This window comes from Schistocerca americana, unplaced genomic scaffold (assembly GCF_021461395.2).
Source record: "Schistocerca americana isolate TAMUIC-IGC-003095 unplaced genomic scaffold, iqSchAmer2.1 HiC_scaffold_19, whole genome shotgun sequence".
Taxonomy (NCBI): domain Eukaryota; kingdom Metazoa; phylum Arthropoda; class Insecta; order Orthoptera; family Acrididae; genus Schistocerca; species Schistocerca americana.
In genome coordinates, this window is record NW_025725895.1 from 7,827,139 (window position 1) to 8,115,496 (window position 288,358).

Genomic DNA, 288,358 nt, shown 5'->3' on the forward strand with positions numbered 1-288,358 from the left:
AGCATCGGAATCTATAACTAGTTTCACAGGAATGGTTCAAAACATAGACAGTAGGATGAGTCAGTCTTCTTGTACTTAAGTCAGCATTGTGCCTCTTCTATTTAATTCCGATGCAATTTCTGTGTCTCTTCGTCAATAAGAAGGTCCAACGGATACAGTTAACCTGAAGTGAAGCATCGGAATCTATAACTAGTGTCACGGGAATTGTTCAAACATAGACATTAAGATGAGTCGGTCTTCTTGTACTTAAGTCAGCATTGTGCCTTTTGTATTTAACTCCGATGTAATTTTTGTGGTTCATCGTCAATAAGAAGGTCCAAGGGATACAGTAAACCTGAGGTGAAGCATCAGAATCTATAACTAGTGTCACAGGTATGGTTCAAAGCATAGATAGAAAGAAGGGCCAGTCTTCTTGTACTCAAGTCGGCATTGTGCCTTTTCAATTTAATTCCGATGCAATTTCTGTGTTTCATCATCAATAGGAAGGTCAGAGGGATACAGTAAATCTGAAGTGATACGTCGGAATCTATAACTAGTGTCACAGGAATGGTTCAAAACATAGACAGTAAGAAGAGTCAGTCTTCATGTACTTAAGTCGGCATTGTGCCTTTTCTATTTAATTCCGATGCAATTTCTGTGTTTCATCGTCAATAGGAAGATCAGAGGGATTCAGTAAACCTGAAGTGAGGCATCGGAATCTGTAACTAGTGTCACAGGAATGACTCAAAAGATAGACAGTAAGAAGGGTCATTCTTCTTATACTTAAGTCGGCATTGTGCCTTTTGAATTTAATTCCGATGCATTTTCGGTGTTTCATCGTCAATAAGAAGGTCAGAGGGATAGAGTAAACCTGAAGTGAAGCATCGCAATCTATAAGTAGTGTCACAGGAATTGTTCAAACATGGACAGTAGGAGGTGTCAGTCTTCTTGTACTTATGTCGGCATTGTGTGTTTTGTATTTAATACCGATGCAAATTCTTTTCTTCATCGTCAATACGAAGGCCCAAGGGATACAGTAAACCCGAAGTGAAGCATCGGAATCTATAACTAGGTTCACAGGAATGGTTCAAGACATACACAGTAAGAAGAGTCAGTCTTCTTGTACTTAAGCCGGCATTGTGCGTTTTGTATTTAATTCCGATGCAATTTCTGTGTTTCATCGTCAATAAGAAGGTCAAAGGGATACAGTCAACCCGAAGTGAAGCATCGGAATCTATAACTAGGTTCACAGGAATGGTTCAAAACATAGACAGTAAGAAGAGTCAGTCTTCGTGTACTTAAGTCGGCAATGTGCCTTTTGTATTTAATTCCGATGCAATTTCTGTGTTTTATCGACAATTAGAAGTTCAGAGGGATACAGTAAACCTAAAGTGAAGCATCGGAATCTATAACTAGTGTTACAGGATCGGTTCAAAACATAGAGAGTAGGAAGAGTCAGTCTTCTTGTACTTAAGTCGGCATTGTGCCTTTCTATTTAATTCCGATGCAATTTCTGTGTTTCATCGTCAATAAGAAGGTCAGAGGAATTCAGTAAACCTGAAGTGAAGCATCGGAATCTATAACTAGTGTCACAGGAATGGTTCAAAACATAGAGAGTGGGAAGAGTCAGTCTTCTTGTGCTTAAGTCGGCATTGTGCCTTTTGTATTTAATTTCGATGCAATTTCTGTGTTTCATCGTCAATAAGAAGGTCAGTGGGATACAGTAAACCTGAAGTGTAGAAACGGAATCTATAACTAGTGTCACAGGAATGGTTCAAAACATAGAAAGTTAGAAGAGTCAGTCTTCTTGTACTTAAGTCGGCATTGTGCCTTTTCCATTTAATTCCGATGCTATTTCTGTGTTTCATTGACAATAAGAAGGTCAGAGGGATACAGTAGACCTGAAGTGAGGCATCGGAATCTATAACTAGTGTCACAGGAATGTTTCAAAACATAGACAGTAGGATGAGTAAGTCTTCTTGTACTTAAGTCGGCATTGTGCCTTTTCTATTTAATTCCGATGCAATTTCTGTCTTTCTTCGTCAATAAGAAGGTACAACGGATACAGTGAACCTGAAGTGACGCATTGGAATCTATAACTAGTGTCACAGGAATTGTTGAAACATAGACATTAAGATGATTTGGTCTTCTTGTACTTAAGTCAGCATTGTGCCTTTTGTATTTAATTGCGTTGCAATTTCTGTGTTTCGTCGTCAATAAGAAGGTCAGAGAGATACGGTAAGTATGAGGTGAAGCATCGGAATCTATAACTAGTGTCACAGGAATGGTTCAAAACATAGTCAGTATGAAGAGTCAGTCTTCTTGTACTTAAGTCGGCATTGTGAATTTTGTATTTAATTCCGATGAAATTTCTGTGTTTCATCGTCAATAAGAGGGTCCTAGGGATACAGTAAACCTGGAGTGAAGCATCGGAATCTATAACTAGTTTCACAGGAATGGTTCAAAACGTAGTCAGTAAGAAGAGTCAGTCTTCTTGTACTCAAGTCGGCATTGTGCCTTTTCAATTTAATTCCGATGCAATTTCTGTGTAGCATCATTAATAGGAAGGTCAGAGGGATACAGTAAATCTGAAGTGAAACGTCGGAATCCATAACTAGTGTCACAGGAATGGTTCAAAACATATAGAGTAAGAAGAGTCAGTCTTCTTGTACTTAAGTCGGCATTGTGCCTTTTCTATTTAATTGCGTTGCAATTTCTGTGTTTCGTCGTCAATAAGAAGGTCCAAGGGATACTGTAAACAAGAAGTGAAACATCGGAATCTTTAACAAGTGTCACAGGAATGGTTCAAAACATAGACAGTAAGAAGAGTCGGTCCTCTTGTACTGAGGTCGGTATTGTGCTTTTTGTATCTAATACCAATGCAATTTCTGTGTTTCATCGTCAATAAGAAGGTCAGAGAGATACGGTAAGTATGAGGTGAAGCATCGGAATCTATAACTAGTGTCACAGGAATGGTTCAAAACATAGTCAGTATGAAGAGTCAGTCTTCTTGTACTTAAGTCGGCATTGTGCCTTTTAATTGAATTCCGATGCAATTTCTGCGTTTCATCGTCAATAAGACGGTCAGAGAGATACCGTAAACCTGAAGTGAAGCATCGGAATCTCTAACTAGTGTCACAGGAATGTTTAAAAACATAGTCAGTAAGAAGAGTCAGTCTTCTTGTACTTAAGTCGGCATTGTGTCTTTTCTATTTCATTCCGATGCAATTTCTGTGTTTCGTCGTCAATAAGAAGGTCTGAGGGACACGGTAAACCTGAAGTGAAGCATCAGAATCTATAACTAATGTCACAGGAATGGTTCAAAACATAGACAGTAAGAAGAGTCAGTCTACTTGTACCTAAGTCGGCATTGTACCTTTTGTATTTTAGTCCGATGCAATTTCTGTGTTTCATCGTCAATGAGAAGGTCAGAGGGATACAGTAAACCTGAAGTGAAGAATCGGAATCTATAACTAGAGTCACAGGAATGGTTCAAAACATAGAAAGTATGAAGAGTCAGTCTTCTTGTACTTAAGTCGGCATTGTGCCTTTTCTATATAATTCCGATGCAATTTCTGTGTTTCATTGTCAATAAGAAGGTCAGAGGGATACAGTAAACCTGAAGTTAGGCATCGGAATCTATAACTAGTGTCACAGGAATGGTTCCAAAGATAGACAGTAAGAAGAGTCAGTCTTCTTGTACTTAAGTCGGCATTGTGCCTTTTCTATTGAATTCCGATGCCATTTCTGTGTTTTATCGTCAATAAGAAGGTCAGAGGGATACTGTAAACCTGAAGTGAAGCATCGGAATCTATAACTAGTGTCACAGGAATGGTTCAAAACATAGACAGTAAGAAGGGTCAGTCTTCTTGTACTTAAGTCGGCATTGGGCCATTTGTATTTAATTCCGATGCAATTTCCGTGTTTCATCGTCAATAAGAAGGTCAGAGGGATACAGTAAACCCGAAGTGAAGCATCGGAATCTATAACTAGTGTCACAGGAATGGTTCAAAACATAGAGAGTAGGAAGAGTCAGTCTTCTTGTACTTAAGTCGGCATTGTGCCTTTTGTATTTAATTCCGATGCAATTTTGGTGTTTCATCGTCAATAGGAAGGTCAGAGGGATACAGTAAACCTGAAGTGTAGAAACGGAATCTATGACTAGTGTCACAGGAATGGTTCAAAACATAGAAAGTTAGAAGAGTCAGTCTTCTTGTACTTAAGTCGGCATTGTGCCTTTTCAATTTAATTCCGATGCAATTTCTGTGTTTCATCATCAATAGGAAGGTCAGAGGGATACAGTAAATCTGAAGTGATACGTCGGAATCTATAACTAGTGTCACAGGAATGGTTCAAAACATAGACAGTAAGAAGAGTCAGTCTTCATGTACTTAAGTCGGCATTGTGCCTTTTCTATTTAATTCCGATGCAATTTCTGTGTTTCATCGTCAATAAGAAGGTCAGAGGGATTCAGTAAACCTGAAGTGAGGCATCGGAATCTATAATTAGTGTCACAGGAATGGTTCAAAAGATAGACAGTAAGAAGGGTCAGTCTTCTTGTACTTAAGTCGGCATTGTGCTTTTTGTATTTAATTCCGATGCATTTTCGGTGTTTCATCGTCAATAAGAGGGTCAGAGGGATAGAGTAAACCTGAAGTGAAGCATCGCAATCTATAAGTAGTGTCACAGGAATTGTTCAAAACATGGACAGTAGGAAGAGTCAGTCTTCATGTACTTATGTCGGCATTGTGTGTTTTGCATTTAATTCCGATGCAATTTATTTTGTTCATCGTCAATACGAAGGCCCAAGGGATACAGTAAACCCGAAGTGAAGCACCGGAACCTATAACTAGGTTCACAGGAATGGTTCAAGACATACACAGTAAGAAGAGTCAGTCTTCTTGTACTTAAGCCGGCATTGTGCGTTTTGTATTTAATTCCGATGCAATTTCTGTGTTTCATCGTGAATAAGAAGGTCAAAGGGATACAGTCAACCCGAAGTGAAGCATCGGAATCTATAACTAGGTTCACAGGAATGGTTCAAATCATAGACAGTAAGAAGAGTCAGTCTTCGTGTACTTAAGTCGGCAATGTGCCTTTTGTATTTAATTCCGATGCAATTTCTGTGTTTCATCGACAATAAGAAGTTCAGAGGGAGACAGTAAACCTAAAGTGAAGCATCGGAATCTATAACTAGTGTTACAGGATCGGTTCAAAACATAGAGAGTAGGAAGAGTCAGTCTTCTTGTACTTAAGTCGGCATTGTGCCTTTTCTATTTAATTCCGATGCAATTTCTGTGTTTCATCGTCAATAAGAAGGTCAGAGGAATACAGTAAACCTGAAGTGAAGCATCGGAATCTATAACTAGTGTCACAGGAATGGTTCAAAGCATAGAGAGTAGGAAGAGTCAGTCTTCTAGTACTTAAGTCGGCATTGTGCCTTTTGTATTAAATTCCGATGCAATTTCTGTGTTTCATCGTCAATAAGAAGGTCAGTGGGATACAGTAAACCTGAAGTGTAGAAACGGAATCTATAACTAATGTCACAGGAATGGTTCAAAACATAGAAAGTTAGAAGAGTCAGTTTTCTTGTACTTAAGTCGGCATTGTGCCTTTTCCATTTAATTCCGATGCTATTTCTGTGTTTCATCGACAATAAGAAGGTCAGAGGGATACAGTAAACCTGAAGTGAGGCATCGGAATCTATAACTAGTGTCACAGGAATGGTTCAAAACATAGACAGTAGGATGAGTCAGTCTTCTTGTACTAAAGTCGGCATTGTGCATTTTCTATTTAATTCCGATGCAATTTCTGTCTTTCTTCGTCAATAAGAAGGTACAGCGGATACAGTAAACCTGAGGTGACGCATCGGAATCTATAACTAGTGTCACAGGAATTGTTCAAACATGGACATTAAGATGATTTGGTCTTCTTGTACTTAAGTCAGCATTGTGCCTTTTGTATTTAACTCCGATGTAATTTCTGTGGTTCATCGTCAATAAGAAGGTCCAAGGGATACAGTAAACCTGAAGTGAAGCATCGGAATCTATAACTAGTGTCACAGGAATGGTTCAAAACATAGACAGAAAGAAGAGTCAGTCTTCTTGTACTCAAGTCGGCATTGTGAATTTTCAATTTAATTCCGATGCAATTTCTGTGTTGCATCATCAATAGGAAGGTCAGAGGGATACAGTAAATCTGAAGTGAAACGTCGGAATCTATAACTAGTGTCACAGGAGTGGTTCAAAACATATACAGTAAGAAGAGTCAGTCTTCTTGTACTTATGTCGGCATTGTGCCTTTTCTATTTATTTGCGATGCAATTTCTGTGTCTCATCGTCAATAAGAAGGTCAGAGGGATACAGTAATCCAGAAGTGAAGCATCGGAATCTATAACTAGTGTCACAGGAATGGTTCAAATCATAGATAATAATAAGGGTCAGTCTTCTTGTACTCAAGTCGGTATTGTGCCTTTTCTATTTATTTCCGATGCAATTTCTGTGTTTCGTCGTCAATAAGAAGGTCCAAGGGATACAGTAAACAAAAAGTGAAACATCGGAATCTATAACTAGTGTCACAGGAATGGTTCAAAACATAGACAGTAAGAAGAGTCGGTCCTCTTGTACTGAGGTCGGCATTGTGCTTTTTGTATCTAATACCAATGCAATTTCTGTGTTTCATCGTCAATAAGAAGGTCAGAGAGATACGGTAAGTATGAGGTGAAGCATCGGAATCTATAACTAGTGTCACAGGAATGGTTAAAAACAAAGACAGTAAGATGAGTCAGTCTTTTGTACATAAGTCGGTATTGTGCCTTTTGTATTTAATTACGATGCAATTTCTATGTTTCATCGTCAATAAGAAGGTCCAAGGGATACAGTAAACCTGAAGTGAAGCATCGGAATCCATAACTAGTGTCAGAGGAATGGTTCAAAACATATACAGTAATAAGAGTCAGTCTTCTTGTACTTAAGTTGGCATTGTGCCTTTTGTATTTAATTCCGATGCAATTTCTGTGTTTCATCGTCAATAAGAAGGCCAGAGGGATACAGTAAACCTGAAGTGAAGCATCGGAATCTATAACTAGTGTCACAGGAATGGTTCAAATCATAGTCAGTATGAAGAGTCAGTCTTCTTGTACTTAAGTCGGCATTGTGCCTTTTAATTGAATTCCGATGCAATTTCTGCGTTTCATCGTCAATAAGAAGGTCAGAGAGATACCGTAAACCTGAAGTGAAGCATCGGAATCTCTAACTAGTGTCACAGGAATGGTTCAAAACATAGTCAGTAAGAAGAGTCAGTCTTCTTGTACTTAAGGCGGCATTGTGTCTTTTCTACTTAATTCCGATGCAATTTCTGTGTTTCGTCGTCAATAAGAAGGTCTGTGGGACACGGTAAACCTGAAGTGAAGAATCGGAATCTATAACTAGTGTCACAGGAATGGTTCAAAACATAGAAAGTATGAAAGGTCAGTCTTCTTGTACTTAAGTCGGCATTGTGCCTTTTCTATATAATTCCGATGCAATTTCTGTGTTTCATTGTCAATAAGAAGGTCAGAGGGATACAGTAAACTTGAAGTTAGGCATCGGAATCTATAACTAGTGTCACAGGAATGGTTCAAAACATAGACAGTAAGAAGAGTCAGTCTTCGTGTACTTAAGTCGGCATTGTGCCTTTTGTATTTAATTCCGATGCAATTTCTGTGTTTCATCGACAATACGAAGGTCAGAGGGATACAGTAAACCTGAAGTGAAGCATCGGAATCTATAACTAGTGTCACAGGAATGGTTCAAAGCATAGAGAGTAGGAAGAGTCAGTCTTCATGTACTTAAGTCGGCATTGTGCCTTTTCTATTTAATTCCGATGCAGTTTCTGTGTTTCATCGTCAACAAGAAGGTCAGAGGGATACAGTAAACCTGAAGTTAAGCATCGGAATCCATAACTAGTGTCACAGGAATGGTTCAAAAGATAGTCAGTAAGAAGAGTCAGTCTTCTTGTACTTAAGTCGGCATTGTGCCTTTTCTATATAATTCCGATGCAATTTCTGTGTTTCATTGTCAATAAGAAGGTCAGAGGGATACAGTAAACCTGAAGTGAGGCATCGGAATCTATAACTAGTGTCACAGGAATGGTTCCAAAAATAGACAGTAAGAAGAGTCAGTCTTCTTGTACTTAAGTCGGCATTGTGCCTTTTCTATTTAATTCCGATGCAATTTCTGTGTTTTATCGTCAATAAGAAGGTCAGAGGGATACTGTAAACCTGAAGTGAAGCATCGGAATCTATAACTAGTGTCACAGGAATGGTTCAAAACACAGACAGTAAGAAGAGTCAGTCTTCTTGTACTTAAGTCGGCATTGTGCCTTTTCTATTTAATTCCGATGCAATTTCTGTGTTTCATCGTCAACAAGAAGGTCAGAGGGATACAGTAAACCTGAAGTTAAGCACCGGAATCCATAACTAGTGTCACAGGAATGGTTCAAAATATATACAGTAATAAGAGACAGTCTTCTTGTACTTAAGATGGCATTGTGCCTTTTGTATTTAATTCCTATGCAATTTCAGTGTTTCATCGTCAATAAGAAGGTCAGAGGGATACAGTAAACCTGAAGTGAAGCATAGGAATCTATAACTAGTGTGACAGGAATGGTTCAAATCATAGAGAGTAGGAAGAGTCAGTCTTCTTGTACTTAAGTCGGCATTGTGCCGTTTGTATTTAATTCCGATGCAATTTCGGTGTTTCATCGTCAATAGGAAGGTCAGACGGATCCAGTAAACCTGAAGTGTAGAGACGGAATCTATGACTAGTGTCACAGGAATGGTTCAAAACATAGAAAGTTAGAAGAGTCAGTCTTCTTGTACTTAAGTCGGCATTGTGCCTTTTCTATTTAATTCCGATGCAATTTCTGTGTTTCATCGACAATAAGAAGGTCAGAGGGATACAGAAAACCCGAAGTGAGGCATCGGAAACTTTAACTAGTGTCACAGGTATGGTTCAAAGATAGACAGTAAGAAGAGTCAGTTTTCTTGTACTTAAGTCGGCATTGTGCCTTTTCTATTTAATTCAGATGCAATTTCTGTTTTTCATCGTTAATAAGAAGGTCAGAGGGATACTGTAAACCTGAAGTGAAGCATCGGAATCTATAACTAGTGTCACAGGAATGGTTCAAAACATAGACAGTAAGAAGGGTCTGTCTTCTTGTACTTAAGTCGGCATTGTGCCATTTGTATTTAGTTCCGATGCAATTTCGGTGTTTCGTCGTCAAAAAGAAGGTCAGAGGGATACAGTAAACCTGAAGTGAAGCATCGGAATCTATAACTAGTGTCACAGGATTTGTTCAAAACATGGACGGTAGGAAAAGTCAGTGTTCTTGTACTTAAGTCCGCATTGTGCCTTTTGTATGTAAGTCCGATGCAATTTCTGTGTTTCGTCGTCAATAAGAAGGTCCAAGGGATACAGTAAACCCGAAGTGAAGCATCGGAATCTATAACTAGGTTCACAGGAATGGTTTAAAACATAGACAGTAAGAAGAGTCAGTCTTCGTGTACTTAAGTCGGCATTGTGCCTTTTGTATTTAATTCCGATGTAATTTCTGTGTTTCATCGACAATAAGAAGGTCAGAGGGATACAGTAAACCTGAAGTAAAGCATCGGAATCTATAACTAGTGTCACAGGAATGGTTCAAAACATAGAGAGTAGGAAGAGTCAGTCTTCTTGTACTTAAGTCTGCATTGTGCCTTTTGTATTTAATTCCGATGCAATTTCGGTGTTTCATCGTCAATAGGAAGGTCAGAGGGATACAGTAAACCTGAAGTGTAGAAACGGAATCTATGACTAGTGTCACAGGAATGGTTCAAAACATAGAAAGTTAGAAGAGTCAGTCTTCTTGTACTTAAGTCGGCATTGTGCCTTTTCTATTTAATTCCGATGCAATTTCTGTGTTTCATCGACAATAAGAAGGTCAGAGGGATACAGAAAACCCGAAGTGAGGCATCGGAAACTTTAACTAGTGTCACAGGAATGGTTCAAAAGATAGACAGCAAGAAGAGTCAGTCTTCTTGTACTTAAGTCGGCATTGTGCCTTTTCTATTTAATTCAGATGCAATTTCTGTTTTTCATCGTTAATAAGATGGTCAGAGGGATACTGTAAACCTGAAGTGAAGCATCGGAATCTATAACTAGTGTCACAGGAATGGTTCAAAACATAGACAGTAAGAAGAGTCAGTCTTCTTGTACTTAAGTCGGCATTGTGCCTTTTCTATTTAATTCCGATGCAATTTCTGTGTTTCATCGTCAACAAGAAGGTCAGAGGGATACAGTAAACCTGAAGTTAAGCATCGGAATCCATAACTAGTGTCACAGGAATGGTTCAAAATATATACAGTAATAAGAGACAGTCTTCTTGTACTTAAGATGGCATTGTGCCTTTTGTATTTAATTCCTATGCAATTTCAGTGTTTCATCGTCAATAAGAAGGTCAGAGGGATACAGTAAACCTGAAGTGAAGCATAGGAATCTATAACTAGTGTGACAGGAATGGTTCAAATCATAGAGAGTAGGAAGAGTCAGTCTTCTTGTACTTAAGTCGGCATTGTGCCGTTTGTATTTAATTCCGATGCAATTTCGGTGTTTCATCGTCAATAGGAAGGTCAGACGGATCCAGTAAACCTGAAGTGTAGAGACGGAATCTATGACTAGTGTCACAGGAATGGTTCAAAACATAGAAAGTTAGAAGAGTCAGTCTTCTTGTACTTAAGTCGGCATTGTGCCTTTTCTATTTAATTCCGATGCAATTTCTGTGTTTCATCGACAATAAGAAGGTCAGAGGGATACAGAAAACCCGAAGTGAGGCATCGGAAACTTTAACTAGTGTCACAGGTATGGTTCAAAGATAGACAGTAAGAAGAGTCAGTCTTCTTGTACTTAAGTCGGCATTGTGCCTTTTCTATTTAATTCAGATGCAATTTCTGTTTTTCATCGTTAATAAGAAGGTCAGAGGGATACTGTAAACCTGAAGTGAAGCATCGGAATCTATAACTAGTGTCACAGGAATGGTTCAAAACATAGACAGTAAGAAGGGTCTGTCTTCTTGTACTTAAGTCGGCATTGTGCCATTTGTATTTAGTTCCGATGCAATTTCGGTGTTTCGTCGTCAATAAGAAGGTCAGAGGGATACAGTAAACCTGAAGTGAAGCATCGGAATCTATAACTAGTGTCACAGGAATTGTTCAAAACATGGACGGTAGGAAGAGTCAGTGTTCTTGTACTTAAGTCCGCATTGTGCCTTTTGTATGTAAGTCCGATGCAATTTCTGTGTTTCGTCGTCAATAAGAAGGACCAAGGGATACAGTAAACCCGAAGTGAAGCATCGGAATCTATAACTAGGTTCACAGGAATGGTTTAAAACATAGACAGTAAGAAGAGTCAGTCTTCGTGTACTTAAGTCGGCATTGTGCCTTTTGTATTTAATTCCGATGTAATTTCTGTGTTTCATCGACAATAAGAAGGTCAGAGGGATACAGTAAACCTGAAGTAAAGCATCGGAATCTATAACTAGTGTCACAGGAATGGTTCAAAACATAGAGAGTAGGAAGAGTCAGTCTTCTTGTACTTAAGTCGGCATTGTGCCTTTTCTATTTAATTCCGATGCAATTTCTGTGTTTCATCGACAATAAGAAGGTCAGAGGGATACAGAAAACCCGAAGTGAGGCATCGGAAACTTTAACTAGTGTCACAGGAATGGTTCAAAAGATAGACAGCAAGAAGAGTCAGTCTTCTTGTACTTAAGTCGGCATTGTGCCTTTTCTATTTAATTCAGATGCAATTTCTGTTTTTCATCGTTAATAAGATGGTCAGAGGGATACAGTACACCTGAAGTGAAGCATCGGAATCTATAACTAGTGTCACAGGAATGGTTCAAAAAATAGAGAGTAGGAAGAGTCAGTCTTCTTGTACTTAAGTCGGCATTGTGCCTTTTCTATTTAATTCCGATGCAATTTCTGTGTTTCATCGTCAACACGAAGGTCAGAGGGATACAGTAAACCTGAACTTAAGCATCGGAATCCATAACTAGTGTCACAGGAATGGTTCAAAACATATACAGTAATAAGAGACAGTCTTCTTGTACTTAAGATGGCATTGTGCCTTTTGTATTTAATTCCTATGCAATTTCAGTGTTTCATCGTCAATAAGAAGGTCAGAGGGATACAGTAAACCTGAAGTGAAGCATCGGAATCTATAACTAGTGTCACTGGAATGGTTCAAAAGATAGTCAGTAAGAAGAGTCAGTTTTCTTGTACTTAAGTCGGCATTGTGCCTTTTCTACATATTTCCGATGCAATTTCTGTGTTTCATTGTCAATAAGAAGGTCAGAGGGATACAGTAAACCTGAAGTGAGGCATCGGAATCTATAACTAGTGTCACAGGAATGGTTCCAAAGATAGACAGTAAGAAGAGTCAGTCTTCTTGTACTTAAGTCGGCATTGTGCCTTTTCTATTTAATTCCGATGCAATTTCTGTGTTTTATCGTCAATAAGAAGGTCAGAGGGATACTGTAAACCTGAAGTGAAGCATCGGAATCTATAAGTAGTGTCACAGGAATGGTTCAAAACATAGACAGTAAGAAGGTTCAGTCTTCTTGTACTTAAGTCGGCATTGGGCCATTTGTATTTAATTCCGATGCAATTTCTGTGTTTCATCGTCAATCAGAAGGTCAGAGGGATACAGTAAACCTGAAGTGAAGCATCGGAATCTGTAACTAGTGTCACAGGAATGGTTCAAATCATAGAGAGTAGGAGGAGTCAGTCTTCTTGTACTTAAGTCGGCTTTGTGCCTTTTCTATTTAATTCCGATGCAATTTCTGTGTTTTATCGTCAATAAGAAGGTCAGAGGGATACTGTAAACCTGAAGTGAAGCATCGGAATCTATAAGTAGTGTCACAGGAATGGTTCAAAACATAGACAGTAAGAAGGTTCAGTCTTCTTGTACTTAAGTAGGCATTGGGCCATTTGTATTTAATTCCGATGCAATTTCTGTGTTTCATCGTCAATAAGAAGGTCCGAGGGATACAGTAAACCTGAAGTTAAGCATCGGAATCTGTAACTAGCGTCACAGGAATGGTTCAAACATAGACAGTAAGAAGAGTCAGTCTTCTTGTACTTAAGTCGGCATTGTGCCATTTCTATTTAATTCCGATGCAATTTCTGTGTTTCATCGTCAATAAGAAGGTCCAAGGTATACAGTAAACCTGAAGTGAAGCATCGGAATCTATGACCAGTGACACAGGAATGGTTCAAATCATAGTCAGTAAGAAGAGTCAGTCTTCTTGTACTTAAGTCGGCATTGTGCCTTTTCTATTAAATTCCGATGCAATATCTGTGTTTCATCGTCAATAAGAAGGTCAGAGGCATACAGTAAACCTGAAGTGAAGCATCGGAATCTATAACTAGTGTCACAGGAATGGTTCCAAACATAGTCAGTAAGAAGAGTCAGTCTTCTTGCACTTAAGTCGAATTTGTGCCTTTTCTATTTATTTCCGATGTAATTTCTGTGTTTCATCGTCAATAAGAAGGTCCAAGGGATAGAGTAAACCTGAAGTTAATCATCGGAATCTATAACTAGTGTCATAGGAATGGTTCAAAACATAGTCAGTACGTAGAGTCAGTCTTCTTGTACTAAAGTCGGCATTGTGCCTTTTGTATTTAATTCCGATGCAATTTCTGTGTTTCATCGTCAACAAGAAGGTCCAAGGGATACAGTAAACCTAAAGTGAAGCATCGGAATCTATAACTAGTGTCACAGGAGTGGTTCAAAATATAGTCAGTACGAAGAGTCAGTCTTCTTGCACTTAAGTCGGCATTGTGCATTTTTAAATTTAATTCCGATGCAATTTCTGTGTTTCAGCGTCAATAAGAAGGTCAGAGGGATACAGTAAACCTGAAGTGAAGCATCGGAATCTATAACTAGTGTCACAAAAATGGTTCACAACATAGAGAGTAGGAAGAGTCAGTCTTCTTGTACTTAAGTTGGCATTGTGACTTTTCTATTTAATTCCGATGCAATTTCTGTATTTAATCGCCAACACGAAGGTCAGAGGGATACAGTAAACCTGAAGTTAAGCATCGGAATCAATAACTAGTGTCACAGGAATGGTTCAAAACTTATACAGTAAAAAGAGACAGTCTTCTTGTACTTAAGATGGCATTGTGCCTTTTGTATTTAATTCCTATGCAATTTCTGTAGTTCATCGTCAATAAGAAGGCCAGAGGGATACAGTAAACCTGAAGTGGAGCATCGGAATCTCTAACTAGTGTCACAGGAATAGTTCAAAACATAGTCAGTATGAAGAGTCAGTCTTCTTTTATTTAAGTCGGCATTGTGCCTTTTAATTGAATTCCGATGCAATTTCTGCGTTTCATCGTCAATAAGAAGGTCAGAGGGATACCGTAAACCTGAAGTGAAGCATCGGAATCTCTAACTAGCGTCACAGGAATGGTTCAAAACATAGTCACTAAGAAGAAGCAGTCTTCTTGTACTTAAGTCGGCATTGTGTCTTTTCTATTTAATTCCGATGCAATTTCTGTGTTTCGTCGTCAATAAGAAGGTCTGAGGGACACGGTAAACCTGAAGTGAAGCATCAGAATCTATAACTAATGTCACAGGAATGGTTCAAAACATAGACAGTAAGAAGAGTCAGTCTACTTGTACTTAAGTCGGCATTGTACCTTTTGTATTTTAGTCCGATGCAATTTCTGTGTTTCATCGTCAATGAGAAGGTCAGAGGGATACAGTAAACCTGAAGTGAAGAATCGGAATCTATAACTAGTGTCACAGGAATGGTTCAAAACATAGAAAGTATGAAGAGTCAGTCTTCTTGTACTTAAGTCGGCATTGTGCCTTTTCTATATAATTCCGATGCAATTTCTGTGTTTCATTGTCAATAAGAAGGTCAGAGGGATACAGTAAACCTGAAGTTAGGCATCGGAATATATAACTAGTGTCACAGGAATGGTTCCAAAGATAGACAGTAAGAAGAGTCAGTCTTCTTGTACTTAAGTCGGCATTGTGCCTTTTCTATTGAATTCCGATGCAATTTCTGTGTTTTATCGTCAATAAGAAGGTCAGAGGGATACTGTAAACCTGAAGTGAAGCATCGGAATCTATAACTAGTGTCACAGGAATGGTTCAAAACATAGACAGTAAGAAGGGTCAGTCTTCTTGTACTTAAGTCGGCATTAGGCCATTTGTATTTAATTCCGATGCAATTTCTGTGTTTTATCGTCAATAAGAAGGTCAGAGGGATACAGTAAACCCGAAGTGAAGCATCGGAATCTATAACTAGTGTCACAGGAATGGTTCAAAACATAGAGAGTAGAAAAAGTCAGTCTTCTTGTACTTAAGTCGGTATTGTGCCTTTTGTATTTAATTCCGATGCAATTTCGGTGTTTCATCGTCAATAGGAAGGTCAGAGGGATACAGTAAACCTGAAGTGTAGAAACGGAATCTATGACTAGTGTCACAGGAATGGTTCAAAACATAGAAAGTTAGAAGAGTCAGTCTTCTTGTACTTAAGTCGGCATTGTGCCTTTTCTATTTAATTCCGATGCAATTTCTGTGTTTCATCGACAATAAGAAGGTCAGAGTGATACAGAAAACCCGAAGTGAGGCATCGGAAACTTTAACTAGTGTCACAGGAATGGTTCAAAAGATAGACAGTAAGAAGAGTCAGTCTTCTTGTACTTAAGTCGGCATTGTGCCTTTTCTATTTAATTCAGATGCAATTTCTGTTTTTCATCGTTAATAAGAAGGTCAGAGGGATACTGTAAACCTGAAGTGAAGCATCGGAATCTATAACTAGTGTCACAGGAATGGTTCAAAACATAGAGAGTAGGAAGAGTCAGTCTTCTTGTACTTAATTCGGCATTGTGCCTTTTATATTTAATTCCGATGCAATTTCTGTGCTTCATCGTCAACAAGAAGGTCAGAGGGATACAGTAAACCTGAAGTTAAACATCGGAATCCATAACTAGTGTCACAGGAATGGTTCAAAACATATACAGTAATAAGAGACAGTCTTCTTGTACTTAAGATGGCATTGTGCCTTTTGTATTTAATTCCGATGCAATTTCGGTGTTTCATCGTCAATAGGAAGGTCAGAGGGATACAGTAAACCTGAAGTGTAGAAACGGAATCTATGACTAGTGTCACAGGAATGGTTCAAAACATAGAAAGTTAGAAGAGTCAGTCTTCTTGTACTTAAGTCGGCATTGTGCCTTTTCTATTTAATTCCGATGCAATTTCTGTGTTTCATCGACAATAAGAAGGTCAGAGGGATACAGAAAACCCGAAGTGAGGCATCGGAAACTTTAACTAGTGTCACAGGAATGGTTCAAAAGATAGACAGTAAGAAGAGTCAGTCTTCTTGTACTTAAGTCGGCATTGTGCCTTTTCTATTTAATTCAGATGCAATTTCTGTTTTTCATCGTTAATAAGAAGGTCAGAGGGATACTGTAAACCTGAAGTGAAGCATCGGAATCTATAACTAGTGTCACAGGAATGGTTCAAAACATGGACGGTAGGAAGAGTCAGTGTTCTAGTACTTCAGTCGGCATTGTGCCTTTTGTATGTAAGTCCGATGCAATTTCTGTGTTTCGTCGTCAATAAGAAGGTCCAAGGGATACAGTAAACCCGAAGGTAAGCATCGGAATCTATAACTAGGTTCACAGGAATGGTTCAAAACATAGACAGTAAGAAGAGTAGGTCTTCGTGTACTTAAGTCGGCATTGTGCCTTTTGTATTTAATTCCGATGCAATTTCTGTGTTTCATCGCCAATAAGAAGGTCAGAGGGATACAGTAAACCTGAAGTGAAGCATCGGAATCTATAACTAGTGTCACTGGAATGGTTCAAAAGATAGTCAGTAAGAAGAGTCAGTCTTCTTGTACTTAAGTCGTTATTGTGCCTTTTCTATATAATTCCGATGCAATTTCTGTGTTTCATTGTCAATAAGAAGGTCAGAGGTATACAGTAAACCTGAAGTGAGGCATCGGAATCTATAACTAGTGTCACAGGAATGGTTCCAAAGATAGACAGTAAGAAGAGTCAGTCTTCTTGTACTTAAGTCGGCATTGTGCCTTTTCTATTTAATTCCGATGCAATTTCTGTGTTTTATCGTCAATAAGAAGGTCAGAGGGATACTGTAAACCTGAAGTGAAGCATCGGAATCTATAACTAGTGTCACAGGAATGGTTCAAAACATAGACAGTAAGAAGGGTCAGTCTTCTTGTACTTAAGTCGGCATTGGGCCATTTGTATTTAATTCCGATGCAATTTCTGTGTTTCATCGTCAATAAGAAGGTCAGAGGGATACAGTAAACCTGAAGTGAAGCATCGGAATCTATAACTAGTGTCACAGGAATGATTCAAATCATAGAGAGTAGGAAGAGTCAGTCTTCTTGTACTTAAGTCGGCATTGTGCCGTTTGTATTTAATTCCGATGCAATTTCGGTGTTTCATCGTCAATAGGAAGGTCCGACGGACACAGTAAACCTGAAGTGTAGAGACGGAATCTATGACTAGTGTCACAGGAATGGTTCAAAACATAGAAAGTTAGAAGAGTCAGTCTTCTTGTACTTAAGTCGGCATTGTGCCTTTTGTATTTAATTCCGATGCAATTTCTGTGTTTCATCGACAATAAGAAGGTCAGAGGGATACAGAAAACCCGAAGTGAGGCATCGGAAACTTTAACTAGTGTCACAGGAATGGTTCAAAAGATAGACAGTAAGAAGAGTCAGTCTTCTTGTACTTAAGTCGGCATTGTGCCTTTTCTATTTAATTCAGATGCAATTTCTGTTTTTCATCGTTAATAAGAATGTCAGAGGGATACTGTAAACCTGAAGTGAAGCATCGGAATCTATAACTAGTGTCACAGGAATGGTTCAAAACATAGACAGTAAGAAGGGTCTGTCTTCTTGTACTTAAGTTGGCATTGTGCCTTTTGTATTTAATCCGATGCAATTTCGGTGTTTCGTCGTCAATAAGAAGGTCAGAGGGATACAGTAAACCTGAAGTGAAGCATCGGAATCTATAACTGGTGTCACAGGAATTGTTCAAAACATGGACGGTAGGAAGAGTCAGTGTTCTTGTACTTAAGTCGGCATTGTGCCTTTTGTATGTAAGTCCGATGCAATTTCTGTGTTTCGTCGTCAATAAGAAGGTCCAAGGGATACAGTAAACCCGAAGTGAAGCATCGGAATCTATAACTAGGTTCACAGGAATGGTTCAAAACATAGACAGTAAGAAGAGTCAGTCTTCTTGTACTTAAGTCGGCATTGTGCCTTTTGTATTTAATTCCGATGTAATTTCTGTGTTTCATCGTCAATAAGAAGGTCAGAGGGATACTGTAATACTGAAGTGAACCATCGGAATCTATAACTAGTGTCACAGGAATGTTTCAAAACATAGACAGTAAGAAGGGTCAGTCTACTTGTACTTAAGTCGGCATTGTGCCTTTTGTATTAAATTCCGATGCAATATCGGTGTTTCAACGTCAATAAGAAGGTCAGAGGGATACAGTAAACCTGAAGTGAAGCATCGGATTCTATAACTAGTGTCATAGGAATGGTTCAAAACATGGACAGTAGGAAGATTCAGTCGTCTTGTACTTAGGTCGCAATGTGCCTTTTGTATTTAATTTCGATGCAATTTCTGTGTTTCATCGTCAATAAGAAGATCCAAGGGATACAGTAAACCCGATGTGAAGCATCGGAATCTATAACTAGGTTCACAGGAATGGTTCAAAACATAGACAGTAAGAAGAGTCAGTCTCTTTGTACTTAAGTCGGCATTGTGCCTTTTGTATTTAATTCCGATGCAATTTCTGTGTTTCATCGGCAATAAGAAGGTCAGAGAGATACAGTAAACCTGAAGTGAAGCATCGGATTCTATAACTAGTGTCACAGGAATGGTTCATACATAGAGAGTAGGAAGAGACAGTCTTCTTGTACTTAAGTCGGCGTTGTGCCTTTTACTTGAATTCCGATGCAATTTCTGTGTTTCATCGTCAATAAGAAGGTCAGAGGGATACAGTAAACCTGAAGTGAAGCATCAGAATCTATAACTAGTGTTTCAGGAATGGTTCAAAACATAGACAGTAAGAAGAGTCAGTCTACTTGTATATAAGTCGGCATTGTGCCTTTTGTATTTAATTCCGATGCAATTTCTGTGTTTCATCGACAATAAGAAGGTCAGAGGGATACAGTAAACCTGAAGTGTAGAAACGGAATCTATGACTAGTGTCACAGGAATGGTTCAAAACATAGAAAGTTAGAAGAGTCAGTCTTCTTGTACTTAAGTCGGCATTGTGCCTTTTCTATTTAATTCCGATGCAATTTCTGTGTTTCATCGACAATAAGAAGGTCAGAGGGATACAGTAAACCGGAAGTGAGGCATCGGAAACTTTAACTAGTGTCACAGGAATGGTTCAAAAGATAGACAGTAAGAAGAGTCAGTCTTCTTGTACTTAAGTCGGCATTGTGCCTTTTCTATTTAATTCAGATGCAATTTCTGTTTTTCATCGTTAATAAGAAGGTCAGAGGGATACTGTAAACCTGAAGTGAAGCATCGGAATCTATAACTAGTGTCACAGGAATGGTTCAAAACATGGACGGTAGGAAGAGTCAGTGTTCTAGTACTTCAGTCGGCATTGTGCCTTTTGTATGTAAGTCCGATGCAATTTCTGTGTTTCGTCGTCAATAAGAAGGTCCAAGGGATACAGTAAACCCGAAGGTAAGCATCGGAATCTATAACTAGGTTCACAGGAATGGTTCAAAACATAGACAGTAAGAAGAGTCAGTCTTCGTGTACTTAAGTCGGCATTGTGCCTTTTGTATTTAATTCCGATGCAATTTCTGTGTTTCATCGCCAATAAGAAGGTCAGAGGGATACAGTAAACCTGAAGTGAAGCATCGGAATCTATAACTAGTGTCACTGGAATGGTTCAAAAGATAGTCAGTAAGAAGAGTCAGTCTTCTTGTACTTAAGTCGTTATTGTGCCTTTTCTATATAATTCCGATGCAATTTCTGTGTTTCATTGTCAATAAGAAGGACAGAGGTATACAGTAAACCTGAAGTGAGGCATCGGAATCTATAACTAGTGTCACAGGAATGGTTCCAAAGATAGACAGTAAGAAGAGTCAGTCTTCTTGTACTTAAGTCGGCATTGTGCCTTTTCTATTTAATTCCGATGCAATTTCTGTGTTTTATCGTCAATAAGAAGGTCAGAGGGATACTGTAAACCTGAAGTGAAGCATCGGAATCTATAACTAGTGTCACAGGAATGGTTCAAAACATAGACAGTAAGAAGGGTCAGTCTTCTTGTACTTAAGTCGGCATTGGGCCATTTGTATTTAATTCCGATGCAATTTCTGTGTTTCATCGTCAATAAGAAGGTCAGAGGGATACAGTAAACCTGAAGTGAAGCATCGGAATCTATAACTAGTGTCACAGGAATGATTCAAATCATAGAGAGTAGGAAGAGTCAGTCTTCTTGTACTTAAGTCGGCATTGTGCCGTTTGTATTTAATTCCGATGCAATTTCGGTGTTTCATCGTCAATAGGAAAGTCCGACGGACACAGTAAACCTGAAGTGTAGAGACGGAATCTATGACTAGTGTCACAGGAATGGTTCAAAACATAGAAAGTTAGAAGAGTCAGTCTTCTTGTACTTAAGTCGGCATTGTGCCTTTTCTATTTAATTCCGATGCAATTTCTGTGTTTCATCGACAATAAGAAGGTCAGAGGGATACAGAAAACCCGAAGTGAGGCATCGGAAACTTTAACTAGTGTCACAGGAATGGTTCAAAAGATAGACAGTAAGAAGAGTCAGTCTTCTTGTACTTAAGTCGGCATTGTGCCTTTTCTATTTAATTCAGATGCAATTTCTGTTTTTCATCGTTAATAAGAAGGTCAGAGGGATACTGTAAACCTGAAGTGAAGCATCGGAATCTATAACTAGTGTCACAGGAATGGTTCAAAACATAGACAGTAAGAAGGGTCTGTCTTCTTGTACTTAAGTCGGCATTGTGCCTTTTGTATTTAATCCGATGCAATTTCGGTGTTTCGTCGTCAATAAGAAGGTCAGAGGGATACAGTAAACCTGAAGTGAAGCATCGGAATCTATAACTGGTGTCACAGGAATTGTTCAAAACATGGACGGTAGGAAGAGTCAGTGTTCTTGTACTTAAGTCGGCATTGTGCCTTTTGTATGTAAGTCCGATGCAATTTCTGTGTTTCGTCGTCAATAAGAAGGTCCAAGGGATACAGTAAACCCGAAGTGAAGCATCGGAATCTTTAACTAGGTTCACAGGAATGGTTCAAAACATAGACAGTAAGAAGAGTCAGTCTTCTTGTACTTAAGTCGGCATTGTGCCTTTTGTATTTAATTCCGATGTAATTTCTGTGTTTCTTCGTCAATAAGAAGGTCAGAGGGATACTGTAATACTGAAGTGAACCATCGGAATCTATAACTAGTGTCACAGGAATGTTTCAAAACATAGACAGTAAGAAGGGTCAGTCTACTTGTACTTAAGTCGGCATTGTGCCTTTTGTATTTAATTCCGATGCAATATCGGTGTTTCAACGTCAATAAGAAGGTCAGAGGGATACAGTAAACCTGAAGTGAAGCATCGGATTCTATAACTAGTGTCATAGGAATGGTTCAAAACATGGACAGTAGGAAGATTCAGTCGTCTTGTACTTAGGTCGCAATGTGCCTTTTGTATTTAATTTCGATGCAATTTCTGTGTTTCATCGTCAATAAGAAGATCCAAGGGATACAGTAAACCCGATGTGAAGCATCGGAATCTATAACTAGGTTCACAGGAATGGTTCAAAACATAGACAGTAAGAAGAGTCAGTCTCTTTGTACTTAAGTCGGCATTGTGCCTTTTGTATTTAATTCCGATGCAATTTCTGTGTTTCATCGGCAATAAGAAGGTCAGAGAGATACAGTAAACCTGAAGTGAAGCATCGGATTCTATAACTAGTGTCACAGGAATGGTTCATACATAGAGAGTAGGAAGAGACAGTCTTCTTGTACTTAAGTCGGCGTTGTGCCTTTTACTTGAATTCCGATGCAATTTCTGTGTTTCATCGTCAATAAGAAGGTCAGAGGGATACAGTAAACCTGAAGTGAAGCATCAGAATCTATAACTAGTGTTTCAGGAATGGTTCAAAACATAGACAGTAAGAAGAGTCAGTCTACTTGTATATAAGTCGGCATTGTGCCTTTTGTATTTAATTCCGATGCAATTTCTGTGTTTCATCGACAATAAGAAGGTCAGAGGGATACAGTAAACCTGAAGTGTAGAAACGGAATCTATGACTAGTGTCACAGGAATGGTTCAAAACATAGAAAGTTAGAAGAGTCAGTCTTCTTGTACTTAAGTCGGCATTGTGCCTTTTCTATTTAATTCCGATGCAATTTCTGTGTTTCATCGACAATAAGAAGGTCAGAGGGATACAGTAAACCGGAAGTGAGGCATCGGAAACTATAACCAGTGTCACAGGAATGTTTCAAAAGATAGACAGTAAGAAGAGTCAGTCTTCTTGTACTTAAGTCGGCATTGTGCCTTTTCTATTTAATTCAGATGCAATTTCTGTTTTTCATCGTTAATAAGAAGGTCAGGGGGATAGTGTAAACCTGAAGTGAAGCATCGGAATCTATAACTAGTGTCACAGGAATGGCTCAAAACATAGACAGTAAGGAGGGTCAGTCTTCTTGTACTTAAGTCGGCATCGTGCCTTTTGTATTTAATTCCGATGCAATTTCGGTGTTTCGTCGTCAATAAGAAGGTCAGAGGGATACAGTAAACCTGAAGTGAAGCATCGGAATCCATAACTAGTGTCACAGGAATTGTTCAAAACATGGACGGTAGGAAGAGTCAGTGTTCTTGTACATAAGTTGGCATTGTGCCTTATGTATGTAAGTCCGATGCAATTTCTGTGTTTCATCGTCAATACGAAGGTACAAGGGATACAGTAATCCCGAAGTGAAGCATCGGAATCTGTAACTTGGTTCACAAGAATGGTTCAAAACATAGACAGTAAGAAGAGTCAGTCTTCGCGTACTTAAGTCGGCATTGTGCCTTTTGTATTTAATTCCGATGCAATTTCGGTGTTTCATCGTCAATAGGAAGGTCAGAGGGATACAGTAAACCTGAAGTGAAGCATCGGAATCTATAACTAGTGTCACAGGAATGATTCAAATCATAGAGAGTAGGAAGAGTCAGTCTTCTTGTACTTAAGTCGGCATTGTGCCGTTTGTATTTAATTCCGATGCAATTTCGGTGTTTCATCGTCAATAGGAAGGTCAGACTTACACAGTAAACCTGAAGTGTAGAGACGGAATCTATGACTAGTGTCACAGGAATGGTTCAAAACATACAAAGTTAGAAGAGTCAGTCTTCTTGTACTTAAGTCGGCATTGTGCCTTTTCTATTTAATTCCGATGCAATTTCTGTGTTTCATCGACAATAAGAAGGTCAGAGGGATACAGAAAACCCGAAGTGAGGCATCGGAAACTTTAACTAGTGTCACAGGAGTGGTTCAAAAGATAGACAGTAAGAAGAGTCAGTCTTCTTGTACTTAAGTCGGCATTGTGCCTTTTCTATTTAATTCAGATGCAATTTCTGTTTTTCATCGTTAATAAGAAGGTCAGAGGGATACTGTAAACCTGAAGTGAAGCATCGGAATCTATAACTAGTGTCACAGGAATGGTTCAAAACATAGACAGTAAGAAGGGTCTGTCTTCTTGTACTTAAGTCGGCATTGTGCCTTTTGTATTAAATCCGATGCAATTTCGGTGTTTCGTCGTCAATAAGAAGGTCAGAGGGATACAGTAAACCTGAAGTGAAGCATCGGAATCTATAACTGGTCTCACAGGAATTGTTCAAAACATGGACGGCAGGAAGAGTCAGTGTTCTTGTACTTAAGTCGGCATTGTGCCTTTTGTATGTAAGTCCGATGCAATTTCTGTGTTTCGTCGTCAATAAGAAGGTCCAAGGGATACAGTAAACCCGAAGTGAAGCATCGGAATCTATAACTAGGTTCACAGGAATGGTTCAAAACATAGACAGTAAGAAGAGTCAGTCTTCTTGTACTTAAGTCGGCATTGTGCCTTTTGTATTTAATTCCGATGTAATATCTGTGTTTCATCGACAATAAGAAGGTCAGAGGGATACAGTAAACCTGAAGTTAAGCATCGGAATCCATAACTAGTGTCTCAGGAATGGTTCAAAACATATACAGTAATAAGAGACAGTCTTCTTGTACTTAAGATGGCATTGTGCCTTTTGTATTTAATTCCTATGCAATTTCAGTGTTTCATCGTCAATAAGAAGGTCAGAGGGATACAGTAAACCTGAAGTGAAGCATCGGAATCTATTACTAGTGTCACTGGAATGGTTCAAAAGATAGTCAGTAAGAAGAGTCAGTCTTCTTGTACTTAAGTCGGCATTGTGCCTTTTCTATATAATTCCGATGCAATTTCTGTGTTTCATTGTCAATAAGAAGGTCAGAGGTATACAGTAAACCTGAAGTGAGGCATCGGAATCTATAACTAGTGTCACAGGAATGGTTCCAAAGATAGACAGTAAGAAGAGTCAGTCTTCTTGTACTTAAGTCGGCATTGTGGCTTTTCTATTTAATTCCGATGCAATTTCTGTGTTTTATCGTCAATAAGAAGGTCAGAGGGATGCTGTAAACCTGAAGTGAAGCATCGGAATCTATAACTAGTGTCACAGGAATGGTTCAAAACATGGACGGTAGGAAAGGTCAGTGTTCTAGTACTTCAGTCGGCATTGTGCCTTTTGTATGTAAGTCCGATGCAATTTCTGTGTTTCGTCGTCAATAAGAAGGTCCAAGGGATACAGTAAACCCGAAGGTAAGCATCGGAATCTATAACTAGGTTCACAGGAATGGTTCAAAGCATAGACAGTAAGAAGAGTCAGTCTTCGTGTACTTAAGTCGGCATTGTGCCTTTTGTATTTAATTCCGATGCAATTTCTGTGTTTCATCGCCAATAAGAAGGTCAGAGGGATACAGTAAACCTGAAGTGAAGCATCGGAATCTATAACTAGTGTCACAGGAATGGTTCAAAACATAGAGGGTAGGAAGAGTCAGTCTTCTTGTACTTGATTCGGCATTGTGCCCTTTATATTTAATTCCGATGCAATTTCTGTGCTTCATCGTCAACAAGAAGGTCAGAGGGATACAGTAAACCCGAAGTTAAGCATCGGAATCCATAACTAGTGTCACAGGAATGGTTCAAAACATATACAGTAATAAGAGACAGTCTTCTTGTACTTAAGATGGCATTGTGCCTTTTGTATTTAATTCCAATGCAATTTCAGTGTTTTATCGTCAATAAGAAGGTCAGAGGGATACAGTAAACCTGAAGTGAAGCATCGGAATCTATAACTAGTGTCACTGGAATGGTTCAAAAGATAGTCAGTAAGAAGAGTCAGTCTTCTTGTACTTAAGTCGGCATTGTGCCTCTTCTATATAATTCCGATGCAATTTCTGTGTTTCATTGTCAATAAGAAGGTCAGAGGTATACAGTAAACCTGAAGTGAGGCATCGGAATCTATAACTAGTGTCACAGGAATGGTTCCAAAGATAGACAGTAAGAAGAGTCAGTCTTCTTGTACTTAAGTCGGCATTGTGGCTTTTCTATTTAATTCCGATGCAATTTCTGTGTTTTATCGTCAATAAGAAGGTCAGAGGGATGCTGTAAACCTGAAGTGAAGCATCGGAATCTATAACTAGTGTCACAGGAATGGTTCAAAACATAGACAGTAAGAAGGGTCAGTCTTCTTGTACTTAAGTCGGCATTGGGCCATTTGTATTTAATTCCGATGCAATTTCTGTGTTTCATCGTCAATAAGAAGGTCAGAGGGATACAGTAAACCTGAAGTGAAGCATCGGAATCTATAACTAGTGTCACAGGAATGATTCAAATCATAGAGAGTAGGAAGAGTCAGTCTTCTTGTACTTAAGTCGGCATTGTGCCGTTTGTATTTAATTCCGATGCAATTTCGGTGTTTCATCGTCAATAGGAAGGTCAGACTTACACAGTAAACCTGAAGTGTAGAGACGGAATCTATGACTAGTGTCACAGGAATGGTTCAAAACATACAAAGTTAGAAGAGTCAGTCTTCTTGTACTTAAGTCGGCATTGTGCCTTTTCTATTTAATTCCGATGCAATTTCTGTGTTTCATCGACAATAAGAAGGTCAGAGGGATACAGAAAACCCGAAGTGAGGCATCGGAAACTTTAACTAGTGTCACAGGAGTGGTTCAAAAGATAGACAGTAAGAAGAGTCAGTCTTCTTGTACTTAAGTCGGCATTGTGCCTTTTCTATTTAATTCAGATGCAATTTCTGTTTTTCATCGTTAATAAGAAGGTCAGAGGGATACTGTAAACCTGAAGTGAAGCATCGGAATCTATAACTAGTGTCACAGGAATGGTTCAAAACATAGACAGTAAGAAGGGTCTGTCTTCTTGTACTTAAGTCGGCATTGTGCCTTTTGTATTTAATCCGATGCAATTTCGGTGTTTCGTCGTCAATAAGAAGGTCAGAGGGATACAGTAAACCTGAAGTGAAGCATCGGAATCTATAACTGGTCTCACAGGAATTGTTCAAAACATGGACGGCAGGAAGAGTCAGTGTTCTTGTACTTAAGTCGGCATTGTGCCTTTTGTATGTAAGTCCGATGCAATTTCTGTGTTTCGTCGTCAATAAGAAGGTCCAAGGGATACAGTAAACCCGAAGTGAAGCATCGGAATCTATAACTAGGTTCACAGGAATGGTTCAAAACATAGACAGTAAGAAGAGTCAGTCTTCTTGTACTTAAGTCGGCATTGTGCCTTTTGTATTTAATTCCGATGTAATATCTGTGTTTCATCGACAATAAGAAGGTCAGAGGGATACAGTAAACCTGAAGTTAAGCATCGGAATCCATAACTAGTGTCTCAGGAATGGTTCAAAACATATACAGTAATAAGAGACAGTCTTCTTGTACTTAAGATGGCATTGTGCCTTTTGTATTTAATTCCTATGCAATTTCAGTGTTTCATCGTCAATAAGAAGGTCAGAGGGATACAGTAAACCTGAAGTGAAGCATCGGAATCTATTACTAGTGTCACTGGAATGGTTCAAAAGATAGTCAGTAAGAAGAGTCAGTCTTCTTGTACTTAAGTCGGCATTGTGCCTTTTCTATATAATTCCGATGCAATTTCTGTGTTTCATTGTCAATAAGAAGGTCAGAGGTATACAGTAAACCTGAAGTGAGGCATCGGAATCTATAACTAGTGTCACAGGAATGGTTCCAAAGATAGACAGTAAGAAGAGTCAGTCTTCTTGTACTTAAGTCGGCATTGTGGCTTTTCTATTTAATTCCGATGCAATTTCTGTGTTTTATCGTCAATAAGAAGGTCAGAGGGATGCTGTAAACCTGAAGTGAAGCATCGGAATCTATAACTAGTGTCACAGGAATGGTTCAAAACATAGACAGTAAGAAGGGTCAGTCTTCTTGTACTTAAGTCGGCATTGGGCCATTTGTATTTAATTCCGATGCAATTTCTGTGTTTCATCGTCAATAAGAAGGTCAGAGGGATACAGTAAACCTGAAGTGAAGCATCGGAATCTATAACTAGTGTCACAGGAATGATTCAAATCATAGAGAGTAGGAAGAGTCAGTCTTCTTGTACTTAAGTCGGCATTGTGCCGTTTGTATTTAATTCCGATGCAATTTCGGTGTTTCATCGTCAATAGGAAGGTCAGACTTACACAGTAAACCTGAAGTGTAGAGACGGAATCTATGACTAGTGTCACAGGAATGGTTCAAAACATACAAAGTTAGAAGAGTCAGTCTTCTTGTACTTAAGTCGGCATTGTGCCTTTTCTATTTAATTCCGATGCAATTTCTGTGTTTCATCGACAATAAGAAGGTCAGAGGGATACAGAAAACCCGAAGTGAGGCATCGGAAACTTTAACTAGTGTCACAGGAGTGGTTCAAAAGATAGACAGTAAGAAGAGTCAGTCTTCTTGTACTTAAGTCGGCATTGTGCCTTTTCTATTTAATTCAGATGCAATTTCTGTTTTTCATCGTTAATAAGAAGGTCAGAGGGATACTGTAAACCTGAAGTGAAGCATCGGAATCTATAACTAGTGTCACAGGAATGGTTCAAAACATAGACAGTAAGAAGGGTCTGTCTTCTTGTACTTAAGTCGGCATTGTGCCTTTTGTATTTAATCCGATGCAATTTCGGTGTTTCGTCGTCAATAAGAAGGTCAGAGGGATACAGTAAACCTGAAGTGAAGCATCGGAATCTATAACTGGTCTCACAGGAATTGTTCAAAACATGGACGGCAGGAAGAGTCAGTGTTCTTGTACTTAAGTCGGCATTGTGCCTTTTGTATGTAAGTCCGATGCAATTTCTGTGTTTCGTCGTCAATAAGAAGGTCCAAGGGATACAGTAAACCCGAAGTGAAGCATCGGAATCTATAACTAGGTTCACAGGAATGGTTCAAAACATAGACAGTAAGAAGAGTCAGTCTTCTTGTACTTAAGTCGGCATTGTGCCTTTTGTATTTAATTCCGATGTAATATCTGTGTTTCATCGACAATAAGAAGGTCAGAGGGATACAGTAAACCTGAAGTTAAGCATCGGAATCCATAACTAGTGTCTCAGGAATGGTTCAAAACATATACAGTAATAAGAGACAGTCTTCTTGTACTTAAGATGGCATTGTGCCTTTTGTATTTAATTCCTATGCAATTTCAGTGTTTCATCGTCAATAAGAAGGTCAGAGGGATACAGTAAACCTGAAGTGAAGCATCGGAATCTATTACTAGTGTCACTGGAATGGTTCAAAAGATAGTCAGTAAGAAGAGTCAGTCTTCTTGTACTTAAGTCGGCATTGTGCCTTTTCTATATAATTCCGATGCAATTTCTGTGTTTCATTGTCAATAAGAAGGTCAGAGGTATACAGTAAACCTGAAGTGAGGCATCGGAATCTATAACTAGTGTCACAGGAATGGTTCCAAAGATAGACAGTAAGAAGAGTCAGTCTTCTTGTACTTAAGTCGGCATTGTGGCTTTTCTATTTAATTCCGATGCAATTTCTGTGTTTTATCGTCAATAAGAAGGTCAGAGGGATGCTGTAAACCTGAAGTGAAGCATCGGAATCTATAACTAGTGTCACAGGAATGGTTCAAAACATAGACAGTAAGAAGGGTCAGTCTTCTTGTACTTAAGTCGGCATTGGGCCATTTGTATTTAATTCCGATGCAATTTCTGTGTTTCATCGTCAATAAGAAGGTCAGAGGGATACAGTAAACCTGAAGTGAAGCATCGGAATCTATAACTAGTGTCACAGGAATGATTCAAATCATAGAGAGTAGGAAGAGTCAGTCTTCTTGTACTTAAGTCGGCATTGTGCCGTTTGTATTTAATTCCGATGCAATTTCGGTGTTTCATCGTCAATAGGAAGGTCAGACTTACACAGTAAACCTGAAGTGTAGAGACGGAATCTATGACTAGTGTCACAGGAATGGTTCAAAACATAGAAAGTTAGAAGAGTCAGTCTTCTTGTACTTAAGTCGGCATTGTGCCTTTTCTATTTAATTCCGATGCAATTTCTGTGTTTCATCGACAATAAGAAGGTCAGAGGCATACAGAAAACCCGAAGTGAGGCATCGGAAACTTTAACTAGTGTCACAGGAATGGTTCAAAAGATAGACAGTAAGAAGAGTCAGTCTTCTTGTACTTAAGTCGGCATTGTGCCTTTTCTATTTAATTCAGATGCAATTTTTGTTTTTCATCGTTAATAAGAAGGTCAGAGGGATACTGTAAACCTGAAGTGAAGCATCGGAATCTATAACTAGTGTCACAGGAATGGTTCAAAACATAGACAGTAAGAAGGGTCTGTCTTCTTGTACTTAAGTCGGCATTGTGCCTTTTGTATTTAATCCGATGCAATTTCGGTGTTTCGTCGTCAATAAGAAGGTCAGAGGGATACAGTAAACCTGAAGTGAAGCATTGGAATCTATAACTGGTCTCACAGGAATTGTTCAAAACATGGACGGCAGGAAGAGTCAGTGTTCTTGTACTTAAGTCGGCATTGTGCCTTTTGTATGTAAGTCCGATGCAATTTCTGTGTTTCGTCGTCAATAAGAAGGTCCAAGGGATACAGTAAACCCGAAGTGAAGCATCGGAATCTATAACTAGGTTCACAGGAATGGTTCAAAACATAGACAGTAAGAAGAGTCAGTCTTCTTGTACTTAAGTCGGCATTGTGCCTTTTGTATTTAATTCCGATGTAATTTCTGTGTTTCATCGACAATAAGAAGGTCAGAGGGATACAGTAAACCTGAAGTTAAGCATCGGAATCCATAACTAGTGTCTCAGGAATGGTTCAAAACATATACAGTAATAAGAGACAGTCTTCTTGTACTTAAGATGGCATTGTGCCTTTTGTATTTAATTCCTATGCAATTTCAGTGTTTCATCGTCAATAAGAAGGTCAGAGGGATACAGTAAACCTGAAGTGAAGCATCGGAATCTATTACTAGTGTCACTGGAATGGTTCAAAAGATAGTCAGTAAGAAGAGTCAGTCTTCTTGTACTTAAGTCGGCATTGTGCCTTTTCTATTTAATTCCGATGCAGTTTCTGTGTTTCATCGTCAATAAGAAGGTCAGAGGGATACTGTAATACTGAAGTGAACCATCGGAATCTATAACTAGTGTCACAGGATTCGTTCAAAACATAGACAGTAAGAAGGGTCAGTCTACTTGTACTTAAGTCGGCATTGTGCCTTTTGTATTTAATTCCGATGCAATATCGGTGTTTCAACGTCAATAAGAAGGTCAGAGGGATACAGTAAACCTGAAGTGAAGCATCGGAATCTATAACTAGTGTCATAGGAATGGTCCAAAACATGGACAGTAGGAAGATTCAGTCGTCTTGTACTTAGGTCGCAATGTGCCTTTTGTATTTAATTCCGATGCAATTTCTGAGATTCATCGTCAATAAGAAGATCCAAGGGATACAGTAAACCCGATGTGAAGCATCGGAATCTATAACTAGGTTCACAGGAATGGTTCAAAACATAGACAGTAAGAAGAGTCAGTCTTCTTGTACTTAAGTCGGCATTGTGCCTTTTGTATTTAATTCCGATGCAATTTCTGTGTTTCATCGGCAATAAGAAGGTCAGTGAGATACAGTAAACCTGAAGTGAAGCATCGGATTCTATAACTAGTGTCACAGGAATGGTTCATACATACAGAGTAGGAAGAGACAGTCTTCTTGTACTTAAGTCGGCATTGTGCCTTTTACTTGAATTCCGATGCAATTTCTGTGTTTCATCGTCAATAAGAAGGTCAGAGGGATACAGTAAACCTGAAGTGAAGCATCAGAATCTATAACTAGTGTTTCAGGAATGGTTCAAAACATAGACAGTAAGAAGAGTCAGTCTACTTGTATATAAGTCGGCATTGTGCCTTTTGTATTTAATTCCGATGCAATTTCTGTGTTTCATCGGCAATAAGAAGGTCAGTGAGATACAGTAAACCTGAAGTGAAGCATCGGATTCTATAACTAGTGTCACAGGAATGGTTCATACATAGAGAGTAGGAAGAGACAGTCTTCTTGTACTTAAGTCGGCATTGTGCCTTTTACTTGAATTCCGATGCAATTTCTGTGTTTCATCGTCAATAAGAAGGTCAGAGGGATACAGTAAACCGGAAGTGAGGCATCGGAAACTATAACCAGTGTCACAGGAATGTTTCAAAAGATAGACAGTAAGAAGAGTCAGTCTTCTTGTACTTAAGTCTTCATTGTGCCTTTTCTATTTAATTCAGATGCAATTTCTGTTTTTCATCGTTAATAAGAAGGTCAGAGGGATACTGTAAACCTGAAGTGAAGCATCGGAATCTATAACTAGTGTCACAGGAATGGCTCAAAACATAGACAGTAAGAAGGGTCAGTCTTCTTGTACTTAAGTCGGCATTGTGCCTTTTGTATTTAATTCCGATGCAATTTCGGTGTTTCGTCGTCAATAAGAAGGTCAGAGGGATACAGTAAACCTGAAGTGAAGCATCGGAATCCATAACTAGTGTCACAGGAATTGTTCAAAACATGGACGGTAGGAAGAGTCAGTGTTTTTGTACATAAGTTGGAATTGTGCCTTATGTATGTAAGTCCGATGCAATTTCTGTGTTTCATCGTCAATACGAAGGTCCAAGGGATACAGTAATCCCGAAGTGAAGCATCGGAATCTGTAACTTGGTTCACAGGAATTGTTCAAAGCATAGACAGTAAGAAGAGTCAGTCTTCGCGTACTTAAGTCGGCATTGTGCATTTTGTATTTAATTCCGATGCAATTTCTGTGTTACATCGACAATAAGAAGGTCAGAGGGATACAGTAAACCTGAAGTGAAGCATCGGAATCTATAGCTAGTGTCACAGGAATGGTTCAAAACATAGACAGTAAGAAGGGTCAGTCTTCTTGTACTTAAGTCGGCATTGTGCCTTTTGTATTTAATTCCGAAGCAATTTCGGTCTTTCGTCGCCAATAAGAAGGTTAGAGGGATACTGTAAACCTGAAGTGAAGCATCGGAATCTATAAATAGTGTCACAGGGATGGTTCAAAACATAGAGAGTAGGAAGAGTCAGTCTTGTACTTAAGTCGGCATTGTGCCTTTTGTATTTCATTCCGATGCAATTTCGGTGTTTCATCGTCAATAAAAAGTCAGAGGGATACAGTAAACCTGAAGTGTAGAAACGGAATCTATGACTAGTGTTACGGGAATGGTTCAAAACATAGAAAGTTAGAAGAGTCAGTCTTCTTGTACTTAAGTCGGCCTTGTGCCTTTTCTATCTAATTCCGATGCAATTTCTGTTTTTCATCGACAATAAGAAGGTCAGAGGGATACAGTAAACCTGAAGTGAGGCATCGGAAACTATAACTAGTGTCACAGGAATGGTTCAAAAGATAGACAGTAAGAAGAGTCAGTCTTCTTGTACTTAAGTCGGCATTGTGCCTTTTCTATTTAATTCAGATGCAATTTCTGTTTTTCATCGTTAATAAGAAGGTCAGAGGGATACTGTAAACCTGAAGTGAAGCATCGGAATCTATAACTAGTGTCACAGGAATGGTTCATATCATAGACAGTAAGAAGGGTCAGTCTTCTTGTACTTCAGTCGGCATTGTGCCTTTTGTATTTAATTCCGATGCAATTACGGTGTTTCGTCGTCAATAAGAAGGTCAGAGGGATACAGTAAACCTGAAGTGAAGCATCGGAATCTATAACTAGTGTCACAGGAATTGTTCAAAACATGGACGGTAGGAAGAGTCGGTGTTCTTGTACTTAAGTCGGCATTGTGCGTTTTGTATGTAAGTCCGATGCAATTTCTGTGTTTCATCGTCAATAAGAAGGTCCAAGGGATACAGTAAACCCGAAGTGAAGCATCGGAATCTATAACTAGTTTCACAGGAATGGATCAAAGCATAGACAGTAAGAAGAGTCAGTCTTCGTGTACTTAAGTCGGCATTGTGCCTTTTGTATGTAATTCCGATGCAATTTCAGTGTTTCATCGTCAATAAGAAGGTCAGAGGGATACAGTAAACCTGAAAAGAAGCATCGGAATCTATAACTAGTGTCACAGGAATGGTTCAAAAATAATCAGTAAGAAGAGTCAGTCTTCTTGTACTTAAGTCGGCATTGTGCCTTTTCTATTTAATTCCGATGCAGTTTCTGTGTTTCATCGTCAATAGGAAGGTCAGAGGGGTACAGTAAACCTGAAGTGAAGCATCAGAATCTATAACTAGTGTTTCAGGAATGGTTCAAAACATAGACAGTAAGAAGAGTCAGTCTACTTGTATATAAGTCGGCATTGTGCCTTTTGTATTTAATTCCGATGCAATTTCTGTGTTTCATCGACAATAAGAAGGTCAGAGGGATACAGTAAACCTGAAGTGTAGAACGGAATCTGTGACTAGTGTCATAGGAATGGTTCAAAACATAGAAAGTTAGAAGAGTCAGTCTTCTTGTATTTAAGTCGGCATTGTGCCTTTTCTATTTAATTCCGATGCAATTTCTGTGTTTCATCGACAATAAGAAGGTCAGAGGGATACAGTAAACCGGAAGTGAGGCATCGGAAACTATAACCAGTGTCACAGGAATGTTTCAAAAGATAGACAGTAAGAAGAGTCAGTCTTCTTGTACTTAAGTCGGCATTGTGCCTTTTCTATTTAATTCAGATGCAATTTCTGTTTTTCATCGTTAATAAGAAGGTCAGAGGGATACTGTAAACCTGAAGTGAAGCATCGGAATCTATAACTAGTGTCACAGGAATGGCTCAAAACATAGACAGTAAGAAGGGTCAGTCTTCTTGTACTTAAGTCGGCATTGTGCCTTTTGTATTTAATTCCGATGCAATTTCGGTGTTTCGTCGTCAATAAGAAGGTCAGAGGGATACAGTAAACCTGAAGTGAAGCATCGGAATCCATAACTAGTGACACAGGAATTGTTCAAAACATGGACGGTAGGAAGAGTCAGTGTTCTTGTACATAAGTTGGCATTGTGCCTTATGTATGTAAGTCCGATGCAATTTCTGTGTTTCATCTTCAATACGAAGGTCCAAGGGATACAGTAATCCCGAAGTGAAGCATCGGAATCTGTAACTTGGTTCACAGGAATTGTTCAAAACATAGACAGTAAGAAGAGTCAGTCTTCGCGTACTTAAGTCGGCATTGTGCATTTTGTATTTAATTCCGATGCAATTTCTGTGTTACATCGACAATAAGAAGGTCAGAGGGATACAGTAAACCTGAAGTGAAGCATCGGAATCTATAGCTAGTGTCACAGGAATGGTTCAAAAGATAGACAGTAAGAAGGGTCAGTCTTCTTGTACTTAAGTCGGCATTGTGCCTTTTGTATTTAATTCCGAAGCAATTTCGGTCTTTCGTCGCCAATAAGAAGGTTAGAGGGATACTGTAAACCTGAAGTGAAGCATCGGAATCTATAAATAGTGTCACAGGGATGGTTCAAAACATAGAGAGTAGGAAGAGTCAGTCTTGTACTTAAGTCGGCATTGTGCCTTTTGTATTACATTCCGATGCAATTTCGGTGTTTCATCGTCAATAAAAAGTCAGAGGGATACAGTAAACCTGAAGTGTAGAAACGGAATCTATGACTAGTGTCACGGGAATGGTTCAAAACATAGAAAGTTAGAAGAGTCAGTCTTCTTGTACTTAAATCGGCATTGTGCCTTTTCTATCTAATTCCGATGCAATTTCTGTTTTTCATCGACAATAAGAAGGTCAGAGGGATACAGTAAACCTGAAGTGAGGCATCGGAAACTATAACTAGTGTCACAGGAATGGTTCAAAAGATAGACAGTAAGAAGAGTCAGTCTTCTTGTACTTAAGTCGGCATTGTGCCTTTTCTATTTAATTCAGATGCAATTTCTGTTTTTCATCGTTAATAAGAAGGTCAGAGGGATACTGTAAACCTGAAGTGAAGCATCGGAATCTATAACTAGTGTCACAGGAATGGTTCATATCATAGACAGTAAGAAGGGTCAGTCTTCTTGTACTTCAGTCGGCATTGTGCCTTTTTTATTTAATTCCGATGCAATTACGGTGTTTCGTCGTCTATAAGAAGGTCAGAGGGATACAGTAAACCTGAAGTGAAGCATCGGAATCTATAACTAGTGTCACAGGAATTGTTCAAAACATGGACGGTAGGAAGAGTCGGTGTTCTTGTACTTAAGTCGGCATTGTGCCTTTTGTATGTAAGTCCGATGCAATTTCTGTGTTTCATCGTCAATAAGAAGGTCTAAGGGATACAGTAAACCCAAAGTGAAGCATCGGAATCTATAACTAGGTTCACAGGAATGGATCAAAGCATAGACAGTAAGAAGAGTCAGTCTTCGTGTACTTAAGTCGGCATTGTGCCTTTTGTATGTAATTCCGATGCAATTTCAGTGTTTCATCGTCAATAAGAAGGTCAGAGGGATACAGTAAACCTGAAAAGAAGCATCGGAATCTATAACTAGTGTCACAGGAATGGTTCAAAAGATAATCAGTAAGAAGAGTCAGTCTTCTTGTACTTAAGTCGGCATTGTGCCTTTTCTATTTAATTCCGATGCAGTTTCTGTGTTTCATCGTCAATAAGGAGGTCAGAGGGATACTGTAAACCTGAAGTGAAGCATCGGAATCTATAACTAGGTTCACAGGAATGGTTCAAATCATAGACAGTAAGAAGAGTCAGTCTTCTTGTACTTAAGTCGGCATTGTGCATTTTGTATTTAATTCCGACGCAATTTCTGTGTTTCATCGACAATAAGAAGGTCAGAGGGATACAGTAAACCTGAAGTGAAGCATCGGAATCTATAACTAGTGTCACAGGAGTGGTTCAAAACATAGTGAGTAGGAAGAGTCAGTCTTCTTGTACTTAAGTCGGCATTGTGCTTTTTCTATTTAATTCCGATGCAATTTCTGTGTTTCATCGTCAATAAGAAGGTCAGAGGGATACTGTAAAACTGAAGTGAAGCATCGGAATCTATAAATAGTGTCACAGGGATGGTTCAAAACATAGAGAGTAGGAAGAGTCAGTCTTGTACTTAAGTCGGCATTGAGACTTTTGTATTTCATTACGATGCAATTTCGGTGTTTCATCGTCAATAAGAAGGTCAGAGGGATACAGTAAACCTGAAGTGTAGAAACGGAATCTATGACTAGTGTCACAGGAATGGTTCAAAACATAGAATGTTAGAAGAGTCAGTCTTCTTGTACTTAAGTCGGCATTGTGCCTTTTCTATTTAATTCCGATGCAATTTCTGTGTTTCATCGACAATAAGAAGGTCAGAGGGATACAGTAAACCTGAAGTGAGGCATCGGAAACTATAACTAGTGTCACAGGAATGGTTCAAAAGATAGACAGTAAGAAGAGTCAGTATTCTTGTACTTAAGTCGGCATTGTGCCTTTTCTATTTAATTCAGATGCAATTTCTGTTTTTCATCGTTAATAATAAGGTCAGAGGGATACTGTAAACCTGAAGTGAAGCATCGGAATCTATAACTTGTGTCACAGGAATGGTTCAAAACATAGACAGTAAGAAGGGTCAGTCTTCTTGTACTTAAGTCGGCATTGTGCCTTTTGTATTTACTTCCGATGCAATTTCGGTGTTTCTTCGTCAATAAGAAGGTCAGAGGGATACAGTAAACCTGAAGTGAAGCATCGGAATCTATAACTAGTGTCACAGGAATTGTTCAAAACATGGACGGTAGGAAGAGTCAGTGTTCTTGTACTTAAGTCGGCATTGTGCCTTTTGTATGTAAGTCCGATGCAATTTCTGTGTTTCATCGTCAATAAGAAGGTCCAAGGGATACAGTAAACCCGAAGTGAAGCATCGGAATCCATAACTAGGTTCACAGGAATGGTTCAAAACATAGACAGTAAGAAGAGTCAGTCTTCGTGTACTTAAGTCGGCATTGTGCCTTTTGTATTTAATTGCGATGCAATTTCTGTGTTTCATCGACAATAAGAAGGTCAGAGGGATACAGTAACCCTGAAGTGAGGCATCGGAATCTGTAACTAGTGTCACAGGAATGGTTCACAACATAGAGAGTAGGAAGAGTCAGTCTTCTTGTACTTAAGTCGGCATTGTGCCTTTTCTATTTAATTCCGATGCAATTTCTGTGTTTCATCGTCAACAAGAAGGTCAGAGGAATACAGTAAACCTGAAGTTACGCATCGGAATCCATAACTAGTGTCGCAGGAATGGTTCAAATGCTAGACAGTAAGAAGAGTCAGTCTTCTTGTACTTAAGTCGGCATTGTGCCTTTTCTATTCAATTCAGATGCAACTTCTGTTTTTCATCGTTAATAAGAAGGTCAGTGGGATACTCTAAACCTGAAGTGAAGCATCGGAATCTATAACTAGTGTCACAGGAATGGTTCAAAACATAGACAGTAAGAAGGGTCAGTGTTCTTGTACTTAAGTCGGCATTGTGCCTTTTGTATTTAATTCCGATGCAATTTCGGTGTTTCGTTGTCAATAAGAAGGTCAGAGGGATACAGTAAACCTGAGGTGAAGCATCGGAATCTATAACTAGTGTACAGGAATGGTTCAAAAGATAGTCAGTAAGAAGAGTCAGTCTTCTAGTACTTAAGTCGGCATTGTGCCTTTTCTATTCAATTCCGATGCAATTTCTGTGTTTCATCGTCAATAAGAAGGTCAGAGGGATACTTAAACCTGAAGTGAAGCATCGGAATCTACAACTAGTGTCACAGGAATGGTTCAAAACATACACAGTAAGAAGGGTCAGTCTACTTGTACTTAAGTCGGCATTGTGCCTTTTGTATTTAATTCCGATGCAATATCGGTGTTTCATCGTCAATAAGAAGGTCAGAGGGATACAGTAAACCTTAAGTGAAGCATCGGAATCTATAACTAGTGACAGAGGAATGGTTCAAAACATGGACAGAAGAAAGATTCAGTCGGCTTGCACTTAAGTCGGCATTGTGCCTTTTGTATTTCATTCCGATGCAATTTCTGTGTTTCATCGTCAATAAGACGGTCCAAGGGATAAAGTAAACCTAAAGTGAAGCATCGGAATCTATAACTAGGTTCACAGGAATGGTTCAAAGCATAGACAGTAAGAAGAGTCAGTCTTCGTGTACTTAAGTCGGCATTGTGCCTTTTGTATTTAATTCCGATGCAAATTCTGTGTTTCATCAACAATAAGAAGGTCAGAGGGATACAGTAAACCTGAAGTGAAGCATCGGAATCTATAACTAGTGTCACAGGAATGGTTCAAAACATAGAGAGTAGGAAGAGTCATTCTTCTTGTACTTAAGTCGGCATTGTGCCGTTTCTATTTTATTCCGATGCAATTTCTGTGTTTCATCGTCAACAAGAGGTCAGAGGGATACGGTAAACCTGAAGTTAAGCATCGGAATCCATAACTAGTGTCACAGGAATGGTTCAAACCATATACAGTAATAAGAGACGGTCTTCTTGTACTTAAGATGGAATTGTGCCTTTTGTATTTAATTCCGATGCAAATTCAGTGTTTCATCGTCAATAAGAAGGTCAGAGGGATACAGTAAACCTGAAGTGAAGCATCGGAATCTATAACTAGTGTCACAGGAATGATTCAAATGATAGTCAGTAAGATGAGTCAGTCTTCTTGTACTTAAGTCGGCATTGTGCCTTTTCTATTTAATTCCGATGCAATATATGTGTTTCATCGACAATAAGAAGGTCAGAGGGATACAGTAAACCTGAAGTGAGGCATCGGAAACTATAACTAGTGTCACAGGAATGGTTCAAAAGATAGACAGTAAGAAGAGTCAGTCTTCTTGTACTTAAGTCGGCATTGTGTCTTATCCATTTAATTCAGATGCAATTTCTGTTTTTCATCGTTAATAAGAAGGTCAGAGGGATACTGTAAACCTGAAGTGAAGCATCGGAATCTATTACTAGTGTCACAGGAATGGTTCAAAACATAGACAGTAAGAAGGGTCAGTCTTCTTGTACTTAAGTCGGCATTGTGCCTTTTGTATTTAATTCCGATGCAATTTCGGTGTTTCGTCGTCAATAAGAAGGTCAGAGGGATACAGTAAACCTGAAGTGAAGCATCGGAATCTATAACTAGTGTCACAGGAATTGTTCAAAACATGGACGGTAGGAAGAGTCAGTGTTCATGTACTTAAGTCGGCATTGTGCCTTTTGTATGTAAGTCCGATGCAATTTCTGTGTTTCATCGTCAATAAGAAGGTCCAAGGGATACAGTAAACCCGAAGTGAAGCATCGGAATCTATAACTAGGTTCACAGGAATGTTTCAAAACATAGACAGTAAGAAGAGTCAGTCTTCGTGTACTTAAGTCGGCATTGTGCCTTTTGTATTTAATTCCGATGCAATTTCTGTGTTTCATCGACAATAAGAAGGTCAGAGGGATACAGTAAACCTGAAGTGAGGCATCGGAATCTATAACTAGTGTCACAGAAATGGTTCAAAACATAGAGAGTAGGAAGAGTCAGTCTTCTTGTACTTAAGTCGGCATTGTGCCTTTTCTATTTAATTCCGATGCAATTTCTGTGTTTCATCGTCAACAAGAAGGTTAGAGGGATACAGTAAACCTGAAGTTAAGCATCGGAATCCATAACTAGTGTCACAGGAATGGTTCAAAAGATAGCCAGTAAGAAGAGTCAGTCTTCTTATATTTAAGTCGGCATTGTGCCTTTTCTATTTAATTCAGATGCAATTTCTGTTTTTCATCGTTAATAAGAAGGTCAGAGGGATACTGTAAACCTGAAGTGAGGCATCGGAATCTATAACTAGTGTCACAGAAATGGTTCAAAACATAGAGAGTAGGAAGAGTCAGTCTTCTTGTACTTAAGTCGGCATTGTGTCTTTTCCATTTAATTCAGATGCAATTTCTGTTTTTCATCGTTAATAAGAAGGTCAGAGGGATACTGTAAACCTGAAGTTAAGCATCGGAATCCATAACTAGTGTCACAGGAATGGTTCAAAACATATACAGTAATAAGAGACAGTCTTCTTGTACTTAAGATGGCATTGTGCCTTTTGTATTTAATTCCGATGAAATTTCAGTGTTTCATCGTCTATAAGAAGGTCAGAGGGATACAGTAAACCTTAAGTGAAGCATCGGAATCTATAACTAGTGACACAGGAATGGTTCAAAACATGGACAGTAGAAAGATTCAGTCGTCTTGTACTTAAGTCGGCATTGTGCCTTTTGTATTTAATTCCGATGCAATTTCTGTGTTTCATCGTCAATAAGACGGTCCAAGGGATACAGTAAACCCGAAGTGAAGCATCGGAATCTATAACTAGGTTCACAGGAATGGTTCAAAACATAGACAGTAAGAAGAGTCAGTCTTCGTGTACTTAAGTCGGCATTGTGCCTTTTGTATTTAATTCCGATGCAATTTCTGTGTTTCATCGACAATAAGACGGTCAGACGGATACAGTAAACCTGAAGTGAAGCATCGGAATCTATAACTAGTGTCACAGGAATGGTTCAAAACATAGAGAGTAGGAAGAGTCAGTCTTCTTGTACCTAAGTCGGCATTGTGCCTTTTCTATTTAATTCCGATGCAATGTCTGTGTTTCATCGTCAACAAGAGGTCAGAGGGATACAGTAAACCTGAAGTTAAGCATCGGAATCCATAACTAGTGTCACAGGAATGGTTCAAACCATATACAGTAATAAGAGACAGTCTTCTTGTACTTAAGATGGAATTGTGCCTTTTGTATTTACTTCCGATGAAATTTCAGTGTTTCATCGTCAATAGAAAGGTCAGAGGGATACAGTAAACCTGAAGTGAAGCATCGGAATCTATAACTAGTGTCACAGGAATGGTTCAAATGATAGTCAGTAAGATGAGTCAGTCTTCTTGTACTTAATTCGGCATTGTGCCTTTTCTATTTAATTCCGACGCAGTTTCTGTGTTTCATCGTCAATAAGAAGGTCAGAGGGATACTGTAAACCTGAAGTGAAGCATCGGAATCTAAAACTAGTGTCACAGGAATGGTTCAAAACAGAGACAGTAAGAAGGGTCAGTCTACTTGCACTTAAGTCGGCATTGTGCCTTTTGTATTTAATTCCGATGCAATATCGGTGTTTCATCGGTAATAAGAAGGTCAGAGGGATACAGTAAACCTGAAGTGAAGCATCGGAATCTGTAACTAGTGTCACAGGAATGGTTCAAAACATGGACGGTAGGAAGATTCAGTCGTCTTGTACTTAAGTCGGCATTGTGCCTTTTGTATTTAATTCCGATGCAATTTCTGTGTTTCATCGTCAATAAGAAGGTCCAAGGGATACAATAAACCTGAAGCGAAGCATCGGAATCTATAACTAGTGTCACAGGAATGGTTCATACATAGAGAGTAGGAAGAGACAGTCCTCTTGTACTTAAGTCGGCATTGTGACTTTCGTATTAAATTCCGATGCATTTTCTGTGTTTCATCGTCAATAAGATGGTCAGAGGGATACAGTAAACCTGAAGTAAAGCATCGGAATCTATAACTAGTGTCACAGGAATGATTCAAAACATAGTCAGTAAAAAGAGTCAGCCTTATTGTACTTAAGTCGGCATTGTGCCTTTTAATTGAATTCCGAAACAATTTCTGTGTTTCATCGTCAATAAGAAGGTCAGGTGGATACCGTTAACCTGAAGTGAAGCATCGTAATCTCTAACAAGCGTCAGAGGAATGGTTCAAAACATAATCAGTAAGAAGAGTCAGTCTTCTTGTACTTAAGTCGGCATTGTGCCTTTTGTATTTAATTCCGATGCAATTTCTGTGTTTCGTCGGCAATAAGAAGGTCAGAGGGACACAGTAAACCTGAAGTGAAGCATCAGAATCTATAACTAGTATTACAGGAATGGTTCAAAACATAGACAGTAAAAAGAGTCAGTGTACTTGTACTTAAGTCGGCATTGTGCCTTTTGTATTTAATTCCGATGCAATTTCTGTGTTTCATCGTCAATAAGAAGGTCAGAGGGATACAGTAAACCTGAAATGAAGAATCGGAATCTATAACTAGCGTCACAGGAATGGTTCAAATCGTAGTCAGTGAGAAGAGACAGTCTTCTTGTACTCAAGTCGGCATTGTGCCTTTTCTATTTAATTCTGATGCAATATCTGTGTTTCATCGTCAATAAGAAGGTCAGAGGGATACAGGAAGCCTGAAGTGAGGCATCGGAATCTATAACTAGTGTCACTGGAATGGTTCAAAACATAGAGAGTAGGAAGAGTCAGTCTTCTTGTACTTAAGTCGGCATTGTGCCGTTTCTATTTAATTCCGATGCAATTTGTGTGTTTCATCGTCAACAAGAGGTCAGAGGGATACAGTAAACCTGAAGTTAAGCATCGGAATCCATAACTAGTGTCACAGGAATGGTTCAAACCATATACAGTAATAAGAGACGGTCTTCTTTCACTTAAGATGGAATTGTGCCTTTTGTATTTAATTCCGATGCAATTTCAGTGTTTCATCGTCAATAAGAAGGTCAGAGGGATACAGGAAACCTGAAGTGAAGCATCGGAATCTATAACTAGTGTCACAGGAATGGTTCAAATGATAGTCAGTAAGATGAGTCAGTCTTCTTGTACTTAAGTCGGCATTGTGCCTTTTCTATTTAATTCCGATGCAATATCTGTGTTTCATCGACAATAAGAAGGTCAGAGGGATGCAGTAAACCTGAAGTGAGCCATCGGAAACTATAACTAGTGTCACAGGAATGGTTCAAAAGATAGACAGTAAGAAGAGTCAGTCTTCTTGTACTTAAGTCGGCATTGTGTCTTTTCCATTTAATTCAGATGCAATTTCTGTTTTTCATCGTTAATAAGAAGGTCAGAGGGATACTGTAAACCTGAAGTGATGCATCGGAACCTATAACCAGTGTCACAGGAATGGTTCAAAACATAGACAGTAAGAAGGGTCAGTCTTCTTGTACTTAAGTCGGCATTGTGCCTTTTGTATTTAATTCCGATGCAATTTCGGTGTTTCGTCGTCAATAAGAAGGTCAGAGGGATACAGTAAACCTGAAGTGAAGCATCGGAATCTATAACTAGTGTCACAGGAATTGTTCAAAACATGGACAGTAGGAAGAGTCAGTTTTCTTGTACTTAAGTCGGCATTGTGCCTTTTGAATGTAAGTCCGATGCAATTTCTGTGTTTCATCGTCAATAAGAAGGTCCAAGGGATACAGTAAACCCGAAGTGAAGCATCGGAATCTATAACTAGGTTCACAGGAATGGTTCAAAACATAGACAGTAAGAAGAGTCAGTCTTCGTGTACTTAAGTCGGCATTGTGCCTTTTGTATTTAATTCCGATGCAATTTCTGTGTTTCATCGACAATAAGAAGGTCAGAGGGATACAGTAAACCTGAAGTGAGGCATCGGAATCTATAACTAGTGTCACAGGAATGGTTCAAAACATAGAGAGTAGGAAGAGTCAGTCTTCTTGTACTTAAGTCGGCATTGTGCCTTTTCTATTTAATTCCGATGCAATTTCTGTGTTTCATCGTCAACAAGAAGGTTAGAGGGATACAGTAAACCTGAAGTTAAGCATCGGAATCCATAACTAGTGTCACAGGAATGGTTCAAAATATAGACAGTAAGAAGAGTCAGTCTTCTTGTACTTAAGTCGGCATTGTGCCTTTTCTATTTAATTCAGATGCAATTTCTGTTTTTCATTGTTAATAAGAAGGTCAGAGGGATACTGTAAACCTGAAGTGAAGCATCGGAATCAATAACTAGTGTCACAGGAATGGTTCAAAACATAGACAGTAAGAAGGGTCAGTCTTCTTGTACTTAAGTCGGCATTGTGCCTTTTGTATTTAATTCCGATGCAATATCGGTGTTTCGTTGTCAATAAGAAGGTCAGAGGGATACAGTAAACCTGAAGTGAAGCATCGGAATCTATAACTAGTGTCACAGGAATTGTTGAAAACATTGACGGTAGGAAGAGTCAGTGTTCTTGTACTTAAGTCGGCATTGTGCCTTTTGTATGTAAGTCCGATGCAATTTCTGTGTTTCATCGTCAATAAGAAGGTCCAAGGGATACAGTAAACCCGAAGTGAAGCATCGGAATCTATAACTTGGTTCACAGGATTGGTTCAAAACATAGACAGTAAGATGAGTCAGTCTTCGTGTACTTAAGTCGGCATTGTGCCTTTTGTATTTAATTCCGATGCAATTTCTGTGTTTTATCGACAATAAGAAGGTCAGAGGGATACAGTAAACCTGAAGTGAAGCATCGGAATCTATAACTAGTGTCACAGGAATGGTTCAAAACATAGAGAGTAGGAAGAGTCAGTCCTCTTGTACTTAAGTCGGCATTGTGCCTTTTCTATTTAATTCCGATGCAGTTTCTGTGTTTCATCGTCAACAAGAAGGTCAGAGGGATACAGTAAACCTGAAGTTAAGCATCGGAATCCATAACTAGTGTCACAGGAATGGTTCAAAACATATACAGTAATAAGAGACAGTCTTCTTGTACTTAAGATGGCATTGTGCCTTTTGTATTTAATTCCGATGCAATTTCAGTGTTTCATCGCCAATAAGAAGGTCAGAGGGATACAGTAAACCTGACGTGAAGCATCGGAATCTATAACTAGTGTCACAGGAATGGTTCAAAAGATAGTCTGTAAGAAGAGTCTGTCTTCTTGTACTTAAGTCGGCATTGTGCCTTTTTTATTTAATTCCGATGCAATTTCTGTGTTTCATCGTCAATAAGAAGGTCAAAGGGAGACTTAAACCTGAAGTGAAGCATCGGAATCTACAACTAGTGTCACAGGAATGGTTCAAAACATACACAGTAAGAAGGGTCAGTCTACTTGTACTTAAGTCGGCATTGTTCCTGTTTCTATTTCATTCCGATGCAATATCGGTGTTTCATCGTCAATAAGAAGGTCAGAGGGATACAGTAAACCTTAAGTGAAGCATCGGAATCTATAACTAGTGACACAGCAATGGTTCTAAACATGGACAGTAGAAAGATTCAGTCGTCTTGTACTTAAGTCGGCATTGTGCCTTTTGTATTTAATTCCGATGCAATTTCTGTGTTTCATCGTCAATAAGACGGTCCAAGGGATACAGTAAACCCGAAGTGAAGCATCGGAATCTATAACTAGGTTCACAGGAATGGTTCAAAACATAGACAGTAAGAAGAGTCAGTCTTCGTGTACTTAAGTCGGCATTGTGCCTTTTGTATTTAATTCCGATGCAATTTCTGTGTTTCATCGTCAATAAGAAGGTCAGAGGGATACAGTAAACCTGAAATGAAGAATCGGAATCTATAACTAGCGTCACAGGAATGGTTCAAATCGTAGTCAGTAAGAAGAGACAGTCTTCTTGTACTCAAGTCGGCATTGTGCCTTTTCTATTTAATTCTGATACAATATCTGTGTTTCATCGTCAATAAGAAGGTCAGAGGGATACAGGAAGCCTGAAGTGCGGCATCGGAATCTATAACTAGTGTCACTGGAATGGTTCAAAACATAGACAGTAAGAAGAGTCAGTCTTCGTGTACTTAAGTCGGCACTGTGCCTTTTCTATTTAATTCTGTTGCAATATCTGTGTTTCATCGTCAATAAGAAGGTCAGAGGGATACAGAAAACCTGAAGTGAAGCATCGGAATCTATAACTAGTGTCACAGGAATGGTTCAAAACATAGAGAGTTGGAAGAGTCAGTCTTCTTGTACTTAAGTCGGCATTGTGCCGTTTCTATTTAATTCCGATGCAATTTGTGTGTTTCATCGTCAACAAGAGGTCAGAGGGATACAGTAAACCTGAAGTTAAGCATCGGAATCCATAACTAGTGTCACAGGAATGGTTCAAACCATATACAGTAATAAGAGACGGTCTTCTTGTACTTAAGATGGAATTGTGCCTTTTGTATTTAATTCCGATGCAATTTCAGTGTTTCATCGTCAATAAGAAGGTCAGAGGGATACAGTAAACCTGAAGTGAAGCATCGGAAGCTATAACTAGTGTCACAGGAATGGTTCAAATGATAGTCAGTAAGATGAGTCAGTCTTCTTGTACTTAAGTCGGCATTGTGTCTTTTCCATTTAATTCAGATGCAATATCTGTTTTTCATCGTTAATAAGAAGGTCAGAGGGATACTGTAAACCTGAAGTGATGCATCGGAACCTATAACTAGTGTCACAGGAATGGTTCAAAACATAGACAGTAAGAAGGGTCAGTCTTCTTGTACTTAAGTCGGCATTGTGCCTTTTGTATTTAATTCCGATGCAATTTCGGTGTTTCGTCGTCAATAAGAAGGTCAGAGGGATACAGTAAACCTGAAGTGAAGCATCGGAATCTATAACTAGTGTCACAGGAATTGTTCAAAACATGGACAGTAGGAAGAGTCAGTTTTCTTGTACTTAAGTCGGCATTGTGCCTTTTTTATGTAAGTCCGATGCAATTTCTGTGTTTCATCGTCAATAAGAAGGTCCAAGGGATACAGTAAACCCGAAGTGAAGCATCGGAATCTATAACTAGGTTCACAGGAATGGTTCAAATCATAGACAGTAAGAAGAGTCAGTCTTCGTGTACTTAAGTCGGCATTGTGCCTTTTGTATTTAATTCCGATGCAATTTCTGTGTTTCATCGACAATAAGAAGGTCAGAGGGATACAGTAAACCTGAAGTGAGGCATCGGAATCTATAACTAGTGTCACAGGAATGGTTCAAAACATAGAGAGTAGGAAGAGTCAGTCTTCTTGTACTTAAGTCGGCATTGTGCCTTTTCTATTTAATTCCGATGCAATTTCTGTGTTTCATCGTCAACAAGAAGGTTAGAGGGACACAGTAAACCTGAAGTTAAGCATCGGAATCCATAACTAGTGTCACAGGAATGGTTCAAAATATGGAAAGTAAGGAGAGTCAGTCTTCTTGTACTTAAGTCGGCATTGTGCCTTATCTATTTAATTCAGATGCAATTTCTGTTTTTCATCGTTAATAAGAAGGTCAGAGGGATACTGTAAACCTGAAGTGAAGCATCGGAATCAATAACTAGTGTCACAGGAATGGTTCAATGCATAGACAGTAAGAAGGGTCAGTCTTCTTGTACTTAAGTCGGCATTGTGCCTTTTGTATTTAATTGCGATGCAATATCGGTGTTTCGTTGTCAATAAGAAGGTCAGAGGGATACAGTAAACCTGAAGTGAAGCATCGGAATCTATAACTAGTGTCACAGGAATTGTTGAAAACATTGACGGTAGGAAGAGTCAGTGTTCTTGTACTTAAGTCGGCATTGTGCCCTTTGTATGTAAGTCCGATGCAATTTCTGTGTTTCATCGACAATAAGAAGGTCCAAGGGATACAGTAAACCCGAAGTGAAGCATCGGAATCTATAACTTGGTTCACAGGATTGGTTCAAAACATAGACAGTAAGAAGAGTCAGTCTTCGTGTACTTAAGTCGGCATTGTGCCTTTTGTATTTAATTCCGATGCAATTTCTGTGTTTCATCGACAATAAGAAGGTCAGAGGGATACAGTAAACCTGAAGTGAAGCATCGGAATCTATAACTAGTGTCACAGGAATGGTTCAAAACATAGAGAGTAGGAAGAGTCAGTCTTCTTGTACTTAAGTCGGCATTGTGCCTTTTCTATTTAATTCCGATGCAGTTTCTGTGTTTCATCGTCAACAAGAAGGTCAGAGGGATACCGTAAACCTGAAGTTAAGCATCGGAATCCATAACTAGTGTAACAGGAATGGTTCAAAACATATACAGTAATAAGAGACAGTCTTCTTGTACTTAAGATGGCATTGTGCCTTTTGTATTTAATTCCGATGCAATTTCAGTGTTTCATCGCCAATAAGAAGGTCAGAGGGATACAGTAAACCTGAAGTGAAGCATCGGAATCTATAACTAGTGTCACAGGAATGGTTCAAAAGATAGTCAGTAAGAAGAGTCTGTCTTCTTGTACTTAAGTCGGCATTGTGCCTTTTCTATTTAATTCCGATGCAATTTCTGTGTTTCATCGTCAATAAGAAGGTCAAAGGGAGACTTAAACCTGAAGTGAAGCATCGGAATCTACAACTAGTGTCACAGGAATGGTTCAAAACATACACAGTAAGAGGGGTCAGTCTACTTGTACTTAAGTCGGCATTGTTCCTGTTTCTATTTCATTCCGATGCAATATCGGTGTTTCATCGTCAATAAGAAGGTCAGAGGGATACAGTAAACCTTAAGTGAAGCATCGGAATCTATAACTAGTGACACAGGAATGGTTCTAAACATGGACAGTAGAAAGATTCAGTCGTCTTGTACTTAAGTCGGCATTGTGCCTTCTGTATTTAATTCCGATGCAATTTCTGTGTTTCATCGTCAATAAGACGGTCCAAGGGATACAGTAAACCCGAAGTGAAGCATCGGAATCTATAACTAGGTTCACAGGAATGGTTCATAACATAGACTGTAAGAAGAGTCAGTCTTCGTGTACTTAAGTCGGCATTGTGCCTTTTGTATTTAATTCCGATGCAATTTCTGTGTTTCATCGACAATAAGAGGGTCAGACGGATACAGTAAACCTGAAGTGAAGCATCGGAATCTATAACTAGTGTCACAGGAATGGTTCAAAACATAGAGAGTAGGAAGAGTCAGTCTTCTTGTACCTAAGTCGGCATTGTGCCTTTTCTATTTAATTCCGATGCAATTTCTGTGTTTCATCGTCAACAAGAGGTCAGAGGGATACAGTAAACCTGAAGTTAAGCATCGGAATCCATAACTAGTGTCACAGGAATGGTTCAACCATATACAGTAATAAGAGACAGTCTTCTTGTACTTAAGATGGAATTGTGCCTTTTGTATTTAATTCCGATGATATTTCAGTGTTTCATCGTCAATAAGAAGGTCAGAGGGATACAGTAAACCTGAAGTGAAGCATCGGAATCTATAACTAGTGTCACAGGAATGGTTCAAATGATAGTCAGTAAGATGAGTCAGTCTTCTTGTACTTAAGTCGGCATTGTGCCTTTTCTATTTAATTCCGACGCAGTTTCTGTGTTTCATCGTCAATAAGAAGGTCAGAGGGATACTGTAAACCTGAAGTGAAGCATCGGAATCTAAAACTAGTGTCACAGGAATGGTTCAAAACAGAGACAGTAAGAAGGGTCAGTCTACTTGTACTTAAGTCGGCATTGTGTCTTTTGTATTTAATTCCGATGCAATATCGGTGTTTCATCGGTAATAAGAAGGTCAGAGGGATACAGTAAACCTGAAGTGAAGCATCGGAATCTGTAACTAGTGTCACAGGAATGGTTCAAAACATGGACAGTAGAAAGATTCAGTCGTCTTGTACTTAAGTCGGCATTGTGCCTTTTGTATTTAATTCCGATGCAATTTCTGTGTTTCATCGGCAATAAGAAGGTCCAAGGGATACAATAAACCTGAAGCGAAGCATCGGAATCTATAACTAGTGTCACAGGAATGGTTCATACATAGAGAGTAGGAAGAGACAGTCCTCTTGTACTTAAGTCGGCATTGTGCCTTTCGTATTAAATTCCGATGCATTTTCTGTGTTTCATCGTCAATAAGATGGTCAGAGGGATACAGTAAACCTGAAGTAAAGCATCGGAATCTATAACTAGTGTCACAGGAATGATTCAAAACATAGTCAGTAAAAAGAGTCAGCCTTCTTGTACTTAAGTCGGCATTGTGCCTTTTAATTGAATTCCGAAACAATTTCTGTGTTTCATCGTCAATAAGAAGGTCAGGTGGATACCGTTAACCTGAAGTGAAGCATCGGAATCTCTAACAAGCGTCACAGGAATGGTTCAAAACATAGTCAGTAAGAAGAGTCAGTCTTCTTGTACTTAAGTCGGCATTGTGCCTGTTGTATTTAATTCCGATGCAATTTCTGTGTTTCGTCGGCAGTAAGAAGGTCAGAGGGACACAGTAAACCTGAAGTGAAGCATCAGAATCTATAACTAGTATTACAGGAATGGTTCAAAACATAGACAGTAAAAAGAGTCAGTGTACTTGTACTTAAGTCTGCATTGTGCCTTTTGTATTTAATTCCGATGCAATTTCTGTGTTTCATCGTCAATAAGAAGGTCAGAGGGATACAGTAAACCTGAAATGAAGAATCGGAATCTACAACTAGCGTCACAGGAATGGTTCAAATCGTAGTCAGTAAGAAGAGACAGTCTTCTTGTACTCAAGTCGGCATTGTGCCTTTTCTATTTAATTCTGATGCAATATCTGTGTTTCATCGTCAATAAGAAGGTCAGAGGGATACAGGAAGCCTGAAGTGAGGCATCGGAATCTATAACTAGTGTCACTGGAATGGTTCAAAACATAGACAGTAAGAAGAGTCAGTCTTCGTGTACTTAAGTTGGCATTGTGCCTTTTGTATTGAATTCCGATGCAATTTCTGTGTTACATCGACAATAAGATTGTCAGAGGGATACAGTATACCTGAAGTGTAACATCGGAATCTATAACTAGTGTCACATGAATGGTTCAAAACATAGAGAGTAGGAAGAGTCAGTCTTCTTGTACTTGAGTCGGCATTGTGCCTTTTCTATTTAATTCCGATGCAATTTCTGAGTTTTATCGTCAATAAGAAGGTAAGAGGGATACAGTAAACCTGAAGTGAGGCATCAGAATCCATAACTAGTGTCACAGGAATGGTTCAAATCATATACAGTAATAAGAGTCAGTCTTCTTGTACTTAAGTTGGCATTGTGCCTTTTGTATTTAATTCCGATGCAATTTCAGTGTTTTATCGTCAATAAGAAGGTCAGAGGGATACAGTAAACCTGAAGTGAAGCATCGGAATCTATAACTAGTGTCACAGGAATGGTTCAAAACATAGTCAGTAAGAAGAGTCAGTCTTCTTGTACTTAGGTCGGCATTGTGCCTTTTGTATTTAATTCCGATGCAATTTCTGTGTATCATCGTCAATAAGAAGGTCCAAGGGATACAGTAAACCCGAAGTGAAGCATCGGAATCTATAACTAGGTTCACAGGAATGGTTCAAAACATAGACAGTAAGAAGAGTCAGTCTTCTTGTACTTAAGTCGGCATTGTGCCTTTTGTATTTAATTCCGATGCAATTTCTGTGTTTCATCGGCAATAAGAAGGTCAGAGGGATACAGTAAACCTGAAGTGAAGGATCGGAATCTATAACTAGTGTCACAGGAATAGTTCATACATAGAGAGTAGGAAGAGGCAGTCTTCTTGTACTTAAGTCGGCATTGTGCCTTTTGTATTTAATTCCGATACATTTTCTGTGTTTCATCGTCAATAAGAGGGTCAGAGGGATACAGTAAACCTGAAGTAAAGCATCGGAATCTATAACTAGTGTCACAGGAATGGTTCAAAACATAGTCAGTAAAAAGAATTAGTCTTCTTGTACTTCAGTCGGCATTGTGCCTTTTAATTGAATTCCGATGCAATTTCTGTGTTTCATCGTCAATTAGGAGGTCAGAGGGATACCGTAAACCTGAAGCATCGGAATCTCTAACTAGCGTCACAGGAATGGTTCAAAACATAGTCAGTAAGAAGAGTCAGTCTTCTTGTACTTAAGTCGGCAATGTGCCTTTTAATTGAATTCCGATGCAATTTCTGTGTTTCATCGTCAATAAGAAGGTCAGAGGGATACCGTAAACCTGAAGTGAAGCATCGGAATATATAACTAGTGTCACAGGAATGGTTTAAAACATAGACAGTTGGAAGACTCAGTCTTCATGTACTTGAGTCGGGATTGTGCCTTTTGTATGTAATTCCGATGCAATTTCTGTGTTTCGTCGTCAATAAGAAAGTCAGAGGGACCAGTAAACCTGAAGGGAAGCATCAGAACCTATAACTAGTGTCACAGGAATGGTTCAAAACATAGACAGTAAGAAGAGTAAATCTACTTGTTCTTAAGTCGGCATTGTGCCTTTTGTATTTAATTCCGATGCAATTTCTGTGTTTCATCGTCAATAAGAAGGTCAGAGGGATACAGTAAACCTGAGGTGAAGAATCGGAATGTATAACTAGAGCCACAGGAATGGTTCAAAACATAGAAAGTAGGAAGAGTCAGTCTTCTTGTACTTAAGTCGGCATTGTGCCATTTCTATTTAATTCCGATGCGATTTCTGTGTTTCATCGTCAATAAGAAGGTCAGAGGGATACAGTGAACCTGAAGTGAAGCATCGGAATCTATAACTAGTGTCACAGGAATGGTTCAAAACATAGTCAGTAAGAAGAGTCAGTCTTCTTGTACTTAAGTCGGCATTGTGCCTTTTGTATTTAATTCCCATGCAATTTCTGTGTATCATCGTCAATAAGAAGGTCCAAGGGATACAGTAAACCCGAAGTGAAGCATCGGAATCTATAACTAGGTTCACAGGAATGGTTCAAAACATAGACAGTAAGAAGAGTCAGTCTTCTTGTACTTAAGTCGGCATTGTGCCTTTTGTATTTAATTCCGATGCAATTTCTGTGTTTCATCGGCAATAAGAAGGTCAGAGGGATACAGTAAACCTGAAGTGAAGGATCGGAATCTATAACTAGTGTCACAGGAATAGTTCATACATAGAGAGTAGGAAGAGACAGTCTTCTTGTACTTAAGTCGGCATTGTGCCTTTTGTATTTAATTCCGATACATTTTCTGTGTTTCATCGTCAATAAGAGGGTCAGAGGGATACAGTAAACCTGAAGTAAAGCATCGGAATCTACAACTAGTGTCACAGGAATGGTTCAAAACATAGTCAGTAAAAAGAATTAGTCTTCTTGTACTTCAGTCGGCATTGTGCCTTTTAATTGAATTCCGATGCAATTTCTGTGTTTTATCGTCAATTAGGAGGTCAGAGGGATACCGTAAACCTGAAGCATCGGAATCTCTAACTAGCGTCACAGGAATGGTTCAAAACATAGTCAGTAAGAAGAGTCAGTCTTCTTGTACTTAAGTCGCCATTGTGCCTTTTGTGTTTAATTCCGATGCAATCTTTGTGTTTTATCGTCAATAAGAAGGTCGGAGGGATACAGTAAACCTGTAGTGAAGAATCGGAATCTATAACTAGCGTCACAGGAATGGTTCAGAGCATAGGAAGTAGGAAGGGTCAGTCTTCTTGTACTTAAGTCGGCATTGTGCCTTTTTATTCAATTTCGGTGATATTTCTGTGTTTCGTCGTCAATAAGAAGGTCAGAGGGATTCAGTAAACCAGAAGTGAGGAATCGGAATCTATAACTAGTGTCACAGGAATGGTTCAAAAGATAGACAGTAAGAAGAGTCAGTCTTCTTGAACTTAAGTCAGCATTGTGCCATTTCTATTTAATTCCGATGCAATTTCTGTGTTTCATCGCCAATAAGAAGGTCAGAGGGATACTGTAAACCTGAAGTGAAGTATCGGAATCTATAACTAGTGTCACAGGAATGGTTCAAAGCATAGACAGTAAGAAGAGTCAGTCTTCTTGTACTTAAGTCGGCATTGCGCCTTTTGTATCTAATTCCGATGCAGTTTCTGTGTTTCATCGTCAATAAGAATTTCCAAGGGATACAAAAAACCCGAAGTGAAGCATCGGAATCTATAACTAGGTTCACAGGAATGGTTCAAAACATAGACAGTAAGAAGAGTCAGTCTTCTTGTACTTAAGTCGGCATTGTGCCTTTTAATTGAATTCCGATGCAATTTCTGTGTTTCATCGTCAATAAGAAGGTCAGAGGGATGCCGTAAACCTGAAGTGAAGCATCGGAATCTCTAACTAGCGTCACAGGAATGGTTCAAAACATAGTCAGTAAGAAGAGTCAGTCTTCTTGTACTTAAGTCGGCATTGTGCCTTTTGTATTTCATTCCGAGGCAATTTCTGTGTTTCATCGGCAATAAGAGGGTCAGAGGGATATAGTAATCCTGAAGTAACGCATCGGAAACCATAACTAGTGTCTCAGGAGTGGTTCAAAACATAGTCAGTAAAAAGAGTCAGTCTTCTTGTACTTAAGTCGGCATTGTGCCTTTTAATTGAATTCCGATGCAATTTCTGTGTTTCATCGTCAATAAGAAGGTCAGAGGGATGCCGTAAACCTGAAGTGAATCATCGGAATCTCTAACTAGCGTCACAGGAATGGTTCAAAACATAGTCAGTAAGAAGAGTCAGTCTTCTTGTACTTAAGTCGGCATTGTGCCTTTTGTATTTCATTCCGAGGCAATTTCTGTGTTTCGTCGTCAATAAAAAGGTCAGAGGGACACAGTAATCCTGAAGTGAAGAATCAGAATCTATAACTAGTGTTACAGGAATGGTTCAAAACATAGACAGTAAGAAGAGTCAGTCTACTTGTACTTAAGTCGGCATTGTGCCTTTTGTATTTAATTCAGATGCAATTTCTGTTTTTCATCGTCAATAAGAAGGTCCAAGGGATACAGTAAACCCGAAGTGAAGCATCGGAATCTATAACTAGGTTCACAGGAATGGTTCAAAACATAGACAGTAAGAAGAGTCAGTCTTCTTGTACTTAAGTCGGCATTGTGCCTTTTGTATTTAATTCCGCTGCAATTTCTGTGTTTCATCGGCAATAAGAAGGTCAGAGGGATACAGTAAACCTGAAGTGAAGGATCGGAATCTATACCTAGTGTCACAGGAATAGTTCATACATAGAGAGTAGGAAGAGACAGTCTTCTTGTACTTAAGTCGGCATTGTGCCTTTTGTATTTATTTCCGATACATTTTCTGTGTTTCATCGTCAATAAGCGGGTCAGAGGGATACAGTAAACCTGAAGTAAAGCATCGGAATCTATAACTAGTGTCACAGGAATGGTTCAAAACATAGTCAGTAAAAAGAATTAGTCTTCTTGTACTTCAGTCGGCATTGTGCCTTTTAATTGAATTCCGATGCAATTTCTCTGTTTCATCGTCAATTAGGAGGTCAGAGGGATACCGTAAACCTGAAGTGAAGCATCAGAATCTCTAACTAGCGTCACAGGAATGGTTCAAAACATAGTCAGTAAGAAGAGTCAGTCTTCTTGTACTTAAGTCGGCATTGTGCCTTTTCTATTTAATTCCGATTCAATTTCTGTATTTCATCGTCAATATGAAGGTCAGAGGGATACTGTAAACCTGAAGTGAAGCATCGGAATCTATAACTAGTTTCACAGGAATTGTTCAAAGCATAGACAGTAAGAAGGGTCAGTCTTCTTGTACTTAAGTCGGCATTGTGCCTTTTGTATTTATTCCGATGCAATTTCTGTGTTTCGTCGTCAATAAGAAGGTCAGAGGGATACAGTAAACCAGAAGTGAGGAATCGGAATCTATAACTAGTGTCACAGGAATGGTTCATAAAATAGTCTGTAAGAAGAGTCAGTCTTCTTGAACTTAAGTCGGCATTGTGGCATTTCTATTTAATTCCGATGCAATTTCTATGTTTCATCGCCAATAAGAAGGTCAGGGGGATACTGTAAACCTGAAGCGAAGTATCGGAATCTATAACTAGTGTCACAGGAATGGATCAAAGCATAGACAGTAAGAAGGGTCTGTCTTCTTGTACTTAAGTCGGCACTGCGCCTTTAGTATTTAATTCCGATGCAATTTCGGTGTTTCATCGTCAATAAGAAGGTCTGAGGGATACTGTAAACCTGAAGTGAAGCATCGGAGTCTATAACTAGTGTCACAGGAATGGTTCAAAACATGGACAGTAGGAAGAGTCAGTCTTCTTGCACTTAAGTCGGCATTGTGACTTTACTATTTAATTCCGTTGCACTTTCAGTGTTTCATCGTCAATAAGAAGGTCCAAGGGATACAGTAAAATTGAAATCAAGCTTCGGATTCTATATTTAGTGTCACAGGAATGGTTCAAAACATAGACAGTAGGAAGAGCCAGTCTACATGTACTTTAGTCGGCATTGTGCCTTTTGTATTTAATTCCGAGGCAATTTCTGTGTTTCATCGTCAATAAGAAGGTCAGAGGGATACAGTAAACCTGAACTGAAGCATCGGAATCTATAACTAGTGTCACAGGAATGGTTCAAAACATAGTCAGTAAGAAGAGTCAGTCTTCTTGTACTTAATTCGGCATTGTGCATTTTGTTTTTAATTCCGATGCAATTTCTGTGTTTCATCGTCAATACGAAGGACCAAGAGATACAGTAAACCTGAAGTGAAGCATCGGAATCTATAACTATTGTCACAGGAAAGGTTCAAAACATAGACAATAGGAAAGGTCAGTCTTCTTGTACTTAACTCATCATTGTGCCCTTTTCAATATAATTCCGAAGCAATTACTGTGTTTCATCGTCAATAAGAAGGTCAGAGGGATACACTAAACCTGAAGTGAAGCATTGGAATCTCTAACTAGTGTCACAGGAATGGTTCAAAACATAGTCACTAAGAAGAGTCAGACTTCTTGTACTGAAGTCGGCATTGTGCTCTTTGTATTTAATTCCGATGCAATATCTGTGTTTCATCGTCAATAAGAAGGTCAGAGGGATACAGTAAACCTGAAGTGAAGCATCGGAAACTATAACTAGTGTCACAGGAATGGTTCAAAACATAGACAATAGGAAGAGTCAGTCTTCTTGTACTTAATTCCGCATTGTGCATTTTGTATTTAATTCCGATGCAATTTCTGTGTTTCATCGCCAATACGAAGGTCCAAGAGATACAGTAAACCTGAAGTAAGGCATCGGAATCTATAACTTGTGTCACAGGAATGGTTCAAAACATAGACAGTATGAAGAGTCAGTCTTCTTGTACTTAAGTCGGTATTGTGCACTTTTCAATTTAATTCCGATGCAATTCCTGTGTTTCATCGTCAATAAGGAGATCAGAGGGATACACTAAACCTGAAGTGAAGCATCGGAATCTCTAACTAGTGTCACAGGAAAGGTTCAAAACATAGTCAGTAAGGAGGGTCAGTCTTCTTGTACTTAAGTCAGCATTGTGCCTTTTGCATTTAATTCCGATGCAATATCTGTGTTTCATCGTCAATAAGAAGGTCCAAGGGATACAGTAAACCTGAAGTGAAGTATCGGAATCTGTAACTAGCGTCACAGGAATTTTTCAAAAGCATAGACAGTAAGAAGAGTCTGTCTTCTTGTACTTAAGTCGGCATTGTGCCTTTTCTATTTAATTCCGATGCAATTTCTGTGCTTCATCGTCAATAAGAATGTCAGAGGGATGCAGTAAACCTGAAGTGAAGCATCGGAATATATAACTAGTGTCACAGGAATGGTTTAAAACATAGACAGTAGGAAGACTCAGTCTTCATGTACTTGAGTCGGGATTGTTTCTTTTGTATGTAATTCCGATGCAATTTCTGTGTTTCGCCGTCAATAAGAAAGTCAGAGGGTCCAGTAAACCTGAAGGGAAGCATCAGAACCTATAACTAGTGTCACAGGAATGGTTCAAAACATAGACAGTAAGACGAGTAAATCTACTTGTTCTTAAGTCGGCATTGTGCCTTTTGTATTTAATTCCGATGCAATTTCTGTGTTTCATCGTCAATAAGAAGGTCAGAGGGATACAGTAAACCTGAGGTGAAGAATCGGAATGTATAACTAGAGCCACAGGAATGGTTCAAAACATAGAAAGTAGGAAGAGTCAGTCTTCTTGTACTTAAGTCGGCATTGTGCCTTTTCTATTTAATTCCGATGCGATTTCTGTGTTTCATCGTCAATAAGAAGGTCAGAGGGATACAGTAAACCTGAAGTGAAGCATCGGAATCTATAACTAGTGTCACAGGAATGGTTCAAAACATAGTCAGTAAGAAGAGTCAGTCTTCTTGTACTTAAGTCGGCATTGTGCCTTTTGTATTTAATTCCGATGCAATTTCTATGTATCATCGTCAATAAGAAGGTCCAAGGGATACAGTAAACCCGAAGTGAAGCATCGGAATCTATAACTAGGTTCACAGGAATGGTTCAAAACATAGACAGTAAGAAGAGTCAGTCTTCTTGTACTTAAGTCGGCATTGTGCCTTTTGTATTTAATTCCGATGCAATTTCTGTGTTTCATCGGCAATAAGAAGGTCAGAGGGATACAGTAAACCTGAAGTGAAGGATCGGAATCTATAACTAGTGTCACAGGAATAGTTCATACATAGAGAGTAGGAAGAGACAGTCTTCTTGTACTTAAGTCGGCATTGTGCCTTTTGTATTTAATTCCGATACATTTTCTGTGTTTCATCGTCAATAAGAGGGTCAGAGGGATACAGTAAACCTGAAGTAAAGCATCGGAATCTATAACTAGTGTCACAGGAATGGTTCAAACATAGTCAGTAAAAAGAATTAGTCTTCTTGTACTTCAGTCGGCATTGTGCCTTTTAATTGAATTCCGATGCAATCTCTGTGTTTTATCGTCAATAAGAAGGTCAGAGGGATACAGTAAACTTGTAGTGAAGAATCGGAATCTATAACTAGCGTCACAGGAATGGTTCAGAGCATAGGAAGTAGGAAGGGTCAGTCTTCTTGTACTTAAGTCGGCATTGTGCCTTTTTATTCAATTTCGGTGATATTTCTGTGTTTCGTCGTCAATAAGAAGGTCAGAGGGATTCAGTAAACCAGAAGTGAGGAATCGGAATCTATAACTAGTGTCACAGGAATGGTTCAAAAGATAGACAGTAAGATGAGTCAGTCTTCTTGAACTTAAGTCAGCATTGTGCCATTTCTATTTAATTCCGATGCAATTTCTGTGTTTCATCGCCAATAAGAAGGTCAGAGGGATACTGTAAACCTGAAGTGAAGTATCGGAATCTATAACTAGTGTCACAGGAATGGTTCAAAGCATAGACAGTAAGAAGAGTCAGTCTGCTTGTACTTAAGTCGGCATTGCGCCTTTTGTATCTAATTCCGATGCAGTTTCTGTGTTTCATCGTCAATAAGAATTTCCAAGGGATACAGAAAACCCGAAGTGAAGCATCGGAATCTATAACTAGGTTCACAGGAATGGTTCAAAACATAGACAGTAAGAAGAGTCAGTCTTCTTGTACTTAAGTCGGCATTGTGCCTTTTAATTGAATTCCGATGCAATTTCTGTGTTTCATCGTCAATAAGAAGGTCAGAGGGATGCCGTAAACCTGAAGTGAAGCATCGGAATCTCTAACTAGCGTCACAGGAATGGTTCAAAACATAGTCAGTAAGAAGAGTCAGTCTTCTTGTACTTAAGTCGGCATTGTGCCTTTTGTATTTCATTCCGAGGCAATTTCTGTGTTTCATCGTCAATAAGAGGGTCAGAGGGATATAGTAAACCTGAAGTAACGCATCGGAAACCATAACTAGTGTCTCAGGAGTGGTTCAAAACATAGTCAGTAAAAAGAGTCAGTCTTCTTGTACTTAAGTCGGCATTGTGCCTTTTAATTGAATTCCGATGCAATTTCTGTGTTTCATCGTCAATAAGAAGGTCAGAGGGATGCCGTAAACCTGAAGTGAAGCATCGGAATCTCTAACTAGCGTCACAGGAATGGTTCAAAACATAGTCAGTAAGAAGAGTCAGTCTTCTTGTATTTAAGTCGGCATTGTGAATTTTGTATTTCTATCCGAGGCAATTTCTGTGTTTCGTCGTCAATAAAAAGGTCAGAGGGACACAGTAATCCTGAAGTGAAGAATCAGAATCTATAACTAGTGTTACAGGAATGGTTCAAAACATAGACAGTAAGAAGAGTCAGTCTACTTGTACTTAAGTCGGCATTGTGCCTTTTGTATTTAATTCAGATGCAATTTCTGTTTTTCATCGTCAATAAGAAGGTCCAAGGGATACAGTAAACCCGAAGTGAAGCATCGGAATCTATAACTAGGTTCACAGGAATGGTTCAAAACATAGACAGTAAGAAGAGTCAGTCTTCTTGTACTTAAGTCGGCATTGTGCCTTTTGTATTTAATTCCGATGCAATTTCTGTGTTTCATCGGCAATAAGAAGGTCAGAGGGATACAGTAAACCTGAAGTGAAGGATCGGAATCTATAACTAGTGTCACAGGAATAGTTCATACATAGAGAGTAGGAAGAGACAGTCTTCTTGTACTTAAGTCGGCATTGTGCCTTTTGTATTTAATTCCGATACATTTTCTGTGTTTCATCGTCAATAAGAGGGTCAGAGGGATACAGTAAACCTGAAGTAAAGCATCGGAATCTATAACTAGTGTCACAGGAATGGTTCAAAACATAGTCGGTAAAAAGAATTAGTCTTCTTGTACTTCAGTCGGCATTGTGCCTTTTCATTGAATTCCGATGCAATTTCTGTGTTTCATCGTCAATTAGGAGGTCAGAGGGATACCGTAAACCTGAAGTGAAGCATCGGAATCTCTAACTAGCGTCACAGGAATGGTTCAAAACATAGTCAGTAAGAAGAGTCAGTCTTCTTGTACTTAAGTCGGCATTGTGCCTTTTCTATTTAATTCCGATTCAATTTCTGTATTTCATCGTCAATATGAAGGTCAGAGGGATACTGTAAACCTGAAGTGAAGCATCGGAATCTATAACTAGTCTCACAGGAATTGTTCAAAGCATAGACAGTAAGAAGGGTCAGTCTTCTTGTACTTAAGTCGGCATTGTGCCTTTTGTATTTATTCCGATGCAATTTCTGTGTTTCGTCGTCAATAAGAAGGTCCGAGGGATACAGTAAACCAGAAGTGAGGAATCGGAATCTATAACTAGTGTCACAGGAATGGTTCATAAAATAGTCTGTAAGAAGAGTCAGTCTTCTTGAACTTAAGTCGGCATTGTGGCATTTCTATTTAATTCCGATGCAATTTCTATGTTTCATCGCCAATAAGAAGGTCAGGGGGATACTGTAAACCTGAAGCGAAGTATCGGAATCTATAACTAGTGTCACAGGAATGGATCAAAGCATAGACAGTAAGAAGGGTCTGTCTTCTTGTACTTAAGTCGGCACTGCGCCTTTAGTATTTAATTCCGATGCAATTTCGGTGTTTCATCGTCAATAAGAAGGTCTGAGGGATACTGTAAACCTGAAGTGAAGCATCGGAGTCTATAACTAGTGTCACAGGAATGGTTCAAAACATGGACAGTAGGAAGAGTCAGTCTTCTTGTACTTAAGTCGGCATTGTGACTTTACTATTTAATTCCGTTGCACTTTCAGTGTTTCATCGTCAATAAGAAGGTCCAAGGGATACAGTAAAATTGAAATCAAGCATCGGATTCTATATTTAGTGTCACAGGAATGGTTCAAAACATAGACAGTAGGAAGAGCCAGTCTACATGTACTTTAGTCGGCATTGTGCCTTTTGTATTTAATTCCGAGGCAATATCTGTGTTTCATCGTCAATAAGAAGGTCAGAGGGATACAGTAAACCTGAAGTGAAGCATCGGAAACTATAACTAGTGTCACAGGAATGGTTCAAAACATAGACAATAGGAAGAGTCAGTCTTCTTGTACTTAATTCCGCATTGTGCATTTTGTATTTAATTCCGATGCAATTTCTGTGTTTCATCGCCTATACGAAGGTCCAAGAGATACAGTAAACCTGAAGTGAAGCATCGGAATCTATAACTTGTGTCACAGGAATGGTTCAAAACATAGACAGTATGAAGAGTCAGTCTTCTTGTACTTAAGTCGGTATTGTGCACTTTTCAATTTAATTCCGATGCAATTCCTGTGTTTCATCGTCAATAAGGAGATCAGAGGGATACACTAAACCTGAAGTGAAGCATCGGAATCTCTAACTAGTGTCACAGGAAAGGTTCAAAACATAGTCAGTAAGGAGGGTCAGTCTTCTTGTACTTAAGTCGGCATTGGGCCTTTTGCATTTAATTCCGATGCAATATCTGTGTTTCATCGTCAATAAGAAGGTCCAAGGGATACAGTAAACCTGAAGTGAAGTATCGGAATCTGTAACTAGCGTCACAGGAATGGTTCAAAAGCATAGACAGTAAGAAGAGTCTGTCTTCTTGTACTTAAGTCGGCATTGTGCCTTTTCTATTTAATTCCGATGCAATTTCTGTGCTTCATCGTCAATAAGAATGTCAGAGGGATGCAGTAAACCTGAAGTGAAGCATCGGAATATATAACTAGTGTCACAGGAATGGTTTAAAACATAGACAGTAGGAAGACTCAGTCTTCATGTACTTGAGTCGGGATTGTGCCTTTTGTATGTAATTCCGATGCAATTTCTGTGTTTCGTCGTCAATAAGAAAGTCAGAGGGTCCAGTAAACCTGAAGGGAAGCATCAGAACCTATAACTAGTGTCACAGGAATGGTTCAAAACATAGACAGTAAGAAGAGTAAATCTACTTGTTCTTAAGTCGGCATTGTGCCTTTTGTATTTAATTCCGATGCAATTTCTGTGTTTCATCGTCAATAAGAAGGTCAGAGGGATACAGTAAACCTGAGGTGAAGAATCGGAATGTATAACTAGAGCCACAGGAATGGTTCAAAACATAGAAAGTAGGAAAGGTCAGTCTTCTTGTACTTAAGTCGGCATTGTGCCTTTTCTATTTAATTCCGATGCGATTTCTGTGTTTCATCGTCAATAAGAAGGTCAGAGGGATACAGTAAACCTGAAGTGAGGCATCGGAATCTATAACTAGTGTCACAGGAATGGTTCAAACATAGACAGTAAGAAGAGTCAGTCTTCTTGTACTTAAGTCGGCATTGTGCCTTTTCTATTTAATTCCGACGCAATTTCTGTGTTTCATCGTCAATAAGAAGTTCAGAGGGATACTGTAAACCTGAAGTGAAGCATCGGAATCTATAACTAGTGTCACAGGAATGGTTCAAAACATAGACAGTAAGAAGGGACAGTCTTCTTGTACTTAAGTCGTCATTGTGACTTTAGTATTTAATTCCGATGCAATTTCGGTGTTCATCGTCAATAAGAAGGACAGAGGGATACAGTAAACCTGAAGTGAAGCATCAGAATCTATAACTAGTGTCACAGGAATGGTTCAAAGCATGGACAGTAGGAAGAGTCAGTCTTCTTGTACTTAAGTCTGCATTGTGCCTTTTGTATTTACTTCCGATGCAATTTCTGTGTTTCACCATCAATAAGAAGGACCAAGTTATACAGTAAACCTGAAGTGACGCATCGGAATCTATAACTGGGTTCACAGGAATCTTTCTAAACATAGACAGTAAGAAGAGTCAGTCTACTTGTACTTAAGTCGGCATTGTGCCCTTTTTAATTTAATTCCGATGCAATTACTGTGTATCATCGTCAATAAGAAGGTCAGAGGGATACACTAAACCTGAAGTGAAGCTTCGGAATCTCTAACTAGTGTCGCAGGAATGGTTCAAAACATAGTCAGTAAGAAGGGTCAGTCTTCTTGTACTGAAGTCGGCATTGTGCATTTTGTATTTAATTCCGATGCAATATCTGTTTTTCATCGTCAATAACAAGGTCAGAGGGATACAGTAAACCTGAAGTGAAGCATCGGAATCTATAACTAGTGTCACAGGAATGGTTTAAAATATGGACAGTAGGAAGAGTCAGTCCTCTTGTACTTAAGTCGGCATTGTGCCTTTTGTATTTAATTCCGATGCAATTTCTGTGTTTCATCGTCAATAAGAAGGTCCAAGGGATACAGTAAACCCGAAGTGAAGCATCGGAATCTATAACTAGGTTCACAGTAATGGTTCAAAACATAGACAGTAAGAAGAGTCAGTCTTCTTGTACTTAAGTCGGCACTGCGCCTTTAGTATTTAATTCCGATGCAATTTCGGTGTTTCATCGTCAATAAAAGGTCTGAGGGATACTGTAAACCTGAAGTGAAGCATCGGAGTCTATAACTAGTGTCACAGGAATGGTTCAAAACATAGACAGTAGGAAGAGTCAGTCTTCTTGTACTTAAGTCGGCATTGTGACTTTACTATTTAATTCCGTTGCACTTTCAGTGTTTCATCGTCAATAAGAAGGTCCAAGGGATACAGTAAAATTGAAATCAAGCATCGGATTCTATAACTAGTGTCACAGGAATGGTTCAAAACATAGACAGTAGGAAGAGCCAGTCTACATGTACTTTAGTCGGCATTGTGCCTTTTGTATTTAATTCCGAGGCAATTTCTGTGTTTCATCGTCAATAAGAAGGTCAGAGGGATACAGTAAACCTGAAAAGAAGCATCGGAATCTATAACTAGTGTCACAGGAATGGTTCAAAACATAGTCAGTAAGAAGAGTCAGTCTTCTTGTACTTAATTCGGCATTGTGCATTTTGTTTTTAATTCCGATGCAATTTCTGTGTTTCATCGTCAATACGAAGGACCAAGAGATACAGTAAACCTGAAGTGAAGCATCGGAATCTATAACTAGTGTCACAGGAAAGGTTCAAAACATAGACAGTATGAAGAGTCAGTCTTCTTGTACTTAAGTCGGTATTGTGCACTTTTCAATTTAATTCCGATGCAATTCCTGTGTTTCATCGTCAATAAGGAGATCAGAGGGATACACTAAACCTGAAGTGAAGCATCGGAATCTCTAACTAGTGTCACAGGAAAGGTACAAAACATAGTCAGTAAGAAGAGTCAGTCTTCTTGTACTTAAGTCGGCATTGTGCCTTTTGCATTTAATTCCGATGCAATATCTGTGTTTCATCGTCAATAAGAAGGTCAGAGGGATACAGTAAACCTGAAATGAAGCATCAGATTCTATAACTAGGTTCACAGGAATGGTTCAATACATAGACAGTAAGAAGAGTCAGTCTTCTTGTACTTAAGTCGGCATTGTGCCTTTTGTATTTAATTCCGACGCAATTTCTGCGTTTCATCGGCAATAAGGAGGTCAGAGGGATACAGTAAACCTGAAGTGAAGCATCGTAATCTATAACTAGTGTCAAAGGAATGGTTCATACATAAAGAGTAGGAAGAGACAGTCTTCTTGTACATAAGTCGGCATTCTGCCTTTTGTATTTAAGTCCGATGCAATTTCTGTATTTCATCGTCAATATGAAGGTCAGAGGGATACTGTAAACCTGAAGTGAAGCATCGGAATCTATAACTAGTCTCACAGGAATTGTTCAAAGCATAGACAGTAAGAAGGGTCAGTCTTCTTGTACTTAAGTCGGCATTCTGCCTTTTGTATTTAAGTCCGATGCAATTTCTGTATTTCATCGTCAATATGAAGGTCAGAGGGATACAGTAAACCAGAAGTGAGGAATCGGAATCTATAACTAGTGTCACAGGAATGGTTCATAAAATAGTCTGTAAGAAGAGTCAGTCTTCTTGAACTTAAGTCGGCATTGTGGCATTTCTATTTAATTCCGATGCAATTTCTATGTTTCATCGCCAATAAGAAGGTCAGGGGGATACTGTAAACCTGAAGCGAAGTATCGGAATCTATAACTAGTGTCACAGGAATGGATCAAAGCATAGACAGTAAGAAGGGTCTGTCTTCTTGTACTTAAGTCGGCACTGCGCCTTTAGTATTTAATTCCGATGCAATTTCGGTGTTTCATCGTCAATAAAAGGTCTGAGGGATACTGTAAACCTGAAGTGAAGCATCGGAGTCTATAACTAGTGTCACAGGAATGGTTCAAAACATGGACAGTAGGAAGAGTCAGTCTTCTTGTACTTAAGTCGGCATTGTGACTTTACTATTTAATTCCGTTGCACTTTCAGTGTTTCATCGTCAATAAGAAGGTCCAAGGGATACGGTAAAATTGAAATCAAGCATCGGATTCTATAACTAGTGTCACAGGAATGGTTCAAAACATAGACAGTAGGAAGAGCCAGTCTACATGTACTTTAGCCGGCATTGTGTCTTTTGTATTTAATTCCGAGGCAATTTCTGTGTTTCATCGTCAATAAGAAGGTCAGAGGGATACAGTAAACCTGAACTGAAGCATCGGAATCTATAACTAGTGTCACAGGAATGGTTCAAAACATAGTCAGTAAGAAGAGTCAGTCTTCTTGTACTTAATTCGGCATTGTGCATTTTGTTTTTAATTCCGATGCAATTTCTGTGTTTCATCGTCAATACGAAGGACCAAGAGATACAGTAAACCTGAAGTGAAGCATCGGAATCTATAACTAGTGTCACAGGAAAGGTTCAAAACATAGACAATAGGAAAGGTCAGTCTTCTTGTACTTAACTCGGCATTGTGCCCACTTCAATATAATTCCGAAGCAATTACTGTGTTTCATCGTCAATAAGAAGGTCAGAGGGATACACTAAACCTGAAGTGAAGCATTGGAATCTCTAACTAGTGTCACAGGAATGGTTCAAAACATAGTCACTAAGAAGAGTCAGACTTTTTGTACTGAAGTCGGCATTGTGCTCTTTGTATTTAATTCCGATGCAATATCTGTGTTTCATCGTCAATACGAAGGTCAGAGGGATACAGTAAACCTGAAGTGAAGCATCGGAAACTATAACTAGTGTCACAGGAATGGTTCAAAACATAGACAATAGGAAGAGTCAGTCTTCTTGTACTTAATTCCGCATTGTGCATTTTGTATTTAATTCCGATGCAATTTCTGTGTTTCATCGCCAATACGAAGGTCCAAGAGATACAGTAAACCTGAAGTGAAGCATCGGAATCTATAACTTGTGTCACAGGAATGGTTCAAAACATAGACAGTATGAAGAGTCAGTCTTCTTGTACTTAAGTCGGTATTGTGCACTTTTCAATTTAATTCCGATGCAATTCCTGTGTTTCATCGTCAATAAGGAGATCAGAGGGATACACTAAACCTGAAGTGAAGCATCGGAATCTCTAACTAGTGTCACAGGAAAGGTTCAAAACATAGTCAGTAAGAAGAGTCAGTCTTCTTGTACTTAAGTCGGCATTGTGCCTTTTGCATTTAATTCCGATGCAATATCTGTGTTTCATCGTCAATAAGAAGGTCCAAGGGATACAGTAAACCTGAAGTGAAGTATCGGAATCTGTAACTAGCGTCACAGGAGTGGTTCAAAAGCATAGACAGTAAGAAGAGTCTGTCTTCTTGTACTTAAGTCGACATTGTGCCTTTTCTATTTAATTCCGATGCAATTTCTGTGCTTCATCGTCAATAAGAATGTCAGAGGGATGCAGTAAACCTGAAGTGAAGCATCGGAATATATAACTAGTGTCACAGGAATGGTTTAAAACATAGACAGTAGGAAGACTCAGTCTTCATGTACTTGAGTCGGGATTGTGCCTTTTGTATGTAATTCCGATGCAATTTCTGTGTTTCGTCGTCAATAAGAAAGTCAGAGGGTCCAGTAAACCTGAAGGGAAGCATCAGAACCTATAACTAGTGTCACAGGAATGGTTCAAAACATAGACAGAAAGAAGAGTAAATCTACTTGTTCTTAAGTCGGCATTGTGCCTTTTGTATTTAATTCCGATGCAATTTCTGTGTTTCATCGTCAATAAGAAGGTCAGAGGGATACAGTAAACCTGAGGTGAAGAATCGGAATGTATAACTAGAGCCACAGGAATGGTTCAAAACATAGAAAGTAGGAAGAGTCAGTCTTCTTGTACTTAAGTCGGCATTGTGCCTTTTCTATTTAATTCCGATGCGATTTCTGTGTTTCATCGTCAATAAGAGGGTCAGAGGGATACAGTAAACCTGAAGTGAGGCATCGGAATCTATAACTAGTGTCACAGGAATGGTTCAAACATAGACAGTAAGAAGAGTCAGTCTTCTTGTACTTAAGTTGGCATTGTGCCTTTTCTATTTAATTCCGACGCAATTTCTGTGTTTCATCGTCAATAAGAAGTTCAGAGGGATACTGTAAACCTGAAGTGAAGCATCGGAATCTATAACTAGTGTCACAGGAATGGTTCAAAACATAGACAGTAAGAAGGGACAGTCTTCTTGTACTTAAGTCGTCATTGTGACTTTAGTATTTAATTCCGATGCAATTTCGGTGTTCATCGTAAATAAGAAGGACAGAGGGATACAGTAAACCTGATGTGAAGCATCAGAATCTATAACTAGTGTCACAGGAATGGTTCAAAGCATGGACAGTAGGAAGAGTCAGTCTTCTTGTACTTAAGTCTGCATTGTGCCTTTTGTATTTAATTCCGATGCAATTTCTGTGTTTCACCATCAATAAGAAGGACCAAGTTATACAGTAAACCTGAAGTGACGCATCGGAATCTATAACTGGGTTCACAGGAATCTTTCTAAACATAGACAGTAAGAAGAGTCAGTCTACTTGTACTTAAGTCGGCATTGTGCCTTTTATATTTAATTCCGATGCAATTTCTGTGTTTCATCGTCAATAAGAAGGTCAGAGGGATACAGTAAACCTGAAGTTAAGCATCGGAATCTGTAACTAGTGTCACAGGAATGGTTCAAAACATAGACAGTAGGAAGAGTCAGTCTTCTTGTACCTAAGTCGGCATTGTGCCCTTTTTAATTTAATTCCGATGCAATTACTGTGTATCATCGTCAATAAGAAGGTCAGAGGGATACACTAAACCTGAAGTGAAGCTTCGGAATCTCTAACTAGTGTCGCAGGAATGGTTCAAAACATAGTCAGTAAGAAGAGTCAGTCTTCTTGTACTGAAGTCGGCATTGTGCATTTTGTATTTAATTCCGATGCAATATCTGTTTTTCATCGTCAATAACAAGGTCAGAGGGATACAGTAAACCTGAAGTGAAGCATCGGAATCTATAACTAGTGTCACAGGAATGGTTTAAAACATGGACAGTAGGAAGAGTCAGTCTTCTTGAACTTAAGTCGGCATTGTGCCTTTTGTATTTAATTCCGATGCAATTTCTGTGATTTATCGTCAATAAGAAGATCAGAGGGATACAGAAAAGCTGAAGTGAAGCATCAGAACCTATAACTAGTGCCACAGGAATGGTTCAAGACATAGACAGTAAGAAGAGTAAATCTACTTGTTCTTAAGTCGGCATTGTGCCTTTTGTATTTAATTCCGATGCAATTTCTGTGTTTCATCGTCAATAAGAAGGTCAGAGGGATGCAGTAAACCTGAGGTGAAGAATCGGAATGTATAACTACAGCCACAGGAATGGTTCAAAACATAGAAAGTAGGAAGAGCCAGTCTTCTTGTACTTAAGTCGGCATTGTGCCTTTTCTATTTAATTCCGATGCGATTTCTGTGTTTCATCGTCAATAAGAAGGTCGGAGGGATACAGTAAACCTGAAGTGAGGCATCGGAATCTATAACTAGTGTCACAGGAATGGTTCAAACATAGACAGTAAGAAGAGTCAGTCTTCTTGTACTTAAGTCGGCATTGTGCTTTTTCTGTTTAATTCCGACGCAATTTCTGTGTTTCATCGTCAATAAGAAGTTCAGAGGGATACTGTAAACCTGAAGTGAAGCATCGGAATCTATAACTAGTGTCACAGGAATGGTTCAAAACATAGACAGTATGAAGGGACAGTCTTCTTGTACTTAAGTCGTCATTGTGACTTTAGTATTTAATTCCGATGTAATTTCGGTGTTCATCGTAAATAAGAAGGACAGAGGGATACAGTAAACCTGAAGTGAAGCATCAGAATCTATAACTAGTGTCACAGGAATGGTTCAAAGCATGGACAGTAGGAAGAGTCAGCCTTCTTGTACTTAAGTCTGCATTGTGCATTTTGTATTTAATTCCGATGCAATTTCTGTGTTTCACCATCAATAAGAAGGACCAAGTTATACAGTAAACCTGAAGTGACGCATCGGAATCTATAACTGGGTTCACAGGAATCTTTCTAAACATAGACAGTAAGAAGAGTCAGTCTACTTGTACTTAAGTCGGCATTGTGCCTTTTATATTTAATTCCGATGCAATTTCTGTGTTTCATCGTCAATAAGAAGGTCAGAGGGATACAGTAAACCTGAAGTTAAGCATCGGAATCTGTAACTAGTGTCATAGGAATGGTTCAAAACATAGACAGTAGGAAGAGTCAGTCTTCTTGTACCTAAGTCGGCATTGTGCCCTTTTTAATTTAATTCCGATGCAATTACTGTGTATCATCGTCAATAAGAAGGTCAGAGGGATACACTAAACCTGAAGTGAAGCTTCGGAATCTCTAACTAGTGTCGCAGGAATGGTTCAAAACATAGTCAGTAAGAAGAGTCAGTCTTCTTGTACTGAAGTCGGCATTGTGCATTTTGTATTTAATTCCGATGCAATATCTGTTTTTCATCGTCAATAACAAGGTCAGAGGGATACAGTAAACCTGAAGTGAAGCATTGGAATCTGTAACTAGTGTCACAGGAACGGTTCAAAACATAGACAATAGGAAGAGTCAGTCTTCTTGTACTTAGGTCAGCATTGTGACTTTTCTATTTAATTCCGTTGCACTTTCTGTGTTTCATCGTCAATACGAAGGTCCAAGGGATACAGCAAACCTGAAATGAAGCATCGGATTCTATAACTAGTGTCACAGGAATGGTTCAATCCATAGACAGTACGAAGAGTCAGTCTACATGTACTTCACTCGGCATTGTGCCTTTTGTATTTAATTCCGAGCAATTTCTGTGTTTCATCGTCAATAAGAAGGTCAGCGGGATACAGTAAACCTGAAGTGAAGCATCGGAATCTATAACTAGTGTCACAGGAATGGTTCTAAACATAGTCAGTAAGAAGAGTGAGTCTTCTTGTACTTAATTTGGCATTGTGCATTTTGTATTTAATTTCGATTCAATTTCTGTGTTTCATTGTCAATAAGAAGGTCCAAGGGATACAGTGAACCTGAAGTGAAAAATCGGAATCTGTAACAAGCGTTACAGGAATGGTTCAAAACATAGGCAGTAAGAAGAGTCTGTCTTCTTGTACTTAAGTCGGCATTGTGCCTTTTCTATTTAATTCCGATGCAATTTCTGTGTTCCATCGTCAATAAGAAGGTCAGAGGGATGCAGTAAACCTGAAGTGAAGCATAAGAATACATATCTAATGTCACAGGAATGGTTTAAATCATAGACAGTAGGAAGACTCAGTCTTCATGTACTTATGTCGGCATTGTGAAATTTGTATTTAATTCCGATGCAATTTCTGTGTTTCGTCGTCAATAAGAAGGTCAGAGGGACACAGTAAACCTGAAGTGAAGCAACGGAATCCGTAACTAGTGTCACAGGAATGGTTAAAAAAAAAAACATTAGGAAGAGTCAGTCTTCTTGTACTTAAGTCGGAATTGTGCATTTTCAATTAAATTCCGTTGCACTTTCTGTGTTTCATCGTCAATAAGAAGGTCAGAGGGATACAGCAAACCTGACGTCAAGCATCGTAATGTATAACTAGTGTCGCAGGAATGGTTCAAAACATAGAAAGAAGAGTCAGTCTGCTTGTACTTAAGTCGTCATTGTGCTTTTTCTATTTAATTCCGATGCAATTTCTGTGTTTCATCGTCAATAAGAAGGTCAGAGGTATACAGTAAACCTGAAGTGAATCATCTTAAATTATAACTAGTGTCACAGGAATGGTTCCAAACATAGTCAGTAAGAAGAGTCAGTCTTCTTGTACTTACGTCGGCTTTGTGCCTTTTGTATTTAATTCCGATGCAATATCTGTGTTTCATCGTCAATAAGATGGTCCAAGGGATACAGTAAACCTGAAGAGAAGCATCGGAATCTGTAACTAGCGTCACAGGAATGGTTCAAAACATAGACAGTAAGAAGAGACAGGCTTCTTGTACTTAAGTCGGCATTGTGCATTTTCTATTTAATTCCGATGCAATTTCTGTGTTTCATCGTCGATAAGAGGGTCAGAGGGATACAGTAAACCTGAAGTGAAGCATCGGAATCTATAACTAGTGTCACAGGAAGGGTTCAAATCATAGTCAGTAAGAAGAGTCAGTCTTCTTGTACTTATGTCGGCATTGTGCCCCTTGTATTTAATTCCGATGCAATTTCTGTGTTTCATCGTCAATAAGAAGGTCCAAGGGATACAGTAAACCTGAAGTGAAGCATCGGAATCTCTAACTAGTGTCACATGAATGTTTCAAAACATAGTCAGTAAGAAGAGTCAGTCTTCTTGTACTTACGTCGGCTTTGTGCCTTTTGTATTTAATTCCGATGCAATATCTGTGTTTCATCGTCAATAAGATGGTCCAAGGGATACAGTAAACCTGAAGAGAAGCATCGGAATCTGTAACTAGCGTCACAGGAATGGTTCAAAACATAGACAGTAAGAAGAGACAGGCTCCTTGTACTTAAGTCGGCATTGTGCATTTTCCATTTAATTCCGATGCAATTACTGTGTTTCATCGTCGATAAGAAGGTCAGAGGGATACAGTAAACCTGAAGTGAAGCATCGGAATCTATAACTAGTGTCACAGGAATGGTTCAAAACATAGACAGTAGGAAGAGTCAGTCTTCTTGTGCTTAAGTTGGCATTGTGCCTTTTCTATTTAAATCCGATGCAAATTCTGTGTTTCGTCGTCAATAAGAAGGTCAGAGGGATACAGTAAACCTGAAGTGAAGCATCGGATTCTGTAACTACCGTCACAGGAATGGTTCAAAGCAGTCAGAAAGAAGGGTTAGTCTTCATGTACTTAAGTCGGCATTGTGGCTTTTCTATTTAATTCCGATGCACTTTCTGTGTTTCATCGTCAATAAGAAGTTCCAAGGGGTACAGTAAACCTGATATGAAGCTCGGAATCTATAACTAGTGTCACAGGAATGTTTCAAATCATAGGCAGTAGGAGGAGTCAGTCTACATGTACTTAAGTCGGCATTGTGCCGTTTGTATTTAATTCCGATGCAATTTCTGTGTTTCATCGTCAATAAGAAGGTCCATGGGATACAGTAAACCTGAAGTGAAGCATCGGAATCTGTAACTAGCTTCACTGGAATGGTTCAAAACATAGTCATATGAAGAGTCAGTCTTCTTGTACTTAAGTCGGCATTGTGCCTTTTCTATTTAATTCCGATGAAATATCTGTGTTTCATCGTCAATAAGATCGTCCAACGGATACAGTAAACCTGATGTGAAGCATCGAAATCTATAACTAGTGTCACAGGAATGGTTCCAACATAGATTGTAGGAAGAGTCAGTCTTCTTGTACTTAAGTCGGCATTGTGCCTTTTCTATTTAATTCCTATGCAATTTCTGTGTTTCATCTTCAATAAGAAGGTACAAGGGATACAGTAAACCTGAAGTGAAGCATCGGAATCTGTAACTAGTGTAACAGGAATGGCTCAAATCATAGTCAGTAAGATGAGTCAGTCTTCTTTTACTTAAGTCGCCATTGTGCCTTTTCTATTTAATTCCGATGCAATATCTGTGTTTCAACGTCAATAAGAAGGTCAGGGGGATACAGTAAACCTGAAGTGAATCATCGGAATCTATAACTAGTGTCACAGGAATGGTTCAAAACATAGAAAGAAGAGTTAGGCTGCTTGTACTTAAGTCGGCATTGTGCCTTTTCTATTTAATTCCGATGCAATTTCTGTGTTTCATCGTCAATAAGAAGGTCAGGGGGATACAGTAAACCTGAAGTGAATCATCGGAATCAATAACTAGTGTCACAGGAATGGTTCCAAACATAGTCAGTATGAAGAGTCAGTCTTCTTGTACTTAAGTCGACATTGTGCCTTTTGTATTTATTTCCGATGCAATTTCTGTGTTTCATCGTCAATATGGAGGTCCAAGGGATACAGTAAACCTGAAGTGAATCATCGGAATCTATAACTAGTGTCACAGGAATGGTTCAAATCATAGTCAGTAAGAAGAGTCAGTCTTCTTGTACTTAGGTCGGCATTGTGCCCCTTGTATTTAATTCCGATGCATTTTCTGTGTTTCATCGTCAATTAGAAGGTCCAAGGGATAAAGTAAACCTGAAGTGAAGCATCGGAATCAATAACTAGTGCCACAGGAATGGTTCAAAAGATAGACAGTAAGAAGAGTCAGTCTTCTTGTACTTAAGTCGGCATCTTGCACTTTTCAATATAATTCCGATGTAATTACTGTGTTTCATCGTCAATAAGAAGGTCAGAGGGATACAGTAAACCTGAAGTGAAGCATCGGAATCTCTAGTGTCACAGGAATGGTTCAAAACATAGTCAGTAAGAAGAGTGAGTCTTCTTGTACTTACGTCGGCTTTGTGCCTTTTGTATTTAATTCCGATGCAATATCAGTGTTTCATCGTCAATAAGAAGGTCCAAGGGATACAGTAAACCTGAAGAGAAGCATGGGAATCTGTAACTAGCGTCACAGGAATGGTTCAAAATATAGACAGTAAGAAGAGACAGTCTTCTTGTACTTAAGTCGGCATTGTGCCTTTTCCATTTAATTCCGATGCAATTTCTGTGTTTCATTGTCAATAAGAAGGTCAGAGGTATACAGTAAACCTGAAGTGAAGCATCGGAATCTATAACTAGTGTCACAGGAATCGTACAAAAGATAGTCAGGAAAAGGAGTCAGTCTTCCTGTACTTAAGTCGGCGTTGTGCCTTTTCTATTTAATTCCGATGCAATTTATATGCTTCATCGGCAATATGAAGGTCAGAGGGATACAGTAAACCTGAAATGAAGCATCGGAATCTATAACTAGTGTCACACGACTGGTTCAAAACATAGACAGTAGGAAGAGTCAGTCTTCTTGTACTTAAGTCGGCATTGTGCCTTTTCTATTTCATTCCGATGCAATTTCTGTGTTTCATCGTCAATAAGATGGTCAGAGGGATACAGTAAACCTGAAGTGAAGCATTGGATTCTGTAACTACCGTCACAGGAATGGTACAAAACAGTCAGAAAGAAGGGTTAGTCTTCTTGTACATAAGTCAGCATTGTGCCTTTTCTATTTAATTCCGATGCACTTTCTGTGTTTCATCGTCAATAAGAAGGTCCAAGGGATACAGTAAACCTGATATGAAGCATCGGAATCTGTAACTAGTGTGACAGGAATGTTTCAAAACTTAGACAGTAGGAGGAGTTAGTCTAGATGTACTTAAGTCGGCATTGTGCCGTTTGTATTTAATTCCGATGCATTTTCTGTGTTTCATCGTCAATAAGAAGGACAGAGGAATACAGTAAATCTGAAGTGAAGCATCGGAATCTATAACTAGTGTCACGAGAATGGTTCAAAACATCGTCAGTAAGAAGAGTCAGTCTTCTTGTACTTAAGTCGGCATTGTGCCTTTTGTATTTAATTCCGATGCAATTTCTGTGTTTCATCGTCAACAAGAAGGTCCAAGGGATACAGTAAACCTGATGTGAAGCATCATAATCTATAACTAGTGTCACAGGAATGGTTCCAACATAGACTGTAGGAAGAGTCAGTCTTCTTGTACTTAAGTCGGCATTGTGCCTTTTGTATTTATTTCCGATGCAATTTCTGTGTTTCATCGTCAATATGAAGGTCCAAGGGATACAGTAAACCTGAAGTGAATCATCGGAATCTATAACAAGTGTCACAGGAATGGCTCACATCTTAGTCAGTAAGAAGAGTCAGTCTTCTTGTACTTAGGTCGGCATTGTGCCCCTTGTATTTAATTCCGACGCATTTTCTGTGTTTCATCGTCAATAGGAATTTCCAAGGGATACAGTAAACCTGAAGTGAAGCATCGGAATCAATAACTAGTGCCACAGGAATGGTTCAAAACATAGACAGTAAGAAGGGTCAGTCTTCTTGTACTTAAGTCGGCATTGTGCCCTTTTCAATATAATTCCGATGTAATTACTGTGTTTCATCGTCAATAAGAAGGTCAGAGGGATACAGCAAACCTGAAGTGAAGCATCGGAATCTATAACTAGTGTCACAGGAATCGTACAAAAGATAGTCAGGAAGAGGAGTCAGTCTTCTTGTACTTAAGTCGGCGTTGTGCCTTTTGTATTTAATTCCGATGCAATATCAGTGTTTCATCGTCAATAAGAAGGTCCAAGGGATACAGTAAACCTGAAGAGAAGCATCGGAATCTGTAACTAGCGTCACAGGAGTGGTTCAAACTATAGACAGTAAGAAGAGACAGTCTTCTTGTACTTAAGTCGGCATTGTGCCTTTTCTATTTAATTCCGATGCAATTTCTGTGTTTCATTGTCAATAAGAAGGTCAGAGGGATACAGTAAACCTGAAGTGAAGCATCGGAATCTATAACTAGTGTCACAGGAATCGTACAAAAGATAGTCAGGAAGAGGAGTCAGTCTTCTTGTACTTAAGTCGGCGTTGTGCCTTTTCTATTTAATTCCGATGCAATTTATATGCTTCATCGGCAATATGAAGGTCAGAGGGATACAGTAAACCTGAAGTGAAGCATCGGAATCTATAACTAGTGTCACAGGACTGGTTCGAAACATAGACAGTAGGAAGAGTCAGTCTTCTTGTACTTAAGTCGGCATTGTGCCTTATCTATTTCATTCCGATGCAATTTCTGTGTTTCATCGTCAATAAGATGGTCAGAGGGATACAGTAAACCTGAAGTGAAGCATTGGATTCTGTAACTACCGTCACAGGAATGGTACAAAACAGTCAGAAAGAAGGGTTAGTCTTCTTGTACATAAGTCGGCATTGTGCCTTTTCTATTTAATTCCGATGCACTTTCTGTGTTTCATCGTCAATAAGAAGGTCCAAGGGATACAGTAAACCTGATATGAAGCATCGGAATCTATAACTAGTGTCACAGGAATGTTTCAAAACGTAGCCAGTAGGAGGAGTTAGTCTAGATGTACTTAAGTCGGCATTGTGCCGTTTGTATTTAATTCCGATGCAATTTCTGTGTTTCATCGTCAATAAGAAGGACAGAGGAATACAGTAAATCTGAAGTGAAGCATCGGAATCTATAACTAGTGTCACGAGAATGGTTCAAAACATCGTCAGTAAGAAGAGTCAGTCTTCTTGTACTTAAGTCGGCATTGTGCCTTTTGTATTTATTTCCGATGCAATTTCTGTGTTTCATCGTCAATATGAAGGTCCAAGGGATACAGTAAACCTGAAGTGAATCATCGGAATCTATAACAAGTGTCACAGGAATGGCTCAAATCTTAGTCAGTAAGAAGAGTCAGTCTTCTTGTACTTAGGTCGGCATTGTGCCCCTTGTATTTAATTCCGATGCATTTTCTGTGTTTCATCGTCAATAGGAAGGTCCAAGGGATACGGTAAACCTGAAGTGAAGCATCGGAATCAATAACTAGTGCCACAGGAATGGTTCAAAACATAGACAGTAAGAAGAGTCAGTCTTCTTGTACTTAAGTCGGCATTGTGCCCTTTTCAATATAATTCCGATGCAATATCAGTGTTTCATCGCCAATAAGAAGGTCCAAGGGATACAGTAAACCTGAAGAGAAGCATCGGAATCTGTAACTAGCGTCACAGGAATGGTTCAAAATATAGACAGTAAGAAGAGACAGTCTTCTTGTACTTAAGTCGGCATTGTGCCATTTCTATTTAATTCCGATGCAATTTCTGTGTTTCATCGTCAACAAGAAGGTCCAAGGGATACAGTAAACCTGATGTGAAGCATCATAATCTATAACTAGTGTCACAGGAATGGTTCCAACATAGACTGTAGGAAGAGTCAGTCTTCTTGTACTTAAGTCGGCATTGTGCCTTTTGTATTTATTTCCGATGCAATTTCTGTGTTTCATCGTCAATATGAAGGTCCAAGGGATACAGTAAACCTGAAGTGAATCATCGGAATCTATAACAAGTGTCACAGGAATGGCTCAAATCTTAGTCAGTAAGAAGAGTCAGTCTTCTTGTACTTAGGTCGGCATTGTGCCCCTTGTATTTAATTCCGATGCATTTTCTGTGTTTCATCGTCAATAGGAAGGTCCAAGGGATACGGTAAACCTGAAGTGAAGCATCGGAATCAATAACTAGTGCCACAGGAATGGTTCAAATCATAGACAGTAAGAAGAGTCAGTCTTCTTGTACTTAAGTCGGCATTGTGCCCTTTTCAATATAATTCCGATGTAATTACTGTGTTTCATCGTCAATAAGAAGGTCAGAGGGATACAGCAAACCTAAAGTGAAGCATCGGAATCTCTAGTGTCACAGGTATGGTTCAAAACATAGTCAGTAAGAGGAGTCAGTCTTCTTGTACTTACGTCGGCTTTGTGCCTTTTGTATTTAATTCCGATGCAATATCAGTGTTTCATCGTCAATAAGAAGGTCCAAGGGATACAGTAAACCTGAAGAGAAGCATCGGAATCTGTAACTAGCGTCACAGGAATGGTTCAAAACATAGACAGTAAGAAGAGTCAGCCTTCTTGTACTCAAGTCGGCATTGTGCCTTTTCTATTTAATTCCTATGCAATTTCTGTGTTTCATCTTCAATAAGAAGGTCCAAGGGATACAGTAAACCTGAAGTGAAGCATCGGATTCTATAACTAGTGTCACAGGAATGGTTCAAATCATAGACAGTAAGATGAGTCAGTCTTCTTGTACTTAAGTCGGCATTGTGCCTTTTCTGTTTAATTCCGATGCAATTTCTGTGTTTCATCGTCAATAAGAAGGTCAGAGGGATACAGAAAACCTGAAGTGAAACATCGGAATCTATAATAGTGTCACAGGAATGGCTCAAATCATAGTCAGTAAGAAGAGTCAGCTTCTTGTACTTAAGTCGGCATTGTGCCTTTTCTATTTAATTCCGATGCAATATCTGTGTTTCATCGTCAATAAGAAGGTCAGAGGGATGCAGTAAACCTGAAGTGAAGCATCGGAATCTATAACTAGTGTCACAGGAATGGTTCCAAACATAGTCAGTAAGAAGAGTCAGTCTTCTTGTACTTAAGTCGGCATTGTGCCTTTTCTATTTATTTCCGATGCAATTTCTGTGTTTCATCGTCAATACGAAGGTCCAAGGGATACAGTAAATCTTAAGTGAATCATCGGAATCTATAACTAGTGTCACAGGAATGGTTCAAAACATAGTCAGTATGAAGAGTCAGTCTTCTTGAACTTAAGTCGGCATTGTGCTTTTGTATTTAATTCCAATGGAATATCTGTGTTTCATCGTCAATAAGAAGGTCCAAGGGATACAGTAAACCTGAAGTGAAGCATCGGAATCTGTAACTAGCGTCACAGGAATGGTTTAAAACATAGACAGTAAGAAGGGTCAGTCTTCTTGTACTTATGTCGGCATTGAGCCTTTTCTATTTAATTCCGATGCAATTTCTGTGTTTCATCGTCAATAAGAAGGTCAGAGGGATACAGTAAACCTGATGTGAAGCATCGGAATCTATAACTAGTGTCACAGGAATGGTTCAAAACATAGTCAGTAAGAAGAGTCAGTCTTCTTGTAGTTAAGTCGGCATTGTGTTTTTTCTATTTCATTCCGATGCAATTTCAGTGTTTCATCGTCAATAGGAATGTCAGAGGGATGCAGTAAACCTGAAGTGAAGCATCGGAATCTGTAACTTGCGTCAGAGGAATGGTTCAAAACATAGACAGTAAGAAGAGTCAGTCCCCTTGTACTTATGTCGGCATTGTGCCTTTTCTATTTAATTCCGATGCAATTTCTGTGTTTCATCGACAATAAGAACGTCCATGGGATACAGTTAACCTGATATGAAGCATCGGAATCTGTAACTAGTGTCACAGGAATGGTTCCAACATAGACTGAAGGAAGAGTCAGTCTACTTGTACTTAGATCGGCATTGTGCCTTTTCTATTTAATTCCGATGCAATTTCTGTGTTTCATCGTCAATAAGAAGGTCGGAGGAATACACTAAACCTGAAGTGAAACATCGGAATCTGTAACTAGCGTCACAGGAATGGTTCAAACATAGACAGTAAGAAGAGTCAGTCTTCTTGTACTTGAGTCGGCATTGTGCCTTTTCTATTTAATTCCTATGCAATTTCTGTGTTTCATCTTCAATAAGAAGGTCCAAGGGATACAGTAAACCTGAAGTGAAGCATCGGAATCTGTAACTAGCGTCACAGGAATGGTTTAAAACATAGACAGTAAGAAGGGTCAGTCTTCTTGTACTTAAGTCGGCATTGTGCGTTTTCTATTTAATTCCGATGCAATTTCTGTGTTTCATCGTCAATAAGAAGGTCAGAGGGATACAGTAAACCTGATGTGAAGCATCGGAATCTATAACTAGTGTCACAGGAATGGTTCAAATCATAGTCAGTAAGAAGAGTCAGTCTTCTTGTACTTAAGTCGGCATTGTGTTTTTTCTATTTCATTCCGATGCAATTTCAGTGTTTCATCGTCAATAAGAAGGTCGGAGGAATACACTAAACCTGAAGTGAAACATCGGAATCTGTAACTAGCGTCACAGGAATGGTTCAAACATAGACAGTAAGAAGAGTCAGTCTTCTTGTACTTAAGTCGGCATTGTGCCTTTTCTATTTATTTCCGATGCAATTTCTGTGTTTCATCGTCAATAAGAAGGTCCAAGGGATACAGCAAACCTGAAATGAAGCATCGGATTCTATTACTAGTGTCACAGGAATGGTTCAATCCATAGACAGTACGAAGAGTCAGTCTACATGTACTTCACTCGGCATTGTGCCTTTTGTATTTAATTCCGAGCAATTTCTGTGTTTCATCGTCAATAAGAAGGTCAGCGGGATACAGTAAACCTGAAGTGAAGCATCGGAATCTATAACTAGTGTCACAGGGATGGTTCTAAACATAGTCAGTAAGAAGAGTGAGTCTTCTTGTACTTAATTTGGCATTGTGCATTTTGTATTTAATTTCGATTCAATTTCTGTGTTTCATTGTCAATAAGAAGGTCCAAGGGATACAGTGAACCTGAAGTGAAAAATCGGAATCTGTAACAAGCGTTACAGGAATGGTTCAAAACATAGGCAGTAAGAAGAGTCTGTCTTCTTGTACTTAAGTCGGCATTGTGCCTTTTCTATTTAATTCCGATGCAATTTCTGTGTTCCATCGTCAATAAGAAGGTCAGAGGGATGCAGTAAACCTGAAGTGAGGCATAAGAATACATATCTAATGTCACAGGAATGGTTTAAAACATAGACAGTAGGAAGACTCAGTCTTCATGTACTTATGTCGGCATTGTGAAATTTGTATTTAATTCCGATGCAATTTCTGTGTTTCGTCGTCAATAAGAAGGTCAGAGGGACACAGTAAACCTGAAGTGAAGCAACGGAATCCGTAACTAGTGTCACAGGAATGGTTAAAAAAAAAAACATTAGGAAGAGTCAGTCTTCTTGTACTTAAGTCGGAATTGTGCATTTTCAATTAAATTCCGTTGCACTTTCTGTGTTTCATCGTCAATAAGAAGGTCAGAGGGATACAGCAAACCTGACGTCAAGCATCGTAATGTATAACTAGTGTCGCAGTAATGGTTCAAAACATAGAAAGAAGAGTCAGTCTGCTTGTACTTAAGTCGTCATTGTGCCTTTTCTATTTAATTCCGATGCAATTTCTGTGTTTCATCGTCAATAAGAAGGTCAGAGGTATACAGTAAACCTGAAGTGAATCATCTTAAATTATAACTAGTGTCACAGGAATGGTTCCAAACATAGTCAGTAAGAAGAGTCAGTCTTCTTGTACTTACGTCGGCTTTGTGCCTTTTGTATTTAATTCCGATGCAATATCTGTGTTTCATCGTCAATAAGATGGTCCAAGGGATACAGTAAACCTGAAGAGAAGCATCGGAATCTGTAACTAGCGTCACAGGAATGGTTCAAAACATAGACAGTAAGAAGAGACAGGCTTCTTGTACTTAAGTCGGCATTGTGCATTTTCTATTTAATTCCGATGCAATTTCTGTGTTTCATCGTCGATAAGAGGGTCAGAGGGATACAGTAAACCTGAAGTGAAGCATCGGAATCTATAACTAGTGTCACAGGAAGGGTTCAAATCATAGTCAGTAAGAAGAGTCAGTCTTCTTGTACTTATGTCGGCATTGTGCCCCTTGTATTTAATTCCGATGCAATTTCTGTGTTTCATCGTCAATAAGAAGGTCCAAGGGATACAGTAAACCTGAAGTGAAGCATCGGAATCTCTAACTAGTGTCACATGAATGTTTCAAAACATAGTCAGTAAGAAGAGTCAGTCTTCTTGTACTTACGTCGGCTTTGTGCCTTTTGTATTTAATTCCGATGCAATATCTGTGTTTCATCGTCAATAAGATGGTCCAAGGGATACAGTAAACCTGAAGAGAAGCATCGGAATCTGTAACTAGCGTCACAGGAATGGTTCAAAACATAGACAGTAAGAAGAGACAGGCTTCTTGTACTTAAGTCGGCATTGTGCATTTTCCATTTAATTCCGATGCAATTACTGTGTTTCATCGTCGATAAGAAGGTCAGAGGGATGCAGTAAACCTGAAGTGAAGCATCGGAATCTATAACTAGTGTCACAGGAAAGGTTCAAAACATAGACAGTAGGAAGAGTCAGTCTTCTTGTGCTTAAGTTGGCATTGTGCCTTTTCTATTTAAATCCGATGCAAATTCTGTGTTTCGTCGTCAATAAGAAGGTCAGAGGGATACAGTAAACCTGAAGTGAAGCATCGGATTCTGTAACTACCATCACAGGAATGGTTCAAATCAGTCAGAAAGAAGGGTTAGTCTTCATGTACTTAAGTCGGCATTGTGGCTTTTCTATTTAATTCCGATGCACTTTCTGTGTTTCATCGTCAATAAGAAGGTCCAAGGGGTACAGTAAACCTGATATGAAGCTCGGAAACTATAACTAGTGTCACAGGAATGTTTCAAAACATAGGCAGTAGGAGGAGTCAGTCTACATGTACTTAAGTCGGCATTGTGCCGTTTGTATTTAATTCCGATGCAATTTCTGTGTTTCATCGTCAATAAGAAGGTCCATGGGATACAGTAAACCTGAAGCGAAGCATCGGAATCTGTAACTAGCTTCACTGGAATGGTTCAAAACATAGTCAGTAAGAAGAGTCAGTCTTCTTGTACTTAAGTCGGCATTGTGCCTTTTCTATTTAATTCCGATGAAATTTCTGTGTTTCATCGTCAATAAGATCGTCCAACGGATACAGTAAACCTGATGTGAAGCATCGAAATCTATAACTAGTGTCACAGGAATGGTTCGAACATAGATTGTACGAAAAGTCAGTCTTGTTGTACTTAAGTCGGCATTGTGCCTTTTCTATTTAATTCCTATGCAATTTCTGTGTTTCATCTTCAATAAGAAGGTACAAGGGATACAGTAAACCTGAAGTGAAGCATCGGAATCTATAACTAGTGTAACAGGAATGGTTCAAATCATAGTCAGTAAGATGAGTCAGTCTTCTTGTACTTAAGTCGCCATTGTGCCTTTTCTATTTAATTCCGATGCAATATCTGTGTTTCAACGTCAATAAGAAGGTCAGAGGGATACAGTAAACCTGAAGTGAAGCATCGGAATCTATAACTAGTGTCACAGGAATGGTTCCAAACATAGTCAGTAAGAAGAGTCAGTCTTCTTGTACTTAAGTCGGCTTTGTGCCTTTTCTATTTATTTCTGATGCAATTTCTGTATTTCATCGTCAATACGAAGGTCCAAGGGATACAGTAAATCTGAAGTGAATCATCGGAATCTATAACCAGTGTCACAGGAATGGTTCAAAACATAGTCAGTACGAAGAGTCAGTCTTCTTGAACTTAAGTCGGCATTGTGCTTTTGTATTTAATTCCGATGCAATTTCTGTGTTTCATCGTCAATAAGAAGGTCCAAGGGATACAGAAAACCGACAGTGAAGCATCGGAATCTATAACTAGTGTCACAGGAATGGTTCAAAACATAGAAAGAAGAGTTAGGCTGCTTGTACTTAAGTCGGCATTGTGCCTTTTCTATTTAATTCCGATGCAATTTCTGTGTTTCATCGTCAATAAGAAGGTCAGGGGGATACAGTAAACCTGAAGTGAATCATCGGAATCAATAACTAGTGTCACAGGAATGGTTCCAAACATAGTCAGTATGAAGAGTCAGTCTTCTTGTACTTAAGTCGGCATTGTGCCTTTTGTATTTATTTCCGATGCAATTTCTGTGTTTCATCGTCAATATGAAGGTCCAAGGGATACAGTAAACCTGAAGTGAATCATCGGAATCTATAACTAGTGTCACAGGAATGGTTCAAATCATAGTCAGTAAGAAGAGTCAGTCTTCTTGTACTTAAGTCGGCATTGTGCCTTTTCTATTTCATTCCGATGCAATTTCTGTGTTTCATCGTCAATAAGATGGTCAGAGGGATACAGTAAACCTGAAGTGAAGCATTGGATTCTGTAACTACCGTCACAGGAATGGTACAAAACAGTCAGAAAGAAGGGTTAGTCTTCTTGTACATAAGTCAGCGTTGTGCCTTTTTTATTTAATTCCGATGCACTTTCTGTGTTTCATCGTCAATAAGAAGGTCCAAGGGATACAGTAAACCTGATATGAAGCATCGGAATCTATAACTAGTGTGACAGGAATGTTTCAAAACGTAGACAGTAGGAGGAGTTAGTCTAGATGTACTTAAGTCGGCATTGTGCCGTTTGTATTTAATTCCGATGCAATTTCTGTGTTTCATCGTCAACAAGAAGGTCCAAGGGATACAGTAAACCTGATGTGAAGCATCATAATCTATAACTAGTGTCACAGGAATGGTTCCAACATAGACTGTAGGAAGAGTCAGTCTTCTTGTACTTAAGTCGGCATTGTGCCTTTTGTATTTATTTCCGATGCAATTTCTGTGTTTCATCGTCAATATGAAGGTCCAAGGGATACAGTAAACCTGAAGTGAATCATCGGAATCTATAACAAGTGTCACAGGAATGGCTCACATCTTAGTCAGTAAGAAGAGTCAGTCTTCTTGTACTTAGGTCGGCATTGTGCCCCTTGTATTTAATTCCGACGCATTTTCTGTGTTTCATCGTCAATAGGAATTTCCAAGGGATACAGTAAACCTGAAGTGAAGCATCGGAATCAATAACTAGTACCACAGGAATGGTTCAAAACATAGACAGTAAGAAGAGTCAGTCTTCTTGTACTTAAGTCGGCATTGTGCCCTTTTCAATATAATTCCGATGTAATTACTGTGTTTCATCGTCAATAAGAAGGTCAGAGGGATACAGCAAACCTGAAGTGAAGCATCGGAATCTCTAGTGTCACAGGTATGGTTCAAAACATTGTCAGTAAGAGGAGTCAGTCTGCTTGTACTTACGTCGGCTTTGTGCCTTTTGTATTTAATTCCGATGCAATATCAGTGTTTCATCGTCAATAAGAAGCTCCAAGGGATACAGTAAACCTGAAGAGAAGCATCGGAATCTGTAACTAGCGTCACAGGAATGGTTCAAAGTATAGACAGTAAGAAGAGACAGTCTTCTTGTACTTAAGTCGGCATTGTGCCTTTTCTATTTAATTCCGATGCAATTTCTGTGTTTCATTGTCAATAAGAAGGTCAGAGGGATACAGTAAACCTGAAGTGAAGCATCGGAATCTATAACTAGTGTCACAGGAATCGTACAATAGATAGTCAGGAAGAGGAGTCAGTCTTCCTGTACTTAAGTCGGCGTTGTGCCTTTTCTATTTAATTCCGATGCAATTTATATGCTTCATCGGCAATATGAAGGTCAGAGGGATACAGTAAACCTGAAGTGAAGCATCGGAATCTATAACTAGTGTCACAGGACTGGTTCGAAACATAGACAGTAGGAAGAGTCAGTCTTCTTGTACTTAAGTCGGCATTGTGCCTTATCTATTTCATTCCGATGTAATTTCTGTGTTTCATCGTCAATAAGATGGTCAGAGGGATACAGTAAACCTGAAGTGAAGCATTGGATTCTGTAACTACCGTCACAGGAATGGTACAAAACAGTCAGAAAGAAGGGTTAGTCTTCTTGTACATAAGTCGGCATTGTGCCTTTTCTATTTAATTCCGATGCACTTTCTGTGTTTCATCGTCAATAAGAAGGTCCAAGGGATACAGTAAACCTGATATGAAGCATCGGAATCTATAACTAGTGTCACAGGAATGTTTCAAAACGTAGCCAGTAGGAGGAGTTAGTCTAGATGTACTTAAGTCGGCATTGTGCCGTTTGTATTTAATTCCGATGCAATTTCTGTGTTTCATCGTCAATAAGAAGGACAGAGGAATACAGTAAATCTGAAGTGAAGCATCGGAATCTATAACTAGTGTCACGAGAATGGTTCAAAACATCGTCAGTAAGAAGAGTCAGTCTTCTTGTACTTAAGTCGGCATTGTGCCTTTTGTATTTATTTCCGATGCAATTTCTGTGTTTCATCGTCAATATGAAGGTCCAAGGGACACAGTAAACCTGAAGTGAATCATCGGAATCTATAACAAGTGTCACAGGAATGGCTCAAATCTTAGTCAGTAAGAAGAGTCAGTCTTCTTGTACTTAGGTCGGCATTGTGCCCCTTGTATTTAATTCCGATGCATTTTCTGTGTTTCATCGTCAATAGGAAGGTCCAAGGGATACGGTAAACCTGAAGTGAAGCATCGGAATCAATAACTAGTGCCACAGGAATGGTTCAAAACATAGACAGTAAGAAGAGTCAGTCTTCTTGTACTTAAGTCGGCATTGTGCCCTTTTCAATATAATTCCGATGCAATATCAGTGTTTCATCGTCAATAAGAAGGTCCAAGGGATACAGTAAACCTGAAGAGAAGCATCGGAATCTGTAACTAGCGTCACAGGAATGGTTCAAAATATAGACAGTAAGAAGAGACAGTCTTCTTGTACTTAAGTCGGCATTGTGCCTTTTCTGTTTAATTCCGATGCAATTTCTGTGTTTCATCGTCAACAAGAAGGTCCAAGGGATACAGTAAACCTGATGTGAAGCATCATAATCTATAACTAGTGTCACAGGAATGGTTCCAACATAGACTGTAGGAAGAGTCAGTCTTCTTGTACTTAAGTCGGCATTGTGCCTTTTGTATTTATTTCCGATGCAATTTCTGTGTTTCATCGTCAATATGAAGGTCCAAGGGATACAGTAAACCTGAAGTGAATCATCGGAATCTATAACAAGTGTCACAGGAATGGCTCAAATCTTAGTCAGTAAGAAGAGTCAGTCTTCTTGTACTTAGGTCGGCATTGTGCCCCTTGTATTTAATTCCGATGCATTTTCTGTGTTTCATCGTCAATAGGAAGGTCCAAGGGATACGGTAAACCTGAAGTGAAGCATCGGAATCAATAACTAGTGCCACAGGAATGGTTCAAAACATAGACAGTAAGAAGAGTCAGTCTTCTTGTACTTAAGTCGGCATTGTGCCCTTTTCAATATAATTCCGATGTAATTACTGTGTTTCATCGTCAATAAGAAGGTCAGAGGGATACAGCAAACCTAAAGTGAAGCATCGGAATCTCTAGTGTCACAGGTATGGTTCAAAACATAGTCAGTAAGTGGAGTCAGTCTTCTTGTACTTACGTCGGCTTTGTGCCTTTTGTATTTAATTCCGATGCAATATCAGTGTTTCATCGTCAATAAGAAGGTCCAAGGGATACAGTAAACCTGAAGAGAAGCATCGGAATCTGTAACTAGCGTCACAGGAATGGTTCAAAACATAGACAGTAAGAAGAGTCAGCCTTCTTGTACTCAAGTCGGCATTGTGCCTTTTCTATTTAATTCCTATGCAATTTCTGTGTTTCATCTTCAATAAGAAGGTCCAAGGGATGCAGTAAACCTGAAGTGAAGCATCGGATTCTATAACTAGTGTCACAGGAATGGTTCAAATCATAGACAGTAAGATGAGTCAGTCTTCTTGTACTTAAGTCGGCATTGTGCCTTTTCTGTTTAATTCCGATGCAATTTCTGTGTTTCATCGTCAATAAGAAGGTCAGAGGGATACAGAAAACCTGAAGTGAAACATCGGAATCTATAACTAGTGTCACAGGAATGGCTCAAATCATAGTCAGTAAGAAGAGTCAGCATCTTGTACTTAAGTCGGCATTGTGCCTTTTCTATTTAATTCCGATGCAATATCTGTGTTTCATCGTCAATAAGAAGGTCAGAGGGATGCAGTAAACCTGAAGTGAAGCATCGGAATCTATAACTAGTGTCACAGGAATGGTTCCAAACATAGTCAGTAAGAAGAGTCAGTCTTCTTGTACTTAAGTCGGCAATGTGCCTTTTCTATTTATTTCCGATGCAATTTCTGTGTTTCATCGTCAATACGAAGGTCCAAGGGATACAGTAAATCTTAAGTGAATCATCGGAATCTATAACTAGTGTCACAGGAATGGTTCAAAACATAGTCAGTATGAAGAGTCAGTCTTCTTGAACTTAAGTCGGCATTGTGCTTTTGTATTTAATTCCAATGCAATATCTGTGTTTCATCGTCAATAAGAAGGTCCAAGGGATACAGTAAACCTGAAGTGAAGCATCGGAATCTGTAACTAGCGTCACAGGAATGGTCTAAAACATAGACAGTAAGGAGGGTCAGTCTTCTTGTACTTATGTCGGCACTGAGCCTTTTCTATTTAATTCCGATGCAATTTCTGTGTTTCATCGTCAATAAGAAGGTCAGAGAGATACAGTAAACCTGATGTGAAGCATCGGAATCTATAACTAGTGTCACAGGAATGGTTCAAATCATAGTCAGTAAGAAGAGTCAGTCTTCTTGTAGTTAAGTCGGCATTGTGTTTTTTCTATTTCATTCCGATGCAATTTCAGTGTTTCATCGTCAATAGGAATGTCAGAGGGATGCAGTAAACCTGAAGTGAAGCATCGGAATCTGTAACTTGCGTCAGAGGAATGGTTCAAAACATAGACAGTAAGAAGAGTCAGTCCCCTTGTACTTAAGTCGGCATTGTGCCTTTTCTATTTAATTCCGATGCAATTTCTGTGTTTCATCGACAATAAGAACGTCCATGGGATACAGTTAACCTGATATGAAGCATCGGAATCTGTAACTAGTGTCACAGGAATGGTTCCAACATAGACTGAAGGAAGAGTCAGTCTACTTGTACTTAGATCGGCATTGTGCCTTTTCTATTTAATTCCGATGCAATTTCTGTGTTTCATCGTCAATAAGAAGGTCGGAGGAATACACTAAACCTGAAGTGAAACATCGGAATCTGTAACTAGCGTCACAGGAATGGTTCAAACATAGACAGTAAGAAGAGTCAGTCTTCTTGTACTTGAGTCGGCATTGTGCCTTTTCTATTTAATTCCTATGCAATTTCTGTGTTTCATCTTCAATAAGAAGGTCCAAGGGATACAGTAAACCTGAAGTGAAGCATCGGAATCTGTAACTAGCGTCACAGGAATGGTTTAAAACATAGACAGTAAGAAGAGTCAGTCTTCTTGTACTTAAGTCGGCATTGTGCGTTTTCTATTTAATTCCGATACAATTTCTGTGTTTCATCGTCAATAAGAAGGTCAGAGGGATACAGTAAACCTGATGTGAAGCATCGGAATCTATAACTAGTGTCACAGGAATGGTTCAAATCATAGTCAGTAAGAAGAGTCAGTCTTCTTGTACTTAAGTCGGCATTGTGTTTTTTCTATTTCATTCCGATGCAATTTCAGTGTTTCATCGTCAATAAGAATGTCAGAGGGATGCAGTAAACCTGAAGTGAAGCATCGGAATCTGTAACCTGCGTCAGAGGAATGCTTCAAAACATAGACAGTAAGAAGAGTCAGTCCTCTTGTACTTAAGTCGGAATTGTGCCCTTTTCAATTTAATTCCGATGCAATTACTGTGTTTCATCGTCAATAAGATGGTCAGAGGGATACAGTAAACCTGAAGTGAAGCATCGGAATCTCTAACTAATGACACGGGAATGGTTCAAAACATAGTCACTAAGAAGAGTCAGTCTTTTTGTACTTACGTCGGAATTGTGCCCTTTTCAATTTAATTCCGATGCAATTTGTGTGTTTCATCGTCAATAAGGAGGTCCAAGGGATACAGTAAACCTTAAGTGAAGCAGCGGAATCTATAACTAGTGTCACAGGAATGGTTCAAATCATAGTCAGTAAGAAGAGTCAGTCTTCTTGTACTTAAGTCGGCATTGTGTTTTTTCTATTTCATTCCGATGCAATTTCAGTGTTTCATCGTCAATGAGATTGTCAGTGCGATCCAGTAAACCTGAAGTGAAGCATCGGAATCTGTAACTTGCGTCAGAGGAATGGTTCAAACATAGACAGTAAGAAGAGTCAGTCTTCTTGTACTTAAGTCGGAATTGTGCATTTTCTGTTTAATTCCGATGCAATTTCTGTGTTTCATCGACAATATGAAAGTAAGAGGGATACAGTAAACCTGAAGTGAAGCATCGGAATCTATATCTAGTGTCACAGGAATGATTCAAAACATAGACAGTAAGGAGAGTCAGACTTCTTGTACTTAAGTTAACATGGTGCCATTTTGTATTTAATTCCGATGCAATTTCAGGGTTTCAACGTGAATAAGAAGGTCGGAGGGATACAGTAAACCTGAAGTGAAGCATCGGAATCTATAACTAGTGTCACAGGAATGGTTCAAAGCAGTCAGTAAGAAGAGTCAGTCTTCTTGTACTAAAGTCTGCATTGTGCCTCTTGTATTTAATTTCGATGCAATTTCTGTGTTTCATCGTCAATAAGAAGGTCAGAGGGATACAGTAAACCTGAAGTGAAGCATCGGATTCTATAACTAGTGTCACAGGAATGGTTCAAATCATAGACACTAAGATGAGTCAGTCTTCTTGTACTTAAGTCGGCATTGTGCCTTTTCTATTTAATTCCGATGCAATTTCTGTGTTTCATCGTCAATAAGAAGGTCAGAGGGATTCAGAAAACCTGAAGTGAAACATCGGAATCTATAACTAGTGTCACAGGAATGGTTCAAATCTTAGTCAGTAAGAAGAGTCAGTCTTCTTGTACTTAAGTCGGCATTGTGCCTTTTCTATTTAATTCCGATGCAATATCTGTGTTTCATCGTCAATAAGAAGGTCAGAGGGATACAGTAAACCTGAAGTGTGGCATCGGAATCTATAACTAGTGTCACAGGAATGGTTCCAAACATAGTCAGTAAGAAGAGTCAGTCTTCTTGTACTTAAGTCGGCATTGTGCCTTTTCTATTTATTTCCGATGCAATTTCTGTGTTTCATCGTCAATACGAAGGTGCAAGGGATACAGTAAATCTGAATTTAATCATCGGAATCTATAACCAGTGTCACCGGAATGGTTCAAAACATAGTCAGTACGAAGAGTCAGTCTTTTTGAACTTAAGTCGGCATTGTGCTTTTGTATTTAATTCCAATGCAATATCTGTGTTTCATCGTCAATAAGAAGGTCCAAGGGATACAGTAAACCTGAAGTGAAGCATCGGAATCTGTAACTAGCGTCACAGGAATGGTTTAAAACATAGACAGTAAGAAGGGTCAGTCTTCTTGTACTTAAGTTGGCATTGTGCCTTTTCTATTTAATTCCGATGCAATTTCTGTGTTTCATCGTCAATAAGAACGTCAGAGGGATACAGTAAACCTGATGTGAAGCATCGGAATCTGTAACTAGTGTCACAGGAATGGTTCAAATCATAGTCAGTGAGAAGAGTCAGTCTTCTTGTACTTAAGTCGGCATTGTGTTTTTTCTATTTCATTCCGATGCAATTTCAGTGTTTCATCGTCAATAAGAATGTCAGAGGGATGCAGTAAACCTGAAGTGAAGCCTCGGAATCTGTAACTTGCGTCAGAGGAATGGTTCAAAACATAGACAGTAAGAAGAGTCAGTCCTCTTGTACTTAAGTCGGAATTGTGCCCTTTTCAATTTAATTCCGATGCAATTACTGTGTTTCATCGTCAATAAGATGGTCAGAGGGATACAGTAAACCTGAAGTGAAGCATCGGAATCTATAACTAGTGTCACAGGAATGGTTCAAAACATAGTCAGTAAGAAGAGTCAGTCTTCTTGTACTTAAGTCGGCATTGTGCCCTTTGTATTTAATTCCGATGCAATTTCTGTGTATCATCGGCAATAAGATGGTCCAAGGGCTACAGTAAACCAGAAGTGAAGCATGGGAATCAATAACTAGTGTCACAGGAATGGTCAAAACATAGACAGTAAGAAGAGTCAGTCTTCTCGTACTTAGGTCGGCATTGTGCCCTTTTCAATTTAATTCCGATGTAATTACTGTGTTTCATCGTCAATAAGAAGGTCAGAGTGATACAGTAAACGTGAAGTGAAGCATCGAAAACTCTAACTAGTGTCACAGGAATGTTTCAAAACATAGACAGTAGGGAGAGTCATTCAACATGTACTTAAGTCGGCATTGTGCCTTTTGTATTTAATTCCGATGCAATTTCAGTGCTTCATCGTCAATAAGAAGGTCAGAGGGATACAGTTAACCTGAAGTGAAGCATCGGAATCTATAACTAGTGTCACAGGAATGGTTCAAAACATAGTCAGTAAGAAGAGTCAGTCTTCTTGTACTTAAGTCGGCATTGTGCCCTTTGTATTTAATTCCGATGCAATTTCTGTGTATCATCGTCAATAAGATGGTCCAAGGGATACAGTAAACCTGAAGTGAAGCATCGGAATCTGTAACTACCGTCACAGGAATGGTTCAAAACAGTCAGAAAGATGAGTTCGTCTTCTTGTACTTAAGTCGGCATTGTGCCTTTTCTATTCAATTACGATGCACTTTCTTTATTTAATCGTCAATAAGAAGGTCCAATGGATACAATAAACCTGAAATGATGCATCGGAATCTATAACTAGTTGTCACAGGAATGTTTCAAAACATAGACAGTAGGAAGAGTCAGTCTACATGTACTTAAGTCGGCATTGTGCCGTTTGTATTAATTCCGATGCAATTACTGTGTTTCATCGTCAATAAGTAGGTCAGAGGGATACAGTAAACCTGAAGTGAAGCATCGGAATCTCTAACTAGTGTCACAGGAATGGTTCAAAACATAGTCAGTATGAAGAGTCAGTCTTCATGTACTTAAGTCGGTATTGTTCCCTTTGTATTTAATTCCGATGCAATATCTGTGTTTCATCGTCAATACGAAGGTCCAAGGGATACAGTAAACCTGAAGTGAAGCATCGGAATCTGTAACTTGCGTCACAGGAATGGTTCAAAACATAGTCAGTAACAAGAGTCAGTCTTCTTGCACTTAAGTCGGCAATGTGCTTTTACTATTTAATTCCGATGCAATTTCTGTGTTTCATCGTCAATAAGAAGGTCCGAGGGATACAGTAAACCTGAAGATAAGCATCGGAATCTGTAACTAGCGTCACAGGAATGGTTCAAACATAGACAGAAAGAAGAGTCAGTCTTCTTGTAGTTAAGTCGGCATCGTGCCATTTCTATTTAATTCCGATGCAATTTCTGTGTTTCATCGTCAATAAGAAGGTCCAAGGTATACAGTAAACCTGAAGTGTAGCATCGGCATCTATAACTAGTGTCACAGAAATGGTTCAAAGCAGTCAGTAAGAAGAGTCAGTCTTCTTGTACTTAAGTCGGCATTGTGCCTTTTGTATTTAATTCCGATGCAATTTCTGTGTTTCATCGTCAACAGAAGGTCAGAGGGATACAGTAAACCTGAATTGTAGCATCGGAATCTATAACTAGTGTCACAGGAATGGTTCAAAACATAGACAGTAGGTGGAGTCTGTCTTCTTGCACTTAAGTCGGCATTGTGCTTTTTGTATTTAATTCCGATGCAATATCTGTGTTTCATCTTCAATAAGAAGGTCCTATGGATACAGTTAACCTGAAGTGAAGCATCGGAATCTATAACTAGAGTCACAGGAATGGTTCAAAGCGTAGACAGTAAGAAAGGTCAGTCTTCCTGTACTTCAGTCGGCATTGTGCCTTTTGTATTTAATTCCGATGCAATTTCAGTGTTTCATCGTCAATAAGAAGGTCAGAGGGATACAGTTAACCTGAAGTGAAGCATCGGAATCTATAAATAGTGTCACAGGAATGGTTCAAAACATAGTCAGTAAGAAGAGTCAGTCTTCTTGTACTTAAGTCGGCATTGTGCCCTTTGTATTTAATTCCGATGCAATTACTGTGTTTCATCGTCAATAAGATGGTCCAAGGGATACAGTAAACCTGAAGTGAAGCATCGGAATCAATAACTAGTGTCACAGGAATGGTTCAAAACATAGACAGTTTCTTACTATGTACTGTCTATGTCAGTCTTCTTGTACTTAAGTCGGCATTGTGCCCTTTTCAATATAATTCCGATGTAATTACTGTGTTTCATCGTCAAAAAGAATTTCAGAGGGATACAGTAACCCTGAAGTGAAGCATCGAAATCTCTAACTAGTGTCACAGGAATGGTTCAAAACATACTCAGTAAGAAGAGTCAATCTTTTTGTACTTACGTCGGCTTTGTGCCTTTTGTATTTAATTCCGATGCAATATCTGTGTTTCATCGTCAATAAGAAGGTCCATGGGATACAGTAAACCTGAAGAGAAGCATCGGAACCTGTAACTAGCGTCACAGGAATGGTTAAAAACATAGACAGTAAGAAGAGTCAGTCTTCTTGTACTTAAGTCGGCATTGTGCCTTTTCTATTTAATTCCGATGCAATATCAGTGTTTCATCGTCAATAAGAAGGTCAGAGGCATACAGTAAACCTGAAGTGAAGCATCGGAATCTGAAACTACCGTCACAGGAATGGTTCAAAACAGTCAGAAAGAAGAGTTAGTCTTCTTGTACTTAAGTCGGCATTGTGCCTTTTCTATTAAATTCCGATGCACTTTCTTTATTTCATAGTCAATAAGAAGGTCCAAGGGATACAGTAAACCTGTAGTGAAGCATCGGAATCTGTAACTAGCGTCACAGGAATGGTTCAAAACATAGTCAGTAACAAGAGTCAGTCTTCTTGCACTTAATTCAGCATTGTACCTTTTCTATTTAATTCCGATGCAATTTCTGTGTTTCATCGTCAATAAGAAGGTCAGAGGGATACAGTAAACCTGAAGATAAGCTTCGGAATCTGTAACTAGCGTCACAGGAATGGTTCAAACATAGACAGTAAGAAGAGTCAGTCTTCTTGTACTTAAGTCGGAATTGTGCCATTTCTATTTAATTCCGATGCAATTTCTGTGTTTCATCGTCAATAAGAAGTTCCAAGGGATAACGTAATCCTGAAGCGAAGCATCGGAATCTATAACTAGTGACACAGGAATGGTTCAAATCATAGTCAGTAAGAAGAGTCAGTCTTCTTGTACTTAAGCCGGCATTGTGCCTTTCCTATGTAATTCCGATGCAATATCTGTGTTTCATCGTGAATAAGGAGGTCAGAGGGATAGAGTAAACCTGATGTGAATCATCGGAATCTATAACTAGTGTCACAGGAATGGTTCAAAACATAGTCAGTACGTAGAGTCAGTCTTCTTGTACTAAAGTCGGCATTGTGCCTTTTCTATTTAATTCCGATGCAATTTCTGTGTTTCATCGTCAATACGAAGGTCCAAGGGATACAGTAAACCTGAAGTGAAGCATCGGAATCTATAACTAGTGTCACAGGAGTGGTTCAAAATATAGTCAGTACGAAGAGTCAGTCTTCTTGCACTTAAGTCGGCATTGTGCATTTTTAAATTTGATTCCGATTAAATTTCTGTGTTTCAGCGTCAATACGAAGGTCAGAGGGATACAGTAAATCTGAAGTGAAGCATCGGAATCTATAACTAGTGTCACAGGAATGGTTCAAAACATAGTCAGTAAGAAGAGTCAGTCTTCTTGTACATAAGTCAGCATTGTGCCTTTTCTATTTAATTCCGATGCAATTTCTGTGTTTCATCGTCAATAAGAAAGTCAGAGGGATACAGTAAACCTGAAGTGAAGCATCGGAATCTATATCTAGTGTCACAGGTATGGTTCAAAACATAGACAGTAAGGAGAGTCAGACTTCTTGTACTTAAGTTGGCATGGTGCCATTTCGTATTTAATTCCGATGCAATTTCTGGGTTTCAACGAGAATAAGAAGGTCAGAGGGATACAGTAAACCTGAAGTGAAGCATCGGAATCTATAACTAGTGTCACAGAAATGGTTCAAAGGATAGACAGTAAGAAAGGTCAGTCTTCCTGTACTTAAGTCGGCATTGTGCCTTTTGTATTTAATTCCGATGCAATTTCTGTGTTTCATCGTCAATAAGAAGGTCAGAGGGATACAGTAAACCTGAAATGAAGCATCGGAATCTATAACTAAGGTCACAGGAATGTTTCAAAACATAGACAGTAGGAAGAGTCAGTCAACATGTACTTAAGTCGGCATTGTGCCCTTTGTATTTAATTCCGATTCAATTTCTGTGTTTCATCGTCAATAAGATGGTCCAAGGGATACAGTAAACCTGAAGTGAAGCATCGGAATCAATAACTAGTGTCACAGGAATGGTGCAAAACATAGCCAGTAAGAAGAGTCAGTCTTCTTGTACTTCAGTCGGCATTGTGCCCTTTTCAATGTAATTCCGATGTAATTACTGTGTTTCATCGACAATAAGAAGGTCTGATTGATACAGAAAACCTGAAGTGAAGCATCGAAATCTCTAACTAGTGTCACAGGAATGGTTGAAAACATAGACAGTAAGAAGAGTCAGTCTTCTTTTACTTACGTCGGCTTTGTGCCTTTTGTATTTAATTCCGATGCAATATCTGTGTTTCATCGTCAATAAGAAGGTCAGAGGGATACAGTAAACCTGAAGTGAAGCATCGGAATCTGAAACTACCGTCACAGGAATGGTTCAAAACAGTCAGAAAGAAGAGTTAGTCTTCTTGTACTTAAGTCGGCATTGTGCCTTTTGTATTTAATTCCGATGCACTTTCTTTATTTCATCGTCAATAAGAAGGTCCAAGGGATACAGTAAACCTGAAATGAAGGCAGTAAGAAATGTCATCCTTCCTGTACTTAAGTCGTCATTGTGCCTTTTGTATTTAATTCCGATGCAATTTCTGTGTTTCATCGTCGATAAGAAGGTCAGAGGGATACAGTAAACCTGAAATGATGCATCGGAATATATAACTAAGGTCACAGGAATGTTTCAAAACATAGACAGTAGGAAGTGTCAGTCTACATGTACTTAAGTCGGCATTGTGCCGTTTGTATTTAATTCCGATGTAATGTCTGTGTCTCATCGTCAATAAGAAGGTCAGACGAATACAGTAAATCTGAAGTGAAGCATCGGAATTAATAACTAGTGTCACAGGAATGGTTCAAAACATAGACAGTAGGAAGAGTCAGTCTTCTCGTACTTAAGTCGGCATTGTGCCCTTTTCAATTTAATTCCGATGTAATTATTGTGTTTCATCGCCAATAAGAAGGTCAGAGTGATACAGTAAACGTGAAGTGAAGCATCGAAATCTCTAACTAGAGTCACAGGAATGTTTCAAAACATAGACAGTAGGAAGAGTTAGTCAACATGTACTTAAGTCGGCATTGTGCCTTTTGTATTTAATTCCGATGCAATTTCAGTGTTTCATCGTCAATAAGAAGGTCCGAGGAATACAGTAAATCTGAAGTGAAGCATCATAATCTATAACTAGTGTCACAGGAATGGTTCAAAACATAGACAGTAAGAAGAGTCAGACTTCTTGTACTTAAGTCGGCATGATGCCCTTTTCTATTTAATTCCGATGCAATTACTGTGTTTCATCGTCAATAAGAAGGTCAGAGGGATACAGTAAACCTGAAGTGAAGCATCGGAATCTCTAACTAGTGTCACAGGAATGGTTCAAAACATAGTCAGTATGAAGAGTCAGTGTTCATGTACTTAAGTCGGCATTGTGCCCTTTGTATTTAATTCCGATTCAATATCTGTGTTTCATCGTCAATATGACGGTCCAAGGGATACAGTAAACCTGAAGTGAAGCATCGGAATCTATAACTAGTGACACAGGAATGGGTCAAATCATAGTCAGTAGGATGAGTCAGTCTTCTTGTACTTAAGTCGGCATTGTGCCTTTTCTATTTAATTCCGATGCAATATCTGTGTTTCATCGTCAATAAGAAGGTCAGAGGGATACAGTAAACCTGAAGTGAAGCATCGGAATCTGTAACTAGTGTCACAGGAATGGTTCCAAACATAGTCAGTAAGAAGAGTCTGTCTTCTTGCACCTAAGTCGCCTTTGTGCCTTTTCTATTTATTTCCGATGTAATTTCTATGTTTCATCGTCAATAAGAAGGTCCAAGGGATAGAGTAAACCTTAAGTGAATCATCGGAATCTATAACTAGTGTCACAGGAATGGTTCAAAACATAGTCAGTACGTAGAGTCAGTCTTCTTGTACTAAAGTCGGCATTGTGCCTTTTGTATTTAATTCCGATGCAATTTCTGTGTTTCATCGTCAATAAGAAGGTCAGAGGGATACAGTAAACCTGAATTGTAGCATCGGAATCTATAACTAGTGTCACAGGAATGGTTCAAATCATAGACAGTAGGTGGAGTCTGTCTTCTTGTACTTAAGTCGGGATTGTGCCATTTGTATTTAATTCCGATGCAATTTCTGTGATTCATCTTCAATAAGAAGGTCAGAGGGATACAGTAAACCTGAAGTGAAGCATCGGAATCTATAACTAGTGTCACAGGAATGGTTCAGAACATAGTCAGTAAGAAGAGTCAATCTTCTTGTACTTAAGTCGGCATTGTGCCTTTTCTATTTAATTCGGATGCAATTTCTGTGTTTCATCGTCAATAAGAAAGTCAGAGGGATACAGTAAACCTGAAGTGAAGCATCGGAATCTATATCTAGTGTCACAGGAATATTTCAAAACATAGACAGTAAGGAGAGTCAGACTTCTTGTACTTAAGTTGGCATGGTGCCATTTTGTATTTAATTCCGATGCAATTTCTGGGTTTCAACGAGTATAAGAAGGTCAGAGGGATACAGTAAACCTGAAGTGAATCATCGGAATCTATAACTAGTGTCACAGGAATGGTTCAAAGCAGTCAGTAAGAAGAGTCAGTCTTCTTGTACTTAAGTCGGCATTGTGCCTTTTGTATTTAATTCCGATGCAATTTCTGTGTTTCATCGTCAATAAGAGGGTCAGAGGGATACAGTAAACCTGAATTGTAGCATCGGAATCTATATCTAGTGTCACAGGAATGGTTCAAAACATAGACAGTAGGAGGAGTCTGTCTTCTTGTACTTAAGTCGGCCATGTGCCTTTTGTATTTAATTCCGATGCTATTTCTGTGTTTCATCTTCAATAAGAAGGTCCAAGGGATACAGTTAACCAGAAGTGAAGCATCGGAATCTATAACTAGTGTCACAGGAATGGTTCAAATCATAGACAGTAAGAAAGGTCAGTCTTCCTGTACTTAAGTCGGCATTGTGCCTTTTGTATTTAATTCCGATGCAATTTCTGTGTTTCATCGTAAATAAGAAGGTCAGAGGGATACAGTAAACCTGAAGTGAAGCATCGGAATCAATAACTAGTGACACAGATATGGTTCAAAACATAGACAATAGGAAGAGTCAGTCTTCTTGTACTTAAGTCGGCATTGTGCCTTTTCTATTTAATTCCGATGCACTTTCTGTGTTTCATACGCAATAAGAATGTCAGAGGGATACAATTAACCTGAAGTGAAGCATCGGAATTTATAACTAGTGTCACAGGAATGGTTCAAAACAAAGTCAGTAAGAAGAGTCAGTCATCTTGTACTTAAGTCGGCATTGTGCCCTTTGTATTTAAGTCCGATGCAATTTCTGTGTTTCATCGTCAATAAGATGGGCCAAGGGATACAGTAAACCTGAAGTGAAGCATCTAAATCTCTAACTAGTGTCACAGGAATTGTTCAAAACATAGACAGTAAGAAGAGTCAGTCTTCTTGTACTTACGTCGGCTTTGTGCCTTTTGTATTTAATTCCGATGCAATATCTGTGTTTCATCGTCAATACGAAGGTCCAAGGGATATAGGAAACCTGAAGAGAAGCATTGGAACCTGTAACTAGCGTCACAGGAATGGTTCAAACCATAGACAGTAAGAAGAGTCAGTCTTCTTGTACTTAAGTCGGCATTGTGCATTTTCTATTTAATTCCGATGCAATATGAGTGTCTCATCGTCAATAAGAAGGTCAGAGGGATACAGTAAACCTGAAGTGAAGCATCGGAATCCGAAACTACCGTCACAGGAATGGTTCAAAACAGTCAGAAAGAAGAGTTAGTCTTCTTGTACTTAAGTCGGCATTGTGTCTTTTCTATTTAATTCCGATGCACTTTCTTTATTTCATCGTCAATAAGAAGGTCCAAGGGATACAGTAAACCTGAAACGAAGCATCGGAATCTATAACTAGTGTCACAGGAATGTTTCAAAACATAGACAGTAGGATGAGTCAGTCTACATGTACTTAAGACGGTATTGTGCCCGTTGTATTTAATTCCGATGTAATTTCTGTGTCTCATCGTCAATAAGAATGTGAGAGGAATACAGTAAATCTGAAGTGAAGCATCGGAATCTATAACTAGTGTCACAGGAATGGTTCCAAACATAGTCAGTACGTAGAGTCAGTCTTCTTGTACTAAAGTCGGCATTGTGCCTTTTGTATTTAATTCCGATGCAATTTCTGTGTTTCATCGTCAATAAGAAGGTCCAAGGGATACAGTAAACCTGAAGTGAAGCATCGGAATCCATAACTATTGTCACAGGAGTGGTTCAAAATATAGTCAGTACGAAGAGTCAGTCTTCTTGCACTTAAGTCGGCATTCTGCCTTTTCTATTTATTTCCGATGTAATTTCTGTGTTTCATCGTCAATAAGAAGGTCCAAGGGATAGAGTAAACCTGAAGTTAATCATCGGAATCTATAACTAGTGTCACAGGAATGGTTCAAAACATAGTCAGTACGTAGAGTCAGTCTTCTTGTACTAAAGTCGGCATTGTGCCTTTTGTATTTAATTCCGATGCAATTTCTGTGTTTCATCGTCAATAAAGAGGTCCAAGGGATACAGTAAACCTGAAATGAAGCATCGGAATCCATAACTAGTGTCACAGGAGTGGTTCAAAATATAGTCAGTAGGAAGAGCCAGTCTACATGTACTTTAGTCGGCATTGTGCCTTTTGTATTTAATTCCGATGCAATTTGTGTGTTTCATCGTCAATAAGAAAGTCAGAGGGATACGGTAAACCTGAAGTGAAGCATCGGAATCTATAGCTAGTGTCACAGGAATGGTTCTAATCATAGTCAGTAAGAAGTGTCAGTCATCTTATACTTAAGTCCGCATTATGCCTTCTCTATTTAATTCCGATGCAATTTCTGTGTTTCATCGTCAATAAGAAGGTCAGAGGGATACAGTAAACATGAAGTGAAGCACCTGAATCTGTAACTAGCGTCACAGGAATGGTTCAAAACATAGACAGTAAGAAGAGATGGTCTTCTTGTACTTAAGTCGGCATTGTGAATTTTCTATTTAATTCCGATGCAATTTCTGTGTTTCATAGTCAATAAGAAGGTCCAAGGGATACAGTAAACCTGAAGAGAAGCATCGGAATCTAAAACTAGTGTCACAGGAATGGTTCAAATCATAGACAGTAAGAAGAGTCAGTCTTCTTGTACTTAAGTCGGCATTGTGTACTTTCTATTTAATTCCGATGCAATAACTATGTTTCATCGTCAATAAGAAGGTCAGAGGGATACAGTAAACCTAAAGTGAAGCATCGGAATCTATAACTAGTGTCACAGGAATGGCTCCAAACATAGTCAGTAACAAGAGTCAGTCTTCTTCCACTTAAGTCGGCATTATGCCTTTTCTATTTATTTCCGATGCAATTTCTGTGTTTCATCGTCAATAAGAAGGTCCACGGGATACAGTAAACCTGAAGTGAACCATCGGAATCTATAATTAGTGTCACAGGAATGGTTCAAAACATAGTCATTACGAAGTGTCAGTCTTCTTGTACTTACGTCGGCATTGTGCCTTTTGTATTTAATTCCGATGCAATTTCTGTGTTTCATCTTCAATAAGAAGGTCCAAGGGATACAGTAAACCTGAAGTGAAGCATCGGAATCTATAACTAGTGTCACAGGAATGGTTCAAAACATAGTCAGTAAGAAGAGTCAGTCTTCTTACACTTAAGTCGGCATTGTGCCTATTGTATTTAATTCCGATGCAATATCTGTGTTTCATTGTCAATAAGAAGGTCCAAGGGATTCAGTAAACCTGAAGTGAAGCATCGGAATCTGTAACTAGCGTCTTAGGAATGGTTCAAAACATAGTCAGTAAGAAGAGTCCGTCTTCTTGTACTTATGTCGGCATTGTGCCTCTTCTATTTAATTCCGACGCAATTTCTGTCTTTCATCGTCAATAAGAACGTCCAAGGGATACAGTAAACATGAAGTGAAGCACCGGAATCTGTAACTAGCGTCACAGGAATGGTTCAAAACATAGACAGTAAGAAGAGATGGTCTTCTTGTACCTAAGTCGGCATTGTGCCTTTTGTATTTAATTCCGATGCAATTTCTGTGTTTCATCTTCAATAAGAAGGTCCAAGGGATACAGTAAACCTGAAGTGAAGCATCGGAATCTATAACTAGTGTCACAGGAATGGTTCAAATCATAGCCAGTAAGAAGGGTCAGTCTTCTTGTACTTAAGTAGGCATTGTGCTTTTTCTATTTCATTCCGATGCAATTTCAGTGTTTCATCGTCAATAACAGTGTCAGGGGGATACAGTGAACCTGAAGTTAATCATCGGAATCTGTAACTAGCGTCACAGGAATGGTTCAAAGCATAGTCAGAGAGAAGAGTCATTCTTCTTGTACTTAAGTCGGCATTGTGCCTTTTCTATTTAATTCCGATGCAATATCTGTGTTTCATCGTCAATAAGAATGTAAGAGGGATACAGTAAACCTGAAGTGAAGCATCGGAATCTATAACTAGTGTCACATGAATGGTTCAAATCATAGTCAGTAAGAGGAGTCAGTCTTCTTGTACTTATGTCGGCAATGTGCTTTTTCTATTTCATTCCGATGCAATTTCAGTGTTCCATCGTCAATAACAGTGTCAGAGGGATACAGTAAACCTGAAGTGAAGCATCGGAATCTGTAACTTGCGTCAGAGGAATGGTTCAAAACATAGACAGTAAGAAGAGTCAGTCATCTTGTACTTAAGTCGGCAATGTGCCCTTTCTATTTAATTCCGATATAATTTCTGTGTTTCGTCGTCAATAAGAAGGTCCAAGGGATACAGTAAACCTGAAGTGAAGCCTCGGAATCTATATCTAGTGTCACAGGAATGGTTCAAAACATAGACAGTTAGGAGAGTCAGTCTCCTTGTACTTAAGTCGGCATTGTGCCTTTTCTATTTAATACCGATGCAATATCTGTGTTTCATCGTCAATACGAAGGTCAGAGGGATACAGTAAACCTGAAGTGAAGCATCGGAATCTGTGACTAGCGTCACAGGAATGGTTCAAAACATAGACAGTAAGAAGAGTCAGTCTTCTTGTACTTAAGTCGGCATTGTGCCTTTTCTATTTAATTCCGATGCAATTTCTGTGTTTCATCGTCAATAAGAAGGTCCAAGGGATACAGTAAACCTGATGTGAAGCATCGGAATCTGTAACTAGTGTCACAGGAATGGTTCACATCATAGACAGTAAGAAGAGTCAGTCTTCTTGTAATTAAGTCGCATTGTTCCTTTTGTATTTAATTCCGATGCTATTTCTGTGTTTCATCCTCAATAAGAAGGTCAGAGGGATACAGTGAACTTGACGTGAAGCATTGGAATCTATAACTAGTGTCACAGGAATGGTTCAAATCATAGTCAGAAAGAAGAGTCAGTCTTCTTGTACTTATGTCGGCATTGTGGCTTTTCTATTTAATTCCGATGCAATTTCTGTGTTTCATCGTCAATAAGAAGGTCAGAGGGATACAGTAAACCTATAGCGAAGCATCGGAATCTATAACTAGTGTCACAGGAATGGTTCAAATCATAGTCAGTAAGAAGAGTCAGTCTTCTTGTACTTAAGTCGGCATTGTGCCATTTGTATTCGATTCCGATGCAATTTCTGTGTTTCAACGTCAATAAGAAGGTCAGAGGGATACAGTAAACCTGAAGTGAACCATCGGAAGCTATAACTAGTGTCACAGGAATGGTTCAAAACAGTCAGTAAGAAGAGTCAGTCTTATTGTACTTAAGTCGGCATTGTGCCTTTTGTATTTAATTCCGATGCAATTTCTGTGTTTCATCGTCAATAAGAAGGTCCAAGGGAGACACTAAACCTGAAATGAAACATCGTAAGATATAACTAAGGTCACAGGAAAGGTTCAAATCATAGTCAGTAAGAAGAGTCAGTGTTCTTGTACTTAAGTCGGCATTGTGCTTTTTCTATTTCATCCCGATGCAATCTCAGTGTTTCATCGTCAATAATAGTGTCCGAGGGATACAGTAAACCTGAAGTGAAGCATCGGAATCTGTAACTTGCGTCAGAGGAATGGTTCAAAGCATAGACAGTAAGAAGAGTCAGTCTTCTTGTACTTAAGTCGGCAATGTGCCCTTTCTATTTAATTCCGATATAATTTCTGTGTTTCGCCGTCAATAAGAAGGACCAAGGGATACAGTAAACCTGAAGTGAAGCATCGGAATCTTTATCTAGTGTCACAGGAATGGTTCAAAACATAGACAGTAAGGAGAGTCAGTCTCCTTGTACTTAAGTCGGCATTGTGCCTTTTCTATTTAATTCCGATGCAATGTCTGTGTTTCATCGTCAATAAGAAGGTCAGAGGGAAACAGTAAACCTGAAGTGAAGCATCGGAATCTGTGACTAGCGTCACAGCAATGGTTCAAAACATAGACAGTAAGAAGAGTCAGTCTTCTTGTACTTAAGTCGGCATTGTGCCTTTCCTATTTAATTCCGATGCAATTTCTGTATTTCATCGTCAATAAGAAGGTCCAAGGGATACAGTAAACCTGAAGTGAAGCATCGGAATCTATAACTAGTGTCACAGGAATGGTTCACATCATAGACAGTAAGAAGAGTCAGGCTTCTTGTAATTAAATCGGCATTGTGCCTTTTGTATTTAATTCCGATGCAATTTCTGTGTTTCATCCTCAATAAGAAGGTCAGAGGGATACAGTAAACCTGAAGGGAAGCATCGGAATCTCTAACTAGTGTCACAGGAATGGTTCAAAACATAGTCAGTAAGAAGAGTCAGTCTTCTTGTACTTAAGTCGGCATTGTGCATTTTGTATTTAATTCCGATGCAATTTCTGTGTTTCATCGTCAATACGAAGGTCCAAGTGATACAGAAAACCTGAAGTGAAGCATCGGAATCCGTAACCAGCGTCACAGGAATGGTTCAAAGCATGGACACTAAGAAGAGTCAGTCTGCTTGTACTTAAGACGGCATTGTGCCTTTTCTATTTAATTCCGATGCGATTTCTGTGTTTCATCGTCAATAAGAAGGTCAGAGAGATACAGTGAACTTGACGTGAAGCATCGGAATCTATAACTAGTGTCACAGGAATGGTTCAAATCATAGTCAGAAAGAAGCGTCAGTCTTCTTGTACTTATGTCGGCATTGTGCCTTTTCTATTTAATTCCGATGCAATTTCTGTGTTTCATCGTCAATAAGAAGGTCAGAGGGATACAGTAAACCTATAGTGAAGCATCGGAATCTATAACTAGTGTCACAGGAATGGTTCAAATCATAGTCAGTAAGAAGAGTCAGTCTTCTTGTACTTAAGTCGGCATTGTGCTTTTTCTACTTCATTCCGATGCAATTTCAGTGTTTCATCGTGAATAAGAATGTCAGAGGGATACAGTAAACCTGAAGTGAAGCATCGGAATCTCTAACTTGCGTCAGAGGAGTGGTTCAAATCATAGACAGTAAGAAGAGTCAGTCTTCTTGTACTTAAGTCGGCATTGTGCTTTTCTATTTATTTCCGATGCAATTTTTGTGTGTCATCGTCAATAAGAAGGTCCAAGCGATACAGTAAGCCTGAAGTGAAGCATCGGAAGCTATAACTAGTGTCACAGGATTGGTTCAAAACAGTCAGTAAGGAGAGTCAGTCTTATTGTACTTAAGTCGGCATTGTGCCTTTTGTATTTAATTCCGATGCAATTTCTGTGTTTCATCGACACTAAGAAGGTCAGAGGGATACAGTAAACCTGAAGTGAAGCATCGGAATCTGTAACTTGCGTCAGAGGAATGGTTCAAAACATAGACAGTAAGGAGAGTCAGTCTTCTAGTACTTAGGTCGGCATTGTGCCATTTGTATTCGATTCCGATGCAATTTTTGTGTTTCAACGTCAATAAGAAGGTCAGAGGGATACAGTAAACCTGAAGTGAACCATCGGAAGCTATAACTAGTGTCACAGGATTGGTTCAAAACAGTCAGTAAGGAGAGTCAGTCTTATTGTACTTAAGTCGGCATTGTGCCTTTTGTATTTAATTCCGATGCAATTTCTGTGTTTCATCGTCACTAAGAAGGTCAGAGGGATACAGTAGACCTGAAGTGAAGCATCGGAATCTTTAACTTGCGTCAGAGGAATGGTTCAAAACATAGACAGTAAGAAGAGTCAGTCTTCTTGTACTTAAGTCGGCATTGTGCCCTTTCTATTTAATACCGATATAATTTCTGTGTTACATCGTCAATAAGAAGGTCCAAGGGATACAGTAAACCTGAAGTGAAGCATCGGAATCTATATCTAGTGTCACAGGAATGTTTCAAAACATAGACAGTAAGGAGAGTCAGTCTTCTTGTACTTAAGTCGGCATTGTGCCATTTGTATTTAATTCCGATGCAATTTCTCGGTTTCAACGTGAATAAGAAGGTCAGAGGGATACAGTAAACCTGAAGTGAAGCATCGGAATCTGTAACTAGCGTCACAGGAATGGTTCAAAACATAGACAGTAAGAAAAGTCAGCCTTCTTGTACTTAAGTCGGTATTGTGCCTTTTCTATGTAATTCCGATGCAATTTCTGTGTTTCATCATCGATAAGAAGGTCCAAGGGATACAGTAAACCTGAAGTGAAGCATCGGAATCTATAACTAGTGTCACAGGAATGGTTCAAATCATAGACAGTAAGAAGAGTCAGGCTTCTTGTACTTATGTCGGCATTGTGCCCCTTTCAATTTAATTCCGATGCAATTGCTGTGTTTCATCGTCAATAAGATGGTCAGAGGGATACAGTAAACCTGAAGTGAAGCACCGGAATCTCTAACTAGTGTCACAGGAATGGTTCAAAACATACTCAGTAAGAAGAGTCAGTCTTCATGTTCTCACGTTGGCATTGTGCATTTTGTATATATTTCCGATGCAATATCTGTGTTTCATCGTCAATAAGAAGGTCCAAGGGATACAGTGAACCTGAAGTTAAGCATCGGAATCTGTAACTAGCGTCACAGGAATGGTTCAAACAAAGACAGTGAGAAGAGTCAGTCTTCTTTTACTTAAGTGGCATAGTGCGTTTTCGATTTAATTCCGATGCAATTTCTGTGTTTCATCGTCAATAAGAAGGTCAGAGGGATACAGTAAACCTGAAGTGAAGCATCGGAATCTATAGCTAGTGTCACAGGAATGGTTCAAAACATAGTCAGAGAGGAAGAGTCAGTCTTCTTGTACTTAAGTCGGCATTGTGCCTTTTCTATTTAATTCCGATGCAATTTCTGTGTTTCATCGTCAATAAGAAGGTCAGAGGGATACAGTAAACATGAAGTGAAGCATCGGAATCTATAACTAGTGTCACAGGAATGGTTCAAATCATAGTCAGTATGAAGAATCAGTCTTCTTGTACTTAAGTCTGCATTGTGCCTTTTTCAATTTAATTCCGATGCAATTACTGTGTTTCATCGTCAATAACTTGCTCAGAGGGATACAGTAAACCTGAAGTGAACCACCGGAATTTCTAACTAGTGTCACAGGAATGGTTCAAAACATAGTCAGTAAGAAGAGTCAGTCCTCTTGTACTTACGTTGGCATTGTGCCTTTTGTATATAATTTCGATGCAATATCAGTGTTTCATCATCAATAAGAAGGTCCAAGGAATACAGTGAAACTGAAGTTAAGCATCGGAATCTGTAACTAGCGTCACAGGAATGGCTCAAAACATAGACAGTGAGAAGAGTCAGTCTTCTTGTACTTAAGTCGGCATAGTGCCTTTTCGATTTAATTCCGATGCAATTTCTGTGTTTCATCGTCAATAAGAAGGTCAGAGGGATACAGTAAACCTGAAGTGAAGAATCGGAATCTATAGCTAGTGTCACACGAATGGTTCAAATAATAGTCAGAGAGAAGAGTCAGTCTTCTTTTACTTAAGTCGGCATTGTGCCTTTTCTATTTAATTCCGATGCAATTTCTGTGTTTCATCGTCAATAAGATGGTCAGAGGGATACAGTAAACCTGAAGTGAAGCATCGGAATCTATATCTAGTGTCACAGGAATGGTTCAAATCATAGTCAGTAAGAAGAGTCAGTCTTCTTGTACTTAAGTCGGCAATGTGCTTTTTCTATTTCATTCCGATGCAATTTCAGTGTTTCATCGTCTATAACAGTGTCAGAGGGATACAGTAAACCTGAAGTGAAGCATCGGAATCTGTAACTTGCGTCAGAGGAGTGGTTCAAATCATAGACAGTAAGAAGAGTCAGTCTTCTTGTACTTAAGTCGGCATTGTGCTTTTCTATTTATTTCCGATGCAATGTTTGTGTGTCATCGTCAATAAGGAGGTCCAAGGGATACAGTAAGCCTGAAGTGAAGCATCGGAATCTATATCTAGTGTCACAGGAATGGTTCAAAACATAGACAGTAAAGAGAGTCAGTCTTCTAGTACTTAAGTCGGCATTGTGCCATTTGTATTCGATTCCGATGCAATTTCTGTGTTTCAGCGTCAATAAGAAGGTCAGAGGGATACAGTAAACCTGAAGTGAACCATCGGAAGCTATAACTAGTGTCACAGGATTGGTTCAAAACAGTCAGTAAGAAGAGTCAGTCTTATTGTACTTAAGTCGGCCTTGTGCCTTTTGTATTTAATTCCGATGCAATTTCTGTGTTTCATCGTCACTAAGAAGGTCAGAGGGATACAGTAAACCTGAAGTGTTGCATCGGAATCTATAACTAGTGTCACAGGAGTGTTTCAAAGCATAGACAGTAAGAAGAGTCAGTCCTCTTGTATTTAAGTCTGTGTAGTGCTTTTCGATTTAATTCCGATGCACTTTCTGTGTTTCATCGTCAATAAGAAGGTCCAAGGGATACACTAAACCTGAAATGAAAAATCGGAAGATATAACTAAGGTCACAGGAATGGTTCAAATCATAGTCTGTAAGAAGAGTCAGTGTTCTTGTACTTAAGTCGGCATTGTGCTTTTTCTATTTCATCCCGATGCAATTTCAGTGTTTCATCGTGAATAAGAATGTCAGAGGGATACAGTAAACCTGAAGTGAAGCATCGGAATCTGTAACTTGTGTCAGAGGAATGGTTCAAAACATAGACAGTAAGAAGAGTCAGTCTTCTTGTACTTAAGTCGGCATTGTGCCCTTTCTATTTAATTCCGATATAATTTCTGTGTTACATCGTCAATAAGAAGGTCCAAGGGATACAGTAAACCTGAAGTGAAGCATCGGAATCTATATCTAGTGTCACAGGAGTGGTTCAAAACATAGACAGTAAGGAGAGTCAGTCTTCTTGTACTTAAGTCGGCATTGTGCCATTTGTATTTAATTCCGATGCAATTTCTCGGTTTCAACGTGAATAAGAAGGTCAGAGGGATACAGTAAACCTGAAGTGAAGCATCGGAATCTGTAACTAGCGTCACAGGAATGGTTCAAAACATAGACAGTAAGAAGAGTCAGCCTTCTTGTACTTAAGTCGGTATTGTGCCTTTTCTATGTAATTCCGATGCAATTTCTGTGTTTCATCGTCGATAAGAAGGTCCAAGGTATACAGTAAACCTGAAGTGAAGCATCGGAATCTATAACTAGTGTCACAGGAATGGTTCAAATCATAGACAGTAAGAAGAGTCAGGCTTCTTGTACTTATGTCGGCATTGTGCCCCTTTCAATTTAATTCTGTTGCAATTACTGTGTTTCATCGTCAATAAGATGGTCAGAGGGATACAGTAAACCTGAAGTGAAGCACCGGAATCTCTAACTAGAGTCACAGGAATGGTTCAAAACATAGTCAGTAAGAAGAGTCAGTCTTCTTGTTCTCACGTTGGCATTGTGCCTTTTGTATATAATTCCGATGCAATATCTGTGTTTCATCGTCAATAAGAAGGTCAAAGGGATACAGTGAACCTGAAATTAAGCATCGGAATCTGTAACTAGCGTCACAGGAATGGTTCAAACAAAGACAGTGAGAAGAGTCAGTCTTCTTTTACTTAAGTCGGCATAGTGCCTTTTCGATTTAATTCCGATGCAATTTCTGTGTTTCATCGTCAATAAGAAGGTCGGAGGGATACAGTAAACCTGAAGTGAAGCATCGGAATCTATAGCTAGTGTCACAGGAATGGTTCAAAACATAGTCAGAGAGGAAGAGTCAGTCTTCTTGTACTTAAGTCGGCATTGTGCCTTTTCTATTTAATTCCGATGCAATTTCTGTGTTTCATCGTCAATAAGAAGGTCAGAGGGATACAGTAAACATGAAGTGAAGCATCGGAATCTATGACTAGTGTGACAGGAATGGTTCTAATCATAGTCAGTAAGAAGAATCAGTCTTCTTGTACTTAAGTCGCCAATGTGCTTTTTCTATTTCATTCCGATGCAATTTCAGTGTTTCATCGTCAATAACAGTGTCAGAGGGATACAGTAAACCTGAAGTGAAGCATCGGAATCTGTAACTTGCGTCAGAGGAATGGTTCATAACATAGACAGTAAGAAGAGTCAGTCTTCTTGTACTTAAGTCTGCATTGTGCCTTTTTCAATTTAATTCCGATGCAATTACTGTGTTTCATCGTCAATAAGTTGGTCAGAGGGATACAGTAAACCTGAAGTGAACCACCGGAATCTCTAACTAGTGTCACAGGAATTGTTCAAAACATAGTCAGTAAGAAGAGTCAGTCTTCTTGTACTTACGTTGGCATTGTGCCTTTTGTATATAATTTCGATGCAATATCAGTGTTTCATCATCAATAAGAAGGTCCAAGGGATACAGTGAAACTGAAGTTAAGCATCGGAATCTGTAACTAGCGTCACAGGAATTGCTCAAAACATAGACAGTGAGAAGAGTCAGTCTTCTTGTACTTAAGTCGGCATAGTGCCTTTTCGATTTAATTCCGATGCAATTTCTGTGTTCCATCGTCAATAAGAAGGTCAGAGGGATACAGTAAACCTGAATTGAAGCATCGGAATCTATAGCTAGTGTCACACGAATGGTTCAAAACATAGTCAGAGAGAAGAGTCAGTCTTCTTTTACGTAAGTCGGCATTGTGCCTTTTCTATTTAATTCCGATGCAATTTCTGTGTTTCATCGTCATAAAGATGGTCAGAGGGATACAGTAAACCTGAAGTGAAGCATCGGAATCTATATCTAGTGTCACAGGAATGGTTCAAATCATAGTCAGTAAGAAGAGTCAGTCTTCTTGTACTTAAGTCGGCAATGTGCTTTTTCTATTTCATTCCGATGCAATTTCAGTGTTTCATCGTCAATAACGGTGTCAGAGGGATACAGTAAACCTGAAGTGAAGCATCGGAATCTGTAACTTGCGTCAGAGGAATGGTTCAAAACAAAGACAGTAAGAAGAGTCAGTCTTCTTGTACTTAAGTCGGCATTGTGCCTTTTGTATTTAATTCCGATGCAATTTCTGTGTTTCATCGTCAATAAGGAGGTCCAAGGGATACAGTAAACCTGAAGTGAAGCATCGGAATGTATATCTTGTGTCACAGGAATTGTTCAAATCATAGACAGTAAGGAGAGTCAGTCTTCTTGTACTTAAGTCGGCATTGTGCCATTTGTAATTAATTCCGATGCAATTTCTGGGTTTCAACGTGAATAAGAAGGTCAGAGGGATACAGTAAACCTGAAGTGAAGCATCGGAATCAATAACTAGTGTCACAGGAATGGTTCAAAGCAGTCAGTAAGAAGAGTCAGTCTTCTTGTACTTATGTCGGCATTGTGCCTCTTCTATTTAATTCCGATGCAATTTCTGTGTTTCATCGTCAATACCCCCCCCATGAACCATGGACCTTGCCATTGGTGGGGAGGCTTGCGTGCCTCAGCGATACAGATAGCCGTACCGTAGGTGCAACCACAACGGAGGGGTATCTGTTGAGAGGCCAGACAAACGTGTGGTTTCTGAGGAGGGGCAGCAGCCTTTTCAGTAGTTGCAAGGGCAACAGTCTGGATGATTGACTGATCTGGCCTTGTAACAATAACCAAAACGGCCTTGCTGTGCTGGTACTGCGAACGGCTGTAAGCAAGGGGAAACTACAGTCGTAATTTTTCCCGAGGGCAAGCAGCTTTACTGTATGATTACATGATGATGGCGTCCTCTTGGGTAAAATATTCCGGAGGTAAAATAGTCCCCCATACGGATCTCCGGGCGGGGACTACTCAAGAGGATGTCGTTATCAGGAGAAAGAAAACTGGCGTTCTACGGATCGGAGCGTGGAATGTCAGATCCCTTAGCCGGGCAGGTAGGTTAGAAAATTTAAAAAGAGAAATGGATAGGTTGAAGTTAGATATAGTGGGAATTAGTGAAGTTCGGTGGCAGGAGGAACAAGACTTCTGGTCAGGTGACTACAGGGTTATAAACACAAAATCAAATAGGGGTAATGCAGGAGTAGGTTTAATAATGAATAGGAAAATAGGAATGCGGGTAAGCTACTACAAACAGCATAGTGAACGCATTATTGTGGCCAAGATAGATACGAAGCCCACGCCTACTACAGTAGTACAAGTTTATATGCCAACTAGCTCTGCAGATGACGAAGAAATTGAAGAAATGTATGATGAAATAAAAGAAATTGTTCAGATAGTGAAGGGAGACGAAAATTTAATAGTCATGGGTGACTGGAATTCGAGTGTAGGAAAAGGGAGAGAAGGAAACGTAGTAGGTGAATATGGATTGGGGGACAGAAATGAAAGAGGAAGCCGCCTGGTCGAATTTTGCACAGAGCACAACATAATCATAACTAACACTTGGTTTAAGAATCATGAAAGAAGGTTGTATACATGGAAGAACCCTGGAGATACTAAAAGGTATCAGATAGATTATATAATGGTAAGACAGAGATTTAGGAACCAGGTTTTAAATTGTAAGACATTTCCAGGGGCAGATGTGGACTCTGACCACAATCTATTGGTTATGACCTGTAGATTAAAACTGAAGAAACTGCAAAAAGGTGGGAATTTAAGGAGATGGGACCTGGATAAACTAAAAGAACCAGAGGTTGTACAGAGATTCAGGGAGAGCATAAGAGAGCAATTGACAGGAATGGGGGAAATAAATACAGTAGAAGAAGAATGGGTAGCTTTGAGGGATGAAGTAGTGAAGGCAGCAGAGGATCAAGTAGGTAAAAAGACTAGGGCTAGTAGAAATCCTTGGGTAACAGAAGAAATATTGAATTTAATTGATGAAAGGAGAAAATATAAAAATGCAGTAAATGAAACAGGCAAAAAGGAATAAAAACGTCTCAAAAATGAGATCGACAGGAAGTGCAAAATGGCTAAGCAGGGATGGCTAGAGGACAAATGTAAGGATGTAGAGGCCTATCTCACTAGGGGTAAGATAGATACCGCCTACAGGAAAATTAAAGAGACCTTTGGAGATAAGAGAACGACTTGTATGAATATCAAGAGCTCAGATGGAAACCCAGTTCTAAGCAAAGAAGGGAAAGCAGAAAGGTGGAAGGAGTATATAGAGGGTCTATACAAGGGCGATGTACTTGAGGACAATATTATGGAAATGGAAGAGGATGTAGATGAAGATGAAATGGGAGATATGATACTGCGTGAAGAGTTTGACAGAGCACTGAAAGACCTGAGTCGAAACAAGGCCCCCGGAGTAGACAATATTCCATTGGAACTACTGACGGCCGTGGGAGAGCCAGTCCTGACAAAACTCTACCATCTGGTGAGCAAGATGTATGAAACAGGCGAAATACCCTCAGACTTCAAGAAGAATATAATAATTCCAATCCCAAAGAAAGCAGGTGTTGACAGATGTGATAAATTACCGAACTATCAGCTTAATAAGTCACAGCTGCAAAATACTAACACGAATTCTTTACAGACGAATGGAAAAACTAGTAGAAGCCAACCTCGGGGAAGATCAGTTTGGATTCCGTAGAAACACTGGAACACGTGAGGCAATGCTGACCTTACGACTTATCTTAGAAGAAAGATTAAGGAAAGGCAAACCTACGTTTCTAGCATTTGTAGACTTAGAGAAAGCTTTTGACAATGTTGACTGGAATACTCTCTTTCAAATTCTAAAGGTGCCAGGGGTAAAATACAGGGAGCGAAAGGCTATTTACAATTTGTACAGAAACCAGATGGCAGTTATAAGAGTCGAGGGACATGAAAGGGAAGCAGTGGTTGGGAAGGGAGTAAGACAGGGTTGTAGCCTCTCCCCGATGTTGTTCAATCTGTATATTGAGCAAGCAGTAAAGGAAACAAAAGAAAAATTCGGAGTAGGTATTAAAATTCATGGAGAAGAAATAAAAACTTTGAGGTTCGCCGATGACATTGTAATTCTGTCAGAGACAGCAAAGGACTTGGAAGAGCAGTTGAATGGAATGGACAGTGTCTTCAAAGGAGGATATAAGATGAACAACAACAAAAGCAAAACAAGGATAATGGAATGTAGTCTAATCAAGTCGGGTGATGCTGAGGGAATTAGATTAGGAAATGAGGCACTTAAAGTAGTAAAGGAGTTTTGCTATTTGGGGAGCAAAATAACTGATGATGGTCGAAGTAGAGAGGATATAAAATGTAGGCTGGCAATGGCAAGGAAAGCGTTTCTGAAGAAGAGAAATTTGTTAACATCGAGTATAGATTTCAGTGTCAGGAAGTCATTTCCGAAAGTATTCGTATGGAGTGTAGCCATGTATGGAAGTGAAACATGGACGATAAATAGTTTGGACAAGAAGGTAACAGAAGCTTTCGAAATGTGGTGCTACAGAAGAATGCTGAAGATTAGATGGGTAGATCACATAACTAATGAGGAAGTATTGAATAGGATTGGGGAGAAGAGAAGTTTGTGGCACAACTTGACCAGAAGAAGGGATCGGTTGGTAGGACATGTTCTGAGGCATCAAGGGATCACCAATTTAGTATTGGAGGGCAGTGTGGAGGGTAAAAATCGTAGAGGGAGACCAAGAGATGAATACACTAAGCAGATTCAGAAGGATGTAGCTTGCAGTAGGTACTGGGAGATGAAAAAGCTTGCACAGGATAGAGTAGCATGGAGAGCTGCATCAAACCAGTCTCAGGACTGAAGACCACAACAACAACAAACAACAACAACATCGTCAATACGAACGTCCAAGGGATACAGTCAGCCTGAAGTGTAGCATTGGAATCTATAACTAGTGTCACAGGAATGGTTCAAAACATAGACAGTAGGAAGAGTCAGTCTTCTTGTACTTAAGTCGGCATTGTGCCTTTTGTATTTAATTCCGATGCAATTTCTGTGTTTCATCGTGAATAAGAAGGCCAGAGGGATACAATAAACCTGAAGTGAAGCATCGGAATCTGTAACTAGCGTCACAGGAATGGTTTAAAACATAGACAGTAAGAAGAGTCAGTCTTCTTGTACTTAAGTCGGCATTGTGCCTTTTCTATTTTATTCCGATGCAATTTCTGTGTTTCATCGTCAATAAGAAGGTCCAAGGGATACAGTAAACCTGAAGTGAAGCATCGGAATCTATAACCAGTGTCACAGGAATGGTTCACATGATAGACAGTAAGAAGAGTCAGGCTTCTTGTACTTAAGTCGGCGTTGTGCCTTTTCTATTTAATTCCGATGCAATTTCTGTGTTTCATCGTCAATAAGGTCAGCGGGACACAGTAAACCTGAAGTGAAGCATCGGAATCTATAACTAGTGCCACAGGAATGGTTCAAATCATAGTCAGTAAGAAGAGTCAGTCTTCTTGTACTTAAGTCGGCATTGTGCTTTTTCTATTTCATTCCGATGCAATTTCAGTGTTTCATCGTGAATAAGAATGTCACAGTGTTACAGTAAACCTGAAGTGAAGCATCGGAATCTGTAACTTGCGTCAGAGGAGTGGTTCAAATCATAGACAGTAAGAAGAGTCAGTCTTCTTGTACTTAAGTCGGCATTGTGTTTTCTATTTATTTCCGATGCAATTATAATGTTTCATCGTCAATAAGGAGGTCCAAGGGATACAGTAAACCTGAAGTGAAGCATCGGAATCTATATCTAGTGTCACAGGAATGGTTCAAAACATAGACAGTAAGGAGAGTCAGTCTTCTTGTACTTAAGTCGGCATTGTGCCATTTGTATTTAATTCCGATGCAATTTCTGTGTTTCAACGTCAATAAGAAGGTCAGAGGGATACAGTAAACCTGAAGTGAACCATCGGAAGCTATAACTAGTGTCACAGGAATGGTTCAAAGCAGTCAGTAAGAAGAGTCAGTCTTATTGTACTTAAGTCGGCAATGTGCCTTTTGTATTTAATTCCGATGCAATTTCTGTGTTTCATCGTCACTACGAAGGTCAGAGGGATACAGTAAACCTGAAGTGTAGCATCGGAATCTATAACTAGTGTCACAGGAATGTTTCAAAACATAGACAGTAAGAAGAGTCAGCCCTCTTGTATTTAAGTCGGCATAGTGCCTTTTCTATTTAATTCCGATGCACTTTCTGTGTTTCATCGTCAATAAGAAGGTCCAAGGGATACAGTAAACCTGAAATGAAGCATCGGAATCTATAACTAAGGTCACAGGAATGGTTCAAAGCAGTCAGTAAGAAGAGTCAGTCTTCTTGTACTTATGTCGGCACTGTGCCTCTTCTATTTAATTCCGATGCAATTTCTGTGTTTCATCGTCAATAAGAAGGTCAGAAAGATACAGTAAGCCTGAAGTGAAGCATCGGAATCTGTAACTAGCGTCACAGGAACGGTTCAAAACATAGACAGTAAGAAGAGTCAGTCTTCTTGTACTTAAGTCGGCATTGTGCCTTTTCTATGTAATTCCGATGCAATTTCTGTGTTTCATCGTCAATAAGAAGGTCAGCGGGATACAGTAAACCTGAAGAGAAGCATTGGAATCTATAACTAGTGTCACAGGAATGGTTCAAATCATAGTCAGTAAGAAGAGTCAGTCTTCTTGTACTTAAGTCGGCATTGTGCCTTTTCTGTTCAATTCCGATGCAATATCTGTGTTTCATCGTCAATAAGAAGGTCAGAGGGATACATTAAACCTGAAGTGAAGAATCGTAATCTATAACTAGTGTCACAGGAATGGTTCAAATCATAGTCAGTAAGAAGAGTCAGTCTTCTTGTACTTAAGTCGGCATTGTGCCTTTTCTATGTAATTCCGATGCAATTTCTGTGTTTCATCGTCAATAAGAAGGTCAGCGGGATACAGTAAACCTGAAGAGAAGCATTGGAATCTATAACTAGTGTCACAGGAATGGTTCAAATCATAGTCAGTAAGAAGAGTCAGTCTTCTTGTACTTAAGTCGGCATTGTGCTTTTTCTATTTCATTCCGATGCAATTTCAGTGTTTCATCGTCAATAAGAATGTCAGAGGGATACAGTAAAACTGAAGTGAAGCATCGGAATCTGTAACTAGTGTTACAGGAATATTTCAAACATAGACAGTGTGAAGAGTCAGTCTTCATGTACTTAAGTCAGCATTGTGCCTTTTGTATTTAATTCCAATGCAATTTCTGTGTTTCATCGTCAATACGAAGGTCAGAGAATTGCAGAAAACCTGAAGTGAAGCATCGGAATGTATAACAAGTGTCACAGGAATGGTTCAAAAAATAGACAGTAGGAAGAGTCAGTCTTCTTGTACTTAAGTCAGCATTGTGCCTTTTGTATTTAATTCCAATGCACTTTCTGTGTTTCATGGTCAATAAGAAGGTCCAAGGGATACAATAAACCTGAAATGAAGCATCGTAATCTATAACTAGTGTCACAGGAATGTTTCAAAACATAGACAGTAGGAAGACTCAGTCTACATGTACTTAAGTCGGCATTGTGCCTTTGTATTTAATTCCGATTCAATTTCTGTGTCTCGTCGTCAATAAGAAGGTCAGAGGGATACCGTAAACCTGAAGTGTAGCATCGGAACCTATAACTAGTGTCACAGGAATGGTTCAAAGCATAGACAGTAAGAAAGGTCAGTCTTCTTGTACTTAAGTCGGCATTGTGCCTTTTGTATTTAATTCCGATGCAATTTCTGTGATTTATCGTCAATAAGAAGATCAGAGGGATACAGAAAAGCTGAAGTGAAGCATCGGAATCTATAAGTAGTGTCATAGGATTGGTTCAAAACATAGACAGTAGGAAGAGTCAGTCTTCTTGTACTTAAGTCAGCATTGAGCCTTTTCTATATAATTCCGATGCACTTTCTGTGTTTCATGGTCAATAAAATTGTCCCATGGATACAGTAAACCCGAAATGAAGCATAGGAATCTATAACTAGTGTCACAGGAATGTTTGAAAGCATAGACAGTAGAAAGAGTCAGTCTACACGTACTTATGTCGGCATTGTGCCTTTTGTATTTAATTCAGATGCAATTTCTGTGTTTCATTGTCAATATGAAGGTCAGAGGGATACAGTAAACCTGAAGGGAAGCATCGGAATCTATAACTAGTGTCACAGGAGTGGTTCAAAACATAGTCAGTAAGAAGAGTCAGTCTTCTTGTACTTATGTCGGCATTGTGCCTTTTGTATTTAATTCCGATGCAGTTTCGGTGTTTCATCGTCGATAAGAGCGTCCAAGGGATACAGTAAACCTGAAGTGAAGCATCGGAATCTATAACTAGTGTCACAGGAACGGATCAAAATATAGACAGTAGGAACAGTCAGTCTTCTTGTACTTAAGTAGCATTGTGCCTTTTCTATTCAATTCCGATGCAATTTCTGTATTTCATCGTCAATAAGAAGGTCAGAGGTATACAGTAAACCTGAAGTGATGCATCAGAAACTTTAACTAGCGTCACAGGAATGGTTCAAAACATAGACATTAAGAAGAGTCAGTCTTCTTGTACTTAAGTCGGCATTGTGCTTTTCTATTTAATCCCGATGCAATTTCTGTGTTTCATCGTCAATAAGAAGGTCCAAGGGATACAGTAAACCTGGAGTGAAGCATCGGAATCTATAACTAGTGTCAATGGTATGGTTCAAAACATAGACAGTAAGAAGGGTCAGTCTTCTTGTACTTAAGTCGGCACTGTGCCTTTTGTATTAAATTCCGATGCAATTTCTGTGTTTCATCGGCAATAAGAAGGTCAGAGGGATACTGTAAACCTGAAGTGAAGCATCGGAATCAATAACTAGCGTCACAGAAAAGGTTCAAAACATAGACAGTAAGAAGAGTTAGTCTTCTTGTACTTACGTCGGCAATGTGCCTCTTCTATTTAATTCAAATGCAATTTCTGTATTTCGTCGCCAATGAGAAAGTCCAAAGGATATAGTAAACCTGAAGTGAAGCATCGGAATCTATAACTAATGTCACAGGAATCGTTCATACATAGACAGTAGGAAGAGTCAGTCTTCTTGTACTTAAGTCGGCATTGTGCCTTTTGTATCTAGTTCCGATGCAATTTCAGTGTCTCATCGTCAATAAGAATGTCAGAGGGATACAGTATACCTGAAGTGAAGCATCGGAATCTATATCTAGTGTCACAGGAATGGTTCAAAACATAGACAGTAAGAAGAGTCAGTCTTCTTGTACTTAAGTCGGCATTGTGCCATTTGTATTTAATTCCGATGCAATTTCTCGGTTTCAACGTGAATAAGAAGGTCAGAGGGATACAGTAAACCTGAAGTGAAGCATCGGAATCTATAACTAGTGTCACAGGAATGGTTCAAAGCAGGCAGTAAGAAGAGTCAGTCTTCTTGTACTTATGTCGGCATTGTGCCTCTTCCATTTAATTCCGATGCAATATCTGTGTTTCATCGCCAATAAGAACGTCCAAGGGATACAATAAACCTGAAGTGAAGCATTGGAATAAATAACTAGTGTCACAGGAATGGTTCAAAACATAGACAGTAGGAAGTGTCAGTCTTCTTGTACCTAAGTCGGCATTGTGCCATTTGTATTTTGTTCCGATGCCATTTCTGTGTTTCATCGTCAATAAGAAGGTCAGAGGGATACACTAAACCTGAAGTGAAGCATCGGAATCTATAACTAGTGTCACAGGAATGGTTCAAATCATAGACAGTAAGAAGAGTCGGGCTTCTTGTACTTAAGTCGGCGTTGTGCCTTTTGTATTTCATTCCGATGCAATTTCTGTGTTTCATCGTCAATAAGAAGGTCCAAGGGATACAGTAAACCTGAAGTGAAGCATTGGAATCTATAACTAGTGTCACAGGAATGGTTCAAATCATAGTCAGTAAGAAGAGTCAGTCTTCTTGTACTTAAGTCGGGATTGTGCCTTTTCTGTTCAATTCCGATGCAATATCTGTGTTTCATCGTCAATAAGAAGGTCAGAGGGATACAGTAAACCTGAAGTGAAGCTTCGGAATCTATAACTTGAGTCACAGGAATGGTTCAAAACATAGTCAGTAAGTAGAGTCAGTCTTCTTGTAATTAAGTCGGCATTGTGCTTTTTGTATTTAATTCCGATGCAATTTCTGTGTTCCATCCTCAATAAGAAGGTCAGAGGGATACAGTAAACCTGAAGGGAAGCAACGGAATCTCTAACTAGTGTCACAGGAATAGTTCAAAAATTAGTCAGTAAGAAGAGTCAGTCTTCTTGTACTTAAGTCGGCATTGTGCCTTTTGTATTTAATTCCGATGCAATTTCTGTGTTTCATCGTCAATTAGAAGGTCCAAGTGATACAGTAAACCTGAAGTGAAGCATCGGAATCAGTACCTAGCGTCACAGGAATGGTTCAAAGCATAGACACAAAGAAGAGTCAGTCTGCTTGTACTTAAGACGGCATTGTGCCTTTTGTATTTAATTCCGATGCAATTTCTGTGTTTCATCGTCACTAAGAAGGTCAGAGGGATACAGTAAACCTGAAGTGTAGCATCGGAATCTATAACTAGTGTCACAGGAATGTTTCAAAACATAGACAGTAAGAAGAGTCAGCCCTCTTGTATTTAAGTCGGCATAGTGCCTTTTCTACTTAATTCCGATGCACTTTCTGTGTTTCATCGTCAATAAGAAGGTCCAAGGGATACAGTAAACCTGAAATGAAGCATCGGAATCTATAACTGAGGTCACAGGAATGGTTCAAAGCAGTCAGTAAGAAGAGTCAGTCTTCTTGTACTTATGTCGGCATTGTGCCTCTTCTATTTAATTCCGATGCAATTTCTGTGTTTCATCGTCAATAAGAAGGTCAGAGGGATACAGTAAGCCTGAAGTGAAGCATCGGAATCTGTTATTAGCGTCACAGGAGTGGTTCAAAACATAGACAGTAAGATGAGTCAGTCTTCATGTACTTAAGTCGGCATTGTGCCTTTTCTATGTAATTCCGAGGCAATTTCTGTGTTTCATCGTCAATAAGAAGGTCAGCGGGATACAGTAAACCTGAAGAGAAGCATTGGAATCTATAACTAGTTTCACAGGAATGGTTCAAATCATAGTCAGTAAGAAGAGTCAGTCTTCTTGTACTTAAGTCGGCATTGTGCCTTTTCTGTTCAATTCCGATGCAATATCTGTGTTTCATCGTCAATAAGAAGGTCAGAGGGATACATTAAACCTGAAGTGAAGAATCGTAATCTATAACTTGTGTCACAGGAATGGTTCAAAACATAGTCAGTAAGAAGAGACAGTCTTCTTGTACTTAAGTCGGCATTGTGCTTTTTCTATTTCATTCCGATGCAATTTCAGTGTTTCATCGTCAATAAGAATGTCAGAGGGATACAGTAAACCTGAAGTGAAGCATCGGAATCTGTAACTAGTGTTACAGGAATAATTCAAACATAGACAGTGTGAAGAGTCAGTCTTCCTGTACTTAAGTCAGCACTGTGCCTTTTGTATTTAATTCCAATGCAATTTCTGTGTTTCATCGTCAATACGAAGGTCAGAGAATTGCAGAAAACCTGAAGTGAAGCATCGGAATGTATAACTAGTGTCACAGGAATGGTTCAAAACATAGACAGTAGGAAGAGTCAGTCTTCTTGTACTTAAGTCAGCATTGTGCCTTTTGTATTTAATTCCAATGCACTTTCTGTGTTTCATGGTCAATAAGAAGGTCCAAGGGATACGGTAAACCTGAAATGAAGCATCGTAATCTATAACTAGTGTCACAGGAATGTTTCAAAACATAGACAGTAGGAAGAGTCAGTCTACATGTACTTAAGTCGGCATTGTGCCTTTGTATTTAATTCCGATGCAATTTCTGTGTCTCATCGTCAATAAGAAGGTCAGAGGGATACTGTAAACCTGAAGTGAAGCATTGGAACCTATAACTAGTGTCACAGGAATGGTTCAAAGCATAGACAGTAAGAAAGGTCAGTCTTCTTGTACTTAAGTCGGCATTGTGCCTTTTGTATTTAATTCCGATGCAATTTCTGTGATTTATCGTCAATAAGAAGATCAGAGGGATACAGAAAAGCTGAAGTGAAGCATCGGAATCTATTACTAGTGTCATAGGAATGGTTCAAAACATAGACAGTAGGAAGAGTCAGTCTTCCTGTACTTAAGTCAGCATTGAGCCTTTTCTATATAATTCCGATGCACTTTCTGTGTATCATGGTCAATAAAATTGTCCCATGGATACAGTAAACCCGAAATGAAGCATAGGAATCTATAACTAGTGTCACAGGAATGTTTGAATGCATAGACAGTAGGAAGAGTTAGTCTACACGTACTTAAGTCGGCATTGTGCCTTTTGTATTTAATTCAGATGCAATTTCTGTGTTTCATTGTCAATATGAAGGTCAGAGGGATACAGTAAACCTGAAGGGAAGCATCGGAATCTATAACTAGTGTCACAGGAGTGGTTCAAAACATAGTCAGTAAGAAGAGTCAGTCTTCTTGTACTTATGTCGGCATTGTGCATTTTGTATTTAATTCCGATGCAGTTTCTGTGTTTCATCGTCGATATGAGCGTCCAAGGGATACAGTAAACCTGAAGTGAAGCATCGGAATCTATAACTAGTGTCACAGGAACGGATCAAAATATAGACAGTAGGAACAGTCAGTCTTCTTGTACTTAAGTAGCATTGCGCCTTTGCTATTCAATTCCGATGCAATTTCTGTATTTCATCGTCAATAAGAAGGTCAGAGGTATACAGTAAACCTGAAGTGAAGCATCGGAAACTTTAACTAGCGTCACAGGAATGGTTCAAAACATAGACATTAAGAAGAGTCAGTCTTCTTTTACTGAAGTCGGCATTGTGCCTTTTCTAGTTAATCCCGATGCAATTTCTGTGTTTCATCGTCAATAAGAAGGTCCAAGGGATACAGTAAACCTGGAGTGAAGCATCGGAATCTATAACTAGTGTCAATGGTATGGTTGAAAACATAGACAGTAAGAAGAGTCAGTCTGCTTGTACTTAAGTCGGCATTGTGCCTTTTGTATTTAATTCCGATGCAATTTGTTTGTTTCATCGTCAAGAGGAAGGTCAGAGGGATACAGTAAACCTGAAGTGAATCATCGGAATCTATAGCTAGTGTCACATGAATGGTTCAAATCATAGTCAGTAAGAAGAGTCAGTCTTCTTGTACTTAAGTCGGCATTGTGCCTTTTGTATTTAATTCCGATGCAATTTCTGTGTTTCATCGTCAATAAGAAGGTCCAAGGGATACAGTAAATCTGGCGTGAAGCATCGAAATCTATAACTAGTGTCACAGGAATGTTTCAAATCATAGTCAGTAAGAAGTGTCTGTCTTCTTGTACTTAAGTCGGGATTGTGCCTTTTCTGTTCAATTGCGATGCAATATCTGTGTTTCATCGTCAATAAGAAGGTCAGAGGGATACAGTAAACCTGAAGTGAAGCTTCGGAATCTATAACTTGAGTCACAGGAATGGTTCAAAACATAGTCAGTAAGTAGAGCCAGTCTTCTTGTAATTAAGTCGGCATTGTGCCTTTTGTATTTAATTCCGATGCAATTTCTGTGTTCCATCCTCAATAAGAAGGTCAGAGGGATACAGTAAACCTGAAGGGAAGCAACGGAATCTCTAACTAGTGTCACAGGAAAGGTTCAAAACATAGTCATTAAGAAGAGTCAGTCTTCTTGTACATAAGTCGGCATTGTGCCTTTTGTATTTAATTCCGACGCAATTTCTGAGTTTCATCGTCAATTAGAAGGTACAAGTGATACAGTAAACCTGAAGTGAAGCATCGGAATCAGTACCTAGCGTCACAGGAATGGTTCAAAGCATAGACACTAAGAAGAGTCAGTCTGCTTGAACTTAAGACGGCATTGTGCCTTTTGTATTTAATTCCGATGCAATTTCTGTGTTTCATCGTCACTAAGAAGGTCAGAGGGATACAGTAAACCTGAAGTGTAGCATCGGAATCTATAACTAGTGTCACAGGAATGTTTCAAAACATAGACAGTAAGAAGAGTCAGCCCTCTTGTATTTAAGTCGGCATAGTTCCTTTTCTATTTAATTCCGATGCACTTTCTGTGTTTCATAGTCAATAAGAAGGTCCAAGGGATACAGTAAACCTGAAATGAAGCATCGGAATCTATAACTAAGGTCACAGGAATGGTTCAAAGCAGTCAGTAAGAAGAGTCAGTCTTCTTGTACTTATGTCGGCATTGTGCCTCTTCTATTTAATTCCGATGCAATTTCTGTGTTTCATCGTCAATAAGAAGGTCAGAGGGATACAGTAAGCCTGAAGTGAAGCATCGGAATCTGTAACTAGCGTCACAGGAATGGTTCAAAACATAGACAGTAAGAAGAGTCAGTCTTCTTGTACTTAAGCCGCCATTGTGCCTTTTCTATGTAATTCCGATGCAATTTCTGTGTTTCATCGTCAATAAGAAGGTCAGTGGGATACAGTAAACCTGAAGAGAAGCATTTGAATCTATAACTAGTGTCACAGGAATGGTTCAAATCATAGTCAGTGAGAAGAGTCAGTCTTCTTGTACTTAAGTCGTCATTGTGCCTTTTCTGTTCAATTCCGATGCAATATCTGTGTTTCATCGTCAATAAGAAGGTCACAGGGATACATTAAACCTGAAGTGAAGAATCGTAATCTATAACTTGTGTCACAGGAATGGTTCAAAACATAGTCAGTAAGAAGAGTCAGTCTTCTTGTACTTAAGTCGGCATTGTGCTTTTTCTATTTCATTCCGATGCAATTTCAGTGTTTCATCGTCAATAAGAAGGTCAGAGAATTGCAGAAAACCTGAAGTGAAGCATCGGAATGTATAACTAGTGTCACAGGAATGGTTCAAAACATAGACAGTAGGAAGAGTCAGTCTTCTTGTACTTAAGTCAGCATTGTGCCTTTTGTATTTAATTCCAATGCACTTTCTGTGTTTCATGGTCAACAAGAAGGTCCAAGGGATACAGTAAACCTGAAATGAAGCATCGTAATCTATAACTAGTGTCACAGGAATGTTTCAAAACATAGACAGTAGGAAGAGTCAGTCTACATGTACTTAAGTCGGCATTGTGCCTTTGTATTTAATTCCGATGCAATTTCTGTGTCTCATCGTCAATAAGAAGGTCAGAGGGATATTGTAAACCTGAAGTGAAGCATCGGAACCTATAACTAGTGTCACAGGAATGGTTCAAAGCATAGACAGTAAGAAAGGTTAGTCTTCTTGTACTTAAGTCGGCATTGTGCCTTTTGTATTTAATTCCGATGCAATTTCTGTGATTTATCGTCAATAAGAAGATCAGAGGGATACAGAAAAGCTGAAGTGAAGCATCGGATTCTATAACTAGTGTCACAGGAATGGTTCAAAGCAGTCAGTAAGAAGAGTCAGTCTTCTTGTACTTATGTCGGCATTGTGCCTCATCCATTTAATTCCGATGCAATATCTGTGTTTCATCGCCAATAAGAACGTCCAAGGGATACAATAAACCTGAAGTGAAGCATTGGAATCCATAACTAGTGTCACAGGAATGGTTCAAAACATAGACAGTAGGAAGAGTCAGTCTTCTTGTACTTAAGTCGGCATTGTGCCTTTTGTATTTTATTCCGAAGCAATTTCTGTGTTTCATCGTCAATAAGAAGGTCAGAGGGATACAGTAAACCTGAAGTGAAGCATCGGAATCTATAACTAGTGTCACAGGAATGGTTCAAATCATAGACAGTAAGAAGAGTCAGGCTTCTTGTACTTAAGTCGGCGTTGTGCCTTTTCTATTTAATTCCGATGCAATTTCTGTGCTTCATCGTCAATAAGAAGGTCAGCGGAATACAGTAAACCTGAAGTGAAGCATTGGAATCTATAACTAGTGTCACAGGAATGGTTCAAATCATAGTCAGTAAGAAGAGTCAATCTTCTTGTACTTATGTCGGGATTGTGCCTTTTCTGTTCAATTCCGATGCAATATCTGTGTTTCATCGTCAATAAGAAGGTCAGAGGGATACAGTAAACCTGAAGTGAAGCTTCGGAATCTATAACTTGAGTCAAAGGAATGGTTCAAACATAGTCAGTAAGTAGAGTCAGTCTTCTTGTAATTAAGTCGGCATTGTGCCATTTGTATTTAATTCCGATGCAATTTCTGTGTTCCATCGTCAATAAAAAGGTCAGAGGGATACAGTAAACCTGAAGTGAAGCATCGCAATCTGTAACTAGCTTCACAGGAATGGTTCAAAGCATAGACACTAAGAAGAGTCAGTCTGCTTGTACTTAAGACGGCATTGTGCTTTTTCTATTTCATTCCGATGCAATTTCAGTGTTTCATCGTCAATAAGAACGCAGAAGGTTACAGTAAACCTGAAGTGAAGCCTCGGATTATGTAACTTGCGTCAGAGGAGTGGTTCAAATCATAGACAGTAAGAAGAGTCAGTCTTCTTGTACTTAAGTCGGCATTGTGCTTTTCTATTTATTTCCGATGCAATTTTTGTGTTTCATCGTCCATAAGAAGGTCCAATGGATACAGTAATCCTGAAGTGAACCATCGGAATCTATATCTAGTGTCACATGAATGGTTCAAAACTTAGACAGTAAGGAGAGTCAGTCTTCTTGTACTTAAGTCGTCATTGTGCCATCTGTATTTAATTCCGATGCAATTTCTGTGTTTCAACGACAATAAGAAGGTCAGAGGGATACAGTAAACCTGAAGTGAACCATCGGGAGCTATAACTAGTGTCACAGGAATGGTTCAAAACAGTCAGTAAGAAGAGTCAGTCTTATTGTACGTACGTCGGAATTTTGCCTTTTGTATTTAATTCCGATGCAATTTCTGTGTTTCATCGTTACTAAGAAGGTCGGAGGGACACAGTAAACCTGAAGTGTAGCATCGGAATCTATAACTAGTGTCACAGGAATGGTTCAAAACAGAGACATTAAGAAGAGTCAGTCCTCTTGTATTTAAGTCGGCATAGTGCCTTTTGTATTTAATTCCGATCCAATTTCTGTGTTTCATCTTCAATAAGAAGGTCCAAGGGATCCAGTTAACCTAAAGTGAAGCATCGGAATCTATAACTAGTGTCTCAGTAATGGTTCAAAGCATAGACAGTAGGAAGAGTCAGTCTTCTTGTACTTCAATCGGCATTGTGCATTTTATATTTAACTCCGTTGCACTATCTGTATTTCATCGTCAATAAGAAGATCCAAGAGATACAGTAAACCTAAAATGAAGCATCGGACTCTATAACTAGTGTCACAGGAATAGATCAAAACATAGACAGAAGGAAGAGTCAGTCTTCTTGTACTTATGTCGGCTTTGTGCCTTTTCTATTTAATTCCGATGCACTTTCTGTGTTTCATCGTCAATAAGTAGGTCCAAGGGATACAGTAAACCTGAAATGAAGCATCGGAATCTATAACTAAGGTCACAGGAATGTTTCAAATCATAGACAGTAGGAAGAGTCAGTCTACATGTACTTAAGTCGGCATTGTGCCTTTTGTATTTAATTCCGATGCAATTTTGTGTTTCATCGTCAATAGGAAGGTCAGAGGGGTACAGTAAACCTGAAGAGAAGCATCGGAATCTATAACTAGTGTCACAGGAATGGTTCAAAACATAGTCAGTAAGAAGAGTCAGACTTCTTGTACTTAAGTCGGCATTGTGCCATTTCTATTTAATTCCGATTCAATTTCTGTGTTTCATCGTCAATAAGAAGGTCCAAGCGATACAGTAAACATGAAGTGAAGCATCGGAATCTATAACTAGTGTCACAGGAATGGTTCAAAACATAGACAGTAATAAGAGTCAGTCTTCTTGTACTTAAGTCGGCATTGTGCCTTTTTCAATTTAATTCCGATGTAATTACTGTGTTGCATCGTCAATAAGAAGGTCACAGGGATACCGTAAACCTGATCTGAAGCATCGGAATCTCTAACTAGTGTCACAGTAATTGTTCAAAATATAGTCAGTAAGAAGAGTCAGTCTTCTTGTACTTACGTCGGCATTGTGCCTTTTGTAGTTAATTCCGATGCAATATCTGTGTTTCATCGTCAATAAGAAGGTCCAAGTGATACAGTACACCTGAAGTGAAGCATCGGAATCAGTAACTAGCGTCACAGGAATGGTTCAAAGCATAGACAGTAGTAAGAGTCAGTCTTCTTGTACTTAAGTCGGCATTGTGCCTTTTGTATTTTATTCCGATGCAATTTCTGTGTTTCATCGTCAATAAGAAGGTCAGAGGGATACAGTAAACCTGAAGTGAACCATCGGAATCTGTAACTAACGTCATAGGAATGGTTTAAAACATAGACAGTAAGAAGAGTCAGACTTCTTGTACTTAAGTCCGCATTGTGCATTTTCTATGTAATTCCCATGCAATTTCTGTGTTTCATCGTCAATAAGAAGGTCCAAGGGATGCAGTAAACCTGAAGTGAAGCATCAAAATCTATAACTAGTGTCACAGGAATGGTTCAAATCATAGACAGTAAGAAGAGTCAGACTTCTTGTACCTAAGTCGGCGTTGTACCTTTTCTATTTAATTCCGATGCAATTTCTGTGTTTCATCGTCAATAAGAAGGTCAGCGGGATACAGTAAACCTGAAGTGAAGCATTGGAATCTATAACTAGTGTCACAGGAATGGTTCAAATCATAGTCAGTAAGAAGAGTCAGTCTTCTTGTACTTAAGTCGGGATTGTGCCTTTTCTGTTCAATTCCGATGCATTATCTGTGTTTCATCGTCAATAAGAAGGTCAGAGGGATACAGTAAACCTGAAGTGAAGCATCGGAATCTATAACTTGAGTCACAGGAATGGTTCAAAGCATAGTCAGTAAGTAGAGTCAGTCTTCTTGTAATTAAGTCGGCATTGTGCCTTTTGTATTTAATTCCGATGCAATTTCTGCGTTCCATCCTCAATAAGAAGGACAGAGGGATACAGTAAACCTGAAGGGAAGCATCGGAATCTCTAACTAGTGTCACAGGAATGGTTCAAAACATAGTCAGTAAGAAGAGTCAGTCTTCTTGTACTTAAGTCGACATTGTGCCTTTTGTATTTAATTCCGATGCAATTTCTGTGTTTCATCGTCAATAAGAAGGTCCAAGTGATACAGTAAACCTGAAGTGAAGCATCGGAATCAGTAACTAGCGTCACAGGAATGGTTCAAAGCATAGACACTAAGAAGAGTCAGTCCGCTTGTTATTAAGACGGCATTGTGCCTTTTCAATTTAATTCCGATGCGATTTCTGTGTTTCATCGTCAATAAGAAGGTCAGAGGGATACAGTGAACCTGACGTGAAGCATCGGAATCTATAACTAGTGTCACAGGAATGGTAAAAACATAGTCAGAAAGAAGAGTCAGTCTTCTTGTACTTAAGTTGGCATTGTGCCTTTTCTATTTAATTCCGATGCAATTTCTGTGTTTCATCGTCAATAAGAAGGTCAGAGGGATACAGTAAACCTGAAGTGAAGCATCGGAATCTGTAACTAGCGTCACAGCAATGGTTCAAAGCATAGACACTAAGAAGAGTCAGTCTGCTTGTACTTAAGACGGCATTGTGCTTTTTCTATTTCATTCCGATGCAATTTCAGTGTTTGATCGTCAATAAGAACGCAGAAGGTTACAGTAAACCTGAAGTTAAGCATCGGAATCTCTAACTTGCGTCAGAGGAGTGGTTCAAATCATAGACAGTAAGAAGAGTCAGTCTACTTGTACTTAAGTCGGCATTGTGCTTTTCTATTTATTTCCGATGCAATTTTTGTGTTTCAACGTCAATAAGAAGGTCCAAGGGATACAGTAAACCTGAAGTGAACCATCGGAATCTATATTTAGTGTCACAGGAATGGTTCAAAACAGTCAGTAAGAAGAGTCAGTCTTATTGTACTTAAGTCGGCATTGTGCCTTTTGTATTTAATTCCGATGCAATTTCTGTGTTTCATCGTTACTACGAAGGTCAGAGGGACACAGTAAACCTGAAGTGTAGCATCGGAATCTATAACTAGTGTCACAGGAATGGTTCCAAACATAGACAGTAGGAAGAGTCAGTCCTCTTGTATTTAAGACGGCATAGTGCCTTTTGTATTTAATTCCGATCCAATTTTTGTGTTTCATCTTCAATAAGAAGGTCCAAGGGATACAGTTAACCTAAACTGAAGCATCGGAATCTATAACTAGTGTCTCAGGAATGGTTCAAAGCATAGACAGTAGGAAGAGTCAGTCTTCTTGTACTTCAGTCGGCATTGTGCATTTTGTATTTAACTCCGATGCACTATCTGAATTTCATCGTCAATAAGAAGATCCAAGGGATACAGTAAACCTAAAATGAAGCATCGGAATCTATAACTAGTGACACAGGAATGGTTCAAAACATAGATAGTATTAAGAGTCAGTCTTCTTGTACTTAAGTCGGCATTGTGCCTTTTCTATTTAATTCCGAAGCACTTTCTGTGTTTCATCGTCAATAAGAAGGTCCAAGGGATACAGTAAACCTGAAATGAAGCATCGGAATCTATAACTAAGGTCACAGGAATGTTTCAAATCATAGACAGTAGGAAGAGTCAGTCTACATGTACTTAAGTCGGCTTTGTGCCTTTTGTATTTAATTCCGATGCAATTTTGTGCTTCATCGTCAATAGGTAGGTCAGAGGGATACAGTAAACCTGAAGTGAAGCATCGGAATCTATAACTAGTCTCACAGGAATGGTTCAAAACATAGTCAGTAAGAAGAGTCAGACTTCTTGTACTTAAGCCGGCATTGTGCCATTTGTATTTAATTCCGATGCAATTTCTGTGTTTCATCGTCAATAAGAAGGTCCAAGGGATACAGTAAACATGAAGTGAATCATCGGAATCTATAACTAGTGTCACAGGAATGGTTCAAAACATAGACAGTAAGAAGAGTCAGTCTTCTTGCACTTAAGTCGGCATTGTGCCTTTTTCAATTTAATTCCGATGTAATTACTGTATTGCATCGTCAATAAGAAGGTCAGAGGGATACCGTAAACCTGATGTGAAGCATCGGAATCTCTAACTAGTGTCACAGTAATGGTTCAAAACATAGTCAGTAAGAAGAGACAGTCTTCTTGTACTTACGTCGGCATTGTGCCTTTTGAAGTTATTTCCGATGCAATATCTGTGTTTCATCGTCAATAAGAAGGCCCAAGGGATACAGTAAACCTGAAGTGAAGCATCGGAATCTGTAACTAGCGTCACAGGAATGGTTCAAAACATAGACAGTAAGAAGAGTCAGTCTTCTTGTACTTATGTCAGCATTGTGCCTTTTCTATTTAATTCCGATGCAATTTCTGTGTTTCATCGTCAATAAGAAGGTCAGAGGGATACAGAAAACCTGAAGTGTAGCATCGGAATCTATAACTAGTGTCACAGGAATGGTTCAAATCATAGTCAGTAAGAAGAGTCAGTCTCCTTGTACATAAGTCGGCATTGTGCTTTTTCTATTTCATTCCGATGCAATTTCAGTGTTTCACCGTCAATAAGAATGTCAGAGAGATACAGTAAACCTGATGTGAAGCATCGGAATATGTAACTTGCGACAGAGGAATGGTTCAAAACATAGACAGTAAGAAGAGTCAGTCTTCTTGTACTTAAGTCGGCATTGTGCCTTTACTATTTAATTCCGATGCAATTTCTGTGTTTCATCGTCTATAAGAAGGTCCAAGGGATACAGTAAACCTGAAGTGAAGCATTGGAATCTATATCTAGTGTCCCAGGAATGGTTCAAAACATAGACAGTAAGGAGAGTCAGTCTTCTTGTACTTAAGTCGGCGTTGTGCCTTTTCTATTTAATTCCGATGCAATTTCTGTGCTTCATCGTCAATAAGAAGGTCAGCGGAATACAGTAAACCTGAAGTGAAGCATTGGAATCTATAACTAGTGTCACAGGAATGGTTCAAATCATAGTCAGTAAGAAGAGTCAATCTTCTTGTACTTATGTCGGGATTGTGCCTTTTCTGTTCAATTCCGATGCAATATCTGTGTTTCATCGTCAATAAGAAGGTCAGAGGGATACAGTAAACCTGAAGTGAAGCTTCGGAATCTATAACTTGAGTCAAAGGAATGGTTCAAACATAGTCAGTAAGTAGAGTCAGTCTTCTTGTAATTAAGTCGGCATTGTGCCATTTGTATTTAATTCCGATGCAATTTCTGTGTTCCATCGTCAATAAAAAGGTCAGAGGGATACAGTAAACCTGAAGTGAAGCATCGCAATCTGTAACTAGCTTCACAGGAATGGTTCAAAGCATAGACACTAAGAAGAGTCAGTCTGCTTGTACTTAAGACGGCATTGTGCTTTTTCTATTTCATTCCGATGCAATTTCAGTGTTTCATCGTCAATAAGAACGCAGAAGGTTACAGTAAACCTGAAGTGAAGCCTCGGATTATGTAACTTGCGTCAGAGGAGTGGTTCAAATCATAGACAGTAAGAAGAGTCAGTCTTCTTGTACTTAAGTCGGCATTGTGCTTTTCTATTTATTTCCGATGCAATTTTTGTGTTTCATCGTCCATAAGAAGGTCCAATGGATACAGTAATCCTGAAGTGAACCATCGGAATCTATATCTAGTGTCACATGAATGGTTCAAAACTTAGACAGTAAGGAGAGTCAGTCTTCTTGTACTTAAGTCGTCATTGTGCCATCTGTATTTAATTCCGATGCAATTTCTGTGTTTCAACGACAATAAGAAGGTCAGAGGGATACAGTAAACCTGAAGTGAACCATCGGGAGCTATAACTAGTGTCACAGGAATGGTTCAAAACAGTCAGTAAGAAGAGTCAGTCTTATTGTACGTACGTCGGAATTTTGCCTTTTGTATTTAATTCCGATGCAATTTCTGTGTTTCATCGTTACTAAGAAGGTCGGAGGGACACAGTAAACCTGAAGTGTAGCATCGGAATCTATAACTAGTGTCACAGGAATGGTTCAAAACAGAGACATTAAGAAGAGTCAGTCCTCTTGTATTTAAGTCGGCATAGTGCCTTTTGTATTTAATTCCGATCCAATTTCTGTGTTTCATCTTCAATAAGAAGGTCCAAGGGATCCAGTTAACCTAAAGTGAAGCATCGGAATCTATAACTAGTGTCTCAGTAATGGTTCAAAGCATAGACAGTAGGAAGAGTCAGTCTTCTTGTACTTCAATCGGCATTGTGCATTTTATATTTAACTCCGTTGCACTATCTGTATTTCATCGTCAATAAGAAGATCCAAGAGATACAGTAAACCTAAAATGAAGCATCGGACTCTATAACTAGTGTCACAGGAATAGATCAAAACATAGACAGAAGGAAGAGTCAGTCTTCTTGTACTTATGTCGGCTTTGTGCCTTTTCTATTTAATTCCGATGCACTTTCTGTGTTTCATCGTCAATAAGTAGGTCCAAGGGATACAGTAAACCTGAAATGAAGCATCGGAATCTATAACTAAGGTCACAGGAATGTTTCAAATCATAGACAGTAGGAAGAGTCAGTCTACATGTACTTAAGTCGGCATTGTGCCTTTTGTATTTAATTCCGATGCAATTTTGTGTTTCATCGTCAATAGGAAGGTCATAGGGGTACAGTAAACCTGAAGAGAAGCATCGGAATCTATAACTAGTGTCACAGGAATGGTTCAAAACATAGTCAGTAAGAAGAGTCAGACTTCTTGTACTTAAGTCGGCATTGTGCCATTTCTATTTAATTCCGATTCAATTTCTGTGTTTCATCGTCAATAAGAAGGTCCAAGCGATACAGTAAACATGAAGTGAAGCATCGGAATCTATAACTAGTGTCACAGGAATGGTTCAAAACATAGACAGTAATAAGAGTCAGTCTTCTTGTACTTAAGTCGGCATTGTGCCTTTTTCAATTTAATTCCGATGTAATTACTGTGTTGCATCGTCAATAAGAAGGTCACAGGGATACCGTAAACCTGATCTGAAGCATCGGAATCTCTAACTAGTGTCACAGTAATTGTTCAAAATATAGTCAGTAAGAAGAGTCAGTCTTCTTGTACTTACGTCGGCATTGTGCCTTTTGTAGTTAATTCCGATGCAATATCTGTGTTTCATCGTCAATAAAAAGGTCCAAGTGATACAGTACACCTGAAGTGAAGCATCGGAATCAGTAACTAGCGTCACAGGAATGGTTCAAAGCATAGACAGTAGTAAGAGTCAGTCTTCTTGTACTTAAGTCGGCATTGTGCCTTTTGTATTTTATTCCGATGCAATTTCTGTGTTTCATCGTCAATAAGAAGGTCAGAGGGATACAGTAAACCTGAAGTGAACCATCGGAATCTGTAACTAACGTCATAGGAATGGTTTAAAACATAGACAGTAAGAAGAGTCAGACTTCTTGTACTTAAGTCCGCATTGTGCATTTTCTATGTAATTCCCATGCAATTTCTGTGTTTCATCGTCAATAAGAAGGTCCAAGGGATGCAGTAAACCTGAAGTGAAGCATCAAAATCTATAACTAGTGTCACAGGAATGGTTCAAATCATAGACAGTAAGAAGAGTCAGACTTCTTGTACCTAAGTCGGCGTTGTACCTTTTCTATTTAATTCCGATGCAATTTCTGTGTTTCATCGTCAATAAGAAGGTCAGCGGGATACAGTAAACCTGAAGTGAAGCATTGGAATCTATAACTAGTGTCACAGGAATGGTTCAAATCATAGTCAGTAAGAAGAGTCAGTCTTCTTGTACTTAAGTCGGGATTGTGCCTTTTCTGTTCAATTCCGATGCATTATCTGTGTTTCATCGTCAATAAGAAGGTCAGAGGGATACAGTAAACCTGAAGTGAAGCATCGGAATCTATAACTTGAGTCACAGGAATGGTTCAAAGCATAGTCAGTAAGTAGAGTCAGTCTTCTTGTAATTAAGTCGGCATTGTGCCTTTTGTATTTAATTCCGATGCAATTTCTGCGTTCCATCCTCAATAAGAAGGACAGAGGGATACAGTAAACCTGAAGGGAAGCATCGGAATCTCTAACTAGTGTCACAGGAATGGTTCAAAACATAGTCAGTAAGAAGAGTCAGTCTTCTTGTACTTAAGTCGACATTGTGCCTTTTGTATTTAATTCCGATGCAATTTCTGTGTTTCATCGTCAATAAGAAGGTCCAAGTGATACAGTAAACCTGAAGTGAAGCATCGGAATCAGTAACTAGCGTCACAGGAATGGTTCAAAGCATAGACACTAAGAAGAGTCAGTCCGCTTGTTATTAAGACGGCATTGTGCCTTTTCAATTTAATTCCGATGCGATTTCTGTGTTTCATCGTCAATAAGAAGGTCAGAGGGATACAGTGAACCTGACGTGAAGCATCGGAATCTATAACTAGTGTCACAGGAATGGTAAAAACATAGTCAGAAAGAAGAGTCAGTCTTCTTGTACTTAAGTTGGCATTGTGCCTTTTCTATTTAATTCCGATGCAATTTCTGTGTTTCATCGTCAATAAGAAGGTCAGAGGGATACAGTAAACCTGAAGTGAAGCATCGGAATCTGTAACTAGCGTCACAGCAATGGTTCAAAGCATAGACACTAAGAAGAGTCAGTCTGCTTGTACTTAAGACGGCATTGTGCTTTTTCTATTTCATTCCGATGCAATTTCAGTGTTTGATCGTCAATAAGAACGCAGAAGGTTACAGTAAACCTGAAGTTAAGCATCGGAATCTCTAACTTGCGTCAGAGGAGTGGTTCAAATCATAGACAGTAAGAAGAGTCAGTCTACTTGTACTTAAGTCGGCATTGTGCTTTTCTATTTATTTCCGATGCAATTTTTGTGTTTCAACGTCAATAAGAAGGTCCAAGGGATACAGTAAACCTGAAGTGAACCATCGGAATCTATATTTAGTGTCACAGGAATGGTTCAAAACAGTCAGTAAGAAGAGTCAGTCTTATTGTACTTAAGTCGGCATTGTGCCTTTTGTATTTAATTCCGATGCAATTTCTGTGTTTCATCGTTACTACGAAGGTCAGAGGGACACAGTAAACCTGAAGTGTAGCATCGGAATCTATAACTAGTGTCACAGGAATGGTTCCAAACATAGACAGTAGGAAGAGTCAGTCCTCTTGTATTTAAGACGGCATAGTGCCTTTTGTATTTAATTCCGATCCAATTTTTGTGTTTCATCTTCAATAAGAAGGTCCAAGGGATACAGTTAACCTAAACTGAAGCATCGGAATCTATAACTAGTGTCTCAGGAATGGTTCAAAGCATAGACAGTAGGAAGAGTCAGTCTTCTTGTACTTCAGTCGGCATTGTGCATTTTGTATTTAACTCCGATGCACTATCTGAATTTCATCGTCAATAAGAAGATCCAAGGGATACAGTAAACCTAAAATGAAGCATCGGAATCTATAACTAGTGACACAGGAATGGTTCAAAACATAGATAGTATTAAGAGTCAGTCTTCTTGTACTTAAGTCGGCATTGTGCCTTTTCTATTTAATTCCGAAGCACTTTCTGTGTTTCATCGTCAATAAGAAGGTCCAAGGGATACAGTAAACCTGAAATGAAGCATCGGAATCTATAACTAAGGTCACAGGAATGTTTCAAATCATAGACAGTAGGAAGAGTCAGTCTACATGTACTTAAGTCGGCTTTGTGCCTTTTGTATTTAATTCCGATGCAATTTTGTGCTTCATCGTCAATAGGTAGGTCAGAGGGATACAGTAAACCTGAAGTGAAGCATCGGAATCTATAACTAGTCTCACAGGAATGGTTCAAAACATAGTCAGTAAGAAGAGTCAGACTTCTTGTACTTAAGCCGGCATTGTGCCATTTGTATTTAATTCCGATGCAATTTCTGTGTTTCATCGTCAATAAGAAGGTCCAAGGGATACAGTAAACATGAAGTGAATCATCGGAATCTATAACTAGTGTCACAGGAATGGTTCAAAACATAGACAGTAAGAAGAGTCAGTCTTCTTGCACTTAAGTCGGCATTGTGCCTTTTTCAATTTAATTCCGATGTAATTACTGTATTGCATCGTCAATAAGAAGGTCAGAGGGATACCGTAAACCTGATGTGAAGCATCGGAATCTCTAACTAGTGTCACAGTAATGGTTCAAAACATAGTCAGTAAGAAGAGACAGTCTTCTTGTACTTACGTCGGCATTGTGCCTTTTGAAGTTATTTCCGATGCAATATCTGTGTTTCATCGTCAATAAGAAGGCCCAAGGGATACAGTAAACCTGAAGTGAAGCATCGGAATCTGTAACTAGCGTCACAGGAATGGTTCAAAACATAGACAGTAAGAAGAGTCAGTCTTCTTGTACTTATGTCAGCATTGTGCCTTTTCTATTTAATTCCGATGCAATTTCTGTGTTTCATCGTCAATAAGAAGGTCAGAGGGATACAGAAAACCTGAAGTGTAGCATCGGAATCTATAACTAGTGTCACAGGAATGGTTCAAATCATAGTCAGTAAGAAGAGTCAGTCTCCTTGTACATAAGTCGGCATTGTGCTTTTTCTATTTCATTCCGATGCAATTTCAGTGTTTCACCGTCAATAAGAATGTCAGAGAGATACAGTAAACCTGATGTGAAGCATCGGAATATGTAACTTGCGACAGAGGAATGGTTCAAAACATAGACAGTAAGAAGAGTCAGTCTTCTTGTACTTAAGTCGGCATTGTGCCTTTACTATTTAATTCCGATGCAATTTCTGTGTTTCATCGTCTATAAGAAGGTCCAAGGGATACAGTAAACCTGAAGTGAAGCATTGGAATCTATATCTAGTGTCCCAGGAATGGTTCAAAACATAGACAGTAAGGAGAGTCAGTCTTCTTGTACTTAAGTCGGCATTGTGCCATTTGTATTTAATTCCAATGCAATTTCTGTGTTTCAACGTCAATAGGAAGGACAGAGGGATACAATAAACCTGAAGTGAAGCAACGGAATCTATAACTAGTGTCACAGGAATGGTTCAAAACAGACAGTAAGAAGAGTCAGACTTCTTGTACATAAGTCGGCATTGTGCCTTTTGTATTTAATTCCGATGCAATTTCTGTGTTTCATCGTCAATAAGAAGGTCCAAGTGATACAGTAAACCTGAAGTGAAGCATCGGAATCTATAACTAGTGTCACAGGAATGGTTCAAAACATAGACAGTAAGAAGAGTCAGTCTTCTTGTACTTAAGACAGCATTGTGCCTTTTTCAATTTAATTCCGATGTAATTACTGTGTTGCATCGTCAAAAAGAAGGTCAGAGGGATACCGTAAACCTGATGTGAAGCATCGGAATCTCTAACTAGTGTCACAGTAATGGTTCAAAACATAGTCAGTAAGAAGAGTCAGTCTTCTTGTACTTAAGTCGGCATTGTGCCTTTTCTATTTAATTCCGATGCACTTTCTGTGTTTCATCGTCAATAAGAAGGTCCAAGGGATACAGTAAACCTGAAATGAAGCATCGGAATCTATAACTAAGGTCACAGGAATGTTTCAAATCATAGACAGTAGGAAGAGTCAGTCTACATGTACTTAAGTCGGCTTTGTGCCTTTTGTATTTAATTCCGATGCAATTTTGTGCTTCATCGTCAATAGGAAGGTCAGAGGGATACAGTAAACCTGAAGTGAAGCATCGGAATCTATAACTAGTGTCACAGGAATGGTTCAAAACATAGACAGTAAGAAGAGTCAGTCTTCTTGCACTTAAGTCGGCATTGTGCCTTTTTCAATTTAATTCCGATGTAATTACTGTGTTGCATCGTCAATAAGAAGGTCAGAGGGATACCGTAAACCTGATGTGAAGCATCGGAATCTCTAACTAGTGTCACAGTAATGGTTCAAAACATAGTCAGTAAGAAGAGTCAGTCTTCTTGTACTTACGTCGGCATTGTGCCTTTTGTAATTATTTCCGATGCAATATCTGTGTTTCATCGTCAATAAGAAGGCCCAAGGGATACAGTAAACCTGAAGTGAAGCATCGGAATCTGTAACTAGCGTCACAGGAATGGTTCAAAACATAGACACTAAGAAGAGTCAGTCTTCTTGTACTTAAGTCGGCATTGTGCCTGTTCTATTTATTTCCGATGCAATTTCTGTGTTTCATCGTCAATAAGAAGGTCAGAGGGATAAAGTAAACCTGAAGTGAAGCATCGGAATCCTTAGCTAGTGTACAGGAATGAATTAAAACATAGTCAGCAAGAAGAGTCAGTCTTCTTGTACTTAAGTCGGCATTGTGCCCTTTCTATTTAATTCCGATGCAATTTTTGTGTTTCATCGTCAATAAGAAGGTCAGAGAGATACAGAAAACCTGAAGTGTAGCATCGGAATCTATAACTAGTGTCACTGGAATGGTTCAAATCATAGTCAGTAAGAAGAGTCAGTCTCCTTGTACTTAAGTCGGCATTGTGCTTTTTCTATTTCATTCCGATGCAATTTCAGTGTTTCATCGTCAATAAGAATGTCAGAGAGATACAGTAAACCTGATGTGAAGCATCGGAAACTGTAACTTGCGACAGAGGAATGGTTCAAAACATAGACAGTAAGAAGAGTCAGTCTTCTTGTACTTAAGTCGGCATTGTGCCTTTTCTATTTAATTCCGATGCAATTTCTGTGTTTCATCGTCAATAAGAAGGTCCAAGGGATACAGTAAACCTGAAGTGAAGCATCGGAATCTATATCTAGTGTCCCAGGAATGGTTCAAAACACAGACAGTAAGGAGAGTCAGTCTTCTTGTACTTAAGTCGGCATTCTGCCATTTGTGTTTAATTCCAATGCTATTTCTGTGTTTCAACGTCAATAGGAAGGACAGAGGGATACAATAAACCTGAAGTGAAGCATCGGAATCTATAACTAGTGTCACAGGAATGGTTCAAATCAGACAGTAAGAAGAGTCAGACTTCTTGTACTTAAGTCGGCATTGTGCCTTTTGTATTTAATTCCGATGCAATTTCTGTGTTTCATCGTCAATAAGAAGGTCCAAGTGATACAGTAAACCTGAAGTGAAGAATCGGAAACAGTAACTAGCGTCACAAGAATGGTTCAAAGCGTAGACACTAAGAAGAGTCAGTCTGCTTGTACTTAAGACGGCATTGTGCCTTTTCTATTTAATTCCGATGCGATTTCTGTGTTTCATCGTTAATAAGAAGGTCAGAGGGATACAGTGAACCTGACGTGAAGCATCGGAATCTATAACTAGTGTCACAGGAATGGTTCAAAACATAGTCAGAAAGAAGAGTCAGTATTCTTGTACTTAAGTTGGCATTGTGCCTTTTCTATTTAATTCCGATGCAATTTCTGTGTTTCATCGTCAATAAGAAGGTCAGAGGGATACAGTAAACCTGAAGTGAAGCATCGGAATCTGTAACTAGCGTCACAGGAATGGTTCAAAGCATAGACACTAAGAAGAGTCAGTCTGCTTGTACTTAAGACGGCATTGTGCTTTTTCTATTTCATTCCGATGCAATTTCAGTGTTTCATCGTCAATAAGAACGCAGAAGGTTACAGTAAACCTGAAGTGAAGCATCTGAATCTGTAACTTGCGTCAGAGGAGTGGTTCAAATCATAGACAGTAAGAAGAGTCAGTCTTCTTGTACTTATGTCGGCATTGTGCTTTTCTATTTATTTCCGATGCAATTTTTGTGTTTCATCGTCAATAGGAAGGTCCATGGGACACAGTAAACCTGAAGTGAAGCATCGGAATCTATAACTAGTGTCACAGGAATGGTTCAAAACATAGACAGTAAGAAGAGTCAGTCCTCTTGTATTTAAGTCGGCATAGTGCCTTTTGTATTTAATTCCGATCCAGTTTCTGTGTTTCATCTTCAATAAGAAGGTCCAAAAGATACAGTTAACCTAAAGTGAAGCATCGGAATCTATAACTAGTGTCTCAGGAATGGTTCAAAGCATAGACAGTAGGAAGAGTCAGTCTTCTTGTACTTCACTCGGCATTGTGCATTTTGTATTTAACTCCGATGCACTATCTGTATTTCATCGTCAATAAGAAGATCCAAGGGATACAGTAAACCTGAAATGAAGCATCGGAATCTATAACTAGTGTCACAGGAATGGTTCAAAACATAGACAGTAGGAAGAGTCAGTCTTCTTGTAGTTAAGTCGGCATTGTGCCTTTTCTATTTAATTCCGATGCACTTTCTGTGTTTGATCGTCAATAAGAAGGTCCAAGGGATACAGTAAAACAGAAATGAAGCATCGGAATCTATAACTAAGGTCACAGGAATGTTTCAAATCATAGACAGTAGGAAGAGTCAGTCTACATGTACTTTAGTCGGCATTGTGCCTTTTGTATTTAATTCCGATGCAATTTTGTGTTTCATCGTCAATAGGAAGGTCAGAGGGATACAGTAAACCTGAAGTGAAGCATCGGAATCTATAACTAGTGTCACAGGAATGGTTCAAGACATAGACAGTAAGAAGAGTCAGTCTTCTTGTACTTAAGTCGGCATTGTGCCATTTGTATTTAATTCCGATGCAATTATTGTGTTTCAACGTCAATAGGAAGGACAGAGGGATACAATAAACCTGAAGTGAAGCATCGGAATCTATAACTAGTGTCACAGGATTGGTTCAAAACAGACAGTAAGAAGAGTCAGACTTCTTGTACTTCACTCGGCATTGTGCCTTTTCTATTTAATTCCGATGCAATTTCTGGGTTTCATCGTCAATAAGAAGGTCCAAGTGACACAGTAAATTTGAAGTGAAGCATCGGAATCAGTAACTAGCGTCACAGGAATGGTTCAAAGCATAGACACTAAGAAGAGTGAGTCTGCTTGTACTTAAGACGGCATTGTGCCTTTTCTATTTAATTCCGATGCGATTTCTGTGTTTCATCGTCAATAAGAAGGTCAGAGGGATACAGTGAACCTGACGTGAAGCATCGGAATCTATAACTAGTGTCACAGGAATGGTTCAAAACATAGTCAGAAAGAAGAGTCAGTCTTCTTGCACTTAAATTGGCTTTGTCCCTTTTCTATTTAATTCCGATGCAATTTCTGTGTTTCATCGTCAATAAGAAGGTCACAGGGATACAGTAAACCTGATGTGGAGCATCGGAATCTGTAACTAGAGTCACAGGAATGGTTCAAAACATAGAAAGTAAGAAGAGTCAGTCTTCTTGTACTTAAGTCGGCATTGTGCCTTTTCTATTTAATTCCGATGCAATTTCTGTGTTTCATCGTCAATAAGAAGGTCTGAGGGATACAGTAAACCTGAAGTGAAGCATCGGAATCCTTAGCTAGTGTACAGGAATGGTTTAAAACATAGCCAGAAAGAAGAGTCAGTCTTCTTGTACTTAAGTCGGCATTGTGCCCTTTCAATTTAATTCCGATGCAATTTCTGTGTTTCATCGTCAATAAGAAGGTCAGAGGGATACAGAAAACCTGAAGTGTAGCATCGGAATCTATAACTAGTGTCACAGGAATGGTTCAAATCATAGTCAGTAAGAAGAGTCAGTCTTCTTGTACTTACGTCGGCATTGTACTTTTTCTATTTCATTCCGATGCAATTTCAGTGTTTCATCGTCAATAAGAATGTCAGAGAGATACAGTAAACCAGATGCGAAGCATCGGAATCTGTAACTTGCGACAGAGGAATGGTTCAAAACATAGACAGTAAGAAGAGTCAGTCTTCTTGTACTTAGGTCGGCATTGTGCCATTTGTATTTAATTCCGATGCAATTTCTGTGTTTCATCGTCAATAAGAAGATCAGAGGGATACAGAAAACCTGACGTGAAGCATCGGAATCTATAACTAGTGTCATAGGAATGGTTCAAAACATAGACAGTAAGAAGTGTCAGTCTTCTTGTACTTAAGTCAGCATTGTGCCTTTTCTATATAATTCCGATGCCCTTTCTGTGTTTCATGGTCAATAATATGTTCCAAGGGATACAGTAAACCTGAAATGAAGCTTCGGAATCTATAACTAGTGTCACAGGAATGTTTCAAAACATAGTCAGTAAGAAGAGTCAGTCCTCTTGTACTTATGTCGGCATTGTGCCTTTTGTATTAAATTCGTATGCAATTTCTGTGTTTCATCGTCAATAAGAAGGTCAGAGGGATACAGAAAACCTGAAGTGTAGCAATGGAATCTATAACTAGTGTCACAGGAATGGTTCAAATCATAGTCAGTAAGAAGAGTCAGTCTTCTTGTACTTAAGTCCGCATTGTGCTTTTTCTATTTCATTCCGATGCAATTTCTGTGTTTCATTTTCTATAAGAAGGTCAGAGGGATACAGTAAACCTGAAGTGAGGCATCGGAAACTCTAACTAGTGTCACAGGAATGGTTCCAAACATAGTCAGTAAGAAGAGTCAGTCTTCTTGTACTTAAGTCGGCATTGTGCCTTTTCTATTTAATTCCGATGCAATTTCTGTGTTCCATCGTCAATAAGAAGGTCCAACGGATACAGTAAACCTGAAGTGAATCATCGTAATCTATAACTAGTGTCACAGGAATGGTTCAAAACATAGTCAGTACGAAGAGTCAGTCTTCTTGTACTTAAGTCGGCATTGTGCATTTTGTATTTAATTCCGATGCAATTTCTGTATTTCATCGTCAAAAAGAAGGTCAGAGGGATAGAGTAAACCTGAAGTGAATCATCGGAATCTATAACTAGTGTCACAGGAATGGTTCAAAACAGTCAGTAAGAAGAGTCAGTCTTCTTGTACTTAAGTCGGCATTGTGCCTTTTGTATTTAATTCCGAAGCTATTTCTGCATTTCGTCGCCAATTAGAAGGTCCAAAGGATAAAGTAAACCTGAAGTGAAGCATCGGAATCAATAACTAATGTCACAGGAATCGTTCAAAACATAGACAGTAGGCAGAGTCAGTCTTCTTGTACTTAAGTCGGCATTGTGCCTTTTGTATTTAATTCCGGTGCAATTTCTGTGTTTCATCGTCAAAAAGAGTGTCAGAGGGATGCAGTAAACCTGAAGTGAAGCATCGGAATCTGTAACTAGTGTCACAGGAATGGTTCAAAACATAGTCAGTAAGAAGAGTCAGTCTTCTTGTACTTAAGTCGGCATTGTGCCTTTTCTATTTAATTCCGATGCAATATTGGTGTTTCATCGTCAATAAGAAGGTCAGAGGGATACAGTAAACCTGAAGTGAGGCATCGGAAACTCTAACTAGTGTCACAGGAATGGTTCCAAACATAGTCAGTAAGAAGAGTCAGTCTTCTTGTACTTAAGTCGGCATTGTGCCTTTTCTATTTAATTCCGATGCAATTTCTGTGTTTCATCGTCAATAAGAAGGTCCAACGGATACAGTAAACCTGAAGTGAATCATCGGAATCTATAACAAGTGTCACAGGTATGGTTCAAAACATAGTGAGTACGAAGAGTCAGTCTTCTTGTACTTAAGTCGGCATTGTGCATTTTGTATTTAATTCCGATGCAATTTCTGTATTTCATCGTCAAAAAGAAGGTCAGAGGGATACAGTAAACCTGAAGTGAATCATCGGAATCTATAACAAGTGTCACAGGAATGGTTCAAAACAGTCAGTAAGAAGAGTCAGTCTTCTTGTACTTAAGTCGGCATTGTGCCTTTTGTATTTAATTCCGAAGCTATTTCTGCATTTCGTCGCCAATTAGAAGGTCCAAAGGATAAAGTAAACCTGAAGTGAAGCATCGGAATCAATAACTAATGTCACAGGAATCGTTCAAAACATAGACAGTAGGCAGAGTCAGTCTTCTTGTACTCAAGTCGGCATTGTGCCTTTTGTATTTAATTCCGATGCAATTTCTGTGTTTCATCGTCAAAAAGAGGGTCAGAGGGATACAGTAAACCTGAAGTGAAGCATCGGAATCTGTAACTAGTGTCACAGGAATGGTTCAAAACATAGTCAGTAAGAAGAGTCAGTCTTCTTGTACTTAAGTCGGCATTGTGCCTTTCTATTTAATTCCGATGCAATATCGGTGTTTCATCGTCAATAAGAAGGTCAGAGGGATACAGTAAACCTGAAGTGAGGCATCGGAAACTATAACTAGTGTCACAGGAATGGTTCCAAACATAGTCAGTAAGAAGAGTCAGTCTTCTTGTACTTAAGTCGGCATTGTGCCTTTTCTATTTAATTCCGATGCAATTTCTGTGTTTCATCGTCAATAAGAAGGTCCAAGGGATACAGTAAACCTGAAGTGAATCATCGTAATCTATAACTAGTGTCACAGGAATGGTTCAAAGCATAGTCAGTACGAAGAGTCAGTCTTCTTGTACTTAAGTCGGCATTGTGCATTTTGTATTTAATTCCGATGCAATTTCTGTATTTCATCGTCAAAAAGAAGGTCAGAGGGATACAGTAAACCTGAAGTGAATCATCGGAATCTATAACAAGTGTCACTGGAATGGTTCAAAACAGTCAGTAAGAAGAGTCAGTCTTCTTGTACTTAAGACGGCATTGTGCCTTTTGTATTTAATTCCGAAGCTATTTCTGTATTTCGTCGCCAATTAGAAGGTCCAAAGGATAAAGTAAAACTGAAGTGAAGCATCGGAATCAATAACTAATGTCACAGGAATCGTTCAAAACGTAGACAGTAGGCAGAGTCAGTCTTCTTGTACTTAAGTCTGCATTGTGCCTTTTGTATTTAATTCCGATGCAATTTCTGTGTTTCATCGTCAAAAAGAGGGTCAGAGGGATACAGTAAACCTGAAGTGAAGCATCGGAATCTGTAACTAGTGTCACAGGAATGGTTCAAAACATAGACAGTAGGAAGAGTCAGTCTTCTTGAACTTAAGTCGGCATTGTGCCTTTTGTATTTAATTCCGATGCAATATCTGTGTTTCATCGTCAATAAGAAGGTCCAAAGGATACAGTAACCCTGAAGTGAAGCATCGGAATCTGTAACTAGCGTCACAGCAATGGTTCAAAACATAGACAGAAAGAAAAGTCAGTCTTCTTGTACTTAAGTCGGCATTGTGCCTTTTCTATTTAATTCCGTTGCAATTTCTGTGTTTCAACTTCAATGAGAAGGTCCAAGGGATACAGTAAACCTGAAGTGAAGCATCGGAATCTATAACTAGTGTCACAGGAATGGTTCAAAACAGTCAGTAAGAAGAGTCAATCATCTTGTACTTAAGTCGGCAATGTGCCTTTTGTTTTTAATTCCGATGCATTTTCTGTGTTTCATCGTCAATAAGAAGGTCCAAAGGATAAAGTAAACTTGAAGTGAAGCATCGGAATCAGTAACTAATGTCACAGGAATCGTTCAAAACATAGACAGTAGGCAGACACAGTCTTCTTGTACTTAAGTCGGCATTGTGCCTTTTGTATTTAATTCCGATGCAATTTCTGTGTTTCATCGTCAAAAAGAGGGTCAGAGGGATACAGTAAACCTGAAGTGAAGCATCGGAATCTCTAACTAGTGTCACAGGAATGGTTCTAAACATAGACAGTAGGAAGAGTCAGTCTTCTTGAACTTAAGTCGGCATTGTGCCTTTTGTATTTAATTCCGATGCAATATCTGTGTTTCATTGTCAATAAGAAGGTCCAAAGGATACAGTAACCCTGAAGTGAAGCATCGGAATCTGTAACTAGCGTCACAGCAATGGTTCAAAACATAGACAGAGAGAAAAGTCAGTCTTCTTGTACTTAAGTCGGCATTGTGCCTTTTCTATTTAATTCCGATGCAATTTCTGTGTTTCATCGTCAATGAGAAGGTCCAAGGGATACAGTAAACCTGAAGTGAAGCATCGGAATCTGTAACTAGCGTCACAGGAAGGGTTCAAACATAGACAGAAAGTGGAGTCAGTCTTCTTGTACTTAAGTCGGCATTGTGCCTTTTCCATTTAATTCCGATGCAATTTCTATGTTTCATCGTCAATAAGAAGGTCCAAGGGATACAGTAAACCTGAGTGAAGCATCGGATTCTATAACTAGTGTCACAGGAATGGTTCCAAACATAGACAGTAATAAGAGTTAGTTTTCTTGTACTTAAGTCGGCATTGTGCCTTTTGTATTTAATTCCGATGCAATTTCTGTTTTTCATCGGCAATAAGAAGGTCAGAGGGATACAGTAAACCTGATGTGAAGCATAGGAATCTATAACTAGTGTCACAGGAATGGTTCAAAACATAGTCAGTAAGAAGAGTCAGTCTTCTTGTACTTAAGTCGGCATTGTGCCTTTTCTATTTAATTCCGATGCAATATCGGTGTTTCATCGTCAATAAGAAGGTCAGAGGGATACAGTAAACCTGAAGTGAGGCATCGGAAACTATAACTAGTGTCACAGCAATGGTGCCAAACATAGTCAGTAAGAAGAGTCATTCTTCTTGTACTTAAGTCGGCATTGTGCCTTTTGTATTTAATTCCAAAGCTATTTCTGCATTTCGTCGCCAATTAGAAGGTCCAAAGGATAAAGTAAACCTGAAGTGAAGCATCGGAATCAATAACTAATGTCACAGGAATCGTTCAAAACATAGACAGTAGGCAGAGTCAGTCTTCTTGTACTTAAGTCGGCATTGTGCCTTCTGTATTTAATTCCGATGCAATTTCTGTGTTTCATCGTCAAAAAGAGGGTCAGAGGGATACAGTGAACCTGAAGTGAAGCATCGTAATCTGTAACTAGTGTCACAGGAATGGTTCAAAACATAGACAGTAGGAAGAGTCAGTCTTCTTGAACTTAAGTCGGCATTGTGCCTTTTGTATTTAATACCGATGCAATATCTGTGTTTCATCGTCAATAAGAAGGTCCAAAGGATACAGTAACCCTGAAGTGAAGCATCGGAATCTGTAACTAGCGTCACAGCAATGGTTCAAAACATAGACAGAAAGAAAACTCAGTCTTCTTGTACTTAAGTCGGCATTGTGCCTTTTCTATTTAATTCCGATGCAATTTCTGTGTTTCATCGTCAATGAGAAGGTCCAAGGGATACAGTAACCCTGAAGTGAGGCATCGGAATCTATAACTAGTGTCACAGGAATGGTTCAAAACATAGACAGTAAGAAGGGTCAGTCTTTTTGTACTTAAGTCGGCATTGTGCCTTTTGTATTTAATTCCGATGCAGTATCTGTGTATCATCGTCAATAAGAGGGTGCAAGGGATACAGAAAACCTGGAGTGAAGCATCGGAATCTATAACTAGTGTCACAGGAATGGTTCAAAACAGTCAGTAAGAAGAGTCAATCATCTTGTACTTAAGTCGGCAATGTGCCTTTTGTTTTTAATTCCGATGCATTTTCTGTGTTTCATCGTCAATAAGAAGGTCCAAGGGATACAGTAAACCTGAAGTGAAGCATCGGAATCTATAACTATCGTCACAGAAAAGGTTCAAAACATAGACAGTAATAAGAGTCAGGCCTCTTGTACTTACGTCGGCAATGTGCCTTTTCTATTTAATTCCAATGCAATTTCTGTATTTCGTCGAAAAATAAGGAAGTCCAAAGGATATAGTAAACCTGAAGTGAAGCATCGGAATCTATAACTAATGTCACAGGAATCGTTCATACATAGACAGTAGGAAGAGTCAGTCTTCTTGTACTTAAGTCGGCATTGTGCCTTTTGTATTTAGTTCCGATGCAAATTCTGTGTTTCATCGTCAATAAAAAGGTCCTAGGGATAGAGTAAACCTGAAGTGAAGCATCGGAATCTATAACTAGTGTCACAGGAATGGTTCAAAACATAGTCAATAAGAAGAGTCAGTCTTCTTGTACTTAAGTCGGCATTGTGCCTTTTGTATTTAATTCCGATGCAATTTCTGTGTGTCATCGTCAATAAGAAGGTCCTAGGGATAGAGTAAACCTGAGGTGAAGCATCGGAATCTATAACTAGTGTCACAGAAAAGGTTCAAAACTTAGACAGTAGGAAGAGTCAGTCATCCTGTACTTAAGTCGGCATTGTGCCTTTTCTAACTAATTCCGATGCAATTTCTGTGTTGTTCGTCAACAAGAAGGTCCAAGAGATACTGTAAACCTAAAGTGAAGCATCGGAATCTATAACTAGAGTCACAGGAACGGTTCAAAACATAGGCAGTAAAAGAGTCAGTCTTCTTGTATTTAAGTCGGCAATGTGCTTTTTCTATTTAGTTCCAATGCAATTTCTGTATTTCGTCGCCAATAAGAAGGTCCAAAAGATATAGTAAACCTGAAGTGAAGTATCGGAATCTATAACTAATGTCACAAGAATCGTTCAAACATAGACAGTAGGAAGAGTCAGTCTTCTTGTACTTAAGTCGGCATTGTGCCTTTTGTATTTAATTCCGATGCAATTTCTGTGTGTCATCGTCAATAAGAAGGTCCTAGGGATAGAGTAAACCTGAGGTGAAGCATCGGAATCTATAACTAGTGTCACAGGAAAGGTTCAAAACATAGACAGTAAGAAGGGTCAGTCTTCTTGTACTTAAGTCGGCATTGTGCCTTTTGTATTTCATTCCGATGCAATATCTGTGTTTCACCGTCAATACGACGGCGCAAGGGATACAGTAAACCTGAAGTGAAGCATCGGAATCTATAACTAGTGTCACAGGAATGGTTCAAAACATAGTCAGTAAGAAGAGTCAGTCTTCTTGTGCTTAAGTCGGCATTGTGCTTTTTCTATTTAATTCCGATGCAATTTCTGTGTTTCATCGTCAATAAGAAGGTCCTAGGGATAGAGTAAACCTGAAGTGAAGCATCGGAATCTATAACTAGTGTCACAGGATAGGTTCAAAACATAGACAGTAAGAAGGGTCAGTCTTCTTGTACTTAAGTCGGCATTGTGCCTTTTGTATTTCATTCCGATGCAATTTCTGTACTTCGTCGCCAATAAGAAGGTCCAAAGGATAAAGTAAACCTGAAGTGAAGAATCGGAATCAATAACAAATGCAACAGGAATCGTTCAAAACATAGACAGTAGGAAGAGTCAGTCTTCTGTTACTTAAGTCGGCATTGTGCCTTCTGTATTTCATTCCGATGCAATTTCTGTGTTTCATCGTCAAAACGAAGGACACAGGGATACAGTAAACCTGAAGTGAAGCATCGGAATGTGTAACTAGTGTCACAGGAATGGTTAAAAACATAGACAGTAGGAAGAGTCAGTCTTTATGTACTTAAGTCGGCATTGTGCCTTTTGTATTTAATTCCGATGCAATTTCTGTGTTTCATCGTCAATAAGAAGGTCTGAGGGATACAGTAAACCTGAAGTGAGCATCGGAATCTATAACTAGTGTCACAGGAATGGTTCAAACATAGACAGTAGGATGAGTCAGTCTTCTTGTACTTAAGTTGGCATTGTACCTTTTCTATTTAATTCCGATGCAATGTCTGTGTTTCATCGTCAATAAGAAGGTCAGAGGGATACAGAAAACCTGGAGTGAGGCATCGGAATCTATAACTAGTGTCACAGGAATGGTTCCAAAATAAGTCAGTAAGAGGAGTCAATCTTCTTGTACTTAAGTCGGCATTGTGCCTTTTGTATTTAATTCCGATGCAATATCTGTGTTTCATCGTCAATAAGAAGGTCCAAGGGATACAGTAAACCTGAAGTGAAGCATCGGAATCTATAACTAGTGTCATAGGAATGGTTCAAAACATAGACTGTAAGAAGGGTCTGACTTCTTGTACTTAGGTCGGCATTGTGCCTTTTATATTTAATTCCGATGCAGTATCTGTGTATCATCGTCAATAAGAGGGTGCAAGGGATACAGAAAACCTGGAGTGAAGCATCGGAATCTATAACTAGTGTCACAGGAATGGTTCAAAACATAGACAGTAAGAAGAGTCAGTCTTCTTCTACCTACGTCGGCATTGTGCCTTTTGTATTAAATTCCGATGCAATTTCTGTGTTTCATCGTCAATAAGAAGGTCAGAGGGATACAGTAAACCTGCAGTGAAGCATCGGAATCTATAACTAGTGTCACAGGTATGGTTCAAAACAGTCAGTAAGAAGAGTCAATCTTCTTGTACTTAAGTCGGCATTGTGCCTTTTGTATTTAATTCCGATGCAATATCTGTGTTTCATCGTCAATAAGAAGGTCCAAGGGATGCAGTAAACATGAAGTGAAGCATCGGAATCTATAACTAGTGTCACAGGAATTGTTCAAAACATAGACAGTAGGAAGAGTCAGTCTTCTTGTACTTAAGTCGGCATTGTGCCTTTTCCATTTAATTCCGATGCAATTTCTGTGTTTCATCGTCAATAAGAAGGTCCAAGGGATACAGTAAGCCTGAAGTGAAGAATCGGAATCTATAACTAGTGTCACAGGAATGGTTCAAACATAGACAGTAAGAGGAGTCAGTGTTCTTGTACTTAAGTCGGCATTGTGCCTTTTCTATTTAATTCCGATGCAATTTCTGTGTTTCATCGTCAATAAGAAGGTCAGAGGGATACAGTTAAGCTGAAGTGAAGCATCGGAATCTATAACTAGTGTCACAGGAATTGTTCAAAACATAGTCAGTAAGAAGAGTCGGTCTTCTTGTACTTAAGTCGGCGTTGTGCCTTTTTTGTATTTAATTCCGATGCAATTTCTGTGTTGCAACGTCAATAAGAAGGTCAGAGGGATACAGTAAACCTGAAGTGAAGCATCGGAATTTAAAACTAGTGTCACAGGAATGGTTCAAAACAGTCAGTAAGAAGACTCAATCTTCTTGTACTTAAGACGGCATTGTGCCTTTTGTACTTAATTCCGATGCATTTTCTGTGTTTCATCGACAATATAAAGGTCCAAGGGATACAGTAAACCTAAAGTGAAGCATCGGAATCTATAACTAGTGTCACAGGAATGGTTCAAAACAGTCAGTAAGAAGAGTCAGTCATCTTGTACTTAAGTCGGCATTGTGCCTTTTCTATTTCATTCCGATGCAATTTCTGTACTTCGTCCCCAATAAGAAGGTCCAAAGGATACAGTAAAGCTGAAGTGAAGCATCGGAATCTATTACTAATGTCACAGGAATCGTTCAAAACATAGACAGTAGGAAGAGTCAGTCTACTTGGACTTAAGTCAGCATTGTGCATTTGTATTTAACTCCGATGCTATTTCTGTGTTTCATCGTCAAAACGAAGGTCAAAGGGATACAGTAAACCTGAAGTGAAGCATCGGAATCTGTAACTAGTGTCACAGGAATGGTTCAAATCATAGACAGTAGGAAGAGTCAGTCTTTTTGTACTTAAATCGGCATTGTGCCTTTTGTATTTAATTCCGATGCAATATCTGTGATTCATCGTCCATAAGAAGGTCCAAGGGATACAGTAAACCTAAAGTGAAGCATCGGAATCTATAACTAGAGTCACAGGAACGGTTCAAAACATAGGCAATAAAAGAGTCAGTCTTCTTGCATTTAAGTCGGCAATGTGCTTTTTCTATTTAATTCCAATGCAATTTCTGTATTTCGTCGCCAATAAGAAGGTCCAAAAGATATAGTAAACCTGAAGTGAAGTATCGGAATCTATAACTAATGTCACAAGAATCGTTCAAACATAGACAGTAGGAAGAGTCAGTCTTCTTGTACTTAAGTCGGCATTGTGCCTTTTGTATTTAATTCCGATGCAATTTCTGTGTGTCATCGTCAATAAGAAGGTCCTAGGGATAGAGTAAACCTGAGGTGAAGCATCGGAATCTATAACTAGTGTCACAGGAAAGGTTCAAAACATAGACAGTAAGAAGGGTCAGTCTTCTTGTACTTAAGTCGGCATTGTGCCTTTTGTATTTCATTCCGATGCAATATCTGTGTTTCACCGTCAATACGACGGCGCAAGGGATACAGTAAACCTGAAGTGAAGCATCGGAATCTATAACTAGTGTCACAGGAATGGTTCAAAACATAGTCAGTAAGAAGAGTCAGACTTCTTGTGCTTAAGTCGGCATTGTGCTTTTTCTATTTAATTCCGATGCAATTTCTGTGTTTCATCGTCAATAAGAAGGTCCTAGGGATAGAGTAAACCTGAAGTGAAGCATCGGAATCCATAACTAGTGTCACAGGATAGGTTCAAAACATAGACAGTAAGAAGGGTCAGTCTTCTTGTACTTAAGTCGGCATTGTGCCTTTTGTATTTCATTCCGATGCAATTTCTGTACTTCGTCGCCAATAAGAAGGTCCAAAGGATAAAGTAAACCTGAAGTGAAGAATCGGAATCAATAACAAATGCAACAGGAATCGTTCAAAACATAGACAGTAGGAAGAGTCAGTCTTCTGTTACTTAAGTCGGCATTGTGCCTTCTGTATTTCATTCCGATGCAATTTCTGTGTTTCATCGTCAAAACGAAGGACACAGGGATACAGTAAACCTGAAGTGAAGCATCGGAATGTGTAACTAGTGTCACAGGAATGGTTAAAAACATAGACAGTAGGAAGAGTCAGTCTTTATGTACTTAAGTCGGCATTGTGCCTTTTGTATTTAATTCCGATGCAATTTCTGTGTTTCATCGTCAATAAGAAGGTCTGAGGGATACAGTAAACCTGAAGTGAGCATCGGAATCTATAACTAGTGTCACAGGAATGGTTCAAACATAGACAGTAGGATGAGTCAGTCTTCTTGTACTTAAGTTGGCATTGTACCTTTTCTATTTAATTCCGATGCAATGTCTGTGTTTCATCGTCAATAAGAAGGTCAGAGGGATACAGAAAACCTGGAGTGAGGCATCGGAATCTATAACTAGTGTCACAGGAATGGTTCCAAAATAAGTCAGTCAGAGGAGTCAATCTTCTTGTACTTAAGTCGGCATTGTGCCTTTTGTAATTAATTCCGATGCAATATCTGTGTTTCATCGTCAATAAGAAGGTCCAAGGGATACAGTAAACCTGAAGTGAAGCATCGGAATCTATAACTAGTGTCATAGGAATGGTTCAAAACATAGACTGTAAGAAGGGTCTGACTTCTTGTACTTAGGTCGGCATTGTGCCTTTTATATTTAATTCCGATGCAGTATCTGTGTATCATCGTCAATAAGAGGGTGCAAGGGATACAGAAAACCTGGAGTGAAGCATCGGAATCTATAACTAGTGTCACAGGAATGGTTCAAAACATAGACAGTAAGAAGAGTCAGTCTTCTTCTACCTACGTCGGCATTGTGCCTTTTGTATTAAATTCCGATGCAATTTCTGTGTTTCATCGTCAATAAGAAGGTCAGAGGGATACAGTAAACCTGCAGTGAAGCATCGGAATCTATAACTAGTGTCACAGGTATGGTTCAAAACAGTCAGTAAGAAGAGTCAATCTTCTTGTACTTAAGTCGGCATTGTGCCTTTTGTATTTAATTCCGATGCAATATCTGTGTTTCATCGTCAATAAGAAGGTCCAAGGGATACAGTAAACCTGACGTGAAGCAGCGGAATCTATAACTAACGTCACAGGAATCGTTCAAATCATAAGCAGTAGGAAGAGTCAGTCTTCTTGTACTTAAGTCGGCATTGTGCCTTTTGTATTTAATTCCGATGCAATTTCTGTGTTTCATCGCCAATAAGAAGGTCCAAGGGATGCAGTAAACATGAAGTGAAGCATCGGAATCTATAACTAGTGTCACAGGAATTGTTCAAAACATAGACAGTAGGAAGAGTTAGTCTTCTTGTACTTAAGTCGGCATTGTGCCTTTTCCATTTAATTCCGATGCAATTTCTGTGTTTCATCGTCAATAAGAAGGTCCAAGGGATACAGTAAGCCTGAAGTGAAGAATCGGAATCTATAACTAGTGTCACAGGAATGGTTCAAACATAGACAGTAAGAGGAGTCAGTGTTCTTGTATTTAAGTCGGCATTGTGCCTTTTCTATTTAATTCCGATGCAATTTCTGTGTTTCATCGTCAATAAGAAGGTCAGAGGGATACAGTAAAGCTGAAGTGAAGCATCGGAATCTATAACTAGTGTCACAGGAATTGTTCAAAACATAGTCAGTAAGAAGAGTCGGTCTTCTTGTACTTAAGTCGGCGCTGTGCCTTTTTTGTATTTAATTCCGATGCAATTTCTGTGTTGCAACGTCAATAAGAAGGTCAGAGGGATACAGTAAACCTGAAGTGAAGCATCGGAATTTAAAACTAGTGTCACAGGAATGGTTCAAAACAGTCAGTAAGAAGACTCAATCTTCTTGTACTTAAGACGGCATTGTGCCTTTTGTACTTAATTCCGATGCATTTTCTGTGTTTCATCGACAATATAAAGGTCCAAGGGATACAGTATACCTAAAGTGAAGCATCGGAATCTATAACTAGTGTCACAGGAATGGTTCAAAACAGTCAGTAAGAAGAGTCAGTCATCTTGTACTTAAGTCGGCATTGTGCCTTTTCTATTTCATTCCGATGCAATTTCTGTACTTCGTCCCCAATAAGAAGGTCCAAAGGATACAGTAAAGCTGAAGTGAAGCATCGGAATCTATTACTAATGTCACAGGAATCGTTCAAAACATAGACAGTAGGAAGAGTCAGTCTACTTGGACTTAAGTCAGCATTGTGCATTTGTATTTAACTCCGATGCTATTTCTGTGTTTCATCGTCAAAACGAAGGTCAAAGGGATACAGTAAACCTGAAGTGAAGCATCGGAATCTGTAACTAGTGTCACAGGAATGGTTCAAATCATAGACAGTAGGAAGAGTCAGTCTTTTTGTACTTAAATCGGCATTGTGCCTTTTGTATTTAATTCCGATGCAATATCTGTGATTCATCGTCTATAAGAAGGTCCAAGGGATACAGTAAACCTGAAGTGAAGCATCGGAATCTATAACTAGTGTCACAGGAATGGTTCAAAACATAGACAGTAGGATGAGTCAGGCTTCTTGTACTTAAGTCGGCATTGTACCTTTTCTATGTAATTCCGATGCAATTTCAGTGTTTCATCGTCAATAAGAATGTCAGGGGGATACAGTAACCCTGAAGTGTAGCATCGGAATCTATAAGTAGTGTCACAGGAATGGTTCAAAACATAGTCAGTAAGAAGATTCTGTCTTCTTGTACTTAAGTCGGCATTGTGCCTTTTGTATTTAATTCCGATGCAATATCAGTGTTTCATCGTCAATAAGAATGTCCAAGGGATACAGTAAACCTGAAGTGAAGCATCGGAATCTATAACTAATGTCACAGGAATCGTTCAAAACATAGACAGTAGGAAGAGTCAGTCTTATTGTACTTAAGACGGCATTGTGTCTTTTGTATTTAATTCCTATGCAATTTCTGTGTTTCATCGTCAATACGACGGTCAGAGGGATACAGTAAACCTGAAGTGAAGCATCGGAATTTATAACTAGTGTCACAGGAATGGTTCAAAACAGTCAGTAAGAAAAGTCAATCTTCTTGTACTTGAGTCGGCATTGTGCCTTTTGTATTTAATTCCGATGCATTTTCTGTGTTTCATTGTCAATATAAAGGTCCAAGGGATACAGTAAACCTGAAGTGAAGCATCGGAATCTGTAACTAGCGTCACAGGAATGGGTCAAAATATAGTCAGTAGGAAGCGTCAGTCTTCTTGTACTTATGTCGGCATTGTGCCTTTTCCATTTAATTCCGATGCAATTTCTGTGTTTCATCGTCAATAAGAAGGTCCAAGGGATACAGTAAACCTGATGTGAAGCATCGGAATCTATAACTAGTGGCACAGGAATGGTTCAAAACATAGACAGTAGGATGAGTCAGTCTTCTTGTACTTAAGTCGGCATTATGCCTTTTCTATTTAATTCCGATGCAATTTCTGTGTTTCATCGTCAATAAGAAGGTGCAAGGGATACAGTAAACCTGAAGTGAAGCATCGGAATCTATAACTAGTGTCACAGGAATGGTTCAAAACATAGACAGTAAGAAGAGTCAATCTTCTTGTACTTAAGTCGGCATTGTGCCTTTTGTATTTAATTCCGATGCATTATCTGCGTTTCATCGTCAATAAGAAGGTAAAAGTAATACAGTAAACCAGAAGTGAAGCCTCGGAATCTATAACTAGTGTCACAGGAATGGTTCAAAACATAGACAGTAGGAAGATTCAGTCCTCTTGTACTTAAGTCGGCAATGTGCCTTTTCTATTTAATTCCAATGCAATTTCTGTATTTCGTCGCCAATAAGAATGTCCAAAGGAAACAGTAAACCTGAAGTGAAGCATCGGAATCTATAACTAATGTCACAGGAATCGTTCAAAACATAGACAGTAAGAAGAGTCAGTCTTCTTGTACTTAAGTCGGCATTGTGCCTTTTGTATTTAATTCCGTGGCAATTTCTGTGTTTCATCGTCAATAAGAAGGTCCAACGGATACAGTAAACATGAAGTGAAGCATCGGAATCTTCAACTAGTGTCACAGGAACGGTTCAAAACACAGACAGTAGGAAGAGTCAGTCTTCTTGTACTTAAGTCGGCATTGTACCTTTACTATTTAATTCAGATGCAATTTCAGTGTTTCATCGTCAATAAGAATGTCAGAGGGATACAGTAACCCTGAAGTAAATCATATGAATCTGTAACTAGCGTCACAGGAATGGTTCAAACAAAGACAGAAAGAAGAGTCAGTCTTCTTGTGCTTAAGTCGGCAATGTGCCTTTTCTATTTAATTCCAATGCAATTTCTGTATTTCGTCGCCAATAAGAAGGTCCAAGGGATACAGTAAACCTGAAGTGAAGCATCGGAATCTGTAACTAGCGTCACAGGAATGGGTCAAAACATAGTCAGTAGGAAGCGTCAGTCTTCTTGTACTTCAGTCGGCATTGTGCCTTTTCTATTTAATTCCGATGCAATTTCTGTGTTTCATCGTCATTAAGAAGGTCCAAGGGATACAGTAAACCTGATGTGAAGCATCGGAATCTATAACTAGTGGCGCAGGAATGGTTCAAAACATAGACAGTAGGATGAGTCAGTCTTCTTGTACTTAAGTCGGCATTGTGCCTTTTCTATTTAATTCCGATGCAATTTCTGTGTTTCATCGTCAATTAGAAGGTGCAAGGGATACAGTAAACCTGAAGTGAAGCATCGGAATCTATAACTAGTGTCACAGGAATGGTTCAAAACATAGACAGTAAGAAGAGTCAGTCTTCTTGTACTTAAGTCGGCATTGTGCCTTTTGTATTTAATTCCGATGCATTATCTGTGTTTCATCGTCAATAAGAAGGTAAAAGGAATACAGTAAACCAGAAGTGAAGCCTCGGAATCTATAACTAGTGTCACAGGAATGGTTCAAAACATAGACAGTAGGAAGATTCAGTCCTCTTGTACTTAAGTCGGCAATGTGCCTTTTCTATTTATTTCCAATGCAATTTCTGTATTTCGTCGCCAATAAGAATGTCCAAAGGAAACAGTAAACCTGAAGTGAAGCATCGGAATCTGTAACTAGCGTCACAGGAATGGTTCAAACAAAGACAGAAAGAAGAGTCAGTTTTCTTGTACTTAAGTCGGCAATGTGCCTTTTCTATTTAATTCCAATGCAATTTCTGTATTTCGTCGCCAATAAGAAGGTCCAAAGGAAACAGTAAACCTGAAGTGAAGCATCGGAATCTATAACTAATGTCACAGGAATCGTTCAAAACATAGACAGTAGGAAGAGTCAGTCTTCTTGTACTTAAGTCGGCATTGTACCTTTTCTATTTAATTCCGATGCAATTTCAGTGTTTCATCGTCAATAAGAAATTCAGAGGGATACAGTAACCCTGAAGTGAAGCATCGCAATCTGTAACTAGCGTCACAGGAATGGTTCAACCATAGACAGAAAGAAGAGTCAGTCTTCTTGTACTTAAGTCGGCATTGTGCCTTTTCTATTTAATTCCGATGCCATTTCTGTGTTTCATCGTCAATAAGTAGGTCCAAGGGATACAGTAAACCTGAAGTGAAGCATCGGAATCTATAACTAGTGTCACAGGAATGGTTCCAAACATGGTCAGTAAGAAGAGTCAGTCTTCTTGTACTGAAGTCGGCATTGTGCCTTTTCTATTTAATTCCGATGCAATTTCTGTGTTTCAGCGTCAATAAGAAGGTTAGAGGGATACAGTAAACCTGAAGTGAAGCATCGGAATCTATAACTAGTGGCACAGGAATGGTTCAAAACAGTCAGTAAGAAGAGTCAGTCCTCATGTACTTCAGTCGGCAATGTGATTTTTCTATTTAATTCCAATGTAATTTTTGTATTTCGTCGCCAATAAGAAAGTGCAAAGGAAACAGTAAACCTGAAGTGAAGCATCGGAATCTATAACTAATGTCACTGGAATCATTCAAAACATAGACAGTAGGAAGAGTCAGTCTTCTTGTACTGAAGTCGGCATTGTGCCTTTTCTGTTTAATTCCGATGCAATATCTGTGTTTCATCGTCAATATGAACGTCCAAGGGATACAGTAACCCTGAAGTGAAGCATCGGAATCTGTAACTAGCGTCACAGGAATGGTTCAAAACATAGACAGAAAGAAGAGTCAGTCTTCTTGTACTTAATTCGGCATTGTGCCTTTTCTATTTAATTCCGATGCAATTTCTGTGTTTCATCGTCAATAAGAAGGTCCAAGGGATACTGTAAACCTGAAGTGAATCATCGTAATCTATAACTAGTGTCACAGGAATGGTTCAAAACATAGACAGTAAGAAGGGGCAGTCTTCTTGTACTTAAGTCGGCATTGTGCCTTTTGTACTTAATACCGATGCAATATCTGTGTTTCATCGTCAATAAGAAGGGCAGAGGGATACAGTAAATCTGAAGTGAAGCATCGGAATCTATAACAAGTGTCACAGGAATGGTTCAAAGCAGTCAGTAAGAAGAGTCAGTCTTCTTGTACTTAAGTCGGCATTGTGCCTTTTGTAATTAATTCCGAAGCTATTTCTGCATTTCGTCGCCAATTATAAGGTCCAAAGGATACAGTAAACCTGAAGTGAAGCATCGGAATCAATGACTAATGTCACAGGAATCGTTCAAAGCATAGACAGTAGGAAGAGTCAGTCTTCTTGTTCTTAAGTCGGCATTGTGCCTTTTGTATTTAATTCCGATGCAATTTCTGTGTGTCATCGTTAAAAGAAGGTCAGAGGGATACCGTAAACCTGAAGTGAAGCTTCGGAATCTGTAACTAGTGTCACAGGAATGGTTCAAACCATAGTCAGTAAGAAGGGTCAGTCTTCTTGTTCTTAAGTCGGCATTGTGCCTTTTCTATTTAATTCCGATGCAATTTCTGTGTTTCATCGTCAATAAGAAGGTCCAAGGGATACAGTAAACCTGAAGAGAAGCATCGGAATCTGTAACTAGCGTCACAGGAATGGGTCAAAACATAGTCAGTAGGAAGCGTCAGTCTTCTTGTACTTAAGTCGGCATTGTGCCTTTTCTATTTAATACCGATGCAATTTCAGTATTTCATCGTCAATAAGAAGGTCCAAGGGATACAGTAAACCTGATGTGAAGCATCGGAATCTATAACTAGTGGCACAGGAATGGTTCAAAACATAGACAGTAGGATGAGTCAGTCTTCTTGTACTTAAGTCGGCATTGTGCCTTTTCTATTTAATTCCGATGCAATTTCTGTGTTTCATCGTCAATAAGAAGGTGCAAGGGATACAGTAAACCTGAAGTGAAGCATCGGAATCTATAACTAGTGTCACAGGAATGGTTCAAAACATAGACAGTAAGAAGAGTCAATCTTCTTGTACTTAGGTCGGCATTGTGCCTTTTGTATTTAATTCCGATGCATTATCTGTGTTTCATCGTCAATAAGAAGGTAAAAGGAATACAGTAAACCAGAAGTGAAGCCTCGGAATCTATAACTAGTGTCACAGGAATGGTTCAAAACATAGACAGTAGGAAGATTTAGTCCTCTTGTACTTAAGTCGGCAATGTGCCTTTTCTATTTAATTCCAATGCAATTTCTGTATTTCGTCGCCAATAAGAATGTCCAAAGGAAACAGTAAACCTCAAGTGAAGCATCGGAATCTATAACTAATGTCACAGGAATCGTTCAAAACATAGACAGTAAGAAGAGTCAGTCTTCTTGTACTTAAGTCGGCATTGTGCCTTTTGTATTTAATTCCGATGCAATTTCTGTGTTTCATCGTCAATAAGAAGGTCCAACGGATACAGTAAACATGAAGTGAAGCATCGGAATCTATAATTCGTGTCACAGGAATGGTTCAAATCATAGACAGTAGGAATAGTCAGTCTTCTTGTACTTAAGTCGGCATTGTACCTTTACTATTTAATTCAAATGCAATTTCAGTGTTTCATCGTCAATAAGAATGTCAGAGGGATACAGTAACCCTGAAGTAAATCATATGAATCTGTAACTAGCGTCACAGGAATGGTTCAAACAAAGACAGAAAGAAGAGTCAGTCTTCTTGTACATAAGTCGGCAATGTGCCTTTTCTATTTAATTCCAATGCAATTTCTGTATTTCGTCGCCAATAAGAAGGTCCAAAGGAAACAGTAAACCTGAAGTGAAGCATCGGAATCTATAACTAATGTCACAGGAATCGTTCAAAACATAGACAGTAGGAAGAGTCAGTCTTCTTGTACTTAAGTCGACATTGTGCCTTTTGTATTTAAATCCGATGCAATTTCTGTGTTTCATCGTCAATAAGAAGGTCCAAGGGATACAGTAAACCTGAAGTGAAGCATCGGAATCTGTAACTAGCGTCACAGGAATGGGTCAAAACATAGTCAGTAGGAAGCGTCAGTCTTCTTGTACTTCAGTCGGCATTGTGCCTTTTCTATTTAATTCCGATGCAATTTCTGTGTTTCATCGTCATTAAGAAGGTCCAAGGGATACAGTAAACCTGATGTGAAGCATCGGAATCTATAACTAGTGGCACAGGAATGGTTCAAAACATAGACAGTAGGATGAGTCAGTCTTCTTGTACTTAAGTCGGCATTGTGCCTTTTCTATTTAATTCCGATGCAATTTCTGTGTTTCATCGTCAATTAGAAGGTGCAAGGGATACAGTAAACCTGAAGTGAAGCATCGGAATCTATAACTAGTGTCACAGGAATGGTTCAAAACATAGACAGTAAGAAGAGTCAGTCTTCTTGTACTTAAGTCGGCATTGTGCCTTTTGTATTTAATTCCGATGCATTATCTGTGTTTCATCGTCAATAAGAAGGTAAAAGGAATACAGTAAACCAGAAGTGAAGCCTCGGAATCTATAACTAGTGTCACAGGAATGGTTCAAAACATAGACAGTAGGAAGATTCAGTCCTCTTGTACTTAAGTCGGCAATGTGCCTTTTCTATTTATTTCCAATGCAATTTCTGTATTTCGTCGCCAATAAGAATGTCCAAAGGAAACAGTAAACCTGAAGTGAAGCATCGGAATCTGTAACTAGCGTCACAGGAATGGTTCAAACAAAGACAGAAAGAAGAGTCAGTTTTCTTGTACTTAAGTCGGCAATGTGCCTTTTCTATTTAATTCCAATGCAATTTCTGTATTTCGTCGCCAATAAGAAGGTCCAAAGGAAACAGTAAACCTGAAGTGAAGCATCGGAATCTATAACTAATGTCACAGGAATCGTTCAAAAGATAGACAGTAGGAAGAGTCAGTCTTCTTGTACTTAAGTCGGCATTGTACCTTTTCTATTTAATTCCGATGCAATTTCAGTGTTTCATCGTCAATAAGAAATTCAGAGGGATACAGTAACCCTGAAGTGAAGCATCGCAATCTGTAACTAGCGTCGCAGGAATGGTTCAACCATAGACAGAAAGAAGAGTCAGTCTTCTTGTACTTAAGTCGGCATTGTGCCTTTTCTATTTAATTCCGATGCCATTTCTGTGTTTCATCGTCAATAAGTAGGTCCAAGGGATACAGTAAACCTGAAGTGAAGCATCGGAATCTATAACTAGTGTCACAGGAATGGTTCCAAACATGGTCAGTAAGAAGAGTCAGTCTTCTTGTACTGAAGTCGGCATTGTGCCTTTTCTATTTAATTCCGATGCAATTTCTGTGTTTCAGCGTCAATAAGAAGGTTAGAGGGATACAGTAAACCTGAAGTGAAGCATCGGAATCTATAACTAGTGGCACAGGAATGGTTCAAAACAGTCAGTAAGAAGAGTCAGTCCTCATGTACTTCAGTCGGCAATGTGATTTTTCTATTTAATTCCAATGTAATTTTTGTATTTCGTCGCCAATAAGAAAGTCCAAAGGAAACAGTAAACCTGAAGTGAAGCATCGGAATCTATAACTAATGGCACTGGAATCATTCAAAACATAGACATTAGGAAGAGTCAGTCTTCTTGTACTGAAGTCGGCATTGTGCCTTTTCTGTTTAATTCCGATGCAATATCTGTGTTTCATCGTCAATATGAACGTCCAAGGGATACAGTAACCCTGAAGTGAAGCATCGGAATCTGTAACTAGCGTCACAGGAATGGTTCAACACATAGACAGAAAGAAGAGTCAGTCTTCTTGTACTTCAGTCGGCATTGTTCCTTTTCTATTTAATTCCGATGCAATTTCTGTGTTTCATCGTCAATAAGAAGGTCCAAGGGATACAGTAAACCTGAAGTGAAGCATCGGAATCTATAACTAGTGTCACAGGAATGGTTCAAATCATAGACAGTAAGAAGAGTCAGTCTTCTTGTACTTAATTCGGCATTGTGCCTTTTGTATTTAATTCCGATGCAATTTCTGTGTGTCATCGTTAAAAGAAGGTCAGAGGGATACCGTAAACCTGAAGTGAAGCTTCGGAATCTGTAACTAGTGTCACAGGAATGGTTCAAAACATAGTCAGTAAGAAGGGTCAGTCTTCTTGTTCTTAAGTCGGCATTGTGCCTTTTCTATTTAAATCCGATGCAATTTCTGTGTTTCATCGTCAATAAGAAGGTCCAAGGGATACAGTAAACCTGAAGAGAAGCATCGGAATCTGTAACTAGCGTCACAGGAATGGGTCAAAACATAGTCAGTAGGAAGCGTCAGTCTTCTTGTACTTAAGTCGGCATTGTGCCTTTTCTATTTAATACCGATGCAATTTCAGTATTTCATCGTCAATAAGAAGGTCCAAGGGATACAGTAAACCTGATGTGAAGCATCGGAATCTATAACTAGTGGCACAGGAATGGTTCAAAACATAGACAGTAGGATGAGTCAGTCTTTTTGTACTTAAGTCGGCATTGTGCCTTTTCTATTTAATTCCGATGCAATTTCTGTGTTTCATCGTCAATAAGAAGGTGCAAGGGATACAGTAAACCTGAAGTGAAGCATCGGAATCTATAACTAGTGTCACAGGAATGGTTCAAAACATAGACAGTAAGAAGAGTCAATCTTCTTGTACTTAAGTCGGCATTGTGCCTTTTGTATTTAATTCCGATGCATTATCTGTGTTTCATCGTCAATAAGAAGGTAAAAGGAATACAGTAAACCAGAAGTGAAGCCTCGGAATCTATAACTAGTGTCACAGGAATGGTTCAAAACATAGACAGTAGGAAGATTTAGTCCTCTTGTACTTAAGTCGGCAATGTGCCTTTTCTATTTAATTCCAATGCATCTTCTGTATTTCGTCGCCAATAAGAATGTCCAAAGGAAACAGTAAACCTCAAGTGAAGCATCGGAATCTATAACTAATGTCACAGGAATCGTTCAAAACATAGACAGTAAGAAGAGTCAGTCTTCTTGTACTTAAGTCGGCATTGTGCCTTTTGTATTTAATTCCGATGCAATTTCTGTGTTTCATCGTCAATAAGAAGGTCCAACGGATACAGTAAACATGAAGTGAAGCATCGGAATCTATAACTAGTGTCACAGGAATGGTTCAAATCATAGACAGTAGGAAGAGTCAGTCTTCTTGTACTTAAGTCGGCATTGTACCTTTACTATTTAATTCAGGTGCAATTTCAGTGTTTCATCGTCAATAAGAATGTCAGAGGGATACAGTAACCCTGACGTAAATCATATGAATCTGTAACTAGCGTCACAGGAATGGTTCAAACAAAGACAGAAAGAAGAGTCAGTCTTCTTGTACTTAAGTCGGCAATGTGCCTTTTCTATTTAATTCCAATGCAATTTCTGTATTTCGTCGCCAATAAGAAGGTCCAAAGGAAACAGTAAACCTGAAGTGAAGCATCGGAATCTATAACTAATGTCACAGGAATCGTTCAAAACATAGACAGTAGGAAGAGTCAGTCTTCTTGTACTTAAGTCGACATTGTGCCTTTTGTATTTAAATCCGATGCAATTTCTGTGTTTCATCGTCAATAAGAAGGTCCAAGGGATACAGTAAACCTGAAGTGAAGCATCGGAATCTGTAACTAGCGTCACAGGAATGGGTCAAAACATAGTCAGTAGGAAGCGTCAGTCTTCTTGTACTTAAGTCGGCATTGTGCCTTTTCTATTTAAATCCGATGCAATTTCTGTGTTTCATCGTCAATACGAAGGTCCAAGGGATACGGTAAGCCTGATGTGGAGCATCGGAATCTATAACTAGTGGCACAGGAATGGTTCAAAACATAGACAGTAAGAAGAGTCAGTCTTCTTGTACTTAAGTCGGCATTGTGCCTTTTGTATTTAATTCCGATGCATTATCTGTGTTTCATCGTCAATAAGAAGGTAAAAGGAATACAGTAAACCAGAAGTGAAGCCTCGGAATCTATAATTCGTGTCACAGGAATGGTTCAAATCATAGACAGTAGGAATAGTCAGTCTTCTTGTACTTAAGTCGGCATTGTACCTTTACTATTTAATTCAGATGCAATTTCAGTGTTTCATCGTCAATAAGAATGTCAGAGGGATACAGTAACCCTGAAGTAAATCATATGAATCTGTAACTAGCGTCACAGGAATGGTTCAAACAAAGACAGAAAGAAGAGTCAGTCTTCTTGTACTTAAGTCGGCAATGTGCCTTTTCTATTTAATTCCAATGCAATTTCTGTATTTCGTCGCCAATAAGAAGGTCCAAAGGAAACAGTAAACCTGAAGTGAAGCATCGGAATCTATAACTAATGTCACAGGAATCGTTCAAAACATAGACAGTAGGAAGAGTCAGTCTTCTTGTACTTAAGTCGACATTGTGCCTTTTGTATTTAAATCCGATGCAATTTCTGTGTTTCATCGTCAATAAGAAGGTCCAAGGGATACAGTAAACCTGAAGTGAAGCATCGGAATCTGTAACTAGCGTCACAGGAATGGGTCAAAACATAGTCAGTAGGAAGCGTCAGTCTTCTTGTACTTCAGTCGGCATTGTGCCTTTTCTATTTAATTCCGATGCAATTTCTGTGTTTCATCGTCATTAAGAAGGTCCAAGGGATACAGTAAACCTGATGTGAAGCATCGGAATCTATAACTAGTGGCACAGGAATGGTTCAAAACATAGACAGTAGGATGAGTCAGTCTTCTTGTACTTAAGTCGGCATTGTGCCTTTTCTATTTAATTCCGATGCAATTTCTGTGTTTCATCGTCAATTAGAAGGTGCAAGGGATACAGTAAACCTGAAGTGAAGCATCGGAATCTATAACTAGTGTCACAGGAATGGTTCAAAACATAGACAGTAAGAAGAGTCAGTCTTCTTGTACTTAAGTCGGCATTGTGCCTTTTGTATTTAATTCCGATGCATTATCTGTGTTTCATCGTCAATAAGAAGGTAAAAGGAATACAGTAAACCAGAAGTGAAGCCTCGGAATCTATAACTAGTGTCACAGGAATGGTTCAAAACATAGACAGTAGGAAGATTCAGTCCTCTTGTACTTAAGTCGGCAATGTGCCTTTTCTATTTATTTCCAATGCAATTTCTGTATTTCGTCGCCAAAAGAATGTCCAAAGGAAACAGTAAACCTGAAGTGAAGCATCGGAATCTGTAACTAGCGTCACAGGAATGGTTCAAACAAAGACAGAAAGAAGAGTCAGTTTTCTTGTACTTAAGTCGGCAATGTGCCTTTTCTATTTAATTCCAATGCAATTTCTGTATTTCGTCGCCAATAAGAAGGTCCAAAGGAAACAGTAAACCTGAAGTGAAGCATCGGAATCTATAACTAATGTCACAGGAATCGTTCAAAACATAGACAGTAGGAAGAGTCAGTCTTCTTGTACTTAAGTCGGCATTGTACCTTTTCTATTTAATTCCGAAGCAATTTCAGTGTTTCATCGTCAATAAGAAATTCAGAGGGATACAGTAACCCTGAAGTGAAGCATCGCAATCTGTAACTAGCGTCACAGGAATGGTTCAACCATAGACAGAAAGAAGAGTCAGTCTTCTTGTACTTAAGTCGGCATTGTGCCTTTTCTATTTAATTCCGATGCCATTTCTGTGTTTCATCGTCAATAAGTAGGTCCAAGGGATACAGTAAACCTGAAGTGAAGCATCGGAATCTATAACTAGTGTCACAGGAATGGTTCCAAACATGGTCAGTAAGAAGAGTCAGTCTTCTTGTACTGAAGTCGGCATTGTGCCTTTTCTATTTAATTCCGATGCAATTTCTGTGTTTCAGCGTCAATAAGAAGGTTAGAGGGATACAGTAAACCTGAAGTGAAGCATCGGAATCTATAACTAGTGGCACAGGAATGGTTCAAAACAGTCAGTAAGAAGAGTCAGTCCTCATGTACTTCAGTCGGCAATGTGATTTTTCTATTTAATTCCAATGTAATTTTTGTATTTCGTCGCCAATAAGAAAGTCCAAAGGAAACAGTAAACCTGAAGTGAAGCATCGGAATCTATAACTAATGGCACTGGAATCATTCAAAACATAGACAGTAGGAAGAGTCAGTCTTCTTGTACTGAAGTCGGCATTGTGCCTTTTCTGTTTAATTCCGATGCAATATCTGTGTTTCATCGTCAATATGAACGTCCAAGGGATACAGTAACCCTGAAGTGAAGCATCGGAATCTGTAACTAGCGTCACAGGAATGGTTCAAAACATAGACAGAAAGAAGAGTCAGTCTTCTTGTACTTCAGTCGGCATTGTTCCTTTTCTATTTAATTCCGATGCAATTTCTGTGCTTCATCGTCAATAAGAAGGTCCAAGGGATACAGTAAACCTGAAGTGAAGCATCGGAATCTATAACTAGTGTCACAGGAATGGTTCAAATCATAGACAGTAAGAGGAGTCAGTCTTCTTGTACTTAATTCGGCATTGTGCCTTTTCTATTTAATTCCGATGCAATTTCTGTGTTTCATCGTCAATAAGAAGGTCCAAGGGATACAGTAAACCTGAAGTGAATCATCGTAATCTATAACTAGTGTCACAGGAATGGTTCAAAACATAGACAGTAAGAAGGGGCAGTCTTCTTGTACTTAAGTCGGCATTGTGCCTTTTGTACTTAATACCGATGCAATATCTGTGTTTCATCGTCAATAAGAAGGGCAGAGGGATACAGTAAATCTGAAGTGAAGCATCGGAATCTATAACAAGTGTCACAGGAATGGTTCAAAGCAGTCAGTAAGAAGAGTCAGTCTTCTTGTACTTAAGTCGGCATTGTGCCTTTTGTAATTAATTCCGAAGCTATTTCTGCATTTCGTCGCCAATTATAAGGTCCAATGGATACAGTAAACCTGAAGTGAAGCATCGGAATCAATGACTAATGTCACAGGAATCGTTCAAAGCATAGACAGTAGGAAGAGTCAGTCTTCTTGTTCTTAAGTCGGCATTGTGCCTTTTGTATTTAATTCCGATGCAATTTCTGTGTGTCATCGTTAAAAGAAGGTCAGAGGGATACCGTAAACCTGAAGTGAAGCTTCGGAATCTGTAACTAGTGTCACAGGAATGGTTCAAAACATAGTCAGTAAGAAGGGTCAGTCTTCTTGTTCTTAAGTCGGCATTGTGCCTTTTCTATTTAATTCCGATGCAATTTCTGTGTTTCATCGTCAATAAGAAGGTCCAAGGGATACAGTAAACCTGAAGAGAAGCATCGGAATCTGTAACTAGCGTCACAGGAATGGGTCAAAACATAGTCAGTAGGAAGCGTCAGTCTTCTTGTACTTAAGTCGGCATTGTGCCTTTTCTATTTAATACCGATGCAATTTCAGTATTTCATCGTCAATAAGAAGGTCCAAGGGATACAGTAAACCTGATGTGAAGCATCGGAATCTATAACTAGTGGCACAGGAATGGTTCGAAACATAGACAGTAGGATGAGTCAGTCTTCTTGTACTTAAGTCGGCATTGTGCCTTTTCTATTTAATTCCGATGCAATTTCTGTGTTTCATCGTCAATAAGAAGGTGCAAGGGATACAGTAAACCTGAAGTGAAGCATCGGAATCTATAACTAGTGTCACAGGAATGGTTCAAAACATAGACAGTAAGAAGAGTCAATCTTCTTGTACTTAAGTCGGCATTGTGCCTTTTGTATTTAATTCCGATGCATTATCTGTGTTTCATCGTCAATAAGAAGGTAAAAGGAATACAGTAAACCAGAAGTGAAGCCTCGGAATCTATAACTAGTGTCACAGGAATGGTTCAAAACATAGACAGTAGGAAGATTTAGTCCTCTTGTACTTAAGTCGGCAATGTGCCTTTTCTATTTAATTCCAATGCAATTTCTGTATTTCGTCGCCAATAAGAATGTCCAAAGGAAACAGTAAACCTCAAGTGAAGCATCGGAATCTATAACTAATGTCACAGGAATCGTTCAAAACATAGACAGTAAGAAGAGTCAGTCTTCTTGTACTTAAGTCGGCATTGTGCCTTTTGTATTTAATTCCGATGCAATTTCTGTGTTTCATCGTCAATAAGAAGGTCCAACGGATACAGTAAACATGAAGTGAAGCATCGGAATCTATAACTAGTGTCACAGGAATGGTTCAAATCATAGACAGTAGGAAGAGTCAGTCTTCTTGTACTTAAGTCGGCATTGTACCTTTACTATTTAATTCAGGTGCAATTTCAGTGTTTCATCGTCAATAAGAATGTCAGAGGGATACAGTAACCCTGACGTAAATCATATGAATCTGTAACTAGCGTCACAGGAATGGTTCAAACAAAGGCAGAAAGAAGAGTCAGTCTTCTTGTACTTAAGTCGGCAATGTGCCTTTTCTATTTAATTCCAATGCAATTTCTGTATTTCGTCGCCAATAAGAAGGTCCAAAGGAAACAGTAAACCTGAAGTGAAGCATCGGAATCTATAACTAATGTCACAGGAATCGTTCAAAACATAGACAGTAGGAAGAGTCAGTCTTCTTGTACTTAAGTCGACATTGTGCCTTTTGTATTTAAATCCGATGCAATTTCTGTGTTTCATCGTCAATAAGAAGGTCCAAGGGATACAGTAAACCTGAAGTGAAGCATCGGAATCTGTAACTAGCGTCACAGGAATTGGTCAAAACATAGTCAGTAGGAAGCGTCAGTCTTCTTGTACTTAAGTCGGCATTGTGCCTTTTCTATTTAAATCCGATGCAATTTCTGTGTTTCATCGTCAATAAGAAGGTCCAAGGGATACAGTAAGCCTGATGTGGAGCATCGGAATCTATAACTAGTGGCACAGGAATGGTTCAAAACATAGACAGTAAGAAGAGTCAGTCTTCTTGTACTTAAGTCGGCATTGTGCCTTTTGTATTTAATTCCGATGCATTATCTGTGTTTCATCGTCAATAAGAAGGTAAAAGGAATACAGTAAACCAGAAGTGAAGCCTCGGAATCTATAATTCGTGTCACAGGAATGGTTCAAATCATAGACAGTAGGAATAGTCAGTCTTCTTGTACTGAAGTCGGCATTGTACCTTTACTATTTAATTCAGATGCAATTTCAGTGTTTCATCGTCAATAAGAATGTCAGAGGGATACAGTAACCCTGAAGTAAATCATCTGAATCTGTAACTAGCGTCACAGGAATGGTTCAAACAAAGACAGAAAGAAGAGTCAGTCTTCTTGTACTTAAGTCGGCAATGTGCCTTTTCTATTTAATTCCAATGCAATTTCTGTATTTCGTCGCCAATAAGAAGGTCCAAAGGAAACAGTAAACCTGAAGTGAAGCATCGGAATCTATAACTAATGTCACAGGAATCGTTCAAAACATAGACAGTAGGAAGAGTCAGTCTTCTTGTACTTAAGTCGACATTGTGCCTTTTGTATTTAAATCCGATGCAATTTCTGTGTTTCATCGCCAATAAGAAGGTCCAAGGGATACAGTAAACATGAAGTGAAGCATCGGAATCTATAACTAGTGTCACAGCAATGGTTCAAAACATAGACAGTAGGAAGAGTCAGTCTTCTTGTACTTAAGTCGGCATTGTACCTTTTCTATTTAATTCCGATGCAATTTCAGTGTTTAATCGTCAATAAGAAATTCAGAGGGATACAGTAACCCCGAAGTGAAGCATCGCAATCTGTAACTAGCGTCACAGGAATGGTTCAACCATAGACAGAAAGAAGAGTCAGTCTTCTTGTACTTAAGTCGGCATTGTGCCTTTTCTATTTAATTCCGATGCCATTTCTGTGTTTCATCGTCAATAAGAAGGTCCAAGGGATACAGTAAACCTGAAGTGAAGCATCGGAATCTATAACTAGTGTCACAGGAATGGTTCCAAACATAGTCAGTAAGAAGAGTCAGTCCTCTTGTACTTAAGTCGGCAATGTGATTTTTCTATTTAATTCCAATGTAATTTTTGTATTTCGTCGCCAATAAGAAAGTCCAAAGGAAACAGTAAACCTGAAGTGAAGCATCGGAATCTATAACTAATGTCACTGGAATCGTTCAAAACATAGACAGTAGGAAGAGTCAGTCTTCTTGTACTGAAGTCGGCATTGTGCCTTTTCTGTTTAATTCCGATGCAATATCTGTGTTTCATCGTCAATATGAACGTCCAAGGGATACAGTAACCCTGAAGTGAAGCATCGGAATCTGTAACTAGCGTCACAGGAATGGTTCAAAACATAGACAGAAAGAAGAGTCAGTCTTCTTGTACTTCAGTCGGCATTGTTCCTTTTCTATTTAATTCCGATGCAATTTCTCTGTTTCATCGTCAATAAGAAGGTCCAAGGGATACAGTAACCCTGAAGTGAGGCATCGGAATCTATAACTAGTGTCACAGGAATGGTTCAAATCATAGACAGTGAGAAGAGTCAGTCTTCTTGTACTTAATTCGGCATTGTGCCTTTTCTATTTAATTCCGATGCAATTTCTGTGTATCATCGTCAATAAGAAGGTCCAAGGGATACAGTAAACCTGAAGTGAATCATCGTAATCTATAACTAGTGTCACAGGAATGGTTCAAAACATAGACAGTAAGAAGGGTCAGTCTTCTTGTACTTAAGTCGGCATTGTGCCTTTTGTACTTAATACCGATGCAATATCTGTGTTTCATCGTCAATAAGAAGGTCAGAGGGATACAGTAAATCTGAAGTGAAGCATCGGAATCTATAACAAGTGTCACAGGAATGGTTCAAAACAGTCAGTAAGAAGAGTCAGTCTTCTTGTACTTAAGTCGGCATTGTGCCTTTTGTAATTAATTCCGAAGCTATTTCTGCATTTCGTCGCCAATTAGAGGGTCCAAAGGATACAGTAAACCTGAAGTGAAGCATCGGAATCAATGACTAATGTCACAGGAATCGTTCAAAGCATAGACAGTAGGAAGAGTCAGTCTTCTTGTTCTTAAGTCGGCATTGTGCCTTTTGTATTTAATTCCGATGCAATTTCTGTGTGTCATCGTTAAAAGATGGTCAGAGGGATACCGTAAACCTGAAGTGAAGCTTCGGAATCTGTAACTAGTGTCACAGGAATGGTTCAAAACATAGTCAGTAAGAAGGGTCAGTCTTCTTGTTCTTAAGTCGGCATTGTGCCTTTTCTATTTAATTCCGATGCTATTTCTGTGTTTCATCGTGAATAAGAATGTCAGAGGGATACAGTAACCCTGAAGGGAAGCATCGGAATCTGTAACTAGCGTCACAGGAATGGTTCAAAACATAGACAGAAAGAAGAGTCAGTCTTCTTTTACTTAAGTCGGCATTGTGCCTTTTGTATTTAATTCCGTTGCAATTTCTGTGTTTCATCGTCAATAAGAGGGTCCAAGGGATACAGTAAACCTGAAGTGAAGCATCGGAATCTATAACTAGTGTCACAGGAAAGGTTCCAAAAATAGTCAGTAAGAAGAGTCAGTCTTCTTGTACTGAAGTCGGCATTGTGCCTTTTCTATTTAATTCCGATGCAATTTCTGTGTTTCATCGTCAATAAGAAGGTTAGAGGGATACAGTAAACCTGAAGTGAAGCATCGGAATCTATAACTAGTGGCACAGGAATGGTTCCAAACAGTCAGTAAGAAGAGTCAGTCCTCTTGTACTTAAGTCGGCAATGTGATTTCTCTATTTAATTCCAATGCAAATTTTGTATTTCGTCGCCAATAAGAAAGTCCAAAGGAAACAGTAAACCTGAAGTGAAGCATCGGAATCTATAACTAATGTCACTGGAATCGTTCAAAACATAGACAGTAGGAAGAGTCAGTCTTCTTGTACTGAAGTCGGCATTGTGCCTTTTCTGTTTAATTCCGATGCAATATCTGTGTTTCATCGTCAATATGAACGTCCAAGAGATACAGTAACCCTGAAGTGAAGCATCGGAATCTATAACTAGTGTCACAGGAATGGTTCAAAACATAGACAGTAGGAAGAGTCAGTCTTCTTGTACTTAAGTCGGCATTGTACCTTTTCTATTTAATTCCGATGCCATTTCAGTGTTTCATCGTCAATAAGAATGTTAGGGGGATACAGTAACCCTGAAGTGAAGCATCGGAATCTGTAACTAGCGTCACAGGAATGGTTCAAAACATAGACAGAAAGATGAGTCAGTCTTCTTGTACTTCAGTCGGCATTGTTCCTTTTCAATTTAATTCCGATGCAATTTCTGTGTTTCATCGTCAATAAGAAGGTCCAAGGGATACAGTAAACCTGAAGTGAAGCATCGGAATCTATAACTAGTGTCACAGGAATGGTTCAAACATAGACAGTAAGAAGAGTCAGTCTTCTTGTACTTAAGTCGGCATTGTGCCTTTTCTATTTAATTCCGATGCAATTTCTGTGTTTCATCATCAATAAGAAGGTCCAAGGGGTACAGTAAACCTGAAGTGAATCATCATAATCTATAACTAGTGTCACAGGAATGGTTCAAAACATAGACAGTACGAAGGGTCAGTCTTCTTGTACTTAAGTCGGCATTGTGCCTTTTGTATTTAATTCCGAAGCTATTTCTGCATTTCGTCGCCAATTACAGGGTCCAAAGGGTACAGTAAACCTGAAGTGAAGCATCGGAATCAATGACTAATGTCACAGGAATCGTTCAAAGTATAGACAGTAGGAAGAGTCAGTCTTCTTGTTCTTAAGTCGGCATTGTGCCTTTTGTATTTAATTCCGATGCAATTTCTGTGTTTCATCGTTAAAAGAAGGTCAGAGGGATACCGTAAACCTGAAGTGAAGCATCGGAATCTGTAACTAGCGTCACAGGAATGGTTCAAAACATAGACAGAAAGAAGAGTCAATCTTCTTGTACTTAAGTCGGCATTGTGCCTTTTGTATTTAATTCCGTTGCAATTTCTGTGTTTCATCGTCAATAAGAGGGTCCAAGGGATACAGTAAACCTGAAGTGAAGCATCGGAATCTATAATTAGTGTCACAGGAATGGTTCAAAACATAGTCAGTACGAAGATTCAGTCTTCTTGTACTAAAGTCGGCATTGTGCCTTTTGAATTTAATTCCGATGCAATTTCTGCGTTTCATCGTCGATAAGAAGGTCCAAGGGATACAGTAAACCTGAAGTGAAGCATCGGAATATATAACAAGAATCACAGGTATGGTTCAAAACAGTCAGTAAGAGAGTCAGTCTTCTTGTACTTAAGTCGGCATTGTGCCTTTTGTATTATTTTCGGATGCAATTTCTGTGTTTCATCGTAAATGAGAAGATCCAAGGGATACAGTAAACCTGAAATGAAGCATCGGAATCTATAACTAGTGTCACAGGAATGGTTCAAAACATAGATAGTTGGAAGAGTCAGTCCTCTTGTACTTAAGTCGGCATTGTGCCTTTTGTATTTAATTAAGGTGCAATATCTGTGTTTCATCGTCAACAAGAAGGTCCAAGGGATACAGTGAACCTGAAGTGAAGCATCGGAATCTGTAACTAGAACCACATTAATGGTTCAAAGCATAGACAGTAAGATGAGTCAGTCTTCTTGTACTTAAGTCGGCATTGTGCCTTTTGTATTTAATTCCGATGCAATTTCGTGTTTCATCGTCAATAAGAACGACCAAGGGATACAGTAAACCTGAAGTGAAGCATCGGAATCTATAACTAGTGTCACAGGAATGGTTCAAATCATAGCCAGTAATAAGAGTCAGTCTTCTTGTACTTAAGTCGGCATTGTGCCTTTTCTATTCAATTCCGATGCTATTTCAGTGTTTCATCGTCAATAAGAACGTCAGAGGGATACAGTAACCCTGAAGTGATGCATCGGAATCTGTAACTAGCGTCACAGGAATCGTTCATAACATAGACAGTACGAAGAGTCAGTCTTCTTGTACTTAAGTCAGCATTGTGCCTTTTGTATTTAACTCCGATGCAATTTCTGTGTTTCATCGTAAATAAGAAGGTCCAAGGGATACAGTAAACCTGAAGTGAAGCATCGGAATCTGTAACTAGCGTCATAGGAATGGGTCAAAACATAGTCAGTAAGAAGAGTCAGTCTTCTTGTACTTAAGTCGGCATTGTGCCTTTTCTATTTAATTCCGATGCAATTTCTGTGTTTCATCGTCAATAAGAAGGTCCAAGGGATACAGTAAACCTTAAGTGAAGCATCGGAATCTATAACTAGTGTCACAGGAATGGTTCAAAACATAGACAGTAGGATGAGTCGGTCTTCTTGTACTTAAGTCGGCATTGTGCCTTTACAATTTAATTCCGATGCAATATCTGTGTTTCATTGTCAATAAGAAGGTAAGAGGGATGCAGTAAACCTGAAGTGAGGCATCGGAATCTTTAACTAGTGTCACAGGAATGGTTCCAAACATAGTCAGTAAGAAGAGTCAGTCTTCTTGTTCTTAAGTCAGCATTGTGCCTTTTCTATTTAATTCCGATGCATTTTCTGTGTTTCATCGTCAATAAGAAGGTCCAAGGGATACAGTAAACCTGAAGTGAATCATCGTAATCTATAACTAGTGTCACAGGAATGGTTCAGAACATAGTCAGTACGAAGAGTAAGTCTTCTTGTACTTAAGTCGGCATTGTGCCTTTTGTAATTAATTCTGATGCTATTTCTATGTTTCATGTTCAATAAGAAGGTCAGAGGGATACAGTAAACCTGAAGTGAAGCATCGGCATCTATAACTAGTGTCACAGGAATGGTTCAAAACATAGACAGTAAGAAGGGTCAGTCTTCTTGTACTTAAGTCGGCATTGTGCATTTTGTATTTAATTCCGATGCAATATCTGTGTTTCATCGTCAATAAGAAGGTGCATGGGATACAGTAAACCTGAAGTGAAGCATCGGAAACTATAACTAGTGTCACAGGAATGGTTCAAAACATAGACAGTTATAAGAGTCAGTCTTCTTGTACTTAAGTCGGCATTGTGCCTTTTGTATTTAATTCCGATGCATTATCTGTGATTCTTCGTCAATAAGAAGGTCCAAGGGATACAGTATACCAGAAGTGAAGCCTCGGAATCTATAACTAGTGTCACAGGAATGGTTCAAAACATAGACAGTAGGAAGATTCAGTCCTCTTGTACTTAAGTCGGCAATGTGCCTTTTCTATTTTATTCCAATGCAATTTCTGTATTTCGTCGCCAATAAGAATGTCCAAAGGAAACAGTAAACCCGAAGTGAAGCATCGGAATCTACAACTAATGTCACAGGAATCGTTCAAAACATAGACAGTAAGAAGAGTGAGTCTTCTTGTACTTAAGTCGGCATTGTGCCTTTTGTATTAAATTCCGATGCAATTTCTGTGTTTCATCGTCAATAAGAAGGTCCAACGGATACAGTAAACATGAAGTGAAGCATCGGAAACTATAACTAGTGTCACAGGAATGGTTCAAATCATAGACAGTAGGAAGAATCAGTCTTCTTGTACCTAAGTCGGCATTGTACCTTTTCTATTTAATTCAGATGCAATTTCAGTGTTTCATCGTCAATAAGAATGTCAGAGGGATACAGTAACCCTGAAGTAAAGCATCTGAATCTGTAACTAGCGTCACAGGAATGGTTCAAACAAAGACAGAAAGAAGAGTCAGTCTTCTTGTACTTAAGTCGGCATTGTGCCTTTTCTATTTAATTCCGATGCAATTTCTGTGCTTCATCGTCAATAAGAAGGTCCAAGGGATACAGTAAACCTGAAGTGAATCATCGTAATCTATAACTAGTGTCACAGGAATGGTTCAAAACATAGTCAGTACGAAGAGTCAGTCTTCTTGTACTTAAGTCGGCATTGTGCCTTTTCTATTTAATTCCGATGCAATTTCTGTGTTTCATAGTCAATAAGAAGGTCAGAGGGATACAGTAAACCTGAAGTGAAGCATCGGAATCTATAACTAGTGTCACAGGAATGGTTCAAAACATAGACAGTAGGAAGAGTCAGTCTTCTTGTACTTAAGTCGGCATTGTGCCTTTTCTATTTAATTCCGATGCAATTTCTGTGTTTCATCGGCAATAAGAAGGTCCAAAGGATACAGTAAACCTGAAGTGAAGTTTCGGAATCTATAACTAATGTCACAGGACTCGTTCAAAACATAGACAGTAGGAAGAGTCAGTCTTCTTGTACTTAAGTCGGCATTGTGCTTTTTGTATTTAATTCCGATGCAATTTCTGTGTTTCATCGTCTCAAAGAAGGTCAGAGGGATACAGTAAACCTGAAGTGAAGCATCGGAATCTATAACTAGTGTCACAGGAATGGTTCAAAGCATAGACAGTAGGAAGGGACAGCCTTCTTGTACTTAAGTCGGCATTGTGCCTCTTCTATTTATTTCCGATGCACTATCTGTGTTCCATCGTCAATAAGAAGATCCAAGGGATACAGTAAGCCTGAAATGAAGCATCGGAATCTATAACTAGTGTCACAGGAATGGTTCAAAACATAGACAGTAGGAAGAGTCAGTCCTCTTGTACTTAAGTCGGCATTGTGCCTTTTGTATTTAATTAAGATGCAATATCTGTATATCATCGTCAACAAGAAGGTCCAAGGGATACAGTAAACCTGAATTGAAGCATCGGAATCTGTAACTAGCGTCACATTAATGGTTAAAAACATAGTCAGTAAGAAGAGTCAGTCTTCTTGTACTTAAGTCGGCATTGTGCTTTTTCTATTTAATTCCGATGCAATTTCTGTGTTTCATCGTCAATAAGAAGGTCCACGGGATACAGTAAACCTGAAGTGAAGCATTGGAATCTATAACTAGTGTCACAGGAATGGTTCAAAACATAGACAGTAGGATGAGTCGGTCTTCTTGTACTTAAGTCGGCATTGTGCCTTTACAATTTAATTCCGATGCAATATCTGTGTTTCATTGTCAATAAGAAGGTAAGAGGGATGCAGTAAACCTGAAGTGAGGCATCGGAATCTATAACTAGTGTCACAGGAATGGTTCCAAACATAGTCAGTAAGAAGAGTCAGTCTTCTTGTTCTTAAGTCAGCATTGTGCCTTTTCTATTTAATTCCGATGCATTTTCTGTGTTTCATCGTCAATAAGAAGGTCCAAGGGATACAGTAAACCTGAAGTGAATCATCGTAATCTATAACTAGTGTCACAGGAATGGTTCAGAACATAGTCAGTACGAAGAGTAAGTCTTCTTGTACTTACGTCGGCATTGTGCCTTTTGTAATTAATTCTGATGCTATTTCTATGTTTCATGTTCAATAAGAAGGTCAGAGGGATACAGTAAACCTGAAGTGAAGCATCGGCATCTATAACTAGTGTCACAGGAATGGTTCAAAACATAGACAGTAAGAAGGGTCAGTCTTCTTGTACTTAAGTCGGCATTGTGCCTTTTGTATTTAATTCCGATGCAATATCTGTGTTTCATCGTCAATAAGAAGGTGCAAGGGATACAGTAAACCTGAAGTGAAGCATCGGAATCTATAACTAGTGTCACAGGAATGGTTCAAAACATAGACAGATATAAGAGTCAGTCTTCTTGTACTTAAGTCGGCATTGTGCCTTTTGTATTTAATTCCGATGCATTATCTGTGATTCTTCGGCAATAAGAAGGTCCAAGGGATACAGTATACCAGAAGTGAAACCTCGGAATCTATAACTAGTGTCACAGGAATGGTTCAAAACATAGACAGTAGGAAGATTCAGTCCTCTTGTACTTAAGTCGGCAATGTGCCTTTTCTATTTAATTCCAATGCAATTTCTGTATTTCGTCGCCAATAAGAATGTCCAAAGGAAACAGTAAACCCGAAGTGAAGTATCGGAATCTACAACTAATGTCACAGGAATCGTTCAAAACATAGACAGTAAGAAGAGTGAGTCTTCTTGTACTTAAGTCGGCATTGTGCCTTTTGTATTTAATTCCGATGCAATTTCTGTGTTTCATCGTCAATAAGAAGGTCCAACGGATACAGTAAACATGAAGTGAAGCATCGAAAACTATAACTAGTGTCTCAGGAATGGTTCAAATCATAGACAGTAGGAAGAATCAGTCTTCTTGTACCTAAGTCTGCATTGTACCTTTTCTATTTAATTCAGATGCAATTTCAGTGTTTAATCGTCAATAAGAATGTCAGAGGGATACAGTAACCCTGAAGTAAAGCATCTGAATCTGTAACTAGCGTCACAGGAATGGTTCAAACAAAGACAGAAAGAAGAGTCAGTCTTCTTGTACTTAAGTCGGCATTGTGCCTTTTCTATTTAATTCCGATGCAATTTCTGTGTTTCATCGTCAATAAGAAGGTCCAAGGGATACAGTAAACCTGAAGTGAATCATCGTAATCTATAACTAGTGTCACAGGAATGGTTCAAAACATAGTCAGTACGAAGAGTCAGTCTTCTTGTACTTAAGTCGGCATTGTGCCTTTTCTATTTAATTCCGATGCAATTTCTGTGTTTCATAGTCAATAAGAAGGTCCAAGGGATACAGTAAACCAGAAGTGAAGCGTCGGAATCTATAACTAGTGTCACAGGAATGGTTCAAAACTCAGACAGTAAGGAGATTTAGTCCTCTTGTTCTTAAGTCGGCAATGTGCCTTTTCTATTTAATTCCAATGCAATTTCTGTATTTCGTCGCCAATAAGAAGGTCCAAAGGAAACAGTAAGCCTGAAGTGAAGCATCGGAATCTATAACTAATGTCACAGGAATCGTTCAAAACATAGACAGTAGGAAGAGTCAGTCTTCTTGTAATTAAGTCGGCATTGTGCCTTTTGTATTTAAATCCGATGCAATTTCTGTGTTTCATCGTCAATAAGAAGGTCCAAGGGATACAGTAAACCTGAAGTGAAGCATCGGAATCTATAACTAGTGTCACAGGAATGGTTAAAAACATAGACAGTAAGAAGGGTCAGTCTTCTAGTACTTAAGTCGGCATTGTGCCTTTTGTACTCAATACCGATGCAATATCTGTGTTTCATCGTCAATAAGAAGGTCAGAGGGATACAGTAAACCTGAAGTGAAGCATCGGAATCTATAACAAGTGTCACAGGAATGGTTCAAAACAGTCAGGAAGAAGAGTCAGTCTTCTTGTACTTAAGTCGGCATTGTGCCTTTTGTATTTATTTCCGAAGTTATTTCTGCATTTCGTCGCCAATTAGAAGGTCCAAAGGATACAGTTAACCCTAAGTGAAGCATCGGAATCAATGACTAATGTCACAGGAATCGTTCAAAGCATAGACAGTAGGAAGAGTCAGTCTTCTTGTTCTTAAGTCGGCATTGTGCCTTTTGTATTTAATTCCGATGCAATTTCTGTGTTTCATCGTTAAAAGAAGGTCGGAGGGATACCGTAAACCTGAAGTGAAGCATCGGAATCTGTAACTAGTGTCACAGGAGTGGTTCAAAACATAGTCAGTAAGAAGGGTCAGTTTTCTTGCTCTTAAATCGGCATTGTGCCTTTTCTATTTAATTCCAATGCAATTTCTGTGTTTCATCGTCAATAAGAACGTGCAAGGGATACAGTAAACCTGAAGGGAAGCATCGGAATCTATAACTAGTGTCACAGGAATGGTTCAAAACATAGACAGTAGGAAGAGTCAGTCTTCTTGTACTTAAGTCGGCATTGTGCCTTTTCTATTTAATTCCGATGCAATTTCAGTGTTTCATCGTCAATAAGAATGTCAGAGGGATACAGTAACCCTGAAGTGAAGCATCGGAATCTGTAACTAGCGTCACAGAAATGGTTCAAAACATAGACAGAAAGAAGAGTCAGTCTTCTTGTACTTAAGTCGGCATTGTGCCTTTTGTATTTAATTCCGTTGTAATTTCTGTGTTTCATCCTCAATAAGAGGGTCCAAGGGATGCAGTAAACCTGAAGTGAAGCATCGGAATCTATAACTAGTGTCACGGGAATGGTTCAAAACATAGACAGTAAGAAGAGTCAGTCTTCTTGTAATTAAGTCGGCATTGTGCCTTTTGTATTTAATTCCGATGCAATATCTGTGTTTCATCGTCAATAAGAAGGTCAGAGGGATACAGTATACCTGAAGTGAGGCATCGGAATCTATAACTAGTGTCACCGGAATGGTTCCAAACATAGTCAGTAAGAAGAGTCAGTCTTCTTGTACTTAAGTCGGCATTGTGCCTTTTCTATTTAATTCCGATGCAATTTCTGCGTTTCATCCTCAATAAGAAGGTCCAAGGGATACAGTAATCCTGATGTGAATCATTGTAATCTATAAGTAGTGTCACAGGAATGGTTCAAAACATAGTCAGTACGAAGATTCAGTCTTCTTGTACTAAAGTCGGCATTGTGCCTTTTGAATTTAATTCCGATGCAATTTCTGTATTTCATCGTCGATAAGAAGGTCAGAGGGATACAGTAAACCTGAAGTGAGGCATCGGAATCTATAACAAGTGTCACAGGTATGGTTCAAAACAGTCAGTAAGAAGAGTCAGTCTTCTTGTACTTAAGTCGGCATTGTGCCTTTTGTATTTAATTCCCATGCAATTTCTGTGTTTCATCGTCAATAAGAAGATCCAAGGGATACAGTAAACCTGAAATGAAGCATCGGAATCTATAACTAGTGTCACAGGAATGGTTCAAAACATAGACAGTTGGAAGAGTCAGTCCTCTTGTACTTAAGTCGGCATTGTGCCTTTTGTATTTAATTAAGATGCAATATATGTGTTTCATCGTAAACAAGAAGGTCCAAAGGATACAGTAAACCTGAAGTGAGGCATCGGAATCTATAACTAGTGTCACCGGAATGGTTCCAAACATAGTCAGTAAGAAGAGTCAGTCTTCTTGTACTTAAGTCGGCATTGTGCCTTTTCTATTTAATTCCGATGCAATTTCGGCGTTTCATCGTCAATAAGAAGGTCAGAGGGATACAGTAAACCTGAAGTGAAGCATCGGAATCTATAACTAGTGACACAGGAATGGTTCAAAACATAGACAGTAGGAAGAGTCAGTCCTCTTGTACTTAAGTCGGCATTGTGCCTTTTCTATTTAATTCCGAAGCTATTTCTGCATTTCGTCCCCAATTAGAAGGTCCAAAGGATACAGTAAACCTGAAGTGAAGCATCGGAATCAATGACTAATGTCACAGGAATCGTTCAAAGCATAGACAGTAGGAAGAGTCAGTCTTCTTGTTCTTAAGTCGGCATTCTGCCTTTTGTATTTAATTCCGATGCAATTTCTGTGTTTCATCGTTAAAAGAAGGTCAGAGGGATACCGTAAACCTGAAGTGAAGCATCGGAATCTGTAACTAGCGTCACAGGAATGGTTAAAACATAGTCAGTACGAAGATTCAGTCTTCTTGTACTAAAGTCGGCATTGTGCCTTTTGAATTTAATTCCGATGCAATTTCTGGATTTCATCGTCGATAAGAAGGTCAGAGGGATACAGTAAACCTGAAGTGAAGCATCGGAATCTATAACAAGAATCACAGGTATGGTTCAAAACAGTCAGTAAAAAGAGTCAGTCTTCTTGTACTTAAGTCGGCATTGTACCTTTTGTATTTAATTCGGATGCAATTTCTGTGTTTCATCGTCAATAAGAAGATCCAAGTTATACAGTAAACCTGAAATGAAGCATCGGAATCTATAACTAGTGTCACAGGAATGGTTCAAAACATAGACAGTTGGAAGAGTCAGTCCTCTTGCACTTAAGTCGGCATTGTGCCTTTTGTATTTAATTAAGGTGCAATATCTGTGTTTCATCGTCAACAAGAAGGTCCAAGGGATACAGTGAACCTGAAGTGAAGCATCGGAATCTGTAACTAGCATCACATTAATGGTTCAAAACATAGTCAGTAAGAAGAGTCAGTCTTCTTGTACTTAAGTCGGCATTGTGCCTTTTCTATTTAATTCCGATGCAATTTCGTGTTTCATCGTCAATAAGAACGTCCAAGGGATACAGTAAACCTGAAGTGAAGCATCGGAATCTATAACTAGTGTCACAGGAATGGTTCAAATCATAGACAGTAGGAAGAGTCAGTCTTCTTGTACTCAAGTCGGCATTGTGCCTTTTCTATTCAATTTAGATGCTATTTCAGTGTTTCATCGTCAATAAGAATGTCAGAGGGATACAGTAACCCTGAAGTGAAGAATCGGAATCTGTAACTAGCGTCACAGGAATGGTTCAAAACATAGACAGAAAGAAGAATCAGTCTTCTTGTACTTAAGTCGGCATTGTGCCTCTTGTATTTAATTCCGTTGCAATTTCTGTGTTTCATCGTCAATAAGAGGGTACAAAGGATACAGTAAACCTGAAGTGAAGCATCGGAATCTATAACTAGTGTCACAGGAATGGTCCAAAACATAGACAGTAAGAAGAGTCAGTCTTCTTGTACTTAAGCCGGCATTGTGCCTTTTCTATTTAATTCCGATGCAATATATGTGTTTCATCGTCAATAAGAAGGTCAGAGGGATACAGTAAACCTGAAGTGAAGCATCGGAATCTATAACTAGTGTCACAGGAATGGTTCAAAACATAGACAGTAGGAAGAGTCAGTCTTCTTGTACTTAAGTCGCCATTGTGCCTTTTCTATTTAATTCCGATGCAATATCTGTGTTTCATCGTCAATAAGAAGGTCAGAGGCATACAGTAAACATGAAGTGAGGCATCGGAATCTATAACTAGTGTCACCGGTATGGTTCCAAACATAGTCAGTAAGAAGAGTCAGTCTTCTTGTACTTAAGTCGGCATTGTGCCTTTTCTATTTAATTCCGATGCAATTTCTGTGTTTCATCGTCAATAAGAAGGTCCAAGGGATACAGTAATCCTGAAGTGAATCATCGTAATCTATAACTAGTGTCACAGGAATGGTTTAAAACATAGACAGTACGAAGATTCAGTCATCTTGTACTTAAGTCGGCATTGTGCCTTTTATATTTAATTTCGATGCAATTTCTGTATTTCATCGTCAATAAGAAGGTCAGAGGGATACAGTAAACCTGAAGTGAAGCACCGGTATCCATAACAAGTGTCACAGGTATGGTTCAAAACAGTCAGTAAGAAGAGTCAGTCTTCTTGAACTTAAGTCGGCATTGTGCCTTTTGTATTTAATTCCGATGCAATTTCTGTGTTTCATCGTCAATAAGAAGGTCAGAGGGATACAGTAAACCTGAAGTGAAGCATCGGAATCAATAACTAGTGTCACAGGAATGGTTCAAAACATAGACAGTAGGAAGAGTCAGTCTTCTTGTACTTAAGTCGGCTTGTGCCTTTTCTATTTAATTCCGATGCAATTTCTGTGTTTCATCGGCAATAAGAAGGTCCAAAGGATACAGTAAACCTGAAGAGAAGTTTCGGAATCTATAACTAATGTCACAGGAATCGTTCAAAACATAGACAGTAGGAAGAGTCAGTCTCCTTGTACTTAAGTCAGCATTGTGCTTTTTGTATTTAATTCCGATGCAATTTCTGTGTTTCATCGTCACAAAGAAGGTCAGAGGGATACAGTAAACCTGAAGTGAAGCATCGGAATCTATAACTAGTGTCACAGGAATGGTTCAAATCATTGACAGTAGGAAGAGTCAGTCTTCTTGTACTTAAGTCGGCATTGTGCCTTTTGTATTTAATTCCGTTGCAATTTCTGTGTTTCATCGTCAATAAGAGGGTACAAAGGATACAGTAAACCTGAAGTGAAGCATCGGAATCTATAACTAGTGTCACAGGAATGGTCCAAAACATAGACAGTAAGAAGAGTCAGTCTTCTTGTACTTAAGCCGGCATTGTGCCTTTTCTATTTAATTCTGATGCAATATATGTGTTTCATCGTCAATAAGAAGGTCAGAGGGATACAGTAAACCTGAAGTGATGCATCAGAATCTGTAACTAGCGTCACAGGAATCGTTCATAACATAGACAGTGCGAAGAGTCAGACTTCTTGTACTTAAGTCAGCATTGTGCCTTTTGTATTAACCTCCGATGCAATTTCTGTGTTTCATCGTAAATAAGAAGGTCCAAGGGATACAGTAAACCTGAAGTGAAGCATCGGAATCTGTAACTAGCGTCATAGGAATGGGTCAAAACATAGTCAGTAAGAAGAGTCAGTCTTCTTGTACTTAAGTCGGCATTGTGCCTTTTCTATTTAATTCCGATGCAATTTCTGTGTTTCATCGTCAATAAGAAGGTCCAAGGGATACAGTAAACCTGAAGTGAAGCATCGGAATCTATAACTAGTGTCACAGGAATGGTTCAAAACATAGACAGTAGGATGAGTCGGTCTACTTGTACTTAAGTCGGCATTGTGCCTTTACAATTTAATTCCGATGCAATATCTGTGTTTCATTGTCAATAAGAAGGTAAGAGGGACGCAGTAAACCTGAAGTGAGGCATCGGAATCTATAACTAGTGTCACAGGAATGGTTCCAAACATAGTCAGTAAGAAGAGTCAGTCTTCTTGTTCTTAAGTCAGCATTGTGCCTTTTCTATTTAATTCCGATGCATTTTCTGTGTTTCATCGTCAATAAGAAGGTCCAAGGGATACAGTAAACCTGAAGTGAATCATCGTAATCTATAACTAGTGTCACAGGAATGGTTCAGAACATAGTCAGTACGAAGAGTAAGTCTTCTTGTACTTAAGTCGGCATTGTGCATTTTGTATTTAATTCCGATGCAATTTCTGTGTTTCATCGTAAATAAGAAGGTCAGAGGGATACAGTAAACCTGAAGTGAAGCATCGGAATCTATAACTAGTGTCACAGGAAAGGTTCAAAACATACAGAGTAAGAAGAGTCAGTCTTCTTGTACTTAAGTCGGCATTGTGCCTTTTGTATTTAATTAAGATGCAATATATGTGTTTCATCGTAAACAAGAAGGTCCAAAGGATACAGTAAACCTGAAGTGAGGCATCGGAATCTATAACTAGTGTCACCGGAATGGTTCCAAACATAGTCAGTAAGAAGAGTCAGTCTTCTTGTACTTAAGTCGGCATTGTGCCTTTTCTATTTAATTCCGATGCAATTTCTGCGTTTCATCGTCAATAAGAAGGTCAGAGGGATACAGTAAACCTGAAGTGAAGCATCGGAATCTATAACTAGTGACACAGGAATGGTTCAAAACATAGACAGTAGGAAGAGTCAGTCCTCTTGTACTTAAGTCGGCATTGTGCCTTTTCTATTTAATTCCGAAGCTATTTCTGCATTTCGTCGCCAATTAGAAGGTCCAAAGGATACAGTAAACCTGAAGTGAAGCATCGGAATCAATGACTAATGTCACAGGAATCGTTCAAAGCATAGACAGTAGGAAGAGTCAGTCTTCTTGTTCTTAAGTCGGCATTCTGCCTTTTGTATTTAATTCCGATGCAATTTCTGTGTTTCATCGTTAGAAGAAGGTCAGAGGGATACCGTAAACCTGAAGTGAAGCATCGGAATCTGTAACTAGCGTCACAGGAATGGTTAAAACATAGTCAGTACGAAGATTCAGTCTTCTTGTACTAAAGTCGGCATTGTGCCTTTTGAATTTAATTCCGATGCAATTTCTGGATTTCATCGTCGATAAGAAGGTCAGAGGGATACAGTAAACCTGAAGTGAAGCATCGGAATCTATAACAAGAATCACAGGTATGGTTCAAAACAGTCAGTAAAAAGAGTCAGTCTTCTTGTACTTAAGTCGGCATTGTACCTTTTGTATTTAATTCGGATGCAATTTCTGTGTTTCATCGTCAATAAGAAGATCCAAGTTATACAGTAAACCTGAAATGAAGCATCGGAATCTATAACTAGTGTCACAGGAATGGTTCAAAACATAGACAGTTGGAAGAGTCAGTCCTCTTGTACTTAAGTCGGCATTGTGCCTTTTGTATTTAATTAAGGTGCAATATCTGTGTTTCATCGTCAACAAGAAGGTCCAAGGGATACAGTGAACCTGAAGTGAAGCATCGGAATCTGTAACTAGCATCACATTAATGGTTCAAAACATAGTCAGTAAGAAGAGTCAGTCTTCTTGTACTTAAGTCGGCATTGTGCCTTTTCTATTTAATTCCGATGCAATTTCGTGTTTCATCGTCAATAAGAACGTCCAAGGGATACAGTAAACCTGAAGTGAAGCATCGGAATCTATAACTAGTGTCACAGGAATGGTTCAAATCATAGACAGTAGGAAGAGTCAGTCTTCTTGTACTCAAGTCGGCATTGTGCCTTTTCTATTCAATTTAGATGCTATTTCAGTGTTTCATCGTCAATAAGAATGTCAGAGGGATACAGTAACCCTGAAGTGAAGAATCGGAATCTGTAACTAGCGTCACAGGAATGGTTCAAAACATAGACAGAAAGAAGAGTCAGTCTTCTTGTACTTAAGTCGGCATTGTGCCTCTTGTATTTAATTCCGTTGCAATTTCTGTGTTTCATCGTCAATAAGAGGGTACAAAGGATACAGTAAACCTGAAGTGAAGCATCGGAATCTATAACTAGTGTCACAGGAATGGTCCAAAACATAGACAGTAAGAAGAGTCAGTCTTCTTGTACTTAAGCCGGCATTGTGCCTTTTCTATTTAATTCCGATGCAATATATGTGTTTCATCGTCAATAAGAAGGTCAGAGGGATACAGTAAACCTGAAGTGAAGCATCGGAATCTATAACTAGTGTCACAGGAATGGTTCAAAACATAGACAGTAGGAAGAGTCAGTCTTCTTGTACTTAAGTCGCCATTGTGCCTTTTCTATTTAATTCCGATGCAATATCTGTGTTTCATCGTCAATAAGAAGGTCAGAGGCATACAGTAAACATGAAGTGAGGCATCGGAATCTATAACTAGTGTCACCGGTATGGTTCCAGACATAGTCAGTAAGAAGAGTCAGTCTTCTTGTACTTAAGTCGGCATTGTGCCTTTTCTATTTAATTCCGATGCAATTTCTGTGTTTCATCGTCAATAAGAAGGTCCAAGGGATACAGTAATCCTGAAGTGAATCATCGTAATCTATAACTAGTGTCACAGGAATGGTTCAAAACATAGTCAGTACGAAGATTCAGTCATCTTGTACTTAAGTCGGCATTGTGCCTTTTATATTTAATTTCGATGCAATTTCTGTATTTCATCGTCAATAAGAAGGTCAGAGGGATACAGTAAACCTGAAGTGAAGCATCGGAATCCATAACAAGTGTCACAGGTATGGTTCAAAACAGTCAGTAAGAAGAGTCAGTCTTCTTGAACTTAAGTCGGCATTGTGCCTTTTGTATTTAATTCCGATGCAATTTCTGTGTTTCATCGTCAATAAGAAGGTCAGAGGGATACAGTAAACCTGAAGTGAAGCATCGGAATCAATAACTAGTGTCACAGGAATGGTTCAAAACATAGACAGTAGGAAGAGTCAGTCTTCTTGTACTTAAGTCGGCTTGTGCCTTTTCTATTTAATTCCGATGCAATTTCTGTGTTTCATCGGCAATAAGAAGGTCCAAAGGATACAGTAAACCTGAAGAGAAGTTTCGGAATCTATAACTAATGTCACAGGAATCGTTCAAAACATAGACAGTAGGAAGAGTCAGTCTCCTTGTACTTAAGTCAGCATTGTGCTTTTTGTATTTAATTCCGATGCAATTTCTGTGTTTCATCGTCACAAAGAAGGTCAGAGGGATACAGTAAACCTGAAGTGAAGCATCGGAATCTATAACTAGTGTCACAGGAATGGTTCAAATCATTGACAGTAGGAAGAGTCAGTCTTCTTGTACTTAAGTCGGCATTGTGCCTTTTGTATTTAATTCCGTTGCAATTTCTGTGTTTCATCGTCAATAAGAGGGTACAAAGGATACAGTAAACCTGAAGTGAAGCATCGGAATCTATAACTAGTGTCACAGGAATGGTCCAAAACATAGACAGTAAGAAGAGTCAGTCTTCTTGTACTTAAGCCGGCATTGTGCCTTTTCTATTTAATTCTGATGCAATATATGTGTTTCATCGTCAATAAGAAGGTCAGAGGGATACAGTAAACCTGAAGTGATGCATCAGAATCTGTAACTAGCGTCACAGGAATCGTTCATAACATAGACAGTACGAAGAGTCAGTCTTCTTGTACTTAAGTCAGCATTGTGCCTTTTGTATTAACCTCCGATGCAATTTCTGTGTTTCATCGTAAATAAGAAGGTCCAAGGGATACAGTAAACCTGAAGTGAAGCATCGGAATCTGTAACTAGCGTCATAGGAATGGGTCAAAACATAGTCAGTAAGAAGAGTCAGTCTTCTTGTACTTAAGTCGGCATTGTGCCTTTTCTATTTAATTCCGATGCAATTTCTGTGTTTCATCGTCAATAAGAAGGTCCAAGGGATACAGTAAACCTGAAGTGAAGCATCGGAATCTATAACTAGTGTCACAGGAATGGTTCAAAACATAGACAGTAGGATGAGTCGGTCTACTTGTACTTAAGTCGGCATTGTGCCTTTACAATTTAATTCCGATGCAATATCTGTGTTTCATTGTCAATAAGAAGGTAAGAGGGATGCAGTAAACCTGAAGTGAGGCATCGGAATCTATAACTAGTGTCACAGGAATGGTTCCAAACATAGTCAGTAAGAAGAGTCAGTCTTCTTGTTCTTAAGTCAGCATTGTGCCTTTTCTATTTAATTCCGATGCATTTTCTGTGTTTCATCGTCACTAAGAAGGTCCAAGGGATACAGTAAACCTGAAGTGAATCATCGTAATCTATAACTAGTGTCACAGGAATGGTTCAGAACATAGTCAGTACGAAGAGTAAGTCTTCTTGTACTTAAGTCGGCATTGTGCCTTTTTTAATTAATTCTGATGCTATTTCTATGTTTCATGTTCAATAAGAAGGTCAGAGGGATACAGTAAACCTGAAGTGAAGCATCGGCATCTATAACTAGTGTCACAGGAATGGTTCAAAGCATAGACAGTAAGAAGGGTCAGTCTTCTTGTACTTAAGTCGTCATTGTGCCTTTTGTATTTAATTCCGATGCAATATCTGTGTTTCATCGTCAATAAGAAGGTGCAAGGGATACAGTAAACATGAAGTGAAGCATCGGAATCTATAACTAGTGTCACAGGAATGGTTCAAATCATAGACAGTAGGAAGAGTCAGTCTTCTTGTACCTAAGTCGGCATTGTACCTTTTCTATTTAATTCAGATGCAATTTCAGTGTTTCATCGTCAATAAGAATGTCAGAGGGATACAGTAACCCTGAAGTAAAGCATCTGAATCTGTAACTAGCGTCACAGGAATGGTTCAAACAAAGTCAGAAAGAAGAGTCAGTCTTCTTGTACTTAAGTCGGCATTGTGCCTTTTCTATTTAATTCCGATGCAATTTCTGTGTTTCATCGTCAATAAGAAGGTCCAAGGGATACAGTAAACCTGAAGTGAATCATCGTAATCTATAACTAGTGTCACAGGAATGGTTCAAAACATAGTCAGTACGAAGAATCAGTCTTCTTGTACTTAAGTCGGCATTGTGCCTTTTCTATTTAATTCCGATTCAATTTCTGTGTTTCATAGTCAATAAGAAGGTCCAAGGGATACAGTAAACCAGAAGTGAAGCGTCGGAATCTATAACTAGTGTCACAGGAGTGGTTCAAAACTCAGACAGTAAGAAGATTTAGTCCTCTTGTACTTAAGTCGGCAATGTGCCTTTTCTATTTAATTCCAATGCAATTTCTGTATTTCGTCGCCAATAAGAAGGTCCAAAGGAAACAGTAAGCCTGAAGTGAAGCATCGGAATCTATAACTAATGTCACAGGAATCGTTCAAAACATAGACAGTAGGAAGAGTCAGTCTTCTTGTAATTAAGTCGGCATTGTGCCTTTTGTATTTAAATCCGATGCAATTTCTGTGTTTCATCGTCAATAAGAAGGTCCAAGGGATACAGTAAACATGAAGTGTAGCATCGGAATCTATAACTAGTGTCACAGGAATGGTTCAAAGCACAGACAGTAAGAAGAGTCAGTCTTCTTGTACTTAAGTCGGCATTGTGCCTTTTCTATTTAATTCCGATGCAATTTCAGTGTTTCATCGTCAATAAGAAATTCAGAGGGATACAGTAACCCTGAAGTGAAGCATCGCAATCTGTAACTAGCGTCGCAAGAATGGTTCAAACATAGACAGAAAGAAGAGTCAGTCTTCTTGTACTTAAGTCGGCATTGTGCCTTTTCTATTTAATTCTGATGCAATTTCTGTGTTTCATCGTCAATAAGAAGGTCCAAGGGATACAGTAAACCTGAAGTGAAGCATCGGAATCTATAACTAGTGTCACAGGAATGGTTCCAAACATAGTCAGTAAGAAGAGTCAGTCTTCTTGTACTGAAGTTGGCATTGTGCCTTTTCTATTTAATTCCGATGCAATTTCTGTGTTTCATCGTCAATAAGTAGGTTAGAGGAATACAGTAAACCTGAAGTGAAGCATCGGAATCTATAACTAGTGGCACAGGAATGGTTCAAAACAATCAGTAAGAAGAGTCAGTCCTCTTGTACTTAAGTCGGCAATGTGACTTTTCTATTTAATTCCAATGCAATTTCTGTATTTCGTCGCCAATAAGAAAGTCCAAAGGAAACAGTAAACCTGAAGTGAAGCATCGGAATCTATAACTAATGTCACAGGAATGGTTCAAAACATAGTCAGTAGGAGGAGTAAGTCTTCTTGTACTTAAGTCGGCATTGTGCCTTTTCTATTTAATTCCGATGCAATTTCAGTGTTTCATCGTCAATAAGAATGTCAGAGGGATACAGTAACCCTGAAGTGAAGCATCGGAATCTGTAACTAGCGTCACAGGAATGGTTCAAAACATAGACAGAAAGAAGAGTCAGTCTTCTTGTACTTAAGTCGGCATTGTGCCTTTTGTATTTAATTCCGTTGTAATTTCTGTGTTTCATCCTCAATAAGAAGGTCCAAGGGATACAGTAAACCTGAAGTGAAGCATCGGAATCTATAACTAGTATCACAGGAATGGTTCAAAACACAGACAGTAAGAAGAGTCAGTCTTCATGTAATTAAGTCGGCATTGTGCCTTTTCTATTTAATTCCGATGCAATATCTGTGTTTCATCGTCAATAAGAAGGTCAGAGGGATACAGTAAACATGAAGTGAAGCATCGGAATCCATAACTAGTGTCACAGGAATGGTTCAAAACATAGTCAGTAAGAAGAGTCAGTCTACTTGTACTTCAGTCGGCATTGTGCCTTTTCTATTTAATTCCGATGCAATATCTGTGTTTCATCGTCAATAAGAAGGTCAGAGGCATACAGTATACCTGAAGTGAGGCATCGGAATCTATAACTAGTGTCACCGGAATGGTTCCAAACATAGTCAGTAAGAAGAGTCAGTCTTCTTGTACTTAAGTCGGCATTGTGCCTTTTCTATTTAATTCAGATGCAATTTCTGCGTTTCATCGCCAATAAGAAGGTCCAAGGGATACAGTAATCCTGATGTGAATCATCGTAATCTATAAGTAGTGTCACAGGAATGGTTCAAAACATAGTCAGTACGAAGATTCAGTCTTCTTGTACTAAAGTCGGCATTGTGCCTTTTGAATTTAATTCCGATGCAATTTCTGTATTTCATCGTCGATAAGAAGGTCAGAGGGATACAGTAAACCTGAAGTGAAGCATCCCAATCCATAACTAGTGTCACAGGAATGGTTCAAAACAGAGACAGTAGGAAGAGTCAGTCTTCTTGTACTTAAGTCGTCATTGTGCCTTCTGTATATAATTCCGATGCAATTTCTGTGTTTCATCGTAAATACGAAGGTCAGAGGGATACAGTAAACCTGAAGTGAAGCATCGGAATCTATAACTAGTGTCACAGGAATGGTTCTAAACATAGACAGTAAGAAGAGTCAGTCTTCTTGTACTTAAGTCGGCATTGTGCTTTTTGAATTTAATTCCGATGCAATTTCTGTGTTTCATCGTCAATAAGAAGGTCAGAGGGATACAGTAAACCTGAAGTGAAGCATCCCAATCCATAACTAGTGTCACAGGAATGGTTCAAAACAGAGACAGTAGGAAGAGTCAGTCTTCTTGTACTTAAGTCGTCATTGTGCCTTTTGTATATAATTCCGATGCAATTTCTGTGTTTCATCGTAAATACGAAGGTCAGAGGAATACAGTAAACCTGAAGTGAGGCATCGGAAACTATAACAAGTGTCACAGGTATGGTTCAAAACAGTCAGTAAGAAGAGTCAGTCTTCTTGTACTTAAGTCGGCATTGTTCCTTTTCTATTTAATTCCGATGCAATATCTGTGTTTCATCGTCAATAAGGAGGTCCAAGTGATAAAGTAAACCTGTAGTGAATCATCGGAAACTATAACTAGTGTCACTGGAATGGTTGAAAACATAGACAGTAAGAAGAGTCAGTCTTCTTGTACTTAAGTCGGCGTTGTGCCTTTTGTATTTAATTCCGATGCAATTTCTGTGTTTCATCGTAAATAAGAAGGTCAGAGGGATACAGTAAACCTGAAGTGAAGCATCGGAATCTATAACTAGTGTCACAGGAATGGTTCTAAACATAGACAGTAAGAAGAGTCAGTCTTCTTGTACTTAAGTCGGCATGTGCTTTTTGAATTTAATTCCGATGCAATTTCTGTGTTTCATCGTCAATACGAAGGTCAGAGGGATACAGTAAACCTGAAGTGAAGCATCCCAATCCATAACTAGTGTCACAGGAATGGTTCAAAACAGAGACAGTAGGAAGAGTCAGTCTTCTTGTACTTAAGTCGTCATTGTGCCTTTTGTATATAATTCCGATGCAATTTCTGTGTTTCATCGTAAATACGAAGGTCACAGGGATACAGTAAACCTGAAGTGAGGCATCGGAAACTATAACATGTGTCACAGGTATGGTTCAAAACAGTCAGTAAGAAGAGTCAGTCTTCTTGTACTTAAGTCGGCATTGTGCCTTTTGTATTTAATTCCGATGCAATTTCTGTGTTTCATCGCCAATAAGAAGATCCAAGGGATACAGTAAACCTGAAATGAAGCATCGGAATCTATAACTATTGTCACAGGAATGGTTCAAAACATAGACAGTTGGAAGAGTCAGTCCTCTTGTACTTAAGTCGGCATTGTGCCTTTTGTATTTAATTAAGATGCAATACATGTGTTTCATCGTCAACAAGAAGGTCCAAGGGATACAGTAAACCTGAAGTGAAGCATCGGAATCTGTAACTAGCGTCACATTAATGGTTCAAAACATAGTCAGTAAGAAGAGTCAGTCTTCTTGTACTTAATTCGGCATTGTGCCTTTTCTATTTAATTCCGATGCAATTTCGTGTTTCATCGTCAATAAGAACGTCCAAGGGATACAGTAAACCTGAAGTGAAGCATCGGAATCTATAACTAGTGTCACAGGAATGGTTCAAATCATAGACAGTAGGAAGAGTCAGTCTTCTTGTACTTAAGTCGGCATTGTGCCTTTTCTATTCAATTCCGATGCTATATCAGTGTTTCACCGTCAATAAGAATGTCAGAGGGATACAGTAACCCTGAAGTGAAGAATCGGAATCTGTAACTAGCGTCACAGGAATGGTTCAAAACATAGACAGAAAGAAGAGTCAGTCTTCTTGTACTTAAGACGGTATTGTGCCTTTTGTATTTAATTCCGTTGCAATTTCCGTGTTTCATCGTCAATAAGAGGGTACAAAGGATACAGTAATCCTGAAGTGAAGCATCGGAATCTATAACTAGTGTCACAGGAATGGTCCAAAACATAGACAGTAAGAAGAGTCAGTCTTCTTGTACTTAAGCCGGCATTGTGCCTTTTCTATTTAATTCCGATGCAATTTCTGTGTTTCATCGTCAATACGAAGGTCAGAGCGATACAGTAAACATGAAGTGAAGCATCGGAATCCATAACTAGTGTCACAGGAATTGTTCAAAACATAGTCAGTAAGAAGAGTCAGTCTTCTTGTACTTCAGTCGGCATTGTGCCTTTTCTATTTAATTCCGATGCAATATCTGTGTTCCATCGTCAATAAGAAGGTCAGAGGGATACAGTAAACCTGAAGTAAGGCATCGGAATCTATAACTAGTGTCACCGGTATGGTTCCAAACATAGTCAGTAAGAAGAGTCAGTCTTCTTGTACTTAAGTCGGCATTGTGCCTTTTCAATTTAATTCCGATGCAATTTCTGTGTCTCATCGTCAATAACAAGGTCCAAGGGATACAGTAATCCTGAAGTGAATCATCGTAATCTATAACTAGTGTCACAGGAATTGTTCAAAACATAGTCAGTACGAAAATTCAGTCTTCTTGTGCTTAAGTCGGCATTGTGCCTTTTATATTTAATTCCGATGCAATTTCTGTGTTTCATCGTCAATAAGAAGGTCAGAGGGATACAGTAATCCTGAAGTGAAGCATCGGAATCTATAACAAGTGTCACAGGTATGGTTCAAAACAGTCAGTAAGAAGAGTCAGTCTTCTTGTACTTAAGTCGGCATTGTGCCTTTTGTATTTAATTCCGATGCAATTTCTGTGTTTCATCGTCATTAAGAAGGTCAGAGGGATACAGTAAACCTGAAGAGAAGCATCGGAATCTGTAACTAGTGTCACAGGAATGGTTGAAAACATAGACAGTAGGAAGAGTCAGTCTTCTTGTACTTAAGTCGGCATTGTTCCTTTTCTATTTAATTCCGATGCAATTTCTGTGTTTCATCGGCAATAAGTAGGTCCAAAGGATACAGTAAACCTGAAGTGAAGTTTCGGAATCTAAAGCTAATGTCACAGGAATCGTTCAAAACATAGACAGTAGGAAGAGTCAGTCTTCTTGTACTTAAGTCGGCATTGTGCATTTTGTATTTAATTCCGATGCAATTTCTGTGTTTCATCGTCAAAAAAAAGGTCAGAGGGATACAGCAAACCTGAAGTGAAGCATCGTAATCTGTAACTAGTGTCACAGTATTGTTTCAAAACATAGACAGTAGGATGAGACAGCCTTCTTGTACTTAAGTCGGCATTGTGCCTCTTCTATTTATTTCCGATGCACTATCTGTGTTCCATCGTCAATAAGAAGATCCTAGGGATACAGTAAACCTGAAATGAAGCATCGGAATCTATAACTAGTGTCACAGGAATGGTTCAAAACATAGACAGTAGGAAGAGTCAGTCCTCTTGTACTTAAGTCGGCATTGTGCCTTTTGTATTTAATTAAGATGCAATATCTGTATTTCATCGTCAACAAGAAGGTCCAAGGGATACAGTAAACCTGAAGTGAAGCATCGGAATCTGTAACTAGCGTCACATTAATGGTTAAAAACATAGTCAGTAAGAAGAGTCAGTCTTTTTGTACTTAATTCGGCATTGTGCTTTTTCTATTTAATTCCGATGCAATTTCGTGTTTCATCGTCAATATGAACGTCCAAGGGATACAGTAAACCTGAAGTGAAGCATCGGAATCTATAACTAGTGTCAGAGGAATGGTTCAAATCATAGACAGTAGTAAGAGTCAGTCTTCTTGTACTTAAGTCGGCATTGTGCCTATTCTATTCAATTCTGATGCTATTTCAGTGTTTCATCGTCAATAAGAATGTCAGAGGGATACAGTAACCCTGAAGTGAAGCATCGGAATCTGTAACTAGCGTCACAGGAATGGTTCAGAACATAGATAGAACGAAGAGTCAGTCTTCTTGTACTTAAGACGTCATTGTGCCTTTTGTATTTAATTCCAATGCAATTTCTGTGTTTCATCGTCAGTAAGAAGGTCCAAGGGATACAGTAAACCTGAAGTGAAGCATCGGAATCTATAACTAGTGTCACAGGAATGGTTCAAAACATAGACAGCAAGAAGAGTCAGTCTTCTTGTACTTAAGTCGGCATTGTGCCTTTTCTATTTAATTCTGATGCAATTTCTGTGGTTCATCGTCAATAAGAAGGTCATAGGGATACAGTAAACCTGAAGTGAGGCATCCGAATCTATAACTAGTGTCACAGGAATGGTTCCAAACATAGTCGGTAAGAAGTGTCGGTCTTCTTGTACTTAAGTCGGCATTGTGCCTTTTCTATTTAATTCCGATGCAATTTCTGTGTTTCATCGTCAATAAGAAGGGCCAAGGGATACAGTAATCCTGAAGTGAATCATCGTAATCTATAACTAGTGTCACAGGAATGGTTCAAAACATAGTAGGTACGAAGAGTCAGTCGTCTTGTACTTAAGTCATCATTGTGCCTTTTGTATTTAATTCCAATGCAATTTCTGTGTTTCATCGTCAAAAAGAAGGTCAGAGGGATACATTAAACCTGAAGTGAAGCATCAGAATCTATAACAAGTGACACAGGAATGGTTCAAAACAGTCAGAAAGAAGAGTCAGCCTTCTTGTACTTAAGTCGGCATTGTGCCTTTTGTATTTAATTCCGAAGCTATTTCTGCATTTCGTCGCCACTTAGAAGGTCCAAAGGATACAGTAAACCTGAAGTGAAGCATCGGAATCAATAAATAATGTCACAGGAATGGTTCAAAATATAGTAGGTACGAAGAGTCAGTCGTCTTGTACTTAAGTCATCATTGTGCCTTTTGTATTTAATTCCAATGCAATTTCTGTGTTTCATCGTCAAAAAGAAGGTCAGAGGGATACATTAACCTGAAGTGAAGCATCGGAATCTATAACTAGCGACACAGGAATAGTTCAAAACATAGTCAGTAAGAAGAGTCAGTCTTCTTGTACTGAAGTCGTCATTGTTCCTTTTCTATTTAATTCCGATGCAATTTCTGTGTTTCATCGTCAATAAGAAGGTGCAAGGGATACAGTGAACCTGAAGTGAATCATCGTAATCTATAACTAGTGTCACAGGAATGGTTCAAAACATAGACAGTAGGAAGAGTCCGTCTTTTTGTACTTAAGTCGGCATTGTGCCTTTTTTATTCAATTCCGATGCAATTACTGTGTTTCATCGTCAATAAGAACGTCCAAGGGATACAGTGGCCCTGAAGTGAAGCATCGGAATATGCAACTAGTGTCACAGGAATGGTTCAAAACATAGACAGTAGGAAGAGTCAGTCTTCTTGTACTTAAGTCGGCATTGTACCTTTTCTAATTAATTCCGATGCAATTTCAGTGTTTCATCGTCAATAAGATAGTCAGAGGGATACAGTAACCCTGAAGTGAAGCATCGGAATCTGTAACTAGCGTCACAGGAATGGTTCAAGACTTAGACAGAAAGAAGAGTCAGTCTTCTTTTACTTAAGTCGGCATTGTTCCTTTTCTATCTAATTCCGATGCAATTTCTGTGTTTCATCGTCAATAAGAAGGTCCAAGGGATACAGTAAAGCTGAAGTGAAGCATCGGAATCTACAACTAGTGTCACAGGAATGGTTCAAAACATAGACAGTAAGAATAGTCAGTCTTGTTGTACTTAAGTCGGCATTGTGCCTTTTCTATTTAATTCCGATGCAATTTCTGTGTTTCATCGTCAATAAGAAGGTCAGAGGGATACAGTAAACCTGAAGTGAAGCATCGGAATCTATAACTAGTGTCACAGGAATGGTTCGAAACAGTCAGTAAGAAGAGTCAGTCTTCTTGTACATAAGTCGGCATTGTGCCTTTTGTATTTAATTCCGATGCAATATCTGTACTTCGTCGCCAATAAGAAGGTCCAAAGGATAAAGTAAATCTGAAGTGAAGCATCGATATCTATAACTAATGCCACAGGAATCGTTCAAAACATAGGCAGTAGGAAGAGTCAGTCTTCTTGTACTTAAGTCGGCATTATGCCTTTTGTATTTAATTCCGATGCAATTTCTGTGTTTCATCGTCAAAAAGAAGGTCAGAATGATACAGTAAACCTGAAGTGAAGCATCGGAATCTGTAACTAGTGTCACAGGAATGGTTCAAAACATAGACAGTAGGAAGAGTCAGTCTTTTTGTACTTAAGTCGGCATTGTGCCTTTTGTATTTAATTCCGATGCAATTACTGTGTTTCATCGTCAATAAGAACGTCCAAGGGATACAGTAACAGTGAAGTGAAGCATCGGAATCTATAACTAGTGTCACAGGAATGGTTCAAAACATAGACAGTAGGAAGAGTCAGTCTTCTTGTACTTAAGTCGGCATTGTACCTTTTCTATATAACTCCGATGCAATATCAGTGTTTCATCGTCAATAAGAATGTCAGAGGGATACAGTAACCCTGAAGTGAAGCATCGGAATCTATAACTAGTGTCACAGGAATGGTTCAAATCATAGACAGTAGGAAGAGTCAGTCTTCTTGTACTTAAGTCGGCATTGTGCCTTTTCTATTTAATTCCGATGCTATTTCAGTGTTTCATCGTCAATAAGAATGTCAGAGGGATACATTAACCCTGAAGTGAAGCATCGGAATCTGTAACTAGCGTCACAGGAATGGTTCAAAACATAGACAGAAAGAAGGGTCAGTCTTCTTTTACTTAAGTCGGCATTGTGCCTTTTGTATTTAATTCCGATGCAATTTCTGTGTTTCATCGTCAATAAGAAGGTCCAAGGGATACAGTAAACATGAAGTGAAGCATCGGAATCTATAACAAGTGTCACAGGAATGGTTCCAAGCATAGTCAGTAAGAAGAGTCAGTCTTCTTGTACTTAAGTCGGCATTGTGCCTTTTCTATTTAATTCCGATGCAATTTCTGTGTTTCATCGTCAATAAGAACGTCCAAGGGATACAGTAAACCTGAAGTGAAGCATCGGAATCTATAACTAGTGTCACAGGAATGGTTCAAATCATAGACAGTAGGAAGAGTCAGTCTTCTTGCATTTAAGTCGGCATTGTGCCTTTTGTATTTAATTCCGATGCAATTTCTGTGTTTCATCGTCAAAAAGGAGGTCAGAGGGATACAGTAAACCTGAAGTGAAGCATCTGAATCTATAACAAGTGTCACAGGAATGGTTCAAAACAGTCAGTAAGAAGAGTCATTCTTCTTATACTTAAGTCGGCATTGTGCCTTTTGTATTTAATTCCCAAGCTATTTCTGCATTTCGTCGCCAATTAGAAGGTCCAAAGGATACAGTAAACCAGAAGTGAAGCATCTGAATGTATAACAAGTGTCACAGGAGTGGTTCAAAACAGTCAGTAAGAAGGGTGCGTCTTCTTATACTTAAGTCGGCATAATGCCTTTTCTATTTAATTCCGATGCAATTTCTGTGTTTCATCGTCAATAAGAGGGTCCAAGGGATACAGTAAACCTGAAGTGAATCATCGTAATCTATAACTAGAGTCACAGGAATGGTTCAAAACATAGTCAGTACGAGGAGTCAGTCTTCTAGTACTTAAGTCGGCATTGTGCCTTTTGTATTTAATTCCGATGCAATTTCTGTGTTTCATCGTCAATAAGAAGGTCAGAGCGATACAGTAAACCTGAAGTGAAGCATCGGAATCTATAACTATTGTCACAGGAATTGTTCTAAACATAGCCAGTAAGAAGGGTCAGTCTTCTTGTACATAAGTCGGCATTGTGCCTTTTGTATTTAATTCCGATGCAATTTCTGTGTTTCATCGTCAATAAGAAGGGCCAAGGGATACAGTAAACCTAAAGTGAATCATCGTAATCAATAACTAGTATCACAGGAGTGGTTCTAAACAGTCAGTAAGGAGAGTCAATCTTCTTGTACTTAAGTCGGCATTGTGCCTTTTGTATTTGATTCCGATGCATTTTCTGTGTTTCATCGTCAATAAGAAGGACCAAAGGATACAGTAAACCTGAAGTGAAGCATCGGAATCTATAACTAATGTCACAGGAATCGTTCAAAACATAGACAGTAGGAAGAGTCAGTCTTCTTGTACTTAAGTCGGCATTGTGCCTTTTGTATTTAATTCCGATGCAATTTCTGTGTTTCATCGTCAAAATGAAAGTCGAAGGGATACAGTAAACCTGAAGTGAAGCATCGGAATCTATAACAAGTGTCACAGGAATGGTTCAAAACAGCCAGTAAGAAGAGTCAGTCTTCTTGTACTTAAGTCGGCATTGTGCCTTTTGTATTTAATTCCGAAGCTATTTCTGCATTTCGTGGCCAAATAGAAAGTCCAAAGGATACAGTAAACCTGAAGTGAAGCATCGGAATCAATAACTAATGTCACAGGAATCGTTCAAAAAATAGACAGTAGGAAGAGTCAGTCTTCTTGTACTTCAGTCGGCATTGTGCCTTTTGTATTTAATTCCGATGCAATTTCTGTGCTTCATCGTCAATAAGAAGGTCAGAGGGATACAGTAAACCTGAAGTGAAGCATCGGAATCTATAACTAGTGTCACAGGAATGGTTCGAAACAGTCACTAAGAAGAGTCAGTCTTCTTGTACATAAGTCGGCATTGTGCTTTTTTTTATTTAATTCCGATGCAATATCTGTACGTCGTCGCCAATACGAAGGTCCAAAGGATAAAGTAAATCTGAAGTGAAGCATCGGTATCTATAACTAATGCCACAGGAATCGTTCAAAACATAGACAGTAGGAAGAGTCAGTCTTCTTGTACTTAAGTCGGCATTGTGCCTTTTGTATTTAATTCCGATGCAATTTCTGTGTTTCATCGTCAAAAAGAAGGTCAGAAGGATACAGTAAACCTGAAGTGAAGCATCGGAATCTGTAACTAGTGTCACAGGAATGGTTCAAAACATAGACAGTAGGAAGAGTCAGTCTTTTTGTAGTTAAGTCGGCATTGTGCCTTTTGTATTTAATTCCGATGCTATTACTGTGTTTCATCGTCAATAAGAACGTCCAAGGGATACAGTAACCCTGAAGTGAAGCATCGGAATCTATAACTAGTGTCACAGGAATGGTTCAAAACATAGACAGTAGGAAGAGTCAGTCTTCTTGTACTTAAGTCGGCATTGTACCTTTTCTATATAACTCCGATGCAATTTCAGTGTTTCATCGTCAATAAGAATGTCAGAGGGATACAGTAACCCTGAAGTGAAACATCGGAATCTTTAACTAGCGTCGCAGGAATGGTTCAAAACATAGACAGAACGAAGAGTCAGTCTTCTTGTACTTCAGTCGGCATTGTTCCTTTTCTATTTAATTCCGATGCAATTTCTGTGTTTCATCGTCAATAAGAAGGTCCAAGGGATACAGTAAAGCTGAAGTGAAGCATCGGAATCTATAACTAGTGTCACAGGAATGGTTCAAAACAATGACAGTAAGAAGAGTCAGTCTTCTTGTACTTAAGTCGGCATTGCGCCTTTTCTATTTAATTCCGTTGCAATTTCTGTGTTTCATCGTCAATAAGAAGGTCAGAGGGATACAGTAAACCTGAAATGAAGCATCGAAAGCTATAACTAGTGTCACAGGAATGTTTCAAAACATAGACAGTAGGAAGAGTCAGTCCTCTTGTACTTAAGTCGGCATTGTGCCTTTTGTATTTAATTAAGGTGCAATATCTGTGTTTCATCGTCAACAAGAAGGTCCAAGGGATACAGTAAACCTGAAGTGAAGCATTGGAATCTGTAACTAGAGTCACATTAATGGTTCAAACATAGTCAGTAAGAAGAGTCAGTCTTCTTGTACTTAAGTCGGCATTGTGCTTTTTCTATTTAATTCCGATGCAATTTCTGTGTTTCATCATCAATAAGAACGTCCAAGGGATACAGTAAACCTGAAGTGAAGCATCGGAATCTATAACTAGTGTCACAGGAATGGTTCAAATCATAGACAGTAGGAAGAGTCAGTCTTCTTGTACTTAAGTCGGCATTGTGCCTTTTCTATTTAATTCCGATGCTATTTCAGTGTTTCATCGTCAATAAGAATGTCAGAGGGATACATTAACCCTGAAGTGAAGCATCGGAATCTGTAACTAGCGTCACAGGAATGGTTCAAAACATAGACAGACAGAAGGGTCAGTCTTCTTTTACTTAAGTCGGCATTGTGCCTTTTGTATTTAATTCCGATGCAATTTCTGTGTTTCATCGTCAAAAAGAAGTTCAGAAGGATACAGTAAACCTGAAGTGAAGCATCGGTATCTGTAAGTAGTGTCACAGGAATGGTTCAAAACATAGACAGTAGGAAGAGTCAGTCTTTTTGTACTTAAGTCGGCATTGTGCCTTTTGTATTTAATTCCGATGCAATTACTGTGTTTCATCGTCAATAAGAACGTCCAAGGGATACAGTAACCCTGAAGTGAGGCATCGGAATCTATAACTAGTGTCACAGGAATGGTTCAAAACATAGACAGTAGGATGAGTCAGTCTTCTTGTACTTAAGTCGGCATTGTGCCTTTTCTATTTAATTCCGATGCTATTTCAGTGCTTCATCGTCAATAAGAATGTCAGAGGGATACATTAACCCTGAAGTGAAGCATCGGAATCTGTAACTAGAGTCACAGGAATGGTTCAAAACATAAACAGCAAGAAGGGTCAGTCTTCTCGTACTTAAGTCGGCATTGTGCCTTTTCTATTTCTTTCCGATGCAATTTCTGTGTTTCATCGTCAATAAGAAGGGCCAAGGGATACAGTAATCCAGGAAGTGAATCATCGTAATCTATTACTAGTGTCACAGGAATGGTTCAAAACATAGTAGGTACGAAGAGTCAGTCTTCTTGCATTTAAGTCGGCATTGTGCCTTTTGTATTTAATTCCGATGCAATTTCTGTGTTTCATCGTCAAAAAGAAGGTCAGAGGGATACAGTAAACCTGAAGTGAAGCATCTGAATCTATAACAAGTGTCACAGGAATGGTTCAAAACAGTCAGTAAGACGAGTCAGTCTTCTTATACTTAAGTCGGCATTGTGCCTTTTGTATTTAATTCCGAAGCTATTTCTGCATTTCGTCGCCAATTAGAAGGTCCAAAGGATACAGTAAACCAGAAGTGAAGCATCTGAATGTATAACAAGTGTCACAGGAATGGTTCAAAACAGTCAGTAAGAAGGGTCAGTCTTCTTATACTTAAGTCGGCATTTTGCCTTTTCGATTTAATTCCGATGCAATTTCTGTGTTTCATCGTCAACAAGAAGGTCCAAGGGTTACAGTAAACCTGAAGTGAATCATCGTAATCTATAACTAGTGTCACAGGAATGGTTCAAAACATAGTCAGTACGAGGAGTCAGTCTTCTTGTACTTAAGTCGGCATTGTGCCTTTTGTATTTAATTCCGATGCAATGTCTGTGTTTCATCGTCAATAAGAAGGTCAGAGGGATACAGTAAACCGGAAGTGAAGCATCGGAATCTATAACTATTGTCACAGGAATGGTTCTAAACATAGACAGTAAGAAGGGTCAGTCTTCTTGTACTTAAGTCGGCATTGTGCCTTTTGTATTTAATTCCGATGCAATATCTGTGTTTCATCGTCAATAAAAAGGTGCAAGGGATACATTAAACCTGAAGTGAAGCATCGGAATCTATAACTAGTGTCACAGGAATGGTTCAAAACATAGACAGTAAGAAGAGTCAGTCTTCTTGTATTTAAGTCGGCATTGTGCCTTTTGTATTTAATTCCGATGCAATTTCTGTGCTTCATCGTCAATAAGAAGGTCAGAGGGATACAGTAAACCAGAAGTGAAGCATCGGAATCTATAACTAGTGTCACAGGAATGGTTCGAAACAGTCAGTAAGAAGAGTCAGTCTTCTTGTACATAAGTCGGCATTGTGCCTTTTGTATTTAATTCCGATGCAATTTCTGTACTTCGTCGCCAATAAGAAGGTCCAAAGGATACAGTAAACCTGAAGTGAAGCATCGGAATCTATAACTAGTGTCACAGGAATGGTTCGCAGCAGTCACTAAGAAGAGTCAGTCTTCTTGTACATAAGTCGGCATTGTGCCTTTTGTTTTTAATTCCGATGCAATTTCTGTGTTTCATCGTCAAAAAGAAGGTCAGAAGGATACAGTAAACCTGAAGTGAAGCATCGGAATCTGTAAGTAGTGTCACAGGAATGGTTCAAAACATAGACCGTAGGAAGAGTCAGTCTTTTTGTACTTAAGTCGGCATTGTGCTTTTTCTATTTAATTCCGATGCAATTTCTGTGTTTCATCGTCAATAAGAAGGGCCAAGGGATACAGTAAACCTGAAGTGAAGCATCGGTATCTATAAATAGTGTCACAGGAATGGTTCAAAACATAAACAGCAAGAAGAGTCAGTCTTCTTGTACTTAAGTCGGCATTGTGCCTTTTCTATTTCATTCCGATGCAATATCTGTGTTTCATCGTCGATAAGAAGGTCAGAGGGATACAGTAAACCTGAAGTGAGGCATCGGAATCTATAACAAGTGTCACAGGAATGGTTCCAAACATAGTCTGTAAGTAAGGTCAGTCTTCTTGTACTTAAGTCGGCATTGTGCCTTTTCTATTTAATTCCGATGCAATTTCTGTGTTTCATCGTCAATAAGAAGGGCCAAGACATACAGTAATCCTGAAGTGAATCATCGTAATCTATTACTAGTGTCACAGGAATGGTTCAAAACATAGTAGGTACGAAGAGTCAGTCTTCTTGCATTTAAGTCGGCATTGTGCCTTTTGTATTTAATTCCGATGCAATTTCTGTGTTTCATCGTCAATAAGAAGGTCCAAGGGATACAGTAAACCTGAAGTGAAGCATCGGAATCTATAAATAGTGTCACAGGAATGGTTCAAAACATAAACAGCAAGAAGAGTCAGTCTTCTTGTACTTAAGTCGGCATTGTGCCTTTTCTATTTCATTCCGATGCAATTTCTGTGTTTCATCGTCAAAAAGAAGGTCAGAGGGATACAGTAAACCTGAAGTGAAGCATCTGAATCTATAACAAGTGTCACAGGAATGGTTCAAAACAGTCAGTAAGAAGAGTCAGTCTTCCTGTACTTAAGTCGGCATTGTGCCTTTTGTATTTAATCCCGATTCAATTTCTGTGTTTCGTCGTCAATAAGAAGGTCCAAGGGATACAGTAAACCTGAAGTGAATCATCGGAATCTATAACTAGTAACACAGGAATGGTTCAAAACATAGACAGTAAGAAGAGTCAGTCTTCTTGTACTTAAGTCGGCATTGTGCCTTTTGTATTTAATTTCGATGCTATTTCTGTGTTTCATCGTCGATAAGAAGTTCCAAAGGATACCGTAAACCTGAAGTGAAGCATCGGAATTTATAACTAGTGTCAATGGAATTCCTCAAAACATAGACAGTAGGAAGAGTCGGTCTTCTTGTACTTAAGTCGGCATTGTGCCTTTTATATTTATTCCGATGGTATTTCAGTGTTTCGTCGTCAATTAGAAGGTAAAAGGGATACAATAAACCTGAAGTGAAGCATCGGAATCTATATCTAGTGTCACAGGAAAGGTTCAAAACATAGACAGTAAGAAGAGTCAGTCCTATTGTACATGAGTCGGCATTGTGAATTTTGTATTTAATTCCGATGCAATTTCTGTGTTTCATCGTCAAAAAGAAGGCCCAAGGGATACAGTAAACATATAAAGAAGCATCGGAATCCAAAACTGGTCTCACAGGAAATGTTCAAATCATAGTCAGTACGAAGAGTCAGTCCTCTTGTACTTATGTCGGCATTGTGCCTTTCTATTTAATTCCGATGCAATTTCTGTGTTTCGTCGTCAATAAGAAGGTCCAAGGGATACAGTAAACCTGAAGTGAAGCATCGGAATCTAAAACCGGTCTCACAGGAAAGGTTCAAAACATAGAGAGTAAGGAGAGCCAGTCATCTTGTATTTGAGTCAACATTGTGCCTTTTGTATTTAATTCCGGTTCAATTTCTGTGTTTCATCGTCAATAAGAATGTAAGAGGAATACAGTAAACCTGAAGTGAAGCATCGGAATCTATAACTAGTGTCACAGGAATGGTTCAAAACATACACAGCAAGAAGAGTCAGTCTTCTTGTACTTAAGTCGGTATTGTGCCTTTTGTATTTAATCCCGATTCAATTTCTGTGTTTCGTCGTCTATTAGAAGGTCCAAGGGATACAGTAAACCTGAAGTGAAGCATCGAAATCTATAACTAGTGACACAGGAATGGTTCAAAACATAGACATTTGGAAGAGTCAGTCTTCTTTTACTTAAGTCGGCATTGTGCTTTTTGTATTTAATTCCGATGCAATATCTGTGTTTCATCGTAAACAAGAAGGTCCAAGGGATACAGTAAACATATAGTGAAGCATCGGGATCTAAATCTGGTTTCACAGGAAATGTTCAAATCATAGTCAGTAAGAAGAGTCAGTCTTCTTGTACTTAAGTCGGCATTGTGCCTTTTGTATTTAACTCTGATGCTACTTATGTGTTTCATCGTCGATAAGAAGGTCCAAGGTATACAGTAAACCTGAAGTGAAGAATCGGAATCCATAACTAGTGTCACAGGAATTGCTCAAAACATAGACAGAAAGAAGAGTCAGTCTTCTTGTACTTAAGTCGTCATTGTGCCTTTTGTATTTAATTCCGATGCAAATTCTGTGTTTCATCGTCAATAAGAAAGTCCAAAGGATACAGCAAACCTGAAGTGAAGCTTCAGAATCTATAACTAGTGTCACAGGAATGGTTCAAAACTTAGACAGTAAGAAGAGTCAGTCTTCTTGTACTTAAAACGGCATTGTGACTTTTGTATTTAATTCCGATGCAATTTCTGTGTTTCATCGTCAATAAGAGTGTCAGAGGAATACAGTAAACCTGAAGTGAAGCATCGGAACCTATAACTATTATCACAGGAATGGTTCAAACCATAGACAGTTGGATGAGTCAGTCTTCTTCTACTTAAGTCGGTATTGTGCCTTTTCTATTTAATTCCGATGCAATTTCTGAGTTTCGTCGTCAATAAAAAGGTCCAAGGGATACAGTAAACCTGAAGTGGAGCATCGGAATCTATAACTAGTTTCACAGGAATGGTTCAAAACATACACAGCAAGAAGAGTCAGTCTTCTTGTTCTTAAGTCGGCATTGTGCATTTTGTATTTCATTCCGATGCAATCTCTGTGTTTCATCGTCAATGAGAAGGTCCAAGGGATACAGTAAACCTGAAGTGAAGCATCGGAATCTATAACTAGAGTCACAGGAATGGTTCAAATCATAGACAGTAGGAAGAGACAGTCTTCTTGTACTTAAGTCGGCATTGTGCACTTTCTATTTAATTCCGATGCAATTTCTATGTTTCGTCGTCAATAAGAAGGTCAGAGGGATACACTAAACCTGAAGTGAAGCATCGGAATCTATAACTAGTTTCACAGGAATGGTTCAAAACATACACAGCAAGAAGAGTCAGTCTTCTTGTTCTTAAGTCGGCATTGTGCATTTTGTATTTCATTCCGATGCAATCTCTGTGTTTCATCGTCAATGAGAAGGTCCAAGGGATACAGTAAACCTGAAGTGAAGCATCGGAATCTATAACTAGTGTCACAGGAATGGTTCAAAGCATAGACAGTCGGAAGAGTCAGTCTTCTTGTAGGTAAGTCGGCATTGTGCCTCTTGTATTTAATTCCGATGCAATTTCTGTGTTTCATCGTCAATAAGAAGGTCCAAGGGATACAGTGAACTTATAGTGAATCATCGGAATCTAAAACTGGTCTCACAGAAAATGTTCAAATCATAGTCAGTAAGAAGAGTCAGTCTTCTTGTACTTAAGTCGGCACTGTGCCGTTTGTATTTAATTCCGATGCAATTTCTGTGTTTCATCGTCAATAAGAATGTCAGAGGTATACAGTAAAACCTGGAGTAAAGCATCGGAATCTATAACTAGTGTCACAGGAATGGTTTAAAACACAGACAGTAGGACGAGTCAGTCTTCTTGTACATGAGTCGGCATTGTGCCTTTTGTATTTAATTCCGATGCAATTACTGAGTTTCATCGTCAATAGGAAGGTCAGATTGATACAGCAAACATGAACTGAAGCATCGGAATCTATAACTAATTTCACAGGAATGGTTCAAAACATACACAGCAAACAGAGTCAGTCTTCTTGTACTTAAGTCGGCATTGTGCCTTTTGTATTTAATTCCGATGCGATTTGTGTGTTTCATCGCTAACAAGATGGTCAAAGGGATACAGTAAACATATAGTGAAGCATCGGAATGTAAAACTGGTCCCACAGGAAATGTTCAAATCATAGTCAGTAAGAAGAGTCAGTCTTCTTGTACTTATGTCGGCATTGTGCCTTTTCTATTTAATTCCGTTGCAATTTCTGTGTTTCGTCGTCAAAAAGGAGGTCCATGGGATACAGTATACCTGAAGTGAAGCATCGGAATCTAAAACCCGTCTCACAGGAAAAGTTCAAAAAATAGAGAGTAAGAAGAGCCAGTCTCCTTGTATTTGAGTCGGCATTGTGCCATTTCTATTTAATTCCGATGCAATTTCTGTGTTTCATCGTCAACAACAAGGTCAAAGGGATACAGTAAACCAGTAGTGAAGCATCGGAATCTATAACTAGTGTCACAGGAGTTCCTCAAAACATAGACAGTAAGAAGAGTCAGTCTTCTTGTATTTAAGTCGGCATCGTGCTTTTTCTATTTAATTCCGATGCAATTTCTGTGTTTCATCGTCAATAAGAAGGTCAGAGGGATACAGTAAACCTGACGTGAAACATCTGAATCTATAACTAGTGTCGCAGGAATGGTTCAAAACATAGACAATAGGAAGGGTCAGTCTTCCTGTACTTAAGTCGGCATTGTGCCTTTCCTATTTAATTCCAATGCAATTTCTGTGAATCATCGTCATTAAGAAGGTCCAAGGGATGCAGTAAACCTGAAGTGAAGCAACGGAATCTATAACTAGTGTCACAGGAATGGTTCTAAACATAGACAGTAAGAAGAGTCAGTCTTCTTGTACTTATGTCGGCATTGTGCTTTTTGAATTTAATTCCGATGCAATTTCTGTGTTTCATGGTCAATAAGAAGGTCAGAGGGATACAGTAAACCTGAAGTGAAGCATCCCAATCTATAACTAGTGTCACAGGAATGGTTCAAAAGAGAGACAGTAGGAAGAGTCAGTCTTCTTGTATTTAAGTCGGCATTGTGCCTTTTGTATATAATTCCGATGCAATTTCTGTGTTTCATCGTAAATAAGAAGGTCAGAGGGATACAGTAAACCTAAAGTGAAACATCGGAATCTATAACTAGGGTCACAGGAATGGTTCTAAACATAGACAGTAAGAAGAGTCAGTCTTCTTGTACTTAAGTCGGCATTGTGCCTTTTGAATTTAATTCCGATGCAATTTCTGTGATTCATCGTCAATAAGAAGGTCCAAGGGATACTATAAACATGTAGTGAAGCATCGGAAACTATAACTAGTGTCACCAGAATGGTTCAAAACATAGACAGTAAGAAGAGTCAGTCTTCTTGTACTTAAGTCGGCATTGTGCCTTTTGTATTTAATTCCGATGCAATTTCTGTGTTTCATCGTAAATAAGAAGGTCAGAGGGAAACAGTAAATCTGAAGTGAAGCATCGGAATCTATAACTAGTGTCACAGGAATGGTTCTAAACGTAGACAGTAAGAAGAGTCAGTCTTCTTGTACTTAAGTCGGCATTGTGCCTTTTGTATTTAATTCCGATGCAATTTCTGTGTTTCATCGTAAATAAGAAGGTCAGAGGGATACAGTAAACCTGAAGTGAAGCATCGGAATCTATAACTAGTGTCACAGGAATGGTTTAAAACAGAGACAGAAGGAAGAGTCAGTCTTCTTGTACTTAAGTCGGCATTGTGCCTTTTTTATTTAATTCCGATGCAATTTCTGTGTTTCATCGTAAATAAGAAGGTCAGAGGGATACAGTAAGTCTGAAGTGAAGCATCGGAATCTATAACTAGTGTCACAGGAATTGTTCAAAACATAGACAGTAAGAAGAGTCAGTCTTCTTGTACTTAAGTCAGCATTGTGCCTTTTGTATCTAATTCCGATGGAGTTTCTGTGTTTCATCGACAATAAGAAGGTCAGAGGAATTCAGTAAACCTGAAGTGAAGCATCGGAATCTATAACTAGTGTCACAGGAGTGGTTAAAACATAGACAGTAGGAAGAGTCAGTCTTGTTGTACTTAAGTCGGCATTGTGCCTTTTCTAATTAATTACGATGCAAGTTCTGTGTTTCATCGTCAATTAGAAGGTCCATGGGATACAGTAAACATACAGTGAAGCATCGGAATCTAAAACTGGTCTCCCAGGAAATGTTCACAACATAGTCAGTAAGAAGAGTCAGTCTTCTTGTACTTAAGTCGGCATTGTGCTTTTTCTATTTAATTCCGATGCAATTTCTGTGTTTCATCGTCAATAAGAGGGTCAGAGGGATACAGTAAACCTGAAGTGAAACATCGGATTCTACAACTAGTGTCACAGGAATGGTTCAAAACATAGACAATAGGAAGGATCAGTCTTCTTGTACTTAAGTCGGCATTGTGCCTTTCCTATTTAATTCCAATGCAACTCCTGTGATTCGTCGTCAATAAGAAGGTCCAAGGGATGCAGTAAACCTGAAGTGAAGCAACGGAATCTATAACTAGTGTCACAGGAATTGTTCAAAACATAGACAGTAAGAAGAGTCATTCTTCTTGTACTTAGGTCGGCATTGTGCCTTTTGTATCTAATTCCGATGCAATTTCTGTGTTTCATCGTCAATAAGAAGGTCCAAGGGATACTATAAATATGTAGTGAAGCATCGGAATCTAAAACTGGTCTCACAGGAAATGTTCACAACATAGCCAGAAAGAAGAGACTGTCTTCATGTACTTAAGTCGGCATTGTGCCTTTTGTACTTAATTCCGATGCAATTTCTGTGATTCATCGTCAATAAGAAGGTCCAAGCGATACTATAAACATGTAGTGAAGCATCGGAAACTATAACTAGTGTCACCGGAATGGTTCAAAACATAGACAGTAAGAAGAGTCAGTCTTCTTGTACTTAAGTCGGCATTGTGCCTTTTGTATTTAATTCCGATGCAATTTCTGTGTTTCATCGTAAATAAGAAGGTCAGAGGGATTCAGTAAACCTGAAGTGAAGCATTAGAATCTATAACTAGTGTCATAGGAATGGTTCTAAACATAGACAGTAAGAAGAGTCAGTCTTCTAGTACTTAAGTCGGCATTGTGCCTTTTGTATTTAATTCCGTTGCAATTTCTGTGTTTCATCGTCAATAAGGAGGTCCAAGTGATAAAGTAAACCTGAAGTGAATCATCGGAAACTATAACTAGTGTCACCGGAATGGTTCAAAACATAGACAGTAAGAAGAGTCAGTCTTCTTGTACTTAAGTCGGCATTGTGCCTTTTGTATTTAATTCCGATGCAATTTCTGTGTTTCATCGTCAATAAGGAGGTCCAAGTGATAAAGTAAACCTGAAGTGAATCATCGGAAACTATATCTAGTGTCACCGGAATGGTTCAAAACGTAGACAGTAAGAAGAGTCAGTCTTCTTGTACTTAAGTCGGCATTGTGCCTTTTGTATTTAATTCCGATGCAATTTCTGTGTTTCATCGTAAATAAGAAGGTCAGAGGGATACAGTAAACCTGAAGTGAAGCATCCCAATCTATAACTAGTGTCACAGGAATGGTTCTAAACATAGACAGTAAGAAGAGTCAGTCTTCTTGTACTTATGTCGGCATTGTGCCTTTTGTATTTAATTCCGATGCAATTTCTGTGATTCATCGTCAATAAGAAGGTCCAAGGGATACTATAAACATGTAGTGAAGCATCGGAAACTATAACTAGTGTCACCGGAATGGTTCAAAACATAGACAGTAAGAAGAGTCAGTCTTCTTGTACTTAAGTCGGCATTGTGCCTTTTGTATTTAATTCCGATTCAATTTCTGTTTTCCATCGTAAATAAGAAGGTCAGAGGGATACAGTAAACCTGAAGTGAAGCATCGTAATCTATAACTAGTGTCACAGGAATGGTTCTAAACGTAGACAGTAAGAAGAGTCAGTCTTCTTGTACTTAAGTCGGCAGTGTGCCTTTTGTATTTAATTCCGATGCAATTTCTGTGTTTCATCGTAAATAAGAAGGTCAGAGGGATACAGTAAACCTGAAGTGAAGCATCGGAATCTATAACTAGTGTCACAGGAATGGTTCAAAACAGAGACAGTAGGAAGAGTCAGTCTTCTTGTACTTAAGTCGGCATTGTGCCTTTTTTTTAATTCCGATGCAATTTCTGTGTTTCATCGTAAATAAGAAGGTCAGAGGGGTACAGTAAGTCTGAAGTGAAGCATCGTAATCTATAACTAGTGTCACAGGAATTGTTCAAAACATGGACAGTAAGAAGAGTCAGTCTTCTTGTACTTAAGTCAGCATTGTGCCTTTTGTATTTAATTCCGATGCAGTTTCTGTGTTTCATCAACAATAAGAAGGTCAGAGGAAATCAGTAAACCTGAAGTGAAGCATCGGAATCTATAACTAGTGTCACAGGAATGGTTAAAACATAGTTAGTAGGAAGCGTCAGTCTTGTTGTACTTAAGTCGGCATTGTGCCTTTTCTAATTAATTCCGAAGCAAGTTCTGTGTTTCATCGTCAATAAGAAGGTCCATGGGATACAGTAAACATATAGTGAAGCATCTGAATCTAAAACTGGTCTCACAGGAAATGTTTACAACATAGTCAGTAAGAAGAGTCAGTCTTCTTGTACTTAAGTCGGCATTGTGCTTTTTCTATTTAATTCCGATGCAATTCCTGTGTTTCATCGTCAATAAGAGGGTCAGAGGGATACAGTAAACCTGAAGTGAAACATCGGATTCTACAACTAGTGTCACAGGAATGGTTAATAACATAGACAATAGGAAGGGTCAGTCTTCTTGTACTTAAGTCGGCATTGTGCCTTTCCTATTTAATTCCAATGCAACTTCTGTGATTCGTCGTCAATAAGAAGGTCCAGGGGATGCAGTAAACCTGAAGTGAAGCAACGGAATCTATAACTAGTGTCACAGGATTTGTTCAAAACATAGACAGTAAGAAGAGTCAGTCTTCTTGTACTTAAGTCGGCATTGTGCCTTTTGTATTTAATTCCGATGCAATTTCTGTGTTTCATCGTCAATACGAAAGTCTAAGTGATTCAGCAAACCTGAAGTGAATCATCGGAAACTATAACTAGTGTCACCGTAATGGTTCAAAACATAGACAGTAAGAAGAGTCAGTCTTCTTGTACTTAAGTCGGCATTGTGCCTTTTGTATTTAATTCCGATGCAATTTCTGTGTTTCATCGTAAATAAGAAGGTCAGAGGGATACAGTAAACCTGAAGTGAAGCATCGGAATCTATAACTAGTGTCACAGGAAAGTTTCTAAACATAGACAGTAAGAAGAGTCATTCTTCTTGTACTTAAGTGGGCATTGTGCCCTTTGTATTTAATTCCGATGCAATTTCTGTGTTTCATCGTCAATAAGAAGGTCCAAGGGATACTATAAATATGTAGTGAAGCAGCGGAATCTAAAACTGGTCTCACAGGAAATGTTCACAACATAGCCAGAAAGAAGAGACTGTCTTCATGTACTCAAGTCGGCATTGTGCCTTTTGTATTTAATTCCGATGCAGTTTCTGTGTTTCATCGTCAACAAGAAGGTCAGAGGGATACAGTAAACCTGAAGTGAAGCATCGGAATCTATAACTAGTGTCACAGGAATGGTTCAAAACAGAGACAGTAGGAAGAGTCAGTCTTCTTGTACTTAAGTCGGCATTGTGCCTTTTGTATTTAATTCCGATGCAAATTCTGTGTTTCGTCGTAAATAAGAAGGTCAGAGGGATACAGTAAACCTGAAGTGAAACATCGGAATCTATAACTAGTGTCACAGGAATGGTTCTAATCATAGACAATAGGAAGGGTCAGTCTTCTTGTACTTAAGTCGGCATTGTGCCTTTTCTATTTAATTCCAATGCATTTTCTGTGATTCGTCGTCAATAAGAAGGTCCAAGGGATGCAGTAAACCTGAAGTGAAGCAACGGAATCTATAACTAGTGTCACAGGAATTGTTCAAAACATAGACAGTAAGAAGAGTCAGTCTTCATGTACTTAAGTCGGCATTGTGCCTTTTGTATTTAATTCCGATGCAATTTCTGTGTTTCATCGTCAATAAGGAGGTCCAAGTGATAAAGTAAACCTGTAGTGAATCATCGGAAACTATAACTAGTGTCACTGGAATGGTTCAAAACATAGACAGTAAGAAGAGTCAGTCTTCTTGTACTTAAGTCGGCATTGTGCCTTTTGTATTTAATCCCGATGCAATTTCTGTGTTTCATCGTAAATAAGACGGTCAGAGGGATACAGTAAACCTGAAGTGAAGCATCGGAATCTGTAACTAGTGTCACAGGAATGGTTCTAAACATAGGCAGTAAGAAGAGTCAGTCTTCTTGTACTTAAGTCGGCATTGTGCTTTTTGAATTTAATTCCGATGCAATTTCTGTGTTTCATCGTCAATAAGAAGGTCAGAGGGATACAGTAAACCTGAAGTGAAGCATCCCAATCTATAACTAGTGTCACAGGAATGGTTCAAAACAGAGACAGTAGGAAGAGTCAGTCTTCTTGTACTTAAGTCGGCATTGTGCCTTTTGTATATAATTCCGATGCAATTTCTGTGTTTCATCGTAAATACGAAGGTCAGAGGGATACAGTAAACCTGAAGTGAAGCATCGGAATCTATAACTAGTGTCACAGGAATGGTTCTAAACATAGACAGTAACAAGAGTCAGTCCTCTTGTACTTAAGTCGGCATTGTGCCTTTTGTATTTAATTCCGATGCAATTTCTGTGATTCATCGTCAATAAGAAGGTCAGAGGGATACAGTAAACCTGAAGTGAAGCATCGGAATCTATAACTAGTGTCACAGGAATGGTTCAAAACAGAGACAGTAGGAAGAGTCAGTCTTCTTGTACTTAAGTCGGCATTGTGCCTCTTGTATTTAATTCCGATGCAATTTCGGTATTTCATCGTAAGTAAGAAGGTCAGAGGGATACAGTAAGTCTGAAGTGAAGCATCGGAGTCTATAACTAGTGTCACAGGAATTGTTCAAAACATAGACAGTAAGAAGAGTCAGTCTTCTTGTACTTAAGTCAGCATTGTGCCTTTTGTATTTAATTCCGATGCAGTTTCTGTGTTTCATCGTCAATACGAAAGTCCAAGTGATACAGTAAACCTGAAGTGAATCATCGGAAACTATAACTAGTGTCACCGTAATGGTTCAAACATAGACAGTAAGAAGAGTCAGTCTTCTTGTACTTATGTCGGTATTGTGCATTTTGTATTTAATTCCGATGCAATTTCTGTGTTTCATCGTAAATAAGAAGGTCAGAGGGATACAGTAAACCTGAAGTGAAGCATCGGAATCTATAACTAGTGTCACAGGAATGGTTCTAAACATAGACAGTAAGAAGAGTCATTCTTCTTGTACTTAAGTCGGCATTGTGCCTTTTGTATTTAGTTCCGATGCAATTTCTGTGTTTCATCGTCAATAAGAGGGTCCAAGGGATACAGTAAAACTGAAGTGAATCATCGGGAACAATAACTAGTGTCACCGGAATGGTTCAATACATAGACAGTATGAAGAGTCAGTCTTCATGTACTTAAGTCGGCATTGTGCCTTTTGTATTAAATTCCGATGCAATTTCTGTGTTTCATCGTAAATAAGAAGGTCAGAGGGATACAGTAAACCTGAAGTGAAGCATCGGAATCTATAACTAGTGTCACAGGAATGGTTCTAAACATAGACAGTAAGAAGAGTCAGTCTTCTTGTACTTAAGTCGGCATTGTGCTTGTTGAATTTAATTCCGATGCAATTTCTGTGTTTCATCGTCAATAAGAAGGTCAGAGGGATTCAGTAAACCTGAAGTGAAGCATCGAAATCTATAACTAGTGTCACAGGAATGGTTCAAAACAGAGACAGTAGGAAGAGTCAGTCTTCTTGTACTTAAGTCGGCATTGTGCCTTTTGTATTTAATTCCGATGCAATTTCTGTCTTTCATCGTAAATAAGAAGGTCAGAGGGATACAGTAAACCTGAAGTGAAGCATCGGAATCTATAACTAGTGTCACAGGAATGGTTCTAAACATAGACAGTAAGAAGAGTCAGTCTTCTTGTACTTAAGTCGGCATTGTGCCTTTTGTATTTAATTCCGATGCAATTTCTGTGTTTCATCGTCAATAAGGAGGTCCAAGGGATACAATAAACATGTAGTGAAGCATCGGAATCTAAAACTGGTCTCACAGGAAATGCTCACAACATAGTCAGAAAGAAGAGACAGTCTTCATGTACTTAAGTCGGCATTTTGCCTTTTGTATTTAATTCCGATGCAGTTTCTGTGTTTCATCGTCAACACGAAGGTCAGAGGGATACAGTAAACGTGAAGTGAAGCATCGGAATCTATAACTAGTGTCACAGGAATGGTTCTAAACATAGACAGTAAGAAGAGTCAGTCTTGTTGTACTTAAGTCGGCATTGTGCTTTTTGAATTTAATTTCGATACAATTTCTGTGTTTCATCGTCAATAAGAAGGTCAGAGGGATACAGTAAACCTGAAGTGAAGCTTCTGAATCTATAACTAGTGTCACAGAAATGGTTCAAAACATAGAGAGTAAGAAGAGTCAGTCTTCTTGTACTTAAGTTGGCATTGTGCCTTTTGTATTAAATTCCGATGCTATTTCTGTTTCATCGTCGATAAGAAGGTCCAAGGGATACAGTAAACCTGAAGTGAAGCAACGTATTCTATAACTAGTGTCACAGGAATTGCTCAAAACATAGACAGTAAGAAGAGTCATTCTTCTTGTACTTAAGTCGGCAGTGTGCCATATTTATATAATTCAGATGCAAATTCTGTGTTTCATCGTCAATAAGAAGGTCCAAAGGATACAGTAAACCTGAAGTGAAGCTTCTGAATCTATAACTAGTGTCACAGGAATGGTTGAAAACATAGACAGTAAGAAGAGTCAGGCTTCTTGTACTTAAGTCGGCATTGTGCCCTTTGTATTTAATTCCGATGCAATTTCTGTGTTTCATCCTCAATAAGAAGGACAGAGGGATACAGTAAACGTGAATTGAAGCATCGGAATCTATGACTAGAGTCACAGGAATGGTTCAAAACATAGACAATAGGAAGAGTCAGTCTCCTTGTACTTAAGTCGGCATTGTGCCTTTTCTATTTAATTCCGTTGCAATTTCTGTGTTTCGTCGACAATAAGAGGGTCAGAGGGATACAGTAAACCTGAAGTGAAGCATCGGAATCTATAACTAGTGTCACAGGAATGGTTCAAAACATACACAGCAAGAAGTGTCAGTCTTCTTGTACTTAAGTCGGCATTGTGCCTTTTGTATTTAAATCCGATGCAATTTCTGTGTGTCATCGTCAATACGAAGGTCCAAGTGATACAGTAAACCTGAGGTGATGCATTGGAATCTATAACTAGTGTCACAGGAATGGTTCAAAGCATAGTCTGTCGGAAGTTTCAGTCTTCTTGTACTTAAGTCGGCATTGCGCTTTTTGTATTTAATTCCGATGCAATTTCTGTGTTTCATCGTCAATAACAAGTTCCAAGGGATACAGTAAATCTGAAGTGAAGCATCGTAATCTATAACTAGTGTCACATGAATGGTTCAAAACATAGACAGTAAGAATAGTCAGTCTTCTTGTACTTCAGTCGGCCTTGTGCCCTTTGTATTTAATTCCGATGCAATATCTGTGTTTCATCGTCAATAGGAAGGTACAAGGGATACAGTACACTTATAGTGAAGCATCGGACTCTAAAACTGGTCTCACAGGAAATGTTCAAATCATAGTCAGTAAGAAGAGTCAGTCTTATTATACTTAAGTCGGCTTTGTGCCTTTTGTATTTAATTCTGAAGCAATATCTGTGTTTCATCGGCAATAAGAAGGTCCAAGGGATACAGTAAATTTGAAGTGAAGCATCGAAATCTATAACTATTGTTACAGGAATTATTCAATACATTAACTGTAAGAAGAGTCAGTCTTCTTGTACTTAATACGGCATGGTGCCTTTTGTATTTAATTCCGATGCAATTTCTGTGTTTCATCGTCAATAAGAAGGTCCAAGTGATACAGTAAACCTGAAGTGAATCATCGGAATCTATAACTAGTGTCACAGGAATGGTTCAAAACATACACAGCAAAAAGTGTCAGTCTTCTTGTACTTAAGTCGGCATTGTGCCTTTTCTATCTAATTCCGATGCAATTTCTGTGTTTCATCGTCAATAAGAGGGTCAGAGGGATACAGTAAACCTGAAGTGAAACATCGGAATCCATAACTAGTGCCACAGGAATGGTTCAAAACATAGACAATAGGAAGGGTCAGTCTTCTTGTACTTAAGTCGGCATTGTGCCTTTCCTATTTAATTCCAATGCATTTTCTGTGATTCGTCGTCAATAAGAAGGTCCAAGGGATGCAGTAAACCTTAAGTGAAGCAACGGAATCTATAACTAGTGTCACAGGAATTGTTCAAAACATAGACACTAAGAAGAGTCAGTCTTCTTGTACTTAAGTCGGCATTGTGCCTTTTGTATTTAATTCCGACGCAATTTCTGTGTTTCATCGTCAATAAGGAGGTCCAAGTGATAAAGTAAACCTGTAGTGAATCATCGGAAACTATAACTAATGTCACTGGAATGGTTCAAAACATAGACAGTAAGAAGAGTCAGTCTTCTTGTACTTAAGTCGGCATTGTGCCTTTTGTATTTAATTCCGATGCAATTTCTGTGTTTCATCGTAAATAAGAAGGTCAGAGGGATACAGTAAACCTGAAGTGAAGCATCCAAATCTATAACTAGTGTCACAGGATGGTTCTAAACATAGACAGTAAGAAGAGTCAGTCTTCTTGTACTTAAGTCGGCATTGTGCTTTTTGAATTTAATTCCGATGCAAATTTCTGTGTTTCATCGTCAATAAGAAGGTCAGAGGGATACAGTAAACCTGAAGTGAAGCATCCCAATCCATAACTAGTGTCACAGGAATGGTTCAAAACAGAGACAGTAGGAAGAGTCAGTCTTCTTGTACTTAAGTCGTCATTGTGCCTTTTGTATATAATTCCGATGCAATTTCTGTGTTTCATCGTAAATACGAAGGTCAGAGGGATACAGTAAACCTGAAGTGAAGCATCGGAATCTATAACTAGTGTCACAGGAATGGTTCTAAACATAGACAGTAACAAGAGTCAGTCCTCTTGTACTTAAGTCGGCATTGTGCCTTTTGTATTTAATTCCGATGCAAATTTCTGTGATTCATCGTCAATAAGAAGGTCAGAGGGATACAGTAAACCTGAAGTGAAGCATCGGAATCTATAACTAATGTCACAGGAATGGTTCAAAACAGAGACAGTAGGAAGAGTCAGTCTTCTTGTACTTAAGTCGGCATTGTGCCTTTTGTATTTAATTCCGATGCAATTTCTGTGTTTCATCGTAAGTAAGAAGGTCAGAGGGATACAGTAAGTCTCAAGTGAAGCATCGGAATCTATAACTAGTGTCACAGGAATTGTTCAAAACATAGACAGTAAGAAGAGTCAGTCTTCTTGTACTTGACTCAGCATTGTGCCTTTTGTATTTAATTCCGATGCAGTTTCTGTGTTTCATCGTCAATACGAAAGTCCAAGTGATACAGTAAACCTGAAGTGAATCATCGGAAACTATAACTAGTGACACCGTAATGGTTTAAAACATAGATAGTTAGAAGAGTCAGTCTTCTTGTACTTAAGTCGGCATTGTGCCTTTTGTATTTAATTCCGATGCAATTTCTGTCTTTCATCGTAAATAAGAAGGTCAGAGGGATACAGTAAACCTGAAGTGAAGCATCGGAATCTATAACTAGTGTCACAGGAATGGTTCTAAACATAGACAGTAAGAAGAGTCATTCTTCTTGTACCTAAGTCGGCATTGTGCCTTTTGTATTTAATTCCGATGCAATTTCTGTGTTTCATCGTCAAAAAGAAGGCCCAAGGGATACAGTAAACATATAATGAAGCATCGGAATCTAAAACTGGTCTCACAGGAAATGTTCAAATCATAGTCAGTAAGAAGAGTCAGTCCTCTTGTACTTATGTCGGCATTGTGCCTTTCTATTTAATTCCGATGCAATTTCTGTGTTTCGTCGTCAATAAGCAGGTCCAAGGGATACAGTAAACCTGAAGTGAAGCATCGGAATCTAAAACCGGTCTCACAGGAAAGGTTCAAAACATAGAGAGTAAGGAGAGCTAGTCATCTTGTATTTGAGTCAACATTGTGCCTTTTGTATTTAATTCCGATGCAATTTCTGTGTTTCATCGTCAATAAGAAGGTCAGCGGGATACAGTAAACCTGAAGTGAAGCATCGGAATCTATAACTAGTGTCACAGGAATGGTTAATATATAGACAGTAGGAAGAGTCAGTCTTCTTGTACTTAAGTCGGCATTGTGCGTTTTCTATTTAATTCCGATTCAATTTCTGTGTTTCGTCGTCAATAAGAAGGTCCAAGGGATACAGTAAACCTGAAGTGAAGCATCGGAATCTATAACTAGTGACACAGGAATTGTTCAAAGCATAGACAGTAACAAGAGTCAGTCTTAATGTACTTAAGTCGGCATTGTGCCTTTTGTATTTAATTTCGATGCTATTTCTGTGTTTCATCGTCAATAACAAGGTCCAAGGGATACAGTAAACCTGAAGTGAAGCATCAGAATCTATAACTAGTGTCACAGAAATGGTTCAAAACATAGGCAGTAAGAGGATTCAGTCTTCTTGTACTTATGTCTGCATTGTGCCTTTTGTATTTAATTCCGATGCATTTTCTGTGTTTCTTCGTCAATAAGAGGGTCCAAGAGATACAGTATACATATAGTGAAACATCGGAATCTAAAACTGGTCTCACAGGAATGTTCAAATCTTAGTCAGTAAGAAGAGTCAGTCTTCTTATACTTAAGTCGGCATTGTGCCTTTTGTATTTAATTCCGATGCACTCTCTGTGTTTCATCATCAATAAGAAGGTCCAAGGGATACAGTAAACATATAGTGAAGCATCGGAATCTAAAACTGGTTATAAAATTAATATCTCGCGTTTCCGAGGAAACTCACGCTTGGAATGCAAATGTGCCTTTATATGGTCTCACAGGAAATGTTTACAACATAGTCAGTAGGAAGAGTCAGTCTTCTTGTACTTAAGTCGGCACTGTGCCGTTTGTATTTAATTCCGATGAAATTTCTGTGTTTCATCGTCAATAAGAATGTCAGAGGGTTACAGTAAACCTGAGGTGAAGCATCGGAATCTATAACTAGTGACACAGGAATGGTTCAAAACATAGACAGTAAGAAGAGTGAGTCTTCTTGTACTTAAGTCGACATTGTACCTTTTGTATTTAATTCCGATGCTATTCCTGATTTTCATCGTCAATAAGAAGGTCCAAGGGATACAGTGAACCTGAAGTGAAGCATGTAATCTATAACTAGTGTCAATGGAATTGCTCAAAACATAGACAGTAAGAAGAGTCAGTCTTCTTGTACTTAAGCCGGCATTGTTCCTTTTGTATTTAATTCCGATGCAAATTCTGTGTTTCATCGCCAATAAGAAGGTCCAAAGTATACAGTATACCTGAAGTGAAGCTTCGGAATCTATAACTAGTGTCACAGGATTGGTTCAAAGCATAGACAGTAATAAGAGTCAGTCTTCTTGTACTTAAGTCGGCATTGTGCCTATTGTATTTAATTCCGATGCTATTTCTGTGTTTCATCGTCAATAAGAGTGTCAGAGGGATACAGTAAACCTGAAGTGAAGCATCGGAATCTATAACTAGTGTCACAGGAATGGTTCAAAACATAGACATTTGGAAGAGTCAGTCTTCTTTTACTTAAGTCGGCATTGTGCCTTTTGTATTTAATTCCGATGCAATTTCTGTGTTTCATCGTAAACAAGAAGGTCCAAGGGATACAGTAAACATATAGTGAAGCATCGGGATTAAATCTGGTTTCACAGGAAATGTTCAAATCATAGTCAGTAAGAAGAGTCAGTCTTCTTGTACTTATGTCGGCATTGTGCCTTTTCTATTTAATTCCGATGCAATTTCTGTGTTTCGTCGTCAATAAGAATGACCAAGGGATACAGTAAACCTGTAGTGAAGCATCGGAATGAAAAACCGGTCTCACAGGAAAGTTCCAAAACATAGAGGGTAAGTAGAGCCTGTCATTTTGTATTTGAGTCGGCATTGTGCCTTTTGTATTTAATTCCGATGCAATTTCTGTGTTTCATCGTCAATAAGAAGGTCAGAGGGATACAGTAAACCGGAAGTGAAGCATCGGAATCTATAACTAGTGTCACAGTAATGGTTAAAACATAGACAGTAGGAAGGGTCAGTCTTCTTGTACTTTAGTCGGTATTGTGCCTTTTGTATTTAATCCTCATTAGATTTCTGTGTTTCGTCGTCAATATGAAGGTCCAAGGAATACAGTAAACCTGAAGTGAAGCATCGGAATCCATAACTAGTGTGACAGGAATGGTTCAAAACATAGACAGTAAGATGAGTCAGTCTTCTTGTACTTAAGTCGGCATTGTGCCTTTTGTATTTAACTCTGATGCTACTTATGTGTTTCATCGTCGATAAGAAGGTCCAAGGTATACAGTAAACCGGAAGTGAAGAATCAGAATCCATAACTAGTGTCACAGGAATTGCTCAAAACAAAGACAGAAAGAAGAGTCAGTCTTCTTGTACTTAAGTCGTCATTGTGCCTTTTGTATTTAATTCCGATGCAAATTCTGTGTTTCATCGTCAATAAGAAGGTCCAAAGGATACAGCAAACCTGAAGTGAAGCTTCAGAATCTATAACTAGTGTCACAGGAATGGTTCAAAACTTAGACAGTAAGAAGAGTCAGTCTTCTTGTACTTAAAACGGCATTGTGACTTTTGTATTTAATTCCGATGCAATTTCTGTGTTTCATCGTCAATAAGAGTGTCAGAGGAATACAGTAAACCTGAAGTGAAGCATCGGAATCTATAACTATTATCACAGGAATGGTTCAAAACATAGACAGTTGGATGAGTCAGTCTTCTTCTACTTAAGTCGGTATTGTGCCTTTTCTATTTAATTCCGATGCAATTTCTGAGTTTCGTCGTCAATAAAAAGGTCCAAGGGATACAGTAAACATGAAGTGGAGCATCGGAATCTATATCTACTGTCACAGGAATGGTTGGAAACATAAACACGGAAGAGTCAGTCTTCTTGTACTTATGTCGGCATTGTGCTTTTGTATTTAATTCCGATGCAATGTCTGTGTTTCGTCGTCAATAAGAAGGTCCAAGGGATACAGTAAACCTTAGGGGAAGCATCGGAATCTATAACCAGTGTCACAGAAAAGGTTCAAAACATAGACAGTAAGAAGAGTCTGACTTCTTGTACTTAAGTCGGCATTGTGCCTTTTTGTATTTAATTTTGATGCAATTTCTGTGTTTCATCGTCAATAAGAATGTCAGAGGGATACAGTAAACGTGAAGTGAAGCATCGTAATCTATAACTAGAGTCACAGGAGTGGTTCAAATCATAGACAGTAGGAAGAGTCAGTCTTCTTGTACTTAAGTCGGCATTGTGCATTTTCTATTTAATTCCGATGCAATTTCTATGTTTCGTCGTCAATAAGAAGGTCAGCGGGATACAGTAAACCTGAAGTGAAGCATCGGAATCTATAACTAGTTTCACACGAATGGTTCAAAACATACACAGCAAGAAGAGTCAGTCTTCTTGTTCTTAAGTCGGCATTGTGCATTTTGTATTTCATTCCGATGCAATCTCTGTGTTTCATCGTCAATAAGAAGGTCCAAGGGATACAGTAAACCTGAAGTGAAGCATCGGAATCTATAACTAGTGTCACAGGAATGGTTCAAAGCATAGACAGTCGGAAGAGTCAGTCTTCTTGTACATAAGTCGGCATTGTGCCTCTTGTATTTAATTCCGATGCAATTTCTGTGTTTCATCGTCAATAAGAAGGTCCAAGGGATACAGTGAACTTATAGTGAATCATCGGAATCTAAAACTGGTCTCACAGAAAATGTTCAAATCATAGTCAGTAAGAAGAGTCAGTCTTCATATACTTAAGTCGGCTTTGTGCCTTTTGTACTTAATTCCGATGCAATTTCTGTGTTTCATCCTCAATAAGAAGGTCCAAGGGATACAGTAAGCATATAGTGAAGCATCGGAATCTAAAAGTGGTCTCACAGGAAATGTTCACAACATAGTCAGTAAGAAGAGTCAGTCTTCTTGTACTTAAGTCGGCACTGTGCCGTTTGTGTTTAATTCCGATGCAATTTCTGTGTTTCATCGTCAATAAGAATGTCAGAGGTATACAGTAAAACCTGGAGTAAAGCATCGAATCTATAACTAGTGTCACAGGAATGGTTTAAAACACAGACAGTAGGAAGAGTCAGTCTTCTTGTGCTTATGTCTGCATTGTGCCCATTCTATTTAATTCCGATGCAATTTCTGTGTTTCGTCGTCAATAATTAGGTCCAAGGGATACAGTAAACCTGAAGTGAAGCATTGGAATCTATATCTAGTGTCACAGGAAAGGTTCAAACCATAGACAGTAAGAAGAGTCAGTCTTCTTGTACATGAGTCGGCATTGTGCCTTTTGTATTTAATTCCGATGCGATTTGTGTGTTTCATCGTCAACAAGAAGGTCAAAGGGATACAGTAAACATATAGTGAAGCATCGGAATGTAAAACTGGTCCCACAGGAAATGTTCAAATCATAGTCAGTAAGAAGAGTCAGTCTTCTTGTACTTATGTCGGCATTGTGCCTTTTCTATTTAATTCCGTTGCAATTTCTGTGTTTCGTCGTCAATAAGAAGGTCCATGGGATACAGTAAACCTGAAGTGAAGCATCGGATTCTAAAACCCGTCTCACAGGAAAAGTTCAAAAAATAGAGAGTAAGAAGAGCCAGTCTCCTTGTATTTGAGTCGGCATTGTGCCATTTCTATTAAATTCCGATGCAATTTCTGTGTTTCATCGACAACAACAAGGTCAAAGGGATACAGTAAACCAGTAGTGAAGCATCGAAATCTATTACTAGTGACACAGGAATGGTTAAAACATAGACAGTAGGATTGGTCAGTCTTCTTGTACTTAAGTCGGAATTGTGCCTTTTGTATTTAATCCTGATTCAATTTCTGTGTTTCGTCGTCATTAAGATGGTCCAAGTGATACAGTAAACCTGAAGTGAAGCATCGGAATCTATAACTAGTGTCACAGGAATGGTTCAAAACATAGACAGTAAGAAGAGTCAGCCTTCTTGTACTTAACTCGGCATTGTGGATTTTGTATTTAATTCCAAAGCTATGTCTGTGTTTCATCGTCAATAGGAAGGTCCAAGGGATACAGTAAACCTGACGTGAAGCATCGGAATTTATTACTAGTGTCACAGGAATGGTTAAAACGTAGTCAGAAGGAAGAGTCAGTCTACTTCTACTTAAGTCGGCATAGTGCCTTTTGTATTTAATTCCGATGCAATTTCTGTGTTTCATCGTCAATAAGAAGGTCAGAGGGATACAGTAAACGTGAAGTGTAGCATCGGAATCTATAACTAGTGTGTCAGGAATGGTTCAAAACATAGACAGTAGAAAGAGTCAGTCTTCTTGTACTTAAGTCGGCATTGTGCCTTTTCTATTTAATTCCCATGCAATTTCTGTGATTCGTCGTCAATAAGAAGGTCAAAGGGATACAGTAAACCTGAAGTGAAGCATCGGAATCTATAACTAGTTTCACAGGAATGGTTCAAAACATACACAGCAAGAAGAGTCAGTCTTCTTGTACTTAAGTCGGCATTGTGCATTTTGTATTTAATACCGATGCCATTTCTGTGTCTCATCGTCAATAAGAAGGTCCAAGGGATACAGTAAACCTGAAGTGAAGCATCGGAATCTATAACTAGTGTCACAGGAATGGTTCAAAACATAGACAGTAAGAAGAGTCAGTCGTCTTGTACTTAAGTCGGCCTTGTGCCTTTTGTATTTAATTCCGATGCAATTACTGTGTTTCATCGTCAATAAGAAGGTCCAAGGGATACAGTAAACATATAGTTAAGCATCGGAATCTAAAACTGGTCTCACAGGAAATGTTCAAATCATAGTCAGTAAGAAGAGTCAGTCATCTTATGCTTAAGTCGGCATTGTGCCTTTTCTACTTAATTCCGAAGCAATATCTGTGTTTCGTCGTCAATAAGAAGGTCCACGGGATACAGTAGGCCAGAAGTGAAGCATCGGAATCTAAAACCGGTCTCACAGGAAAGATTCAAATCATAGAGAGTAAGAAGAGCCAGTCAACATGTATTTGGGTCGGCATTGTGCCTTTTGTATTTAATTCCGATGCAATTTCTGTGTTTCATCTTCAATAACAAGGACAAAGGGATACAGTAAACCTGAAGTGGAGCATCGTAATCTATAAGTAATGTCACAGGAATGGTTCAAAACATACACAGCAAAAAGAGTCAGTCTTCTTGTACTTATGTCGGCATTGTGCCTTTTGTATTTAATTCAGATGCAATTTCTGTGTTTCATCGTCAACAATAAGGTCAATGGGATACAGTAAACATATAGTGAAGCATCGGAATGTAAAACTGGTCTCACAGGAAATGTTCAAATCATAGTCAGTAAGAAGAGTCAGTCTTCATGTACTTATGTCTGCATTGTACATTTTCTATTTAATTCCGATGCAATTTCTGTTTTTCGTCGTCAATAAGAACGTCCGAGGGATAGAGTAAACCTGAAGTGAAGCATTGGAATCTAAAACCCGTCTCCCAGGAAAAGTTCAAAGCATAGAGAGTAAGAAGAGCCAGTCATCTTGTATTTGGGTCGGCATTGTGCCTTTTGTATATAATTCCGATGCAATTTCTTTGTTTTATCGTCAATAAGAAGGTCAGAGGGATACAGTAAACCTGTAGTGAAGCATCGGAATCTATAACTACTGTCACAGGAATGGTTAAAACATAGACAGTAGGAAGAGTCAGTCTTCTTGTACTTAAGTCGGCATTGTGCCTTTTGTATTTAATCCTGATTCAATTTCTGTGTTTAGTCGTCAATAAGATGGTCCAAGGGATACAGTAAACCTGAAGTGAAGCATCGGAATCTATAACTAGTGTCACAGGAATGGTTCAAAACATAAACAGTCAGAAGAGTCAGTCTTCTTGAACTTAAGTCGGCAATGTGCCTTTTCTACTTAATTCAGATGCTATTTCTGTGTTTCATCGTCGATAAGAAGGTCCAAGGGATGCAGTAAACCTGAAGTGAAGCATCGGAATCTATAACTAGTGTCACAGGAATTGCTCAAAGCATAGACAGTAAGAAGAGTCAGTCTTCTTGTTCTTAAGTCGGCATTGTGCCTTTTGTATTTAATTCCGATGCGATTTGTGTGTTTCATCGTCAACAAGAAGGTCAAAGGGATACAGTATACATATAGTGAAGCATCGGAATGTAAAACTGGTCCCACAGGAAATGTTCAAATCATAGTCAGTAAGAAGAGTCAGTCTTCTTGTACTTATGTCGGCATTGTGCCTTTTCTATTTAATTCCGTTGCAATTTCTGTGTTTCGTCGTCAATAAGAAGGTCCATGGGATACAGTAAACCTGAAGTGAAGCATCGGAATCTAAAACCCGTCTCACAGGGAAAGTTCAAAAAATAGAGAGTAAGAAGAGCCAGTCTCCTTGTATTTGAGTCGGCATTGTGCCATTTCTATTTAATTCCGATGCAATTTCTGTGTTTCATCGTCAACAACAAGGTCAAAGGGATACAGTAAACCAGTAGTGAAGCATCGAAATCTATAACTAGTGACACAGGAATGTTTAAAACATAGACAGTAGGATGGGTCAGTCTTCTTGTACTTAAGTCGGAATTGTGCCTTTTGTATTTAATCCTGATTCAATTTCTGTGTTTAGTCGTCAATAAGATGGTCCAAGTGATACAGTAAACCTGAAGTGAAGCATCGGAATCTATAACTAGTGTCACAGGAATGGTTCAAAACATAGACAGTAAGAAGAGTCAGTCGTCTTGTACTTAAGTCGGCCTTGTGCCTTTTGTATTTAATTCCGATTCAATTACTGTGTTTCATCGTCAATAAGAAGGTCCAAGGGATACAGTAAACATATAGTTAAGCATCGGAATCTAAAACTGGTCTCACAGGAAATGTTCAAATCATAGTCAGCAAGAAGAGTCAGTCATCTTATACTTAAGTCGGCATTGTGCCTTTTCTACTTAATTCCGAAGCAATATCCGTGTTTCGTCGTCAATAAGAAGGTCCACGGGATACAGTAGACCTGAAGCGAAGCATCGGAATCTAAAACCGGTCTCACAGGAAAGATTCAAATCATAGAGAGTAAGAAGAGCCAGTCATCATGTATTTGGGTCGGCATTGTGCCTTTTGTATTTAATTCCGATGCAATTTCTGTGTTTCATCTTCAATAACAAGGACCAAGGGATACAGTAAACCTGAAGTGGAGCATCGTAATCTATAAGTAATGTCACAGGAATGGTTCAAAACATACACAGCAAAAAGAGTCAGTCTTCTTGTACCTATGTCGGCATTGTGCCTTTTGTATTTAATTCAGATGCAATTTCTGTGTTTCATCGTCAACAATATGGTCAATGGGATACAGTAAACATATAGTGAAGCATCGGAATGTAAAACTGGTCTCACAGGAAATGTTCAAATCATAGTCAGTAAGAAGAGTCAGTCTTCATGTACTTATGTCTGCATTGTACCATTTCTATTTAATTCTGATGCAATTTCTGTGTTTCGTCGTCAATAAGAACGTCCGAGGGATAGAGTAAACCTGAAGTGAAGCATCGGAATCTAAAACCCGTCTCCCAGGAAAAGTTCAAAGCATAGAGAGTAAGAAGAGCCAGTCATCTTGTATTTGAGTCGGCATTGTGCCTTTTGTATATAATTCCGATGCAATTTCTTTGTTTTATCGTCAATAAGAAGGTCAGAGGGATACAGTAAACCTGTAGTGAAGCATCGGAATCTATAACTACTGTCACAGGAATGGTTAAAACATAGACAGTAGGAAACGTCAGTCTTCTTGTACTTAAGTCGGCATTGTGCCTTTTGTATTTAATCCTGATTCAATTTCTGTGTTTGTCGTCAATAAGATGGTCCAAGGGATACAGTAAACCTGAAGTGAAGCATCGGAATCTATAACTAGTGTCACAGGAATGGTTCAAAACATAAACAGTAAGAAGAGTCAGTCTTCTTGTGCTTATGTCTGCATTGTGCCCATTCTATTTAATTCCGATGCAATTTCTGTGTTTCGTCGTCAATAATTAGGTCCAAGGGATACAGTAAACCTGAAGTGAAGCATTGGAATCTATATCTAGTGTCACAGGAAAGGTTCAAAACATAGACAGTAAGAAGAGTCAGTCTTCTTATACATGAGTCGGCATTGTGCCTTTTGTATTTAATTCCGATGCGATTTGTGTGTTTCATCGTCAACAAGAAGGTCAAAGGGATACAGTAAACATATAGTGAAGCATCGGAATGTAAAACTGGTCCCACAGGAAATGTTCAAATCATAGTCAGTAAGAAGAGTCAGTCTTCTTGTACTTATGTCGGCATTGTGCCTTTTCTATTTAATTCCGTTGCAATTTCTGTGTTTCGTCGTCAATAAGAAGGTCCATGGGATACAGTAAACCTGAAGTGAAGCATCGGATTCTAAAACCCGTCTCACAGGAAAAGTTCAAAAAATAGAGAGTAAGAAGAGCCAGTCTCCTTGTATTTGAGTCGGCATTGTGCCATTTCTATTTAATTCCGATGCAATTTCTGTGTTTCATCGACAACAACAAGGTCAAAGGGATACAGTAAACCAGTAGTGAAGCATCGAAATCTATAACTAGTGACACAGGAATGGTTAAAACATAGACAGTAGGATTGGTCAGTCTTCTTGTACTTAAGTCGGAATTGTGCCTTTTGTATTTAATCCTGATTCAATTTCTGTGTTTCGTCGTCATTAAGATGGTCCAAGTGATACAGTAAACCTGAAGTGAAGCATCGGAATCTATAACTAGTGTCACAGGAATGGTTCAAAACATAGACAGTAAGAAGAGTCAGTCTTCTTGTACTTAACTCGGCATTGTGGATTTTGTATTTAATTCCAAAGCTATGTCTGTGTTTCATCGTCAATAGGAAGGTCCAAGGGATACAGTAAACCTGAGGTGAAGCATCGGAATTTATTACTAGTGTCACAGGAATGGTTAAAACGTAGTCAGAAGGAAGAGTCAGTCTACTTCTACTTAAGTCGGCATAGTGCCTTATGTATTTAATTCCGATGCAATTTCTGTGTTTCATCGTCAATAAGAAGGTCAGAGAGATACAGTAAACGTGAAGTGTAGCATCGGAATCTATAACTAGTGTCACAGGAATGGTTCAAAACATAGACAGTAGAAAGAGTCAGTCTTCTTGTACTTAAGTCGGCATTGTGCCTTTTCTATTTAATTCCCATGCAATTTCTGTGATTCGTCGTCAATAAGAAGGTCAAAGGGATACAGTAAACCTGAAGTGAAGCATCGGAATCTATAACTAGTTTCACAGGAATGGTTCAAAACATACACAGCAAGAAGAGTCAGTCTTCTTGTACTTAAGTCGGCATTGTGCATTTTGTATTTAATACCGATGCCATTTCTGTGTCTCATCGTCAATAAGAAGGTCCAAGGGATACAGTAAATCTGAAGTGAAGCATCGGAATCTATAACTAGTGTCACAGGAATGGTTCAAAACGTAGACAGTAAGAAGAGTCAGTCGTCTTGTACTTAAGTCGGCCTTGTGCCTTTTGTATTTAATTCCGATGCAATTACTGTGTTTCATCGTCAATAAGAAGGTCCAAGGGATACAGTAAACATATAGTTAAGCATCGGAATCTAAAACTGGTCTCACAGGAAATGTTCAAATCATAGTCAGTAAGAAGAGTCAGTCATCTTATACTTAAGTCGGCATTGTGCCTTTTCTACTTAATTCCGAAACAATATCCGTGTTTCGTCGTCAATAAGGAGGTCCACGGGATACAGTAGACCTGAAGTGAAGCATCGGAATCTAAAACCGGTCTCACAGGAAAGATTCAAATCATAGAGAGTAAGAAGAGCCAGTCATCATGTATTTGGGTCGGCATTGTGCCTTTTGTATTTAATTCCGATGCAATTTCTGTGTTTCATCTTCAATAACAAGGACCAAGGGATACAGTAAACCTGAAGTGGAGCATCGTAATCTATAAGTAATGTCACAGGAATGGTTCAAAACATACACAGCAAAAAGAGTCAGTCTTCTTGTACTTATGTCGGCATTGTGCCTTTTGTATTTAATTCTGATGCAATTTCTGTGTTTCATCGTCAACAATAAGGTCAATGGGATACAGTAAACATATAGTGAAGCATCGGAATGTAAAACTGGTCTCACAGGAAATGTTCAAATCATAGTCAGTTAGAAGAGTCAGTCTTCATGTACTTATGTCTGCATTGTACATTTTCTATTTAATTCCGATGCAATTTCTGTTTTTCGTCGTCAATAAGAACGTCCGAGGGATAGAGTAAACCTGAAGTGAAGCATTGGAATCTAAAACCCGTCTCCCAGGAAAAGTTCAAAGCATAGAGAGTAAGAAGAGCCAGTCATCTTGTATTTGAGTCGGCATTGTGCCTTTTGTATATAATTCCGATGCAATTTCTATGTTTTATCGTCAATAAGAAGGTCAGAGGGATACAGTAAACCTGTAGTGAAGCATCGGAATCTATAACTACTGTCACAGGAATGGTTAAAACATAGACAGTAGGAAGAGTCAGTCTTCTTGTACTTAAGTCGGCATTGTGCCTTTTGTATTTAATCCTGATTCAATTTCTGTGTTTAGTCGTCAATAAGATGGTCCAAGGGATACAGTAAACCTGAAGTGAAGCATCGGAATCTAAAACTAGTGTCACAGGAATGGTTCAAAACATAAACAGTCAGAAGAGTCAGTCTTCTTGTACTTAAGTCGGCAATGTGCCTTTTCTACTTAATTCAGATGCTATTTCTGTGTTTGATCGTCGATAAGAAGGTCCAAGGGATGCAGTAAACCTGAAGTGAAGCATCGGAATCTATAACTAGTGTCACAGGAATTGCTCAAAGCATAGACAGTAAGAAGAGTCAGTCTTCTTGTTCTTAAGTCGGCATTGTGCCTTTTGTATTTAATTCCGATGCGATTTGTGTGTTTCATCGTCAACAAGAAGGTCAAAGGGATACAGTAAACATATAGTGAAGCATCGGAATGTAAAACTGGTCCCACAGGAAATGTTCAAATCATAGTCAGTAAGAAGAGTCAGTCTTCTTGTACTTATGTCGGCATTGTGCCTTTTCTATTTAATTCCGTTGCAATTTCTGTGTTTCGTCGTCAATAAGAAGGTCCATGGGATACAGTAAACCTGAAGTGAAGCATCGGAATCTAAAACCCGTCTCACAGGAAAAGTTCAAAAAATAGAGAGTAAGAAGAGCCAGTCTCCTTGTATTTGAGTCGGCATTGTGCCATTTCTATTTAATTCCGATGCAATTTCTGTGTTTCATCGTCAACAACAAGGTCAAAGGGATACAGTAAACCAGTAGTGAAGCATCGAAATCTATAACTAGTGACACAGGAATGTTTAAAACATAGACAGTAGGATGGGTCAGTCTTCTTGTACTTAAGTCGGAATTGTGCCTTTTGTATTTAATCCTGATTCAATTTCTGTGTTTAGTCGTCAATAAGATGGTCCAAGTGATACAGTAAACCTGAAGTGAAGCATCGGAATCTATAACTAGTGTCACAGGAATGGTTCAAAACATAGACAGTAAGAAGAGTCAGTCGTCTTGTACTTAAGTCGGCCTTGTGCCTTTTGTATTTAATTCCGATTCAATTACTGTGTTTCATCGTCAATAAGAAGGTCCAAGGGATACAGTAAACATATAGTTAAGCATCGGAATCTAAAACTGGTCTCACAGGAAATGTTCAAATCATAGTCAGCAAGAAGAGTCAGTCATCTTATACTTAAGTCGGCATTGTGCCTTTTCTACTTAATTCCGAAGCAATATCCGTGTTTCGTCGTCAATAAGAAGGTCCACGGGATACAGTAGACCTGAAGCGAAGCATCGGAATCTAAAACCGGTCTCACAGGAAAGATTCAAATCATAGAGAGTAAGAAGAGCCAGTCATCATGTATTTGGGTCGGCATTGTGCCTTTTGTATTTAATTCCGATGCAATTTCTGTGTTTCATCTTCAATAACAAGGACCAAGGGATACAGTAAACCTGAAGTGGAGCATCGTAATCTATAAGTAATGTCACAGGAATGGTTCAAAACATACACAGCAAAAAGAGTCAGTCTTCTTGTACCTATGTCGGCATTGTGCCTTTTGTATTTAATTCAGATGCAATTTCTGTGTTTCATCGTCAACAATATGGTCAATGGGATACAGTAAACATATAGTGAAGCATCGGAATGTAAAACTGGTCTCACAGGAAATGTTCAAATCATAGTCAGTAAGAAGAGTCAGTCTTCATGTACTTATGTCTGCATTGTACCATTTCTATTTAATTCTGATGCAATTTCTGTGTTTCGTCGTCAATAAGAACGTCCGAGGGATAGAGTAAACCTGAAGTGAAGCATCGGAATCTAAAACCCGTCTCCCAGGAAAAGTTCAAAGCATAGAGAGTAAGAAGAGCCAGTCATCTTGTATTTGAGTCGGCATTGTGCCTTTTGTATATAATTCCGATGCAATTTCTTTGTTTTATCGTCAATAAGAAGGTCAGAGGGATACAGTAAACCTGTAGTGAAGCATCGGAATCTATAACTACTGTCACAGGAATGGTTAAAACATAGACAGTAGGAAACGTCAGTCTTCTTGTACTTAAGTCGGCATTGTGCCTTTTGTATTTAATCCTGATTCAATTTCTGTGTTTGTCGTCAATAAGATGGTCCAAGGGATACAGTAAACCTGAAGTGAAGCATCGGAATCTATAACTAGTGTCACAGGAATGGTTCAAAACATAAACAGTAAGAAGAGTCAGTCTTCTTGTGCTTATGTCTGCATTGTGCCCATTCTATTTAATTCCGATGCAATTTCTGTGTTTCGTCGTCAATAATTAGGTCCAAGGGATACAGTAAACCTGAAGTGAAGCATTGGAATCTATATCTAGTGTCACAGGAAAGGTTCAAAACATAGACAGTAAGAAGAGTCAGTCTTCTTATACATGAGTCGGCATTGTGCCTTTTGTATTTAATTCCGATGCGATTTGTGTGTTTCATCGTCAACAAGAAGGTCAAAGGGATACAGTAAACATATAGTGAAGCATCGGAATGTAAAACTGGTCCCACAGGAAATGTTCAAATCATAGTCAGTAAGAAGAGTCAGTCTTCTTGTACTTATGTCGGCATTGTGCCTTTTCTATTTAATTCCGTTGCAATTTCTGTGTTTCGTCGTCAATAAGAAGGTCCATGGGATACAGTAAACCTGAAGTGAAGCATCGGATTCTAAAACCCGTCTCACAGGAAAAGTTCAAAAAATAGAGAGTAAGAAGAGCCAGTCTCCTTGTATTTGAGTCGGCATTGTGCCATTTCTATTTAATTCCGATGCAATTTCTGTGTTTCATCGACAACAACAAGGTCAAAGGGATACAGTAAACCAGTAGTGAAGCATCGAAATCTATAACTAGTGACACAGGAATGGTTAAAACATAGACAGTAGGATTGGTCAGTCTTCTTGTACTTAAGTCGGAATTGTGCCTTTTGTATTTAATCCTGATTCAATTTCTGTGTTTCGTCGTCATTAAGATGGTCCAAGTGATACAGTAAACCTGAAGTGAAGCATCGGAATCTATAACTAGTGTCACAGGAATGGTTCAAAACATAGACAGTAAGAAGAGTCAGTCTTCTTGTACTTAACTCGGCATTGTGGATTTTGTATTTAATTCCAAAGCTATGTCTGTGTTTCATCGTCAATAGGAAGGTCCAAGGGATACAGTAAACCTGAGGTGAAGCATCGGAATTTATTACTAGTGTCACAGGAATGGTTAAAACGTAGTCAGAAGGAAGAGTCAGTCTACTTCTACTTAAGTCGGCATAGTGCCTTATGTATTTAATTCCGATGCAATTTCTGTGTTTCATCGTCAATAAGAAGGTCAGAGAGATACAGTAAACGTGAAGTGTAGCATCGGAATCTATAACTAGTGTCACAGGAATGGTTCAAAACATAGACAGTAGAAAGAGTCAGTCTTCTTGTACTTAAGTCGGCATTGTGCCTTTTCTATTTAATTCCCATGCAATTTCTGTGATTCGTCGTCAATAAGAAGGTCAAAGGGATACAGTAAACCTGAAGTGAAGCATCGGAATCTATAACTAGTTTCACAGGAATGGTTCAAAACATACACAGCAAGAAGAGTCAGTCTTCTTGTACTTAAGTCGGCATTGTGCATTTTGTATTTAATACCGATGCCATTTCTGTGTCTCATCGTCAATAAGAAGGTCCAAGGGATACAGTAAACCTGAAGTGAAGCATCGGAATCTATAACTAGTGTCACAGGAATGGTTCAAAACGTAGACAGTAAGAAGAGTCAGTCGTCTTGTACTTAAGTCGGCCTTGTGCCTTTTGTATTTAATTCCGATGCAATTACTGTGTTTCATCGTCAATAAGAAGGTCCAAGGGATACAGTAAACATATAGTTAAGCATCGGAATCTAAAACTGGTCTCACAGGAAATGTTCAAATCATAGTCAGTAAGAAGAGTCAGTCATCTTATACTTAAGTCGGCATTGTGCCTTTTCTACTTAATTCCGAAACAATATCCGTGTTTCGTCGTCAATAAGGAGGTCCACGGGATACAGTAGACCTGAAGTGAAGCATCGGAATCTAAAACCGGTCTCACAGGAAAGATTCAAATCATAGAGAGTAAGAAGAGAAAGTCATCATGTATTTGGGTCGGCATTGTGCCTTTTGTATTTAATTCCGATGCAATTTCTGTGTTTCATCTTCAATAACAAGGACCAAGGGATACAGTAAACCTGAAGTGGAGCATCGTAATCTATAAGTAATGTCACAGGAATGGTTCAAAACATACACAGCAAAAAGAGTCAGTCTTCTTGTACTTATGTCGGCATTGTGCCTTTTGTATTTAATTCTGATGCAATTTCTGTGTTTCATCGTCAACAATAAGGTCAATGGGATACAGTAAACATATAGTGAAGCATCGGAATGTAAAACTGGTCTCACAGGAAATGTTCAAATCATAGTCAGTTAGAAGAGTCAGTCTTCATGTACTTATGTCTGCATTGTACATTTTCTATTTAATTCCGATGCAATTTCTGTTTTTCGTCGTCAATAAGAACGTCCGAGGGATAGAGTAAACCTGAAGTGAAGCATTGGAATCTAAAACCCGTCTCCCAGGAAAAGTTCAAAGCATAGAGAGTAAGAAGAGCCAGTCATCTTGTATTTGAGTCGGCATTGTGCCTTTTGTATATAATTCCGATGCAATTTCTATGTTTTATCGTCAATAAGAAGGTCAGAGGGATACAGTAAACCTGTAGTGAAGCATCGGAATCTATAACTACTGTCACAGGAATGGTTAAAACATAGACAGTAGGAAGAGTCAGTCTTCTTGTACTTAAGTCGGCATTGTGCCTTTTGTATTTAATCCTGATTCAATTTCTGTGTTTAGTCGTCAATAAGATGGTCCAAGGGATACAGTAAACCTGAAGTGAAGCATCGGAATCTATAACTAGTGTCACAGGAATGGTTCAAAACATAAACAGTCAGAAGAGTCAGTCTTCTTGTACTTAAGTCGGCAATGTGCCTTTTCTACTTAATTCAGATGCTATTTCTGTGTTTGATCGTCGATAAGAAGGTCCAAGGGATGCAGTAAACCTGAAGTGAAGCATCGGAATCTATAACTAGTGTCACAGGAATTGCTCAAAGCATAGACAGTAAGAAGAGTCAGTCTTCTTGTTCTTAAGTCGGCATTGTGCCTTTTGTATTTAATTCCGATGCGATTTGTGTGTTTCATCGTCAACAAGAAGGTCAAAGGGATACAGTAAACATATAGTGAAGCATCGGAATGTAAAACTGGTCCCACAGGAAATGTTCAAATCATAGTCAGTAAGAAGAGTCAGTCTTCTTGTACTTATGTCGGCATTGTGCCTTTTCTATTTAATTCCGTTGCAATTTCTGTGTTTCGTCGTCAATAAGAAGGTCCATGGGATACAGTAAACCTGAAGTGAAGCATCGGAATCTAAAACCCGTCTCACAGGAAAAGTTCAAAAAATAGAGAGTAAGAAGAGCCAGTCTCCTTGTATTTGAGTCGGCATTGTGCCATTTCTATTTAATTCCGATGCAATTTCTGTGTTTCATCGTCAACAACAAGGTCAAAGGGATACAGTAAACCAGTAGTGAAGCATCGAAATCTATAACTAGTGACACAGGAATGTTTAAAACATAGACAGTAGGATGGGTCAGTCTTCTTGTACTTAAGTCGGAATTGTGCCTTTTGTATTTAATCCTGATTCAATTTCTGTGTTTAGACGTCAATAAGATGGTCCAAGTGATACAGTAAACCTGAAGTGAAGCATCGGAATCTATAACTAGTGTCACAGGAATGGTTCAAAACATAGACAGTAAGAAGAGTCAGTCTTCTTGTACTTAACTCGGCATTGTGGATTTTGTATTTAATTCCAAAGCTAAGTCTGTGTTTCATCGTCAATAGGAAGGTCCAAGGGATACAGTAAACCTGAGGTGAAGCATCGGAATTTATTACTAGTGTCACAGGAATGGTTAAAACGTAGACAGAAGGAAGAGTCAGTCTACTTCTACTTAAGTCGGCATAGTGCATTTTGTATTTAATACCGATGCAATTTCTGTGTCTCATCGTCAATAAGAAGGTCCAAGGGATACAGTAAACCTGAAGTGAAGCATCGGAATCTATAACTAGTGTCACAGGAATGGTTCAAAACATAGACAGTAAGAAGAGTCAGTCGTCTTGTACTTAAGTCGGCCTTGTGCCTTTTGTATTTAAGTCCGATGCAATTACTGTGTTTCATCGTCAATAAGAAGGTCCAAGGGATACAGTAAACATATAGTTAAGCATCGGAATCTAAAACTGGTCTCACAGGAAATGTTCAAATCATAGTCAGCAAGAAGAGTCAGTCATCTTATACTTAAGTCGGCATTGTGCCTTTTCTACTTAATTCCGAAGCAATATCCGTGTTTCGTCGTCAATACGAAGGTCCACGGGATACAGTAGACCTGAAGTGAAGCATCGGAATCTAAAACCGGTCTCACAGGAAAGATTCAAATCATAGAGAGTAAGAAGAGCCAGTCATCATGTATTTGGGTCGGCATTGTGCCTTTTGTATTTAATTCCGATGCAATTTTTGTGTTTCATCTTCAATGACAAGGACCAAGGGATACAGTAAACCTGAAGTGGAGCATCGTAATCTATAAGTAATGTCACAGGAATGGTTCAAAACATACACAGCAAAAAGAGTCAGTCTTCTTGTACCTATGTCGGCATTGTGCCTTTTGTATTTAATTCAGATGCAATTTCTGTGTTTCATCGTCAACAATAAGGTCAATGGGATACAGTAAACATATAGTGAAGCATCGGAATGTAAAACTGGTCTCACAGGAAATGTTCAAATCATAGTCAGTAAGAAGAGTCAGTCTTCATGTACTTATGTCTCCATTGTACCTTTTCTATTTAATTCTGATGCAATTTCTGTGTTTCGTCGTCAATAAGAACGTCCGAGGGATAGAGTAAACCTGAAGTGAAGCATCGGAATCTAAAACCCGTCTCCCAGGAAAAGTTCAAAGCATAGAGAGTAAGAAGAGCCAGTCATCTTGTATTTGAGTCGGCATTGTGCCTTTTGTATATAATTCCGATGCAATTTCTTTGTTTTATCGTCAATAAGAAGGTCAGAGGGATACAGTAAACCTGTAGTGAAGCATCGGAATCTATAACTACTGTCACAGGAATGGTTAAAACATAGACAGTAGGAAACGTCAGTCTTCTTGTACTTAAGTCGGCATTGTGCCTTTTGTATTTAATCCTGATTCAATTTCTGTGTTTAGTCGTCAATAAGATGGTCCAAGGGATACAGTAAACCTGAAGTGAAGCATCGGAATCTATAACTAGCGTCACAGGAATGGTTCAAAACATAAACAGTAAGAAGAGTCAGTCTTCTTGTACTTAAGTCGGCAATGTGCCTTTTCTACTTAATTCAGATGCTATTTCTGTGTTTCATCGTCGATAAGAAGGTCCAAGGTACACAGTAAACCTGAAGGGAAGCATCGGAATCTATAACTAGTGTCACAGGAATTACTCAAAGCATAGACAGTAAGAAGAGTCAGTCTTCTTGTTCTTAAGTCGGCATTGTGCCTTTTGTATTTAGTTCCGATGCAAATTTTGTGTTTCATCGTCAATAAGAAGGTCCAAAGGGTACAGTAACCCTGAAGTAAAGCTTCGGAAACTATAACTAGGGTCGCAGGATGGTTCAAAACATAGACAGTAAGAAGAGTCAGTCTTCTTGTACTTAAGTCGGCATTGTGCCTTTTGTATTTAATTCCGATGCAATTTATGTGTTTCATAGTCAATACGAGTGGCAGAGGGATACAGTAAACCTGAAGTGAAGCATCGGAATCTATAACTAGTGTCACAGGAATGGTTCAAAACATAGACAGTTGGAAGAGTCTGTCTTCTTGTACTTAAGTCGGCATTGTGCCTTTTCTATTTAATTCCGATGCAATTTCTGTCTTTCGTCGTCAATAAGAAGGTCCAAGGGATACAGTAAACCTGAAGTGGAGCATCGTAATCTATATCTAGTGTCACATGAAATGTTGAAAACATAAACATGGAAGAGTCAGTCTTCTTGTACTTATGTCGGAATTGTGCCTTTTGTATTTAATTCCGATGCAATTTTTGTGTTTCGTCGTCAATAAGAAGGTCCAAGGGATACAGCAAATTTGAAGTGAAGCATCGAAATCTATGACTATTGTTACAGGAATTATTCAATACATAGACTGTAAGAAGAGTCAGTCTTCTTGTACTTAATACGGCATTGTGCCTTTTCTATCAAATTCCAATGCAATTTCTGTGTTTCATCGACAATAAGAATGTCAGAGGGATACAGTAAACCTGAAGTGAAGCCCGGAATCTATAACTAGTGTCACAGGAATGATTCAAAACATAGACACTACGAAGCGTCAGTCTTCTTGTACTTATGTCGGCATTGTGCCTTTTCCTTTTGTTCCGATGCAATTTCTGTGTTTCATCGTCAATAAGAAGGTCCAAAGGACAAAGTAAACCTGAAGTGAAACTTCGGAATCTATAACTAGTGTCACAGGAATGGTTCAAAACATAGACAGTTAGAAGAGTCAGTCTTCTTGTACTTAAGTCGGCACTGTGCCTTTTGTATTTAATTCCGATGCAATTTCTGTGTTTCATCGTCAGTTAGAGTGTCAGAGGGATACAGTAAACCTGAAGTGCAGCCTCGGAATCTATAAGTAGTGTCACAGGAATTTTTCAAAACATAGACAGTTGGATGAGTCAGCCTTCTTGTACTTAAGTCGGCATTGTGCCTTTTCTATTTAATGCCGATGCAATTTCTGTGTTTCGTCGTCAATAAGAAGGTCCAAGGGATACACTAAATTGAAGTGAAGCATCGGAATCTAAAATCGGTCACACAGGAAAGGTTCAAAACATAGAGAGTAAGAAGAGCCAGTCATATTGTATTTGAGTCGGCATTGTGCCTTTTGTATTTAATTCCGTTGCAATTTCTGTGTTTCATCGTCAATAAGAAGGTCAGAGAGATACAGTAAACCTGAAGTGAAGCATCGGAATCTATAACTAGTGTCACAGCAATGGTTAAAAAATAGACAGTAGGAAGAGTCAGTCTTCTTGTACTTAAGTCCGCATTGTGCCTTTTGTATTTAATCCCGATGCAATTTCTGTGTTTCGTCGTCAATAAGAAGGTCCAAGGGATACAGTAAACCTGAACTGAAGCATCGGAATCTATAACTAGTGTCACAGGAATGGTTCAAAACATACAGAGTAAGTAGAGTCAGTCTTCTTGTACTTATGTCGGCATTGCGCGTTTTGTATTTAATTCCGATGCAGTTTCTGTGTTTCATCGTCAACAAGAAGGTCAGAGGGATACAGTAAACCTGAAGTGAAGCATCGGAATCTATAACTAGTGTCACAGGAATGGTTCAAAACAGAGACAGTAGGAAGAGTCAGTCTTCTTGTACTTAAGTCGGCATTGTGCCTTTTGTATTTAATTCCGAAGCAAATTCTGTGTTTCGTCGTAAATAAGAAGGTCAGAGGGATACAGTAAACCTGAAGTGAAACATCGGAATCTATAACTAGTGTCACAGGAATTGCTCAAAGCATAGACAGTAAGAAGAGTCAGTCTTCTTGTTCTTAAGTCGGCATTGTGCCTTTTGTATTTAATTCCGATGCGATTTGTGTGTTTCATCGTCAACAAGAAGGTCAAAGGGATACAGTAAACATATAGTGAAGCATCGGAATGTAAAACTGGTCCCACAGGAAATGTTCAAATCATAGTCAGTAAGAAGAGTCAGTCTTCTTGTACTTATGTCGGCATTGTGCCTTTTCTATTTAATTCCGTTGCAATTTCTGTGTTTCGTCGTCAATAAGAAGGTCCATGGGATACAGTAAACCTGAAGTGAAGCATCGGAATCTAAAACCCGTCTCACAGGAAAAGTTCAAAAAATAGAGAGTAAGAAGAGCCAGTCTCCTTGTATTTGAGTCGGCATTGTGCCATTTCTATTTAATTCCGATGCAATTTCTGTGTTTCATCGTCAACAACGAGGTCAAAGGGATACAGTAAACCAGTAGTGAAGCATCGAAATCTATAACTAGTGACACAGGAATGTTTAAAACATAGACAGTAGGATGGGTCAGTCTTCTTGTACTTAAGTCGGAATTGTGCCTTTTGTATTTAATCCTGATTCAATTTCTGTGTTTAGTCGTCAATAAGATGGTCCAAGTGATACAGTAAACCTGAAGTGAAGCATCGGAATCTATAACTAGTGTCACAGGAATGGTTCAAAACATAGACAGTAAGAAGAGTCAGTCTTCTTGTACTTAACTCGGCATTGTGGATTTTGTATTTAATTCCAAAGCAAAGTCTGTGTTGCGTCGTCAATAGGAAGGTCCAAGGGATACAGTAAACCTGAGGTGAAGCATCGGAATTTATTACTAGTGTCACAGGAATGGTTAAAACGTAGACAGAAGGAAGAGTCAGTCTACTTCTACTTAAGTCGGCATAGTGCATTTTGTATTTAATACCGATGCAATTTCTGTGTCTCATCGTCAATAAGACGGTCCAAGGGATACAGTAAACCTGAAGTGAAGCATCGGAATCTATAACTAGTGTCACAGGAATGGTTCAAGACATAGACAGTAAGAAGAGTCAGTCGTCTTGTACTTAAGTCGGCCTTGTGCCTTTTGTATTTAATTCCGATGCAATTACTGTGTTTCATCGTCAATAAGAATGTCCAAGGGATACAGTAAACATATAGTTAAGCATCGGAATCTGAAACTGGTCTCACAGGAAATGTTATAATCATAGTCAGCAAGAAGAGTCAGTCATCTTATACTTAAGTCGGCATTGTGCCTTTTCTACTTAATTCCGAAGCAATATCCGTGTTTCGTCGTCAATAAGAAGGTCCACGGGATACAGTAGACCTGAAGTGAAGCATCGGAATCTAAAACCGGTCTCACAGGAAAGATTCAAATCATAGAGAGTAAGAAGAGCCAGTCATCATGTATTTGGGTCGGCATTGTGCCTTTTGTATTTAATTCCGATGCAATTTCTGTGTTTCATCTTCAATAACAAGGACCAAGGGATACAGTAAACCTGAAGTGGAGCATCGTAATCTATAAGTAATGTCACAGGAATGGTTCAAAACATACACAGCAAAAAGAGTCAGTCTTCTTGTACCTATGTCGGCATTGTGCCTTTTGTATTTAATTCAGATGCAATTTCTGTGTTTCATCGTCAACAATAAGGTCAATGGGATACAGTAAACATATAGTGAAGCATCGGAATGTAAAACTGGTCTCACAGGAAATGTTCAAATCATAGTCAGTAAGAAGAGTCAGTCTTCATGTACTTATGTCTGCATTGTACCATTTCTATTTAATTCTGATGCAATTTCTGTGTTTCGTCGTCAATAAGAACGTCCGAGGGATAGAGTAAACCTGAAGTGAAGCATCGGAATCTAAAACCCGTCTCCCAGGAAAAGTTCAAAGCATAGAGAGTAAGAAGAGCCAGTCATCTTGTATTTGAGTCGGCATTGTGCCTTTTGTATATAATTCCGATGCAATTTCTTTGTTTTATCGTCAATAAGAAGGTCAGAGGGATACAGTAAACCTGTAGTGAAGCATCGGAATCTATAACTACTGTCACAGGAATGGTTAAAACATAGACAGTAGGAAGAGTCAGTCTTCTTGTACTTAAGTCGGCATTGTGCCTTTTGTATTTAATCCTGATTCAATTTCTGTGTTTAGTCGTCAATAAGATGGTCCAAGGGATACAGTAAACCTGAAGTGAAGCATCGGAATCTATAACTAGTGTCACAGGAATGGTCCAAAACATAAACAGTAAGAAGAGTCAGTCTTCTTGTACTTAAGTCGGCAATGTGCCTTTTCTACTTAATTCAGATGCTATTTCTGTGTTTCATCGTCGATAAGAAGGTCCAAGGTATACAGTAAACCTGAAGTGAAGCATCGGAATCTATAACTAGTGTCACAGGAATTGCTCAAAGCATAGACAGTAAGAAGAGTCAGTCTTCTTGTTCTTAAGTCGGCATTGTGCCTTTTGTATTTAGTTCCGATGCAAATTTTGTGTTTCATCGTCAATAAGAAGGTCCAAAGGGTACAGTAACCCTGAAGTGAAGCTTCGGAAACTATAACTAGGGTCGCAGGATGGTTCAAAACATAGACAGTAAGAAGAGTCAGTCTTCTTGTACTTAAGTCGGCATTGTGCCTTTTGTATTTAATTCCGATGCAATTTATGTGTTTCATAGTCAATAAGAGTGGCAGAGGGATACAGTAAACCTGAAGTGAAGCATTGGAATCTATAACTAGTGTCACAGGAATGGTTCAAAACATAGACAGTTGGAAGAGTCTGTCTTCTTGTACTTAAGTCGAAATTGTGCCTTTTCTATTTAATTCCGATGCAATTTCTGTGTTTCGTCGTCAATAAGAAGGTCCAAGGGATACAGTAAACCTGAAGTGGAGCATCGTAATCTATATCTAGTGTCACATGAAATGTTGAAAACATAAACATGGAAGAGTCAGTCTTCTTGTACTTATGTCGGAATTGTGCCTTTTGTATTTAATTCCGATGCAATTTTTGTGTTTCGTCGTCAATAAGAAGGTCCAAGGGATACAGCAAATTTGAAGTGAAGCATCGAAATCTATAACTATTGTTACAGGAATTATTCAATACATAGACTGTAAGAAGAGTCAGTCTTCTTGTACTTAATACGGCATTGTGCCTTTTCTATCTAATTCCGATGCAATTTCTGTGTTTCATCGACAATAAGAATGTCAGAGGGATACAGTAAACCTGAAGTGAAGCCCGGAATCTATAACTAGTGTCACAGGAATGATTCAAAACATAGACACTACGAAGCGTCAGTCTTCTTGTACTTATGTCGGCATTGTGCCTTTTCCTTTTGTTCCGATGCAATATCTGTGTTTCATCGTCAATAAGAAGGTCCAAAGGACAAAGTAAACCTGAAGTGAAGCTTCGGAATCTATAACTAGTGTCACAGGAATGGTTCAAAACATAGACAGTAAGAAGAGTCAGTCTTCTTGTACTTAAGTCGGCACTGTGCCTTTTGTATTTAATTCCGATGCAATTTCTGTGTTTCATCGTCAGTTAGAGTGTCAGAGGGATACAGTAAACCTGAAGTGCAGCCTCGGAATCTATAAGTAGTGTCACAGGAATTTTTCAAAACATAGACAGTTGGATGAGTCAGCCTTCTTGTACTTAAGTCGGCATTGTGCCTTTTCTATTTAATGCCGATGCAATTTCTGTGTTTCGTCGTCAATAAGAAGGTCCAAGGGATACACTAAATTGAAGTGAAGCATCGGAATCTAAAATCGGTCACACAGGAAAGGTTCAAAACATAGAGAGTAAGAAGAGCCAGTCATATTGTATTTGAGTCGGCATTGTGCCTTTTGTATTTAATTCCGTTGCAATTTCTGTGTTTCATCGTCAATAAGAAGGTCAGAGAGATACAGTAAACCTGAAGTGAAGCATCGGAATCTATAACTAGTGTCACAGCAATGGTTAAAACATAGACAGTAGGAAGAGTCAGTCTTCTTGTACTTAAGTCCGCATTGTGCCTTTTGTATTTAATCCCGATGCAATTTCTGTGTTTCGTCGTCAATAAGAAGGTCCAAGGGATACAGTAAACCTGAACTGAAGCATCGGAATCTATAACTAGTGTCACAGGAATGGTTCAAAACATACAGAGTAAGAAGAGTCAGTCTTCTTGTACTTAAGTCGGCATTGCGCGTTTTGTATTTAATTCCGATGCAGTTTCTGTGTTTCATCGTCAACAAGAAGGTCAGAGGGATACAGTAAACCTGAAGTGAAGCATCGGAATCTATAACTAGTGTCACAGGAATGGTTCAAAACAGAGACAGTAGGAAGAGTCAGTCTTCTTGTACTTAAGTCGGCATTGTGCCTTTTCTATTTAATTCCGAAGCAAATTCTGTGTTTCGTCGTAAATAAGAAGGTCAGAGGGATACAGTAAACCTGAAGTGAAACATCGGAATCTATAACTAGTGTCACAGGAATGGTGCAAAGCATAGACAATAGGAAGGGTCAGTCTTCTTGTACTTAAGTCGGCATTGTGCCTTTCCTATTTAATTCCAATGCATTTTCTGTGATTCGTCGTCAATAAGAAGCTCCAAGGGATGCAGTAAACATGAAGTGAAGCAACGGAATCTATAACTAGTGCACAGGAATTGTTCAAAACATAGACAGTAAGAAGAGTCAGTCTTCTTGTACTTAAGTCGGCATTGTGCCTTTTGTATTTAATTCCGATGCAATTTCTGTGTTTCATCGTCAATAAGGAGGTCCAAGTGATAAAGTAAACCTGAAGTGAATCATCGGAAACTATAACTAGTGTCACCGGAATGGTTCAAAACATAGACAGTAAGAAGAGTCAGTCTTCTTGTACTTCAGTCGGCATTGTGCCTTTTGTATTTAATTCCGATGCAATTTCTGTGTTTCATCGTCAATAAGGAGGTCCAAGTGATAAAGTAAACCTGAAGTGAATCATCGGAAACTATAACTAGTGTCACCGGAATGGTTCAAAACATAGACAGTAAGATGAGTCAGTCTTCTTGTACTTAAGTCGGCATTGTGCCTTTTGTATTTAATTCCGATGCAATTTCTGTGATTCATCGTCAATAAGAAGGTCCAAGGGATACTATAAACATGTAGTGAAGCATCGGAAACTATAACTAGTGTCACCGGAATGGTTCAAAACATAGACAGTAAGAAGAGTCAGTCTTCTTGTACTTAAGTCGGCATTGTGCCTTTCGTATTTAATTCCGATTCAATTTCTGTGTTTCATTGTAAATAAGAAGGTCAGAGGGATACAGTAAACCTGAAGTGAAGCATCGGAATCTATAACTAGTGTCACAGGAATGGTTCAAAACAGAGACAGTAGGAAGAGTCAGTCTTCTTGTACTTAAGTCGGCATTGTGCCTTTTGTATTTAATTCCGATGCAATTTCTGTGTTTCATCGTAAATAAGAAGGTCAGAGGGATACAGTAAGTCTGAAGTGAAGCATCGGAATCTATAACTAGTGTCACAGGAATTGTTCAAAACATAGACAGTAAGAAGAGTAAGTCTCCTTGTACTTAAGTCAGCATTGTGCCTTTTGTATTTAATTCCGATGCAGTTTCTGTGTTTCATCGACAATATGAAGGTCAGAGGAAATCAGTAAACCTGAAGTGAAGCATCGGAATCTATAACTAGTGTCACAGGAATGGTTAAAACATAGACAGTAGGAAGAGTCAGTCTTGTTGTACTTAAGTCGGCATTGTGCCTTTTCTAATTAATTCCGATGCAAGTTCTGTGTTTCATCGTCAATAAGAAGGTCCATGGGATACAGTAAACATATAGTGAAGCATCGGAATCTAAAACTGGTCTCACAGGAAATGTTTACAACATAGTCAGTAAGAAGAGTCAGTCTTCTTGTACTTAAGTCGGCATTGTGCTTTTTCTATTTAATTCCGATGCAATTTCTGTGTTTCATCGTCAATAAGAGGGTCAGAGGGATACAGTAAACCTGAAGTGAAACATCGGATTCTACAACTAGTGTCACAGGAATGGTTAAAAACATAGACAATAGGAAGGGTCAGTCTTCTTGTACTTAAGTCGGAATTGTGCCTTTCCTATTTAATTCCAATGCAACTTCTGTGATTCGTCGTCAATAAGAAGGTCCAAGGGATGCAGTAAACCTTAAGTGAAGCAACGGAATCTATAACTAGTGTCACAGGAATTGTTCAAATCATAGACAGTAAGAAGAGTCAGTCTTCTTATACCTAAGTCGGCATTGTGAATTTTGTATTTAATTCCGATGCAATTTCTGTGTTTCATCGTCAATACGAAAGTCCAAGTGATACAGTAAACCTGAAGTGAATCATGGGAAACTATAACTAGTGTCAGCGTAATGGTTCAAAACATAGACAGTAAGAAGAGTCAGTCTTCATGTACTTAAGTCGGCATTGTGCATTTTGTATTTAATTCCGATGCAAGTTCTGTGTTTCATCGTCAATAAGAAGGTCCATGGGATACAGTAAACATATAGTGAAGCATCGGAATCTAAAACTGGTCTCACAGGAAATGTTTACAACATAGTCAGTAAGAAGAGTCAGTCTTCTTGTACTTAAGTCGGCATTGTGCTTTTTCTATTTAATTCCGATGCAATTTCTGTGTTTCATCGTCAATAAGAGGGTCAGAGGGATACAGTAAACCTGAAGTGAAACATCGGAATCTATAACTAGTGTCACAGGAATTGCTCAAAACATAGACAGTAAGAAGAGTCAGACTTCTTGTACTTAAGTCGGCATTCTGAATTTTGTATTTAATTCCGATGCAAATTCTGTGCTTCATCGTCAATAACAAGGTTAGAGGGAATCAGTAAACCTGAAGTGAAGCATCGGAACCTATAACTAGTGTCACAGGAATGGTTAAAACATAGACAGTAGGAAGAGATAGTCTGGTTGTGCTTAAGTCGCCATTGTGCCTTTTCTAATTAATTCCGATGCAAGTTCTGTGTTTCATCGTCAATAAGAAGGTCCAAGGGATACTATAAATATGTAGTGAAGCATCGGAATCTAAAACTGGTCTCACAGGAAATGTTCACAACATAGCCAGAAAGAAGAGACTGTCTTCATGTACTTAAGTCGGCATTGTGCCTTTTGTATTTAATTCCGATGCAGTTTCTGTGTTTCATCGTCAACAAGAAGGTCAAAGGGATACAGTAAACCTGAAGTGAAGCATCGGAATCTATAACTAGTGTCACAGGAATGGTTCAAAACAGAGACAGTAGGAAGAGTCAGTCTTCTTGTACTTAAGTCGGCATTGTGCCTTTTGTATTTAATTCCGATGCAAATTCTGTGTTTCGCCGTAAATAAGAAGGTCAGAGGGATACAGTAAACCTGAAGTGAAACATCGGAATCTATAACTAGTGTCACAGGAATGGTGCAAAGCATAGACAATAGGAAGGGTCAGTCTTCTTGTACTTAAGTCGGCATTGTGCCCTTCCTATTTAATTCCAATGCATTTTCTGTGATTCGTCGTCAATAAGAAGCTCCAAGGGATGCAGTAAACCTGAAGTGAAGCAACGGAATCTATAACTAGTGCACAGGAATTGTTCAAAACATAGACAGTAAGAAGAGTCAATCTTCTTGCACTTAAGTCGGCATTGTGCCTTTTGTATTTAATTCCGATGCAATTTCTGTGTTTCATCGTCAATAAGGAGGTCCAAGTGATAAAGTAAACCTGTAGTGAATCATCGGAAACTATAACTAGTGTCACCGGAATGGTTCAAAACATAGACAGTAAGAAGAGTCAGTCTTCTTGTACTTCAGTCGGCATTGTGCCTTTTGTATTTAATTCCGATGCAATTTCTGTGTTTCATCGTCAATAAGGAGGTCCAAGTGATAAAGTAAACCTGAAGTGAATCATCGGAAACTATAACTAGTGTCACCGGAATGGTTCAAAACATAGACAGTAAGAAGAGTCAGTCTTCTTGTACTTAAGTCGGCATTGTGCCTTTTGTATTTAATTCCGATGCAATTTCTGTGATTCATCGTCAATAAGAAGGTCCAAGGGATACTATAAACATGTAGTGAAGCATCGGAAACTGTAACTAGTGTCACCGGAATAGTTCAAAACATAGACAGGAAGAAGAGTCAGTCTTCTTGTACTTAACTCGGCATTGTGCCTTTTGTATTTAATTCCGATTCAATTTCTGTGTTTCATCGTAAATAAGAAGGTCAGAGGGATACAGTAAACATGAAGTGAAGCATCGGAATCTATAACTAGTGTCACAGGAATGGTTCAAAACAGAGACAGTAGGAAGAGTCAGTCTTCTTGTACTTAAGTCGGCATTGTGCCTTTTGTATTTAATTCCGATGCAATTTCTGTGTTTCATCGTAAATAAGAAGGTCAGAGGGATACAGTAAGCCTGAAGTGAAGCATCGGAATCTATAACTAGTGTCACAGGAATTGTTCAAAACATAGACAGTAAGAAGAGTCAGTCTTCTTGTACTTAAGTCAGCATTGTGCCTTTTGTATTTAATTCCGATGCAGTTTCTGTGTTTCATCGACAATAAGAAGGTCAGAGGAAATCAGTAAACCTGAAGTGAAGCATCGATATCTATAACTAGTGTCACAGGAATGGTTAAAACATAGACAGTAGGAAGAGTCAGTCTTGTTGTACTTAAGTCGGCATTGTGCCTTTTCTAATTAATTCCGATGCAAGTTCTGTGTTTCGTCGTCAATAAGAAGGTCCATGGGATACAGTAAACATATAGTGAAGCATCGGAATCTAAAACTGGTCCCACAGGAAATGTTTACAACATAGTCAGTAAGAAGAGTCAGTCTTCTTGTACTTAAGTCGGCATTGTGCTTTTTCTATTTAATTCCGATGCAATTTCTGTGTTTCATCGTCAATAAGAGGGTCAGAGGGATACAGTAAACCTGAAGTGAAACATCGGATTCTACAACTAGTGTCACAGGAAAGGTTAAAAACATAGACAATAGGAAGGGTCAGTCTTCTTGTACTTAAGTCGGCATTGTGCCTTTCCTATTTAATTCCAATGCAACTTCTGTGATTCGTCGTCAATAAGAAGGTCCAAGGGATGCAGTAAACCTGAAGTGAAGCAACGGAATCTATAACTAGTGTCACAGGAATTGTTCAAATCATAGACAGTAAGAAGAGTCAGTCTTCTTGTACTTAAGTCGGCATTGTGCCTTTTGTATTTAATTCCGATGCAATTTCTGCGTTTCATCGTCAATACGAAAGTCCAAGTGATACAGTAAACCTGAAGTGAATCATCGGAAACTATAACTAGTGTCAGCGTAATGGTTCAAAACATAGACAGTAAGAAGAGTCAGTCTTCTTGTACTTAAGTCAGCATTGTGCCTTTTGTATTTAATTCCGATGCAATTTCTGTGTTTCATCGTAAATAAGAAGGTCAGAGGGATACAGTAAACCTGAAGTGAAGCATCGGAATCTATAACTAGTGTCACAGGAATGGTTCAAAGCATAGACAATAGGAAGGATCAGTCTTCTTGTACTTAAGTCGGCATTGTGCCTTTTGTATTTAATTCCGATCCAGTTTCTGTGTTTCATCGTCAACAAGAAGGGCAGAGGGATACAGTAAACCTGAAGTGAAGCATCGGAATCTTTAACTCGTGTCACAGGAATGGTTCAAAACAGAGACAGTAGGAAGAGTCAGTCTTCTTGTACTTAAGTCGGCATTGTGCCTTTTGTATTTAATTCCGATGCAAATTCTGTGTTTCGTCGTAAATAAGACGGTCAGAGGGATACAGTAAACCTGAAGTGAAACATCGGAATCTATAACTAGTGTCACAGGAATGGTTCAAAGCATAGACAATAGGAAGGATCAGTCTTCTTGTACTTAAGTCGGCATTGTGCCTTTCCTATTTAATTCCAATGCATTTTCTGTGATTCGTCGTCAATAAGATGGTCCAAGGGATGCAGTAAACCTGAAGTGGAGCAACGGAATCTATAACTAGTGTCACAGGAATTGTTCAAAACACAGACAGTAAGAAGAGTCAGTCTTCTTGCACTTAAGTCGGCATTGTGCCTTTTGTATTTAATTCCGACGCAATTTCTGTGTTTCATCGTCAATAAGGAGGTCCAAGTGATAAAGTAAACCTGTAGTGAATCATCGGAAACTATAACTAGTGTCACTGGAATGGTTCAAAACATAGACATTAAGAAGAGTCAGTCTTCTTGTACTTAAGTCGGCATTGTGCCTTTTCTATTTAATTCCGATGCAATTTCTGTGTTTCATCGTAAATAAGACGGTCAGAGGGATACAGTAAACCTGAAGTGAAGCATCGGAATCTATAACTAGTGTCACAGGAATGGTTCTAAAAATAGACAGTAAGAAGAGTCAGTCTTCTTGTACTTAAGTCGGCATTGTGTTTTTTGAATTTAATTCCGATGCAATTTCTGTGTTTCATCGTCAATAAGAAGGTCAGAGGGATACAGTAAACCTGAAGTGAAGCATCCCAATCTATAACTAGTGTCACAGGAATGGTTCAAAAGACAGACAGTAGGAAGACTCAGTCTTCTTGTACTTAAGTCGGCATTGTGCCTTTTGTATATAATTCCGATGCAATTTCTGTGTTTCATCGTAAATACGAAGGTCAGAGGGATACAGTAAACCTGAAGTGAAGCATCGGAATCTATAACTAGTGTCACAGGAATGGTTCTAAACATAGACAGTGACAAGAGTCAGTCCTCTTGTACTTAAGTCGGCATTGTGCCTTTTGTATTTAATTCCGATGCAATTTCTGTGATTCATCGTCAATAAGAAGGTCAGAGGGATACAGTAAACCTGAAGTGAAGCATCGGTATCTATAACTAGTGTCACAGGAATGGTTCAAAACAGAGACAGTAGGAAGAGTCAGTCTTCTTGTACTTAAGTCGGCATTGTGCCTTTTGTATTTAATTCCGATGCAAATTTTGTGTTTCATCGTAAGTAAGAAGGTCAGAGGGATACAGTAAGTCTGAAGTGAAGCATCGGAATCTATAACTAGTGTCACAGGAATTGTTCAAAACATAGACAGTAAGAAGAGTCAGTCTTCTTGTACTTAAGTCAGCATTGTGCCTTTTGTATTTAATTCCGATGCAGTTTCTGTGTTTCATCGTCAATACGAAAGTCCAAGTGATACAGTAAACCTGAAGTGAATCATCGGAAACTACATCTAGAGTCACCGTAATGGTTCAAAACATAGACAGTAAGAAGAGTCAGTCTTCTTGTACTTATGTCGGCATTGTGCCTTTTGTATTTAATTCCGATGCAATTTCTGTGTTTCATCGTAAATAAGACGGTCAGAGGGATACAGTAAACCTGAAGTGAAGCATCGGAATCTATAACTAGTGTCACAGGAATGGTTCTAAACATAGACAGTAAGAAGAGTCATTCTTCTTGTACTTAAGTCGGCATTGTGCCTTTTGTATTTAATTCCGATGCAATTTCTGTGTTTCATCGTCAATAAGAAGGTCCAAGGGATACTATAAATATGTAGTGAAGCATCGGAATCTAAAACTGGTCTCACAGGAAATGTTCACAACATAGCCAGAAAGAAGAGACTGTCTTCATGTACTTAAGTCGGCATTGTGCCTTTTATATTTAATTCCGATGCAGTTTCTGTGTTTCATCGACAATAAGAAGGTCAGAGGGAATCAGTAAACCTGAAGTGAAGCATCGGAATCTATAACTAGTGTCACAGGAATGATTAAAACATAGACAATAGGAAGGGTCAGTCTTCCTGTACTTAAGTCGGCATTGTGCCTTTCCTATTTAATTCCAATGCAATTTCTGTGATTCGTGGTCAATAAGAAGGTCCAAGGGATGCAGTAAACCTGAAGTGAAGCAACGGAATCTATAACTAGTGTCACAGGAATTGTTCTAAACATAGACATTAAGAAGAGTCAGTTTTCTTGTACTTAAGTCGGCATTGTGCCTTTTGTATTTAATTCCGATGCAATTTCTGTGTTTCATCGTCAATAAGAAGGTGCAAGTGATACAGTAAACCTGAAGTGAATCATCGGAAACTATAACTAGTGTCACCGGAATGGTTCAATACATAGACAGTATGAAGAGTCAGTCTTCATGTACTTAAGTCGGCATTGTGCCTTTTGTATTAAATTCCGATGCAATTTTTGTGTTTCATCGTAAATAAGAAGGTCAGAGGGATACAGTAAACCTGAAGTGAAGCATCGGAATCTATAACTAGTGTCACAGGAATGGTTCTAAACATAGACAGTAAGAAGAGTCAGTCTTCTTGTACTTAAGTCGGCATTGTGCTTGTTGAATTTAATTCCGATGCAATTTCTGTGTTTCATCGTCAATAAGAATGTCAGAGGGATACAGTAAACCTGAAGTGAAGCATCGAAATCTATAACTAGTGTCACAGGAATGGTTCAAAACAGAGACAGTAGGAAGAGTCAGTCTTCTTGTACTTAAGTCGGCATTGTGCCTTTTGTATTTAATTCCGATGCAATTTCTGTCTTTCATCGTAAATAAGAAGGTCAGAGGGATACAGTAAACCTGAAGTGAAGCATCGGAATCTATAACTAGTGTCACAGGAATGGTTCTAAACATAGACAGTAAGAAGAGTCAGCCTTCTTGTACTTAAGTCGGCATTGTGCCTTTTGTATTTAATTCCGATGCAATTTCTGTGTTTCATCGTCAATAAGGAGGTCCAAGGGATACTATAAACATGTAGTGAAGCATCGGATTCTAAAACTGGTCTCACAGGAAATGTTCACAACATAGTCAGAAAGAAGAGACAGTCTTCATGTACTTAAGTCGGCATTTTGCCTTTTGTATTTAATTCCGATGCAGTTTCTGTGTTTCATCGTCAACAAGAAGGTCAGAGGGATACAGTAAACGTGAAGTGAAGCATCGGAATCTATAACTATTGTCACGGGAATGGTTCAAAACAGAGACAGTAGGAAGAGTCAGTCTTCTTGTGCTTAAGTCGGCATTGTGCCTTTTGTATTTAATTCCGATGCAATTTCTGTGTTTCATTGTAAATAAGCAGGTCAGAGGGATACAGTAAACCTGAAGTGAAGCATCGGAATCTATAACTAGTGTCACAGGAATGGTTCTAAACATAGACAGTAAGAAGAGTCAGTCTTGTTGTACTTAAGTCGGCATTGTGCTTTTTGAATTTATTTCCGATGCAATTTCTGTGTTTCATCGTCAATAAGAAGGTCAGAGGGATACAGTAAACCTGTAGTGGAGCATCGTAATCTATAACTAGTGTCACAGAAATGGTTCAAAACATAGGGAGTAAGAAGAGTCAGTCTTCTTGTACTTAAGTTGGCATTGTGCCTTTTGTATTAAATTCCGATGCTATTTCTGTTTCATCGTCGATAAGAAGGTCCAAGGGATACAGTAAACCTGAAGTAAAGCAACGTAATCTATAACTAGTGTCACAGGAATTGCTCAAAACATAGACAGTAAGAAGAGTCATTCTTCTTGTACTTAAGTCGGCAGTGTGCCTTTTTTATATAATTCAGATGCAAATTCTGTGTTTCATCGTCAATAAGAAGGTCCTAAGGATACAGTAAACCTGAAGTGAAGCTTCTGAATCTATAACTAGTGTCACAGGAATGGTTGAAAACATAGACAGTAAGAAGAGTCAGTCTTCTTGTACTTAAGTCGGCATTTTGCCCTTTGTATTTAATTCCGATGCAATTTCTGTGTTTCATCCTCAATAAGAAGGACAGAGGGATACAGTAAACGTGAATTGAAGCATCGGAATCTATAACTAGAGTCACAGGAATGGTTCAAAACATAGACAACAGGAAGAGTCAGTCTTCTTGTACTTAAGTCGGCATTGTGCCTTTTCTATTTAATTCCGTTGCAATTTCTGTGTTTCGTCGACAATAAGAGGGTCAGAGGGATACAGTAAACCCGAAGTGAAGCATCGGAATCTATAACTAGTGTCACAGGAATGGTTCAAAACATACACAGCAAGAAGTGTCAGTCTTCTTGTACTTAAGTCGGCATTGTGCCTTTTGTATTTAAATCCGATGCAATTTCTGTGTGTCATCGTCAATACGAAGGTCCAAGGGATACAGTAAACCTGAGGTGATGCATTGGAATCTATAACTAATGTCACAGGAATGGTTCAAAGCATAGTCTGTCGGAAGTGTCAGTCTTCTTGTACTTAAGTCGGCATTGTGCTTTTTGTATTTAATTCCGATGCAATTTCTGTGTTTCATCGTCAATAACAAGTTCCAAGGGATACAGTAAATCTGAAGTGAAGCATCGTAATCTATAACTAGTGTCACAGGAATGGTTCAAAACATAGACAGTAAGAATAGTCAGTCTTCTTGTACTTCAGTCGGCCTTGTGCCCTTTGTATTTAATTCCGATGCAATATCTGTGTTTCATCGTCAATAGGAAGGTACAAGGGATACAATACACTTATAGTGAAGCATCGTACTCTAAAACTGGTCTCACAGGAAATGTTCAAATCATAGTCAGTATGAAGAGTCAGTCTTGTTATACTTAAGTCGGCTTTGTGCCTTTTGTATTTAATTCTGAAGCAATATCTGTGTTTCATCGGCAATAAGAAGGTCCAAGGGATACAGTAAATTTGAAGTGAAGCATCGAAATCTATAACTATTGTTACAGGAATTATTCAATACATAGACTGTAAGAAGAGTCAGTCTTCTTGTACTTAATACGGCATGGTGCCTTTTGAATTTAATTCCGATGCAATTTCTGTGTTTCATCGTCAATAAGAAGGTCCAAGTGATACAGTAAACCTGAAGTGAATCATCGGAATCTATAACTAGTGTCACAGGAATGGTTCAAAACATACACAGCAAAAAGTGTCAGTCTTCTTGTACTTAAGTCGGCATTGTGCCTTTTCTATCTAATTCCGATGCAATTTCTGTGTTTCATCGTCAATAAGAGGGTCAGAGGGATACAGTAAACGTGAAGTGAAACATAGGAATCCATAACTAGTGTCACAGGAATGGTTCAAAACATAGACAATAGGAAGGGTCAGTCTTCTTGTACTTAAGTCGGCATTGTGCCTTTCCTATTTAATTCCAATGCATTTTCTGTGATTCGTCGTAAATAAGAAGGTTCAAGGGATGCAGTAAACCTGAAGTGAAGCAACGGAATCTATAACTAGTGTCACAGGAATTGTTCAAATCATAGACAGTAAGAAGAGTCAGTCTTCTTGTACTTAAGTCGGCATTGTGCCTTTTGTATTTAATTCCGACGCAATTTCTGTGTTTCATCGTCAATAACAAGTTCCAAGGGATACAGTAAATCTGAAGTGAAGCATCGTAATCTATAACTAGTGTCACAGGAATGGTTCAAAACATAGACAGTAAGAATAGTCAGTCTTCTTGTACTTCAGTCGGCCTTGTGCCCTTTGTATTTAATTCCGATGCAATATCTGTGTTTCATCGTCAATAGGAAGGTACAAGGGATACAATACACTTATAGTGAAGCATCGTACTCTAAAACTGGTCTCACAGGAAATGTTCAAATCATAGTCAGTATGAAGAGTCAGTCTTGTTATACTTAAGTCGGCTTTGTGCCTTTTGTATTTAATTCTGAAGCAATATCTGTGTTTCATCGGCAATAAGAAGGTCCAAGGGATACAGTAAATTTGAAGTGAAGCATCGAAATCTATAACTATTGTTACAGGAATTATTCAATACATAGACTGTAAGAAGAGTCAGTCTTCTTGTACTTAATACGGCATGGTGCCTTTTGTATTTAATTCCGATGCAATTTCTGTGTTTCATCGTCAATAAGAAGGTCCAAGTGATACAGTAAACCTGAAGTGAATCATCGGAATCTATAACTAGTGTCACAGGAATGGTTCAAAACATACACAGCAAAAAGTGTCAGTCTTCTTGTACTTAAGTCGGCATTGTGCCTTTTCTATCTAATTCCGATGCAATTTCTGTGTTTCATCGTCAATAAGAGGGTCAGAGGGATACAGTAAACGTGAAGTGAAACATAGGAATCCATAACTAGTGTCACAGGAATGGTTCAAAACATAGACAATAGGAAGGGTCAGTCTTCTTGTACTTAAGTCGGCATTGTGCCTTTCCTATTTAATTCCAATGCATTTTCTGTGATTCGTCGTAAATAAGAAGGTTCAAGGGATGCAGTAAACCTGAAGTGAAGCAACGGAATCTATAACTAGTGTCACAGGAATTGTTCAAATCATAGACAGTAAGAAGAGTCAGTCTTCTTGTACTTAAGTCGGCATTGTGCCTTTTGTATTTAATTCCGACGCAATTTCTGTGTTCCATCGTCAATAAGGAGGTCCAAGTGATAAAGTAAATCTGTAGTGAATCATCGGAAACTATAACTAGTGTCACTGGAATGGTTCAAAACATAGACAGTAAGAAGAGTCAGTCTTCTTGTACTTAAGTCGGCATTGTGCCTTTTGTATTTAATTCCGATGCAATTTCTGTGTTTCATCGTAAATAAGAAGGTCAGAGGGATACAGTAAACCTGAAGTGAAGCATCGGAATCTATAACTAGTGTCACAGGTATGGTTCTAAACATAGACAGTAAGAAGAGTCAGTCTTCTTGTACTTAAGTCGGCATTGTGCTTTTTGAATTTAATTCCGATGCAATTTCTGTGTTTCATCGTCAATAAGAAGGTCATAGGGATACAGTAAACCTGAAGTGAAGCATCCCAATCTGTAACTAGTGTCACAGGAATGGTTCAAAACAGAGACAGTAGGAAGAGTCAGTCTTCTTGTACTTAAGTCGTCATTGTGCCTTTTGTATATAATTCCGATGCAATTTCTGTGTTTCATCGTAAATACGAAGGTCAGAGGGATACAGTAAACCTGAAGTGAAGCATCGGAATCTATAACTAGTGTCACAGGAATGGTTCTAAACATAGACAGTAACAAGAGTCAGTCCTCTTGTACTTAAGTCGGCATTGTGCCTTTTGTATTTAATTCCGATGCAATTTCTGTGATTCATCGTCGATAAGAAGGTCAGAGGGATACAGTAAACCTGAAGTGAAGCTTCGGAATCTATAACTAGTGTCACAGGAATGGTTCAAAACAGAGACAGTAGGAAGAGCCAGTCTTATTGTCCTTAAGTCGGCATTGTGCCTTTGGTATTTAATTCCGATGCAATTTCTGTGTTTCATCGTAAGTAAGAAGGTCAGAGGGATACAATAAGTCTGAAGTGAAGCATCGGAATCTATAACTAGTGTCACAGGAATTGTTCAAAACATAGACAGTAAGAAGAGTCAGTCTTCTTGTACTTAAGTCAGCATTGTGCCTTTTGTATTTAATTCCGATGCAGTTTCTGTGTTTCATCTTCAATACGAAAGTCCAAGTGATACAGTAAACCTGAAGTGAATCATCGGAAACTATAACTAGTGTCACCGTAATGGTTCAAAACATATACAGTAAGAAGAGTCAGTCTTCTTGTACTAAAGTCGGCATTGTGCCTTTTGTATTTAATTCCGATGCAATTTCTGTGTTTCATCGTAAATAAGGTCAGAGGGATACAGTAAACCTGAAGTGAAGCATCGGAATCTAAAACTAGTGTCACAGGAATGGTTCTAAACATAGACAGTAAGAAGAGTCATTCTTCTTGTACTTAAGTCGGCATTGTGCCTTTTGTATTTAATTCCGATGCAATTTCTGTGTTTCATCGTCAATAAGAAGGTCCAACGGATACTGTAAATATGTAGTGAAGCATCGGAATCTAAAACTGGTCTCACAGGAAATGTTCACAACATAGCCAGAAAGAAGAGACTGTCTTCATGTACTTAAGTCGGCATTGTGCCTTTTGTATTTAATTCCGATGCAGTTTCTGTGTTTCATCGACAATAAGAAGGTCAGAGGGAATCAGTAAACCTGCAGTGAAGCATCGGAATCTATAACTAGTGTCACAGGAATGATTAAAACATAGACAATAGGAAGGGTCAGTCTTCCTGTACTTAAGTCGGCATTGTGCCTTTCCTATTTAATTCCAATGCAATTTCTGTGATTCGTGGTCAATAAGAAGGTCCAAGGGATGCAGTAAACCTGAAGTGAAGCAACGGAATCTATAACTAGTGTCACAGGAATTGTTCAAAACATAGACATTAAGAAGAGACAGTTTTCTTGTACTTAAGTCGGCATTGTGCCTTTTGTATTTAATTCCGATGCAATTTCTGTGTTTCATCGTCAATAAGAAGGTCCAAGTGATACAGTAAACCTGAAGTGAATCATCGGAAACTATAACTAGTGTCACCGGAATGGGTCAATACATAGACAGTATGAAGAGTCAGTCTTCATGTACTTAAGTCGGCATTGTGCCTTTTGTATTAAATTCCGATGCAATTTCTGTGTTTCATCGTAAATAAGAAGGTCAGAGGGATACAGTAAACCTGAAGTGAAGCATCGGAATCTATAACTAGTGTCACAGGAATGGTTCTAAACATAGACAGTAAGAAGAGTCAGTCTTCTTGTACTTAAGTCGGCATTGTGCTTGTTGAATTTAATTCCGATGCAATTTCTGTGTTTCATCGTCAATAAGAATGTCAGAGGGATACAGTAAACCTGAAGTGAAGCATCGAAATCTATAACTAGTGTCACAGGAATGGTTCAAAACAGAGACAGTAGGAAGAGTCAGTCTTCTTGTACTTAAGTCGGCATTGTGCCTTTTGTATTTAATTCCGATGCAATTTCTGTCTTTCATCGTCAATAAGGAGGTCCAAGGGATACTATAAACATGTAGTGAAGCATCGGAATCTAAAACTGGTCTCACAGGAAATGTTCACAACATAGTCAGAAAGAAGAGACAGTCGTCATGTACTTAAGTCGGCATTTTGCCTTTTGTATTTAATTCCGATGCAGTTTCTGTGTTTCATCGTCAACAAGAAGGTCAGAGGGATACAGTAAACGTGAAATGAAGCATCGGAATCTATAACTAGTGTCACAGGAATGGTTCAAAACAGAGACAGTAGGAAGAGTCAGTCTTCTTGTACTTAAGTCGGCATTGTGCCTTTTGTATTTAATTCCGATGCAATTTCTGTGTTTCATCGTAAATAAGAAGCTCAGAGGGATACAGTAAACCTGAAGTGAAGCATCGTAATCTATAACTAGTGTCACAGAAATGGTTCAAAATACAGAGAGTAAGAAGAGTCAGTCTTCTTGTACTTAAGTTGGCATTGTGCCTTTTGTATTAAATTCCGATGCTATTTCTGTTTCATCGTCGATAAGAAGGTCCAAGGGATACAGTAAACCTGAAGTGAAGCAACGTAATCTATAACTAGTGTCACAGGAATTGCTCAAAACATAGACAGTAAGAAGAGTCATTCTTCTTGTACTTAAGTGGGCAGTGTGCCTTTTTTATATAATTCAGACGCAAATTCTGTGTTTCATCGTCAATAAGAAGGTCCAAAGGATACAGTAAACCTGAAGTGAAGCTTCTGAATCTATAACTAGTGTCACAGGAATGGTTGAAAACATAGACAGTAAGAAGAGTCAGTCTTCTTGTACTTAAGTCGGCATATTGCCCTTTGTATTTAATTCCGATGCAATTTCTGTGTTTCATCCACAATAAGAAGGTCAGAGGGATACAGTAAACGTGAATTGAAGCATCGGAATCTATGACTAGAGTCACAGGAATGGTTCAAAACATAGACAATAGGAAGAGTCAGTCTTCTTGTACTTATGTCAGCATTGTGCCTTTTCTATCTAATTCCGTTGCAATTTCTGTGTTTCGTCGACAATAAGAGGGTCAGAGGGATACAGTAAACCTGAAGTGAAGCATCGGAATCTATAACTAGTGTCACAGGAATGGTTCAAAACATACACAGCAAGAAGTGTCAGTCTTCTTGTACTTAAGTCGGCATTGTGCCTTTTGTATTTAAATACGATGCAATTTCTTTGTGTCATCGTCAATACGAAGGTCCAAGGGATACAGTAAACCTGAGGTGATGCATTGGAATCTATAACTAGTGTCACAGGAATGGTTCAAAGCATAGTCTGTCGGAAGTGTCAGTCTTCTTGTACTTAAGTCGGCATTGTGCTTTTTGTATTTAATTCCGATGCAATATCTGTGTTTCATCGTCAATAACAAGTTCCAAGGGATACAGTAAATCTGAAGTGAAGCATCGTAATCTATAACTAGTGTCACAGGAATGGTTCAAAACATAGACAGTAAGAATAATCAGTCTTCTTGTACTTCAATCGGCCTTGTGCCCTTTGTATTTAATTCCGATGCAATATCTGTGTTTCATCGTCAATAGGAAGGTACAAGGGATACAGTACACTTATAGTGAAGCATCGGACTCTAAAACTGGTCTCACAGGAAATGTTCAAATCATTGTCAGTAAGAAGAGTCAGTCTTGTTATACTTAAGTCGGCTTTGTGCCTTTTGTATTTAATTCTGAATCAATATCTGTGTTTCATCGGCAATAAGAAGGTCCAAGGGATACAGTAAATTTGAAGTGAAGCATCGAAATCTATAACTATTGTTACAGGAATTATTCAATACATAGACTGTAAGAAGAGTCAGTCTTCTTGTACTTAATACGGCATGGTGCCTTTTGTTTTTAATTCCGATACAATTTCTGTGTTTCATCGTCAATAAGAAGGTCCAAAGGATACAGTAAACCTGAAGTGAAGCTTCTGAATCTATAACTAGTGTCACAGGAATGGTTCAAAACATACACAGCAAGAAGTGTCAGTCTTCTTGTACTTAAGTCGGCATTGTGCCTTTTCTATCTAATTCCGATGCAATTTCTGTGTTTCATCGTCAATGAGAGGATCAGAGGGATACAGTAAACCTGAAGTGAAACATCGGAATCCATAACTAGTGTCACAGGAATGGTTCAAAACATAGACAATAGGAAGGGTCAGTCATCTTGTACTTAAGTCGGCATTGTGCCTTTCCTATTTAATTCCAATGCAATTTCTGTGATTCGTCGTCAATAAGAAGGTCCAAGGGATGCAGTAAACCTGAAGTGAAGCAACGGAATCTATAACTAGTGTCACAGGAATTGTTCAAAACATAGACAGTAAGAAGAGTCAGTCTTCTTGTACTTAAGTCGGCATGGTGCCTTTTGTATGTAATTCCGAAGCAATTTCTGTGTTTCATCGTCAATAAGAAGGTCCAAGTGATATAGTAAACCTGAAGTGAATCATCGGAATCTATAACTAGTGTCACAGGAATGGTTCAAAACATAGACAGTAAGAAGAGTCAGTTTTCTTGTACTTAAGTCGGCATTGTGCCTTTTGTATTTAATTCTGATGCAATTTCTGTGTTTCATCGTAAATAAGAAGGTCAGTGGGAACCAGTAAACCTGAAGTGAAGCATCGGAATCTATAACTAGTGTCACAGGAGTGGTTCTAAACATAGACAGTAAGAAGAGTCAGGCTTCTTGTACTTAAGTCGGCATTGTGCTTTTTGAATTTAATTCCGATGCAATTTCTGTGTTTCATCCTCAACAAGAAGGTCAGAGGGATACAGTAAACCTGAAGTGAAGCATCGGAATCTATAACTAGTGTCACAGGAATGGTTCAAAACAGAGACAGTAGGAAGAGTCAGTCTTCTTGTACTTAAGTCGGCATTGTGCCTTTTGTATTTAATTCCGATGCAATTTCTGTGTTTCATCGAAAATAAGAAGGTCAGAGGGATACAGTAAACCTGAAGTGAAGCATCGGAATCTATAACTACTGTCACAGGAATGTTTCTAAACATAGACAGTAAGAAGAGTCAGTCTCCTTGTACTTAAGTCGGCATTGTGTTTTTGAATTTAATTCCGTTGCAATTTCTGTGTTTCATCGTCAATAAGAAGGTCAGAGGGATACAGTAAACCTGAAGTGAAGGATCGTAATCTTTAACTAGTGTCACAGGAATTGTTCAAAGCATAGAGAGTGAGAAGTGTCAGTCTTCTTGCACTTAAGTCGGCATTGTGCTTTTTGTATTTAACTTCGATGCAATTTCTGTGTTTCATCGTCAATAACAAGGTCCAAGGGATACAGTAAATCTGAAGTGAAGCATCGTAATCTATAACTAGTGTCACAGGAATGGTTCAAAAGATAGACAGTAAGAATAGTCAGTCTCCTAGTAATTCAGTCGGCCCTGTGCCCTTTGTATTTAATTCCGATGCAATTTCTGTGTTTCATCGTCAATAGGAAGGTACAAGGGATACAGTACACTTATAGTGAAGCATCGGACTCTAAAACTGGTCTCACAGGAAATGTTCAAATCATAGTCAGTAAGAAGAGTCAGTCTTGTTATACTTAAGTCGGCATTGTGCCTTTTGTATTTAATTCTGAAGCAATTTCTGTGTTTCATCGTCAATAAGAAGCTCCAAGGGATACAGTAAATTTAAAGTGTAGCATCGAAATCTACAACTACTGTTACAGGATTATTCAATACATAGACTGTAAGAAGAGTCAGTCTTCTTGTACTTAATACGGCATTGTGCCATTTCTATCTAATTCCGATGCAATTTCTGTGTTTCATCGACAATAAGAATGTCAGAGGGATACAGTAAACCTGAAGTGAAGCATCAGAATCTATAACTAGTGTCACAGGAACGGTTCAAAACATAGACACTAGGAAGCGTCAGTCTTCTGGTACTTATGTCGGCATTGTGCCTTTTCTTTTTGATTCCGATGGAATTTCTGTGTTTCATCGTCAATAAGAAGGTCCAAAGGGCAAAGTAAACCTGAAGTGAAGCTTCGGAATCTATAACTAGAGTCACAGGAATGGTTCAAAACATAGACAGTAAGAAGAGTCAGTCTTCTTGTACTTAAGTCGGCACTGTGCCTTTTTTATTTAATTCCGATGCAATTTCTGTGTTTCATCGTCAGTAAGAGTGTCAGAGGGATACAGTAAACCTGAAGTGAAGCCTCGGAATCTATAACTAGTGGCACAGGAATTTTTCAAAACATAGAAAGTTGGATGAGTCAGCCTTCTTGTACTTAAGTCGGCATTGTGCCTTTTCTATTTAATGCCGATGCAATTTCTGTATTTCGTCTTCAATAAGAAGGTCCAAGGGATACAGTAAACCTAAAGTGAAGCATCGGAATCTAAAACCGGTCTCACAGGAAAGGTTCAAAACATAGAGAGTAAGAAGAGTCAGTCTTCTTGTACTTAAGTCGTCATTGTGCCTTTTGTATTTAATTCCGATGCTATTTCTGTGTTTCATCGTCGATAAGAAGGTCCAAGGGATACAGTAAACCTGAAGTGAAGCATCGGAATCTATAACTAGTGTCACAGGAATTGCTCAAAACACAGACAGTAAGAAGAGTCAGTCTTCTTGTACTTAAGTCGGCATTGTGCATTCTGTATTTAATTCCGATGCAATTTCTGTGTTTCATCATCAATAAGAAGGTCAGAGGGATACAGTAAACCTGAAGTGAAGCAACGGAATCTATAACTAGTGTCACAGGAATGGTTCAAAACATAGACAGTAGGAAGAGACAGTCTTCTTGTACTTAAGTCGGCATTGTGCCTTTTATATTAAATTCCGATGCAATTTCTGTGTTTCATCGTCGGTAAGAAGGTCCAAGGGATACAGTAAACCTGAAGTGAAGCATCGGAATCTATAACTAGTGTCACAGGAATGGTTCTAAACATAGACAGTAAGAAGAGTCAGTCTTCTTGTACTTAAGTCGGCATTGTGCCTTTTGTATTTCATTCCGATGCAATTTCTGTGTTTCGTCCTCAATAAGAAGGTCCAAGGGATACAATAAACATATAGTGAAGCATCGGAATCTAAAACTGGTGTCACAGGAAATGTTCACAACTTAGTCAGAAAGAAGAGACAGTCTTCTTGTACTTAAGTCGGCATTGTGCCTTTTGTATTTAATTCCGATGCAATTTCTGTGTTTCATCGTCAATAAGAAGGTGAGAGGGATACAGTAAACCTGAAGTGAAGCATCGGAATCTATAACTAGTGTCACAGGAATGGTTCAAAACAGAGACAGTAGGAAGAGACAGTCTTCTTTTACTTAATTCGGCATAGTGCCTTTTCTATTTAATTCCGATGCAAATTCTGTGTTTCATCGTCAATAAGAAGGTCCAATTGATACAGTAAACCTGAAGTGAAGCATCGGAATCTATAACTAGTGTCACAGTAATGATTCAAAACATAGACAGTAAGAAGAGTCAGTCTTCTTGTACTTAAGTCGGCAATGTGCTTTTTCTATTTAATTCCGATGCAATTTCTGTGTTTCATCGTCAATAAGAGGGTCAGAGGGATACAGTAAACCTGAAGTGAAACATCGGAATGTATAACTAGTGTCACAGGAATGCTTCAAAACATAGACAATAGGAAGGGTCAGTCTTCTTGTACTTAAGTCGGCGTTGTGTCTTTCCTATTTAATTCCAATGCAATTTCTGTTATTCGTCGTCAATAAGATGGTCCAAGGGATGCAGTAAACCTGAAGTGAAGCAACGGAATCTATAACTAGTGTCACAGGAATGGTGCAAAGCAGAGACAGTAAGAAGAGTCAGTCTTCTTTTACTTAAGTGGGCATTGTGCCTTTTCTAATTAATTCCGATGCAATTTCTGTGTTTCATCGTCAATAAGAAGGTCCATGGGATACAGTAAACATACAGTGAAGCATCGAAATCTAAAACTGGTTTCACAGGAAATGTTCACAACATAGTCAGTAAGAAGAGTCAGTCTTCTTGTACTTAAGTCGGCATTGTGCTTTTTCTATTTAATTCCGATGCAATTTCTGTGTTTCATCGTCAATAAGAGGGTCAGAGGGATACAGTAAACCTGAAGTGAAACATCGGAATCTATAACTAGTGTCACAGGAATGGTTCAAATCATAGACAATAGCAAGGGTCAGTCTTCTTGTACTTAAGTCGGCATTGTGCCTTTCCTATTTAATTCCAATGCAATTTCTGTGATTCGTCGTCAATAAAAAGGTCCAAGGGATGCAGTAAACCTGAAGTAAAGCAACGGAATCTATAACTAGTGTCACAGGAATTGTTCAAAACATAGACAGTAAGAAGAGTCAGCCTTCTTGTACTTACGTCGGCATTGTGCCTTTTGTATTTAATTCCGATGCGATTTCTGAGTTTCATCGTCAATAAGAAGGCCCAAGTGATACAGTAAACCTGAAGTGAATCATCGGAAACTATAACTAGTGTCACCGGAATGGTTCAAAACATAGACAGTAGGAAGAGTCAGTCTTCTTGTACTGTAGTCGGCATTGTGCCTTTTGTATTTAATTCCGATGCAATTTCTGTGTTTCGTCGTAAATAAGAAGGTTTGAGGGATACAGTAAACCTGAAGTGAAGCATCGGAATCTATAACTAGTGTCACAGGAGAGGTTCTAAACATAGACAGTAAGGAGAGTGAGTCTTCTTGTACTTAAGTCGGCATTGTGCCTTTTGTATTTAATTCCGATGCAAATTTTGTCTTTTGTCGTCAATAAGAAGGTCCAAGGGATACAGTAAACCTGATGTGAAGCATCGGAATCTGTAACTAGTGTCACAGGAATGGTTCAAATCATAGAGAGTAAGAAGAGTCAGTCTTCTTGTACTTAAGTCGGCATTGTGCCTTTTCTATTTAATTCCGATGCAATTTCTGTGTTTCATCGTCAATAACACGGTCAGAGGGATACAGTAAACTTGAAGTGAAGCATCGGATCCTATAACTAGTGTCACAGGAATGGTTCAAAACCTAGACAGTAGGAATTGTCAGTCTTCTTGTACTTAAGCCGGGATTGTGCCTGTCCTATTTATTTCCGATGCAATTTCTGTGTTTCATCGTCAATAAGAAGGTCTGAGGGATACAGTAAACCAGAAGTGAACCATCGGAATCTATAACTAGTGTCACAGGAATGGTGCAAAGCATAGACAGTAGGAAGAGTCAGTCTTCTTGTACTTAAGTCGGCATTGTGCTTTTCTATTTAATTTCGATGCAGTTTCTGTGTTTCGTCGTCAATACGAAGGTCAGAGGGATAGAGTAAACCTTAAGTGAAGCATCGGAATCTATAACTAGTGTCACAGGAATGGTTCAAAACATACACAGCATGAAGAGTCAGTCTTCTTGTACTTAAGTCGGCATTGTGCCTTTTGTATTTAATTCCGATGCAAATTGTGTGTTTCATCGTCAATAAGAAGGTCCAAGGGATACAGTAAACCTGAAGTGAAGCATAGGAATTTAAAACTGTTCTCACAGGAAATGTTCAAATCATAGTAAATAAGAAGAGTCAGTCTTCTTGTACTTAAGTCGGCATTGTGCCTTTTCTATGTAATTTTGATGCAATTTCTGTGTTTCGTCGTCAATAAAAGGTCCATGGGATACAGTAAACATGACGTGAAGCACCGGAATCTAAAACCGGTCTCTCAGGAAGGTTCAAAAGGTAGAGAGTAAGAAGAGCCAGTCATCTCGTATTTTAGTCGGCATTGTGCCTTTTGTATTTAATTCTGATGCCGTTTCTGTGTTTCATCGTCAATAAGAAGGTCAGAGGGAATCAGTAAACCTGAAGTGAAGCATCGGAATCTATAACTAGTGTCACAGGAATGGTTAAAACATAGACAGTAGGAAGAGTCAGTCTTCTTGTACTTAAGACGGCATTGTGCCTTTTCTATTTAATTCCGATGCAATGTATGTGTTTCATCGTCAGTAAGAAGGTCCAAGGGATGCAGTATCCATATAGTGAAGCATCGGAATCTAAAACTGGTCTCACAGGAAATGTTCACAACATAGTCAGAAAGTAGAGACAGTCTTCATGTACTTAAGTCGGCATTGTGCCTTTTGTATTTAATTCCGATGCAGTTTCTGTGTTTCATCGTCAACAAGAAGGTCAGAGGGATACAGTAAACCTGAAGTGAAGCATCGTAATCTATAACTAGTGTCACAGGAATGGTTCAAAACAGAGACAGTAGGAAGAGTCAGTCTTCTTGTACTTAAGTCGGCATTGTGCCTTTTGTATCTAATTCCGATGCAAATTCTGTGTTTCGTCGTCAATAAGAAGGTCCAAGGGATACAGTAAACCCGAAGTGAAGCATCGGAATCTGTAACTAGTGTCACAGGAATGGTTCAAATCATAGACACTAAGAAGAGTCAGTCTTCTTGTACTTAAGTCGGCATTGTGCCTTTTCTATTTAATTCCAATGCAATTTCTGTGTTTCATCGTCAATAACACGGTCAGAGGGATACAGTAAACTTGAATTGAAGCATCGAATCCTATAACTAGTGTCACAGGAATGGTTCAAAACCTAGACAGTAGGAAGGGTCAGTCTTCTTGTACTTAAGCCGGCATTGTGCGTTTCCTATTTAATTCCGATGCAATTTCTGTGTTTCATCGTCAATAAGAAGGTCTGAGGGATACAGTAAACCTGAAGTGAACCATCGGAATCTATAACTAGTGTCACAGGAATGGTGCAAAGCATAGACAGTAGGAAAAGTCAGTCTTCTTGTACTTAAGTCGGCATTGTGCTTTTCTATTTAATTCCGATGCAGTTTCTGTGTTTCGTCGGCAATTCGAAGGTCAGAGGGATAGAGTAAACCTTAAGTGAAGCATCGGAATCTATAACTAGTGTCACAGGAATGGATCAAAGCATACACAGCATGAAGAGTCAGTCTTCTTGTACTTAAGTCGGCATTGTGCCTTTTGTATTTAATTCGGATGCAATTTGTGTGTTTCATCGTCAAGAAGAAGGTCCAAGGGATACAGTAAACCTGAAGTGATGCATCGGAATCTATAACTAGTGTCACAGGAATGGTTCAAACATAGACAGTAGGAAGTGTCAGTCTTCTTGTACTTAAGTCGGCATTGTGCCATTTGTATTTAAGTCCGATGCAATGTATGTGTTTCATCGTCAATAAGAAGGTCCAAGGGATGCGGTAACCATATAGTGAAGCATCGGAATCTGACACTGGTCTCACAGGAAATGTTCACAACATAGTCAGTAAGAAGACTCAGTCTTCTTGTACTTAAGTCGGCATTGTGCATTTTGTATTTAATTCCGATGCAGTTTCTGTGTTTCGTCGTCAATACGAAGGTCAGAGGGAGACAGTAAACCTTAAGTGAAGCATCGGAAACTATAACTAGTGTCACAGGAATGGTTCAAATCATACACAGCAAGAAGAGTCAGTCTTCTTGTACTTAAGTCGGCATTGTGCCTTTTGTATTTAATTCCGATGCAATTTGTGTGTTCCATCGTCAATAAGAACGTCCAAGCGATACAGTAAACCTGTTAAGTGATGCATTGGAATCTATAACTAGTGTCACAGGAATGGTTCATAACATAGACAGTAGGAAGTGTCAGTCTTCTTGTACTTAAGTCGGCATTGTGCCTTTTGTATTTAATTCCGATGCAGTTTCTGTGTTTCGTCGTCAATACGAAAGTCAGAGGGAGACAGTAACCCTTAAGTGAAGCATCGGTATCTATAACTAGTGTCACAGGAATGGTTCAAAAAATAGACAGTAAGATGAGTCAGTCTTCTTGTACGTAAGTCGGCATTGTGCATTTTCTATTTAATTCCGAGGCAAATACTGTGTTTCATCATGTAGAAGAAGGTCAGAGGGATGCAGTAAACCTGAAGTGAAGCATCAGAATCTATAACTGGTGTCACAGAAAAGGTTCAAAACATAGACAGTAAGAAACGTCTGTCGTCTTGTACTTAAGTCGACATTGTGCCTTTTGTATTTAATTCCGATGCAATTTCGGTGTTTCATCGTCAATAAGAAGGTCTGAGGGATACAGTAAACCTAAAGTGAAGCATCAGAATCTATAACTAGTGTCACAGGAATGGTTCAAAACATACACAGCAAGAAGAGTCAGTCTTCTTGTACTTAAGTCGGCATTGTGCCTTTTGTATTTAATTCCGATGCAATTTGTGTGTTTCATTGTCAGTACGAAGGTCAGAGGGATAGAGTAAACCTTAAGTGAAGCATGGGAATCTATTACTAGTGTCACAGGAATGGTTCAAAACATACACAGCAAGAAGAGTCAGTCTTCTTGTACTTAAGTCTACATTGTGCCTTTTGTATTTAATTCCGATGCAATTTGTGTGTTTTATAGTCAATAAGAAGGTCCAAGGGATACAGTAAACCTGAAGTGATGCATCGGAATCCATAACTAGTGTCACAGGAATGGTTCAAACATAGACAGTAGGAAGTGTCATCTACTTGTACTTAATTTGGCATTGTGCCATTTGTATTTAATTCCGATGCAATTTCTGTGTTTCATCGTCAATAAGAAGGTCAAGGGATACAGTAAACCTGAAGTGAAGCATCGGAATCTATAACTAGTGTCACAGGAATGGTTCAAACATAGACAGTAAGAAGAGTCATTCTTCTTGTACTTAAGTCGGCATTGTGCCTTTTGTATTTAATTTTGATGCAATTTCTGTGTTTCATCGCCAATAAGAAGGTCCAAGGGATACAGTAAACACATAGTGAAGCATCGGAATCTAAAACTGGTCTCACAGGAAATTTTCAAATCATAGTAAGTAAGAAGAGTCAGTCTTCTCGTACTTAATTCGGCATTGTGCCTTTTCTATGTAATTTTGATGCAATTTCTGTGTTTCGTCGTCAATAAGAAGGTCCAAGGGATACAGTAAACATTAAGTGAAGCACCGGAATCTAAAACCGGTCTCTCAGGAAAGGTTCAAAACATAGAGAGTAAGGAGAGCCAGTCATCTTGTATTTCAGTCGGCATTGTGCCTTTTGTATTTAATTCCGATGCAGTTTCTGTGTTTCATCGTCAACAAGAAGGTCAGAGGGAACAGTAAACCTGAAGTGAAGCATCGGAATCTATAACAAGTGTCACAGGAATGGATAAAACATAGACACTAGGAAGGGTCAGTCTTCTTGTACTTAAGTCGGCATTGTGCCTTTTGTATTTAATTTCGATGCAATTTCTGTGTTTCATCGTCAATAAGAAGGTCCAAGGGATACAGTAAACACATAGTGGAGCATCGGAATCTAAAACTGGTCTCACAGGAAATGTTCAATTCATAGTAAGTAAGAAGAGTCACTCTTCTTTTACTTAAGTAGGCATTGTGCCTTTTCTATGTACTTTTGATGCAATTTCTGTGTTTCGTCGTCAATAAGAAGGTCCAAGGGATACAGTGAACCTGAAGTGAAGCACCGGAATCTAAAACCGGTCTCTCAGGAAAGGTTCAAAACATAGAGAGTAAGGAGAGCCAGTCATCTCGTATTTAGTCTTCATTGTGCCTTTTGTATTTAATTCTGATGCAGTTTCTGTGTTTCATCGTCAATAAGAACGCCAGAGGGAATCAGTAAACGTGAAGTGAAGCATCGGAATCTATAACTAGTGTCACAGGAATGGTTAAAACATAGACAGTAGGAAGAGTCAGTCTTCTTGTACTTAAGTCGGCATTGTGCCTTTTCTATTTAATTCCGATGCAATGTATGTGTTTCATTGTCAATAAGAAGGTCCAAGGGATTCAGTAACCATATAGTGAAGCGTCGGAATCTAAAACCGATCTCACAGGAAATGTTCACAACATAGTCAGAAAGTAGAGACAGTCTTCATGTACTTAAGTCGGCATTGTGCCTTTTGTATTTAATTCCGATGCAGTTTCTGTGTTTCATCGTCAACAAGAAGGTCAGAGGGATACAGTAAACCTGAAGTGAAGCATCGTAACTATAACTAGTGTCACAGGAATGGTTCTAAACAGAGACAGTAGGAAGAGTCAGTCTTCTTGTACTTAAGTCGGCATTGTGCCTTTTGTATTTAATTCCGATGCAAATTCTGTGTTTCGTCGTCAATAAGAAGGTCCAAGGGATATAGTAAACCTGAAGTGAGGCATCGGAATCTGTAACTAGTGTCACAGGAATGGTTCAAATCATAGACAGTAAGAAGAGTCAGTCTTCTTGTACTTAAGTCGGCATTGTGAATTTTCTATTTAATTCCGATGCAATTTCTGTGTTTCATCGTCAATAACACGGTCAGAGGGATACAGTAAACTTGAAGTGAAGCATCGGATCCTATAACTAGTGTCACAGGAATGGTTCAAAACCTAGACAGTAGGAAGGGTCAGTCTTCTTGTACTTAAGCCGGCATTGTGCCTTTCCTATTTAATTCCGATGCAATTTCTGTGTTTCATCGTCAATAAGAAGGTCTGAGGGATACAGTAAACCTGAAGTGAACCATCGGAATCTATAACTAGTGTCACAGGAATGGTGCAAAGCATAGACAGTAGGAAGAGTCAGTCTTCTTGTACTTAACTCGTCATTGTGCATTTTTATTTAATTCCGATGCAGTTTCTGTGTTTCGTCGTCAATACGAAGGTCAGAGGGATAGAGTAAACCTTAAGTAAAGCATCGGGATCTATAACTAGTGTCACAGGAATGGATCAAAACGTACACAGCATGAAGAGTCAGTCTTCTTGTACTTAAGTCGGCATTGTGCCTTTTGTATTTAATTCCGATGCAATTAGTGTATTTCATCGTCAATAAGACGGTCCAAAGGATACAGTAAACCTGAAGTGATGCATCGGAATCTATAACTAGTGTCACAGGAATGGTTAAAACATAGACAGTAGGAAGAGTCAGTCTTCTTGTACTTAAGTCGGCATTGTGCCTTTTCTATTTAATTCTGATGTAATTTCTGTGTTTCATCGTCAATAAGAAGGTCCAAGGGATACAGTAAACCTAAAGTGAAGCATCGGAATCTATAACTAGTGTCACAGGAATGGTTCAAAACATAGACAGTAAGAAGAGTCATTCTTCTTGTACTTAAGTCGGCATTGTGCCTTTTGTATTTAATTTCGATCCAATTTCTGTGTTTCATCGTCAATAAGAAGGTCCAAGGGATACAGTAAACACATAGTGGAGCATCGGAATCTAAAACTGGTCTCACAGGAAATCTTCAAATCATAGTAAGTAACAAGAGTCAGTCTTCTTGTACTTAAGTCGGCATTGTGCCTTTTCTATGTAATTTTGATGCAATTTCTGTGTTTCGTCGTCAATAAGAAGGTCCAAGGGATACAGTAAACATTAAGTGAAGCACCGGAATCTAAAACCGGTCTCTCAGGAAAGGTTCAAAACATAGAGAGTAAGAAGAGCCAGTCATCTTGTATTTGAGTCGTCATTGTGCCTTTTGTATTTAATTCCGATGCAGTTTCTGTGTTTCATCGCCAACAAGAAGGTCAGAGGGAATCAGTAAACCTGAAGTGAAGCATCGGAATCTATAACTAGTGTCACAGGAATGGTTAAAACATAGACAGTAGGAAGAGTCTGTCTTCTTGTACTTAAGTCGGCATTGTGCCTTTTCTATTTAATTCCGATGCAATGTATGTGTTTCATCGTCAATAAGAAGGTCCAAGGGATTCAGTAACCATATAGTGAAGCATCGGAATCTAAAACTGGTCTCACAGGAAATGTTCACAACATAGTCAGAAAGTAGAGACAGTCTTCATGTACTTAAGTCGGCATTGTGCCTTTTGTATTTAATTCCGATGCAGTTTCTGTGTTTCATCGTCAACAAGAAGGTCAGAGGAAATCAGTAAACCTGAAGTGAAGCATCGGAATCTATAACTAGTGTCACAGGAATGGATAAAACATAGACAGTAGGAAGAGTCAGCCTTCTTGTACTTAAGTCGGCATTGTGCCTTTTCTATTTAATTCCGATGCAATGTATGTGTTTCATCGTCAATAAGAAGGTCCAAGGGGTACAGTAAACAATAGTGAAGCATCGGAATCTAAAACTGGTCTCACAGGAAATGTTCACAACATAGTCAGTAAGAAGAGTCAGTCTTCTTGTACATAAGTCGGCATTGTGCATTTTGTATTTAATTCCGATGCAGTTTCTGTGTTTCGTCGTCAATACGAAGGTCAGAGGGAGACAGTAAACCTGAAGTGAAGCATCGGAAACTATACCTAGTGTCACCGGAATGGTTCAAAACGTAGACAGTAAGAAGTGTCAGTCTTATTGTACTTAAGTCGGCATTGTGCCTTTTGTATTTAATTCCGATGAAATTTCTGTGTTTCACCGTAAATAAGAAGGTCAGAGGGATACTGTAAACCTGAAGTGAAGCATCGGAATCTATAACTAGTGTCACAGGAATGGTTCAAAACATAGACAGTAGGAAGAGTCCATCTTGTTGTACTTAAGTCGGCATTGTGCTGTTTCTATCTAATTCCGATGGAATTTCTGTGTTTCATCGTCAATAAGAATGTCAGAGGAATACAGTAAACCTGAAGTGAAGCATCGGAATCTATAACTAGTGTCACAGGAATGGCTCAAAGGATACACAGCAAGAAGAGTCAGTCTTCTTGTACTTAAGTCGGCATTGTGCCTTTTGTATTTAATTCCGATGCTATTCCTGATTTTCATCGTCAATAAGAAGGTCCAAGGGATACAGTAAACCTGAAGTGAAGCATGGTAATCTATAACTAGTGTCAATGGAATTGCTCAAAACATAGACAGTAAGAAGAGTCAGTCTTCTTGTACTTAAGCCGGCATTGTTCCTTTTGTATTTAATTCCGATGCAAATTCTGTGTTTCATCGTCAATAAGAAGGTCCAAAGTATACAGTATACCTGAAGTGAAGCTTCGGAATCTATAACTAGTGTCACAGGAATGGTTCAAAGCATAGACAGTAATAAGAGTCAGTCTTCTTGTACTTAAGTCGGCATTGTGCCTTTTGTATTTAATTCCGATGCTATTTCTGTGTTTCATCGTCAATAAGAGTGTCAGAGGGATACAGTAAACCTGAAGTGAAGCATCGGAATCTATAACTAGTGTCACAGGAATGGTTCAAAACATAGACATTTGGAAGAGTCAGTCTTCTTTTACTTAAGTCGGTTTTTTGTGCCTTTTGTATTTAATTCCGATGCAATTTCTGTGTTTCATCGTAAACAAGAAGGTCCAAGGGATACAGTAAACATATAGTGAAGCATCGGGATCTAAATCTGGTTTCACAGGAAATGTTCAAATCATAGTCAGTAAGAAGAGTCAGTCTTCTTGTACTTATGTCGGCATTGTGCCTTTTCTATTTAATTCCGATGCAATTTCTGTGTTTCGTCGTCAATAAGAATGACCAAGAGATACAGTAAACCTGTAGTGAAGCATCGGAATCAAAAACCGGTCTCACAGGAAAGTTCCAAAACATAGAGGGTAAGTAGAGCCTGTCATTTTGTATTTGAGTCGGCATTGTGCCTTTTGTATTTAATTCCGATGCAATTTCTGTGTTTCATCGTCAATAAGAAGGTCAGAGGGATACAGTAAACCGGAAGTGAAGCATCGGAATCTATAACTAGTGTCACAGTAATGGTTAAAACATAGACAGTAGGAAGGGTCAGTCTTCTTGTACTTTAGTCGGTATTGTGCCTTTTGTATTTAATCCTAATTAGATTTCTGTGTTTCGTCGTCAATATGAAGGTCCAAGGAATACAGTAAACCTGAAGTGAAGCATCGGAATCCATAACTGGTGTCACAGGAATGGTTCAAAACATAGACAGTAAGAAGAGTCAGTCTTCTTGTACTTAAGTCGGCATTGTGCCTTTTGTATTTAACTCCGATGCTACTTATGTGTTTCATCGTCGATAAGAAGGTCCAAGGTATACAGTAAACCTGAAGTGAAGAATCGGAATCCATAACTAGTGTCACAGGAATTGCTCAAAACATAGACAGAAAGAAGAGTCAGTCTTCTTGTACTTAAGTCGTCATTGTGCATTTGTATTTAATTCCGATGCAAATTCTGTGTTTCATCGTCAATAAGAAGGTCCAAAGGATACAGCAAACCTGAAGTGAAGCTTCAGAATCTATAACTAGTGTCACAGGAATGGTTCAAAACTTAGACAGTAAGAAGAGTCAGTCTTCTTGTACTTAAAACGGCATTGTGACTTTTGTATTTAATTCCGATGCAATTTCTGTGTTTCATCGTCAATAAGAGTGTCAGAGGAATACAGTAAACCTGAAGTGAAGCATCGGAATCTATAACTATTATCACAGGAATCGTTCAAAACATAGACAGTTGGATGAGTCAGTCTTCTTCTACTTAAGTCGGTATTGTGCCTTTTCTATTTAATTCCGATGCAATTTCTGAGTTTCGTCGTCAATAAAAAGGTCCAAGGGATACAGTAAACCTGAAGTGGAGCATCGGAATCTATATCTACTGTCACAGGAATGGTTGAAAACATAAACACGGAAGAGTCAGTCTTCTTGTACTTATGTCGGCATTGTGCCTTTTGTATTTAATTCCGATGCAATTTCTGTGTTTCGTCGTCAATAAGAAGGTCCAAGGGATACTGTAAACCTTAGGGGAAGCATCGGAATCTATAACCAGTGTCACAGAAAAGGTTCAAAACATAGACAGTAAGAAGAGTCTGACTTCTTGTACTTAAGTCGGCATTGTGCCTTTTGTATTTAATTTTGATGCAATTTCTGTGTTTCATCGTCAATAAGAATGTCAGAGGGATACAGTAAGCGTGAAGTGAAGCATCGCAATCTATAACTAGAGTCACAGGAATGGTTCTAATCATAGACAGTAGGAAGAGTCAGTCTTCATGTACTTAAGTCGGCATTGTGCATTTTCTATTTAATTCCGATGCAATTTCTATGTTTCGTCGTCAATAAGAAGGTCAGAGGGGTACAGTAAACCTGAAGTGAAGCATCGGAATCTATAACTAGTTTCACAGGAATGGTTCAAAACATACACAGCAAGAAGAGTCAGTCTTCTTGTTCTTTAGTCGGCATTGTGCATTTTGTATTTCATTCCGATGCAATCTCTGTGTTTCATCATCAATAAGAAGGTCCAAGGGATACAGTAAACCTGAAGTGAAGCATCGGAATCTATAACTAGTGTCACAGGAATGGTTCAAAGCATAGACAGTCGGAAGAGTCAGTCTTCTTGTACGTAAGTCGGCATTGTGCCTCTTGTATTTAATTCCGATGCAATTTCTGTGTTTCATCGTCAATAAGAAGGTCCAAGGGATACAGTGAATATATAGTGAATCATCGGAATCTAAAACTGGTCTCACAGAAAATGTTCAAATCATAGTCAGTTAGAAGAGTCAGTCTTCTTATACTTAAGTCGGCTTTGTGCCTTTTGTACTTAATTCCGATGCAATTTCTGTGTTTCATCCTCAATAAGAAGGTCCAAGGGATACAGTAAGCATATAGTGAAGCATCGGAATCTAAAAGTGGTCTCACAGGAAATGTTCACAACATAGTCAGTAAGAAGAGTCAGTCTTCTTGTACTTAAGGCGGCACTGTGCCGTTTGTATTTAATTCCGATGCAATTTCTGTGTTTCATCGTCAATAAGAATGTCAGAGGTATACAGTAAAACCTGGAGTAAAGCATCGGAATCTATAACTAGTGTCACAGGAATGGTTTAAAACACAGACAGTAGGAAGAGTCAGTCTTCTTGTGCTTATGTCTGCATTGTGCCCATTCTATTTAATTCCGATGCAATTTCTGTGTTTCGTCGTCAATAAGAAGGTCCAAGGGATACAGTAAACCTGAAGTGAAGCATTGGAATGTATATCTAGTGTCACAGGAAAGGTTCAAAACATAGACAGTAAGAAGAGTCAGTCTTCTTGTACTTGAGTCGGCATTGTGCCTTTTGTATTTAATTCCGATGCAATTACTGAGTTTCATCGTCAATAGGAAGGTCAGAGGGATACAGCAAACATGAACTGAAACATCGGAATATATAACTAATGTCACAGGAATGGTTCAAAGCATACACAGCAAACAGAGTCAGTCCTCCTGTACTTAAGTCGGCATTGTGCCTTTTGTAGTTAATTCCGATGCGATTTGTGTGTTTCATCGTCAACAAGAAGGTCAAAGGGATACAGTAAACATATAGTGAAGCATCGGAATGTAAAACTGGTCCCACAGGAAATGTTCAAATCATAGTCAGTAAGAAGAGTCAGTCTTCTTGTACTTATGTCGGCATTGTGCCTTTTCTATTTAATTCCGTTGCAATTTCTGTGTTTCGTCGTCAATAAGAAGGTCCATGGGATACTGTAAACCTGAAGTGAAGCATCGGAATCTAAAACCGTCTCACAGGAAAAGTTCAAAAAATAAAGAGTAAGAAGAGCCAGTCTCCTTGTATTTGTATCGGCATTGTGCCATTTCTATTTAATTCCGATGCAATTTCTGTGTTTCATCGTCAACAACAAGGTCAAAGGGATACAGTAAACCAGTAGTGAAGCATCGGAATCTATAACTAGTGACACAGGAATGGTTAAAACATAGACAGTAGGATGGGTCAGTCTTCTTGTACTTAAGTCGGAATTGTGCCTTTTGTATTTAATCCCGATTCAATTTCTGTGTTTCATCGTCAATAAGTAGGTCCAAGGGATACAGTAAACATATAGTTAAGCATCGGAATCTAAAACTGGTCGCACAGGAAATGTTCAAATCATAGTCAGTAAGAAGAGTCAGTCATCTTATACTTAAGTCGGCATTGTGCATTTTCTACTTAATTCCGAAGCAATATCCGTGTTTCGTCGTCAATAAGAAGGTCCACGGGATACAGTAGACCTGAAGTGAAGCATCGGAATCTAAAACCGGTCTCACAGGAATGATTCAAATCATAGAGAGTAAGAAGAGCCAGTCATCATGTATTTGGGTCGGCATTGTGCCTTTTGTATTTAATTCCGATGCAATTTCTGTGTTTCATCGTCAATAACAAGGACCAAGGGATACAGTAAACCTGAAGTGGAGCATCGTAATCTATAAGTAATGTCACAGGAATGGTACAAAACATACACAGCAAAAAGAGTCAGTCTTCTTGTACTTATGTCGGCATTGTGCCTTTTGTATTTAATTCAGATGCAATTTCTGTGTTTCATCGTCAACAAGAAGGTCAATGGGATACAGTAAACATATAGTGAAGCATCGGAATGTAAAACTGGTCTCACAGGAAATGTTCAAATCATAGTCAGTAAGAAGAGTCAGTCTTCATGTGCTTATGTCTGCATTGTACTTTTCTATTTAATTCCGATGCAATTTCTGTGTTTCGTCGTCAATAAGAACGTCCGAGGGATAGAGTAAACCTGAAGTGAAGCATCGGAATCTAAAACCCGTCTCCCAGGAAAAGTTCAAAGCATAGAGAGTAAGAAGAGCCAGTCATCTTGTATTTGAGTCGGCATTGTGCCTTTTGTATATAATTCCGATGCAATTTCTTTGTTTTATCGTCAATAAGAAGGTCAGAGGGATACAGTAAACCTGTAGTGAAGCATCGGATCTATAACTACTGTCACAGGAATGGTTAAAACATAGACAGTAGGAAGAGTCAGTCATCTTGTACTTAAGTCGGCATTGTGCCTTTTGTATTTAATCCTGATTCAATTTCTGTGTTTAGTCGTCAATAAGATGGTCCAAGGGATACAGTAAACCTGAAGTGAAGCATCGGAATCTATAACTAGTGTCACAGGAATGGTTCAAAACATAAACAGTAAGAAGAGTCAGTCTTCTTGTACTTAAGTCGGCAATGTGCCTTTTCTATTTAATTCAGATGCTATTTCTGTGTTTCATCGTCGATAAGAAGGTCCAAGGGATTCAGTAAACCTGAAGTGAAGCATCGGAATCTATAACTAGTGTCACAGGAATTGCTCAAAGCATAGACAGTAAGAAGAGTCAGTCTTCTTGTTCTTAAGTCGGCATTGTGCCTTTTGTATTTAATTCCGATGCAAATTTTGTGTTTCATCGTCAATAAGAAGGTCCAAAGGGTACAGTAACCCAGAAGTAAAGCATCGGAAACTATAACTAGGGTCGCAGGAATGGTTCAAATCATAGACAGTAAGAAGAGTCAGTCTTCTTGTACTTAAGTCGGCATTGTGCCTTTTGTATTTAATTCCGATGCAATTTATGTGTTTCATAGTCAATAAGAGTGGCAGAGGGATACAGTAAACCTGAAGTGAAGCATCGGAATCTATAACTAGTGTCACAGGAATGGTTCAAAACATAGACAGTTGGAAGAGTCTGTCTTCTTGTACTTAAGTCGGCATTGTGCCTTTTCTATTTAATTCCGATGCAATTTCTGTGTTTCGTCGTCAATAAGAAGGTCCAAGGGATACAGTAAACCTGAAGTGGAGCATCGTAATCTATATCTAGTGTCACATGAAATGTTGAAAACATAAACATGGAAGAGTCAGTCGTCTTGTACTTATGTCGGCATTGTGCCTTTTGTATTTAATTCCGATGCAATTTCTGTGTTTCGTCGTCAATAAGAAGGTCCAAGGGATACAGCAAATTTGAAGTGAAGCATCGAAATCTATAACTATTGTTACAGGAATTATTCAATACATAGACTGTAAGAAGAGTCAGTCTTCTTGTACTTATTACGGCATTGTGCCTTTTCTATCTAATTCCGATGCAATTTCTGTGATTCATCGACAATAAGAATGTCAGAGGGATACAGTAAACCTGAAGTGAAGCCCGGAATCTATAACTAGTGTCACAGGAATGATTCAAAACATAGACACTACGAAGCGTCAGTCTTCTTGTACTTATGTCGGCATTGTGCCTTTTCCTTTTGATTCCGATGCAATTTCTGTGTTTCATCGTCAATAAGAAGGTCCAAAGGACAAAGTAAACCTGAAGTGAAGCTTCGGAATCTATAACTAGTGTCACAGGAATGGTTCAAAACATAGACAGTAAGAAGAGTCAGTCTTCTTGTACTTAAGTCGGCACTGTGCCTTTTGTATTTAATTCCGATGCAATTTCTGTGTTTCATCGTCAGTTAGAGTGTCAATGGGATACAGTAAACCTGAAGTGCAGCCTCGGAATCTATAAGTAGTGTCACAGGAATTTTTCAAAACATAGACAGTTGGATGAGTCAGCCTTCTTGTACTTAAGTCGGCATTGTGCCTTTTCTATTTAATGCCGAATCGATTTCTGTGTTTCGTCGTCAATAAGAAGGTCCAAGGGATACACTAAATTGAAGTGAAGCATCGGAATCTAAAATCGGTCTCACAGGAAAGGTTCAAAACATAGAGAGTAAGAAGAGCCAGTCATATTGTATTTGAGTCGGCATTGTGCCTTTTGTATTTAATTCCGTTGCAATTTCTGTGTTTCATCGTCAATAAGAAGGTCAGAGAGATACAGTAAACCTGAAGTGAAACATCGGAATCTATAACTAGTGTCACAGGAATGGTTAAAACATAGACAGTAGGAAGAGTCAGTCTTCTTGTACTTAAGTCCGCATTGTGCCTTTTGTATTTAATCCCGATGCAATTTCTGTGTTTCGTCGTCAATAAGAAGGTCCAAGGGATACAGTAAACCTTAACTGAAGCATCGGAATCTATAACTAGTGTCACAGGAATGGTTCAAAACATACAGAGTAAGAAGAGTCAGTCTTCTTGTACTTAAGTCGGCATTGTGCCGTTTGCATTTAATTCCGATGCTATTTCTGTGTTTCATCGTCGATAAGTGGGTCCAAGGGATACAGTAAACCTGAAGTGAAGCATCGGAATCTATAACTAGTGTCACAGGAATTGCTCAAAACATAGACAGTAAGAAGAGTCAGACTTCTTGTACTTAAGTCGGCATTCTGAATTTTGTATTTAATTCCGATGCAAATTCTGTGCTTCATCGTCAATAACAAGGTCAGAGGGAATCAGTAAACCTGAAGTGAAGCATCGTAACCTATAACTAGTGTCACAGGAATGGTTAAAACATAGACAGTAGGAAGAGTTAGTCTTGTTGTGCTTAAGTCGCCATTGTGCCTTTTCTAAATAATTCCTATGCAAGTTCTGTGTTTCATCGTCAATAAGAAGGACCATGGGATACGGTAAACATGTAGCGAAGCATGGGAATCGAAAACTGGTCTCACTGGAAATGTTCACAACATAGTCAGTAAGAAGAGTCAATCTTCTTGTACTTAAGTCGGCATTGCGCATTTTGTATTTAATTCCGACGGAATTTCTGTGTTTCATCATCAATAAGATGGTCAGAGGGATACAGTAAACCTGAAGTGAAGCAACGGAATCTATAACTAGTGTCACAGGAATGGTTCAAAATATTAAAAGTAAGAATAGTCAGTCTTCTTGTACTTAAGTTGGCATAGTGCCTTTTGTATTTAATTCCGATGCAATTTCTGTGTTTCATCGTACATAAGAAGGTCAGAGGGATACAGTAAACCTGAAGTGAAGCATCGGAATCTATAACTAGTGTCACAGGAGTGGTTCTAAACGTAGACAGTAAGAAGGGTCAGTCTTGTTGTACTTAAGTCGGCATTGTGCCTTTTGTATTTAATTCCGATGCAATTTCTGTGTTTCGTCGTCAGTAAGAAGGTCCAAGGGATACAATAAACATATAGTGAAGCATCGGAATCTATAACTAGTGTCACAGGAATGGTTCTAAACATAGACAGTAAGAAGAGTCAGTCTTCTTGTACTTATGTCGGCATTGTGCTTTTTGAATTTAATTCCGATGCAATTTCTGTGTTTCATCGTCGATAAGAAGGTCAGAGGGATACACTAAACCTGAAGTAAAGCATCCCAATCCATAACTAGTGTCACAGGAATGGTTCAAAACAGAGACAGTAGGAAGAGTCAGTCGTCTTGTACTTAAGTCGGCATTGTGCCTTTTGTATATAATTCCGATGCAATATCTGTGTTTCATCGTAAATAAGAAGGTCAGAGGGATACAGTAAACCTGAAGTGAAGCATCGGAATCTATAACTAATGTCACAGGAATGGTTCTAAACATAGACAGTAAGAATTGTCAGTCTTCTTGTACTTAAGTCGGCATTGTGCCTTTTGTATTTAATTCCGATGCAATTTCTGTGATTCGTCGTCAATAAGAAGGTCCAAGGGATGCAGTAAACCTGAAGTGAAGCAACGGAATCTATAACTAGTGTCACAGGAATTGTTCAAAACATAGACAGTAAGGAGAGTCAGTCTTCTTGTACTTAAGTCGGCATTGTGCCTTTTGTATTTACTTCCGATGCAATTTCTGTGTTTCATCGTCAATACGAAAGTCCAAGTGATACAGTAAACCGGAAGTGAATCATCGGAAACTATAACTAGTGTCACCGTAATGGTTCAAAACATAGACGGTAAGAAGAGTCAGTCTTCTTGTACTTAAGTCGGCATTGTGCCTTTTGTATTTAATTCCGATGCAATTTCTGTGTTTCGTCGTAAATAAGAAGGTCAGAGGGATTCAGTAAACCTGAAGTGAAGCATCGGAATCTATAACTAGTGTCACAGGAATGGTTCTAAACATAGACAGTAAGAAGAGTCATTCTTCTTGTACTTAGGTCGGCATTGTGCCTTTTGTATTTAATTCCGATGCAATTTCTGTGTTCATCGTCAACAAGAAGGTCCAAGGGATACTATATATATGTAGTGAAGCATCGGAATCTAAAACTGGTCTCACAGGAAATGTTCACAACATAGCCAGAAAGAAGAGACTGTCTTCATGTACTTAAGTCGGCATTGTGCCTTTTGTATTTAATTCCGATGCAGTTTCTGTGTTTCATCGTCAACAAGAAGGTCAGAGGGATACAGTAAACCTGAAGTGAAGCATCGGAATCTATAACTAGTGTCACAGGAATGGTTCAAAACAGAGACAGTAGGTGGAGTCAGTCTTCTTGTACTTAAGTCGGCATTGTGATTTTTGTATTTAATTCCAATGCAAATTCTGTGTTTCGTCGTAAATAAGAAGGTCAGAGGGATACAGTAAACCTGAAGTGAAACATCGGAATCTATAACTAGTGTCACAGGAATGGTGCAAAGCATAGACAATAGGAAGGGTCAGTCTTCTTGTACTTAAGTCGGCATTGTGCCTTTCCTATTTAATTCCAATGCTTTTTCTGTGATTCGTCGTCAATAAGAAGCTCCAAGGGATGCAGTAAACCTGAAGTGAAGCAACGGAATCTATAACTAGTGCACAGGAATTGTTCAAAACATAGACAGTAAGAAGAGTCAGTCTTCTTGTACTTAAGTCGGCATTGTGCCTTTCCTATTTAATTCCAATGCAACTTCTGTGATTCGTCGTCAATAAGAAGGTCCAAGGGATACTATAAATATGTGGTGAAGCAGCGGAATCTAAAACTGGTCTCACAGGAAATGTTCACAACATAGCCAGAAAGAAGAGACTGTCTTCATGTACTTAAGTCGGCATTGTGCCTTTTGTATTTAATTCCGATGCAGTTTCTGTGTTTCATCGTCAACAAGAAGGTCAGAGGGATACAGTAAACCTGAAGCGAAGCATCGGAATCTATAACTAGTGTCACAGGAATGGTTCAAAACAGAGACCGTAGGAAGAGTCAGTCTTCTTGTACTTAAGTCGGCATTGTGCCTTTTGTATTTAATTCCGATGCAAATTCTGTGTTTAGTCGTAAACAGGAAGGTCAGAGGGATACAGTAAACCTGAAGTGAAACATCGGAATCTATAACTAGTGTCACAGGAATGGTTCAAAGCATAGACAATAGGAAGGGTCAGTCTTCTTGTACTTAAGTCGGCATTGTGCCTTTCCTATTTAATTCCAATGCATTTTCTGTGATTCGTCGTCAATAAGAAGGTCCAAGGGATGCAGTAAACCTGAAGTGAAGCAACGGAATCTATAACTAGTGTCACAGGAATTGTTCAAAACATAGACAGTATGAAGAGTCAGTCTTCTTGTACTTAAGTCGGCATTGTGCCTTTTGTATTTAATTCCGACGCAATTTCTGTGTTTCATCGTCAATAAGGAGGTCCAAGTGATAAAGTAAACCTGTAGTGAATCATCGGAAACTATAACTAGTGTCACTGGAATGGTTCAAAACATAGACATTAAGAAGAGTCAGTCTTCTTGTACTTAAGTCGGCATTGTGCCTTTTGTATTTCATTCCGATGCAATTTCTGTGTTTCATCGTAAATAAGACGGTCAGAGGGATACTGTAAACCTGAAGTGAAGCATCGGAATCTATAACTAGTGTCACAGGAATGGTTCTAAACATAGACAGTAAGAAGAGTCAGTCTTCTTGTACTTAAGTCGGCATTGTGCTTTTTGAATTTAATTCCGATGCAATTTCTGTGTTTCATCGTCAATAAGAAGGTCAGAGGGGTACAGTAAACCTGAAGTGAAGCATCCCAATCTATAACTAGTGTCACAGGAATGGTTCAAAACAGAGACAGTACGAAGAGTCAGTCTTCTTGTACTTAAGTCGGCATTGTGCCTTTTGGATATAATTCCGATGCAATTTCTGTGTTTCATCGTAAATACGAAGGTCAGAGGGATACAGTAAACCTGAAGTGAAGGATCGGAATCTATAACTAGTGTCACAGGAATGGTTCTAAACATAGACAGTAACAAGAGTCAGTCCTCCTGTACGTAAGTCGGCATTGTGCCTTTTGTATTTCATTCCGATGCAATTTCTGTGCTTCATCGTCAATAAGAAGGTCAGAGGGATACAGTAAACCTGAAGTGAAGCATCGGAATCTATAACTAGTGTCACAGGAATGGCTCAAAACAGAGACAGTAGGAAGAGTCAGTCTTCTTGTACTTAAGTCGGCATTGTGCCTTTTGTATCTAATTCCGATGCAATTTCTGTGTTTCATCGTAAGTAAGAAGGTCAGAGGGATACAGTAAGTCTAAAGTGAAGCATCGGAATCTATAACTAGTGTCACAGGAATTGTTCAAAACATAGACAGTAAGAAGAGTCAGTCTTCTTGTACTTAAGTCAGCTTTGTGCCTTTTGTATTTAATTCCGATGCAGTTTCTGTGTTTCATCGTCAATACGAAAGTCCAAGTGATACAGTAAACCTGAAGTGAATCATCGGAAACTATAACTAGTGTCACCGTAATGGTTCAAAACATAGACAGTAAGAAGAGTCAGTCTTCTTGTACTTATGTCGGCATTGTGCCTTTTGTATTTATTTCCGATGCAATTTCTGTGTTTCATCGTAAATAAGAAGGTCAGAGGGATACAGTAAATCTGAAGTGAAGCATCGGAATCTATAACTAGTGTCACAGGAATGGTTCTAAACATAGACAGTAAGAAGAGTCATTCTTCTTGTACTTAAGTCGGCATTGTGCCTTTTGTATTTAATTCCGATGAATTTCTGTGTTTCATCGTCAATAAGAAGGTCCAAGGGATACTATAAATATGTAGTGAAGCATCGGAATCTAAAACTGGTCTCACAGGAAATGTTCACAACATAGCCAGAAAGAAGAGACTGTCTTCATGTACTTAAGTCGGCATTGTGCCTTTTATATTTAATTCCGATGCAGTTTCTGTGTTTCATCGACAATAAGAAGGTCAGAGGGAATCAGTAAACCTGAAGTGAAGCATCGGAATCTATAACTAGTGTCACAGGAATGATTAAAACGTAGACAATAGGAAGGGTCAGTCTTCCTGTACTTAAGTCGGCATTGTGCCTTTCCTATTTATATCCAT